At 40.9% G+C, this 243,645-nt stretch overlaps 2 protein-coding genes, 1 non-coding gene and 4 pseudogenes across 3 annotated transcripts; all 7 read right to left on the bottom strand.

Annotated features, from left to right (window-relative positions):
* Window positions 1–24,231: 24,231 nt before the first annotated feature.
* Window positions 24,232–25,350, bottom strand: TXNDC2 (thioredoxin domain containing 2). Its single transcript, XM_075533033.1, has one exon. It carries the CDS (start codon window positions 25,348–25,350, stop codon window positions 24,232–24,234), a length of 1,119 nt encoding a protein of 372 aa, XP_075389148.1.
* A 31,902-nt stretch (window positions 25,351–57,252) lies between these two features.
* Window positions 57,253–218,393, bottom strand: RAB31 (RAB31, member RAS oncogene family). Its single transcript, XM_075533041.1, has 7 exons — window positions 218,212–218,393; window positions 161,767–161,846; window positions 136,797–136,878; window positions 124,912–124,983; window positions 122,998–123,104; window positions 96,134–96,243; window positions 57,253–60,783 (listed from the first exon to the last, which is right to left on the bottom strand). Exons 1-7 carry the CDS (start codon window positions 218,248–218,250, stop codon window positions 60,686–60,688), a joined length of 588 nt encoding a protein of 195 aa, XP_075389156.1. The 5' UTR covers window positions 218,251–218,393; the 3' UTR covers window positions 57,253–60,685.
* On the bottom strand, window positions 76,362–77,512 carry LOC142428051 (sorting nexin-6 pseudogene; annotated as a pseudogene).
* Window positions 79,626–79,732, bottom strand: LOC142428303 (U6 spliceosomal RNA). Its single transcript, XR_012780227.1, has one exon. It is a non-coding gene; the product is annotated as a U6 spliceosomal RNA (small nuclear RNA).
* Window positions 147,213–149,056, bottom strand: LOC142428050 (guanine nucleotide-binding protein G(s) subunit alpha pseudogene; annotated as a pseudogene).
* LOC142428049 (dihydrofolate reductase-like) lies at window positions 177,961–217,720 on the bottom strand (annotated as a pseudogene).
* A 9,207-nt stretch (window positions 218,394–227,600) lies between the features above and the next one.
* On the bottom strand, window positions 227,601–229,172 carry LOC142427332 (aspartate aminotransferase, mitochondrial pseudogene; annotated as a pseudogene).
* Between the last annotated feature and the right edge of the window lie 14,473 nt (window positions 229,173–243,645).

Genomic DNA, 243,645 nt, shown 5'->3' with positions numbered 1-243,645 from the left:
TTCATATACAGAAAATCATACAACATAAAACAAATAATAAGCAAAAGGAAATAAATGACAAATAAAAAACAACTTCAATAGGAAAGAAAACAGAAAATACCGAAACTTTAAAGTGCCATTGAGTCCAGTCCTACCCACAGAGACCCTCTGCACAGCAGGACAAATCAAGGCCCGGGTCAAATAAAACACAAGAATAAAATCTTTCTAGTCTCTGCTTTCTACCAAGATCCATCTGATATCAGCAATGATATCTCTTGTTCCCCATTGGCTCCTGAATCTACTGTAACCTTTGCTGGATGATCTTGAACAAAATTTTGTTTTCATGTAGTATCAATGATATTACTCTTTAATTTGAGTATCTGTTGGGTCACCTTTCTTTGGAATGGATACAAATATGGATCTCTTCAGTCTCTTGACCAAGTAGCTGTCTTATAAATGGCCTGGCATAGATGAGTAAGTGCTTCCAGTGCTTCATCAGCTTGTTGAAACTATTAAGTTGGTGCTCTAGCAATTCCTGGAGGTGTGTTTTTGGATAATACTTTCAGTGTAGCTTGAACTTGTTCCTTTGGCACTTTTGGTTTTTGCTCATATGCTACCTATTGAAATGGTGGAATGTCAACTGGATCTTTTTAATCCATTTTGATAGATAGATAGATAAATTTACTGCATCATTCAATATTTTGTCCATACAATCATTCAAGATCATAACTGAAGGTTTGAATCTTTTCTCCAGTTCTTTCAGTTTAGGATATGCTGAACAATGTTCTTCCCTTTTGGTTTTCTAAGTCTTTGCAGGTTTCACTTTAATATTTGACAGTGTTCTTGAGCTACCCTTAGAAAATTTCTATGAAGCTCTGCGACTTCATCATTTTGTCATTTCCTAAGACTTTTTTGCACTTGTTAAGATTAAGAGCAAGTTTCAGAGTCTCTTGTGACACTTTGATCTTTCTCTCCTGTATTTTTAATGACTTTTTGCTTTCTCTATAAATGATGTTCTTGATGTCCTCCCACACCTCATCAGGTCTTCTGTCATTAGTGTTCAATGTATCAAATCTGTTCTTGAAATCTTGAAATTCAAGTGGGATAAACTCAGGGTTGTATTTGGGCTCTAGTGGACTTGTTTTCATTTTCTGCAGCTTTAATCTGAACTTACATATGAGCAACTGATGGTATTTTCTACAATTAGTCCCTGGCCTGGTTTTAGCTGCTGATATTGAGCTGCTCCATTTTCTCTTTCCACAGATGTAGCAAATTTGATTTCTGTGTATACCATCTTGAAAAGTCCATGTGTATCATTTTCTGTTATTTTTAAATGGTATGTGCTTTTGTGTTATTTTAAAAAGGTATTTGCTATAAACAACTTGTTGGTCTTGCAAGACTCTCATGTGATCTTCAGCTTTGTCTCTAAGACCTGCTTCATATTTTCCAACAAATGTCCCTTCCTGTTGCATTCCAATAACCAATAATTATCAATTCATATTGATTGCATATTTGATCAGTTTCAGACAAACCATTAGTATAATTCAATTTTTCATCACTAGCCTGTATGTTTGGTGGATAAATCTGAGTAATATTTGTATTGATTGGATTTCTTTGAAGGCAGATAAATATAATCATATCACAGATAGCATTTTACTTCAAGATTGATTTTGAAATGTCCTTTTCTGACAATGAATGTGGCTCCATTTCTCTTTATTATTTCTGGCATTGTATATCATATAATTTTCTGATTCAAAATGGCCCAAACCAGTTCATTTTAGCTCACCTAGGATTATGCATTCTATTTCATTTTGACCAATTCAAATGTTCCTAGATTCATACTTTTCCAATTCTAGGCCCCTGTCATCAGCAGATTTTTGTAACTTTTCTTCATAACTTGAATTGTGCCTTGTCAACAAATAAAGATCCTGAAGGTTCCACTCGTATAGGCTTTCGCCATTCATGTTACTGTGGTCCACTCATTCTGAAAACGTAAGCCCTCCTCAGTCACTTGTCAATTGCTCTCCAGCCTGAGAGGTCGATCTTCTGGCACCATCTCTGACAATATTCTGCTTCCGGTCATTAGACTGTCAGTCTCTGACAACATTGCAAGCCTAGGCAAAAGGTCATCGGTGGCTACTTCCTCTGAAGTGGGCAGCCAATTCCTTCTTCAGTGTCTGTTCTTAGTCTGGAAGCTCCACTGAAACCTGTCCATTTTGATGACCCTGCCGGCACTTGAAATACCAGTGATACAGCTTCCAGCATCACAGCAACATACAAGACACCAGAGTATGACAAACCGACAGATACTAACAGGGAAAAAAAGGGTCAAAATGGGAGATCAAATGATAAAGTGTTACATTTTAACCTAACTACTTCTGTCATAATCATATACTACTCCGTCTGTCGTAATCATATACTACTCTGTCTGATAGCAAGACTATTAACATCCTGGTCTATGGTAAGAGGAGATTGAATAAAGCCTTAATCACATCAGGACCCTACAAATGGATTTTTTTTATTTTTAATCATTTTATTGGGGGTTCATACACTAAAAAATTATTTTTAAAAAATCATTTTTTATGAGCTCATACAACTCTTATCACAATCCATACATACATCAATTGTATAAAACACATTTGTACATTCATTGCCCTCATCATTCTCAAAACATTTGCTCTCCACCTAAGCCCCTGGCATCAGCTCCTCATTTTTTCCTCTCCCTCCCCACACCCACTTCCCTGATGAACCCTTGATAATTTGTAAATTGTTATTTTGTCATATCTTGCTCTGTCCGACGTCTCCCTTCACACGCTTTTCTGTTGTCCATCCTCCTAGGGAGGAGGTCACATGTAGATCCTGTAATCGGTTCCCTCTTTCCAACCCACCCTCCCTGTACACTCCGTGTATCGCCACTCACACCACTGGTCCTGAAGGGATCATCCGCCCAGGATTCCCTGTGTTTCCAGTTCCTATCTGTACCAGTGTACATCCTCTGGTCTAGCCAGATTTGTAAGGTAGAATTGGGATCATGATAGTATGGCAAGAGGGAGAGGAAGTATTTAGGAATTAGAGGAAAGTTTTATGTTTCATCGTTGCTACATTGCACCCTGACTGACTTGTCTCCTCCCCAAGGCCCTTGTGTAAGGGGATGTCCACTTGCCTACAGATGGGCTTTGGGTCTCCACCCTGCACTTCCCCCCTCATTCACCTGATAGGATTTTTTGTTCTGATGATGCCTGATACCTGATCCCTTTGACACCTCGTGATCACACAGGCTGGTGTGCTTCTTCCTTGGAGACCTTCAAGCCTTTAAGACCCCAGACATTATATCTTTTGATAGTCCGGCTTTTTTTTTTTCATAGTCAGCTTTCTTCACCACATTTGCTTATTCACCCGCTTTCTGTTCAGTGATTGTGTCGGGAAGGTGAGCATCGTAGAATGCCAGTTTAATAGAACAAAATATTCTTGCATTGAGTGAGTACTTGAGTGAAGGCCCATTGTCCACCTGCTACCTTAATACTAAACCTATACATATATGCGCATAGATCTATTTCCCCATCTTCATATATAAATACATTTACATATATACATGCCTTTATTTAGACCTCTATATATGCCCTTTGGCTCCTAGCTCTTTCCTCTATTTTCCTTAACTTTCCTTTTGTCCCACTATCATGCTCAGCCTTCATTGGGGTTTCAGTAATTCCTCTTGGTTACATTATCCTTGATCACACCCTACCAGGCCTCCTACACCCTCCTCACCACCGATTTGAATAATTTGTTTTTCCCTGTTCCTGGGTTTGTTAACACCACTACCTTTCCTCCCACCTCTCCCTCCCTCCTGCCCCCCCACCCAACTGTTGGTCCCGTTGTTTTCCCCTTTAGATTGTTCATACAGCCTATTTTATTAGACAGACCTGCAGAGATAAGAACATGCACAAAAACAAGACAGGGAAAAATCAAGCAACAATATGCCACAAAACAACAAACCAATGACAAAAAATCAAAACAAAACACAAGAAAGAAAAGCTTGTTGTTAGTTCAAGGATCGTTTGTTGGCCTTTAGGAATGTTTTCCATGCCCGTCTGTTGGGGCACCACACCCTGGTCCCGAAGTCCACCTTCGGCATTCCCTGGGGACCTCGCCTCTCCATTCCCTTGCCATTCGGTTGCACCCCCTTAGTGTTTTGTCTCGATGTGGCGGGATCAGATCAGGCACAATTCCCACACTGTGTCTCCAGTGTTTTCCCGTGTAACCCTATGGGTCAGTGAGGGACATGTGTCTCACAGTGGGGCTGGCCATGAGGTCCTCTCTGTGGACTGACTGCTCTGAGTGGGAAATCATCCTCAAGGCCTGGTGGGCCAGGATGTGCTCCGCTCTCTCCTCCCCCACCTTCATCTATTCCCATGTGCTCCGATCAGACATGTACCTCTTCTGGAGCTGCAGATTCAGTGCCGTCCTCTGAGATAAATTCTTCTGGTGGGAGGGGAAGGTGTTCACATAGTGTTCACGTAGTTGGATTGAGGCCAGCCCCCCAGACCTCTCCACTGGTTCCCTACTCCACCCTGGCATGTTGCATTCACATCTTTGTTTCTGTGTGACATGTGACCCCCTTTCCCCTGCTCCCCCTATACTATTGATTTGAATTTCCAGTAATGTTGGCTAGTTACTCTTATAGGAGTGTCAATGGATTTTAGGTGACCATAGAATAATATTGTATGGTAGCAACTAATAGATCTGCTCTCCTTCCATCTTGAAAACTGATACCAGTGAGGTGAGGCCTCTTCGCTCAAAGTGATTTTAAAAGAATTACAAACATACAGTGGAATATTATGTATCAATCAAAAACAATGATAACTCTCTTAAATACCATAAGACATAGACAAAACCAGAGAATATTATGCTTGCCAAGCTTAGTCAGTCTTATAAAGATAAATATTTATAATGCCATTATTATAAAGAAAAAGAAACAGGTTTCTTAAGAACTCTGCCTCTGTCTCTGTAAGTATGGATATATGTGTCATTATCAGTAAAGAGGGCACCGATAATCCATGGCGTGAAGTGGCAAAGCAAATACCTAAAATAGTGTTGGTGAGAAGTGAGGCTCTGGGTGATCACAAGTTTGATATCTTTCTACAATTTTGTCAGAATGAGAAGTATAGGGACATTTACTAAGAGACACAGGCAACAGAAAGACAGGCACATCATCTGGGTGAGAGATCATGAAGTCATAGTGATGTCCAAGGGTTCACAGGCAGGAAGCGAGTTAAATAAAGCATGGAAAAAAGGAAGTGGTTAGAAATTTATGTTTGGTGGCAAATCAATACATCACAAATACAACTGGGACTACAAGAGCAGAAACAAGGCAGTGATTAGGACATGTACATTATGTTAGAGGAGGTTACCAGCTTGGTCTACGGTCTTCTGATGAAGGCAATCAGGCCACAACAGAGAGGGCATGACTCATTATGTCAACCATAGTACTAGCCATCTTAGCACACCTAGGCAAGCACCTAAAGCAGTAGTTCTCAACCTGTGGGTCGTGACCCCTTTAGGGGTCAAACACCCTTTCACAGGGGTCGCCGAAGACCTTTGGAAAAGACATAAATATCTCACAATATATAATTACATATTGTTTTATGATTAATCACTATGCTTTGCTTATGTTTAATTATGTTCAATTTATAACAATGAAAATACATCCTGCATATCACATAGTTACATTACGATTCATGACAGTAGCAAAATTACAGTTATGAAGTAGCAATGAAAATAATTGTATGGTTGGGGGGTCACCACAACATGAGGAACTGTATGAAAGGGTCCAGGCATTAGGAAGATTGAGAACCACTGCCCTAAAGGGAGACTACCCCTCCTTGGGCTTGCTGAAAAGAGGTACAGGAAATCTACTTTCCAATACACTCTGCCTGAGGGGAAAGTTATCCACATCCTTGGTTAATGATCAGAAGGAATTTGATGAAGGCTTAATCTGTGTAGGGCACTCCAAATGGATTTTGGGCTGTGACTGTCATTTATAACCTTCTGCAAACTGGGTACTCAGAACTTAAGCTTTAATACAGTACTACCTACAATAGATAAACTGGTAAAGGAAAGACATAAACTCAGAGCTTCAGAAGCCTGGCTTACATGCCAAACTAGTGACCTCACAGCTCTTACTTGTGACATGAAAGAAAGCCTTATCTCTTCTAGTTACAGAGCTGATATTGCTGAAAACCAAACCCACTTGTCTGTTGTTTGTTGTGGTAGTGTGGTGGCTAGTGTGCTGCTATGATGTTGAAAGCTACATCACTGGTATTTCATGTGCCAGCAAGCTCACCCCAAGTGAACATAGTCAGTGGAACTTCCAGACAAAGATCAGACTACGAAGAAGGAATTGGTTACCTACTTTGGAGAATGTAGCCACTGAAAACTTTACACATAGCATCCAAGCGTTGTCAGTTATCAAAGGCCTAATGAATGGGAGCAGACATCATCAAAATAGTGCCAGAGGATGACACCGTCCCCCCCACCCCCAGTTGGGAGGCATTCCACAGGTGACTGAGAAGGAGCTATTTTATCAAAGTAGAGTTCATCCTGATGACATAAATGGAGCAAAGCATGTGGAAATAAAGCCTTCAGGATCTTCATCTGCTGATGGGGCACACTCCAAATGAGAAGAAACAGCTGCAAACATCTAATCATTGAAAGTTGGGATATATCAAGTATGAATCCAGGAAAATTGGAAGCCATCAAAAATGAAATGGAATACTTAAAGATCAATATCCTAGGCATTAGTGAGCTGAAATGAACTGGCATTGACCATCTTGAATGAGAAAATCATATGATTTAATATGCCAGGAATGAGACAATCAAGAGAAATGGCATTGCATGCATTTTCAAAAAGGACATCTCAAGATCCAACCTTAAAGTACAATGCTGCCTGTGATAGGGAAATATCTGTCTACATCTCTATCTACATAGGGAATCCATTCAATACAACTATTATTCAAATGTATGCATGAACAACTAAAGATAGAGATGAAGAAACTGAAAGATTCTACAAAGGACTTTGGTCAGAAATTGATCAAACATGCAATCGAGATGCATTGATAATTATTGGTGATTGAAATGTAAGCATTGGAAACAAAGAGGAAGAGTAGTTGAAAAATATAGTGGCTGAAGATCACATGATAGAAATTTTCAGAACCAGCTACTTTTTAATTGCGAATGCCTATTTTCAACAACACAAATGGCAACTATATACATGGACTTCTCCAGACAGAATACACAGAAACTAAACTGACTACATCTGTGGGAAGAGACCCCACACTAAGGGCTGGCTGTGGAACAGACCATTAATTGCTCCTTTGTTCAGGGTGACGGTGAAGAAAGTTAAAACAAATCCCTGAGAGCCAAAATACAACCTTGCTATATCCCAATTTTGAGAACATTTCAAGAAACATTTTCTACACTGAATATACTAATGGCAGAAGACCTGGTGAGCTGTGGGAGGACATCAAGATCATCATTCATGAAGGAAACAAAAGGCCGTTAAAAAGAAAAAGGAAAGATAAAAGTGGGTGTCACTAGAGACTCTGAAAATTACTTTTTAATCTTAGAGTAGTGAAGGCAAATGAAAGAAATGATGACATCAAATACCTGAATAGAAAAGTTCAAAGAGCAGCTTGGAAGAGAGTCCAAAATAAAGTATTATAATGAAATGTTCCCAGACCTAGAATTAAAAAAGGCAAAAGAAGAACACACTCAGCCTATGTTAAACTGAAAGAACTGAAGAAAAAAATTCAAGCCTTGAGTTGCAGTCTTGGAAGTCTATGGCCAAACCATTGAATGTTGCAGGAAATACCAAAAAAGAATGGAGGGAACACAGAGTTAATGTACCAAAAAGAACGAGTCAGTATTCCATGAGGCAGGAGGTAGCATCTAGGCAAGAACCAATGGTATTGAAAAGGGAAGTTCAATCGGCACTGACAGCATTAGCCTAAAACAAGGCTCCAAGAACTGATGGAATACGTGTCAACAACTGATGAAGCACTGGAAGTACTTACTGGTCTATGCCAAAAAATTTGGAAGACAGCTACTTGGCCAACAGACTGGAAAAGATCCAGATTTGTACCCATTCCAAAGACATGTGACCTAACACAATGCTCAAATTATAAAACTATCACCAATATTATTAGATTTCTCGAATGGCTTTCCCCAGTTCTTGCTTCTTAATGCTGAAAGAATTTCTGCAGCAGACGTACTTTGATAAATCCAAGCAACATTTAGGAGGGAAAGGGAAGTTTCAGGTAATACAGTCTTAGATAGTACAAACTATCTCTGGAAAGCATGCAAGGCCGCATGGTGGGGGCTGTCGGAGAGTTCAGGGCTGAAAATGGCCACTTCAGAAGAGCGTGAAAACCCACGTGGAAAAATAGCCATTAAGAGAAGGCGGAGCGAAAAGGGGAGTTGCTGGACTTGAAATGAGAGATTCTTCCCTCCGACCTGAAAGAGAAAGTGCCCTCAGTTTCTGCTTCTTATCCCCTCTTCCCCCCATTTGAGGGGGCGGCTGGTTGCAGGTATTGAGTGTTCTCGGTGGCTGGGTTCAGGCACAATGTTGCTTGTGCCTAGTATACATGTCCAGGTTGATCTTCAGCTGCACCTAGGTGACTTTGGTCTGAGCATGCCCAGATTTGGATAGTTCCCTTAGGTGTCTATCTAATGTGGGCCTGATTTCTTTCAAACCCCTTTATTGTGGCATGGCCAGCTAATTTTTGTTTAGCCTAGGCATTTGGCGGAGACAACCGGCTCTATCTCTCAGCTTTCTGTCAGAATCACATCTAAGTAGCACTTGGCTCAAGACCACCAAACAGCAATGACAGCAGCTGCCAGAGGTTCAGGCTGATTCAGAAGAGGACATGGAACATGGGATATTGCTGATATCAGATGGGTTGTAGAGAATCCCAGAAAACTATTTACTTGTATTTTATTGACTATGACCATAAAAAAAAAACTATGGATAGTCTTGGGAATTCCAGCACACTTCATTGTGCTCATGGACAACTTTACATGGATCAAGAAGAAGTTGTTTACAACTTAATGCAACATCCCGATAAATGGATAAAAGTTTGAAGTTGTCAAGGTTTTTGTTTTACTTGGATATACAATCAATGCTCATGGAAGCAGCAGTCAAGAGGTCAAACTCTAATTTAGAGTGTTGGAAAGCAGGGAGGTTACTTTGAGGCCTAAGGGGCACCTGACCCAAGCCATGGTATTTTCAATGGCCTCAAATGCATGTGACAGATAGCCATTGAATAAGGAAGACTGAAGAAGAACTGATGCATTCAAATTGTGGTGCTGGGGAAGAGTATTGAAAACAACATGGAACAAACAAATTTATCTTGGAGGAAGTACAGTCAGAATGCCCCTCAGAGGCAAGGATGATGAGACTTCATCTTCCATACTTTGGACAGGTTGTCAGGAGAGAGCAGCTCCTGGAGAAGGACATCGTGCTTGGTAAAGCAGGGGGTCAGCAGAAAGAGGAATACCTTCAAAAGAGATGGATTGACTTAGTGGCTCCAACAATAGGGTCAATCATAGGAATAATTGTCAGGATGACGCAGGGCCAGTCATTGATTTTGCTTTGTTGTGCATAAGGGCGCTATGGGTCAGAACTGATTCTGTGGCACCTAACAATGACCACAGCCTCTTTATGTCCTCTTTCTCCCTCACAGTGTTTGGTGGTTCTGAACCACAGGCCTTTGGGTTAGCGTTCCAACTTGTAAACAGTATGCCACCAGGCCTCTTTGTATAGTTCAAGAGTTTATATTTAAGTCTTTACTTCAACTTGAGTTTTTGTATATGGCATTAAGTATGGGTTTTATTCTTTTGTAGGTAGACGTCAATTTGTTTAAGTACTATTTGTTGAAAAGAAGCTTTGAGATACCATTGTGTGTGTGTGTGTGTGTGTGTGTGTGTAGACTCCATATACCATTTTACTAGAGACTGTGATTCAAGTCACCACCCTTATCCCTGACATTACCTTTAACATCCCTGTGCCACTTTGCTCAATAAAAGTAGTTTATTTGAGGTGTAGACTGCAGCTCTGCCTCTAAGTTCCCTCCCTTGCTCTAGATCCTGCACCTGGTTGGTAACATGACCTTCAGGTCTTGGAACTTGAGTCAGCAACCCCTTATCTGACCTGAGTCACCAGTTCCCATACCCTAGTGAGCCAGCAGCCTGCTGTCTGACATGCCCATTTGGATTAGTCAGCCTGTGCAACCATGTGAACCTGGAAAAGCCTCCGACTGGCATCTGACTCATTGATTTGGACTTGCCAGCCTCAACAACTGTGTCAACCATTTCTTTGATGGTTTGTGAGTCCTGTGAGACATTGCAGTGAATTACAGAACCCAAAAGTGTACGGGGGAGAGTACTGAGGGTAGAAGAGGGAGTTGATGTTAGAGATAATAGAGTGATACAGTTGTTTGTAAAAGCTGGACACTTGGGCCATTCTACTCCCTACCTTATGGAAGCTAGCTTTGTGTTGATCCTTTTAAAAGAAACCATTCATTTTGGACTGTATTCTCTCTGGAGGTTCCAGGGTAGCAGTTGCCAACCTATGGGTCACAACCCCTTTGGGGGGTCAAACGACCCATTCACAGGGGTCTCCTGATTCATAACAGTAGCAAAATTACAGTTAAGAAGTAGCAGCGAAAATAATTTTATGGTTGGGAGGGCGGTCACCACAACATGGGGAACTGTATTAAAGGGTCATGGCATTAGGAAGGTTGAGAACCACAGTTCTAGGGGATCTTTTTTTTTTTTTTACATTTTATTAGGGACTCATACAACTCTTACCACCATCCATACATATACATACATCAATTGTATAAAGCACATCCATACATTCCCTGCCCCAATCATTCTCAAGGCATTTGCTCTCCACTTAAGCCCCTTGCATCAGGTCCTCTTTTTTTTCCCCTCCCTCCCCTTTCCCCCCTCCCTCATGTGCCCTTGGTAATTTATACCTCGTTATTTTGTCATATCTTGCCCTATCCGGAGTCTCCCTTCCTAGGGGATCTTTTTATCTCTCTCTGTTCCTGATAGCCTGGGGAGTTCTCCATATAGTTGTAGGAGGGTACTCCCTGTTTCTGTGTGTCTTTTCTTTCTTCTTTTATAGGGACATCATACAATGAGATTTACGATTCACCCAATTAAAAATTAATAATAATAATTTAAAAATCCACTCAATTCCAATATGACCTTGTGCACACAACATCAACATTTTCAAACAAGGTCACATTTACAGGTACCAGGGGTTAGGATTTCAATATATCTTTGGGGGGAACATAATTAAATCCATAACATAACATTTATTTATAACATTTAGCTAATTCTAAGCTTTTAAATAATGATTGCATATATCAAAATTTTTTATTTCCTATGACATGTAAGCACACATAAGTAATTTGTTAGATATTAAATCCATGACCAGAAGATAATTTTCTAGAGCTTTGAAAATAATGAAGATTAGTTTCCTTTATTCTAATTATTATTTTTTTATTCCAATTTCCTGTTGATGTTTTCTTTTCTTCCAATTACTGTGTTATAGGCAAGGACAGACACAAAGAAATCAACCTAGGCCAGAAGAGTCCACTGTCTTACATGGCAAGACAAATGTAAATAACTGTAATTCCGTGTATGAAGTGCTATTGAGGAGGAGGTGAAGAGAGTTATGGAAGAATAGACATGGGACTAAGTAACTCCAGAAGGCATTTGATCTTTTCCAGATCATGATATTTTTAGGAGCAGCTACATATAAACAACCCATACACACAAAGAAAGCCATGCTTACTCTTTGAGGAGTTGCTACTAGACCATTTAATTACTTTCTTAGGGTTTTAATTTTTATATATAAGACTAAAACCATATTTAACTTGTTTCCTTAGCACAAATAGTTGATCATTTAACTCTGTGACTGTACAATTTCACTTTCTATCCATCTTTAACAGTTCTATTGGCCTCCTTTATTATGACTGTTTAAGCCAGTGGTTCTCAACCTTCCTAATGCCGTGACCCTTTAATACAGTTCTTCATATGTGGTCACCCCCCCACCCCAACCATAAAATTATTTGTGTTGCTACTTCATAACTGTAATTTTGGCACTGTTATGAACCGGGCGACCCCTGTGAAAGGGTCATTCGACCCCCAAAGAGGTCATGACCCGCAAGTTGAGAACCGCCGGTTTAAGCACTAGTTCAGGGAACAAGTGCTCCTGCTCACTTTGACCTGGGTTCCAAACTTATCACTACCATGTGCTCCCTGGATCAAGTTGTCTTGCTCTAACAATCTTTAGAAAATGAAATAACATGTATGAATATCTGCACAGTATCTAACACTTGTAACTGCTCAGTAAGCTATTCTTGTTAGTTGATTCAGAGTTGATCATTCACTAGAGAACATGGATGTTCATTTTTTGGTTCCCTCTGAAGAGATTACATAGCAACTAGTATCAGAAGTATATCTGAAGAAAGTGGAGCTCCAAAAAGTGAAGTATTACCACTGGAGACGCAGTAGCACAATCTGATAAATAAGTAATTATTTTCAAAGAAATTCTCCTTAAATATCCTGTTACATTCGATACTATTGTCGTCTCGTGTTTGGACTATAGTTTCATCAATATTAGTAAGTTCTCAAACTTTACATTAAAAAACAAACATGAATCCACTTTTGGGGTCATTTTTTTTGGTAGCAATAAGTAATTAAATACATATAGTCCCAAGCCAGGGGGCAAATGAAGGTCGGGTTACCCTATTCCTATTCAAACTAGTCAGGCCTATTGACCTGTCAGGAAATGGAAAGATTTCATCTAAGCATGGAAATGAGTTAGTCCAGCACAACTAGATCATCTCTGAAGAAAGGGATGGGTAGAGGGATAGATTTAATAGTTTATTCAGGTCAGCCAGAGGATGCGTCCACCGGCTCAGTCCACTGACTCATTCATCGGGAAAGTCTGTGCTACGAAACATGCGAGTCGACCTGATAGTATGATAGGATGGAGGAAGTGCACAACTTGATAAATGTTCCTAGCCCTCAGGAGCGCCAGATGCTGCTCTCTTAGAGTTTCATGACAATACTTTAGTTACTGTGCTTATTAGATCTTTGAAAGAAGTTGAAAGCAAGTCTATACATTTATTAATGCAGTTATGTGGTTAGGTCATGGAAATTTGATAGATTTCTAGTAGTCTTAGGATTTCACAAAACTTTACTTTCATGCATATGTGACAAACTAGCCAAGCTCTTGAAAGCATGCACGTGTTACCTTCTTCATTCAGGTTGTTTATTCCTCTTCGCTTCCTTAAGCGGCTGACTTGCTGGTGTGAGAGCATGTTGGAAAAGAATAGAAGCCATAGGAATGTGTGGACTCCTATTGCAGAATGATAGCATTCACGTTTTCTTTAGATAGTTCTCCTCTTCTTGGGTTCCTTCAGTGTGCTCTGAACTGTTTGCTCTGTGGTCTTAGAGCTCAAACCCAAACCCATTGCCATCTAATTGATTCAGATTCATAGCAACCATACATTACATAGGGTTTCTGAAGCTATAACTCTTTAAGGAAGCAAGAGAGCCTCCTTTTTCTCCATCAGGGCAGCTGGTGGTTTTGAACTGCCAACCTTGTGGTTAGCATCTGATGCCTTCCAAACAATGCCACCAGGACTCCTTAGTGTTAGAGAAGAGCCCTATCATAAACTTCTGTTTTCATTCAGCCCCTGCAGATGACTTGCTAGGCTGCTCATCAAGGAGAATGGTTTGACACAATTTGGACAAATGAGTTGAGTGAATGGGAAAAAGGACTATGTTTATCTTATTTTTGAATCTGATATAAAACCCAAAGAATCACAGGTTTTTGAAGAATTGTAGAGTTAAATAATGGAAATGACAGCCCAGTTCATAAGTGAGTTACAGATTTTTAATGGATATGGATCACCTTTTTAAAGTTTCTGTATTTACATGAATAGTGCTATCTAGATAATCAGCGGTTTATCATCCATCAACCTTATCAGCATGGCTGTTTTACAGGAAATAAATGAAGCTGAAATTGACCACATCTGCCAACAAGACTTAGTACTCATACTATTTTTGACAAGATTTAGTACTCATACTATTTTGACAAGACTTAGTATTCATACTGTTCTTGAAATCTGTACAGGCATATCTCTGAGATACTACAGGTTCTGTTCAAGAGCACCTCAACACAGTGACTATTGCAATGAAGCGAGTCACGAATGTTTTCCCCCGTGCATATGAAAGTCATGCCTACAACTTATTGTAGTCTATTGTGGTATTGTGAAAAAGTTTTAAATACTGTATGAATTAACAGAATTGATACACAGACACAAAGTGAGCACACGCATTTGGAAAATGATGCCAGAGATGCAAGGTTGCTTCAAACTCTCAGTTCATAAAAAAACAAACTCCCGACCCGAAGCCCAAGTGTCAACCACTGGAGATCCCCTCACAGAGGGGTTTAAGAGAGGAGACAGGTCAGTCAGGGTGCGATATAGTACCGATGAAGAACACAGCTTTCCCCCAGATCCTGCATGTTTCCTCCCCACAACTACCATGATCTGAATTCTACCTTGCAGGACTGGATGGGGCAGAGGTTGTACACTGGTGCATATGGGAGCTGGAGGCACAGGGAATCCAGGGTGGACGATACCTTCAGGACCAGGGGTGTGAGGGGCGAGGCTAGAAGAGTGGAGGGTGAGTGGGTTGGAAAGGGGGAACTGATTAAAAGGATCCACATGTGACCTTCTCCCTGGGAAATGGATGGCAGAGAAGGGGGGGTAGGGAGACCCCAGATAGGGCAAGATATGACAAAATAACTATCTGTGGATTATCAAGGGCTCGTGAGGGAGGGAGGAGCGGGGAGGGAGGGGGGGAAAAAAAGAGGACCTGATGCAGAGGGCTTAAGTGGAGAGCAAATGCTTTGAGAGTGATTAGGGCAAAGAATGTACGGATGTGCTTTATACAATTGATGTATGTGTATTATATGGATTGTGGTAAGAGTTGTATGAGCCCCTAATAAAATGTAAAAAACAAATTAAAAAAAAACTCCGAGATATCCTTGCATATAAATTTCTGAACCATCTTTGCCCTATACTAAATCACTAGGGAATATCTTATCTATGGTAGTATATTCTTTTTTTATGAAACTATTGAGTTAGAAGCTGAGTGTCCCTACAAATGTTGTAAGCCTTCAGTCAGACAAATTTAACCTGTAAAGACTGATGCTATTATCTGTATTGAAGTGATCAGTGACTAACATGAGGTCCATAATTTACTGTAAGCTTCATGAGAACGGGCACTCACATGGTCCACTCCTCTCTCTCCAGAATCTAGAGTAGGGCCTGGGGTGTTAATGATGCTCAATATATATTTATTTTTTTCTAATTTTTAGACTTATTTCAGACTTATAGAAGATCTGTAAAAAGAGTTGAATGAATTTTTCTATTCCCTTCCCTCAGCAATATCTTACATAAACATAGAAAAATGGTCAGAAATAGGGAAATAAATTGATTCAATATTATTAATTGATTTATAACCTTATCAGAATTTCCTGCTTTCGACTAATGTCCTTTACTTTTCCAGGATACAATACATGAGCTGTTCTCAACCTGTGGGTTGCAACCCCTATGGGGGTCGAATGACCCTTCTTTCACATGGGTTGCCCGATTCATAACTGTGGGGAGAGGTCAAACGCTTACAGACATCCTCCCCAGTGCAGTTAGTCCACCAGACTATATGGTAGGCCTCACTCCCTGCTACTGGGGACAATAAGCTATCCCTCCTTGAGGCCTGAGACCAAGCGTTCACACCCTACTGATAATGGTTCCTATGGAGATCTAGGGAACAGGTCAAAGTTAGGCTGCCATCCTGAACCTAGGATCTGCCCATCTTGTCACAATTATAACCCCAATTCCTCCCCTTCCTATTGCGTGTATGTCCCTAGACCACCCATTCCCATTACTGTATTGCCTATAGGACAGCCCCTTCCTGTGACGTATGTCCTCACCTGTAATTAGGGGGCTTGCACGTCCCCAGAGAATATAAAAGGAGCCGGGGCTACCATTAAACTCTCTCTCTCCCTCCACGTGGACCATCGAGTGGAGCTGAGGTGAGCATGCTACCATGAAACTTGTCTGACTCCCATTTATTTCAATATTTCTATCTCTCATGCTCTCTATAACTTTACTATGATCTTTACTTATTATCGCTGTACAATTGCGCCTACCGGACCCATAATGATGTGTTAGGGGCTGGCCTCCCCTGATACATAACAGTAGCAAAATTACAGTTATGAAGCAGTAATGAAAATAATTTTATCTCCGGCATCAAAGAATAAAAATTCATATCATTGTGTGCTCACCTCCCTGATACGATCATTGAAGACAAATGGGTACATAAGCAAATGTGGCGAAGAAAGCTGATTGTGCCCGGCTATCAAAAGATACAGCGGCTGGGGTCTAAAAAGCTTGTAGGTAAACAAGTGGCCATCTAGCTCAGAAGCAACAAAGCCCACATGGAAGAAGTACACCAGCCTGTGCAATCACGAGGTGTCGAAGGGATCAGGTATCGGGCATCATCAGAATAAAAAATCATATCATTGTGAATGAGGGGTGGGGAGTACAGAGTGCCCATTTGTAGGCAACTGGACATCCCCTTACAGAAGGGTCTCTGGGAGGAGACAAGCCAGTTAGGGTGCGATGTAGCAACGATGAAACATACAACTTTCTTCTAGTTCCTAAATGCTTCCTCCCACTCCACTATCATGATCCCAATTCTACCTTATAAGTCTGGCTAGACAAGAGGATGTACACTGGTACAGATGGGAACTGGAAACACAGGGAATCCAGGGCTGATGTCCCTTCAGGACCAGTGGTGTGAGTGGCAATACTGTGTGGGTGGCGGGAGGGTGGGTTGGAAAGGGTGAACCGATTACAAGGATCTATATATAACCTCCTCCCTGGGGGACAGACAACAGAAAAGTGGGTGAAGGAGACGTCGGGTAGGGCAAGATATGACAAAATAATAATTTTTAAATTACCAAGGGTTCATGAGGGAGGGGGGAAGGGGGAGGGAGGGGGTAAAATGAGGAGCTGATGCCAGGGGCTTAAGTGGAGAGGAAATGTTTTGGGAATGATGAGGGCAATGAATGTACAAATGAGCTTTACACAATTGATGTATATATGGATTGTGATAAAAGTTGTATGAGTCCCTAATAAAATAATTTTTAAAAGAAATATGATGTTCTATTTATATTTCTTCCTTTTATGTATTTAATTGGAATTCACCTTAAGGAACAGTTTCCCTGGCCTGCTGCTGAGTTATTTAAGTGCGCAGATACTTGTCTTATTGCAAGCCACTATTATTGTCATGTATGCTGTCACAACTTCTCCCACATGCAGCCATTGTGGGAGCCTTCAAGTTGGTTTCTATGTTCTGTCCATTGTGCTATCTGTTCTTGAATACTAACTTTCCACCAAATGTTTCAGGATCATACTCTATTTTCCTTGCTCAACTTCTGAAAGTCCTGATATGCTTTTTGTTTTTAAACCATTTTATTGGGAGCTAATGCTGCGATCACCTCATTCCATAGTTCTATCACATCAAGCAGTATGTACAATTGCTACCATGATCAGTTTCAAAACATTCTCTTTCTTCTTGAACTTCATATCAGCTCCCCCACCCCACCCCCACTCTACTCCCCAGGAAACCTTATTCTACTCGCTGTCTCTGTAGGTTCATCAATCCTGGGTTTCATATACCGAAAAACAGACAAACATATCACGAAAATTCAAGAGGGCCACCCACAATGAGAAAATACATCAGAGATAAACCCCAATATGAAAGAAACACACACAGAGAGAAAAAGTTGAAAACCAGAGCAGGCCCATTGTTTATCAGAGGGTGGATCAAATGACGAGGTTTTAACCATTCAAGTCAAGTCACTTTGATGCGCTCTGTTTAAAGCAGTTTATCCCCGTGCCTCCATTATGGATAAAGGGAAATCACTAGAGCCTTATTTTCTGTGAAGATCTCACAAATGTTATTTTGGGCTTTCCTCAATTATCCATAGTTTTCTGCAAACCAGATTCTCACAATCTAGGCTCTGATTCTATTCCCTCCTTCAGCTTTGGATGATGTGATTTACAATCCTTTGGTGACTGATGTTGGTGTGCTTATTCCATGTGGACTTAGTTGACATATGGCTGCTTGTTTGGAAACAAGCTTTTAAGACCCCAGATGCCACTTTTCTGATAGCCAGGCACCATCTTGTTTCTTCACTACACTTTGATATAGCACCCATATTTTCTGTGTTCCCTTCCGGAGGGTTAGTATTGAGCAAGCCCTTGATGTAAGAACTAATCGGTCTTAAATTGGAGCTAGAATAGCTAAAAGCTATTCCTGGATCTATGATTTGTTTTTGTTTTCTTCTGCCTTTCGCTCCCTTTACAGACCTTCTTGTTAATTTATGGTAGAGTGTCTTATCGATCATTTGTCTGGAACATAAAGGTATTCTGTTAAAATTGTAATTGATTAGCCCCTGGTACTAATTTTTAAAATACTGTTGAGAGAGCACTAGTGGGCCAAGTAGGCTAACTCCATATTGCAGTACCTAAATTATTCACTTGTACAGAATCAACCCTTTCATGTCTGGATGCTATTTCCACAAACAATGGGAGTTGGTTGTCAGGGAAAATTTATGACGGTATTCACTGAGAATGTCTGTTACAGGTTTGCCGGGATAGGATATATATCTTAATTCAGCATAGAAGGCATTGTGGTAGTAAGTGAATGATTGTCTAGCTACCCACAGTTCAATACTTGTGATATAGTTGTCCTCTGCTTCTTCAAACACCATGAATTTCCAGTCTTAAGTGATCCGGTTACAAGTGTGTTTGAAGTACAGTCTAGTTCACCTAGTAGTTTCTGCATTGGATCTTTCTGGTGTGCCTTTGTCACGTGCTGTAGGCCTTGCAGGATGTGATGCTCCAGTATTCTATGGCACTTGGCCCGGGTGCCCAGGAACTAGGGCCAGTGTGGCTTATTTGGTGCATACTACTGTGGATACTCCCCCATTAGGGTTCTTAACAGTATGTTTAGTCATTTCTCCCCATTTGGAGGTTAGTCCTCCCCCTTGTTCTATGAACAGACATACACTTGTGTTCTTCCAGACGTGTCTGCTCCCTTTCCTCTCTCTTGACTTGACTTTCCCATCAGTATCCCTCAGCCCTCTGATAGGTATGTCTAATTGTCCGGGGAGACCTCGTCAGAACCTTGCATGGCAGCCACTCAGTAGTCAACATCCCCTCCCCGTCCCTTCACAATTTGATTCCAGCTGGCATGAGGAGTCCTCTGCCAAAGTGACCCTCAAGAGACATACCTGCAAAGGATGGTGGATGGTCCATTGGCACCAGTCAGGCCCTCTACCAGGCTGTCTCAATTCTACAAAGCATCTAGCTAATTTTAGAATTGCTAATCCATACACCTGGGAGGAACCATTTTACTGACGAGGGTATAACATTTATGTACAGTTCATTTTGCCTTTAGCCTTACAGTAAAAATAACTGCTTTCCTACGTTACTTGTTAAAACCTGCCGGGTCAGTCCCCAGGTCATGGTGATTCTGCCAAACAAAATGAAACGCTGCTCTGTTCGGTGCCGTTCTCATGATTGGTGTAGGTGAGCGCTTTTCTTCCCCAGCCCCTTCCCTGTGGTTATATTATATATTTGTAATATAATCATACTTCTTTGGTTACTATTTTTCTGTGTTTAATTACTTTAATTACTTATTTTAAGAGTAATATGGTTCTAAGGGTCAGACCTGTAATATGGTTCTTTAAAAAGTTATTGTGTTAATCTGTGTAGACTAGAGAAACAAATTCATAGGCACTCATAATGTGTATAAGAGATCTTTATATAAGAAAGCAATTGTATGTTGAGTAAACATCCCAGATCAAGTCCATAAGTCTGATATTAACCCATAGGTCTGATACCAGTCTAGAAATTCCTCTTCAGTATCACACAGCACATGCAATGACACCGAATGCAGGAAGATCACAGGCCAGTGGGTGGAAAGTCTTGTGGATCCAGTGGCGGTGGGAGCATCTCAGCACTGGCATGGATTTCCACATGGCTCCTCCAGCTCCAGGGCTCTGGCTCCATCAGTGTAGCTCCATGTTGCTCGCCAACAGGAATGTCTTGCAGGGAGATAAGCAGAGAGTGAATCTGGCCTCCAGTGAGATATTTATCTCCTTCATACCTCCAAATGAGATCATCAAGCTGCGACCTGGTTGACAGGCTCACTCCACCCCTTCTCAAGTTGACAGAGGTTATGTAACTGCCGCAGCTATTTTTAGAAGTGTCCCTCCTAACTCCTTCCTATCATTCCATTCTCGTTCATACTATTCTTCCCACCAGGGCATTTCAAGATGGAACTTGAATTACAATGATGTGGGTTATAGTATAATATTGATCCTCATGTAAAGAAGTCCATCCAGTAGTTATTATTCACATTTTTGCACCAACCACTAAAGCTAGTGAAGAAGTCCATCAACATCTTCAGTCTGAAAGGGATCAAACTTGCACTAAAAATGCATGGATCATTATTTGTGATTGGAATGCCAAAATTGGAACTAAACAGGAAAGAACAGTAGTTGGAAAATATGGCCTTGGTGACAGAAACAAAGCTGGCGATCACATGACAGAATTTTGCAAGACCACGAGCCCTTCATCACCAATATTGAGTACGCCGTGAGCTCCCAGAAGAACAAACAGATCTTCCTTGAAGGAAGTACAGCCAGACTGCTCCTCAGAAGTGAGGATGGCAAACTTGTCCGCCACGACGGGTAAAGATGAATGTCCGTTGGAAAGAGCAAGATCCTTGACAAGACAGATTCACACAGTGGCTAGAAGAATGGGTTCAAACATAACAATTTTGAGGTTGGCACAGGACGGCAGTGTTTCGTTCTGTTGTACACTAGGTCTCTATAAGTTGAAACTGAACTCATCTCAGTGGCTCAGTTTTCAGCCAAATTATAGACAAGCTTATGAGGAAAAGTAACATCTGGGAAGTACACACTCCCTGCAACAGTCAACCAGTTGAGGTAAAAAGGGCAGCTTTTTCCCAGGCCTCAAACTCAGAAAGCAGGAAGGGGTAGGGAAGAAGGACGATGAATGAACACAGTGAACACAGTGAGGAAGTAAAGAGCGCTGGTACACTGTGGGGATTGCGATCAGTGTCACCCATCAACATGTGGAGGAATTGTTGAATGGAAAAGCAATAATCTCTGTAAAGTCACCCAAATAAAAAAAGTAATGATAGTTGATGTTCAGAAAAAAATGGTGTGAAGGATTTTTGTCCTGTAAATCTGCACTGTTAGCATAAATTCTGTCTTGTTTTCCATGACTTAGTATTAAGTGAACATTTTGATAAATTATGATTTATAAATTGTCGATCTGTGTCCCGTCTATGAATGAGTTCCCTCTTTTGTTAGCAGAACACTTTACTAATCAGGAAAACTTAGAAAAATTATACTCATAGTAACTTCCTTTGATCGTTACCAGGGATAAGGTTGGAAAGGGAGGGAAAGCCACTAAGTAGACAGTCAACATGCATTAACCATCCTGCAATAATAGTAATAAGCTGTCATTCCAAGCAGTGTGTTAGTCCAGGTTGACTAGAGAAACAAATCCAGAGACACTCATATGTGTATAAAAAAGAGCTTCATATCAAAGAGTAATTGTATATTAAGAAAACATCCCCCCACCCAAAAAAAGGAAACATCCCAACCCCATTTAGATCAAGCACATAAGTCCAATGCTAGCTAATAAATTCCTCTTCAGACTCACACAGCACATGCAATGATGCCGAATGCAGGAAGAGCACAGGCTGATGGGTGAAAAGTCTTGTGGATCCAATGATGGTGGAAGCATCTCAATGTTGGCATGAGTCTCCACGTGGCTTCTCCAGCTCTCTGAATGAGTCTCTCCAACAGGAAGGTAAAGGAGAGAGAGAGACAGAGAGAGAAGAGAGACTCACTCACAGGGCTCAACAAATCTCTGCATGGCTTGTCAACAGGAAGACAAAGGCAGAGAGAGAAAGAGGAAATTCCCAGAATCCTCATGAGAAGGCCATGCCCACAAGGAGACATCATTAGGCTGTGACCTGATTGACAGTTTAGACCCCACTCCTTCACTCTTTGTACCCTTAAGTTGACACAAGATTATATAGCTACCACAAGTGGATACATAGTAGGTAATGTAAACTGAACAGTTGTGGGATGCTGTTTGGATATATATAAATTTAGCAGAGGACATTTTATATGCATATTTGTATGTACTGCAGATATATCTAGGTATATAGTAGAGCATACAAAGGGCATAATTATGCAAATTTATTAACCATAACCAAACACCTCATGAGACAGAATCACTAGGGGCTTGAAAACCGAGGACAATACTCTCAGGGGACATCTTGGTCAACTAGTATCATAACATAGTCCACAAGGCCAATGTCCTATATCCTACTTTGGCAAGGAACAACTAAAGCCTTAAAAGCTCGCAAGTAGCCATTTACAATACAAGTATCTTGGCCTGGATCTAAGAAGAGTGAGGAAAATCAAAGACCCAAGGAAATAATTAGTTAAAAGTACTAATAGATCACGTGGACCACAGCCTTCAGTAGGATGAGGCCAGAAAACTAGGTGGTAACCAACTCCCACCAACAATCATTCTGACTGGGATCACAGTAGACAGTCTCAGAAAGAGGGGGAGAAAAATATGGGACAAAATTCAAAGTAAGTAAAAGACCAGACTTCCTAGTCTAATAGAGTGTGGTGGAACCCTTCAAGACTATGAGCCTTCGAAATTGGAATTTTACCCACTCCCAGAGATCGCCTTTCAGCCAAGCTATGACCAAGCTCGTAAAGTGAATAATACTTGTTCTCATTAGGAAAAAAAATCAACCATATGAAACCAAAAGAACAGCATGTGACAAAAAAGCAAAGTTCAGAGGACAAGAAGGGTCAAGAAAGTCTGGTGAACAGAAATAGGAATCTCAGGGAGAAAGTGGAAAGAGTGGCTACATTGAAGAAGTTGCAATGAATGTCATAAAACGTTTGGATTGTTTAATGGAAAACAAATTTGTTCTGTGACCAAAATAAAATGATTTTACAAAATAATAATTTATAAATTATCATGAGGGAGGGGAGGAGCTGATACCAAGGGCTCAAGTAGAAAGCAAATGTTTTGAGAATAATGATGGCAACAGATGTACAGATGTGTTTGACACAATGGATGTAGGTATGGATTGTGATAAGCATTGTATGAGCCCCCAATAAAATGATTTTTAAAATTATTTATTTTTTAAAGCTATAGATCTAGATTATGATGGAAAAACATTTTTAATGCTTTCAACTAATTAAAAAATTGAAAAACACTCTTCACCAAGCTACTGACGTGGGCTATGGGAACAAGTATTGAGACTACCAGTTACTAGTAGGGCAAAGAAAGAACTTTGCCACCAGGCAGCTGATGTCACAATGGCACCAAGAGTCATACTGACTTTTATAAAGTTATTGGCCAGAAATTTTAAGCTCTGCCTCAGATTTTTTGCACATAGATTAATAAAATGATCCCTGGACTTGGAATCTGAGAATAAGGCCCTGTTCCCAGTGCTACTACCCACAGATTGTATCCCAGGATGGAGGAACCATTTAATTCCTCAATGCCTTCAGTGTACTCCCCATCCCGGGAAGGGGCCAGATGTGTGAATCTTCAAAATCTATATTTCTAAAAGGTGTCCTACCAGTAAGTCCAAAAACATGTGAACATGGAAAGAAAAAAAGCTCTCTCTAAATCTGTATATCTACAGGAGAATTTATCTAAATTTCCATTGCTGCAGTAATACATGGACTAAATTCTGAAGAAAGATTGGAAAGGCAAGCTTGAAAATTAAAGGACGGTGGGAGTTCAAATCTTTATAATTCAATTCTAATGTCACCTTTCCCAATAAAAAATATTGGCACATTATGCTGAATGCTGATTATTTTTGGAAAAGGGCAGAATCAATATAATGTACAATCAGGTGATGCTTAGACCTATATTCTTGTTATATCTGATTATTTTGTAAGTAAAATAAAAAACAATTTATAAACAGCCAACTACGTGTTTTCAGGATACATAATTACTTTAATTCTGCAATGACTGCTTCCAGTTTTTCTTTAAGGGCACCACAAAATTCATCCACCTTTCCCTCTTTTCTATAAAACTGAAAGGTTGGTATGCACATAATTCCACAGTCTTTAATCAGCTCCTCACATTCATCAGCATCCACTTCAAGGAACACCACATCATCATACTTGTTAGACAGGGTGTAGAACAATGGCTTGATTACCTTGCAGGGTCCACACCAGGTAGCCGAGAAGTCCACAACCACCAGTTTCTCCCCTGCCTCTCTGAGGTTAGCCTCAAAGTCCTCCTTGCTCTGGATCATCTTCACCTTATCACCTTCCAGGGGCTTGGCGGTTTCTTCTGAGGGCTTTGATGTGTCACCTTCCAGGGCCTTGGCTGTTTGTTCTAAAGCTTTCAGAGTGTCTGCTTCTATAGGTTCGATTGTTTGTTCTAAAGGTTTCAGAGTGTCCCCTTCCATGAGTTCGATTGTTTGTTCTGAAGGTTTCAGAGTGTCCGCTTCTATAGGTTCGATAGTTTGTTCTAAAGGTTTCAGAGTGTCCCCTTCCATGAGTTCGATTGTTTGTTCTGAAGGTTTCAGAGTGTCCGCTTCTATAGGTTCGATTGTTTGTTCTGAAGGTTTCAGAGTGTCCCCTTCCATGAGTTTGATTGTTTGTTCTAAAGGTTTCAGAGTGTCCGCTTCTATAGGTTCGATTGTTTGTTCTAAAGGTTTCAGAGTGTCCGCTTCTATAGGTTCGATTGTTTGTTCTAAAGGTTTCAGAGTGTCCGCTTCTATAGGTTCGATTGTTTGTTCTAAAGGTTTCAGAGTGTCCCCTTCCATGGGCTCGGTTGTTTGTTCTAAAGGTTTCAGAGTGTCCCCTTCCATGGGCTCGGTTGTTTGTTCGGAAGGTTTCAGAGTGTCCCCTTCTATGGACTCGGTTGTTTGTTCTAAGAACTCTGGGGTATCGCCTTCTTTGGGCTCCACCACATCTGTGGGGGACTCCATCGCAGGTCGCAGCCCTTCGGGTGCATGAGGCATGTTGGTGATTGTGATCTGGGAGGCCAAGGCCTTCTCCTCAGCCTGGGTTGGCTCTGAGAGCTCTGGGACTGGGAGATCCATATTTCTGGACATCATATGTAATGGACTTTCTAAAGAAAAAAGTAAATGAAAATTTAAAGGAAGAAACAAAAAGCTTGATCATATAATTCTAGGAAAATTGATAGTCTTAGAGATGGAGAATGAAGTCAAATAAATGATGTATTAATTTGAATGATCATAGTCAAGAAAAGGTCAAGCAACATGGGATTATATGTATCTTTTACGTAAAGATTTTTGTTTCTAAATAAAATGTTCTTTTCTGGGTTCAGTACTACTGGCTCCCTACTATTTACACCTCAGAAGTGATTCTAATCCCTCCCCCATACCGTTAGTGTGGTCTTCATTTATCTCTTCTTGATGGTCCGGCCTCATTTTCAATTTTTCCATGGTGCCAACGTTATCACTTTCCATTTTCAATTTTCCATCTACATCCACTTCTCACACTTCATCTATACTTCATATGCCTCATAGGAAGGATGAATCCATACCCCCAAGCTTTAGAAACCTAACATCTTAATATGAGTAATAACATTTACAGTGTAGCACTTACAGTTGATTTCCCCTAATCTGCCCTCACAATTTGAGCACTTCATGACAGCTTCACCTAGGTGATTACCTATGTAGGAGGCTGGGCTGTCTGTTGTTCATGCATATGCATTGTTACATATATTACAACAATGAAGTAAGTACCATTATGATCACCACTTAAACAAATTTATGTAACTTAGTACATTATAAAATCTGTGACCTAGGGGCCAGACCAAATTCAGGGATACATATGGTAACCAACTAAAAAGGAGGGGGCGGGGAAGGAAAAAAATAAAAAAGAAATGAGTAGTGGGGGAACAGGCACTAACCCACCCAAGGGGAGGGTATTGTTTATAGCTCCACAGGGAAAGAGGGACCAGATTTCAACCCGGTGCTTCAAGACGTGACTGCAACATGCTGGCATGGAGTAGGGAACCAGTGCAGAGGACTGAGGGGCCGGCCCCAATCCCAACTATGTGGATAGCAGCTCCTCCCTCCAGAAGAATTTATTTCAGAGGATAGCACTGAGGCTGCAGCTCAGGGAGAGGGACATGTCTGATCAGAGCACATGGGAGCAAATGAAGGGGGAGGAAGAGAGTGGAGCACATCCTGGCCCACCAAACCTTGAGGATGATATTCCCGCTCAGAGCAGCCAATCCACAGAGAAGACCATATGGCTGGCCCCACTATGAGACCCGACATCCCTCACTGACCCATAGTCCTACAGGGGACAACACTGGAGACACAGTGTGGGAATTGTGCCCAATCTGATTCCACCGTACCGAGGCAAAGCAGTAAGGTGTGCAGCAGAACAGTACTGGAAAATACTCTTAAAGGCCAACAAACAGTCTTTGAACTAACTACAAATTTTTCTTTTCTTTTTTTTTTAAAAACATTTTATTAGGGGCTCATACAACTCTTATCACAATCCATACATATACATACATCAAGTGTATAAAGCACATCTGTACATTCTTTGCCCTAATCATTTTCAAAGCATTTGCTCTCCACTTAAGCCCTTTGCATCAGGTCCTCTTTTTTCCCCAAGTTTTTCTTTTTTGTTGTTGTTGTGTTGTGTTTTTTTGTTTGTTTTTGTCATTCGCTTTTTGTTGTTGTTTTCTTTTCTTTTGTTGCTTAGTTTTGGTCTGTCTTGTTTTTGTGCATGTTATTATCTCCACAGGTCTGTCTAAATAAGATAGGCTGGATGAACAATCTGGAGGAGAAAACAATGGGACCAACAGTTTCAGGGGGACATGGGAGAAGAGGAGGTGGGGGGAAAGAAAGTGGTGCTAAAAAACACAGGAACAGGGAACACGTGATCCAAATCGGTGGTGAGGAGGGTGTAGGAGGCCTAGTACACGTGATCAAGGGTAATGTAACCAAGAGGAATTACTGAAACCCAAATGAAGGCTGAGGATGATAGTGGGACAGGAGGAAAGTCAAAGGAAATAGAGGAAAGAGCTGGGAGGCAAAGGGCATTTTTACAAGTCTAGGTCAAAGCATGTACATATGCAAATATATTTATATATGAGGGTAGGGAGACAGATTTATGTGCATATATTTATAGGTTTAGTATTAAGGCAGAAGATGGACATCAGGCCTCTACTCAAGTACTTCCTCAAGGCAAGAATACTTTGTTCTATTAAACTGGCATTCCATTATGCTCACCTTCCTGACACAATCGCTGAAGACAAAGCGGGTGCATAAGTAAATGTGGTGAAGAGAGCTGATGGTGCCCAGCTATCAAAAGATACAGTATCTAGGGTTTTAAAGACTTGGAGGTAAACAAGCTGCCATCTAGCTCAGAAGCAACAAAGCCCACATGGAAGAAACACACCAGCCTAGGTGTGAGGTGTCGAAGGGATCAAGTATCAGGTATCAAAGAACAAAAAATCCTATCATTGTGAATGAGGGGGAGTGCGGCCCATCTGTAGGCAGCTGAACATCCCCTTACAGAAGGGTCATGGGGAGGAGATGAGCCAATCAGGGTGCAGTATAGCAATGACTAAATATATAATTTTCCTTTAGTTCCTAAATGCTTCCTCTCCCCCACTACCATGATCCCAATTCTGCCTTACAAATCTGGCTAGACTAGAGGATGTACACTGGTACAGAGAGGAATTGGAAACACAGGCAATCCAGGACAGATGATCCCTTCAGGACCAGTGGTGAGAGTGGCGATACTGGGAGAGTGGTGGGAGGGTGGGGTAGAAAGGGGGAACCGATTACCGGGATCTACATGTAATCTCCTCCCTGGGGGACGGACAACGCAAAAGTGGCTGAAGGGAGACGTCAGATAGTGTAAGATATGACCAAATGACTATTTATAAATTATCAGGGGTTCATGAGGGCGTGGGGGGTGGGGAGGGAGGGGAAAAATGAGGAGCTGGTGCCAGGGGCTTAAGTGGAGAGCAAATGTTTTGAGAATGATGAGGGCAATGAATGTACAAATCTGCTTCACACAATTGAAGTATGTATAGATTGTGATAAGAGTTGTATGAGTCTCTAGTATGATTTAAGAAAAGATAAAGCCTGTGACCTTGCTACTGCACTGTACTGCACTGTTTGCCAAATGCCCTATCCATATTTAGTAGCTTGAAACTTTCCTAACACTAACCCCCCTCAAAAATTCTCCAGCTGTAGTATTCTATTCTATGACTCACCCACCACAATAATCTACTAAGGTTATCCTTTTAACATGCTACCATACTCTTCAAAATCCCACTGCACAGTCAGATGCCCAGCAAATTAAAACCAGCCTTCTGCCAACATCCCCCTTGACACACTCCTCCTTACGTCAAGAACCCCATCTGCCTTCCCATTCAGAAACAGCGTCCTCATGCCTAAGACCAATAGGCCACCTTTATTCTATGCTGTGCTATCTGAATCCAAATATCTTTCCTCTGGGAAGATATTTTTAAATTTTTATTTTATTGGGGGCTCTTACAGCTCTTTTTTAAAAAAATAATTTTTTAAAACATTTTATTAGGGGCTCATACAACTCTTATCACAATCCATACATATACATACATCAATTGTACATTCATTGCCCTAATCATTTTCAAAGCATTTGCTCTCCGCTTAAGCCCTTTGCATCAGGTCCCCTTTTTTCCCCCTCCCCCCGCTTCCCCTTCCCTCGTGAGCCCTTGATAATTTATAGATTATTATTTTGTCATATCTTGCCCTATCCGGCGTCTCCCTTCACCCCCTTTTCTGTTGTCCGTCCCCCAGGGAGGAGGTCACATGTAGATCCTTGTAATCCGTTCCCCCTTTCCAACCCACTCACCCTCTACTCTCCCAGTATTGCCTCTCACACCCCTGGTCCTGAAGGTATCATCCACCCTGGATTCCCTGTGCCTTCAGCTCCTATATGCGCCAGTGTACAACCTCTGCTCTATCCAGACTTGAAAGGTAGAATTCAGATCAGGTAGTTGTGGGGGAGGAAGCATCCAGGGTCTGGGGGAAAGCTGTGTTCTTCATCAGTACTACCTCGCACCCTGACTGACTCATCTCCTCCCCTAAACCCCTCTATGAGGGGATCTCTAGTGTTCGACAAATGGGCTTTGGGTCTCCACTCTGCACTTTCCCCTTCATTCACTATGGTATATTTTTTTGGATGATGCCTTATAACTGATACCTTTGGCACCTCATGATCGCACAGGCTGGTGTGCTTCTTCCATGTGGGCTTTGTTGCTTCTGAGCTAGATGGCCGCTTGTTCACCTTCAAGCCTTTAAGACCCCAGGCACTATCTCTTTTGATAGCCTGGCACCATCAGCTTTCTTTGCCACATTTGCTTATGCACCTGTTTGTCCTTGGCGATCATATCATGGAGGTGTGCAGCCAATGATATGATTTTTTGTTCATTGATGCCTGATAACTGACCCCTTCGGGACCACGTGATCACACAGCCTGGTGTGTTCTTCCATGTGGGCTTTGTTGCTTCTGAGCTAGATGGCCGTTTGTTTATCTTCAAGCCTTTCAGACCCCAGACACTATCTCTTTTGATATCCGGGCACCAGCAGCTTTCTTCACCACATTTACTTATTCACCCACTTTGGCTTCAGCAGTTGTGTCAGGAGGGTGAGCATCATAGAGTTCCAATTTAATAAAAGAAAGTATTCATGCATTGAGGGAGTGCTTGAGTAGAGGCCCAAGGTCCTCCCGCCACCTTAATACTGAACCTATAAATATAGACACATAGATCTATTTCCCCATCCTCATATATATATTTGTATGTACATGTCTTTGTCTAGACCTCTATAAATGTCCTTTGCCTCCTAGCTCTTTCCTCTATTTCCCTTGACTTTCCTCCTGCCTCACTATCATGCTCCGTCCCCACTTGGGTTACAGCTTCTTTATGTAACCTTACCCTTGATCATTCCCTACCAGGCCTGCCACTCCCCACTCACCACCAATTTGGATCCCATGTTGTTCCCTTGTCCCTGTGTTTGTTAACATCACTTCCTTACCCGGCCACCTCCCCCTATCCCAAGTCCCCCCGGAACTGTCGGTCCCATTGTTTTTTCTCCAGATAGTTCATCCAGCTTGTCTTATTTAGACAGACATGTGGAGATAATAACATGCACCAAAACAAGACAGAGGAAAACAAAGCAACAGTATACAACCAGACAACAAAACAACAACAACAAACCACTGACAAAGAACAAAACAACAAAACATTTTATTTAGGGCTCGTACCACTCTTACCACACTCCACACATCCATCCATTGTGTCAAGCACATTTGTACATTTGTTGCCATCATTATTCTCAAAACATTTTCTTTCTACTTGAGCCCTTGGTATTGGCTCCTCTTCCCCCCCTCTCCCATGTGTCCTTGATAATTTATAAATTTTTCTTTTTTTATTTTTCATGTTGTACACCAACCACTGTCTCCCTTCACCTACTTTTCTGTTGTCTGTCCCCTTGGGAGGGGGGCAAATGTCAATTCTTATGATCGGTTCTCCCTTTCTCCCCACCCCTTCCCATACCCTCCCAATATCGCTACTCCCCTTATTGGTCCCGGAGGGGTTAGCTGTACTGGACTCCCTGTGTTTCAAGTTCTTATCTTTACTGGTATATGTGGGATACATGTTCTGGTCTAGCCAGCTTTGTAAGGTAGAATTGGGGTCATGATACTGGGGGGTGAGGAGGAAGGGGGAGGAAGCATTCAAGAACTAGAGGAAGGTTGTGTGTTTTGTTGGTGCCGCACCTTGACTGGCTTGTCTCTCCTCAAAGAAGTTTTTTTTTAATTTTAAGTTTATTTTATTGGGGGATCTTACAGCTCTTATCACAATCCATACTTATATCCACTGTGCCAGACTCATCTGTACATATGTTGTCATCTCTTCCAAAACATTTTCTTTCTACCTGAGCCCCTGGCATCAGCTCCTCATTTTTCACCCTCCCCGCCCATACCCCATTGATAATTCATCAATTTTTTTTCATGTCTTCCACTGACCGCTGTCTCATTTCACCCACTTTTCTCTCTCTTTTTAAAAATCATTTTATTAGGGGTTCATGCAACTCTTATCACAATCCATACATACATCAATTGTGTAAAGTACATTTGTACATTCATTGGCCTTATCATTCTCAAAACATTTGCTCTCCACCCACGCCCCTGGCATCAGTTCCTCATTTTTCCCTTCCCTCCCCATTCCCCACTCCCTCACAAACCCTTGATAATTTACAAATTATTATTTTGTCATATCTTGCACTGTCCAATGTCTGCCTTCACCCACTTTTCTGATGTCTGCCCCTCTGGGATGGGGGCCATATGTTGATCATTGTGATCAGTTCCCCCTTATTCCCCACACCCCTTACCCTCCTAGTATTGCTACTCCCCTTATTGGTCCTGAGGGGTTTATCTGTTCTGGACTCCTTGTGTTTCAAGTTCTTATCTATACCAGTATGCATGTTCTGGTCTAGCCAGTGTGGTAAGATAGAATTGTGGTCATGGTAGTGGGGGGTGGGGAGAAAAGACCACTAAAGAACTAGAGGAAGGTGGTGTGTTTCATCGGTATTATACTGCCCCCTGACTGGCTCTTCTCCTTCTAGAAAGATTTTTTAATCAGTTTGGTACAAGTTATGTTTTCTAGTAATCAATAACAGATTAGAATTATAGCATTCTCCACATATGCTTCGATTCCACGAATTATCATTTCTTTTAGTTTCACTCTAACTATGTAAGTGTTGAAATCAAGAGAGTTGTCTAAATGAGAAAACCTCCATGTTGTCTGTAGGAAATTCAAACTACCTAATGTTGTTAGGTACCATTGAGTCAATTCCAAGAATGAGCCACTGCCCTATGAGTTTCTGAGACTCTTTGCAGTAAGAGAAAGCCTCATCTTTCTCCCATGTAATGGCTACTTTTTAATGTGCAGTTAGTAGCCCACTGCTAACCTCTACACCACTTTTGGATCTTCCATAGCAAATCCATATTCCTTAAAAATTATTATAGTGAAAATATATCAATTTAGTAATTTTTTCTATTTATCAATTTAGTCATTTCCATGATGTGGCAGTTACATAATCTCCTGTCAACTTGAGGGAAGGGGTGGAGTCTAGCCTGTCAGTCAGGTTCATAGCCAATAATGCCTCTGTGTGGGCATGGTCTTTTCCTGAGAATTCTTAGAACTCCTGTCTTCCTCCTTGGAGATGGGACACACACTCTCTCTCTGCTTCACCTTCATGTTGACAAGCCACATGGATCCACACTGATGACAGGCAGAGCCCTTGAGATGCTGCCACTGCCACTGGATCCACAAGACTTTCCACCAACAGGCCTGTGATCTTCCCGCATTCAGCATCATTTTATGTGTTGTGTGAGTCTGAAGAGGAATTTATAGACTAGTATTGGACTTACGGGCTAATATCAGACTTATGGACTTGATCTGGACTGGGCTGAGATGTTTTATTGATGCATGATTATTTCTTTTTTTTTTTTTAATTTTAACAATTTATTGGGGCTCATACAATTCTTTTCACAGTTCATATATATACATACATCAATTGTATAAAGCACATCTGTACAGTCTTTGCCCTAATCATTTTTTTTCTCTTTTCTTCTTTTACATTTTATTAGGGACTCATACAACTCTTACCACAATCCATACATATACATACATCAATTGTATAAAGCACATCCATACATTCCCTGCCCCAATCATTCTCAAGGCATTTGCTCTCCACTTAAGCCCCTTGCATCAGGTCCTCTTTTTTTCCCCCTCCTCCCTCCCCCTTCCCCCCTCCCTCATATGCCCTTGGTAATTTATACATCGTTGTTTTGTCATATCTTGCCCTATCCGGAGTCTCCCTTCCCCCCTTCTCTGCTGTCCCTCTCCCAGGGAAGAGGTCACATGTGGATCCTTGTAATCAGTTCCCCCTTTCCAACCCATTCACCCTCCACTCTCCCAGCATCGTCCCTCACACCCTTGGTCCTGAAGGTATCATCCACCCTGGATTCCCTGTACCTCCAACCCTCATATGCACCAGTGTACAGCCTCTGTCCTATCCAGCCCTGCAAGGTAGAATTCGGATCATGGTAGTTGGGGGGAGGAAGCATCCAGGATCCGGGGGAAAGCTGTGTTCTTCATCGATACTACCTCACACCCTAATTAACCCAGCATGATTATTTCTTGATATAAAATTCTCTCTTATGCACATATGAGTGTTTCTGGATTTGTTTCTCTCATCAACCCAATCCTACACACACACACACACACACACACACACACACACAAGTATAGTTCAGTGACATTGACTGCATTCTTCATTATCCTTTCCAAATAATTTCACTACAATTAATGTAAATTCAATTTACCCTAAACAAAAGTACCCCTTTTAAGTTTCCTCTCACCCTGATAAAAATGAATAACTTTGATAAGAATATATTTGTTGATATTATCCAGCTTCTCTGATGATTTACTCAGTATACAGATTGAATAACTATGGTGAGATTATACAACCCTGTCGTCACACACCTTTCCTGATTTTAAATCATGCAGTAGACCCTTCTTCTGTTCACACAACTGCCTCTTTATTCATGTTCAGGTTCTGCATGAGCACAATGAAGTGTTCTGGAATTCCCTTTGGATCATATCAAATGATGTAAAACCTTGAGAAGAATGGGAATTCTAGTGAGTTTTCAGTTTAATGTTTAACATTTCTAGATTTGTCCATATCATAGCATATACCAGCATATCCTCTTTATGGCAGAGTATAAATCTATCTTTCTTGATTATGTTAATCCAATTTCAGGGCAGAGCTCATGTTTATACCTTGATTCCTCAGATACTGAAAATTAAGGCTCTGCACTCTCTTACTAGGAAATCTGGACAATAATGTACAGAACTATTCTGCTTCTCACGGCAGGAAGTCTTCCTTTCAAATCCAAAGGACTTCTACTGCCAATAAACTCTCATTTCATTGGTTCCACTTTAAAGCAGAGGATTGGTGTTGCAGATTGAATCTTGCCCCACCCAATACATTTTATAATTAAAATTCAAATTACACCAGTGGGTGTAATTGGGTTTTCTTTGTTATATTAATGAGGTTCTACCAGTGTGGACTATGTCCTAAACCTAATGACTTTGAGTCATAAGAACAGATCAAAGAGGCAAGCACATGCTCTGGAAGACAGACGGCATGTGAGCAGCCTCTGTAAGCCAAGGAAATCATGAGTGCCAGGCAACCAACACAATTAAACCTTGATTTGGACTTTTAGCCAACAGAAATGTGAGAAAATTAATTCCTGTTATTTAAAGCCATAAGTCTGTCATGTCTGTGTTACAATAGCACTAGGAAAGTAAGACATTTGGTATAAGATTTGTCTGTTCAATAGCTTCTTCGTTACTAAACATTAAGAGAAGGGAGACAAATAATGAAGTTGAATATTCTTACAAATCTTATGAGTAGGTTTTATTAGCATAAAAGAACAGTATATTTAGATTTTAACTTATTGATAAATGAATTTTCTCCTTGTATTGTGTTCCACTCAGGGTACCAGCTACTTGGAGAAAGGCGATTATGGCATAAAGGAACTTCCTATTTGCATGAAAGAGGTGAAAACATCACTCCTTCCATCCTGGTAAGGTACAGGAAGGGAAGGAAGAACCCTGTCTTAGTCTGGGTAGACTAGAGAAACAAATTCACAGACATTCATATGTGCATACGAAAGAGCTTTATCTACAAGAGCAGTTGAATATTGAGAAAACATCCCATCCCAGTCCAGATCAGGTCTGTAAGTCCGATAGTAGTCCATATGCCCCATAGTCTGTAGATTTCTCTTCAGACTCATGCAACACATGCAATGGAAGATCACAGGCCAGTGGGTGGAAAGTCTTGTGGATCCATTGGCAGTGAAAGCATCTCAGTGCTGGTGTGGGTGTCCACATGACTCCTCCAGCTTCAGGGCTCTGGCTCCAACAATGTAGCTCCTTGTGGCTTGTCAACAGGAATACGAAGCAGAGAGAGTGTCTGGCCGCCCGTGAGCTATTTATGTCTATAGTGTCTCCAAATGAGGTCATCAAGCTGTGACCCGATTAACAGGCTAACCTCCATACCTTCACTCTTTATAGTCTCAAATTGACACCAGATTATGTAACTACCATAGACCCAATGGAAGGGAAGCAAGTGGAAAGATACACGTGACCTGATCTGGGTTGAAACTTTGGCATGGAGGCATGTTAGATATGTGTCAAGTAAAGACAGAAGATTATTTGCATATTGCTTCATCTGAAAGGTAAGGAACAGTCACATTCCTGGAGACTACACCTTAATCCTATAATCCTGTGAATATGTTCCCCCACATATGAAAGTTTGTAAGCCAACCACTTCATGCCTTTATCTGCCGCCCTCCCCTCCAATTTTGAGTATTCAATTAATATACTGCCCACTTACATCAACCCAGTTCTCTGAGGAGACAATCATATTTTTCGACATGACTCTTCATTCCAGTTGGAACCTTGTGAACTCTGCATCCATAAGCAAAGTCAAATCCGGACAGCCCATCCATAAAGTCAGCAACAATATGCACCAGTTCACAGGCTCAAAAATTTCCAGCTGGTCGGGTTCTGGTCAACTCAATGTGGGCTGCCTCAGTCAGCTTCCACAGGGTGACTATTGGTTGTCTTGCCTTTAGACCATGGGCTCTCACCAATACTCAACAGGCCTAACCCCCTCATGCTAGGTCATGAACGTTAGACCAGTCAACCCGCTCTCATCTTCTCCTTTTTTCTCTGTAAACCAAATCCCCAGGTGTCAGTGGCCAAACTCAACCCGTGTCTTTATTGCTGCATTTCTCCCACTTCCACTCAACACATAGATCCAGGTGGTCACCTAGCAAGCCTTTCAGCTTGTTCAGAGGTTCCCCTTAACACTCAGTCCCAGGCAGGAGTTTTCTTTATGGTTCCAGATTTTTTCCAGCTTCTGACCAAGACTACTGGTTCCTGAGTACTCCAAAGCACTGGTTGAGGCATATATTTTCAAACCATTTTTACAGGCATGGCCTAAACCCATCTAAAGATCAAATTTTAATGGCTAAAGCAAGTGGGCTTACACAATTTCTATTTTCATACTTCCCATATTTGTCCCAGAAACAACCGACTAAACAGTGTGCCTTTATCTGACCTCTGGCTAGACAAAGAAGAAAAACTTCCATGAGGGAGAGGTCAAACAAACATCTACGCTCCATCTTATGATTTGTTTCTCCAGTACTCCACTCCCAAGGTACCATAATGTGCTAGTCTGGGTATTTTAAAGAACCAAATCCACAGAAACTCATATATATAAGAGAACATTTTATATAAAGGGTAAGTGCACATCAAGAAAACATCCCAACCCAGTGCTGCCCAAGCCCATAAGTCCAACATTAACCCATTAACCCATATATCCAACACCAATCCACAAAGCCCTCCATCTCACAAAACAGACGTAATGATGCCGACTGCAGGAGGAAAGGCGAGCCATTGAATGTGTAAACATCTTAGCACTGGCAGGGGTCTCCACATGGGTACTCCAGCACCCAGGGCTGCAGCGGGGGGGGGGGGGGTTCCATGTGGCTTCTCCTTGGGGATGTCTTGCAGGAAGTGTGCCTTGCCAGCTAAAGCAGGGAACTGGCTAAGGCAGCTGCACCCTGGTGCGACCATCACAAAGCAAGAGACCCGAGAACTAGAAAGGCAAGGCTCACCGAGCCATTTATCTCTCCACCCTTCAATTAAACCCACATGTGTTTATCGGCCAGCTTGGCACAATATGTCGAAAATCAGTTGTCTGTATGTGGATGGTGTTATTTCTGGGTTTTCTGTGCTGATCCATTGGTCCATGAGTCTATCATTAGACCGTACCAGGCTGTTTTGACAACTGTAGCTGTAGAGTCGGTTTTGAGGTCATGTTGAACAAGATCCCCTGCTTTGTTCTTAAGAGTTCTTTTCCTATCCTGGAATTCTTCCCTCTTTCTATGAAGCTGGTAATCACTCTTTCCATTTCTTTGAAGAATGTGCTGGGATTTGGATCGGGATTGCATTGAATTTGTATACTTACTGCTTTAAGTAACATTGATATTTTCATAATATTGAGTCTTCCAACACATGAACATGGGATGTTCTCCCATTTGTGTAGATCCCTTCTTATAGCAATGTTCTGTAGTTTCTTCATACAGGTCCTTAGTTCTTTTGGTTAGGTTTATTCCTATGTGTTTCAGCCTCTGCATGACTATTGTGAATGGTATTGTTTCCTTGATGTCTTTTTCAGTGTTCCCATTATTGGTACATAGGAATCTAATTAATTTCTGCTTGTTAATCTTGTATCCTGCTACATTACCGAACTCCTCCTTTATTTCCAGTAATCCTATTGTGGACACCTTGAGATTCTCAATATATAAAATCATATTGTATGCAAATAACTAAAGTTTCACTTCTCCTTTGCTTGATTATACTCCCTTGATTTCTTGCCATTTTCTTATGATACTGGCTGGGACTTCCAGCACAATGTTGAACAAAAGTGGGGATAAGGGACATCCTTGTTGGGTTCCCTTATTTGGTGGACATGTTTTCAGTTTTCTCCATTGAGTGTAATATTGGCTATTGGTTTTTCATATACCTTTATTGTATTGAGAATTTTCCCTTCCAACCCTATCTTTCTGAGCGTTTTTATTAGGAATCCGTGTTGGATATTATCGAATGCTTTTTCTGTATCAACTGATATGATCATATGGTTTTTGTCCTTTTTCTTGTTAATATGGTGGATTGTGTTAATTTTTTTTCAAATGTTGAAATATGCCTGCATCTCTGGTATGAATCCCACTTGGTCATGGTGTATAATTTTTTTGATATGTTGTTGGACTCTATAGGCCAGGTTTCCATTGAGAATTTTTGCATGTATGTTCATGAGAGATATAGGTCTGTAGGTCTCTATCCTTGTGGGGTCTTTGCTCGGTTTGGAATCAGCATTATGCTGGTTTCATAGAATGCGTTTGGGAGTTTGCTGTCCCTTTCTATGTGCAGGAAGAGTTTGTGTAGGGTAGGTGTCAGCTCTTCCCTGAATGCTTGATAGAACTATCCTGTGCAGCCGTCTGGGCTGGGGCTTTTTTTAGTTGGGACTTTCTTGATGATATTATGTATTTCTTCTTTTGCTATGGGTCTGTTCAAGTTCTTAATGCCCATATGCGCTAATTTTGGGAGAAAGTATTTTTCTAGGTATTTGTCCATATCCTCTAGGTTATTGAATTTTCAGCAGTTTTTCATAGTACTTCATTATAATTTTTTTATTTCATATCATCTGCAAATATTGATGATTTTAATTTTTCTTTGCCTATTTGTATAACCTTGATTTATTTTTCTTTTCTCATGACTCTAGCTAAAACTTCCAGCACAATGCTGAATAAGAGTGGTGGTAGGGGACACCCTTGCTGGTCCCTGTTTTCGGTAGGAATGTTTCTAGCTTTTTCCCATTGAGCTTGAGGTTGACTGTTGGTTTCTCATAAATGGATTTTATTATTTTGAGGAATTTCCCTTCTATTCCTATTTTGTTGATTTTTTAAAAGCAGAAATGGGTGTTTATCTTTGTCAAATGCCTTTTCTGCATCTCTTAATATGATCATGCAGTTTTTATTTCTTGCTTTGTTTATGTAGTGAATTATATAGATAGTTTTTCAAATATTGAATCATCCCTGCATACCTGGCATGAAGCCCACCTGGTCATAGTGAGTTGTTTTTTGTTAGTTATTTAGGATTTTTGTTTGTTTGTTTAATATGCTGCTTTATTATATTGGCCAGGATTTTGTTGAGGATGTTAGCATCTATGTTCATGAGGGATATTGTTCTATCATTTTCAATCTATGTGGGCTCTTTGTCTAGTTTGGGAATTAGTGTTATGCTGGCTTCATAAAATGGATCTGGGCTTTTGTTGTCTTTTTCTATGTTCTGGAAGATCTTGTGTAGTATCGGTGTCAGATCTTCTTTGACTATTTGGTAGAATTCCCCTGTGAAAGCATCTGGTCTTGTGCTTTTCTTGGTATTTTTTCTTTCTTTTATTAATTCGTCATTTTATTGGGAGCTATTACTGATGTCACAACATCCCATGATTCAAATAGTTCAAGCATAATCGAACAATTGCTACTACAGTCAGTTTCAAAACATGTTCTTTCTTCTTGAACTCTTTGATGTCAGCTCTCCTTTTCCCCCTCTTTCTCCGCCCCTTCCCCCCAGAAACCTTGTTCTTAATAGAATATTAATAATGATATTAAATATATATTTCACCTATAATTCTGTTATTTGCTCCCCTCAAGTGGAGTTATAAAATTATCATTGCTATAAGGCTTCCACCCCCATCCTGCCACTCCCTGTCTTCCTATATCCTCAGGGAATCATTGCTCCCATTGCTGCTGTGTAGGGTCATCTATCCTGGCATTCCTGCATTCATTTATCTTTCTTATATACCTGAACCTATGTAAGTTTAACAGTATGAGGTGAAACATAAGCCTTAATAGTAAGGGGAGAAAATATTAAAGATCTAGGGGATAGTTAGGAGTTTTATCGGTGCTATACCACAGCCAGAATTCATCACCCCTCATGCGGCCTGTCTGTATAGGCTTGTCCAATTTTCTTGCAGGTGGGTCTTGGGTCTTGACTTTGTCCATGCTCTTTCACATCCATTTACTTCCTTGTTTTTGAGCTTCTGAAACCTATTCCCATCGACACCTCATGATCACACAGGCTTCTTCCATGTGGGTTTTGTTGCTTCCCTGCTCAATGACTGTTTGTTTGACTATAAGGTTTTAAGACCCCAGACACTATCTTTTTAATAGCCAGACAGCATCAGCTTTCTTCACCACATTTGCTTATGCACCCATTTTGTCTTCAGTGATCGTGTTATGAAGGCATCATACAGTGCCAATTTATTAGAACAAACTGTTCTTGTACTTAGTGAGATTTTAGTAGAGGGCCAAAGTCCATCTGCTTCCTTGTTAAGTTTACATACATGTATATGTGTAGACAAATGCACCTATAGTTCTATATTTACATATTTATACCTATGTATACATTTTTGCTTTCTCATTCTTTCCTCTTGCCCAACTATCATGCTTACTCTTCATTCACCTCTCAGTAATTCCTCTCAGACACTTCGATTGATGCAGCCCAACCAGGAATGCTACACCCTCCTCACTGTCAATTTTATAACCCTTATTATTCCCATGTCCCTGTCATTATTGGCTCACCACTCCTCTTCCCCTGCCTCTTCCCCTTCCATGTCACCCCCAGAACTGTTGGTACCATATCTGTCCTGCCTATCTTAGACACCAAAAGAGAGAGAGGGAGGGAGAGAGAGAGAGCATATAAATAATTCCAAATCTGATGTCCTGACCCAGAGTAGATGAATATCTCTCTGCTGAATAGTGGCACTACCTGTTGGTTGGTAGTTTCTTAATGGGACTATCTCTTCTTTTATGATTCTGTTGAGTTTTCAAGATCTGTCTGCATTAATTTGAGTGGGTGATGTATTTCTAGGCATCTGTCAATTTCTTCTAGATTGTGGAATTTGTTTGAATAAGTTATTTCATATCTAATACACTGACCATTGTCTCTCTTCACCCATATTTCTGTTAGTCATTCCTTTGGGGAAGGGGGCTATATATCCAACTTTGTGATGGGTTCCCCCTTCCTGGCCCTGCCCATCCCTCTACTCTCATGATATCACTACTCCCACTACTGTTCCTGAGGAGTTTATTTGTCCTGAATTCCATGTGTTGAGAGCTCTTATCTGTACCGATGTATGTTCTCTGGTCTAGCCAGATCTGTAAGGTAGAACTGGGTAATTGTAGTGGGGGGGGGAGGTAAGGAAACATTCAGGAACTAGAGGAATGGTGTGTGTTTCATTGGTGCCATACCGCACCTTGGTTGAATCATCCCTTCGCTATAACCCTTCTATTGGGGGATATCCAATTGTCTACAGATTACTTTTGGTCTCCACTCCAAGCCCCCTCAAGGGGGGGTTGTTTGTTTTGGATCTTTTGATACCTGATCCCATTCACCCCTCATTATCATACAGGCTGGTGTGCTTCTTCCATGTGTGCTCTTACACCTCTTATAACAATCCATACATCAGCTGTATCAAGCATATTTGTACATATGTTGTCATCATGGTTTTCTAAACATTTACTTTCAATTTGAGCTCTTTGTATCAGCTCTTCTTTTTACCCTCCCACCCTTCAGTTGTGTTTCTTGTAGGCAACATATTGATTTGTTTTCTCATCCATTCTCCTACTCAGTCTTTTCACTGGTGCATTTAGTCCATTAACATTCAGTGAACTTATTGCTAAATATGTATTTGTTACTGTCATTTTTCTTTATATATGTGTCTTGTGGGTTTGTATGTATATTGTATTGTATTGTATTTGCTTTCTTTGTTTTTCCTTGCTTTGGGTGTTGGTTTGTGTGTGTTGGTTTTTGTGAGGAATTGTCTTGTATGTTGGTTTCGGCTTTGTGTGCCGTTGCTGTTGGTTTTTTGGCCATAGTACTTCATTGAGCATTTTTTGTAGCGGTCATCTTATTTTTGTGAATTCTTCAACTTTCTCCTTGTGTTGGAAAAATTTTATTTCTCCATCCTATTAAATTATAATTTTTCTGGGTGCAAGATTCTATGTTGACAATTATTTTTTGCTCCGGTACTTTGTATAAGCCACTTCATTGTCTTTTTGCCTGCATGGTTTCTGCTGAGATATCTGAGGTTATTCTAATTGCTGACCATTTTATATAACTGATCTATTTTCTTTGGCTTCTCTTAGAATTTTCCCCTTGTCTTTGATGTTAAGCATCTTGACTACATTTTTCCAGGTAGTTTTATTTTTAGAATCTCTCCTGGCTGTGTATATTTTGGTTTCCTGAATAATTATCTTTTTCTCCTTTAGATATTGAGGAAAGTTTTCTTACAGGAGCTCTTTTAAAAAAAATCTTTTTATTGGGGCTCATAAGGCTCTTATCACAGTCTGTATATACATCAATTGAGCAAAGCACCCTTATACATTCGTTGCACTCGTCATTCTCATAATTCACCTTCCACTTGGGTTCCTGGAATCAGCTAGGTTTCCCTTTTTTCGCCCCCGTACCCCTCCCTCCCCGATCCCACCCCTGGTCCCTTGATCGTTTATAAATAATTATTATATCTTATCTTACACTCCCGGCGTCTCCCCTCACCCGCCTCCCCAATGCCCATCTCCCAGAGAGGAGGTTACACATAGATCTCCGAGATCGGTTCTCCCTTTCTACACCCCTTTCCCTCCTGGTGTCGCCACTCCCACCGCTGGTGTTGAGGGGTTCGTCTGTCCTAGATTCCCTGTGCCTCCAGATCCCCACTGCACCGCTGTACATTCTCTGGTATAACCAGGTCCGCAAGGCAAGGTAGGATTGGGGTCATGATGATTGGGAGGGGAGGAAGCGTTCAGGAACCTTACAGGAGCTCTTGAACTGTTCTTTGTATGTGCTTCTTCCTCTTCTGGAATCCCTATGAGATGTAGGTTGTTCCTCATAATTGTGTCCCATGTTATCCTCAAGCTTTTCTTTGCCTCCTCTGCATTTCTTGTGGCTTGTTCTTCTTTAAGGTTGGGAATCTATACGTTTGTCTTCTAGCTCATTACTTCTGGTTTCCATATCTTCGATTGTTTCTCTGTTCTTTTATAGCATTCTATTCCTTTATAGTGTTTTTTTAAGTCTGACATAGTGGTGTTTGATTTTTGTGTTTCTGTTTGGAGTTTCTCTAGTGAGATTACTAGCTTTCCTCATGTTTCACTTTCTCTCTCAGACTCTTCCTTCAATGTTGCATGAGTGCATTCATCATTCTTTAAAATTATTTTCTGGTATTCCCTAGCCTGTTCAATTACAAGCATTACTTTTAGGTCTGGTTAGTATTCAGCTTTTTTGTTTCCATTTTTCTTCTGTGTGTGTGTGTGTGTGTGTGTGTGTGCACTGACATCTTCTGTTGTTTCCTTGACATCTTGGAGTCCTTGTTGGGGGTGTTCGGGAAATGGTGTTATGTGGGGGTGGCTCACCCTGTTAGGTGGTGCAGTAGAAGGGTGATGGACAGTCTGTATTAAGTATCTTGGGGAAGATTATTAGATTAGGTGTTAGGTGATCAGAAAGTGGGAGAGGAAGTGTTAGTGGAGGGGGAGGGGAAGGAACAATAAGCAAAAAATGGAAGGGATTGGGTAGTGCTATTTGGTGGGTTAAAAGAATTGAACTTAGATTTTTAAAAATAAAATGCCTGTTTTCAATGATGGAGGAATGGGCATTAATATTTGATAGAGCGAAATATTTTTTAAAATGCAAGAACAGTGTCAGCTTTTCCTCTTTATGAGAAGGAAAGAAAGGGTTTGACAAAAAGAAACTAAAAGATAAGTTAACAGTTCTATGAAATAAACTAGATATTTAGATTAAAGAAAGGAAAGGGCATGAAATGACAGCTTTAAAAAGTACAACAGGGAAAAGAATACTAGAATAAGATGCAAGACAGCGGTTACCGTGTGCTTGTTTGGGTTCTAAGCTTTGCCCAGGTGCTTTGTCTCTGTTGGGGGTGCTAACTTCTGGGTGGATGGTGTGTTAGGGGACTAGAAAACAAATTGAATTGAAAATAAAAAATAAAGGTTTACATGTGTGTATCCCCCCCCTGTCCTTACGTATCCCTACAAATGAGGAAGTCTTCACTGAGGAGGAATTATAAAAAAAGATTGCACAACTTTGATTTAAAGAGGGCAGGGCATAGGAGTGACAGAACACAGAGCAACAACAATACCAGCAAAAAGAGCAGCTGGGTCCACACCTCACCCTGGGGTGGGGAGTCAGGACTGTGTGGAGCAGACGTCTTCTAAGAAGTTGGCGGCAGTGCCTGGTAATGTTTTGCTACCTTGTGATCTTTTAGGGTGTTCGAGCAGGGTTGAGATTAAGGCTAGGGGAATGATTTTGATATCTGGAAGGGCTGCAAGTTCTGTATTCTTGTGATTTAAGTTAGTTATCTTGAGATAATAGACTTCTGGTAAATCAAGTCAGAGGGGGTGGGGTTTGCTCTTTTTGGACCAAGTGGGGTTGAGAGAACAGGGTCTATATTTACCATCTTCCTAGGTGGTCTAGAATGGCATAATAAAGCAATTACCTACTCAGAGGGCAAGTGGCTGTGTGAGAGGCTGGGGTACTGACCAGGGGCTGGAGACATGGGGCAGCTTAGTGGATAGCTAGGTATGTGCACTGTTAGTGGCCTCTGGGCCCCTAGCTTTCAGTCTCTGTTTAAAGCCTAAAGTACCTGCCTGTTCTTGGTAAAAACCACTGCTGAAGTTTCTACTTGTTTTGTTATGGTAATAATATGTTAGTGAACCAGGTGTGTGTGAGTTGCCATCCAGAGACGTTTCAAAAGACAGAAAAAGAAAGGAGGTGGAATTGAGGGGGAAGCCTTAGAACTGTGTTTCAGGAAAGGTGTGTTAGTTTTGCTGTTGGGTTGGAGCTCCCTGGGCTTATGTGAAGAGTTGGTCCAGTCACTACTTACACCCACTCCAGGCTGCCTGTAGAGTTATCTGCACAAGGTTCACTCTTTTCAGATAATGGGGATGACCAAGTGGAGGTGAAGAATTGGGATCTATACCTGCCACCTAGGTGAGCTATGGGATTGCAATAAAGCCTACTCAGAGGGCAAGCTGTGGTTGCAGTTTCTATTTGTATTGTTATGCTAATACTTTGTTAATGGGCCAGGTATGTGTTGGCTGCTACACAGAGAAGTTTAAAAAAAAATCCTTCAAGGTGAAAGGAAATAGAGGAAAGAAGTAGGAAGCAAAATCTACTTATAGAGGTATAGCTATAGGCATGTATATATTAATTTATAATGAAAGGGATAGAGGCTAACGTACATATATTTATATGTTAAAGTAGTAAGATAATAGACAAAAAACAAAAATATAGCAGACGGGCTTTGGGCTTCTACTCAAGACCTCTGTAGATACAAGAACACTTTGTTCTAATAACCTGGTACTTTTTGATACCTTCCCAACACTGAAGACAAAATGGATTCATAAGCAAATGGGGTGAAGAAAGTAGATGGTGCCCAGCTATCAAAAGATATAACATCTGTGGTTGTAAAGGCTGGAAGTTAAACAAGCAGCCATCTAGCAGGGAAGCAAATAATCCCACATAGAAGTACACCAGCCTGCGTGATCATGAGGTGCTGATGGGATCAAAACAAACAATTATATTGATGTGAATGGGGGAGGGGGTTGGGTTGGAGTGGAGACCCAAAGTCCATCTGTAGACAATTGGACATCCCTCCACAGAAGGGTTACAAGGAAGGGACAATTCAACCAGGGTGCAGTATAGCACCAATGAAACACACATCATTCCTCTAGTTCCTGAATGTTTTCTCCCCGCCCTGCCCCCACTACTATGATCCAGTCCTACCTTACAAATTCGGCTAGACCAGAGTACACACTTTGGTACAGATAAGAACTCTCAACACATGGAATTTAGAACAGATAAAACCCCCAGGAACAGTAGTGAAAATAACGATATTATGACGGTAGGGGATGGAAGGGGTGAAGGGGGAGGAAGGGGGAACCCATCACAAAGTTGGATCTATAGCCTAGTCAACAGGGGGGTGAATAACAGAAATGTGGGTAAAGGGAGACAACGGACAGTGTAAGACATGAAATAACAACAATAATATATAATTGATCAAGGAATCATGAGGGTGGGAGGGCGGGGGAGCGAGGGGAAGAAAGAGGAGATGATACCAAGGGCTGAAGTAGAAAATGTTTTGGAAATGTTGATGGCAACATATGTACTAGTGTGCTTAATACAATTGGATGATAGATTGATTGTCTTAAGATTTATAAGAGCCCCCCCAATAAAATGATTAATTTAAAAAAAAATCCTTCAAATGACTGTGTTTTTTAAGCTCTGGGGGCTTTTTTTGGTGTCTTAAGATTGGGGACTGGGCTTAGCTGTCCCTCAGGGAAGGGGCATTCGTTTTGCTTAGTGGGGCTGGGCTTTTGTTCACAATTTACACCTGCTGTACAGGTTGCCCGATAGAGTTATCCTTCAATGCTGTGGACAAAACAGCCTGCTATTGCGGAGGTAGGACAATGGGGGAGCTACCAAAGCTATGCATATTTTTATCTGCCCCAGGCCGGTCCCATAGAACTGTGTCCCTCAGCTCCTCTGCTGCTGCGCTCAGTCAGCAGTTGCTAAGGGCTGATGACCAAGGGGAGTCTTATCAGCAGAGGTTGCTGTTCTTTAATTTTAGTAAATGTGTGTCTACTTGTGTTTATGCTGATAATCCTGTGCCCTAGAGTTGAGAGATAGCCCTCTCAGTGGCTCCTTTGTGCTGCTCTCTCGAGTCCCTCTCATGTGTGCTACTTGGTTGCCATCTTGCATTCTCTCCCGTATGTCATGTTTTAATTCTTGTTAGAATCAAGGAATTTTTTGGTTACTTTTTGCTGTTACTCAGGCATTTCTAAGCAGTGAATTAGTCACTTTCCGTGTATTTTATTTTTGTCCTTTGGTCTTCCTGCTGCGTTTGTGTGGGCTTAGGTTGCCACTGTGGAACCATCTTCATAACATTGTCTCTGTCACAACGAGGCCTAGCGCAATTGGCTTGCTGTTATTCATTGCTTTTATCCAGATGCATCTGATCTCCCAATTCATTAAGTTTGGCATGTTTTGAGCTGTAATGATGCCCCTTTTTTCATTAATGCTAATAATGCATAACCAAAAACTACGCATAAAGGATTTACTTCGATTCCAGCAAAAACAATCATTTGTCCATTTCTCTCGGAAAGACCGACACTTGGCATGCACTTTCTTGTTCTTCTTTCTTTTTTCGTGTCCCCATTTGTAGGCTGTCACACCACCTACATTTTAACAGCTATCCACTGTGCTTTTCACTAGTGAGTCGGTGATTTTGCTTTGATCGCTGCTCTAATTCTGCATCGCGGACTTGGAACGGAGCTATTGGTATCATTGACACGTGAGGTCTTCTCTGTGTACTGTAATGTCTTTAATCTTTACCTGAGGTTTAGATTTTGCGAGGAATGCTGTTCGTAGATGTGTGGATAAAAGCTGAGTTTATGTTATCGTCTGTGTCGATAGAGAAGTCGAAATATTGTCAATCATCAGAGGCAATGCCATCGACATCTGGAGAAATCATCGCTTCTCATCATCACCAGATTGCTAGTTTTGTAGTTCTGCTACAAACACTTTTGCAATGTGTACACTCCCATCCTGCCTGGCACTGAGTGTCGTCTAAGCCACCACACTACAGGCAGACAGGTGGCAGGCAGCCTATGAGAAGAATATGTGCCTGTCGTGTCAGATGTGTCCTGTTTGTTCTTTAATGGGCATTCTTTGTCCCTCGAAGTTTACATTCTGATGATGACTAACTTAATAGAAATTAATGTTGCTATGAAAGAAGCGACTTGATTTATTGAATTTGGAATCCCACCTGTGGTTTCTTTTTGAGGGCCAAACTGAAAGATTTTTGAGTGCCTTATGTGACCCACCCTTGCTGTAGAGAAACTAGTCTTGCTTTGGGCATGGAGCTCTTTCAGATAACAAGACTCCCCGGGTCATACTAGAACTAGACTTTTGTGGTAAATCAGTAATTATTCTTAATTGTTCTTCAACACAACGCTTTCTGAAATCCTTGTGACCACAAATTGCTTATGGTTCGGGTCCAGTCCCTCTTCTATGGCATTCTGGTACGATTGAGGATAAGGCTCTTTAGCGGGTCACTCGCTTTCAGAAAGTGCTGGATTTCTAAATTGTGGGTTCAGTAAACTCCAATCAACGTCTGTTTGCTTGCTATCACTTTTGTTTTAACAGCTGCCATAGAGTCGGCTGCTGTGTCATAGTGACCCCACGGCCCAGCAGGGTCATGCTACAATCATGTGAGGACTGTACCATGGTAACCCACAGGGTTTTCATTGGCAGATTTCCAGAAAGTAGATGGCTAACCCTTGCTTATCAGTCTTATAAGTCAACACTGATAGGCATGTGTGTTGGACAGGGTTCTCTAGAGAGACAAACCAGATTGCTAGTAATTATATATAAATATATTTATAAAGATAGATATATAATAAAAGAAATGAACTGTTAAATTATATACAGATAGATAATATAAGAAATTAACAGTTAAATTATAAAGCAGTGAGACACTAGCAGTCCTTTAAGGCTTGAGAGCCGCCAGTTGCCAGTCCCCTTCTGTAGAGAGAGCTGGGCTATATATATCCAGGCAGCAAACTGCAAGGCAGGTCCCCAACTGTCATCAACTGTCGGTCCCCAGCTCGAGATGAACATTCCAATCCTGTGGGCTTAAGGGGACCTCAACTTACAGTGACACAGTCCACAGGCTAGGCATCCCACAGGTAGTGTACCCCTTTAAACTGAGACACAGAACAAGCAAGGCAAGGCTCACCGAGCCATTTATCCCTCTGCTCTTCAGTTAATCCTACTTGTGCTTATTGGCCAGGCTGGCACAATAAACTATCGCAGCATGGGTAGCTGTGCAGGGACTATGTGATTTTCTTTGTCTTTTAGAGTTCATGGGTGGCAACATTACCACCAACGAAACAGACGTGAAGTCAGGTTCTAAACTTTGCTACGGACAGAATGCGGGTTCTTTAACTCACTGTAGCAGCACTGAGGTGTGGAAGCGGAGCTGAAGGAGCCAGGCTCTTGACAAGGGACACTGAGACGTCCGTGGTTGATAAGGGACTTGAAGAGTCTCCCTGATTATTTTATGATGCAAATATAACTTGACTTAGAAGAATCTTCGCTAAGAGAATCGTATTGTTTGTTGAGACATGACTGGAAATCTCCTCTAGCTGTGGCCCTAAACGGAACATTTCCAACTTGCCTCGCCTAGTGTCCTGTAATTGTGTCTAGGCACACATTCTCAAGGATACTAAGTCAAAGATCCAGTTCTTAGTTGAGTGTTCTGAATCTTTCCCTTTCCGCATATTACGAGCCAGACCTGCATCATACTCAGCTTGTGGCCTCAGGATTCAGGCTCTCTGGCGAAGGAGCCCTGGCGGCGGAGTGGCTGCGTGTCGGGCTGTGAGCTGCATGGTTGGAGTCTGAAATCACAGCAGCACGGTGGGAGAGAGAGACAGGGCTTTTTACTCCTGCAAACAGTTCCAGTCTCCGAAACCCCCGGGGGTCACCGTGAGTGAGCAGGGCCTGGATGGCCCCGAGAGAGCAGTGGAGGCTCTGTCACTACTGACAGGGACAGAACTGACCCGTGAAACAAGTCATGACCAAAGGACTCTGAGAACTGGCTTGGTAAACACCGAAATCTTGAAGCCAGATCCCAGTAAGATTCTGGCACTGGACTGTGCTTGAAGATAAGTCTGAGACGTGCTGACCCAGAGCAGCAGCCCCGATAATACGGAAAGGACCCATGTATGAGACCCAGGGGTGAGCTGAGTAGCTAATGAGAAAGTTGCTGGACCATCTGCAGTGTGGTGACTCCGCCCCTTTGCGAAGTGCGTATAAAAACTAGAATCATTCCACTCGGCAGACGTCCGCATCTTAACTGTTGAGAGGGACCTGCTTCATTCCTTTATGCTTTAATAAACTTGAGGTTTAACTCTTTGCTGCTGTGCGTATGTGTGTGTGTGAGCGCGGGCTACCCCCAGACACTGACAAGCAGATCGGATTTGCAGCTTGTTAGTTCCCCCATGGGTGACAGCCTGGGAACCGAGCTTCGATCTTACCATCTTTGTTAAAGCGAAACTTCGTTTTCCCAGTTTTTGGAAAAACGGTTTCACTTAGCCTGTATATACATATCCTGTGAGAACAAAGAGATGGAAGATGGGCACTCCCTCTTCACCCCCGCCCTCCCTCCCCACACTGGTTTTTCTTTGCCATGCATGTGAAGATAAATCTTAGAATCTTCCAAACCTGTCTTGTTTTTGTAATCTGACAGCGGTGACCCAGCGATATGGGCAGTGGGGAGAGACGGCATGGAACAGTTAAATCACAGAACAGAGTAAAGATCAGGTTTCTGTGGATGTAGCAACTACCGGTAGAGACATCCCTCCCTGTGGAGGCAAGAACTACACGAGGCCTCCAGACACTTAGATGTACTCTTCCCCCCTCCTCCCCCCCCCCCCCCGCCCCCCGATCTACACTGAGAAACAAAAAATCCACTGCCATTGAGCTGATTCCAATTCATAGTAAGTAACCCTACAGAGCAGAGGCTGGAAACTCAATCTTTCTAGGAGCAGAAAGCCTCATCTTTATCCTGGAGAGTAGCTGCTGAGTTTGAACTGGCAACCTTGCAGTTAGCAACCCAATGCATAACCCACTACATCCTGGGGGGTTACGTGTTGATACAATGTTTTAACCTAAAAGGATAAAAGCCACTCACCGAGTTGACCTGGTAAAATGACACTATGACTGAAATAAACTTTTTGCCTTAGAATGGGGGTTCGAAGTAGAAATTATGGTGCCACAGAAAAACGAAATTAACAGTGCAAGATATGACAAAATAATAATTTATAAATTATCAAGTGTTCAAGAGGGAGGAGGGAGCGGGGAGGGAGGGGAAAAATGAGGACCTGATGCCAGGGGCTTAAGTGGAGAGCGAATATTTTGAGAATGATGAGGGCAACGAATGTACAAATGTGCTTTATACAACTATGTATGTGTGGATTGCGATGAGTTATATGAGCCCCTAATAAAATGATTTAAAAAAAGACATAATACAAACTAGAAACAAGGAGACAAAACAATTGAATAATTATTTAGATACATCCAAAGGTTTTAAAAATCTTTAAAACAAGAACAACACAATGAAACCCCAACTCTCCGATTAAAATAAAATAGAATAGACCAAAAGAGAAATTAGTGCTGTTTGGGTTTTTTGAACAATTGGACTGGTTTCCAATAATGTTTAATGAATGCCAAATCTATTTTATGAATGTTATTATAATTAATTTTCTATTGTTTTATATATATAGAGATTATTCCAACCTTTCATTATAAGACACTGTATGGGGGCAAACTGTATGTAAATATCACTAATGATATCCTATGTTAGCCAGACACTCTGATGGCCCAGTGGCCACTCTTTGTATTGAAGTATTTGCATAATACCCTCTCACACGGAATATGTCTGACCTGTGTAACTGCTCAGAAACTCCAAACTCACTGCCATCAAGTTGATTCCAATTCATAGTGACCTGATAGGACAGAGTAGAACTGCCTTTTTGAGTTTCTGAGACTAAGTTTTTACAGGAGCAGAAAGCCTCATGTTTCTTCAAGAAGCAGCTGGCGAAATTCGAACTGCTGACTCTGTGGTCACTAGGAGGTTGTAAAAATGAAGGTGGGTGATACCCAAGGCTAGACAATAAATTATGGCTTTGCTTTGTCCCCTCCGGGATCACTCTTTCTGCATAAGGCAGTTGCCATGTCATGAGTTCACTCAAGCAGCTCACAAAGAGGGCACCTGGCAAGTATCTGAAGCCTCCTATCAATAGCCACATGGAGGACTTAAACTGTGGACAGACTCTCGAACTCCAGGTAAGTCCTCAGATGACCACAGTTCCTGTTAATGTCTTGACTCAATCTTATTAGAGACCCCGAGCCCACACCACATAGCTAAAGTGGCCCCAAATCCCTACCAATGGACATTGTAAGCTAAAAAAAAGTTTATTGTGTTATGTATAGATAACAATTACACATATACTAGAATGCATATACTTAGAATTCCTAGAAATGGGATCACTGAGTCATAGCATATTATCACCTCCAAAGGTTTAAACGCATGTTGCCAAACTGCTTCTGAGAAAGGATAACAATTTACACTCTGGGAGGACTAGATGAGTGTTTATTTTCAGCATATTTGCCACCACCTGGTATTATCGGCTTCTTTTTTTTTAAAAGAACATTGGGACGGAGAGGTGAAGACAACTTCAAATATGTACAAAATGCAGGTCAACTACACGTAGTTGCAATAGTTATCACAGTAAAGTCTCCAAACTTTAGGGAAGATGTTTCTGGAAACAAACACTAATGAAATCAAGATGAAACCAAGACACCTCCCCACCCCCCCAGCCCCTCTGCACGTCTTGCTTTCAGTATACCACAGGAAGAAGAAATGTGTAAGGGGGTATTAGAGCTTAACTTGTGAGCACTTCAGTTTGCAAAGGACTCAAATGCAGTGACAGCCCCCAATCCATCTGCAAAGGACCCGCATGGATTAAGCTTCCACTGAATTCTTTCTGACCATTAACCAAGGATGCAGGTAATCTTGCTCTCTGGCTGAGCACATTAGAAAATAGGTTATCTAAAAAAAAAAAACACACACCCAAAATACAAAAACAAGAAAATAGATGATCTGCACTCCTCTCCAGCCATACCAGGGATGGGCAGTCTCTCCTAGGAGCTTGCTTGGGTGTGTCTCACAGAAGTCACCGTACTGGAGACAGTATCAAACTCCAACCCAAACTCACTGTGGTTGAGTCCATGCTGCCTCATGCAACGCTACTGGTTCAGGGAGAACTGCCCCTGTGGGTTTCCAAGATTGTAACTCTTTATGGGGGTAGAAAACCCCTCTCTCCCTCAGAGTGGCCGGTGGTTTCGAAGAGCTAACCTTTTGGATTGCAGCCCAATAGGGGTTTGCATAGTCATGAGTCCCGACCTACTAGTCTTGCACAGACCAGCATAGTAAGACCTTCTAGCTAACATAATGTACAGACATGTCCCAATCATGGTGTAGCCTGTTTCTCTAATCTCACTCTGATGTATTCATCTGCCACCAAGCATGCTTTTGTGACAGTGATGATAAAGTAGTCAGGCTGAAGCAAGCTTGTCCTTATCCTGCAGGGTCCTTAAATAAACCCAAGTGGTTTAGTTAAAAAGTGCGAGCTGCCTTGTCTACTAACTATGCAGACACGGTTTCCTATTAAATAAGGCCCAGTGGTAAGAGGACTGAGGGAGAGCGCATATACAATTCATGTTTGGGCTACCCACAACTTGCTGGCCTGAATCCTAGCACGGGGACTGGATTGTTTCTAAAAAATGTCCCAGAGTTGCCATAAACAAGCAGGCACTTCTTAGTAAGTTGAAAAGAAAGGCTTGTTTTCTAACAGAATCATGAAACAAATCTGCTCACAGTAGTGTCTGATTGCTTATATAACTAACAGTTTCACAGCAGGTGTCTTGGTAGTGATTCGGATGCTCAGCACGGAAGACGTTACTGTCCTCCCATCCTACCTTCTGCTCTCCGTATTCATGGAGAGTCTGATAAAACTTTCATCTCACAGAGACCTCGACTCACAAGAATGCTTGAGGACTGCATGGGTTCATGGGAGAGTAGCTGAGATGGTAGAGGAGAGAGGACAGGAATAAATGAACCTCATAAAACCTTAGTGCCTAAAGTTGGGAACTATACTCATAAACCTTCCTAGAATGCGTAAGAAGTCAGCATAATCAAGTTCAAGAGTTTCTCCAAACCTCCATCTCCTTGGAAAAAAAATTAAGGCAAAAAAGTATAGAAACCAGGTTGAAATTGTCAAGTGACATAACTTAATCATATTGCCTTCAGATTTTTATTTTACACACATATCCAACTGCTAAATTAAATGAACTTTGTGCTCCTCCCTGGTCCTGTTCATTGTTCTTCCTCCTCAGATGTAAGTACCATCAGAAAGTTCACGTGTTGACAACCCCCCAGGGCCATACTAGGACTCAACATGGAAGCATGCCTGAACAAAGCAGACCTTTCCTCAAAACCACCTGTAGCCCTCGACTTAGGACTGAAATTCCCCGATGGGAGAGGCAGCAAATGACAGGAACCCTGTGGAAATGGCGGTCATTGAACCAAGGTCCCTGGGCTAAGTGGGTGTCCAATGACAGGGGGTCCAGAACCACCATAGGTTTACTATGCCCATGCTCCCTGTGCATTAATATGACAAGTACTTAATCTGATAGGCAAGTATCTGCCCCTGCCAGGAATGTTACAGGGAAATTTCCCCTGGCGCCAACGCCCATGCTCAATGGAAACAGAGCCCACAAATAATTTCAGAATTCAATCTGCCCAAGGCAACAACTAGTGGATTGCAGTTCGCAGCTAGCCAATACTCATATAAACTCCCCTTTTCAACAATACCTTGACTTATACCTCAGGGGATGTTTGACAATTTCATTTTTTCTATCATCAAATGATACGAACACTGCTAAATGAAACAAGAGTTGTTCATAACCTGTGGACGAGCAGATGGATTCTGGGCTCCCATTTATTTCTAGGCCCATCCAAGAACAGTTAGTTCCTATAACATGGTCCTGCTCAAAATTCGCCATTCGCCATGTAGAGATCACTGAAGATATGGGCGCTACCGCAAAGTGTGACGAAGAAAGCGGCTGATGCCTGGTTATCAATTGGAATAGTGTCCAGGCTCTTAAAGGCTTGTATTCAAACAAGCAGTCGTAGGCGTAAGGAAAGCATCAGCTAAGTCCACATGGAAGAAGCACACCAGCCTGTGTGATGCAAAGGTGACAATAACAAACTCCAAATAGGATGAAGGGGAAAGCATCAGAGCATAAATTGTGAACACCCCATTTGTAGAAAGCTCTGGAAGACAGTGGGAGCCCCAAATTTCTCTGGAGAGTCCCTGGTCCGATTAAGCCTCTAGTGCAGCCTTTCTCAACCTGGGGGTGGAACGACCCTTTCCCGGGGGGTCGCCCGATTCATGCCAGTAGGAAAATTAGTGAAGTAGCAACGAAAATAATTTTATGGTTGGGGGTCACCACAACATGAACTGAATTAAAAGGTTCATGGCATTAGGAAGATTGAGAACCGCTGCTCTATTGGATCCCCTCGGGCCATAGTTGAGGGGCACGAACAGCTTTGCTATCAGACAGAGATTACTTACTGTCCACGTGATTATGGTGGATGGAACTATGGTATACTTGGCTGACCTCCCTCTTGACCCAACCTGAATTTGCTCTAGTTTTAAATATTTCTCACTGCTTCCATGAAAAAAAAAAAGTCCTCTCTGGCTTATTTTAATATTGCTGGTGGTCTTTTCTTTTTTACTCTCTTAATCATCATTATTGTTTTTTCTGTTTCGCTTTGTTTTTGATTGCTTCTGATAGACTTCCCAGTTGATACAGTGCAGATGTGGATGCAGAGAAGCAATAACTAATGTAATGGTTTATTGGGGACGGAGGGGGCTGGTGAGGGCAATCAGGGAGCAAATAATGAATACGGGGAGAGAAAGCACCAGAACTGATTGTGATGTGACCTGTATCCAAGCAACTTCATGATGGATAAAGAAGGAAGTTCATGTGTTTCCTTCTAAATCTTTTACTTTATCATACACACATATAAACACTCATAAGCAACATATACAATTGTTCTGTGTCTGGTTATGTGCATTTGCATTTCTCCAGCTTGCTTCACTCGGCAGGCTTTCCGCTTGCAGTGCTTCCTAGGCATGGCTCTGAGGGCTCTGTGTAAACAGGATACACTACATGCTTTGCGTCTGTTAACAAGCATTGGCTTTGCCACATTGTATTTCTGGTTCCCTATTGTCTGACAACGTTGTGCTGTTGCAAAACTAAGTGTGGGCGTTACATAATCTGTCATTATCGTGAATGAGGGGAGCACGCGATGGGGAACCGATGCCCATCTGTAGACAACTGGACATCCCTTGCAGAGGGGTAGTGGGGAGATGAGTCACTCAGGGTTCAGTGTAGCAACAATGAAACTCGCAACCTTCCTCTAGTTCTTAAACGCTTCCTCCTCCCCCGCCCCCCACTATCATGATCCCAACTCTACCTTGCAAACATGGTTAGACCAGAGGATGCACAGTGGTGCAGATGGGAACTGGAAACACAGGGATTCCAGGACGGATGAACCCTTCAGGACCAGTGGTGAGAGTGGCAATATCGGGAGGGAAGAGAGAAGGGGATGTGGGTAGAAAGGGGGAACTGATCACAAGGATCTACATATAACCTCCTCTCGGGACAGACAACAGAAAAGTGGGTGAAGTGAGATGCCAGGCAGTGTTAAGATAAGATAAAATAATTTATAAATTATCAAGGGTTCATGAGGGAGGGGAGAGGGAAAGGAAAATGAGGAGCCGATTCCAGGAGCCCAAGCGGAAAGCAAGTTTTGAGAATGATGAGGGCAACGAATGTATAAGTGTGCGTTACACAATTGCTGTATGTGTGGATTGTGATGAGTTGTATGAGGCTCAATAAAATGATTTTTTAAAAAAAGATGTAAATACTGTATGTATATATTGTGATTAGAACTGTATGAGCCCCCAATAAAATGGATTTTAAAAAAAAGAGTGAAGGAGAGTAGTTTAGCCTGTCAATCAGGTGACAGCTTGAGGATCTCATTTTGGAGGCCTTAAAGAGATAAATAGCTTGCTGGAGGTGGGACACACACATTCTCCCTGTGAGACATTCCTGTTGACAAGCCATATGGAGCTACACTGATGGAGCCATAGCCCTGGAGCTGGAGGAGCCACATGGAGACCCACACCTGTGCTGAGATACTTCTACCACCACTGGATCCACAAGACTTTCCACCCACTGGCCTGTGATCTTCCTGCATTCAGCGTCATTGCATGTGTTGCGTGAGTCTGAAGAGGAATTTATATATGGGTATTGGACATACGGGCTAAAATCAGACTTATAGACTTGATGTGGGATGTTTTCTTAATATATAATCATTCTTTTCTATAAATCTCCTTCTGATACACATATGGGTGTCAATGAATTTGTTTCTCTAGTGAACCCAGACAGACACACTTACATATGTCATCATATGTTAGGTACACGTTTTTCTGATGAACCACTGTTCTTTATTCCTAGAAAGTTGTGATTACAAATGTCTATTTAATATTATAGTAATAAGACAAACTTGGTAATTTTAAAATATTTATTAGTATGAATCAGTGGGCATTAAACCCAAAGTAATAGATACAATTGGGCATTGTTGAGAACATAGCTTTCTCATCAAACACAGAAAAAAAATGCATAGCTTTACTATCTAACTTTTTTCAGCAGTGTGTTCTGTATATATGAACTGGGACCAGCCCAGACAGAGCCCTTTGAGACACAGAGGGGAAAATGAGCAGTTTATGTCACATGATACTGACACTGTATCACTGAATTTTGTTTAAATAAAGATAGTTAAAATAGTAAACGATATACCTCTGAATACAAGTTCGAGCCCCTTCATTTATAAGTTAGCTAGTTAGCAACAAGTAAACACTGCAGAGCACGGACAGACCCCACTAACAGCTCAGTGTCAGCCATCACGTGGCAAGATTCTTGACCTTGGTGGAAAACCTCAGCCATTCACAACCGCTTCAGAAGATTCTGGGTTTACCGGGACACAGTCCCCAACTGTTGGTTAAAGGTTAGTTTTCGGTCTTGGTCCTTGTCTAGCTTGCAAGGAACTGTCACACTCAGCATTCTAACGTACCATTTCTGACTATAACATGACTACGGGCCTACACACAATGGTAGCTTGTCGACTGCCAGCCTTAGGGATTTCAATGGAAACCCACTCGCCCCTGTGAGTCCACACTTACAGTATATAACAGATCTACGTGCCAGGCCCGGCCAGTGAGGCGAGTAGCATATGCAATTCCATATTTACATATACACATACCACACATGAAAAGAAACAGGCAGAAAGCAGTAAGTGAACATAATGGGAAAGACAGTACACCACGCCTAACTGCTTGACAGTTTAGAATAACCATGACTTCAAAGTGTTCATATACGATTCTAGTTCAATGATTAGATTAGTCAGAAAGTCTAATGAAACCCCAAGCCTAAATAAAGGCAAGTGACAAAGCCTCATTGCTGGACAAAGCCAGAAGACTTGTCTTCAGGTCAAAACCCTTGTGGACGTCAGGGCCCAGATGCGATTGCCTTTCCCCTGGGTATCTGAAATATATATATATAATCTTCACACTGATTTGACTCGGTAAGGCAACATGGAATGGTAAGAGTGACTTCACACCCTCAGGGGCTTCTGAAATAAAACCAGGGACTCAGGATGTTGACACGTGCTTAAGGCAACCATTTCCTGAAAGACACGGACCTCTCCAAAACTAAGCCCAAAGCTCTGAAGCTGCTGGGAGTGAATGCCCACTCTTCTAGGTGCCTTCAACTACTGTTTAAAATTAAAACCAAGTTCCCCCCAAAAGAAAAATAACCCCACCCCAAACAAACAAAACCACCAGGTTCTCAAGAAGCAAATCAAATTTCTTAGAACTGGATAATTAAAGGGTCAAAAACAAGCCCTGGTATCATCTGGAAAATTCAGTTTTTAATGTATGCATGCATGTATTTAATCTTAGAAGAGCCCGGCTATTGCTTGTTCTGCAAGCAGAACGATGCTAGCTAGTAATGTGAACAAAGCACGGGAAACACAATCTGTGCAGAGACCCTAGCAAGACATCCAAATTCTACTTGCTAACAGTTCTGAGCTATGTGCCTAAGAGATCCAAGAGGCACTTTTTAATCCAAAATCAATGTTTTCAGCCTTCACTGTCCATGAATTTTCACAAGTTAGGGTAAACCGAAGATGAAACTGGTAGCCTCTTACGGAGTAGAAAAGCATACCCCTGAACTTTTGTAGCAATGCGACTTGCTTTGGCTCTACCCACAAAAGGCCTGGTGGGCAGTCACGACGTGTTCTGGAATATTCTGAGTCTGTACGTTACAGGTTCCAATAAACATTGGCTGGCCCTGGAGTGGTCACAGCACTTGGCATCACGCTTCACAATCGACTGTGCCTTTCTAGGTTATGTTCTACGGTATTATAACCCCAACAAGAGCCACTGTTGGGAACTGCCTTCAAGAACCACCTCTCAGTACAAGACCTGACGGAAAATTAACTGCTTCCTGATCCTAGATTTTTATGAAAGTTAGGATGGTAATAGGATTTGGTTTTGAAGTTGAAGTAGTTTTTCTTCCTTTTCATTATGTTTCTTTCATTTACTGCCCGTGAATTAACACATCTTTAATTAACTGTTCAAATAAGAACCGAAAAAGCTTTCAATCACAGTTTTTCAGGTAGTTCGCATAACAGGATTGGATTTCTGATTTTCCCTAATAACTTCCTCCCCAAATTTGGAAACGTTTAAATGCTTTGATTTTGTATTATTTTGGGTCTAGATTCTTAAGGCGCTAATACTGGCTGTCTGCCTGAACCTAAAAGCAATTACTATCGAAAGTTTTCACTACGATTTAGACTCAAGTGTCTTTCTAGTTTAGGGATAAGGAACATCCAACTTGTGAAATCATCAATACCAGCTAACCTCACAGGCCTCACCAAGGAGAAGCAGTCCTAGCCACCACATGAGGGATGAGTTAAATGATTTGACCAGACAGAGCAGCTTAATTTTTAAGTTGACAATTTTTTATGCCTGTGAATGAGGTTATAAAGATCCAAATGGCCCGTTGGCAGAATAAAGGCTTCCCTCCCTTTTCTAGTTCATTAACTTGCTTCCCGCAGTATGACACTCAAACAGTCTGCATTAGACTCTAGTAGAATATGGATTTATGACTGCGGTCCTGATATGCTAGTGGTTTCTCAAACACCACCCATGTACCAGCTGTAACGTAGTAACCACTTCAAATGTGACCTTCTCAAATGTGACCTTCCAATGCCCACATTACACGCAAGCTCTTAGTCAGATTTAGTGTGCTTGTAGTTAACCAAACCAAGGAAAACGCTGCTCAGGTCCACATTTGAGATGAGGACAACACTTCAGATACACTCCTCCCCCCCAATTTTTTAATAGTCAACTTTGAGGCTTGAGCGACGATCCAATTACACTTCTCTGATTTCTTTCTAAAAATTGGTAAGTTCCCAAACCAGCTAAAAATTTACCTTATACATGAAATTTCCCTTTCAGTGATAACTGACAAAGATAACAAGCTCTAGAAAATGACTGAATTTTGGCTAGGTAACCCAGGGTATCCAGAATTGCGTACCACATTGTAAACTCGTACATGTAACAGACCAGAAACCCTTTCAGACGAGTTCAAGGATTATGAAAACGCACATGTTAATCATGTAGCATCCACTCCCTGTCTTGTACATTTTATGCACTAAAGGCCATTTTGCAACTGTGTGGTGGTTTTGAGAAATGGGTTTTCTGAAATTCTTTTCTGAGGGTATTTTCTGTTCCAGTCCCTGCTGCCTTCTACAAAGCCAGCGTGCTTGCCCTTCTGGTGTGGGGTGTGCTGGGTGGGTCAGGTTGCTGAACATGGAGGACTGTACGCCACGCACAAGAGATTGGCTCTTTCAAGTGTGTTCAGGCAAGGGCTGGTCAACAGCACCTCCGGCTGGCCTGTGTGCTTGGCTTCCCGAGCTTAACTGCTCCACTGTTTCCATTTTCATGAGGGTCTAAGGGTGGGATCTGGCGACCTGGAAAAGAAAGCAAACCAAGGTTGAGTTCCCTTTCCTCCAGTCAGTCTCTCTCTCTCACACACACATACACACACGCAGACACACACACGTATTGGTCTTGATTTATTCATGTTTGGGCTGTACAGAAAGTGGAGGAGCTACCACGTGGTTAGCTCCTCTCTCCTTCCCTCTATCCCTCTTCTCCTTTCTCCCTAGCTCTGCTATATGAACTCAGATAAGGAAAAGGAAATGAAGCTTCTTGGTACTGTTGGTTTACTTGGAGGTAGCTCACCTTGCTATTGAGTTTGAGAGAGGTTTGGGAACTATAGAGCTGTTAATAGTTGAACTTTTGGTAGGAGATGGCTAGTCTTAAAGCATGTCTGAGTGGATTTGAACTGCCAAGCTTTTAGTTAGCAGCTGAGTATTACCCGTCTGTGCTACCCAGGAACTCCATGATAACATCCTCTCAATAGAGCTATTGCTAAAAAGGCAACAGAATCTGGAAATAACAAATATTTCCTGAGACGCTCAGTCTTTACAGGCCATACCCTTACTTAGCTCTGTGAGGTTCTGCTCCTGGTTGCTGCCATCATAATTTCCCCATGACTCAGAGCACTTAGGCAAACACACATAATTTCCGACAGTCAGTGATACAGCTGTTTTTTAAATCCCTATCTTGAATTTTTGTTGGACCTAAGGACTGTTTTCCTACGCTGTGTTTGTACCAGATTGACCTTTTCATTCTAATTTTCTATCCCTAACTTAAAAAAAGGGCATAAAATATTAGCTTGAAGATAATATTTTTTAATCAATTAACTTTCACAGATGTTTTCTTTGAATTATGGTGTTGGCAAATAATAATAATAATATAGTGAAGGCAGAGAGCTCCTTAGAAGAGAGGATGGTGAGACTTTGTCTCATGTACTTTGGACATGTTATCAAGATAGTGTAGTTCCTGGAGCAGTATATTATGCTTGGTAAAAGGAAGAAGACCATTAATGAGACAGATTGACATAGTGGTTACAACAATTGGAACAAATACATCAATGACTGTAAGGACCAGATAATGTTTCATTCTGTTGTACACGGGTGGTTAGAGGTTGGAACCAACTCAAAGGAACCTAGCAACAACAACAATTTGTGTGTTACTTTAGTATCAATCAGAAATCAGAAATAGAAGGGAGACCAATTCTAAGAACAAAGTCCTTCGAAGATGTATGTTACCTAAGCAAGATAAAGACAGTCAAGATAGGCTGGCCAAGGTACATTTCCAGCAGCAGTTATAGATGATGTCCAAGAGTACTAGTGCATTGTGTAGACTGGAAGGTGTGACTCTTAGAGCTAAAGCTTAAAGTCACTGACAATGATCCCAAATGGGAATAGAGCTCTTCATCTGATTATGGAGCAACTGAAAAGGTTATATAACTTCTACAGTTTTCACTTCTACTATTTTGTGTGGTCAACAAAGCCATACTAGACTTTTACAAGATATTTTCAACAAACTTCAGTCCAACTCTAGAAATAAATGAGAAAACAAGCATGCATTTCCATCTTTTGGATGTCATTTAAAAAAATTAAAAGGAAATCAAATATCTCAATTACTGTGTCAATCTGAAATTTTAAATAGAGGAGAAATTCTCCATCGACAACTAATACTCTTTAGAGACTAATTCAAGTCAGATCTTGTTAATGAAGTGTTATTTACTTCTAAAGAGGACATGATAGGTTGGGAGGGGTGATATTTAAAAAATTTATCTTTAGAAGCACTACTTCATTAAATGTAAAAGCAAAATCCCCCCTTAACATAGCACTTACTGTACTATGTACAGTACTATGTACCTAAAATACTTCTGAACAGAAAGAATTATAATTGTGGTTACTGTAAGCTGTTGCCTTAATTAACTACAAGTCAAGAACTGCTTATTGATCAATATAAAAATTTTTAACATTTTTGAAAGTCTCAAAATACTGTATTACCATAAATTACATGCTACTTTTATTTGTTAGCACTAAAGTTATTTTATACACACATATATACCGTGTTTCCTAAATATAATTACTTTTCCCTATGAAAAATTCCAAAATTATGGGAAAATTATATTCATAAGCTATTCATTAAAGTGGTAAAATAATAGTAAAAATCTAGAAACAAAGAGCATAGAGTAAGCAAGATGGGAATGCCCTGTTGACCTGTCATACTTGCCTTGGTCCCTTCTTTCCCATCTTTCTTGTTTCTCACTTCTTTCTAAGTAGACGATGAGCAAGACAACTTTTGGGTCTCAAAAGTTGCGTCTCAAGGAGGATCCTCTCAAGTATTTTAAGCTGCTTGTAACAGTTCTGACTCAGTGGTTGAATTGTGCTTTGTAAGGTTGCTAGAAATTTTCATTTTCAGAATATTAATAATCTTATTTATCAGACAAAATATTTTTCAAAGACACAGGTATTTCAGTTTCCTCAGACTTCATTTTTCTCATTTGGTAGAAAGTCTTGAGATTTGAGAGAATAGGTGTTCTAGTTAGTGACCATGGACAAGTTAGTTAACGTCTCTGAGCCTTCCTTATTTCACTAATAAAAAGAATAAGAGAAAGTAACTAGACAATATATATATATATGAGTACCCAATAGATATATGATTACTATTATTACGGAAAGAGCCGTGAAAGGCGACCCCCTGGATTTGGGCATGAATGTGCATAAATAGAAGTCACTGCCTAGTAAATATCAATCTCTTCAACTCTGACACCAGAAGAAGTAGATGGTGCCTGGTTACCACTATCAACAGCTCTCAAAAGGATCACATTAGAAATTTCTAGCTAGAATGGGAGAAAAATGTAGAACAGAACTCAAATCATACTCTTATCTTATCTCAACAGGCTTACTGGTCAGATAGAGACTGGTGGGGCCCCAAGACTAAGGCCCTTACCTTTCAGGTCTGGAACTAAATTCTCCTCAGGGTTAGAATGATCAACAATTTAAGATGAAAAGGGTAGTATTTACTCAAGGACAAAATCAGAGATTTGGGAAAGAGGGAGGAATGGAAGCAGGAAACACAGAGGATGTGGGAAAAGTGGTGGAACTTTGAGGAAACTGTAATGGATGAATTGAAACATAAAGTATAAAAATTGTTATTGTAAAACTCTGATATGCTTTGTAAACCTTCTCCTAATTCACATAAAATAGTTATTTAAAAAAAGGAAATAAGATTTCAGGAAAATGACATTGAGGGAAGGGTATCCGTGTTGGGAGCTCTGTGGCAATGGTTGGGTCCAGGGTCTGAGAAGCTGAGTGTGGGGTCTTGGATGTGCAATTAGGCCTCATGGCACTCCAGGACCCTGTGTCAGCCTGAGGACCGACCACACCCGCGATGTTGATATGCCCTGCCCTCCCATACACACTACGGAGCTTCTGCGACCTGTGGCCTGGTGGCAAGACCATGTCAGCCTGCATCACCTGCAGCAGCAGCAGCAGCAGCAGCAGCTTTTCCCATTGTTACCTGGCAATCCCACCCAGAGCTGTGAGGCTTTTCCCACTGTCACCTGGCACCCCCACCTGTGCCAGCGACCTTGAAGATAGCTGTGTAGAATTCAACAAATGTGAAAGACAATGAAACAAGATAATCAAAGAGGCTGAAGAAAACCTGAGAACAATATGCAACACTGTGAAGAGAAACAATATCCAAATAATTGGGTTACCAGAATAAGACCCTACTACAACAACAAAATAAACCAACAGCCAAGATAGCAAGGGAATTCCTGGAAGAAAACTTCCCCAACTTAATGAAGGAGAATCCAGGAAGCAGTGAGGACACTAATTAGACTGAACTCCCAGAAGAACACACCAAGGCATACAGAAATAAAATGATCCACTTTTGAGGAAAAGGAGAAAACGTAGGAGCAGCTCGAGAAAAAAAAATGCAATCACCTACAAGAGTAATCAAATAAGAATATACTCAGATTTACCAACAGAAACCATGAAGAAGAGGAGGGAATGGAATAGCCATCTTCCAAAAGTTGAAAGAGAATAATGGTAACCCAAGAGTTCTCTATCCTGCCAAGCTCTCCATCAAAATAGATGGAGGGGTAATAGTTTTCTTAGATCAGGCAAATTTAAAGAATATGTAGAAAAAAGAAACAAAACCTGACCCCCTCAAAACAAACAACCCCCCCCCGCCCAACACTACAAAAATTACTTTCCACCTCACTTTGGTCAGAAGAACAACATCCATAGAGAACAAATATGAGACCACCACATAGTGGAACACGATCCAGAAATCAGAGCAATGAAAATAAAGCCCAAGATGTCTTACACCCAATGATGAAAAGGAGGCAAGAATGAATCCTCCCCTCCCCACCCCCCCGCTCACATAAATAACACACTGCTAAGGAGGGAAAGAGAAGAAACTGTCTATCCCAAAAGGTACAGGATGTCAGCAAAGAATCCAAAGATGATGTAATAACTCTGAATGTCAGTGATATGAATTCACCACCCCCCATCAAAAGTCTAGCAGACTTGATTAGGAAACAACACCCAGTAATCTGTTGTCTGCAAGACACATCTCAAGCTAACAGACAAAAACAGGTTGAGGATCAAAGGTTGGCGGAAGGTATATCAAGCTAATGGCAATATAAAAAAAACAGGGGTTGTAATTCGAATAGATTCTAATCAACTTCAAGGTGCAAGATATAACAATAGATAAATATGGGCATTATATAATGCTTAATGGATCAGTAAACCAAGAGCCAGTGAGCATAATAAACATATACGCACCTGACGAGAGACCTGAGAAATACATCAATCAAATCCTTCAAAAGATGAAAAAATAAATCACGAGATCAACAATCATAGTAGGAGACTTCAACACACCGCTCGCCGATAAGGATAGATCAGTGGTAAAGAAGCTCAACAAAGAGGCTACAGAATTAAAGTCTACAATAAGGCAACTTAACCTGATAGGCATATTTAGACGTCTCCATCTAACTGCAAAAAAATTCACATTCATTTCAAATTCACATGGAACATGTTCGAAAATAGACACCATTCTGAAGCACAAATCAAGTTTGAGCAAATTCAAACATATAGAGGTCACTCAGACTTCCTTCTCTACCGTTATGCTGTAAAGCTGGAAATCAACAAAAGAAAGATTTAAAAAGGGTAAATACATGGAAGACGAATAACTTACTTCTTCTTCAAGAAGAGTTGGTATTGGCCCAAATTAGAAAGTTTCTAGAAATCAACTAGAATGATAATACATCATACCAAAATCTATGGGATACAACAAAGAGGATGCTTGATATCGATAAATGCGCATATGAAGAAGGAAGAGAGACTTAGTGGGGTTACCTTCACACAAAACCTTCAGCAGTTGGAACAGAGTAAACAGAATAATCCTTTTAATAGCAAAAGAAAAGAAATGACAAAAATTAGGGTGGGGATAAATGAGTGGGAAAACAAAAGAACGATGGAGAAAATTAACTCAGTAAAAAGTTGATTCTTTGTGGAGGAAAAACAACAGGACCGACAGTTCCGGGGGGACTTGGGGTGGGGGGTTAGGGGGGGTAAGGAAGTGGTGTTAACAAACCCAGGGACAAGGGAAAAACATGGGACCCCAAATGGTAGAGAAGGGGGAGTGGCAGGCATGGTGGGAAATGATAAAGGGTAAGGTTGCGTAGAGAAGAGGTATACTCTAGCCCAGGTGGCGATGAAGCATGGTAGTAGAGCAGGAGGAAAGTCAAGGGAGATGGAGGAAAGAGCTAGGAGTCAAAGGGCATCCATGGAGGGCTAGACAAAGACATGTACATGCAAATATATATAGGAGGATGGGGAAATAGATCTATGTGTCTATATTTATAGGTCAAGTATTAAGGTGGCGGAAGGACCTTGGGCCTCTACTCAAACACTCCCTCAATGCATGAATACCTTCTTTTATTAAATTGGAACTCTATGATGCTCACTCTCCCGACACAACGGCTGGAGTCAAAGTGGGTGAACAAGTAAATGTGGTGAAGAAAGCTGATGGTGCCCGGCTATCAAAAGAGATAGTGACTGGGGTCTTAAAGGCTTGAAGATAAACAAGCGGCCATCTAGCTCAGAAGCAACAAAGTCCACATGGAAGAACACACCAGCCTGTGTGATCGAGTGGTCCCAAAGGGATCAGTTACCAGGCATCAAAGAACAAAAAATCATATCATTGACTGCATACCTCCATGATAGGATCGCTGAAGACAAATGGGTGCATAAGCAAATGTGGTGAAGAAAGCTGATGGTGCCCGGCTATCAAAAGAGATAGTGTCTGGGGTCTTAAAGGCTTGAAGGTGAACAAGCGGCCATCTAGCTCAGAAGCAAAAAAGCCCACATGGAAGAAGCACACCGGCCAGTGCGATCATGAGGTGCCAAGGGACCAGGTATAAGGCAGCATGCAAAAAAAACAACAACATATAAGTGTGTGTATATATGTGTATATGTATATATATACCATATTAAATGAAGGGGGAAGTGCAGAGTGGAGACCCAAGGCCCAAGTGTCGGCCAATGGAGATCCCCTCATAGAGGCGTTTAGGAGAGGAGATGGGTTAATTAGGGTGCGAGGTAGTACCAATGAAGAACACAGCTTTCCCCCAGATCCTGGATGCTTCCTCCCCCCAACTACCATGATCTGAATTCTACCTTGCAGGGCTGGATAGGACAGAGGCTGTACACTGGTACATATGAGGGCTGGAGGTACAGGGAATCCAGGGTGGATGATACCTTCAGGACCAAGGGTGTGAGGGACGATGCTGGGAGAGTGGAGGGTGAGTGGGTTGGAAAGGGGGAACTGATTACAAGGATCCACATGTGACCTCTTCCCTGGGAGAGGGACAGCAGAGAAGGGGAGAAGGGAGACTCCGGATAGGGCAAGATATGACAAAATAACGATGTATAAATTACCAAGGGCACAGGAGGGAGGGGGGAAAGGGGAGGGAGGGGAAAAAAAAAGAGGACCTGATGCAAGGGGCTTAAGTGGAGAGCAAATGCCTTGAGAATGATTGGGGCAGGGAATGTATGGATGTGCTTTATACAATTGATGTATGTATAAGTATGGATGGTGATAAGAGTTGTATGGGTCCCTAATAAAATGTAAAAAAAGAAAAGAGGAGAAAAAAATGATTAGGGCAGGGACTGTACAGATGTGCTTTATACAATTGATGTATGTATATGTATGAACTGTGATAAGAATTGTATGAGCCCTTAATAAATTGTTAAAATTTAAAAAAACAACAACAACAAAAAAATAATTAAAAAAAAGTTGATTCTTTGAAAGGATTAACAGAATTGACAAACCACTGGCAAACCTAACAAAAGATAGGAAGGAACAGACATTGATATCCAGGTTGAGGGATGAAATGGGAAATTATAATAGACCCCAATGAAATTAAAAGACTAATTACACAGTATTATATTACAAAGGACTGAACTCCAAGGAATACAACTTAGAAACATGGAAAAATACCTGGAAGCACCCCCCCACCTGATTATCACATATAAATGTCAAGAACTTGAGCAGACCTATAGCCAAAGAAGAAATAGGTAAGGTTATCAAGGTACTACCAACTTAAAAAAAGAGTCCTGGTCCAGATGACTTCACAGGAGAATTTTACCAAGCAATCAGGGAAGAACTGACACCAAAGCTACACAAGCTCTTCCAGAACATAGAGAAGGACAGTAAACTGCCAAACACATTCTGAGATAACACGGACACCAAAACTTGGCAAAGCTCTAACAGAATAGAGAACTACAGGTCAATATCCCGAATGAGCATAGATGCAAAAACCCTTAGAATCTTGATGAATAGAATACAGAAAAGTATATAAAAAGAAGTGGGATTCATACAAGAGTTGCAGGGATGGTTCAGAATTAGAAAACCCATCAACATCATCCACTACATTGAGAAGAAAAAGGACAAGAACCACATAATATCCATAAACACAAAGAATTTGAAAATATTCAACATCCATTCCTGATTAAGACATTGAAGAAGATTACCTCAATATAATTAAGATTATATATAAAAATCCAACACCCAGCATTACAATCAATGGAAAAAAGATGAAAATATTCCCACTGAAAAAGGGAACCAGACAAGCATGCCCCTTATCCCCACTTTTATTCAACATAGTCCTGGAGGCCATAGCTAATGATATAAGGCAATGGAAGGATCTCAAAGGTGTACATCTGGGGAAAGAAGTGAAATTATCATTGTTTGCAGATGATATGATTATGTACATTGAGAACTTCAAAGGCGCCACAATAGGATTGCTAGAAAGTAGTAGAATGGCAGGATACAAGATCAACAAATTGAAGTCAGTTGGATTGCTATATACACTGATAAGATTACAGAAAAAGAGATCAAGAAGGTAGTACCCTTCTGTGGCAGTTACATAATCTGTCAACTTGCGAAGGGATGGAGTCTATCTAGCCTGTCAATTAGGTCACAATCAATGAGGCCTCTGTGTGGGCATGGCCTTCTCCTGAGGATCATGGGAACTACTGTCTTCCTCCCTGGACATGGGACATACTCTCTCCCTGTGATGCATTCCTGTTGACAAGCCACATGGAGCTACACTGATGGAGCCAGAGCCCTGGAGCTGGAGGAGCACGTGGAGACCTCTGCCAGTGTTGAGGTACTTCCACCACCACTGGATCCACTAGATTTTTCACCCACTGGCCTGTGATCTTCCTGCACTCCATGTCATTGCATGTGTTGCATGAATTTAAAGAAGAATTTATCAGGGAAGGAGGGGGAAAATGAGGATCTGATGCCAGGGGCTTAAGTGGAGAGCAACTATTTTAGAATGATAAGGGCAATGAATGTACAAATGTGCTAAAAAAAAAAAAGTCACAGGGTGGCAGAATAGATTTTTAAAAAAGGAAGCATCATCATGGAGAGCAAATGTTTTGAGAATTATGAGGGTAACGAATGTATAAATGTGCTTTATACAATTGATGTATGTATGGATTGTGATAAGAGTTGTATGAGCCCCCAATAAAATGAGAAAAAAAGAGTTTATGGACTTGTATTGGACATATGGGCTAATATCAGACTTATGAACTTGATTTGGACTGGACTCGGATGTTTTTCAATATACAATTGCTTTTATAAATAAAGCTCTTTCTTATACACATATGAGTAACTCTGTATTTCTTTCTCTCGTCAACCCAGAATAATACACCTTCACAACAACCAAGCATAAATCAAAATATCTCGGGATATACCCAAGCAAAAAACCCCTAAAATATCTGTACAAGGAATACTACAGAACATTATGACAAGCAATCAAAAGGGACTTCACAAATGGAGAAATATCCCAGGCTCATGGATGGGTAGACTCAATATTGTAAAGATGCCAATTCTACTTCAGGCACTGTATAGGCTCAATGCAATCCCGATACAAATACCAGCAACATTTTTCAAAGAAAAGGTAAAACTGATTACTAACTTCATGTGGAAAGGAGGAAAAAATAGAATTGGCAAAGAACTCAAGAAGAATAAAATGGGGGAGCTTGCATTACATAACTTTAAAATTTATACATTGATAGCTGTCAAAACAGCATGGTATTGGTATAAAGATAGATACTCAGACCAATGGATAAGAACAGAAAATCCAGAAATAAAAACAGAAGAATAGAGACAAGTAATCTTTGATAATTCCCCCCCCACCTCAAATGGGAAGCAGATTCTCTTTTTAACAAATGGTGCTAGAAAAACTGAATGTCCACCTGCAGAAGAATGAACAAAGACCTTTACCTCATCCACAAGGACAAATTCAAGGAGAATCACAGACCTTGAGGTAAAACCCCAAACTATCAGACTCATCAATGAAAAAATAGGGACAAAGCTAACAACCTTACCGCAGAGAATACATGGGCTATCATTACTAATGAAAGATACTCACCCGGAAGAAAAGAACATAGACTTGTGGGACATACTAAAGGTAAAACACTTATTTGCATTGAAAAACTTCATCAAGAGAGAGAGAACCCACAGACTGGGAAAAGATATTTAATAATGGCATATCAGACAACAGTCTCATTTCTAAAAGCTACAGAAGCCTGCAACTGTACAATAAGAAAACAAATAAACAAAACCCCAGAATAGCTCACCGAGGAGGGTGGGCTAAAGACTTGAAAAGGAGGAGGAAACCCGAATGGCCATTAAACATATGAGAAAATGTTCCCGATCATTAGCCATCAGTGAAACGCAAGTCAAAACAATCAAGAAACACCAGCTAACACCCACAAGTATAGCCCAATTCAAGAAAACAGAAAGCAACAAATGTTGGAGGAGGTGTGGTGAGCCAGGAACTCTGGTGGTCTTGTAGACCATTGTGGAAAGCAATCTGGCAGTACCTAAAACAGATGGGAACCAAATTACCTTACAACCTTGCAATTCCACTACCGTGCATATGCCCAGAAGAAATAAGACCATAACAGGCCATTGCCTGGCACCTGCCCTCCAATGTTCATCACTGCACAGTTTAAAAATCGCAAAGAATTTGGAAACAGCCAAATTTCCATCAATAGACAAATGGAGAAAAACACTCTGGGATATGCACACAATACATCCTTAAATAAAACAGTGAAGAAACGATGAGGCACCTCATCTTGTGGAAGGAATTGGAGGACATTATGTTGAGTGAAGTTAGCCAAGTCCCGAAGGACAAGTACAACATGAGTTCACTGAGGTAAGTTCAAACAACAGAATGGGCACAGGGGAAAATGTACTCTTGCAAAAACCAGACTAAACACAATGATGCATATGTTATCAAAATAAAGGGGAAAAATTTAAAAGATGCCGATAGCAACCATGCAGAAAGACACCCTCCCCCATATGCTAATATACCTTGCTGGCCCACAGAAGGATGGGGAAGCAAAAAGATGGCACTGGGGGTACAGGACACTAATCCACCCAAGGGGAAGGTATTGTTTGTTTCCACAGGAAAGGGAGAGATAGAGTAGACCTCATTCCAGTGCAGCAAGCCTTGAGGGAGATGCTCCTGCTCCAAGCAGCTCATCTACTGGGCTGGCCCCAGCTTGAGACATAACATCCTCTGCCTAAAGGACAGCACTACCGAGGACAATTCTGAAGCCACAGTTTGAGGAGCGTGGCTGGGATGACCAACCCACATGAGGGCAATCCATGAGGAGAGTACAACAGACCAGCAACGGGAACAACGACACAAAGTCCCTGAGGAATCTTGATAACAGACACGTGACTCAGGAGGCAGAGCTTGGCATTTCATTTGAACTGGTTGGGACATATTCACAAGGGGCCTGCACTGAAAGTTAAAGGTATAACGGGGTTGCGGGTCGTGCACTAGACAGCTCCAGCTCTGATTGCAGGAAGAGCAATAATGGTCTTGTAGAAGCACGTCCCTTAGATTCGAATGCTGAGGACTAAAAGAGCCTAAGTGCTGTTAGGTAAGTGGGTCAGGGAGATGGATGGATCCCCGAAAGAAAGAGGGATTGGACTGATGGATTATAACAGGGCCTGCTTGCTATTTAACAGAGAGATACTCATCATTTACATGGGGTCAGGGAAATAATTAGACATGGAACTATTTGCATGGGCTCTTTCCCCCCCCCCCTTTTCTTTCTCATTAGCTACCTATCTATATAAGACAGGCAGGATAAACAATCCCAAGGAGACAGCAATGGAACCGAAGGTTCTGCGTGGGGATGGGAGGGTTGGGAGAGGAGAAGATGGGAGTGGTGGTTGGGTTGGGTAGCAATGAGCAAATAATGACAAGGACAGGGGAATAGCAAGGAATCTAAAATTGACAGGAAGGAGTAGCACTTCTGTGTCTGATCAATTGAAATGTATCCACAAGGAATTACTGAGAGGTGAACAGTGGGTACACATGATAGTGGGACAGGAGGGAAGAAAAAGAAAATAAGAAAGTAAAAATTATATATAGAGATAGTTATTTATATAATGCAAATATATAAATATAAGGTATATATACCCATCCACACACAACAAAGAAGCAGATGGACTTTGGGCCACTACTTGAATCTTACCTCAGTACAAGAACAGTTTGTTCAAATAATGTGGCGTTATAAGATACTCACTATGAGACACAATCACTGATTGTGCACAGCAAATGTGGTGCACAAGCAAATGTGGTGAAGAAAGCTGATGGTGCTTGGCTATTAAAAGTTATAGTGTCTGGGGTCTTAAAGGTTTGAAGTTAAACAAGTGGCCATCTATAGCAGGGAAGCAACAAGGCCCACATGGAAGAAGCACAGCAGCTTGTGTGATCATGGAGTTTCGATGGGAAGAGGTATCAGAAAGTAAAAAACATGCAACCAGATTGACGTCAAGGAGTGCAGACAAAGTAAAAGACCCCAAATCCACCTGTAAATCAATTGGACAGTCTATCAGGGAAGGGCCACATGGAAGGGGTGATATATCCAATAGAGTCCTATAGAATTGTAGGAGAACAGATACAGTGGATGATATAAAATATGGCAAAATAATAACAATAATAATTTATAACCCTCAGGGTTCCTGAGGGAAGGGTGGGGGAAGGAGGGGATAAAGGGGAGCTGATATGAAAGAGCTGAAGAAGAAAGAAATGTTTTGAAAATGATTGTGGAGCAACTGTGTGATTATGCTTGATTTAATTGAATTACAGATTGTTACAATACCTGTAAGAGTTTAAAATTAATTTTTTAAAAAGGAAATAAAAGAAACACCAATTTGAGGAATATAAATGACTATTATGACTAAAATAAATGTGAATAAAAATATCAAAAGAAAAAAAAACCAACTTCACAATCACGTGCCAATTTATACTCAGGGGTCAGTTGTTATGATTAGGAACTACACTACTAGTCTACAAACACTCCACCTGGCATGAGTCACACACACTCCAAATTCACACTCAGTAAGAAAAAGGAAGGGTTCTTACTTTAAAGCCAAGAGCGAGGAAAGCCAGAGACAAGTGAGGCCAAACCCTTAAAGCGAGAAGGAAGAAAACTTCACTGTGAAGACAGAATAAGAGTTCTAATTCCGTGCCCCAAGGCATTTAGAATTTACGGAAAGGTCAAATGTGCTTACACAAAAGAATACATTTGGATAATGGCTTTGGTATTTTTTACCAAGGTGATTACCATAGAAAACTCTTGAGTCAGTATTATTTACTTGGGCGTCAAGTAGGAAAAAATGCATATACACACATCTTAAAAGCTTCTGAGCAATGTTTACTGTGCTTCTACTCTTACAAAATATCCTCTAAGTACTCAACTTCCATAACACATCGTGTTATATATCAAGCGAATGACAGTTAAAAGAAGGCTGGATATCAATATTAGTCTCATGAAATAGGCATTACAGTAAAAGACATAATGAAAGATTAAAAAGGTCACTATATAATTATGAACACTTTAACTGAAATATCATAACCATAATTAACAAATATGAACCAAATGAAAGAATAAAAATATATTAATTAAATTCTTAGAAGTGACAGACCATAATATGATAATAGTAGAAGACTTCAATACATCACTTTCACCCCAAGATTGAGCAACTAGAAAGAAAATCAACCAGATACAGAAAAATTCAAATAACACAATCAATCAACTTGGTATCTTAGCCATATATAGAAGATTTCACCACAAAAAACCCAACAACCTTATTTCACTGTTTTTCTCCTCTTGTGATCATGGCACCTACTCTGGAATAGATCATATTTTAGGCCATAAAGCAAGGATCAATAAATTAAAAAACCTCAATATTCTACAAACCACCATATTGTAATGCTGCAAAATCAGAAATCCATCATCGAAAAATCAACTCCAAAAAATACATAGAATGGAATAATACTTAAAAACCAGGTGTAACTGAAGAAATAAGGAACACAATCAAAATATTCCTTGAAACAAATGAGAACAAACACAAGCATATCAAAATCTTTGGGGCAATGAAACAGCAGTTCTAAGAGAGTACTCTATAGCACGACTACACACACCAAAACAACAAGAACACAGAAAGAGTGAAAAGAAATTCCTTCCACAGAGAGAACAACATGGCTGGCCCCACTATGAGACATGGTGCCCCTCAGTGACTAAGGGCGATACAGGGGAATTGCACCTGACCTGATCCCACCACACCGAGGCAAATCACTGGGGGAGTGCAGTGGAACAGCAAGGGAATGGAGTGGCAATGCCCCCAGGGAATGCTGAAAGTGGACTTTGGGGCCAGGGCGTGGTGCCCCAACAGACTGGACTGGAAAACGCTCCTAAGGGCCAGCAAACGATCCCTGAACTGACTACAAGCCTTTCTTTTGTGAAAAAAAAAAAAAGAAATTCCTTAACACATCAACAACAACCATTGGAAAAAGACCAGCAAAACAAACCTTCATATACGAGAAGAAAAAAATATTAGAGCAGAAAATAAAAAGACTATAGAAAAAAATCAAGACAATTAAATTGGTTCTTTAAAAAGATGAACAAAATTGATAAACCACTGGAAAACCTAACAAATGAAAAGAATGAGGAAAAGCAAATTCTACAAATAAGAAATGAAATGGATGATATTACAACAGAATCAAATGAGATAAAAAATAACAGAATTATGAAAAGTTGTATCCCCCAAAATTTGAAAATCTAGGAAAAAATGGGTAAATTTCTAGAAAGGCATTATTTACTTAAATCACCACATGCTGATGTAGAAAACCTTAAATAATAGATAGTATGTTATCCAAACTGTAACAAAGAGGAATTGCTGAAACCCTGGTAGGGACTGAGCATGATAGTAGGACAGGAGGAAAGTCAAGGGAAATAGAGGAAAGAGCTGGGAGACAAAGGTCATTTATAGAGGTCTAGATAAAGACATGTACATATGCAAATATATTTATGTATGAGGATGGGGAAATAGATCTATGTGCATATATTTATAAGTTTAGTAGCAAGGTAGCAGAAGGACACTGGGCCTCTACTCAAGAACTCCCTCAATGCAATACTTTCTTCTATTAAATTGGCATTCTACGATGCTCACCTTCAGGCTGCACTTTTAAGGCAAACATGTGTTTGCCTTAAAATCATACTTACAAAGATTACATGAAGTCTGTCCCCTAAATGTCTCAGAAATACTCATTAATGAAAGTCCAATTTAGAGGCTCCCAGGATACATGGGTGAGCAAAGGCGATAAACATTGCTTTTTAGTAATAAAACTCAAATCAATAGCCATCGTCAACTCTTTTGAATAATGTCTTTTGAAGGGGCCAAACTTCAGAAATGAGTTAAAGGCAGGTAAGATTGGCAGTCAGAAGGAATAATATTTATACAGGTATAAAGGCTACTTCAACAAAGATTGCATTTCGGGCTTTGGAGGAGGAAGCGCATGATGGTGAATAAGATCCCAGAGCAGGAGTGCAGGGTTCCACCACACACCCGTGGCCCCACCCACTCCGTTGTTGATCAACAACAAAGGAGAGCCTGTGTACTCCCTCAGCCATTTCTTTGTTGCTTCCAAGGAGAAGGAAGTGCTGAATCTCATTAAGAAAGTGATGAAATTGGAAGGAAGGGAGCCCTTGTGACAAAGGTGGAATGTGACTTAAGTGTCTCCATTTAACACAGACATGTCTCTACTGAGCAACTGTAGGTTGCCCTTTGCACACTTCAGTTCTAACTCTGCCAGCTCACCACTAGATTTGTCCTGAATGCAGCAACTCTTCCTGTCTTAAAATCGAGTAAGTTCTTGTTTTGCAGGTTCGGATACCTTTTAAATTCTGACAACATAATTGTTGGGAAGTCTCAGCCTAAAGAACAGCGGTTCTCAACCTGTGGGTCGAAAGACCCTTTCACAGGGGTCGCCCGATTCATAACAGTAGCAAAATTACAGTTATGAAGTAGCAACAAAAATAATGTTATGGTTGGGGGGGGGGGTCACCACGACATGAGGAACTGTATGAAAGGGTTGCGGCATTAGGAAGGTTGAGAACAATGGCTATGGAATATCTTTATTTTTGCTCTTGCTTTATCCAGTGCTTCATTAGCATTTTATAATCCACCAGAGACCTAGATCTTCTATACAGGAGATCCTTAGCAGCTTGAGAGTCTCTTAAGTGATATTTTTAAAGGTTAGAAAGTTTGAGTTCTTCATCAGCAGATTTAGGCTTCTCTTTCTTTCTTGTTTTATCAAACGGCTCTAAAACTTTGAGAATAACTTGCATATATCAGAAGAATTCTGGGTTCCTAAAGCATATAATGAAGAACCAATTCTACTGTAATTATCTGCAGCACTTTTGTGCAATCTTGCTTCCAACCAGATTTAGCAGATGTAAACACAGTAAAGCTATCCAAAAAGAAATGCTCGTTCTGTCCCCAGGTAATTACTGATCTGCTTTCTTTAATTGATTGGTTTGCATTTTCTAGAATTTTATCTAAAGAGCATCCTACAGTTTGTAATCTCCTTTTTGAGGTGGGAGTAGAGAGACACTAGTAAATTTGACTCAGTATAGTGATTCCGAAATTCACCAATCTTGGTTCTTACACTAATATCTCATTTAATTTCGTTGCTGAGTGGTGTTCCTTTGCATGCATAAACCACAGTTTATAAAACCGTCCCCCTAACATTTGTGTTGTTTCCAGGTTTTGCTGGCTCTGAACACTTATGTGTGGATTACAGACACAGCTGCTAGCTCCGGGGTGCTGGGAGTGCCAGCGCTGGCACTCACCTCTGAGCCCGTGGTGCTGAGAGCACATTCCGAACAGGTCTGACAGTTCACCATATCATTCTATGTACTATTTGGTTGCTCTCTAGCGATGCAAGGCTTGAGGAGTACCTAAGGGCCATCAGCCTTCACCAGAGCAGTAAGTCTGTTCTTTTTTTAATCTTAAATTTTGTTCTACATTTCTCCCCTCCCTTTTTGTTCCAACCTTCTATTGTGATCCAGAATAGGCTGGTCAGCAGTAGCAGTAGGTAGGCACTCGCTAGTTCTTCTGGTTTCAGTTATAGAGAATGTAGTAGTCCATTAGTTCTTTGTACTAATCACTTCCTTGAGCCGTAAGATTTTTTGGGAAATATGAACACTGACTGGATATTTGCTATTAAGTAACTAATATGATAATAGCAATATGGCTACTAATATGATGATGTAGTTGTTATGTAACATACTTTGAATATTTATAGATGAAATGATAAAATGTCTGGGATTCTTTTAAAAATAATATGGGCAGAGTGTGTGACAGAGATGACACAAGCTTGGATATGGGTATATAATGTGCTTGAAATTTCCACAATTACACATTTTTAAAAATTGTCTGAAAAATCTTAACTACAAAATAGCCACCAAACTCATTGCTAGCGGCCCTGTACGACAGGGCAAGCCTGCCCTGTGGATCACTGCCGCTGTGACTCCCTCCAGGAGAGAAAGCCTCACTGTTCTCCCGTGAGCAGCTGGTGATCTAACCTGGTGGTTAGCAGCCCACCCATAATCACTGTGCCCCCGGGGCTCCAGTTTCTATTCTAATGCATATTTCACCCAGAAGCATACAGTTTTACTATCATATATAGTACATAATTAGTATTTTATAAAATCACGATACTACACAGACTGCTCTGTAACTTCTTTCCACACTAAACAATTTATGTTTAGTGTTACGCTATGTTAGCAAATACTGATTTAAATAATTTTTTAATCATTAGTATGAGTCAGAATTGACTCAAGGGCAGTGAGGACCATGACTGCTTTAAAACTGTTTTTCAACTTTTGGACAATTAAGTAATTTTCTGCTTTTCACTGTCATGAATAATGTTACCATAAACTGGCTTACTCAAAACTAAACCAGATCATGGGTTCTTGCCTGAGTTATCATGCTGGCCTATCACCTATTAGCTAAGGAACTGGATCAAGTTACAAGCCGCCCCAGACTCAACTTCCTGCTATATAAACAGAGATGAGTATGAATCCCTGGTTGGCACAAATGGTTAAGCACTTGACGACTGAAAGGTACTTCGTTAGAAAGGTGTGGCAGTGTGCTTCTGAAGGATCACAGCCTTGAAAATTTATGGAATGCAGTTCTACTCTGACACAGACAGAGTGACCAGGGGTCAGAAAATAGAGACGTCAACAGTGCCTGTTTCACAGACAGGTAAGGTTAGCAGTTAAAACCCACTGAGATGCACCGCAGAAGACGAGTCTAGAAAGCGGCTTCTGAAAGAGCAGTCTGGAAAAAAGCTACACAGAGCAGTTCTAATCTACACACAGTTGAGTTCAAAATCTACTCAATGGCAAGTAACAATAATAACATATTAAATATTATTACACGTTGCAAGCTGGATTAGTATCTTTAAGGATTGGTGGTTTTAAGGTTACATGTTTGTTATTTTTCTTGGCAGGTGTCATCCAATGGGTTTTGACTCAGTGCAACAACCAAACGTTACCAGTCCTGCACGATCCTCACAATAGGTATGCTTCAGCCCACTGGTGCAGCCACTCTATCCACATTAAGGGAGGGGCTTCCCCTCTGTCACTAACTTCCTACCAAGTATAATAAACGTCTCCAGGGACTGGTCCTTCCTGATACTGTTTCCAGAGTACATGAGACAAAGTTTTTCATTCACACATCTAAACTGTATTTTTTGGCTGTACTGTCTTACAGTATATTCACAATATTCTTCACCAACACTAATTCAAAGGTATCAATTCTTTTTCAGTTTTCCTTCTTAGACGTCTAACATATGAGGTGACAAAAAGCTACAGTTTGGGTCAGATGCGTCTTAGTCCTCAAGTGACATCTTTCGTTCTTTGGCACTTTAAAGAGGCCTGCTACAGTTGACTTGCCCAGTGCAATATTCCATTTTCTTTCTTTTTTTAAAAATATGGAACGCTTCACGATTTTGCGTGTCATCCTTGCGCAGGGGTCGTGCTAATCTTCTCTGTATCGTTCCAATTTAAGTATATGTGCCACCGAAGCGAGCACCCCTTTTCTTTCTTGACTGCTGTTTTCATGGCCATTGATTGTAAATCCAAGTAAAACAAAATTCTTAACAATGCCAATATTTTCTTCATTTATTATGATGTTGCTTATTGGCCCAGTTCTGAGAGTTTTGGTTTTGTTTGTGTTGAATTAGAGTTCATGGTGAAGCCTGTAGTCTTTGACCTTCATCTCAATAAGTGCTTCAAGTCCTCTCCTCTTTTTAGCACATCAGGTAGTGTTGTTTGCACGTCACTATTTGTTATGAGTCTTCTTCCAATCCTGACATGAGATTGAGTGTTTCTTCATGTAACCCAATTTTTATGTAGGGATTACTTTTGATGTACAATTTGTCTATTTTCTAAAACAATCTCATTTCACAAGTCTATCCTTTGACTGCATGTTACATTAATTTTTGTTGTAATGAAAGTGAACAGGTTGTTCTGTGATCCTGGCCTGTCTAATAAATGCATAATGGACTCAAATAGAGTGATGCTCATGAAGATGTCAAAGGGCTGGGCTATACTTTCCATAAGGCGGAACGGGCTCAATTGCAAAGATTACACACTTTTAAATTTACCTTCACTTGACAGTGTGCTTGCGATCCTCTTATATAAAGTTTGCAAGAATTTTTGTTTTGTTTTTAAATTGAACCTGCTGTGCACCAAAAAGAATCAGAAGTATCGTTGGGAATTTTAAAAATCTGGTGAACTTATGAGTTGTTAAAACTCCTGTGCAAGGATCTGCATGTGACCTCCTCCCTGGGGGATGGACAGCAGAAAAGTGGGTGAAGGGAGACGTCACACAGTGTAAGATATGACAAAATAATAATTTATAAATTATCAAGGGTTCATGAGGGAGGTGGGGTGGGGAGGAAGGGGAAAAATGAGGAGCTGACACAAAGGGGTCAAGTAGAAAGCAAGTGTTTTCAGAATGATGAGGGCAACAAATGTACAAATGTGCTCGACACAATGGATGGATGTATGGATTGTGATGAGTTGTACGAGCCCCCAGTAAAATGATTATTTAAAAAACAACAACAAAAATCCCTCCTGTGCAATCCATGATTATAAAACAAGGCATGATCACAGACCCTAACTTCTTCTTTTTCATGTTCATACTCTATCTTTTGTAACCAATGTTTGCACTTCTAATTATATCACCCTTTAAAAACAAAGACTTCTCACCCTGATGGCAGAGTGAGTTACAAGCTGGGAGGCTAACTTCAAAGCCAGCAGTTTGAACCCATTAGCTGCCCTAATAGCTGGTTTGTGGGGAAAAGATTACCCTAGTCTGTCTGCACCTGTAAATATTTACAATCTTGGAAACTCGAAAGAGAACCTCTATTCCAGGGGTCCTCAAACTTTTTAAACAGGGGGCCAGTTCACTGTCCCTCAGACCACTGGAGGGCCGGACTATAGTTAAAAAAACAACAAAACTATGAACAAATTCCTATGCATACTGCACATATCTTATTTTGAAGTAAAAAACCAAATTGGGGCAAAAACACCCAGCGGGCCGGACACATGTCCTTGGTGGGCCGCATGTGGCCCGCAGGCTGTAGTTTGAGGACCCCAGCTCTATTCCATCTTACAGGGTCACAATAAGTAGAATCAAACTAACAACAAATAAAGAATCTAGTTCAGTGTCTATGATAATACCCCCAACTATAATTTTCAGGAGAGCCTTACATTCATTATAACAGCAGCAAAAGCACAACTATTTTTTAACCCAATTCAGATATTTGTCTGTTGGGCTTACAGTCCCACCTCTGCCCTCAAGAGAAAGTGAAAACAACAACAAACCTAGGTATTTGAGTTACTCAACTCTTCAAACAAAAACGTGTGCCTCTACTCTCCAGAATCCAGTCTGCTTGGCTTGCAAATCCAGTCCAATGCAGGCCAGAGGTGCACTGCGTTGTTTCCGTCAGAACCATGAGAGAGGTTCTTGGCATTATCTCCTTCTCAGCCCCTTATCCAACCCATTAACGTTGTTGAGGAGTCTCTGGATGGCGGAAGTAGTTAAACACTCCACTATTAGCCAAATAACTGGCAATGCAAACCCAACCAGAGGCATCTTGGAAGAATCATAGTCTTGAAAAACCCTATGGAGGAGTTCTACGCTACACACATGGGATTACAAGCCGATCTTGTTGGTTCTGACATAAAAAGATTTCAGATATTCATTTCCACTTCTTATCCTTGTCCGAGCAGCCTCTCTCCTGGATGACGGCAATGACATGCTGCTTGAGTCATTTCCAAACTGCACACATTCCAATCAACATGAGTTCACTTTCCAAAGGGGCTACAAAGCCAACCAAACCTACTGCCACTGAGTTGATTCTGACTGACTTGTAGTGACCCGAGGGTTTCTGAGCCTGTAAGTATTTACTGGAGCAGACAGCCTCATCTTTCTCCCAAACAGTAGCTGGTGTATGTGAACTGCCATCTGTGGGGCTAGTGGACCAATGCCTAAACCCACAGTACTACCAAAGATGATAATTTTATAAAGTGGAGATGTTTAACCCCCTGCTTCACATACCTAATCAAAACTAAACTGTGGCCTTATGCAGGGTTTCTGAAACTGTGTATCTAAACAGAACCAGACAGCCTCACCTTTCTGTAGAGCTGCTGGCGAGTTTGAACTACCAACCTTATGGTTAGTAATACAATGTCTGATCCACAACATTATCAACTTTTGTAAAGTGAATATGCTACACTCCTGTTTAACCTACCTAGAGACTTCCAATTATCCTTAGAATGTTACCCCCTCCTTCCCATTACAATGTCGGACTCAGGCCCATATTCCCCTGAGATTCGCTCTCTGGCTGCCTCTGTTGTCCCTTCAATACACCCAACTATTTCCTGTGCCAGCCAGCAGTCTAGTTCACGTTGTTCATTCTGTCTGCTAGCTCGTTTTTAGACCATTGTCCAACTGGCTCTCCTCATATTTCAAGTTCAATTTAAAATAATTTCCTTAGGAAGGCTTTCCAAATCTAATCTAAATCCTCACCTGTTCTCTGTCCTTGTTCTTGCCCTTTGATTGTAATGATACACCTATTGAACTATTTAAAGCCTATCTTCCCCACTCCTTTTTCAGTTTGTTTTGTTTCCTTGGATACACTCGAACACATAAAAGAATGTAGCATACATTTGCTGAATAAATTAAACCAGGCTTGTGTAACCTTGTGGTGTTATTCAGGCTTAAGTCCCATAGGGAAGTAACTATATTTCACTTGACCTGGTGAGCTTTCTGGAATATGATGAGATGAAAATGCAAAATTAAAAGCCTGAATTTAGTGCTATACTAAATATAGTAGTATATGCTATACTAGTTTGAGTTTTGTGGGTATTATAAAAATATATATATTATAAAAATATATATATCTTCTCCCAGAGAACATTTAGTTTCTCTAAAACAAATAGGTACCTGGAACACTTAGAGAATCATTTAAAGATAAATCAAGATCAAGAGAGAAACCATCAGTGAGAGTGGAGCCGGTGGACTGCCTGAAGGAGGGGCACCTGAACTAACTGAACCATGGGGGAATTGAAGTTTGCAGAGAGCCAAGGAGGACTATCACAGTCTCTGGTTCTATTTTAAGCTGAGGAAGGAGCAGATGTAACACAAGACGGAAGTGAACAAAGGCATCACGGAGGGAATAAGACAAAACCTGCAAAGGAGAAAATAATGAAATCAGAGTTCTGTTAACTCATCTTTCACATTATGACGTACATAGACAAGTAGATTGAGTGGATCCATAATAGAAGACCATCAGGACTCTTTGGTTAGATTGTTAATTTTAAAATCCATAAATAGCAACAATATATACTCAAAAGCCTACACTACTGACTATGGAATACAGTTTTCCACCAGCTGCCTCTGTGCTCTATGTGAAGCAGAATGGCCAGCCTTCAATGTTGGCTACCTGCCAAAAGGCACGTTTGACCCGCAGAGCTTGCTCGAGTATGGGCTATAGTTACTGCTACCCAACACACCCTGATCAGCTTCCCTACATAGATCAATGGCTAATCCTAACGAAATCCCGTCCTCCATGGCTAAAAATTATTTAGCTTCTGACCCCCAAACTAGAGTTCTCCTATCCAAAACCTGTCACCCTGTCCCAAAACTTGCCACCCCGCACCCAAACTAAAAGTACCAGTTCTCCGAGTTGGCTATTGAAGATCGTCTCCAAACCTCACCTCCACCATATCCTCGTCCGCCAGCCCATCTCTCTTCCACCCCCAGTTCCCCCTCCTCTTCCTCAAGCCTCTTCTTCAACCTCTCCTGTGCCTCTTCCTTTGGCTTTCCACCTTCGGTCCCACCATCGCAAACAACTGGGGTGCCTCCCCAGGCCCAAGATTTCCTTCAAGTTCAAATCCCCTTTGCCCAGTCCTTCCCTGGAGAGAGGCCAGGCTCCCGATGGCTCCGCAGACTGCCCTCTCATGGTATATGTTCCCTCCAACCCTTCTGACCCGTGTAACTGCAAGTGCCTCCTTTTCCTGGGAAACCTCCAGTCCTGACCTCCCGTCGTGAGTCTGTTTTCTGCACTCACCGCCTCGCTTGTGATGCCTGTCCGCAGTTCCTCTTTGTCCTTTATGCTTCAGAAAAACGCGAGCAAGGTGAGCTGAGGACAAAACGGCGGTGCTCTTCTCTGTGGCCGGAACCCAAGGGGAAAGTTAAAGGCTCTCTCAGACCTACTTCTCTTTTGCTGCCCTGACTGGGACTCAAATTCTAGTGGGGGGTGGGGGCTGGCGGGGGGGGGGGCAACAGGCTCTGGATGCTTATCACTGGTCTCTGCTTGTAGGTATAAAAGCTGCAGCAAAACAGCCCACCACTTTATCTAAAATAACTGAGCTAATCCCAGAGTCAGAAGAGTCTCCCAGTGCATTCCTTGAATGTCTCCGAGAGGTCATTCCTATCGATCCCTCTGCCCTTGGGCAACCAATACAGCTTCTGTCCTGCAATCGGCATCTGACATCTAAAAAAAACTACAAAAATCAGAAAGTTTTGCTAGCATGAATATTGGCTAGCTTGTGGAAATCCCACAAAAGGTCTTTAATAGCTGTGACCTCGAAAACCAACACCAGCTGGAGTTGTCAGCAGATAAAGCTGCAAAACGCCAAGCCAAGATCTTGGTTACTGCTATCCAGCCAGCATGGATCTGTAAGGTCAGCCCCCCACCCCCACCCCACACCTCAGTTCTCCAGCCAACACAGCCTGTACTGCCATCTAGTGGCCTAAAGACCTTACAACAACCCACAGGCACCAGCAACCGAGACCCACTGAGACAAATGTGCACACTGCAAGCAGACTGACCACTGGAAAAATAAGTGCCCAAATCGCAAGCCAACATCTAAACTCATCTTCAAACTCACTCTACCTACTCAAGATTCAGATTTTGACTAAGGAGGCCTGGACTCTATCTTACTAGGCCTCCAGGAGCCGATGGTCACCACAACGATCAGGGTCAACCTGCTCCATTTCTAGTAGAAACTGGACCCAAACTTTCTGTTCTTAGACAGCCTATGTATCCATCTCTAGCAACACTGCATGGATTCAAGGAGCCACTGGCCAGGATAAATCCTACCCTTTCTCTACAGAAATAACTGTAAATCTTGGCCATAAAAGTATTTCTCACTTGTTACTTATGGTTCTAGACAGCCCTTATTGAATGTTAGGCTGAGACCTGCAAAAACTGTGCTGTTATCAACCTCTCTGACCCATCTGATGGTAAGCTCCTTATGCCTGGCCGGCCTGATTGAGAGCTCACCATCTCTGTTCCCCTCTCAAGAATGTTTACTTGCTACTCCTGAGCAATCCATCTTCAAATCCTAGTCTCCTGTGTGCCTCTCTGCACAGCCAGTTTCCATCTGTCTCAGCAGAAACCAAGCCTCCAAGAGTTGCTGCTCCTCACCCTCCAGTTGTGGTAACCCTTCCTCATTAAACCATACCCTATCAGCCTCAGTGCCGGACAGGGAACCCAGAAATGTATTGACTGCTTATTACAAGCTGGCACCCTGTTGCCATGCAAATTTCTGTGGAATGCTCCTTTCTTCCTTGTCTGGAAACTTGGGACCGATCAGTACTGCCTGGTTCAGGACTGAAGAGAGGTCAACAAAAGGGTGAAAACCCTCCACCCCATGGTGCCTAACCCAAATACCTTGTTGATTTTTCTGCCTCCTGGCCACATCTTCTTTAGTGTTAGACTGAAAACATGCCTTTTTCTCTATGCCACTGTGGCAGCCCAGTCTAGGAATAGACTGACCCCACAACTAATGTGACCTCCCAGGTAACCTGGAGTAGACCCCCTCAGAGCTTCAAAACTCGCCTACCCTCAGCAAAGATTAAAAACCTTTCTTTTCTGCACACCCTGATCTCTCTCTTCTCCAATATGTAGATGATTTGCTTCTAGCCACCAGTTCTTTTGCTAGTTACTTGCAGGGCACTAAAGATTCATTCCAGTTGCTACAGGAGAAGGGGCATAAAGTCTCCAGTAAAAGACCCAGTTTTGTGTCAAACAGGCCTTCCTGGGATACCATCTGAGGCAAGGTAAGCAGTAGCTAACCCTACCTCAAAACAACCATTTTGCAAATCCCACCTCCCCAGACCAAAAGGCAGCTCCGAGAATTTCTAGGAGCAGCAAGATATTGTAGACTATGGATCCCAGGGTTCACAGAGCCCCTTTATCAAGCAACTGCTGGAACAGGGCCGCTAGACTAGGGGCAAACACAACAAATGCATTGCACACTCTGAAAGAAGCCCTATCATCTGACCCCATGCTCACACTCCCAGATATACACAAGCCATTCCATCTATTTATGCATGAACACAGTAAAATGGTAAAAGGGGTCCTTATCCAAACACTGGGCCCCTGGAAATGGTCAGTTGCCTATCTTTCAGAAAGACTAGACCCAGTTCTCTGGCCGGCCTGCATGCCTCCGAGCGGTGGCTGCTAGCTTTGCTTGTCAGAGAGGCCTACGTTAACACCCAGCCAGGACGTAAGCCTAACAGCGCTCCACACTGCTGAGTTACCTGCAATTAGGTAACTCCGACAGCCTTGGTCAGCCTTCCTGGATTCATTTTCCCTTGCCAAGCCAGCACCCTCTACAGAATGGAAGGCAGTGTCTGCCGACTCCTCAAGGGTAAAGTGAAAATAGGCTCATTCGGCCCATTGGCCTTCCTTAGTGCTTGCCTATTTGTGCCTGCCCATTCCAGGTTGTCTGTACCGTAACCTCTTTAAAACCAGAGATTCAAGTTCAAAACCGCTCATGGACCCATGGCCAGCCGGTTTTGTTCTGAAGAGATTTGTGTGACCTTTTTGATACGGTAATCAAAAGCTCAAAATGTGATTCTTCCACTCTTTCTTTTGGGCCCACGGACACTCCAGCGCAGCACTTGCAGCTTATGAAGGTGCCAAAGCCTCTCGGAGACAGTCCTGCAGTGTGATGCTTTTCAGTTAAGTCCTGGAAATCCAAATGGGCACTAAGACTGCAATAGCTGACATGAGTTCCCGTGCCCTTCTTGGAGCTGTGTAGACATGGGGCCCGGGAAAGGGGGCCCAAACAAGACACATCTCCTCTCTGCTGGGAGAGGAAAGCCCCCTCCCCAGGAAGCTGCAACCCATTTTCCATCACTATCCCCAACCCTGCGGCAGCTTCCTGGTTTGCTGGACAAACCTGGGGCCTCTGTTTCCGGAGGCCAGGAGGGGACCCTGGAGTGTTGTTTACTATGCAACAAGGTCCGGTGCTCCCAAGCCCATTGGCTGCATTGCAGAACTGCAAGACCCTCTACTCGATTCCTATCTGCCTCCTCCCATCACTGAACGTTATGTCCCTGCTAAACCCCTGGTCCCATGACCCCCAAAAGTGTTGCCCCGCACGCACTCTTTTGTCTATGGTAACCAAAATGCATTCTGTCCTCAAATTAACTCACCCCGAGCTAGTAGCTGACTGTTGGCTATGCTTTCATGCAAGACCCCCACATTATAAAGGATTGGGAGTAGTAGCCAACCCCATCACTAGTGTAACTGCATGTTCTACAGAATGTGCCCCCTTAACTTAGGGAATAATTTTGGAAATGCTTCATGGGTAGCCACCTCAATGTATCTAATTCTATATATGCAGGCTTATGTATCAACAGTTATTGTTGATAAGTCCCTTAGCTGCTATGAGCCCAATTCCACTTGGTTAGCTTGCACCACGGGATTCACCAAATATACTGAACCCTCCCTTTTCCAAAATGAACCTGTTTGGTGCTTAGTAGTTCACGTATTGCCCTAAATGTATGTCTATAGTGGCCCTGAGTGGTTAAACTTGATCCTCCCACCCCACTCCTGGGCTAATGTATAGAAGTAAAAGAGCCACCCCACTCGTGGTACCTGTGTTAGTAGGCTTAGGTATAGCAGGCATGGCAGCCCTTTTTACAGTTGTCTTAATAAAGGAGACGCTAGCCTAGCCTAGTCAAGAAATTGGTACCTTGCAGAATACGGTTAACCTCCTCCACAAGGAAGTAGGATCACTAGCTGAGATGGTCCTTCGAAATCGTAGGGGCTTAGATTTATTGTTTCTCTCAGGGTGGGTTATGTGCTGCCCTAGGGGAGACTTGTTGCTTTCACGTTAACTACTCAGGAGTAATAGAAGAATCTCCGCAAAAAGTTAAAGAGCGATTACACCAGTGCCAAGGAGAAAGGGAGCCACAGGAACCTGGTACCATGGAATGTTCAACTGGAAGCCTTGGCTGACCTCCCTATTCACCTGCATTGCTGGGCCTTAATACTGTTAGCACTGCTTATGCCTCAAACGGCCTTGTAAAATTTCTCAAGTATCGCATCCAAGCAGTCAGCCTCATGGTACTCCGAGCCCAGTACAGCTCTTTTGCTCAGGAACCTGAATCAATGCTTTGGCCACATCACTAAAAGAAGTGGGGAATGTAGTAACCCAGTTCAGAAGGAAGAACTCCATTTTATTTTAAATGGTCTTCAACTCCCTGCTAGCTGGTACCCCCCACTTCCCTCCCTGCTTTCCTGGCAGACCTTGATTCCCCCGAGATGTCTGGAGACTGCCTGCACAATTAGTAAACATGTAAGCTATTCTGTTAAACGCTGACTTATCACCAGTAGCTGCACTGTTCCCACTGGCCTCCCTCCCACCTACCCTCCATCCTGATGAGAATGTAACTGCGTGAACATCCCACCCTTTAAGCCCGCCCTCTCCTCTGTACTACAAAAATCGCACTTTCCCTGTCTGTGTCAGAGCTGTCCAGGCTCTAGCCTACTTTGAACCAGCTATAATACAGGCTTTTAAATTATATGGCATGTGATTAAGCCCTTATGGGTGCCACTATATTGCATTTTCACATACCATATTTAAAAAAACAAATAAAAATATCTTGTTCAAAATGTTTCTCCTTTTTATGTCTGGATTGATTAGATGGCAGTGAGTTTGGTTTGGGCTTTTATACTGTTAATTCTGAGGAAATCTTTACTATTCAAATTAAAATGAAAAGAAACCAAGAAAGAAGGATAAATAAATCCTGGGTAGAAATGCATGGAAAAGAATTTAACTAATGTATTGGAGGAAAGCAGGCCAAAAGTGCGATTTTGAAAGGTACGCATAGATGAGTACTATCAAAGAATAATATGTTATTACAAGAAGCTTCTAAAATAGAGCTGCACTTAAAGCTTTCACAGGGTAGCTTTGGTGTTTAAAACAACAGGGTACCTTTGGTGTTTAAAATTTCCAATTAGCAAATATTTTAGCTCAAGTTTTATCTTCTTTCTGGCTTATAAGAACATTCTAAGGAGATAAAAGGGAAATACTACTTCATCTAAGACAGCACTTTACTTTGTTTATGAACATACCTTAAAAGGGCTCACTATTTACTCTTGAATTTTTATTTCATCTGTTCTCTCAGGCATATCTGTCTCTGGAGCACTGCTATGGGGAGTACAGTTGTTGGTGCATCTAGTTCTATGTTAAGCTCAGGAAGAAGCATATTTAAAACAAGTAGAAACAAGAAAAATGAAAATAAATGAAATGTCTGCTGCCTTATAGCTAGGTATATTTAGCACCATGTTTTAAGTTAACCTGTAATTAAGCTACAAAACCCTACTTTGAGGACTTTTGTGCAAGATGGCTGCTTAGTCATAAGTGCAATAAGATCTCCTCTAAAACTCTCAGGAAAAAGTCAATTACAAAAAAACAAAACAACTTAGGCTCCTTAGCAACTTGGATAACTCATAATTTACGTGGACTGAGGTCTCCACACCCCAGAGACTGAGGGAATGGACAGAACTAGGGATTTTTGCTGTCACGTGCTGTCGAGTTGGCTCTGACTCAGAGCAACCCTGCACACAACAGACGGGAACACTGCTCGGCCCTGTGCCACCCTCACAACCATTCCTATCCTTGAGCCGACCGGTGCAGCCCTGGCGTCAATCAATATCCTTCAGAGACTTCCTCTTTCTTTCTGCTGCTCAACTCTGCCAAGCATGATGTCTGTCCTTCTCTAGGGACTGGTCTCTCCCGACAACATGTCCAAAGTATGTGAGACAAGTCTCTCCATGCTTGCCTCCAAGGAGCACTCTGGCCTTACTTCTTCCAAGACAGATTGGTTTGTCCTTTGAGCAGTCCATGGCACTTTCAATGTTCTTTGTCAAGATCACAATTCAAACAGAAATCAATTCTTTTTCAATCTTCTTTATTCAATGCCCGGTTTTCATATGCATATGAAATTACTGAAAACACCATGGATTGAGTCAGGTGCACCTTAGTCCTCACACTAACATGCTGGTTTTCAATACTCCAAGGAGGTCTTGTGCAGCACATCTATCTTTTGATCTTGTGACGGCTGCTTCCACGAGTATGGACAAAATCCTTTTATCCATTTATCATGATGTTACCTCTTGGTTCACCACTTGTCTGAAAGTTTGTCATACTGTGGTGGCTTGTGTGTTGTTTTGTGTGTGTGATGCTGGAAGTTACGGTATGTCACTGGTATTTCAAATGCCAGCAGGCTCATTCAGAGTGAACAGGTTTCAGCAGAGCTTACAGACTGTAATCAAAGAATCAGTAGCGCACTTTAGAGGAAGTAGTCACTGAAAACCTTATGCACAGCACAGAAAAAGGAGGGCAAGGAGCCAAGCCATACATGAAGCTGGCATCATACTCTCCTGGCTACTGGGAGCTGCCGCCATTGCCATACCACCCCCCACCACTGATCGACAGCTGGAGCTGCCGTTGCACCCTATCTCCTGCAGGCCCCGGTCCCCATGGAGTGCCGCTTTGTCCACTCCTGGCGCATGCCCACACCACCAACCGTAAGCCTGTGCATTCTATAGAGACCTGTCCCAGAACTCTGCTAGTACTCTGCTAATGCCCAGCCCAGTGTCCTGTCCTTCCTGAACCTATAATAGCTCAAGCTACCCCAATCAAACCACTTTTTATTTTGTCTTTTCATTTTTATTCTTTAAAACATTTAAAAATTAATTTAAGCACCTCTTTCCTTCTTTTTCCATTTCTTTCTCATAATTATCCTCTTTTTATTTTGTAGTTCTTCTTGATCATCTCCTGTACCACTTATCAATATCACCACATGACTAAACTTCCATCCCACTCCTAACAGCTCTACCACAATGTGTTGGAGACAGCAGAAAATACTGGTGCACAAGAAACAGAGAAATGAGTGAATAATATCCAAATTCAAAGGAATTTTCTAAAGTATTTAAATTAGTTCTGGAATTACCAGGAAAAAAAAGAATAATGATGTTTCAGTACTTCCAACAACTGGAGGAAAAGACCAAGGGAGCTAAGAAAAAAATGTTTCTGTTGTTTCATTCCCCAGGAATCCAAGAAATCTAACAACAGCAACAAAAGAAATCCTGAATATCAATACTAAGGTAACAGAATTAGACAATAATTTATAAGAGTAGAGTAATAGAAAGTCAAATTAGTGAGTTTGAAGACAATCCCTTGACTACAACTGATGAGAGAATCAGTCAACAAAAAGAGCAAAGGAATCCAAAGAAAATCTAAGAATTCCTTGGAACACTATCACGAGGAACAGCCTACATCTTACTGGGATCCCAGAGCAAGGAAAAACAAAATAGTTTAAAGAGAAAATAGTATGAAATAGCATGAAGAAAATGTCCCTAAGAGCATGGAAGAGGAGAAAAGAGCTCTTCAAGGAGCTGAGAGGACCACAAACAGGACAGACTCCCCCACCCCCTAAGAGTGACTAGTAAAAAAGAACAGTCACCACAAAGAAAAGCCAATAAGAATAAGCTCACATTTCTCAGTAGAAACCGTGTAGGCAATCAGGCAACAGGATGACAAAAAAATCTTGGAAGAAAAAACAAATCTGCCAAGTCATCTTATTTTCAGCAAAACTACTCCTCAAATATCAAGGAAAAGTTAGGGCATTTTAAGAAAAGAATAAGTTAAAATAAAAACAATACCAGTAATACAAACAAAAAAACACTAAAGAGAACACTTTGAACAGAGAATCAGCAATAGCAGCAGACAACTTGTAAGACAACATCACACAGAAAGCAACATTCTAAAAACAGTACTCAACACAGCACAAAAGTAGAGGGGCAAAAAGAAACACCATACAAAACCAAAAAAGCAAACCATGCAAAAAGAACAGCCCAGCAACAAACCCACACATATCAATAACAACATGAATATTAATGGTCTCATTGCAGCAGGTACGAGTCAGAGAGTAGCAACCTGGGTAAACTATCAAAACCCATAAATATGCTGCCTATAAAAAGCACACCCCAGACACAAAGACAACAGTAGACTACAGATCAAAGGATGGAAAGAAATTAAGTTAATGACATCCCCAAATAAGCAGGAATGGCAATAACAATCACCAATAAAATAAACTTCAAGGCAAAATCTATTATAAAATACATAATGATTAAAGGAATAATAGAACAAGACATAACCATAGTAAGTACACATGCACCCAATAAAGACTGTTAAAATAAGTTGATCAAACTCCAGTAGAGCTGAAGAGAGAAATAAGACATATAGTAATAATAGTATGAGATCTCAAAATATCAATCACAGAGAAGAGCAGATCATTGGAAAAGACAATCAATGAAGACACAGAAGAGCTAAACAACACAATTAACATATCAGCCTCTTAGACATATACAGAGCATGCTATCCAACAACACAGTATAAACTTTTTTCCAGTGCACTTGGAACATTCCCTAGAATAGACCATAGTTAGGGCACAAAGCAAGATTTGATACATTTAAAAATACTGCGATATTACCATCCATTTTCTCAGACCACAATGCTATAAAATTAAAAATAAACAATAGAAGACCAAGTGTAAAAAATCAAACATATGGAAAATGAACAACATACTGTTTAAAAACTCTTGGATGTTTGATGAAATAAAGAATGCAATTAAAAATATAATGAAAAACTGAAATGGAAACACAACATACCTAAACCTTTGGGACACAGCAAAATCAGTACTAAGAGTTCAATTTACAGCAATAAATGCACATATGAATGCAAAAAGAACCAAAACCAACACCTTAACCTAGCATCTTCAACAATTAGAAGAGCAACAAAGTAAACTGTCAACCAACAGAAAAGGAATCATAAAAGATTAGAGCAGAAAATGGAAGGAAAAAAGATTAGAGCAAAATAGTCAGAAACAGAAGAGAAAAATCAGCAAGATAACAAATAGGTTCTTTGAAAGAATGAATAAAATTGACAAACAGGAACAGAAAGAGAAGATGCGAATATCAAGAATAAGAGATGAAAAAGATGATATCACAAAGAACCAAATGAAATATTAAGAAATTATAACAGATTGCTATGAAAGTTGCACTCTAATAAATTTGAAAACCTACACGAAATGGATAAATTCCCCCAAACTCACTATCTATCCAAATTCACAGAGATTAATGAAAAAAATCTCAACAGACCCATTAAATAAAAGAGAAGAAACAAAATCACACCAGGTACACAACAAGAGTGGTTCAACATTAGAAAAACAATCCATGTAATCCACCACATAAACAGAACAAGCAACAAGACCCACATATTCACATTAACTGTTGTAACAAAAAGCATGACAGTGCCCAACACCCACTCTTGATAAAAACATTCAAAATAGCAATAGAGGGAAATGTCTAAATACATAAGGGCATATGTGAAAAATAAGAGCCAACATTTCAATCAATGAGGAAAAATTGCAAAGGTTCCTCTCGGGAATGGGGACCAGACAAGGATACCTTTACCACCAGTTTGACTCAACATTTTGCTGGCTGTCTTAACCAGAACTATTAGACAAAAGAAGAAACCAAAGGGATCCAAATGGGCAAAGGAGGGAAACTTTCACTATTTGCAGATGATATAATTTTATCCATAAAAACCTCAAAGTAAACAACAAAAATATTGTTGAAGTAATCAAAAAAGATTTGGCAACATGGCAGGATACAAGATTAATATATTTTTAAAACAATCAATCTGATTCCTATATAGAAATGCAGCATACCACCAAGGTAAGAGCAGAAATTGAGGAATAAATTATTCCCAGTCCCTAACTGCCATGAATTAGAGATTTCACAGGCAGGAAGACGTTTATAGTGGCTGAGTTCTACCAAAAAATAAAAACAAAGAGGCCTTCATTTTTGAATAGGATGCTGAGAGATGCCTGAGTTCCTACTTGTCTGCCGACAAGACCAAGCTTCTATCAACAATAGACTCCTTCAGCCAAAATAAACAAGAGATTCTCTGTTGCAGGCTCTAAGATTCTAAAATAATGAGCCCAAACCAGTCAAACAGGATTTGGTTCTGTTCTGGGAAGCAACCGGACTACTGCCAACAATGATCGCGGGCAGAAGTAAGATCAAGGTCCACATTTCCCTTCTGGAATTTGAAAACAGCTGCTAACTATAAGCCTTCCTAAGGTGGGTAAGGTGGGGACCCAAGGGCTCTGCGTTCCAAGTAAACATTTGCGCTTTTTTCAACATTCAAAATTACGCCCTTCCTGTGAACTTTGTCAGAGAAAATCATCACAGTAGAAAAAGTAAAGGTGGAATCTAAACCTTCTGAAGTCTCACAGGCTGTAGATGATGTGTGTGTGAGGTCATTACATGGGAGCCAACTCTTTGATAAAGACTCATTGTGGTGTATGAGAATAAAGATCAAGGAGAACTAAGAACAAACTCTCCGTTAACTAAAAATCAGTTGTGTGGAGTTGACTGACTCACGGCAACCTTATGAGTATGGATAGAATGGTTCTCCATAGTGTTATTTTTTTTAAAAAATCATTTTATTGGGGGCTCGTACAACGATTATCCCAATTCACACATATATCCATTGTGTCAAGCACAATTTTACATCTGTTGCCAACATCATTCTCAAAACATTTGCTTTCTACTTGAGCCCTTGGTATCAGCTCATTTTTTCCCCCTCCTTCCTGGCTCTCCCCTCCCTCATGAACCCTTGATAATTTATAAATTATTATTATTTTGTCATATCTTCTTCTAAGGAGTCCTTTGATGAATAGCTGAGGAAACCAACCATTTACACCAACCAGGAACTCCCACTGCCCAACAGCTTATCAAAAAATGACAAAATCTTTATGAATGGACTCTCCATGCAATTTCAGAACACACAGGATGGAGATGTTGCCTTTTGCTGACAGGCCACCAGGCAGAAGAAATTATTAAAAGGTTCTCTCGGGTTGTCTGTCAGCTTAAGAGTTATTTCAGTTTTCTACACCTTATCATGGTTTTATTTCTCTTCCTCTCCACATATTAACATAAACTGTCATAGAATATAATGCTTTATATTAAATTTTATTTTTCAAGAGTTACTTCATTTTAATTTACATAACATTGAATATGGAAGAAGAGTTTTCTAAATGTAGGATAGGGAGCTACAACAGAAGTCTGTTAATATTAAAAAATATATAGTTGGACCTGATGCAAGGGGCTTAAGTGGAGAGCAAATGCTTTGAGAATGATTGGGGCAGGGAATGTATGGATGTGCTTTATACAATTGATGTATGTATATGTATGGATGGTGATAAGAGTTGTATGGGTCCCTAATAAAATGTAAAAAAAGAAAAGAGGAGAAAAAATGATTAGGGCAGGGACTGTACAGATGTGCTTTATACAATTGATGTATGTATATGTATGAACTGTGATAAGAATTGTATGAGCCCCTAATAAATTGTTAAAAAAAAAGAGTTGTATGAGTCCCTAATAAAATTTTTTTAAAAAATAACTAGAAAAAAATATATATATAGTTATAAATTTTATGTCTATGGCAACAGATAAATTCACAATGATTAACGGTTTCATCTCAGAGCTCTATGGATTTCTCCTTGAACTCCCAGAGCATAAAAACTACAATTTCAAATACTTACTGATTCCTTGAAAGAGCTCCTCAATATTAATAGCATTCTTTGCACTCGTCTCCACCACGATGGCACCTATGAATTCTGCATATTCCTTAGCATCCTTCAAGGGAACCTCTCTGAAAAACAGAGGCCAAACACAGTTAAATACGTTTGACAAATGCAAATAATCAAAGCAAGCTAAGTGAAAAGCTCTGGGGAGACGGGCAGGACATCTCCTTTATTGCTCCTATAAAATAGCAGCAACTTAATCACTGAACAAACATCGCAAACCAAGTACAGGTGAAACATTTTTAAACTGGACACCTCCATGGAAACAAGATGTCCATATATAAAACAGTGTTTCTTGGCCTCCCAGAAGAGGGTGAAAAATAATTAAGTACAGCATTTCACATTCTAGCTATCATTGAGGTTGGCGTCTTCCCCCGCCCCCACCCCAGTGAGACAGTTTTTAAAAACTGTTTTGTGTGCGCATGCTTTGTAAGACTTTTAATACATATCTTTCATAGATTAGAGAAACTATTTTGATAGATTATGCAACACCATGTGGAGGATGGGAACTGAGCAGGTTGCAGCTACAATTCTGATGCACTAGGGCACACCTGGACTTGCACTTTTAACACCTTGCTCCTGTGGAGGTCAAAGGACATTTAATGATTGACCTGAAAATGTTCACAAATTTTCAACATGAAGACACTATAGTAGAACCTAACACAAAAAAAGACACATTTCCTTTTCACTGGAACCTTAATTTATTTATTCAAATATTAATTGAGCAGTTACTGTAGGCGAATCCCTTTGGTGAGTGCTAGAGAAAACAATAGTCCCTGTCTTCTGGAAGCTACACTTTAAAAGAACTCCATAACACTGCAACATCTGCAAAAGTGTATAATACAGTGCTTCCGGAGTGAGGAAGTAGAAAGTGATACATTTTGACCAAGGAGACCCAGAAAGATGCCTGGGGGAGATTTAAGTATGGCCAAGTAAGATAGCTAGAACATGGACAAGAGTGTGTGATGGAAGGTCATTCCATGCAAGGGAACAGTCTAAGTGAGGCCTTTATACCCATACAGAATTAAAAGTTAATTCTGCACCAAGCGATGCTCTGGGTGCCTTGGAAAGATTTGAAAAAGGAACAGGATGTTGTCTGAATGAAGGGAAAGTCAACTTTGAGCTTAGAGAGGGAGCGTGTGAAGGAACAGCCGGAAGCAGCAGCACACACAAAGCCTAACTTGAACCCAATAGCCAGTGAAGAAAAAAGAGAATGATAGGGTCAGCTCCACATTCTAGCAAGATACTTTTAAAGAACTATTTCTAGAAACAGAAGTGTGGTTGGAAAACAAGGGGTCATCTAGCTCAGAAGCAACAAAGCCCACATGGAAGAAGCACACTAGCCTGTGTGATCACGAGGTGTCGATGGGATCAAGTATCAGGCATCAAAGAACAAAAATAGTCATTGTAAATGAGGGTGAGTAGAGTGGAGACTCAAAGCCCATCAGTAGGCAAGTGGACATCCCTTTACTGAAGGGTTGTGGAGAGGAGGTGAGCCAGTCAGGATGCAGGGTAGCAACGATGAAACATAACTTTCCTCTAGTTTTTAAATGTTTCCTCACCCCCACTATCATGATCCCAATTCTACCTTACAAATCTGGCTAGAGCAGAGGATGTACATTGGTACAGAGAGCAACTGGAAACACTGGGAATCCAGGACAGATGACCCCTTCAGGACCAGTGGTGAGAGTGGCGATGCCTGGAGGGTAAAGGGAATGTGGGGTGGAAAGGGGGAACCGAGTACAAAAATCTACGTATAACCTCCTCCCTGGGGGATGGATAATAGAGAAGGCAGCGAGGGGGGACGTCGGACAGTGTAAGATATGACAAAATAATAACAACTTATGAATTATGAAGGGTTGATGAGGGAGGGGAGAGTGGGGAGGCAGGGGGAAAATGAACTGATATTAAGGGCTCAAGTAGAAGTCAAATGTTTTGAGAATGATGCTGGCAACAAAGGTACAAATGTACTTGACACAATGGATGTATGTATGGATTGTGATAAGAATTGTACGAGCCCCCAATAAAATGATTAAAAAAAAGAAGAAGTGTGGCTGGAAAAGAGACAACCTTTGAAGCTCTTATGATGTTATAAACAAGAGATAATAAATAAAATCATGGACCAGGACAAATAATAATAGGAAAAAACACAGAAACCAAACCTACCACTGCAGAGTCAATTCTGACTCATGGTGATCCCTCACATTACAGGGTAGACTTGTGCTCCCTAGGGTTGTTGGGGCTATGATCTTCATGGAAGTACATCGCCAGTCCTTTCTTCTGCAGTAATATTGGGTAGACTGGAACCACTAACCTTTCAGGTTAGCAGTTGAGGTCAAATCATTTGTGGCAGCCAGAGCTCCTTACCAGGAGGAAAGCCACAGAAAAGAAAAGAGGGTGGATACAAATCAAAAGGGAAAGGAGGGAAGACATTATTCTCCATCTCCCAAGTCTTCTTTCTATCTCAAATGCCTTCTAAAAGCTTTGAACTGACTGATACAGTCACTACAGAATTTCTAACATGCATGTAATTCTTTATGGGCCCCAGATCTTTTGAGAGGAACCATTTTCAGCCAACCATAATAAAAAGAACCGCCTCAGGATTAGATTCTTTAAAACATGCTCATTGGAATCTGTACATCCCTTCCGTCTCGTACTGAAGGCACATGATGACCAAATCATGGTTTTAAGTCTGCCTTCTTTAGCCTTTCTAACAGGCAAGCTTCTCATAAGGGTTATTCTTAAAATTTTGACAATTTATTTTTCCTCAAAATTTTTTCATTGGGAGGTAATACACATATCATACCATTCCATAGTTCAATCACACCAAGCAGTATTGTACAATTGGTGCGATAATCAGTTTTAAAACATCCTCTTTCTTCTTGAACTCCTTGGTACCATCTCTGTTTTACCCCCACCCTTTCCCATGGTAACAAGATTTCTGACATTTCAAACATTCCAGTAAAGGGATTTGTTAGGTAGCTAGCATAGGGACTGGGGTGTCCATTACGCATGCTCAGAGGTTCGAGCTTCCGACCAGGAAGGGGTGGTACACCTAGGTGGGCATTACACCTGGATCGGCCCATCTAAGCCAGGTGAAATTGAATCTGCCAATGGGGTCGACCAGTATTGTTGACCACGCCTCCCAAAGGGGCTCCTGAAAAGGCCAGAGGTTTTGCTCTGGTGGACTTTCCCAGCGCCTGCTACAGGATGTAGCACAGCTGGGCTGCGGTGAGGAGGGGGCCGGCCGCAGTCCTGTAACTGTGCCACGGACTGTCTGCCTTGAGTTCCATTTACTGTAGAACCTGAAACTGCTTCTCTTCTTTCTAAACCCACTTGGATCAAAAACCAGGCTTCGGCGTGAATTCTTTCTCACACAGAGCCAAGGACCGAGGTGTACCTCTCGCCCAAGAGCTCTAATATAATTTGGTGCTGTGACTCAGATATAACCTGGAAAGGAAGCTGGGCTGAACTCCTCCCGCAAAACACTGTGGAGGCGGATGGCTCCCCAAACCGACTCATGAGGACACTCATAATGTGTTGCCGCAGCCTCATCCTTTTGTGTCCATCTTTTCTTACTGGCATACGGGATTATATGTTTGCCTTTCTGTGCCTGCCTTCCCGGGAACTTACATGCCTTCCCGTCTGGATTTCTGGGAGGGAGCTGGGGCACTGTTGCCTGCGGAGTGGGAGAAGTGCAATTCCCAGAGCCCTTTTGAGTCTCAGTGGTCTGCTTTGTGTTCCAGCCAGCTGGATGGCCGTAAACCCTGTTGGTTTCTGCAGGACTCTGGCTCTGGTGGCTGGCCCCCTGCTGACTTTCTGCTTGGCCACAGCTGAGACTGCCATTTTCCCAGCCACGTGACTCTCAGGTCCCTGGAAAGATGGCGCCACTGGGTGTCTGCCATTTTGGCTGTGGGGCAACGGACCCTGGCCAAGATGGTGCCCACTGCTCCAAACACGTGGAGGGGCCGTGCCCAGGTAGCTGATTACTTAGGTCCAGGAGTTAGCCCTGCCTAGTTCCGGGACCCGAATGTTTCCCTTTCCCCCTCCATTCCCTTTAGCTTTCTCCAGGTTTTACAAACAAGCTGCTTTAGTGTTCTACTAGTGTAGATTTGTTCCTTGCTAGCGGCTGGTTTTCCATTGTCCAGGCCTAGGCTGAAGGCGTTCCGAAGCCGAGCCCGAGTAGCTGTCAACTTTTGCCTCTCAGTGATGCTGCTCTTGAGACAGCTCTTAATACAGGTCCTCCACCACAATGTTCCAGCCAGAAATTCCAATTTTCCTAAAAGTTCCCCGAGCTGCTGGATAGACGCCCCCTCTCTTCAGATATTTGAGAGTCTGCTCCTGCCAGTAGGCATCTTTGAAGGCCATGGGGCCACACTAAGCAGTGGCCCTCCTAGCTTGTGGTCTAGAAAATGGTTGGACCTAACATCAGCTGTAGCAACTGGTCTTTGACCCCTTCCCTCGGGTGGAGGCACCTGCCTGAGGCCTCAGATTCACGGAACCCTAGAGGTGTGCACTGAAGCTGCGGTTATTGACCTTGAAGCATCAAGCTCTCAATAACCTCCTTGTTGTGTGTTTTTTAGATGGGACTTACCAGCTCAATACCCGGGAATTTTCCCTTTAGATGTATCCTTCCCATTTGGGATAGATTTGATCTGGAGAGGCTGGACAAAGAGAAGCTGATTTCACTTTGCAACTCTATTTGGCCACAATATCTTTTAGAGAAAGGAGAATAGTGGCCCTCAACCCTGATTCAGCTAGAACATTTCTGTGGAAGGAGGGGGAAGTGGCCATATATTAGAGCATTTTTCTTTTTGAGGAGCAGTATAGACCTTCCTTCCCAGTGCACCAGGACCCCCTCATGGACCCTGGACTTAGGGGCAACTATTCTCCCAGTCCTGAAGCAGCCCTGAACATTCTACCCGTAGTAGAGGCAGCAGGGGAATTTGGTCCCCAGGAAGTTTACAAGCCTTTTACTCTAATTGAACTCAAGCAAATTAAAAATGACTTGGGAAGTTACTCTAACAAACAGAACAGTACATAGAACACTTCCAGCACCTCACCCTAGCTTTAACCTGGAAGGGTGTAATGGTCACACTTGGACAGACTATGTCAAACTTTGAGAAAGAACTAGTGCTCAAAGGGTCTAGGAAGTTTGCAGAAGGGTTGGTTACATGTGATGAATGCCAAGCACCCAGTAGGGGAAACTGCTGTGCCTTGAACTGACCTTGCTTGGAATCATAGTGAGCTTCAGGACAAGTGGGCATGGGAATATTTCATGGTGTGCATCACAAGTGGACTGAAGTCAGGTAGGCAAAAGGCCATTAACTATGGCAAAGTGACAGCGATTCACCAGGGACCTGCGGAGCCTGCTATAGGCTTTTCAGAGTGGCTAAAGGAGGCCCTGAAGAATCATACTGCTATAGATATAGAATCCTATCTGGGGAAAGTCTTAATCAGGGACAAGTTTCTCATGCGGCTGCATCCTCAGGAAGCTCCAAAGATTAGTGCAGAAACCTGAAGGAGCTACCCTAGAGGAGATGGTTGCTTGTGCACGGCCTTTTACAATAGGGAACAGGAAATGGAATGTATTAGTCTGGGTACTTTAGAGAAACAAATCCACAGAAACACATGTATAAAAGAGTTTTATATAAAGGTTAAGTGCGCATCAGGAAAACATCCTAACCCAGTGCTGCCCAAGCCAACAAGTCCAACATTAACCCATATGTCCAACACCAATCCACAAAGTCCTCCTGCATCTCACAAAACAGACACAATGTTGCCTTCTGCAGGAGGAAAGTCGAGTCAGTGAATGTGTAAGCATCTCAGCACTGGCAGGGGTCTCCACACGGCTGCTCCAGCACTCAGGGCTGCATCGGGGTAGGTCCATGTGGCTTCTCCTCAGGGATGTCTTGCAGGAAGTGGCCTTGTCAGCTGAAGCAGGGAACTGGCTAAGGCAGCTGCACCCTAGTCTGACTATCAGAAAGCAAGAGACCCGAGAACTCGAAAGGCGAGGCTCACCGAGCCATTTATGCCTCTACCCTTCAATTAACTCCACATGTGTTTATGGGCCAGGTTGGCACAATAAACTAACAACCTCAAAGAGGTTTGGGCCTGGGAGAAGGAGTGAAGCAAGGACATCGGCATGCCAAGGTATTGGCTGCACTTAATAACTGACGCCCGTCAAATGCCTCCCAGGTTTCACAGACCTTTGAACCAGGTACCAAGTGCTACATTTGCTGTTGATCGGGTCCTTGGGCTAGGAACTGCCCTAACTGGAACAAGCCTCCTAGAGCACCATGTTTCCATTGCAAACAGACTGGCCACTGGGCTGGCTTCTGTCCTAAGGCCAAAAACCTGGAGGAGGGGGTGCCCACAGGCCAATGTGCAGCTGATAACGGAAGATGATTTTAGTCGCTGGGTCTACACAGGCCAGCAGCAAGAGATAGCTGTTACAAGTCTGGAGCGTAGGTATTCAAAATGTTCCTCACAGTGGAGGAGCCAGATCCCCCCACAGGAACTGTGGGAACAAGCCATAAACCCTGAAATTTGGGACATAACAGTCCCCGGCAAAGCTAAATATGCTACCACTGTAAGGATGTTCCTAAAAGATCCTACCCAGTCTCCCCATCAGCAACAGTATCCCTTGAAACCTGAAGCCATCAGATGGTTACAACCCTTTATTAGTAAGTGACTCCAACATGGACTTTTGGTCCCTCTTAACTCCCCCTGTAGCACCCCCATATTACCAGTTAAAAAGAAAGATGAGTCTTATCGGCTGGTCTAAGACCTCAGCATAATAAATGAAGCAGTGATCCCACTGCGCCCAGTAGTGCCAAACCCCTGTACCCTCCTAGGAGAAACTGTGAATGCCTTTACCCCATTCCTGTGTTTACAGTGCCCAAACACTCATGCCTGTTAGTCCTAAGATTTTTATTGATTTCCTGTGACACTAACCTAATTTCAAGGGCACTGTCACCTCACAATCTTACCCTTGCCTCACTTAAACTGTTCATCTGTTTGTCCATTTGTTTTTCCAGAAGTTCTCAGGTTACCAAGGCCTCTGAAACAAGTGTGCCATCTCCAGGAACACCGTCTCCTGGGCCACCTCAACTTTATCCATCCTGGGCCCTGAATGGACACCCCTTCCAACAGAGTAAGAAGGGTATGGACCCAAAGCCTCACTTTGCCCCTTTTGCCAGCAGGAAGTAGCTAGATGTTGGCCAGTACCCCCAAAGATTTGGGTCCATATAATTTCAGGGGGGAAATAGGTAGCTAACATAGGGACTAGGCCATCCATTATGCATGCTCAGAGGTACGAGCTTCTGGCTAAGAAGGAGTGGTACACCTCGGTGGGCCTTACACCTGGATTGGCCCATCTAAGCCAGGTGAATTTGATTCAGCCAATGGGGTCGACCAGTATTGTTGACCACACCTCCCAATGGAGCCCAGGTTTTGCTCTGGGCTCTCTTTCCCAGAGGCTGCTACACAATGTAGCACAGCTGGGCTGTGGTCTGGAGCAGCCAGGCTGCAGTCCCGCAATTGTGCTGCGGACTCTGTCTGGCTTCAGTTCCATTTACTGTAGAACCTGAAACTGCTCTTATTCTCTATAAACTCACTTGGATCACAAACCAGGCTTCAGTGTGAATTCTTTCTCACATGGAGCCAAGGACCGAGCTCTAACAGATTCTTATATAATTAACCACTGAACAATGCAGAAATTAGGAATGCAGGCTCCTACACAGTTGGAAATTCAAGTGCAATTTCTGACTCCCAGAAAATATAACTACTAATAACCTACAGTTGACAAGGACCCTTCCTGATAACATAAATAGTTGATTAATAAATGTGTTGTATGCTATGTATGTATTAAGGAAACCTAATGATGCAATAAGTGTTGGGTTGGTGAAACTTACCAGCTGTTCTGGGGGAGAAAGACTCAGCTGCCTGCTTCCATCAAGATTTACTGTCACAGAAACCCAGAGACATTTTATTCTGTCCTATAGGAATTGACTCAATAGCAGTTGGTACATACTCACTAAATACTGCAACCGCATACAAGCTGCATTTTTCACAAAAAGTGCAAGGTTTTTGTGAGTACAGTGGCAGGTTCCCAAGTTTCCTTTTCTTTATTTCACAATGGTTCTTATGCTGGCTACATTTATCTTGAAGTAGCCAGCAACTATAGTTGCAAACCTCAATCTATAGTACTTATCAAACAACTCAGCTATTTTGGTAATGTCATGGCTTCTCTCTGCTTCTTTGGGAAAACTTCCAGCATCACCAGGGGCAATTCACACGAGATCCATGGTGTTTACCAATGTTTATGGTATTGCAATAAACATGATAAAATTACATGAGAACCATGAAAGATAAATTTTTACTCTGAGATGCAATTTACCAGAGCGACAACTGCTTATGCAGAGATGATTAGTGTCACATGGCATTAAATTATTAAAAATAATCTATGTATAAGTAGACACATGCAGTTCAAGTCAATACTGTTCAAAGGTCAACTGCATCAAGTTACATAAGATATCTTTTGAAAAAATCTCTTCCTGGCAGTCCTTATCAAGCCATAGACTAGAAGGGTGGAGCTCATACTTATCCAAATGTAGGGCAATTAAAAATTGTTGTAGCCTGCTAATCTCAACTGGGGGTAAGGTGGGGGAGTGTCTAGTTTCAGATAGTCCTCAGAGGGCAGAAAATTGCAAATCACCAAATACTTTATCTCACCTCACTTGCCCAATAATGAGGATAAAGAGGAGTATAATATGGTTTTCTGGGAATAAAATGAGAAAAAAAAATAGCTGCTTGAGACACAATCTAAAATGCTCCTTCTAGGGCTAACAGTAAGGAGAAAAGAACCAATTATTTAGGAGTCCACAATATAAGACTGGAAAATAGAAAGGTAAGAAAGTGTCCCGGCAGACTTCTAAGTTTATAAAGGAGCCTGGCTAAAGGGCTTGCCTGAGATGACTTGATTAACTAGAAATACTGTAGAGGCAGGTTTGGCCTCAGCCCACCTGCCCTGCCCATATTGTCTTTGGGCACTAGCAACACAACCACCCAGAGAAGGCTCCTTCAAAACCAGACAAAAAAGATATGGGCTTCCCAGTATTATCAAATTGCTAAGTGCACTGAAGTCAAGGTTGAAGTGGGGTGGGTGAAGGGGTTACAAAGGTAAAACACACTCTAGTCTCCTTTTTCTGCAACCCAAATGTCCACAATTTAAGAGCTGATACCATTCATTCCTTTGGATTTGAATTATATCATTTACAACCTTGGATCACAGATGTTCATGTGCTTCTTCCATGTGGCCTTAATTGACATCTTCTTTAGATGGCTGCTTGTTTGAAAACAAACCCAGGCACGATTCTTTCTGATAGCAGGGCATCATCTGATTTCGTCACCACACTTTGCTAGAGCACTCATGTCTTCTGTGTTTCCTTCATGAGGGTGCATATTGAGTAGGGCCATATTATAAAACTAATTGTTAGATGGTAGATAGGATTTTCTTAAATCTATGTTTTCTCTCTGTTTCTGGTTTGTCTTAGAGACATCTTTGTCATTTTATGGTAGAGAATCTTATCCATAATGTCCCTGGAGCACAAGGTCCTCTGTTTATAGATTTAGTCCACGGTAATTGAGGCAGACTAGCAAAAGAAATTCCATTTTTGTAAGCTGCCAAGTAACTTGTCCGTTCCTGTATCTCATCTCAGAAAGTTGACTTCCAGTTGACCTGCCTGTTCTCCCTCCCCTTATGGGAAAGTCTCTGCTGGTGATTAATTTTAGAATGTACTCCTATGTTCCCAGGTTTTGGACATTACAATTATGTTTGACTTTTCTTCAATATATCGTTTATTCTAATTTAATATTGTTCCCTTGGATGTTGTAATCTGAATGCTGTTGTTAATCTTGTTACTGGATGTTAGTCAATTTTGGCATTGTTTCTTTTATGATAAGGAATGTACCTTGTAATGCATGCTTACTCTTCTTGAATTTACCAGAATGCTTTAATCAATGTAATTTTCCCTAACCCTAAAGAACAGTAACATTAATTTTGCTTTCTGCTTCTGCTCATGCTTGCTAAGTCTTGGACAAAGAATAAATGAGTTTTTCCACCTTTGAGACGGACTGAAATGTGGGCTCGGGACTACAATCAAAGAATTGCTTTTACATTCTAGTTATAACCAAATAAAGACTCTTCTAAGTTATCAAGACATTACAGTGGCTGTCATTTACTCAAATCCACAACAGTAATGTATTCAACACACAATTGAGAAACAGATTAAATAAGTGTAGGCTAACTACAAAACACAATATATGGATTATTGACTTGTACAGATTAACTCCTTACATGACTGGATGCTACACAAACAATGAGAGCTGGTGGTCAAACAAAACTTATAATAATATCCATTGACAATGTCAGACACTGATCTGCCAAAATACTACTACATATCTTAATAAAGTAAGTAGGGCATTGAAGTAGTAAGTAAATGTTAAGTCTGCCTGCTGACAGGTAATAATCTTGTTATAGCTGTTCTCTACTTCTTCACACTCCTTATAATTTTGGCCTTAAGTCCTTAGGTTACAGGTGTGTTTGAGGTAGAACCCAGTTCACTTAATGAGGTTTCCTTATCACATCCTCTGGTATGACCTTTGAAGTATGTTGTGTGTCTTGAAGATCTAGGGTTCAATATCCCAACAGTCTATGGCTCATAGCCTGGCTCCCCAAGGGGTATACAGAAACTCAGACCAATGTGTCTTATTAGGAGCATAGTAACAACAGGTCTTGGGGTCCACCAGAGAATTGTTAGTCATTTTTCCCCGGCTAGGAGGTTAGTGCTCCATTTTTCTACCAACAGACATATATGCTCCCCCTTCCACCCTCTTGACTTGATTTTCCATCAGTATTGCTTATCACTCTGGTAGTAATGTCAGCTGGTTTGTGGGGACCTCATCATATTTTTGCATGGCAGTTAGTAAATGATCATTCCTTTTCCTTACTCTTGAAAATCTGATCCCAGCTGAGGTGGGGGCGCCTCTGTCAACTAGTCAACTCTATCTATCTATCTATCTATCTACCTATCTATCTATCTATCTATCTATCTATCTATCCATCCATCTACATAGAGAGAGAGAATGGAGGATGGTGTGTGGTTCATGGGCACTAGTCTTGCTCTCTACTGAGTTACATGATGTGAAAGCACAAGTTTGCCATCATCTTGATAATTAGCCTTACAGCAGTGGACTCACAGTCCACTCATACAGTCCTTTTGTGATTGACTAATTTCACTCACATAATATAATTCCCAGATTCTTTCATGTTGTGAGGTGTTTCATGGTTTCATTACTGTTTTTAAGGGGTGGGTAGTATTCCATATTCCATTGTGTGTATAAACCAAAGTTTAAAAGTATCCATTCTTCTACTGATGGGAATTTGGGCTATTTCCAATATCTTGTCATTGTGAACTGTGCTGCAATGAACATGGGAGAGCATACACTGTGCATGATCTGTCCTCTTAATTCTTTGGGGTATATGCTCAGCAATGGTGTTGATGGGTCATATGGTATTTTTTCTTTTTTTTAATTGTTTTATTAGGGCCTCATACAACACTTATCACAATTCATACATACATCAATTGTGTAAAGCACATTTGTACATTCATTGGTCTCATCATTCTCAAAACATTGCTCTCCACTTAAGCCCCTGGCATCAGATTCTCATTCCTCCCCTAATCCCCCTCATGAATCCTTGATAATTTATAAATTATTATTTTGTCATATCTTTCCCTGTCCGACATCATCTTCTTTTTAAAAAAATCATTTTATTGGGGGTTCGTACAACTCTTATCACAATCCACACATCCATCCACTGTGTCAAGCACATTTGTACATTTGTTGCCAACATCATTCTCAAAACATTTGCTTTTTACTTGAGCCCTTGGTATCAGCTCATTGTTCCTCTTCCCTCGCTGCTCCATTTCTATTGCCAGTTTTTAAGGAATCACCATATTTTCTACATAGATTGTATGTATTTACAAGCGCAGTGTATGATAGTGTATGATAGTTCCAAGTTCTCCACATTGTCTCCAGCATTTGCTGTTCTGGTTTTTGTTTGCAAATTGGGCTATGGTTGTGGGTGCTAAGATGTTGTTATCTTTGCTTTGCTTTGCATTTCCCAGATGGCTACTGAATGAGAGCACTGCCTCATGTGTTTGTTAGTCATGCGGGTGCTGCCCTTTGTGAATAGTTTATTTGAGTCCTTAGCTCACCTTTTCCAGAGGTTTTTTTTCTTGTTGTGGTGTTGCAGAATTCTGTAGATTTTAGTAATTAGTCCTCTGTCCATATGTCACTGCTAAATATCTTTTCCTAATCCATGCGCTCGTTTTTTTTACTCTTTTCATGAAATCCATCTATGCATACAGGCTTTTAATTTTTAACAGGTCCCTGTCATCTGTTTTGTCTTCCCGTGTGTGCTTCCTTTGTTATCTGTTAGTCCCTTTATGCCCTGCACTAGGGCCAATTTTCTCACTGATGATCCTGATAGCTTTGTTTCACTCTGTTTATTTTTGTGCACAAATGAGGTATGATTCCTGTCTATTCTGCGGATGGATGTTCAATTTTTTTCTAGCAACATTTGTTAAAGAGGCCATCTCCTTCCCATTTAATGTTTTTGATCCTTTCTCAAAAGTCAGTTGTCTGTAGGTGCATGCTTTTATTTCTGGGTTTTCTGTCTTGTTCCATTGGTCCACATATCTATCATTTTACCAATACTAAGCTATTTTGACAACTGTGGCTATGTAGTAGGTTTTGAGGCCAGGTAGTTCAAGACTACTTACTTTGTTCTCTTTGAGAAGTTCATTGCTTATCCTGGGCCTCTTCCCTTTCTATTCGATAATTACTTTTCCCATTTCTTTTAAGAACGAGTTTGGGATTGTGTTAAATTTGTAGATTGTCTTAGGTAGTATTGACATCTTCACAATACCCGAGGTATTTTTCCATTTGGATGGGTGTCTTGGTTTCTTATATTAATGTTCTCAGTTTTCTTTGGATAGGTATTTTTTTTTGGGGGGGGGAGAGTGTACAGGTCTTTTGTTTCTTTGATTAGATTTATTCCTACATATTTCAACTTTTTGAAGCTGTTATGTATGGTATTGCTTTCTTAGTGTCTCTTTTTATCTCCCTTGAACGGATTTTTGTACTTTAATCTTGTATCCTGCTAATTTACTAACTTCCTTAATTGTTTCCAACAATTTTAATGTGAAGACCTAGGGGTCCGCTCTATAAAAAATCATATTGTCTACAAATAGAAAGAGTTTCACTTCTTCTTTGCCCAGTTGCACTTCCTTAATCTCTTGCTACTGTCTTACGGTTCTGGCTAGGACTTCTAGCACAATGTTGAATAAGAGTGGTGATAAGGGGTAGCCTGGTCTGTTTCCCATTTTCATTCAGAATGTCTTGTGCTTTTCCCCACAGACTGTGATATTGGTCGTTAGTTTTTCATGTATGTCCTTTATTATGTTGAAGAAGTTCCCTTCTATTCCCATCCTTTTGATAGGTTTTATTAGAAATAGGTGGTAGATATTGTCAAATGTTTTTTCTGTATCAAATGATAGGATGACCATGTGATTCTTATCCTTTCTGTTGTTTCTGTGGTGGACTAGTTTAATTGTTTTTTGAATGTTGAACCATCCTTGCATTGCATTGCACTTGGTCATGATGTATTATCTTTTTGATATGTTGTTGGGTTCTATTGACCAGGATTTTGTTGGGAATTTTTGCATGTGTTTATGAGGGACGTTAGTCTGCAGTTTTCTGTCTTTATGGGGCCTTTGCCTGGTTTGGGTACCAGGGTTATGCTGGCTTTATAGAATGAGTTTGTAGTCTCTCCCTATATTTTGGGATAGTTTGTATAAACTTGGTGGCAGTTATTCTCTGTCATCAGAGAAGACTGTGTGGTGGAAGCCATCAAGTCCTGAACCTTTTTGGGTTGGGAGTTTCTTGAAGGCCTCATCTATTTCTTTTGCTATGGGTCTGTTCAAGTTTTTTAATGTCCATCTGTGTTAATATGGGTGTATATCTATGTATTAGTCCATGTCTTCTAGATGACCAAATTTGTCAGAATAGTCTTTCATAATACTGTGCTATTATTAATTTTATTTCATTTGGATCTATTTTAATGCCAACAGTTCCATCTCTAATTCTGGATATTTGTGTCTGCTTTTTCTTTCCCTTTGTTGGGTTACTAGCAATTTGTCAATTTTGTTGATCCTTTCAAAGACCCAACTTTTTGTTTTGTTATTTTCATTGATTTTCTGTTTTCCAGCTCATTTACTTCTGCTTTAATTTTTCCTTTGCTTTTGTTGTTGGAGAGTTTATGCTCTTTTCTCTGTTCTAATTGTTGGAGGTGCTGTGTTGAAAATGATATTCCTTTTTATGGGTGCTGTTAAGTGCTACCCACTTACCTCTGTTAATTGCTTTTGCTGTGCCACACAGGTTTTGTTGTATTGTGTTATCATCCCCCTTTTCAAGGAATGTCCTAGTTTTATTTCTTATTTGGAACAATGCTCAGTCTTCTTTGAGTAGTGTGTTGTTGAGTCTCCATGTATGTCTTTATGTTTTCTTTCTATTGTTGACTCCCAGTTTTATGGCACTGTGGTCTAAGAAGGTAGTTTGAAGGCTCTCTGTATTGAATTTGTTAAAGCCACCATATGGTCTCTTTTAGAACATGTGCCATGTTCATTGAAGAAGATTTTTTTGTTGTTGGTTGGGATACTCTGCAAACATCTCAGAGGTCAAGCAGTTTAATTCTGTTGTTCAGTGTTTTACTGAGTTTCTTTCCTATTGATCTACCTTTCCTTGAGAGTGGTGTATTGAATTCTCCTATTATTGTTGTCCATTTTGCATTTTCTGTTTTAATCTCTTGGAGAATATGGTTAATATAGTTTGTGGGTCTTTCATTGGATGCACATATATTTATTATGACTGTTTTCTTGTTCTATTGCTGCTTTGATCATAATGTAGTGTCCATTCTTGTCCTTCAGTAAGTCATTTACTTTAAAATCTATTTTGCTGGAGACTAATATTTAAACTCCTGCCCTTTTTTGGTGTTGCCATTTGCTTAGTAAAATTTTCACCATCTTCTGACTCTCTTTGTTTTTCTGTGTATTTGAAGAGTGTCTCTTGAAGGCAGCAGATGGATGGGTCTTGTTTTCTAATATCCAGGCTGCTACTCTTTGTCTTTTGATTGGTGCATTTAGTTCACTGTTGCTCAATGTTATTAATTCTAAATGTAGGCTACTTACTGTTATATCATCTTGAATTTGGTATTTTTCTTCTTGGTGGTGAGGGGGCTAGTTTATCATGTCTTTGTTATCCCTCTAGATCTGTGTTGCTTTAGGTGTTGTTTTCAGTGTGCTGATTTCTAATTCATTTTTTGTAATGCAGAATTTATTTTCAAGAACTCTAAATATTTCCGTGTTTTGGAATACTTTGATTTTTGTCTTTATATTTGCTGGATAGCTTTTCTGGATATAGGATTTTTGATGGGAAGTTTTTCCTTTCAATGTTTGAAATTGTTAATCCATTGCCTTTGTTCCTGCATGGTTTCTGCTGAGAGGTCTAAATCCTTTGTTGGTGACTGGTTTTCTTTCTTTCTAGCAGCTCTCAAGAAGTCTCTTTTTTTCTTGAAGTAGAGTATTTGAACAACTGTATGCCTTGATTTTTAAAAGTTTTCCCTTGGATCTAATCTATTTGGAGTCCTATTTGCTTCCTGGATGGCTATCATAGGATCCTTTGTGACACTGGGGAAAGGTACCTCCATGAATTCTGAAACTATTTTGTCTGTAGATTTGTTTGTTTCTTGCAGTTCTGGTATTCCAATAAGACAAATTACTTCTCTCCATGGTGTCCCACATTCTTTCTTAGGCTTTTAAAAATTCTTCTGATTTTTGTTTGTTTCTCTCATTTGCTGAAGTCTGCATGATTTTCTTCTGGTTCACTGAATTGATTTTCCTTTTCTTCCATTCTATTGCTTAGTTCATGTACTGTGTTTTTTATTTCTGTTATCTCATTGTTTAACATCTGCGTTTCTTTTGTGTGGGAGGTTTTAAAATATCTTAATTTCTTCCTTTGTTCAGTATTGATCCCCATATCTCTTATGTGGTCTGATACATTGAGATAGTTAGGTTTATCATGCCATCTGGGCCAAAAGGAGCATGTGGGTGGAGTTTAATCAGGTCACAGCTTGTTTGGAGGGCAACAAGATAAATGGCTCTGCATAGCTCACTCCCTTCTCTCTTACTGTTTTGTAATTGGAGAGTACTGGGGTGTGTTGGTGCTTTAGCTAGTTCTCTACCTCAACCAGTGTGCTACACTACCTGTGGGCCTAGTCAACCCATGGATCCTGCTGGTAGAGCTTGAGGTTCTTTTGAGAGCTGCTTTGCCAAGCTGTTGATGTGTGTATTGCTTGAGCTTGAGGCTGGTGGATCCTGCCACTGTGCTTGAGTTCCAGATCCTACCAGGGCCCACTGCGCTAAGCTCCCAAACGACTTACTATGGCTGACCCACCCTGTTGTCTGTTGCCTGCGGGCATACTCTGCCTGCCTTGCCTGAGGGAAGACTCTGCTGTCTGCTTTCTTGATCTTGGTGCCAGAAGCCCACGTGAGTTTATGAACTTCCAATATCTTAACTGTTCCACAAAAGTGAGTTGAATTGAGCCCTCTGTACTGTTGTGTGGATTAATTAACTGTTATGCTCCTTCTTGCTGTATAATACTATCTATCTATCTATGTATCTATCTATCTATCTATCTATCTATCTATCTATCTATCTATCTATCTATCTATCTATCATCTCTCTCATTAATGCCCTGGTTTTGTTTCTCTGGGGAATCCTACTTAACACAAACATCATTGTCCTGTATTATTTTTCTGGTAGCTCCAGGGCTTCTTTGTTTGTGTATTCTATTGGTTTGACTAGTATTCACAGACTGACTTTTGTTTATTTTTATTTTTTGGTGGTATTGCTTTTGGCCTTTGTTTATGTGGCATGGTGGTCCAGTTGTAGGCGATGTGTTCTGCATTGTGTGTGTGAGAATTTGACTCTTTGGGTTAGAAGAGAAAGATCAGAAAGGGGCTGGAAATCGTATTGTGTGGGGATGAGGAAGAATTGGCAGAGTTGCATGTATAGCACGAATGGTGGGTAGGAACATGAAAGTAGGGTTTAAGTTACAGTATTAATAATAGGTGGTCTTCTGGTTAAATATAGTAATTTTTAATAAATTAGAAAAGGAAATTTTTAGAGGTGTGCTAGTATCTGTTAGTTTGTGTGAAAGTGTGTCTCACTAACAGCAGGAGTGTGGGGTTTTGTGGTAGTAATGGGTGGGGTAAGTTGACAGTGTATCTGGAAATCTACCAGGGCCACTTATCAACCTACTATATACTACAGGGAGAACACAGCAGACTAATATTATTGTGTATATAACAAAGGAACCCTGGTTTGAGGTCAGTAAGCTTCTGGATCTCAGGGAGCTGATTGGTTGGTGAAGAAATTGAACTCTTACAAGGAGGTTGAGGACCAACTGAGAAATAGGGTATGGAGGGGGACCCACAGAGACTTGCTGCTATTCTGAGCTCTGGTTTCTCTGGGCCAGAGGTGGGGGTGGGGAGATGGAAGAGAAGTGTATTTGTTTTATTTTTTAAAAAGGAAAAGATAAAAAATATTCTTGGAGCATCAAGAATTCAGGTTTCAACTCTGATGTTCCTTACCTGTTGGATTTTGGCTGAGAAAGACAGAGTTCTAGGAAGGCGGTGTGCTATCTGGAGGCAATCTTTTTTGGGGAGCTTGAACAACTCTCACGACAATCCACATATCCATTGTGTCAAGCACATTTGTATATTTGTTGCCATAATCATTCTAAAAACATTTTCTTTCTACTTAAGCTCTTCGTATCTGTTACTCATTTTTCCCTTGTTCCCCGCCCCTCTCCCTCACAAACCCTTGAAAATTTATTTATTATTATTATCTTGTCATGTTTTATACTGTCTGATGTCTCCCTTCACCCACTTTTGTGTTGTCTGTCACCCAGGGAGGGGGTTATATTTAGATCCTTGTGATCAGTTCCCCCTTTCTACCCTACCATTCTCTTACCTTTCTGTTATCATTACTCTTATTATTGGCCCTGAGTGGTTTATCTGTCCTGGATTCCCTGTGTTTTCAGTTCTTATCTGTACCAGTGACCATCCTCTGATCTAGGCAAATTAGTAAGGTAGAACTGGGATCATGATAGTGGAGGAAGCATTAAAGAACTAAAGGAAAGTTGTATGTTTCATTGTTGCTACACTGCATCCTGACTGGCTTGTCTCCTCCCCATGACCCTTCTGTAAGAGGATGTCCAGTTGCTTACAGAAGGACTTTGGGTCTCCACTCTGCACTCCCCTCATTCAAAATGATATGATATTTTGTTCTTTGATGTCTGATACTTGATCCCATCGACACCTTGTGATCACACAGGCTAGTGTGCTTCTTCCATGTGGACTTTGTTGCTTCTGAATTATATGGTCACTTGTTTTTCTTCAAGCCTTTAAGACCCCAGACGCTGTATCTTTTGATAGCTGGGCACCATCAGATTTCTTCACATTTGCTTATGTACCCACTTTGTCTTCAGCGATTGTGTTTAGAAGGTGAGCATCATGGAATGTCAGTTTAATAGAACAAAGTGTTCTTGCATTGAGGTAAGACTTGAATAGAGGCCCAATGTCCATCTGCTACCTTAATACTAAACCTATAAATATATGCACATAGATCTATTTCCCCATTGTCATATATAAATATATTTACATATGTACAAGCCTGTATTTAGACCTCTATAAATGCCCTTTACTTCCTAGCTTTTTCCTCTATTTCCTTTTACATTTCTCTTGTCCCACTATCATGTTCAGCCTTCACTTGGGTTTAAGTAATTCATCTTGGTTACATTTCCCTTGATCAAGCCCTACCAGGCCTCTTACACCCTCCTTGGCACTGATTTTGGATCACTTGTTGTTCCCTTGCCCCTGGGTTTGTTAATACCAACTTCCTTTCCTCTGCCTCCCCAGAACCATTGGTCCTGTTGTTTTCTCCTCCAAGTTGTTTATCCAGACTATCTTATCTAGATAGACCTGCAGAGATAATAATATGCCAAAAAACAAGACAGCGAAAAACAAAGCAACAAAAGAAAACAAAACAACAACAAACCAATGACAAAAAAGAAAAGAAAAGCCTGTAAATAGTTCAAGGTGTGCTTGTTGACCTTTAGGAGTGTTTTCTGGTCAGTCTGATGGGGTGCCATGCCATGGCCCCAAGGTCTATTTTTGGTATTTTGGACTTCCTTGCTCTGCTCCCCTTGCTGTTCTGTTGCATGCCCTTAGTGCCTCGGTGTGGTGGAGTCAGATTGGGCACAATTCCCACAGTGTCTGCAGTGTTGTCCTCTGTAGGGCTATTGGTCAGTGAGGGATGTGTCTCATAGCGGGGCCAGCCATATGGTCCTCTCTGTGCACTGACTGCTCCAAGCAGGGATATCGTCATCAAGGCTTGGTGGGCCAGGATATGCTCCACTCTCTCTTCCTCTCCCTTCATTTACTCCTGTGTGCTCTGATCAGCCACGTCCCTCTCCCTGAACTGTAGTTTCAGTGCTGTTCTCTGAAGTAAATTATTCTGGGGGAACGGGAGGCTGTCCAAGTAGTTGCGATTGGGACCGGCCCATCAAACCCTGGAGGCCATCTTTTACACTCCCCTTAAAACTGCTGTTTTTATGATTAATAGCTCAACACATTACCTACTACACCACCTAATCTCTATGCTGGAAATCTCTGTCAAAGGGATTACACAACAATGGCATCCAATTTGGTAAAAAGAAGCAAAATTCCCTCTCTTTGCAGATGATATGATGCTATAACTAGAAAACAGGAAAGACTCAATAAGAGAATTGCTGGAAATAATTGAATGCTTTGGAAGCATGGCAAGGTAAAAGATCAATATACAAATTTCAACCAGATTCCTACATCCAAACAAAAAGAGGTCTGAAAAGGATATTAAAAAAACATAATTTACAATAGCCAAATAAAAGATTAAATACTTAGAAATAAACCTAACCAGAGAACCAAAAGAGTTGTCCAAAGAAAACTATAAAAACACGACCACAAGAAAACAACAGATACCTACATTGATGGAAAAACGTTCCATGTTCATGAATAGAAAGATTTAACATTGTTAAAATGTCAGCACTTCCCAAAGCAATCTATAAATGTAGTGCAACTCTAATCCAGATCCCAACATCATTTTTTTAAAGACATGGAAAATCGAATCACCAACTTTAAATGGAAAGGAAGGAGACACACAAGGACAGGACTACAAAAATAGGACAAAGTAGGAGGCTTTTCAATTTCCAACTTCAAAATATATTACAAAGACAAAGTAGTCAAAACAGCTCCATTAGTACAATAATAGATACATAAATCAGAGAAACAACATAGAAGACCCAGAAACAAATGCATACAACTACAGGCAACTGAATTTTGATAAAGGGCTGAAAATATGAAGTAGGGAAGAGATAGTCTTTTTTTTTTTTGAGATAGTCTTTTCAACAAATAGTCTTAGTAACGTTGGATTCCCATTTGCATAAAAATCAAATGTAAAAATTAACTCATGATGGATCAAAGACCTAAATGTAAACCTTGAAACTATAAAGATCAATGAAAAAAGGGGAAACATAAGGGTCCTAATATGCAGTATAACCACATTATCAAACAAACTATTCATGAAACAGATTGTTATATGGCTTTCCCAATTCCATCAAGCTTCCATTGAAAGATAGAGTTTGCTGTGCTCCTATTAGCTCTAAGAACACAAAATTTTTGTTTGCCACATCTATAAGACAACCATTCTAAATAAACTTGATTTAAAAAATGCCTGCCTTGAGCATTATGCTCTTCTAAGATGTTTAGGGATCAAATTGATAACAGCAACTTTAAAACTAGACAGGAATCTTAGGGGGCAGCGTATTTCTATTAATAAGGGAAAGACAATACAGAAAAAGAGTATCAAAGTGAAAGTGCTGTACAATTAAAAGAATATAATCCATGTCTCTAAATGTATATGTTTAAACCATGCAATTAGTCTAGGTTTTGTTATGTATTTCAGAACACTGTACTTTGAGCTTGAAATTCCATTTAAAATACCAGGTTTTATAGATACCACATTAATTCATCTGTGAGGGGGAACCAAAACTGAAGCGAACATTTTGAAAATGAAGAAGAATTACCACATTCACAATAAATACCTAATAGGAAAATAATACTTTGCAATGATCTGCATACTACAATTGAAACTCTTAGATCAGTAGCCTGGGAATAGCTTTTGTTCTCATAGAGACTTATCTGGCCAAATTCCCAGCATCAAGTTCAAGTAAGTAGTGTCAGGTTCTCAACATAGACTTAAATTTATTGTTTTCTCAGAGAAAACATCAGAATTTGGAATTAGATGAGGCTGACCAGAAAATTATATATATATATCCTCAAAGCACTTGGCTTTTCCTTTGTTTTATAACACCGCTTTCTCTAGTCAGAAATGTAGTCTGTACCCTGCAAAGAATTTTCTGAAAAGATGCAGGAATCTTTTATGTTTCATTTCAGATGCTGCTTAGAAAGAATTAGAGCTATCTCAGTGGTGACTTTCGAATGGCACGATTTACACTGAGAGAGGAGGGTTTCAAGAAGTTTGTGGAAATTATAATTAAAATACAATGGAATTTTTCAGTGCACTTTGTAAAGCCTCCCTCATTTAACTCAAATGAAGAAGCTATCTTCTTCATCAAGATCAGCATTATTGCTGGCATATATTGAGTGCTTAATGCATGCCACTTATAAGTAATTTTTATAAATTCTCATAAATCCTCTGAGAGAAATATAATCTTCTGCCATTTTGTTTTGTTGTTGTTAGGTGCTACAGAGTAAGTTCTAACTCATAGTGGCCCCAGATTCAATAGAACAAAATACCACCCAGTCCTGGGCCATCTCCACAATTGTTGTTTGAGTCCACTGTTGCAGCCAGTGTCAGTCCACCTTATGGACGTGTTCTGTTCACACAACTGCCTCTTGATCCATGTACAGGTTTTGCACAAGCACAATGAAGTGCTCTGGAATTCCCATTCTTTTCAAGACCATCCATAGTTTAATATGGTCCACACAATTGAATGCCTTAGCATAGTCAATAAAATCCAAGGGAACATCTTTCTGGTATTCTCTGCTTTTAGATAAGATCTGACAGACATCAACAATGATAGCCGTCGTTCATGTCCTCTTCTGAATGTGGCAGAATTTCTGGCAGTTTTCTGTCAATGTACTGCTGCAACTGTTGTATGATCTTCAGCAAAATTGTACTTGCATCTGTTAGCAGTGGGATTTGTGCAGCCTGTTGGGTCATCTTTCTATAGAATGGATACAAAGATGAATCTTTTCCAGTCAACTGGCCAAATGGCTGTCCTCCGAATGTCCTGGCATAGATGAGTCAGTGCGTCAAGCACTTCTTTAGCTTGTTGAATCATTTCAATTAGTATTCTATCACCCCCCTGGAGCCTTCTTTTGGGAAAATACCTTCAGTGCACCTTGAACTTCTTCCCTCAATATCATGGATTCTTATCATATGCTACCTCTTGAAAGGTGTGAATATCAACCAGTTCTTTTTGGTACAATGGCTCAGTATTCTTCTGTCTTCTTTTGATGCTTTCTGTCTTGCTCAATATTTTGTTCATAGAACGTTTCAACACTGCAACTCGAGGATTCGAATTATTTCTTCAGTTGTTCTATGGTAAGAAATGCTGACTGTGTTCTTCCTTTTTAATTTTCCAACTCTAGGTTTTTGCACATTTCATTTTAACAGTTGGTCTTCTTGAGCTTCCCCTTTTATTCAGTCCTTTTACTTCATCATCTCTTCAATTTGTCTTAGTTATTCTAAGATTATGAGCAAGTTTCTCACAGCCACTTTGATGTTTTATTTCTTTCCTGTTTTCTTTCTTTTTTTTCAAGTAAATCATCTTTTTATTTTCATTTCTTTCCTGTTTTCTTAATGACTTTTTGCTTTCTTTATATATGATATTTTTTATGTCTTCCACAGCTCATCGGGCCTTCTGTCATTAATGTTCAATGTGTCAGATCTGTTCTTGAGATGTTCTCAAAATTCAGGTTGGTTCTATTTAATGTCATATTTTAACTGTCATGGATATGTAATTCAGCCTGAACTTACATATAAGCAATTGATGGTCTGTTCCATAGTTGGTCCATGGCCTCCTTTTAGCTGCTGATATTGAGATTCTTCATGATTTCTTTCTACAGATGTGGTCTATTTGATTCCTGTGTATTCCATCTGGAAAAGTTTTGTGTTGTTCACAGATGTATTTGCAATGAAGAATTCATTGGTCTTGCAAAATCATGTGCTCTCTAGCTTTGTTACATTCCAAACACCAATAATTATCAATACATATTGAGTTCATGTTTGATCAATTTCAGAAGGAAGATATTAGTAAATATCTTCAATTTCTTCAATTACTAGCTTTAGTGGTCGGTGCATAAATTTGAATAATAGTTGTATTGACTGGATTTCATTATATGGGGAGAGATATAATGCTACCACAGACAGCCCTGTAATGTAAAACAGATCTTGAAATGTCCTTTTTGATGATGAATGCAACGCCATTCCTCTTGAATCTGTCATTCCCGGCACAGTAAACCATGTCACTACTTGATTCAGAATGCCCAATATCAAGTCCGTTTTAGCTCACTAATACCTAGGATATCAATCTTTCTATGTTCCATTTCATTTTGGATGATTTCCAATTTTCTTAGGTTTACATTTTTTACATTCCAAGTTTCAATTATTAACAAGTATTTGCAGGTATTTCTCATTTTGCGTCTTGTCCCATCAGCAAATGAAGGTCCTGGAGTGTTTATTCCATCTAAACATTATGGTCAGCTCCACTGTGAGAAGGCAGCTCTTCCTATATTCAGCACTTTAAGGAGGTCAAAGAAATCGCACAAAGTGAGATTAAGGTGGTAGGGTAAGAGAGGCATGCTGTTTTTAACCCACAACTGGTGCACTGAGCTTGCTGGTGAGCTGGTGCATTGTTGTGGTGGCAAAACCAGTGTGCCACCCTGTGTGCCACTAACCAGGGCTTTTTTGTAGCACACTGTTACACAGTCTTTTCAGAATCTCTACATAGAAAGATTGATTAATGACTGTTAGAACAAACTCCAAATACACTATCCCCTTCACATCCAAAACACAAATGAGCATCGTCTTGTTCTTTGATTTCACTTGGTGAGCTTTTTTGGGGGGGGGTGAGGTGATGAAGATGTCTTCCACTGGCTTGACTAATGTTTGCTTTTGGGGTTGTAAGACTAGCATGATGTCTTGTCACCAGTAATGACCTTAGGGACAAAGTCTGGGTCGCTTCAGAGCTGTTCTTTCAAAGCACAGCATGTTTCCACTCGATGCTCTTTATCCTGGTCAGTCAGAACCCAAGGCACACATTTTGCAGTGTCCCTTCTCATTACCAAATCTTCTGTTAAAATTCACTGAACTGAGCTTCAAGACAGCCCGGATAACTTCATCTCTTCAATAGTCTGCTGTCGTCAGGCTTGGAGCACAAGTACATAAATATTGTTGACATATTCGTGTATTTATGTATATATGTAATATATATGTAAATTAACAAGGAAACAGATGGATTTTGGGCCTGTACTTAAATCTTATCTCAGTACAAGCACAGTTTGTCCTAATAATGTGGCATTGTTACCTTCCTTACATGATGGCTGAAGACAAAATGGGTCCATAAGCAAATGTGAAGAAACCTAATGGTGCCTAGCTATTAAACTATATAGTGTCTGGGGTCTTGAAGGCTTGTAGTTAAACATGCGCATCAATCAGGGAAGCAACAAAGGGCACATGGAAGCACAGTAGCCTGTGTAACCATGAGGTGTTAATGGTAAAAGATATCAGAAGTTCACAAACAAGAAAGCAAATTGGTGTGAAGTACCTTTCAGAAGGGCCACATGGAAGGGAATATAAACCCAGGGTGCGTTATAGCATTTATGAAACACGGAACTATCCTCTAGTTCTTTAATATTTTCTCCTCTTACAATTATGGTTTTTATTTGTCTTACCTCCTTAATCATTTTATATTTGTGTAGGTTCATTTGTATGTTTAAGATTGTTAGATACAGGAGAGCCAAGATAGATAATCCTTCAGAAACAGTAACAGGAGTAATGATTCCCCGAGGGTACAGGATGTGGGAGGGAGGGATTAATAGGGAGCTGATTGCACTGGTGACTGTATAACCCCACTTGGCGGGGTAGAACAACAGAATTGTATGTGAATGATTGGATATGTAAGAAACGGCACAGGTGCAAAAAGTAAATAAAGGTTCCTGGGGGGTAAAGTGGGAGTAGAGGGAATAAAGTAGAGCTGATATCAAGAAGTTCAAGATGAAAGAAAATGTTTTGAAACTGATTGTGGAAGCAATTGTACAATAATGCTTGATGCAATTGAACTATAAAATATTATGATATCCATAAAAACTCCCAAAAAAGGATTAACAAAATAAAAAAATTAAGATTCTTCCATCTCCCAGAAAAACAAATAATGCTAAGGCATTTATAGCTACTATTATAAACCAATATAATGCAATTTGATATAAAGCTTTTGAAATCCCAAAAAAATAGAACAACATCACAGTGGATGTATGTATGGATTGTGACAAGAGTTGAATGAGCGCCCAATAAAATGACTAAAATTTTTTTTAAATAAAAAAAAGAAATAGAACATTATCAAATGCCATGTTAAGATCCAATTTGGGGGGGAGCGGGGAGGGAAGGGAAAAAAAAAAGAGGACCTGATGCGGAGGGCTTAAGTGGAGAGCAAATGCTTTGAGAGTGATTAGGGTAAGATGTGCTTTATACAATTGATGTATGTATATGTGTGGATTGTGATAAGAGTTGTATGAGCCCCTAATAAAATGTAAAAAACGAAAAAAAAAAAAAAGATCCAATTTGTCTATTTAACTGTGGCTTAATCACATTTGGATTAGCAAAACCTGAAGCATAATGTAGCTATCATATCAACTATTGTAATTCCTGACAGTAAAATTAAATTACTCGGGGGGGGGGGGGGGGAGAAGACAAGACAAAAATCATTATTTTCTTTTTTCTAACATTTATGTAGTAAGAGAGCTAGCTTATCAGACCAGATAAAGCTATCATCAAATCTCTAGTCTATGTGGACTCCTTACAAATCTTTCTCTGAAAGGAAGTTCAACAATCCAAAGTCTCTGGGAGAAAGCCGAGGTGTCCATATAAAATGGGACACTGCTCTCAGATTCAGATCTTAAAACAAAAGAGTGAGATTATAAATTCTTGACCATATTTTGAAGTTAAAGTCTAGAATTAAAATAGACAGGGACCTTATGGAAAGTTTTATAAATCTCCTACTCATTATTAAAATGATGAATAGTAGCAATATAATAACTATGGAACTGGTAACAATAAAAACAATAAAGCAAACTAGTCTATAAGTCTGTTATAATTTCACTTTAATATTCATGAAAATTTTCATTTCTCCTAAATTTTATTTTGGTTAAATAAATGCCATGTTGACTAGCCCAAATAATTATATATTAAATAACTACAATGAAAAGAGATTAACAACACAAGCAAAATAACATTTTGTACATAGACTTCAGGGATGAATAAACACACACACAAAAGTTAAAAAGGCACCATACCTAATGTCTGAGAGATCACACTTGTTTCCAGCAATAGCCATTACAATGTTTTCAGGACCATGTTCCTTTAGTTCCTTCACCCATTTCTTCAAGGTATGAAATGAATCCTAAATCAAAAGTGTAAATACCAGTCAGTATATTATTACGAACAGTCAGTATAATGCGGTGGAGAAAGATATTGTCAGGAGATTTGTTTGGATTAGCAAACTCCACTATCTTACCATACATGTAAGCCTTAGCTAAGTTATACATGCCCACCTGTTTCTGCTGAGTTGATTGCGACTCATAGTGACCCCAAGGGGTGGAGTAGAAGTGCCCCGTAATGATTCTAAGGCTGCAACCCTTACTGAAGCAGAACTGCCAACCTTGGTGAATTTGAACTGCCAACCTTTCAGTTAACAGACAAGCACCATTGTTCCACAAAACACCTAAGTCACACTTGTTTCCTTTTCTAATGGCACAACTTGAGAAAGTGAAGATAATCATATTACTAGTTTTCTCTTATAGATAAAATTTAAAATTATAGTCTTCAGTCCACAGGCATAAAGATAATAGGACTAAGAAAATGTTCTTGTTTTCAGGAAAGAAAATACACGAATAGTAATAGGTCACTAAATTAATGATCTTACCCATGGAATTAGTAAGCCCAAGCTAAAAAAGGAATTCAATCTGCATGAGTGGGGGAGAAAATGTGAGCAAACAACTGTGGTTTTTCGTTAATAGATTTTCTAGAGCAGCGGTTCTCAACCTGTGGGTCACAACCCCTTTGGGGGTCAAAACACTCTTTCACAGGGGTAGCCTAAGACTATTGGAAAACATATATATGTCACAATCTACAATTATATATATATATAATTACTATGCTTTAATTCTGTTCAATTTGTAACAATGAAAATACATCCCACATATCAGATATTTACATTACAGTTCATAACAGTAACAAAATTCATTATAGTTCATAACAGTTGTGAAGTAGCAATGGAGAGCAAATGCTTTGAGAATGATTGGGGCAGGGAATGTATGGATGTGCTTTATACAATTGATGTATGTATATGTATGGATGGTGATAAGAGTTGTATGGGTCCCTAATAAAATGTAAAAAAAGAAAAGAGGAGAAAAAAATGATTAGGGCAGGGACTGTACAGATGTGCTTTATACAATTGATGTATGTATATGTATGAACTGTGATAAGAATTGTATGAGCCCCTAATAAATTGTTAAAATTTAAAAAAAAAAGAAAATGATTAGGGCAAAGAATGTACAGATGTGTTTTATACAATTGATGTATGTATATGTATGGATTGTGATAAGAGTTGTATGAGCCCCTAATAAAATGTTTTTTAATAAAATAAAATAAAATACAAAAAAAAAAAGAAAATAATTTTATGGTTGGGGGTCACCAGGAACTGCATTAAAGGGTAGCGGCATTAGGAAGTTGAGAACCACCATTCTAGAGCCAGAATGTGATAACCTAAAAATATATTCATATAATTTACACACAAATACAATCATATTTATATATGTACACATAAACATATCCTTGGCTTTTAAGTAGAATGATTGAATACCAATAGAGAATAAATATTGTATTCCTATACATACAGAAATTAAAATTAATTTTCTTTTTCCTAAAAAGCTGGCATTCCTGAGTACTAGCAGATATGACCTTGACTTCACAAATAGTCATTTAAAAAATCATTATTATTTACTTTAGCATTTCCTTCGAGATGCTGCATTATAAATAGGTGAGATAAACTATATAGTGTTCACTATCCCCTGAGATCTCACTACAGACCACTGGGAAGAAAGACTCAGCACTGAAGTCTCTGCTGTGGTACTTTCTAATACAGAATCACCATAAATAGTATCTTAATTCTTTTTTAAAAAATCTTAATTCTAAAGAAGCACTCTTACCTGTTTGGTAATATCATATACAATAACAGCCGCAGCAGATCCTCGATAGTACATGGGAGCCAATGAATGAAACTGTTTATAAGAATAATGATGAAACAAACAAAAAAAAAGAATAATGATGAGTATTAGGACAAAGTGAACATATTTCCTACAATCCCAAATTAAATACACACATTTTAATCCATATCATTTTTAAAGACCTCTCTATTCCCCTATTGTAATCACAATTCATGTTGTTGAAAATAGATATTTGAAATAAATAAATCATTGGTGTTTCCAAATTCTATTAAAAGTCTCTGGTATCATTTCTGTTGCCAAAGCTCTATTTCCAAGTACCTATCCTTCACTGTCTCCAGCTGAGGTGAAGTGTAATTACTTGGTGTGGATCCTCTATCCATAGTTTTTGTAATTCCTACCAGGTAATCGCAGGAGGGCCTGAGAAAAAGGGATTATTAGTCAGTTTTGGCATTCTGCGGACTATAAGGTGAACCACTTTAGAAGCAGAAATGGAGAATTCCAACAGCCACCAAGAATGAAGACCACGAGAGTAGTGCACCTCTGACATTTCTGCATGGAGAAGCGCTGGAGGCAGCAGCTATGGCAACAATGGCTGCATGAGACAGAGCTTCAGGCTTCCAAGCCAGGGAACACGTAAAGCTGCGTGCCTTCAGGCAGGAGGGTGAGATGCCTTTGAAGCATTTAGCAGCACAGGAGGAACTATGTAAGGAGTCCTGGTAGCATACTAGGTTACACATTGGGCTGATAATGGCAAAGGTCAGCAGTTCAAGAACACCAGCTACTCTGGGTGAAAGATGAGACTTTCCACTCCCATAAAGAGTTATAGTTTTAGAAACCCACTGGGGCAGTTCTATTCTGTCCTTTAGGATCACCATGAGTCAAAATCCACTCAAGGGAGAGACTTTGGGGGGGGGTGGGGGTGGGGTTAGAGGGAGAAACTGTATAGCATTTGCCCAAGCAGAGTAGATGCTAAGGAGCTGAGAGGCCTAGGACCAGAGAGAGAGTCTACTAGCAGGGCTGAGAAAAATAAGAATGTTGCAGGCAAAATAACTATCTCTTTAATGTTTTCTGATCCTGATTTGTAATGTAACCTGTTAACATCTCCATTTGACTCTTACAATCATGAGTATTGCCTGTGAGTTCTGTGTGGCCACTACAATGGATTATCAAACCTAGCAGGGAAGAAGAGTCCCTTGGGAAGAATGGTTAGTGTTAGAATAGGGAAAGCAGAGTGGAGGGTGGAGCTATGTCTGCCTTTGCTTCATAGAAATTGATCTTGGGTTGATGTGACATTATATTCTCCTTCCCACTTATGTAGTGGAGGAGGTCAGATTCCTTCATCAGCTTTTGCATTCCAATTACTAGCAATAATTAATGCATAGTGATGGCATGCCTGATCAATTTCTGCAGAAGTTGGTAAAAATATTCAATTTCTTTACCTTTAGCATTACTGATTTATGTGTAAATTTGAATAATACTCATAATAGTTGGCCTTCCTTATATTCACTCACTGCCATCAAGTTGATTCTGACTCTTTTGGGTCCAATATCAGGTTTCCAGGGCTGTAAATCTTTATGTGAGCAATCAGCTTCGTCTTTCTCCATTGAAGCAATGAACAGCCTTCATTATAGTTGTATGGATATTATTCTATCACTGACAGAGTCCTACTTCAGGAGATGCTGCTACATTTGTTTTGACCAATAATGTGATGTCATTCCTCTTAAATTGATCATTCCTGGCATAATAAAACAATGTATTTATCCAGTTCAAAATTGCCATCAGCCCATTTCAGCTCATCAATGCTTAAGACATCAATATTTATGCAGTCTATCTTATTTCTGATGACTTCAGATTTTCCTATATTCATATATCATAATTGTATGTTTTGATTATTTAGGGATATTTTCAGCTGCTTCTTCACATTTGAGTCATGCTACATCAGTAAATGAAGGCCCTGGGAAGCTTAACTCTATCCATATCATACGGTTGTTTCTATTTCCAGAAAGTAGCCCTACCCCTACAGTATTCTGAATGTATTCCTAATCATCTTCCTATATCATCAAAGTTTCTCTGCTATTCATAGGGTTTTCCCTGACCATTAGTAAAGAAGGAGATTGACAGGTCCTTCTGCCTAGTCTGTCTTAGTCTGAAAGATGTGCTGAAACTCTACCACTACGGGTGACACCACTGGCATTTGAAATATCAGTAGTTTAGATTCTAGAATCACAGTAACACCCAAGACATCAGAGTATGACAAAGTGACACATGAATGGTAGTCCATAAACATGACAGCCTTTGAAATTCTACAGGGCATTTCTACTCTGTCCTATAGGGATGCTATTGGAATCAACACATCTGGTTTAAGAGAGGGAACAAGGGAGAATCCAGTAGCTTTCCTGGCTCATAAGAGAACTCAGAGTCAGCCATCTTTATTTCTCACAAAGTATTTGTCATTGTGTAAGTGTAAGTCCTTGTCAAATTACAATGATCACATTTGGTAGCTGTGAACACACCTGTCACCGAGGTTCCCCTTTTATAACACTGAAGAATGTGACGTAGGGCTTCAGAGCAGTGAGAGGGGGTGCAGGCCCTATTGCCACTCTCTAGTTTCCTTGATCTTGAAGAAGAATCACCCTGCAGCCTCTTTGAAAAAGGAAAAGGACTGTGGATGCTTAGAATGATATGAAGTTCTAAAATTAAGACTTTACAGGATAGAATATATCAATGGGCCATAAGGAGTGTACTGTCTCTCACCACATGGATATCCATAGTCACTGACAGCCTGACACTAAGGGTCTATTAGGATTATTAGGAATCATTTGATAGACTCTATGTCAACCCACTCCTTAGACATAGAAAGCAAAATCAGAATTCTTGCTCAAAAGGAGAAATGCATTTATGAAACATCCCTGCTTTGCATATGGAATACATATAACTTGTCCTAGTTAAAATAAACAAAAAACACCAAATGGGAAGTAGATGCTGTTTTTAGCAAATGGTGCTGGAAAAACTAGATTATCAATCTGCAGAACAATGAAGCATGACTCTTACCTCACCTCATACACAAGGACAAATTCAAGGTGGATCACAGACCTTGTAGGAAAACTCAAAACTATCAGAATCATCAATGAAAAAATTGGGACAACGCTCAAAGCCTTAGCATAGGGATTACGCATCACAAAGAATTGGAAACAGTCTAAATTTCCGTCAATAGATGAAAAGATTTAAAAACTCTGGTATATACACACAATGGAGTACTGGCAGGGGCAACAGTACACTTTCACAACACTCCCCCAGGGGTACATCAACTCTTCTGCCCTGTGCAATAATTTAGTTCGAAGGGACCTTGATTGCCAGTCTCTTCTGCAAAATGTCATAATAGTCCATTATATGGATGGCATTATGCTGATTGGACCCACTAAGGAGGATGCGTCAAAGACTCTAGATTAATTGGTACATCTGTGTGCAAGAGGTGGGGAAATCAACCCAATGAAGATTCAGGCACCCTCCACCTCAGTAAAATTTCTAGAGGTTCAGTGGTGTGGAGCACATTGAGACATTCCTACTAAAATTAAAAATAAGCTATTGCATCTGCCCCACCCCCAAACAACTAAACAGGAGAGCCTCTTGGGAGTTTGGTGGCAACTTATCCCTCATTTGGGTGTTCTACTTCTGCCTATTTATCAAGTGACACGAAAGGCCCCCAATTTTGAGTGGGGCCCAGAACAAGAAAAGACTGCAACAGGTTCAAGCTGCTGTGTAAGCTGCTTTGCCAATGGGATCATATGATCCAGCTGAGCAAATGGTGCTAGAGATGTCAGTCATAGAGGTGCAGTGTGGAGTTTGGCAGTCCCCTTTTGGTGAATCACAGCACAGACCCTTGGGATTTTGGAGTAAAGTGTGGCCATCCTCTGTAGACAACGACTTCCCTTTTGGAAAACGGCTGTTGGGCTGTTACTGGGCCTTAGTGGAGACTGAACGCCTTACCATGAGGGCTGAGCTGCCCATAGTGACCTGGGTATTTATTGTCTGGCCCACAGTCATGAAATTGGACATGCACAGCAACACTCCATTGTTAAATGAAAATGGTAATATTCGAGATCAGGCTGGAAAAGGGCCTGAAGGTACAAGTAAGCTGCATGAAGAAGTGGCCCAAGTGCTCACAGTCTCCACTCCTGTCACAGTATCTTCCTTCTCCCAGTCTGCACCAAGGACTTCCTGGGGAGTGCCTTATGATAAGGTAACTGAAGAATGGAAAACCAATGCTTGGTTTACTGGTGGCTCTACACGCATGTGGGTACCACTTGTAAGTGGACAGCAGCAGCACTACAGCCCCTTTCTGAGATCTCCCCAAAGGACAATGGTGAAGGGAAATCCTCCCAATGGGCAAAGCTTTGAGCAGTGTACCTGGCTGTTCAATTTGCCTGGAAGGAGAAATAGCCAAATGTGAGATTGTATACAGATTCATGGGCTGTGGCTAATGGCTTAGCTGGATGGTCAGGGATTGGAAGGAACAAAATTGGTGACAAGTTGGTGTGGGGAAGAGGTATGTGGATAGACCTCTCTGAATGGGCCAAGAATCACAATCTACAGATCCCATGTCATTCATCTATGCATATTGATGTCTACAATAAGGCATGGCAGAGTAGCTCAAGAGTCTCACAAGGGCTCTGTGGGCCATGTACTATCATCACCTCTCTCACAATTGGAATCAAGTTTCACTGCGTGCCCACGGTCACAGAACACCACCAGAGAAGCAGGACTCTCCGAGGCTCTCCCTAGAGCCAGGCCCTTGAGAGGCTCTCCCGCAACCCGGACCTCAGAGCACGGAGCCAGTTTACCGTACGTGCCAGTCCCGGCTCAGCCAGGAGGGATGCTCATCAAAGGGTTACCTCTGAAGAGGAGGATTTAACAATCAAGTGGATAAGATGACATGCACTGTGGAGATTTGTCCCTCTGCCACTCCTGTCACTGCCCATTGGGCGCATGAACAAAGTGGACACGATGGCAGGAAGGAAGGTTATGCATGGGCACAGCAACATAGACTTCCACTCACCAAGGCTGACTTGGCCACTGCCACTGCTTTAGTGCCTTATCTGCCAGCAGCAGAAGCCAAAAATGAGTTCAAGATATGGGACCATTCCTCGGGGAGATTAACCAGCATGCTGGTGGCAGATTGATTACATAGGACTACTTCTGTCATGGAAGGGGCAATGTTTTGTTCTTACTGGAATAGACACCTACTCTGGATACGGATTTTCCTTCCCTGCATGCAATGCTTCTGCCAAAACTACCATTCGTGGACTTACAGAACGCTTTATCCACCAGCATGGCATCCTACACAGCATTGCTTCAGATTAAGGAACTCACCTTACAGCAAATGAAGTGTGGCAATGGGCCCATGCTCATGGAATCCACTGGCCGTATCATGTTTCTCATCATCTTGAAGCAGCTGGCTTTACAGCTAAGTGGCAACAACTTGCAGGGCTGGGGAAATGTTCTCCAGGAGGCTGTATATGCTTTAAACCAGTGGCCAATATACGGTGCTGTGTCTCCAACAGCCAGGATTCATGGGTCCAGGAACCAAGGGATGGAAGCTGGAGTGGCACAATGATCCGCTTGCAGCATTTTTGCTTCCTGTCCCAGCAACCCTGTGTTGCTTAGGCTTGGAGGTCCTAATCCCAAAGGAAGGAACTCTACTTGGAAACACAGCACTGGTTCCACTGAACTGGCAGCTGAGAATGCCCCCTGGCCACTTTGGGTTCCTCATGCCTTTGGATCAACAGGTCAGGAAGAGTGTTACTGTACTGAGTGGTGTGATGGATCCTGATTATCAGGAGATATTGGACTGATGCTACATAATGGAGGTAAAGAAGAGTATTTCTGGAATCCAGGAGATCCTGTAGTTCTTCTTATCAGTTATGACAATGTGATGAATTGCAAAAGCGAGGTTTGTGACTGTCAGTTTATCTTCTTTATAAGTGCTTATTGAATCTTTCCTTTGTTCATGTACGATGTACCAGATGCAATTAAATTGTGTGTTTTCATTTATATGTATGATAGATGTATGATGTTAAGTGTAGGTGTGATTTCAATGATGTCTGGAAATTATATATGGCTAAAGAATTGTGTACAGTTGCCAAGATAGCAAGGGGTAGGTTGTGATCGGCAGGTTTATTGCGCCAACCTGGCCAATAGGAACATGTGGGAATTATCAGGTTGCATTTTGATTGAAGGGCAAACAGATAAATGGCTCATCAAGGCCCACCCCTCTCTCTCTCTAGCTCTTTGATGACTGGACTAGCGTGCGGCTGCTTTAGCTAGTTCTCTATTGGCTACACTACCCATGCGACAAGCCAACCCACAGGAGCTTGAGATTCCTTCGAGATCTGCTTCGCCACCTGGTGTATACATTGTCTGAGCTTGAGGCTGGTGGTGGATCTTGTTGTCTTGCATTGCTTGAGTTCGATATCCCATCAGGGCCTGCTTTACTAAGTTCCCGAGCTGCTGGATCCTGTTGTCTCGCGTTGCTTGAGTTCAATATCCCATCAGGGCCTGCTTTACTAAGTTCCCGAGCTGCTGACTGTTGGTGACCCACCCTGCAGTTTCTGCCTGTGGGCGATCTCTGCCTGCAATGCCGAAGGGAAGACTCAGCTGCCTGCTTCCTTAACCTTGGAGCAGACCTGGCAGCCCTCATGAGTTGAAGGACTTCTAGTATATTAACTGTTCCAGGGAAGTGAGTTGAACTGAGCCCTCTGTACTGCTGTGTGGACTAACTAGCTGTTATATTCCTTTGTGCTGTATAAATGTGTGTGTGTGTGTTAGTCTTGGTTTTGTTTTTCTAGAGAACTCTGCGTAACACAGCCCAGATTCTATTTGGGTGATGACCAATCAGCAGACAGGTGATACCACTTTGAACCTAGGTATGAGATAGATGCTCAAGCTCTCCCATGCTTCTTTTCTCGCAGACACAGGTCCACCTAATTCTGCACTCCCCCAAGGTTGTATCATTCCCTTGATCTTCCAAGAAGACCCCCAAGAGTTTCAGCTAGGCATTGAGAATCAACTTCCAGATGATCCTAATCTCGCTTTGCCTGCCAGAATGAAGGGAGTGTTCCTCCATGCTCCCTAACTTCTGAACTCTGCCCTTGGGTAAATGCAACCCCTTTGATTTTCAAGAATTGATTATTCCAAGGTATGTGTACCTCCACAGTGTTACTGTTCCCCTTATTGATTTACATATTGTCTGGTTGAAAATTGAGCCTTGGTGGTGAGTTCATTAAGGCCGCAGTTTTGAGTATGCCAACAGTCTTTATCAGACAGGTAAAACCTGATCCTCTTTATGATTCTGAGTTTTGTTGCATGTTTTTCTCCCACTCTAGCCAGGACTTTCTAATGTGATACAGTTCAGAGCAGTTGGTAATGATAGTTAGGGACCATCTGCTTCTTCTAGTCTCAAGGTCATGGACTTCAAGTGTCCATTTGTCTACAAATTATTTTCCTACGTCTTCATATAATAAGCTTCAAGGAGATGGTTTATAACTTGAATACTGGCTGTAATGATCTCTATTTTGTAGTGTAAAACATGTAAGATACTCAGAATAGTAAATAAAACGCAGCATACAAGAAACTAGTCAGTCGTACTGGTGATACTAATGCAAGCTAGCTATTTGTGAAACTGATAGCACCACTCTCGCTTGACATGTGTAGATTCTAAAAACGAGGTTGTACATGCATAAATATATTTATATATAATGACAGGGCAACAGATCTATTCATATATATATATGAATATGTTTATATTCATATATATTTATATGTTAAGTATAAAGGTAGCAGATGGATATTGGGCCTCTACTCAAGAACTACCTCAATGCAAAAACAGTTTGTTCTAATTCCCTGCCATTCTGTGACACTCACTTTCCCAACACAATCACTGACGACAAAATGGGTGCATAAACAAATGTGAAGAAAGCTGATGATGCCCGGCTATGTAAAGATATAGCATCTGGAGTCTTAAAGACTTGAAGGTAAACAAACGGCCATCTAGCTCAGAAGCAACAAAGCCCACATGGAAGAAGCACACCAGCCTGTGTGATTATAATGTGCTGATGGGATCAGGTATTAGGCATCAACCACCCAGAACAAAAAATCCTGTCAATGTGAATGAGGGGGAGGGCGTAGTGGAGACCCAAAGTCCATCTCTAGACAACTGGACATCCCCTTACAGAAGGGTCACAAGGAAGAGATGAGCCAGTCAGGGTGCAATATAGGACCAACAAAACGTACAACTTTCCTTTAGTTCTTTAATGTTTGCTCCCTTCACTATCATGGCCCCAATTTACCTTACAAATCTAGCTAGACCAGAGGATGTACACTGGTACAGGTAAGAGCTTGCACACAGGAAATACAGAAGAGATAACCTCCCCCAGGGCCAATAATGAGAGTAGTGATACCAGGAGGGTAGGGGCAAAATGGTCACAATGATCAACAAATAACTCCCTCCACCAAGGCAACGAATAACAGAAGAGTGGGTGAAGGGATGTAGTGGTTGGTGTAAGAAATGAAAAAAATAATTATAAATTATCAAGGGTTCAAGAGGGAGGGAAAGCAGGGGAGGGAAGAAAAAAATGAGGAGCTGATACTAAGGGTTCAAGTAGAAAGAAAATGTTTTAATGATGGCAACATATGTACAAATGTGCTTGACACAATGGATGGATGAATGGATTGTGGTAAGAGCTGTAACGGCCCCCAATAAAACGATTTTTAAAAATAAAGAATAAATAAATAAAACAAGGTTATTATAAGAAAATTGGCATTGTGACAATAGAGAATAATCAAATTAGATGACAAAATGGAAGAAGACTATCGTCACTATATGTGCCAAATTATCCTTAAATAACTGCCAAACCACTAATAATGGTCAAGCTAACATATAACCTTAACAATCACAACCAGCATTACTCACTTTGTACCTTCATCATTCATTACTACCAGACACACATCATGAGTGTACAAAGTTGTTGTATATGTTTTTATTATTATTATGAATGTGAAATGTGAGATAATGATACAGTTGATAAGTCTGAGCATTCTGCTTCTTAAAAGTAGCTGAAAAGCAACTCCTTTGTGGCCATCAGTAAAAAGAGGAACAAGAAAATTTCTCTGCCTAAATTTAAACAAAAGGAAAAATAGTAGAACGCAAACTCAGTGCCACCGAGTCGATGCCAAGTCCTAGTGACCATATAGGGCAGGGTAGAACTGCTCCTATGGGTTCCCAAGACCAATGCTTTGCAGGAGTAGCAGCCCCGTGCCACGGGAGCTCCTTAAAAGAACTACCACACATACGTTAAACAAGATGACTCAAACAGTTTTTTTCTTTGTACATGTCTGCTCATGTCCAATGAGACATCGCTTGAAGATTCAGTAAAAAACCTGTTCCAGGCAGTGACTTCATGTGTTAAAAAGTTTGCCTTTCAATTTACTAGGGAAATAGGAGACATTCTAATGTTAGAATTTGTAGTCCAGACGATTTATCCAATTTTTTAACAAAAGCTTTAAAATACCTTAATATGCCAACACTAGAAATTTAAAGAATTTTAGAAGGAAATCCATTAGAAGGAGCTGATTTTTGAATTACCCTGACCCTTGGATTCTTTTGAGAGATAGACAAGAAACTAGTATCACTAAGTGAATTAAACAGTACTGAAGAAAAATTAGACAGACTGGAACTGGAAATGAATGGAGTAGGGTGGGGCAAGGAAGGAAGTGTTGAAATTCTAAAAGGGAGCTTGCATGGGAGAAAGAGAAGTCTGGCTACCAATTCCACACCGATCAGTTCTGACAGAAGCTCTGGTAAGACTGGAAGCTCTGGGGAAAGACAAGGCATTGTTAGACACGCACCCCTCATCTCATTCAGCTCTCCCATTCTGATGACGCTCACGTTGATTATGAAAATACACTTTACAGACACAAGTGTGTTAGTAAGCATTACTTCAGTTTTTAAAATCTGTAGCCAAGAACTTCTTAAATAAATACCTTCTCCATAATTATTTTCAGCAAATAAAAATAATCAAGGGAACATCATCTCTTGTTTCTAGTAATGCAGTATTCATTTCCCTTTCTTCTAGCGAGAGAATCAAGATTTTCCTTGGAGACAAGGCCTACCAGGTAATGTAGTACAAGGCTGATGCCCCTACCTTTAGGTATTACTGTACCCCAGGGGTGCTCAATACGTGGATCACCATCTACCAGTCGATCGCAAATGTAGTGTGGGTAGATCACATGGCATTAAAAAAGTAGACGTAAGCCTATCATCAATCCCGTCACTTAATTGATACACAACACAGTCAATCAGATGCAATCTTAGGTGTCAAACGCATGCGCAAACAACTACGCTAACTTCAGCAAAACTGACAAGCTAAGTTTTCGCCAATTTTTAGACTTTGGTTTTTCTCTCTCAAACGTAAAAAGGGGTATTTAAATGAGTGGGAAGCTGGACCAAGTAAGAAGAGAAAAACGTATCACTTTCATACGGAATGGGAGATTCTGACACTACAAGCCGACATTCAGCTGAAGTCCAGAGCGCATGAACAGTTCTGGAACTTACTCGCAGAGGGAAAGGACCCAAACATTAGAAAATATGCGTCACCTTTTTCCCACATAAAGATCATTAAGTGCAAGTCCCGTTCCACCATGACATGCTCATTTGGAAGTGTACTTGAGGCAGCTGTCAGCAGCTACTGTCTGCACTGTGCATCCCTGGCTCATTCCATTCAGTGCAAGGCATCAGAGTAAACTTAGGTCATGACAAAAAATGTACATCGTTCATTGTGTTGTGCAATATGGACTCATGCGGTTATGACATACATTGTCATTGTCCATAAACATACATTGTCCATATAAAGAATCCTCAATGAATTTATGAATAAATGTAATAAATAAATATATATGTTTTACATTTTTGTAATTGGTAGCTCATTTTGACTCAATCATTTTATAAGTAGCTCGCATGCTGAAAAAGTGTGATCATCCTGCTGTACCCAGTACACCATATAGAGCACCAACCATCCCTGAATTCTATACAGCTGAACACACACATATATAAACATCACACACACACACACACACACACATGCACATATTCTTGAACTTAATGCTGCGTAGAGCTCAGAACAGAGAGTGGGGCTAGGGGGTGGGGGTGGGTGGATGGAAGTGGTGATAGGAAAATATATTCTGACAACTTCGCAGCCTTGTCTTAAGATAGGAATCTCTTAGGTTTTCACATAGCTAGAGAATATATTCCCTTTTTTGCTTAAATTATTTCTTTTTTTGTTGTTGTTGTTTTAAACGTTTTATTAGGGGCTCATACAACTCTTATCACAGTCCATACATATACATACATCAATTGTATAAAGCACATCTGTACATTCTTTGCCCTAATCATTTTTTCTTTTTTTTCCCTTTTTCTTTTTTTACATTTTTATTAGGGACTCATACAACTCTTATCACAATCCATACATATACATACATCAATTGTATAAAGCACATCCATATATTCCCTGCCCCAATCATTCTCAAAGCATTTGCTCTCCACTTAAGCCCTTTGCATCAGGTCCTCTTTTTATCCCCTCCCTCCCCGCTCCCCCTCCCTCATGAGCCCTTGGTAATTTATACATCGTTATTTTGTCATATCTTGCTCTATCCGGAGTCTCCCTTCCCCCCCTTCTCTGCCGTCCCTCTCCCGCTTAAATTATTTCAAGTTCAGTTCTGCCCCCTTGCAATCAATATGCTTGTCTAACGCAAAGAAACCTTCAGAAATTAAGCTATATATTTTCTCTAGAATGCCAACATCAGCGTGTACTTACCCGTTCCTGACCAGCAGTATCCCAGATGAGGAACTTATGAAGTTCATTTCCACAAGGAACTGTTTTAGTCATAAAAGACGCCCTGGAAAAGAGTAAACATATTCAAATTACAAGTTACTCTTTATAATTATTACTAACAGTCACATCTCAAGCAGATTAACTTTGTGTCCCAGTCAGACTCTCACAAAGCTCTGATGCTCAAAGAACCACAAAGAGAAAGGTTTGAAGAGAGTCCAAAATCAAACCCCAAACCAAACTCACTGCCATTGAGTCCATGCTGACTCATAGGGACACCAAGACTGCTACTGTTTATGGCACTGGAAAGCCAGTCTTCCTCCCGTAGAGCTACTGGTGGTTTCTAACTGCCAATCACAGCGACTGTAGCCGAATGTGTAACCAGTGCAGCACCAGAGCTCCTACGGAGCTATGATCTAATATTACTAAAATGACCAGACGTCCCGATGTTTAACAATTTGTCCCGCGTCCTGTGGCGTTTTTTTTTTATAGTCCCAATTTTTGGAAAGAATGCACGACAAGCTAAGGGATGGTGGGAGAACGGGAAGAGAATATATGGTTTTCGGCTGCCATGTGGCTATTTCGCCAGGATATGAGTTTTGTATTATTTTTTAAAATTTTATAATGTTAAACTTTAATAATAACAAATAATTGTTGATAATTGATTATCGAGAACTGCTGATCAAAGTTCACATTGTTGATCAGTTGTTAGAATTAGACCACCATTGTTTGGACTTAATGAACAATGACATTTTTTGGCATTGGCAACGACAAAAACATTTTGTAACTGTATCTCAGATGATACACATCGTACTGCATGCTAGTGCTAATTAAGCAAGTGAGGCCAACAAATCAGCTATTCAGATAATTTAGGTAAGTCATTTGTTTATTTATTTCATAAATACATAAATTTTCTTGAATTTAGCAGACAGCACTCATATTATATTTTACAGTGGCGGCTAAAAGCCTAGCGCCGGCCTTGAAAGTAACACTTACGACTTACGTTATGGCAAATTCAGAGAAAAAAATAATATAAGTTAGTATTGTTATTATTTAAAAAGAAATATAGGATTAAAATTAAAATAATTTTAAAATAGTTACTTTATAACAATCAAATTAATTTAATTTATAAACAAACAATAAAATATGTTCATGTAATTATGTACCTACTTGCTGTGTTTTTAAGCAATATGTATATAATATTTTATAATATAATTTAAAATTACTTTTTTAGATATTTAACATAGTGAGTAAGAAAAGAGGATGCAAATTCAACGATGATCTAAGAAGTGAATTTCCTTTTTATTAAAAAAAACCAAAAGCAATTACATGGTAAAATGTGAGAAATGTAATGGTAAATTTTCTATTTCGCACGGCGGGAAGAATGATATTTCAAAGCACTTGTAGACCCAGAAACAAAAGATATTTAAATAGTGCTGCATATTCCTCCAAAATACAGGAATTTTTCAGAAAATAACTTATGGAGGTGAAGAAAAGAAATTAGCATCAGCAGAAGGATTTATGTGTTTTCATGCTATTAAAAACAATCATTCCTTCAGATCTATGGACTGTAAATCACAAGTTGTCAAAAAGTTATTAAACAAAAAATTTGCCTGTGCTAGAACAAAATCCGAGGCAATTGTATGTAATGTGCTTTCCCCATATGCATTTTCAGAATTAAACAATTTAGAAAAATTAATTTTATATCCATATATTCAGACGCATCTAATCATAAAGATATAAAGTTATTTCCAACCAGTATTAGATTTTTTTATTCGGAAACTGGAATAAAAATTAGAATTTTAGATTTCGTTTCTGTGCCCAGTGTAACTTCTGAAATAATTTTCAGTTCCATTATTAATATTTTGGAAAAAAGCAATTTATAAAACATAAAATGATAGCACATTGTGCAGACAACACGAACGCAAATTTTGGAGGAAAAGCGAGAAGAGTTACAAATAATATTTTTTATGAATTAAATAAAAACCTTAATCAAAACATTATTGGTGTTTGTGCTGCGCACATAATACATAATGCCATTGAAAGAGATGCTGATTTGTTGCCCGTAGATGTGGAAAATATCGTTATTAAAATATATTTTTATTTCTATGTATACACTGTGCGCGTTGAAATGCTTAAAGCATTTTGTGAAACTGCAGAAGTCGAGTATCAGAAAATACTTGGAATATAGTAAAATACTTGGATCAGAAAATACTTGAGGAAAAAAAAGAAAATACTTGGTTAGCTCTTTTGCCAGCTGTCCAAAGAATTTTGAAAATATACGATCCTTTGAAATCCTACTTTCTATCACAGGATAAATGTCCTAGAAGTTTAGAAAGTTTTTTGAAAAAGAATCTTCAAAAATTTGGCTAGGGTTTGTACACAATCAAGCAGCTCTTTTCAAAATGCTATAAAACTTATTGAAGGAAAAAAAAGAAAAAAAAAACTTATTGAAGGTGACAAAATTTCAGTATTCGAAGTAGCAAATAAAGTTAATAATTTAAAATTTCAGTGTCAAGAGTGGTTAGAAAATATTTTCTTCCGTTAACTATCCATAATAGTATAAGTCAGCTAGAAGAATAAGGTGCAATAAATTGTACAGATATCATGAATCACGTTGAAAAGTTCTATGGAAACTTCACAGATTATTTAGAAGAGTCGACAGTACGTTACAATGATATTGAACATTTTCAGTGGGTCACATTAAAACAAGAACTTAATTGGAATGATGTGCAAAAATCACTCTATCATATTACTCAAAATTTCCCATATAGCAATATTTCCGAAAATGATCTTTTTAATGAAGTAGCATTATTAAAAATATATTGATAAGGAAAAGGTTAAATCTTGGGCACCAGCAAAAATCACAATAGAGAACAAATGGTTAGAAATATTTCATCATTTTGAAACAAACCATGTTCCATACAATAATGCACTAAACATTGTGGAATACATGCTGTCCTTACAAGGAACTAATGCTGCGACTGAACAAGTTTTTTCTATGGTAAATAAATTGTGGACATCAGAAAAATCACAACGAAGCACTGAGACTTTGAAAGCCATTTATGTGTGAAATATAATTTAACAAATTCTGTGAAAAATTTCATGACCTTTTAAATGACAGCAATCTACTAAAAAATTCACTCAAATGAGAAATATGCAAAAAAATAAAGTAATACTACACATAATTTTTAATGTATTATATTTGTAAATTGTACTTAGGTTGAAATTTTTAAAATTACAATACCATTTTTGCATTCTATGAAAATTTTTGTTGCTCCATATAGACCAAATCCCACCCTGGTCAATGGTGTCCTGCTTTACCAATGTTAAAATCTGGTCACCTTAAATATTACCCAAAGATCACACATGTGGTTTCTAACCTAAGAAAAGGCTAATTTAATATTAGAAAAGCATTTTCTTATATAGCTTAAAAGTAATCATCTTTAAATGTGTGAAAACAAGCAAACAGAAAAAGAGTTAGGACCTAATATGGAAGAGCGCTGCTGGTGTAGTAGCTATGGGCTGGGCTGCAATCTGAAAGACCAGTGCACTGAAATCAGCAGCTGCCCTCGGGAGAAAGAACAGTCACAGTCTCGGAAACTCACAGGGGCAGTGGACTCTGAGCTGGCGTGGACTTGATGGCAGTGAGCGACTATGCCTAATGTGCTAAATAAAACCATTCTGCCTTAGCTTTATTATGGAGCTTTCAAACATAGGTTTAAACACCTCTCTCTGTGTATATGCAAGGATTGAAATGCTAAATCAAAGATGTCGTAGAGGTTAACGCTCACTCGCTGCTATGGAGTCAATGATGAGCCACTGCGACCCCCCGTGGGTTTCTGGGACTGTTACTGTTATGGGAATAGAAAGCCCTATCTTTCTCAGTTACTGGTGGTTTTGAACAGCCAATCACTCAGACACCAGCCCAACACATAATGGCTCCTAGAATGTATACAGTACATAATTAATTGGCTTAATGATTGACATAAACCACAAAACAAGCAAGCAAACAAAAAGGAGCAACACAATAAATAGAACAAGTGAAAAAAGCATTGTCACCAAAAATATAAAAACACACTATTTGGAGCTGATGCACCGAAGACAAAACTACTTAGGATTATAACATAAATAATTTGCAATGTTCCCAAAGTAACAGCACAGAACTATAAACCTGATGTTGTTACCTTAAAGACAGCAATCAAGAATATAAAAATACTACAAGAAATAAAAACTCAGAAGGAAGTAAACCGCAAAAAGAGAAAAAAATGCATTATTTCCAGGTATTTTCTTAAGTAAAGGTCTTTTAAGAAAAAAAGCATCATAAAAGTGCAAAAATATATCATTGAAAAGGCAATAATTAAAGTTAAATTCCATGTTTTGTTTTTGAAATTTTCTTTCAAATCAATAAAGTTAATATTTTTTCCTCTAAATATAAAACAATTACAGACTTTATACTGAAAATATGGAGGAAAAAAGCTTTTAAGTGTTTGTGAACTCTTTCATTCAGCATTCAGCGAGCGCTAAGCATCTGGAGGTGAACAAAACACAGTACTTGAGAGAACCAGCCCTCGTCAGTCACTTCCCAGGTCAGGACAATAATGCTGAACTTTAAAAGTCGCTGCCATAATGGCATTCTCTTTACAAAATGAATAAGGCCTCACCTAACTTACTATTGGTATCAATGTGGTACTAATATTATTCATCTAGTGATGAGATTAACTTTCATAAAGAACTCTATGAGCACTCAGAGGAAAAAAATGTATTCAAATACTGCTCAATCTCTAAAATAATATTTGTATTCTACTTTCATGAAAGTGTTTAAAACATAGAAAAGTTTCATTTTGACTATACAAAAACTGCTGAGAACGATTACCCTCTACATGTGTACAAGTGCAGATATCATATACGTGAGAAAATAATTATTTAAGCTAATTAATCATGCCTAATCAGTTGTCATTTTAGCTACTGCTCCTCCATGCAGTGTCATCCCTGACTTCCGGAAACATCTAGGAAAGAGTGTGCAGAGATATTTGAAGGGGAGGACAAGGAGGGAGGTGGCCAGGACCGAGAAGACACTTAACATTTCTTCATGCTACGCCATAGAAAAAGGGCGGGGCCTGGGCTATGACTATATTTATCTGTAATTGTTCCAACATTCTATACCCAGATCTCAAGATTATAGAAAAGGCTACTTAATAATTTCAAGTGAAAGGGACAACTCGTCAGTTGGCATGCTCTGGTTTTGACTCTGTTGCTGTTGTTAGGTGCCATCAAGTTGGTTCTCACTCTAGTGACCAGACATGCAACAAAATGAAACAGCGCTCAGTCCTGGGCCATCCAGACAATTGTTCTTATTTCAGACCATTGTTTCAGCCACTGTGTCTAACCAGCTTGCTGTGGCCTTTCTCGTTCTACTTGAGCAAGCATGATGCACTTTTCCAGATATTTGCTTCTCCTGATAATATGACCAAAAACACCTGAGTTGAAGTCTCTCCATGCTTGGAGTATTCTTTTGTTTAGTTCAAGGATTGTTTGATGGCCTTTAGGAGTGTTTTCCAGTGCAGTCTGTTGGGGCACCATGCCTTGGCCCCAAAGTCCACCTTCAGCATTCCCTGGGGACCTCGCCGCTCCCTTCCCTTGCTGCTCTGTTGCTCTCCCTTAGTGCCTTGCCTCAGTGTGGCGGGATCAGATCAGGTATAATTCCCACACTGTGTCTCCGGTGTTGTCCCCTGTAGGGTTATGGGTCAGTGAGGGGCATCAGGTCTCACAGAGGGGCTGGCCTGAGCTGCCCTTCTTCCAGTAGAAATTCATTTGTTCTTTTGGCATTCCATGGTACTTTCAATATTCTTCACCAATACCATAATTCAAATGCATTTCTTTGGTCATCCTTATTCAATGCCCAATGTTCATATGCATATGAGGCAAATGAAAATACCATGACTTAAATCAGGTCCACCTTAATGTTCAAAGTAATATCCTTGCTTTTTAGCAGTACAAAGAAGTCTTTGTGTGGCAGATTTACCAATGTAATGCATAGTTTGATCTCTAGACTGCTCCTTCCATGAGTAGATTGTGGATTCAAGCAAGATGAAATCCATGAAAACTTCAGTCATTTCTACATTTATTATGATATAAAAGTCAAATTTGGAGGATCTATGTTTTCTTTAAGTTGTAAAAAAAACAAACAACTAAATAAATAATTTAGTCGTGGTCCACACTGCCATCTTGGTAATATACCAGTAACTGCTTCAACTCCTCCTTTCAGCAAAAAAAGACTGTTATCTGCATATTACAGGCTGTTAATAAGCCCTCCTCCAATCCTGATACTGTATTCTACTTCATATAAACCAGCTTCTTTTGTTTACTTGCTTAGCATACAGCCTAAGTAAGTATGGTGAAAGAATACAACCCTGATGTACAACTTTCTATTTTGAAGTACAATGCTGTCTGTAATAGGATAATATTTATCTGCACACAAGGAAATCCACTTAATGTAATTATATTTTTTCCTTTATATATATTTTTCAATTGGGTGTTCATACAACTCTTATCACAATCCATACATACATCAATTGCAATGTAATTATTATTCAAATTTATGTACCAACAACTAAAGCTATTGATGCTGAAATTGAAGAATTTTACCAACATCCTCAGTCTGAAATTAAGCATGTAATCAAGATGCATTGATAATTAGTTATTGTTGATCAGAATTCAAAAGTTGTGGCAGGTTTCTGCCTTTCACAGGCTCTAGCATACACAAGCTTTGTTGTATAAGCTTCATACTGTGATGGAATAAGATACTATAGCATCTGCGTAGCATTCTTGCCAAAATGTTTAATCTGAATTTAATCTCTAGGAAATAACTAGGCCAATATAGAATGTTGAACATACTTTTAAAAAAATTAAATACTTTTATTGGGGGCTCTTACAACTCTTATCACAATCCATACATTCATCCATGTGTCAAGCACATTTGTAAGAATGAAGAATGTTCTATAATTGGCTTGCATACTTCAATAAGGCAAAACTGAACAAACCAAAAGATTATTCTAGAATCTAGGTTAAAAAGAGAGGAAAGAGATAAAACAAATGCAATGGATGAATCGTGACAAGATCATGAATTAGAAGAAAGTGGTACCTTTTGAGAGATATTTAGACTGTTTTGTTGAGAGTTGCCACCATGTTGATTCCAGCTCATGGTAAAGCCATGTATGGAGAGTGAAACTATTCTACAGGGATTTTTAGGCTGTGAAAGCAGAGGGGGCAAACTTTTCTTCTGAGGTGCCTCTAGATGGATTCAAACTACCATCTTTCTACTATGAGTTGAGTGTTTAACCACTTATGCTACTCAACACTGCCAGTCTGAGGTTGCTGTTAGGTGCCGTCAAGTCAGCTCTGGCTCACAGGGACTTGATGTACAAAAGACCCAAACACCGGCCAGTTCCTGTACCACCCTCACAACTGCTGTCTTACGCTTGCGCCCAATGTTGCAGATTCTGTGATTCCTTCTCTTCAAGGGTCTTCCTCTTTTTTGCTGGCCCAACTTTACCAAGCATGCTATCTTTTTCCAAGTACAGGCCCTTCCTGATAACATGCTAAAGGATCTCAGACAGTGTCACCATGGTTGCTTCTAAGGAGCATTCTGGCTTTACTTCTTCCAGGGCAGATGTCTTCTTTTGGCACTCCATGATACTTTCAGTGTTCTTCACCAGAACCATAGTTCAATGTCCAATTTGCACATGTATATAAAGTGAGTGAAAATTCCATGACTTAGGCCTGGAGGACTTTAGTCCTCAAGGTAACATCCTTCCTTTCCAACACTTTAAAAAGGTCTCGTGCAGCACATTTACCCAATCAATTGATCTCTTGACTGCTGCTTCCATGAATATTCATTGTAGATCCAAGCAAGATGAAATTCTGGACAATTTAATTCTTTTCTCCATTTATCAAGATGTTACCTATGGATCCAGTTGTGAGGATTTGATTGTTACATTGAGTTATAATCCAGAGTGAAGGTGCAAATAATCTTCATCAGCAAGTGCTTAAAGTCCTCCCCACTTTCAGCAAGCAAGGTTGTCATCTGCATATCAGTTGTTAATAAACCTTCCTCCAATCCTGATGCAGCACTCTTCTTCCTATACTCCTGCTACTCTGAAAATTTGCTCTTCATGCAGATTGAATAAGTATGGTAAGAAGACACAAGTGTGATGGCCACCTTTCCTGATTTTAAACCATGCTGTATTTCTTTGTTCTGGTCACACAACTGCTCAGCATGGGCACAATGTAGTGTTCTGGATTTCCCATTCTTCTCAAGGATCTAGCACATAGTTTATGATCCATACAGTCAATAAAGCACAAGTAAACATCTTTCTGATATCCTCTGCTTTCAATCAAGATTCATCTGACATCAGCAATGATATCCCTTGTTCAATGTCCTTATCTGAATCCAGACGGAATTTAATGCAGCTTTTGTCAATGGATTGCTAAAAGTGTTGTTAAATGGTCTTCAGTAAAATTTTATTTGCATGTGATATCAATTATATTATCCTATAATTTGAGCATTTGTTGGGTCACCTTTCTTTGGAATGGTACAAATATGAATCACTTCCAGGCAGCTGGGCAAGTAACTGTCTTCCACATTTCCTGGCATAGATCAGTAAGTGCTTCAAGCTCTTCACCAGCTAAGTTTCCATTGGCATTCCATCAATTCCTGTAGCTTCATTTTTGGCTAATGCCCTCAGGATCTTTTAATAATACATTTCAGGGTTGATTTTTTTTTCTTTAGTTCTTTCAGTTTCAGTTATGTGTGTTCTTCCTTTTTTATTTTCTAACTCTAGGTCTTTGCACTAGCCTCATTTGAGCTGCTGCTATTGAACTTTTCCATTGGCTCTTCCCATATAGGCAATTTGATTTATGTGTATTGCATCAGGAAAAGTCCACATATCTTGTTGCCTTTGTGTTGTTGAAAACAGGTATTTGCAATGAAGAAGTCATTGGTCTTGTAAAATTCTATCATATGATCTCTGGCTTAGTTTCTATCACCAAGGCCATGTTTTCCAACTACTGTTCCTTCCTCTTTGTTTCCAACTTTTGCATTCCAATTGTTAATCATTATCAATGCATCTTGATTGTATGCATGATCAATTTCAGACTGGAGGTCTTAGTAAAAATTCTTCAATTTCCGCATCACTAGCTTTAGTGGTTGGTAAACAAAATTTAGTCATAATTGTAGTAACTCAGTTTCATTGTATGCAAATAGATATCCTATCACAGACAGCATTGCACTTCAAGATAGATTTTGAAATGTCACTTTTGATAATGAATGAGATGTCATTCTGTAAGGTCTCTCTCTCTGGGCTAGATTTAAACCTTGGTCCTTGGCTCCGCACGAGAAAGAATTCACGCCGAAGCCTGGCTCGTGATCCAAGTGAATTTAATGAGAGTTAAAAGAAGCTTCAGGTTTTACACGGCACCCATAGGATTCCTTTTGACCATGCGGCCTGGCAGAGACTGCTCAGGGTCACGCAAAGCTCTCTCTCCCAAGTTTTCCTCTGAAACAAGACCCCGCTCCCTCTGGGTTCCTGCCTTTTCAAGAATTCCCGGGGGAGGCGTGGTGAAAGACCCCAGGTTGGTCCCATTGGCTGAATTGCAATCACCTGGCCCAGGTGGGCTGATCCAGGTTAACGCCCATCTGTGCCCACCAGTGGGAAAATTCAGGCCCTTGTCCTATGCTGGCTCTCCTGGGCATGTGTCAATGGACAGTCCTATCCCTATGCTAGCTACCTAACAATTCCTTTGGAATCTACCATCCTACAATAGTAAATAAACTATTATCATTGTGTGGTTCAAAATGGCTAAAACTCACTCATTTTAGCACAGTAATATCTAGGATATTCATCTTTATGTATTCCATTTTAATTTTGATGATTTCCAATTTTCCAAGATTCATACTTTGTACATTCCAAGATCCAACTTTTATTTACTTATTTTTTGCTGAGACATTTGTTAATAATTAATATTTAGCTATAGAGTAGAGCCAGGGATAGAGCTGCAGCAGGGAATTAGAAGTTGGGTTTGAAGGGGGGGTAGGGGAGGGGGTGTACAACCATGAGGACACAGCAGACTGCTCTGTTGGCAAAGTCTACTTCTCAAGGGCCAGCTTATGGGGCAGGAGATACCAAATGCTGCCATTGTATGCAGACACCCGAGCCGGGGGCTGTCATTACACAGGGTCCTTAGTCAATGCCACTTTCTGAGATGGCTGAGCAGTGATCAAAGGTCAGGTAAGTGGGGGCAGAACAGTATTCTTATAGAAGTCCCTAAGGGTGGAGATATTCCAACATGCAATTTGGGGTCGGACATAAGCCGAAAATTGAGACACCGTAGCCATCACATTTAGAAATAATAGTCTCCATCACTGTTGCTCCTGACCGCCTGTGCGTCCTCTGCACCGCCCTCTCGATTAAACGTATTGACCTGCAGGATCCTCATTTGCTTCTCGTGGTGCTTTTACCAGATTCTCCAGCAGCCAGCAGCAGCAGGTGGTACGTGGCCCCGTAGACCTGCTTGTCCTGCTGCAGCTGCTTCATGATCTTGTTGGTCTCGCTCTGTGCCTTCTCCTCCTTGCGCTGGTTCTCGGTTTTGCTGTCGCCGAGACAACCCTAGGCGGGGGCGGGGCGCAAGTGTGTGACCTCGCCCATCGCAGGCGTGCAGCTCCCTCCCCCCCTCACGCCCCTGCGTCTAGATGAGGGGACTGATGGCGGCCGCGGCGTCCAGGCACGAGGGCGAGAGTGGTGGGAGCTGGTGCCGCTGCCGCCGCTCTTATTGCATCTGCCGGAGCTGAGCGCGCTGGCGGGCTGAGGCCAAGTCCCAACGTTTAATAAAAGTTTGCAGCTACTTCTTGTATGGCCAGATCAACACCAGGCTGCTTCTAACAGCAAGTGACCTTGAATCTCCCCCACCCGTGTGGAGCTGACCAGAGCTAGCTGAAACTACTAGCAGCGAGTGACCTTTAATCTCCCACACACACCTGCGGAGCTGACCAGAGCTGGCTAATGGCCCGCTTTATTCTAGACCCGCCGCTCTGTCCCGGGCAGGGCCCGTTTAGCTCAGTGCCCACTTTGTTCTCAGCCCACTGCTCTTTACTCAGCACGAATGAACTGGAACCAGGAAGACACCTTACATTCCAGAAACCCGGACATACCTGTATCTCCCAATCCCTGACTACTTTACCTTATATGGACTCAAAACAGCCCAGTCACATGTTCCCTGGACATATAAGCACCACCCCTGTAGGCTGGGGCTCAACTTCCACAGCCCAGACACTGTGGACTGTGGGACTTCGCCCAGGCTGGGTTTTTCTCCCCAATAAAGCCCATTTGCTCTAATTCCACTGATTTGGTCTCTGGAGCCTCTCGACTACCTTACTCTTCTTATTTTGAGTCATACCCCAAAGGCTTTACTATGTGCACATTATTATCTTGAAATGAAGTTTTTTGGGAAGTCACCGCTTTCTCAGTTATGAGTGAGGACTCGTGTTCTTACACTATCTCTGACAATGCTATGCTTCTATTCATGAGGTGCTCAGTATCTGACAATGTTCCATGGCTATCGATAAGGTTTTCACTGCATACTTCTCCGAAGTTGACAGTCTATTCCTTCTTTGTAGTTGGCTTAGTCTGGAAGCTCTGCCCAAACCTGTCCCCTTTGGAGAATTAGAAATACCAGTGACATAGTTTCCAACATCACAGTAACGGGCAAGTCAGCACAGCACAACACTCTGACAAATAGAGTAATTTAAATTTGGACCACATGTCAAAAGCCATCTAGTCCAACTTAACTTTCTAGATGTGTGGCAGTTAGATTTATATCAATATACACCTGTATGAAGGTATAGGGGTGGAATCCAACTTATCAATTAGCTCACACCTGATGATGCCTCCTTGGAGCTGTGGCCTTTTCACGAGACACACTGGGACTCTGGGTCTGCCTCCAGGGGCAACCCCATGTGCACCAAAGACCTGGAGAGCCTCAGCAGCCTATCATGTTCTCACTGATCTTGGATCCATGTGACTCCTCATCTAATGGCCTGTGATCTCCCTGCTTACCTTCAATGGCCTGCAGCTCTTTGAACATTTTCCTCTTTCTTGTACTTTTTGTATATTCCCCCTGTCCCCATCTCCCCTGCTATACCCCCAAGAAGCCATTAATATAGTTACTATATCTATAGATTCACCCATCTTGGATTTCACATACAGAGAAATATACAAAAACAAAGAAACACAAATGCTAACAACAATAACAAAATAAAATAGAGAAAAACCTCAGTCAAAATGAAAGTAGAAAATACTAAAAACTAGAACCACTTTAAAATAGGTCACAGGGGAGATCAAATTATAAGGTGTTAAATTTTAATTTAGCTACATCTGCCATAATTCACTTTCCAACGCACTCTGCATGAGAGCAAGGTTATCCACATCCCTGGTTCAGTGGGGGTTTACTGGGGGCTTAATCCACACGTATTTCCCCTTCGCTCTCTTTTTCTTTAAGTGACAGAACATTTAAATAGGTCAACAGGGGATCACATGTTATGTTTTAACCTAATTCTATCTACCCTAATCATTTCTACAACATTCTCCTCTGTTAACAAGGGTATTCATACTCCTCAGCTCTAAGCGAGAGGGGATTCACTGGAGGTTAATCTATGTGTGCCCCCTGAACGTGGATGCAAATTGGGTGTTCACAATTTAAGCTCTGATACCATTCCTCCCTTAGATATTGATTATATTATTTACAATCCTTGAATCACACAAGCTAGTGTGCTTCTTCCATATGGACTTGGTTCATGCCTCACTAAAATTATGTCTTGAAATAAAGTTCTTTCTTACATATATATGAGTGTCCCTGGAATTTTCTCTGGCCAACCCAATCTAACACAGTATAAAAATGCTGTTGCCCTTATGTTTTTATTCTTATGGGATATATTCTGAAATTTTCAGGAGTAAAGTGTCCAGATGTCTCCCCTTTATGTTCAAGTATTAGAACAGCCTCTCCCTTGTAGGTTTCTAAGGCTGTAAATTTTCACAGGAATGGAAAACCTCATCTGACAGATTCAAACTGCGGACATTGTGTTAGCAACCCAACGTAAAACCCACTATGGTCCCAGAGTCTTCCCAGTAAGCCTAAAAATTGATAATTACAAAGTTGGAATAATCAACCTATACTTGCATTAAATGGAAAAATGAATTATATTTCTAGATGATATTACCCCATATTATGAAACCCACATAGTTTCTCTGACTGTTTCGGTGTGTGGATGTGGTACAATATCCAAAAAAAAAAAAAGACCCAGTTCTGAACTGGCCAGACTGCACCAGTCAGAACTGGTGCATGGAGTTTCTGAACCTGTACATTGTTGCAGAAACAAACTGCCTTATCTGTCCTCCTGCAGAGGGGTTGCTGGACTTAAGCATCAAACTTTTGGATAGTAGCCCAAAGCATGGCCTATTGTACCACCAGAGCTCCTTGAATATAAAATAAAATCCCCACAATAATAAATATACCACTGCCACCAAGGCAGTTCTGACTCAAACTGATCCTATATACGGCATCTGACACTATCAGTCCTTAGGGAAGCACACAGTTTCACTGACCTTATATGGAGAAGCTGGTGAGTTTAAATGACCAAGCTAGTTCACGATCTAACCCATACTACCAGGGCTGCTTTGGTACAATATAAATGACAAAAATTTGCCCGTTCAGCAGTAAAATGCAGCAGCATATATTATTTGAGAATGTTTTTAAGTGCATAAAATAAATGCATAGGTTGCAAAGTGTATCTTACAGTGTAGCTATCAAAACATTAACTACGGTTATGACAGAAAAACACATTAATTAGTAATAGTAAATGGTAGGTGTAATAGTGCCCTTTATTTCCCAAAGAGACAAGCTCAGACTTCCCTCTGAGCTGCCTCAACAATGTAACATGATTAAAAAAAAAAGTGCCTCTGATTCATTTGGCTGTGGCTTGTCACCTTCACTCATGAAGGAAAAAATGCTGAATTTCAGTTCTGGGTCAGGCACAATCAAGGTGTAGTGGTTTTTTGTTTTTCTTTTGAAACTGTCATTTTATTTGCTTATTTTGAGATCAGCACAGAGACATTATGAACAATTTCACACAATTCTTAATGAATGTACCAAAACCCTACAATGACTTTCCAGCTTTGAATTTGAAGGCAATTTTTAAAAAGATATTATCAAGTGCCTTTATCCTCAAATGCTGATAAGCTGTTACATCTTAAGTTCCATTCATTCACAATATAATGTCACATCTTCACAGCACATACCAAAGCTATGAGGAGAACTGGGTTACCACAACCAAAGGTGTTACAGAGTACTGACAAGAAAGACGATAAGAGAATATAGACATAATTCTATTAAACAAACAGGGAAACACATTTTTTAATGTTGAAGTCATACCAATACATGACAGTGACTCGAAATTTCCATTAAGTATGTTTGTTTTACGGGTACGAAAACTAGCCCCCAGCCCATGGAATGTAATGTTGACACCTAAGACAGTCAAATCATCCTACTATTTTCTGGTTGTAACAAAAATAAACGACCAGTAAATAATTTCACATCTTCTTTTATTTAATCATTCTATTAGGGGCTCGTACAACTCTTATCACAATCCATACATACATCAATTGTGTAAAGCACATTTGTACATCCTTTGCCCTCATCATTCTCAAAACATTTGCTCTCCACTTAAGCCCCTGGCATCAGCTCCTCATTTTTCCCTTCCCTCCCCGCTGTTCCCTTCTCATGAACCCTTGATAATTTATAAATTATTATTTTATCATATCTTGCCCTGTCCGACGTCTCCCTTCACCCACTTTTAATTTTACATCTTTAAAATACCATTTACACTTTAAATGAAAAAGGGACGAAGTGGGATCTCCTCCCTCGTAAAAATGTTGCCAGAACGACTAAAACACTTGCATTTACAAAACAGTTGATAAAAATATTCCTCTTATATGTATGGATTGTGGTAAGAGTTGTTTGAGTCCCTAATAAAATGTAAAAGAATAAAAGAGAAAAAAATGATTAGGGCAAAGACTGTACAGATGTGCTTTATACAATTGATGTATGTATATGTATGAACTGTGAAAAGAATTGTATCAGCCCCAATAAATTGTTAAAATAAAAAAAAATAAAAAAAATATTCCTCTGGATTGTATGAGAAAGAAGAAAACAGGGTCCACTGATAAGACATGGTAGACTTGGCTTCTTTTCCTCCTGCTCCATCAGAGTCTGGACTCTTTTCATCGTTCGTTTCTCCAGTCGGCAGGTAAATCTTTAGTTTCTTAGGTAGCTACTTCAGCTTGAATTCCCTTTGCGTCCCTTTTTTCCTTTTGCCTGCATTTTTTTTTGTCTGAAGACTTGTCCTTTCCTGCTCCTTCTTTTAGATTCCTCGCCAATTATTACAAGTGCAGGTTTCATTGACAAGCTCACTGGTCTCCTTCTTCACTCCCTTCCTAGCTGACCTTCCTTTGGGACGTCCTGGATGTGGGGAGGGCGCCTGGACAGATGCCTGCAGAATGCCAACCACCGAGAAATTTCTGGAAGCCGGGTTGCCTAGCCATTGCCTCTCTCCCCATCACCTGAGCTTGGTGTAGCTGTTTTTATATGTCTACATCCATATATTTCTGGATTTTACTCATGGATGTTCCATGACATTATCAGAAATCCAACATATATATACAGATATACATATTTTTAGACAGCAATACTGTAATTAAAAACAAACAAACAAACAAACTCATGTCATTAAGTCGATGCTGATCATAGGGACGCTGGTAATTTTGAACCGCAGACCTTGAGGTTAGCAGCCTAACCTGTAACCACTATGCAACCAGGGCTCCAAAAATGTAATATTTATAACATTAGACACTTGTGAACTATTAGAAAGTTATTTTTTAAAATTCTGAACTTAGGCAAAGAACATGTGAAATATGTAAAAAAAATGTAGTAAACCTCCTTTAAATTGACGTTGTGCAGTGTAGCAACGATGAAATAAATATACAACTTTTCTCTAGTTCCTACATGCCTCCTCCCCCTCCACTATCATGATCCCAATTCTGCCCTACAAAACGCAGGGAATCCAGGACAGATGAACCCCCCAGGACCAGTGGTGAGAGTGGCGATACTTGGAGGGTGGTTGGAGGGTGGGGTGGAAAGGAGGAACCAATTACAAGGATCTACATATAATCTCCTCCCTGGGGAGTGGACAACAGAAAAGTAGGTGAAGGGAAACATCAGACAGTGTAAGATATGACAAAATAATAATTTACAAAGGGTTTGTGAGGGAAGGAGGGGGGGAAATGAGGAGCTAATACCAAGAGCTCAAGTAGAAAGAAAATGTTTTGAAAATGATGATGGCAACAAGTGTACAAATATGCTTGACACAATGCATTTATGTATGTATTGTGATAAGAGTTGTAAGAACCCCAATAAAATGATTTTTTTAAAGGATAAAATCCTACATGATCGCGAGAAGCTCCTCTTCGCTAAACACAAAAACCTAACTCACCCATGGTAGTCTATGAGACAGTTTATTCTCCAACCAATAGGAAACCTTCCAATCTTCTCCCGTTGTTGTTATTGTTAAATGCCATCAAGTCAGTTCTGACTCTTAGTAATCCTATACACAACAGAAAGAAGCAATGCCTACCCTCACAATGCTTTTGTTTGAGCCTCCTGCAGCCACTGTATCAGTGCATTTTAGTGAGGGTCGTCCTCTTTTGAACAGATCCTCTGCTTTACCAAGCCTAATGTCTTTTCCCAGGGGCTGGTCGCTCCTGATGACATATCCACAGTAAAAGAGATAGACTCACCATCCATGCCTCTAAGGAGCATGTGGCTGAATTTGTTCCAAAAAAGATATACTTATTCTTCTGCTTGTCCAATTCCAAACCAAATTCACTGCCATCGAGTTGATTCCAAGTCACAGTGACTGTATAGGATAGGACAGAATTACCCTTTGGATTTCCTAAACTGTAATTCTTTTTAAAAAATAATTATATTGGGGGCTCGTACAATTCTTATCACAATGCATCCATCCATCCATGTGTCAAGCACATTTGTACATTTGTTGCCATCATAATTCTCAAAACATTTGCTTTCTACTTGAGCCCTTGGTATCAGTTCCTCATTTATCACCCCCCATGAACCCTTCATAATTTATAAACTATTATTTTGTCATATCTTACACTATCTGACATCTCTCTTCACCCACTTTTCTGTTGTCCAGCCCCCAAGGAGGAGATTATATGTAGATCTTTGTAATCAGTTCCCCCTTTTCACCTACCCTCTCTCCACCCTCCTATAATTGACACTCATACCACTGGTCCTGAAGGGATCATCTGTCCCAGATTCCCTGTGTTTCCAGTTCCTATCTGTACCAGTGTACATCCTCTGGTCTAGCCAGATTTGTAAGGTAGAATTGAGATCATGATGGGGGGGGGGGGAGCATTTATGAACTAGAGGAAAGTTGTATGTTTCATCATTGCTACACTGACTGGCTCGTCTCCTCCCTGCAACCTGTGGGAAACAGAAGGATTTCTCCCAAGCTGTCTCCTCCAAATATATGCCAAACTTAGCTGCTTGCAAATGACTATACACTTGGAGGTCATCAGGAGTAGATCAGGGGTCATACTCCCTGAGCTATCAGTCATCTAGAGCAAGCAGACACCACTGTTTATCCCACAACAAGTAAGGGTCCAATCCCTTCTGATAAGGATAGTAGTCTGTTTCCTTGTAGGAGACACCAGAGAGGTCAAACCCATCCAAGGATGACCAAGGTTAGGCTGCCATCCTAAATCTAGGATCCGCCCATCTTGTCACATGTATACCCCCAATCCTTCCTCTTCCTATTGCGTGCATTTCTCTAGACCACACCCTCTCATTACTGTACCTATAGCACAACCCCTTCCTGTGACAAATGTCCTCACCTGTAATAAGGGGGCTTGCATGTCCCCAGAGAAGATAAAACCTGGGCTAGCATTAAAATCTCTCTCTCCCTCCATGTGGACCACCAAACAGGGCTGAGGTGAGCATGCTACCATGAATTGTCTGACTCCATTTATTTCAATATTTCTCTTCTATCTCTCATGCTCTCTATAACTTTACTATGATCTTTACTTATTATCGCTGTACAATTGCGCCTACCGGACCCGTAATGATGTGTTAGGGGCTGGATCCCCTGACAGCAACCCTTTTGTAAAATGTCCAGTAGCCTACAAATGGGTCTTGGGTCCCCAATCTGCACTTCCCTTCATTCACAATGATTTGATTTTTTGTTCTTTGATGCCTGATACCTGATCCCTTTGACACCTTGTGATCACACAGGCTAGTGTGTTTCTTCCATGTGGGCTTTGCTTCTTCTGAGTTAGATGGCCACTTGTTTACCTTCAAGCCTTTAAGACACCAGATGCTATATCTTTTGATAGCCGGGTACCAGCAGCTTTCTTCACATTTGCTTATGCACCCATTTGTGTTCAGCGATTGTTTTGGGAAGGTGAGCATCATGGAAAGCCAGTTTAATAGAACACAATGTTCTTGCACTGAGGGAGTACTTGAGTGGAGGCCCAATGTCCATCTGCTACCTTAATACTTACTAAACCTATAAACATATGTACATAGATCTATTTTCCCATCAACATATACAAATATATCTACACATGTACATACCTTTATTTAGACCTCTATAAATGCCCTTTGCCTCCTAGCTCCTTCCTCTATTTCCTCTTGTCCCACTATCATGCTCAGTCTTCATTTGGGTTTCAGTAATTCCTCTTGGTTACATTACCCTTGTCACGCCCTACCAAGCCTCTTACACCCTCCTCACCATCGATTTGGATCATTTGTTGTTCCCTTGTCCCTGAGTTTGTTAACACCACTTCTTCCCCCCTCCTCCCCCCCCCGCCTCTCCCTCTCCCCTGTCCCCCTAGAACCATCGGTCCCATTGTTTTCTCCTCCAGATTGTTCATCCAGCCTATCTTATTTAGACAGACCTGGGGAGATAATAACATGCAGAAAAACAAGACAGAGCAAAACAAAGCAACAAAAGAAAACAACAACAACAAAAAGCCAATGACAAAACAACAACAAAGAAAAGCCTGTAGTTAGTTCAAGGACTGCTTGTTGGCCTTTAGGAGTATTTTCCTGTCAAGTCTGATGGGGTGCCAAGCTCTGGCCCCCAAATCTGTATTTTGGTGTTCCCTGGGGACTTTGTTGCTCTGTTCCCCTTGCTATTCTGCTACATGCCCTCAGTATTTTGCTCGGTGTGGTGAGATCAGATCGGATGTAATTCCCACACTGTGTCTCCAGTATTGTCTCCTGTAGGACTATAGGTCAGTGAGGGATGTCATGTCTCATAGTTGGGCCGGCCATATGGTCTTCTCTGGGAATTGGCTGCTCTGAGCGGGAATAACGTAGTCAAGGCTTGGTGGGCCAGGTTCCCATGTGCTCTCAGCAGACATGTCCCTCTCCCTGAGCTGCAGCTTCAGTACTGTCCTTTGAAATGAACTCTTCTAGGAGGAGGGGCAGGCATCCACGTAGTTGAGATTGGGGCCGGACCCTTAGACCTCCCCACTGGTTCCCTACTCTACGCCAGCATGTTGCATTTATATCGTGGAGCACAAGGTTGAAGTCTGGTCCCTCTTTCCCTGTAGAGATATAAGCAATACCCTCTTCTTGGGTGGGTTAGTGTCTGGTTCCCCCACTACCTGTTTCGTTTTTTTCCTTTCCCCACCTTTTTAGTTGGCTACCGAATGTGTCCCTGGGATGTGGTCTGAATCGCACTGATTTCTATGACAATCACGTAGTGTGCTGCACTGTGAAGCTTTTCAGTAAGGTCCAGCAATTATCTGTGACTTTCTATCCATAGGATTATATAATCTGTACAATAAAACATTTGTTTCTTCTGTATGTGTGTACATACCTTTAATATATATCTCTTTGATGTCCCGTTACTCTGGCTAGGACTTCTAGGACAATATTAAATAAGAGTGGTAATAAAGGGTAATCATGTCTCATTTCCATTCAAAAGAGGAATGTTTTCAATTCCTATCCATTAAATGAGATTCTGGCCATTGGTTTTGCATATATGGCTTTTATTATGTTGAGAAGTTTCCCTTCTACTCCTATTTTCTTGAGTGTTGTTTTTTTTTTATCAAGAATGGATGCTGAATTTTACCCAATGCCTTTTCTGCATTATGTCTTCCCTGGTTTACATATCAAAGTTATAACTGCTTCATAAAATGAGTTTGGTGGTATATTGTCCATTTGTATATTATGAAATAGTTCACAATTACTATCAACTCTTTTAAAAATCTTTGATAGAATTACCCCAAAAAACCATCTGGCCCCAGATTTTTTTGATGTTGGGAGTTGTTTTATGACTAGATCTATTTCTTCTTGTGTTGTAGGCTTATTAATATTGTCTACGCCAGCATGTGATAATTTAGGTAAATACACTTCTAGAAATTTATCCATTTCATCTAGATTTTAAAATTTTTTGAACTATAATTTTTCACAATACTGTGTATTTTTATCTCCTTTGGTTCAGTTATAATATCATCCATTTCATTTCTGATTGTTAGAATTTTCTTTTGGTTCTTTTTCCTTATTAGGTTTGGTTAATGTTTTCAAAGAACCAACATCTTGTCCCGTTGTTTTTTTATGAAAATGAATTGTTTTTTTCCTGATTCAGTTATTTCTGCCCTAATCTTTATTATTTACTTTCTTCTTGTATCTAAGGGTTTGTTTTGCCGGTCTTTTATCAATTGCTGTAGTTGATGTATTAAGATGCTTATTTTAATGATTTAAGTCTTTCTGAAGTGTGCAGTTATTGCTGCAACTGCCTTTTGCAGACTTCTTTTGCTGTCCAACAATTTTGATAAGTTGTATTTTTGTTCTCACTTGTTTCAGAGAATCTTTTGTGTTCTTCATTTCTTCAATTACTTAGTCATTTTAAAGTAACATATTTTCTCAATTTCCATGTATTTGATTTTTGGAGAATGATCTAATCATATGGTTGATTTCTAATTTTATGGCATTGTAATCTGATAAGATGGTTTGTGGCATTTTGATATTTTAAAATTTATTGATGCTTGCATTATGACTTAAAATACAATTTATTCAGGAGTAGGTACCAAGAGCTCAAGAGAAAAATGTGAAATGCACTTTTGCTAGATGAAGTGTTCTATATATGTCTAGGTGATTAAATTGATAAAGTGCATTGTTTAGTTCTTATTTTTGTTGATTTTCCTTCTAATTGATGGATTTTTGCTCTTAAGTGATGTGTTGAAATCTCCTAGTATTATCGTATTACAACCTATTTGTCCACTTATTTCTGTAAGAATTTGATTAATGCACTTTGAAGGTCATTCATTTTGTACTTACATATGGTTTCTTGTTCCATTAACATATAGTGACCTTCTTTATGTCACATGTGTCTTTTATTTGATGTCTAATTTGTCAGATTAATATGGCTACTTCTACTTTTTATGACTGCCATTACCTTGACATATGTTTACCTATCTTATGATTTTTAGTCTGTTTTCATATCTAAGGTGCATTTCTTTTTAGGATCACATTAAAGAGTCATGCTCTCTTATTCATTCTGTTAGACTTTTGTCTCTTAACTTGTGACTTCATTTACACTCAGTATTGCTACACATAAGTATGGTTTTATTGGCATCATTTTATTATTTATATTTTTAATGGTGATACTGGTTTCAATTTTCATCATAATATTTTGCGCTGTATTCTTTTTTAAAGGTTGTCATATTGATACTCTCTTTTCATCTTATGGTTTAACTTGCTTACATAATTTTCCTTTTGGTTGTTTTGTTGAGGTTTAAACTTTTTTCTTTGAAGATTGTTTCTTGTAGTTTTCTCTCCAAATTAAAATCAGTTTATTGTCTTTTGGGAATGGCTCAATATTGTCTCTGTTCAACTGTTAAATGTTTGATCTGTTACTTCTGTTTTTGGTTTTTAATTTTTGGTCTTCATTATGGAATTGTTATCTATAGCTCCTTATTTTGATTTGTTTAGCTCTGTTTCACTTTGTGTACTACTTCAATGATTTCTCCATAATAATGTCTTCTCTAGTAATTTCAGGTTGCTGTTTGTTGTTGCAGATTCTCTGTTCAAAGAATTTCTTTTAATAATTTTTTGTAAATGTCTTATTTTTAAAAATTCCTTTAGTGTTTCCTTATCTGAAAATGATTTTATTTCTCTTTCATATCTGAGAAATAATTTTGTAGGATATAAGATTCTTGGTGGGCATTTTTTTCTTTCAGATTTTTTAATATCTCAATGCATAGTCTTCCATGTATGGTTTTTCAGTAGAGAAATCTGAACTTATCCTTATTGGTTGACCTTTGTATGGATTGCCCTTTTTTGCCAAGCTGCTACTAGGATTGTTTTTTTTCATACTGGAAAATTTGATTATAATGTGCCTCTTTGGGGATTTTTTGGGATCAATTCTGTTTGGAGTTCTTTTGACTTCCTGAATAGTTACTTTATATTCTGTCATAATATCAGGAAAATTCTCCCTTCATACTTCATCAATTATTTTTTCTTTAGTTAGTATTTCTACTTTCTGTCCTGAGATATTTGTAAAACATACATTTCACAATTTTGGGTCATTTTTATAACTTGACAAAGAATCAATCTTTATCATTGGTCTTCTTGTATTTTGGTGTCAAGAGATTTATTTTTTAAATTGAAAATTCTTGTTTCCATCGTTTCAATTCTCTTTTGTTCTTTCAAAGTGCTATCTAGTTCTAATATTGCAGTGTTTGCCTTTTGTAATTCTATTTGGAGTTGCTGAATTATGTTTAGCATTTCATTCATTTTGTCAAAACGAGCATTCTTCAGTTACTGTATAGTCACTTCTATTTTTTCCTTATTTCTATCTAATTTATCTTCAAGTCACTTGAAGTAACTGGAGATCATTTCTGTAATCTCCCTCATGGGCGGACCATGACTCTGTTCTCCTCCAGGAGCACCTCTGGGTCCACATCTCTATGTGTTAAAATTAATTTGGGTTGTTTTCTCTTGTTTCTGAAAGTGCAGAGATTGGCAGCTGTTTTTGAGACACAGCATTATTGTTTGTTTGCTTTTTTAATATTTGTCTCTGAGTCATCGCAATTCCCACACACCTGTTATGGAAACTGGGTAGTCAAAGGTAGCCAGGAAGTTTCCTATCGGTCTATGCTCAGAAATAACCAAAGGTAGAAAACAATTAAATATTGCCTCTGTCAAAGTCTGGGTTTCAGGGCTGGCAATGATCAACCAGATCAATACAACAGGGGTGAGAAAAGACGAGTTACAACATGCCCCCCCAAAGTTAGTCTCATCAGCCCTGTATGTCAGAATTGGACCCAGATTCTATTTGGGGGTGGGCTTCTGGGCAGGCAGGTGTTAGCACTTTGAATCCTACTCGCACAGAGAAACACTCAAGCATTGCCACACCAATTGTCTCCCCTAATACATGACCTTTCAATTCGGCATCTGCACAGGGTCAGTCAGTCCTCCAGATGCTTCAGGGAAGTTTTGTCACAGTCCAGTCCCCAAGAGTTTCAGCCAGGTGTTGGGAGTCAGTCCACAACAAACTTAACTCTCCCCTTATCCAGCTGGCATGCAATGAGCAGGTGGGGATCTCTCAGCACAGGGCTCAGAAGCCTGTGAATTTCCCTGCCTAATTTCATATTCAACCTCTCCTCAATTATGCAGGGGAAGCATTGCTAATTAGAAGCAGTAACAAAGAGGAATGGGCCATCAGCTCACCCCTAAGGCCTGGAGAGCAGGGGATAGGAAAAGTGGTGGTTCGGCAGCTGTCCTGCTGGGCAGCAAGGAATCCTTGGATGTTTTATAGGCTTCTTTGCAGGGATTCCTCCCTCTGAGTCACTGAGATGTATGTAGTCAGCAAGGGCTTCTGTTCCTCAGGGGAGGCCTGGGTCTCAGACTCCGGAAAATGATCCAGTGCTTTTAAGTTTTTCTTGGGAGAGAAATTATGAGTGGTTCTGACTATATAGCCATGTTGAATTTCATTTTTGTAACCATGTTTTTGACACCACTTAAGAAATATAAATGTGATAGATTCTTTCACCTGTACAACCTTAACCACATGCTTATTCTCTATCTTGAATTTTCTTTTCTTTCCTCGTACACAGACAACCTCACCTGTCCTCATCAATCCTCCAGGGAAGGATTCCGTAGGGAAGTAAAACCTTGCTCTGCAATGAGCATATCTTCAGGGTGAATAATGAGGCTGACATCTAAAAGTATGAAAAGTGACCACCTGCAAAACAGCACTCCAAAAGCACATCTAGCCAGAGTCCATCAGGAAAGAGCATATGTATGCGGAAATCCATCAACATTCCCAAGTCTGGGTCTGAGAACTGAACAGCCCATGGCCACTTCCTCCCCAAGCATTAGGGAAGAGGAAATGCTGGCCTTTGGTACATCTAGAAAGGAGAATGAGTCTGCCTCACAGACTATTTGGACAGCTGTGATGCTAGTGGACAGCACTCTAGGGAGCACTCAGCAGGCAAATTAAAGAAGGGCTTTGGAGGACTCATCCTGTAGATGATTTCCCACCTGTAAATTCACCAGGTACAATTCACAAAACGGCACTCCTGGAGGCGAAGGAAATAATCTTCAGTTGTAGCATGAGAAAAGCTGGCCAAGAAAACAGTAACACAGGAAGATGAAAAGCCCAGGACCCGTGCTTGGAAGTCCTTGAATCTCTGTCCATCCAACTGTTATCATTGGGCTGACTTTCATTGGCTTGGATGAAATGTGTGCCCTACCTAAAGGTAATTTCTTGAGTCCTTCAAAAATAAAAATGTGAAGAATAACACACAAAACTTACCCAATAGTTGGGCTAATGTTGTGGTCAAAGTGATCCTGGACAAACCGGCACACAATGCTTGATTTTCCAACCCCGGTGTCCTGGAAGGAAGTGAGAATACAACCATCAGGATCAACCAGGCCAAATTCTGACCCAGAGTAAACACAAACAGGATAAATTTGGTTTTCATGTTAATGTACTCAAGGGAGGAAAAAAGATATTATCTTCTATTTCTTACCAGTATTTTGTATACTACAGGTGTATTTATTTCACCGATAGAAGAGATTAGGTAATGTAAGTTTTAGAAACACGCTCCATAATTCACCTAGAAGTACCTGCTCACAATAAATGCATCTCCAAAAATTTGGAGATTTTTAGAAGGTTTTAGAAGAATAACTATGGTAACCCATCACATTGTTTTGACAGAATAGATTTTGTTCAAAACTTTTAGTGCTAAACAAATGCACTGTCTATTTTTCTAAGTATCACCCTATGAAATAAGGAATTCTAATTTGTACATTTCTTTAATATTTTCTCTTAAGAACATGTTTGCTGCAAAATAACTTCCAATTTTGCTTAATTATGTAAAAGTCTCATCTCAGATCTTACACTGTGAATTAAATCTTTACACTGATTATAGGATAAAGGTATATATATATATATATTGGAAATCACACACATATGTTTATATATACCCCCTTTCAAAATCCTTGTAATATGGTTTGAGGACTAAAGACACAAGTTCACAAGGTCATGGACAAAGAAAAAGAGACAACACCAGACAAGCGATATCAGTAAGTCCAAGGGATGACAAGCAGTTGGACAAATGGTAACAGAGAAAGAAAAAGCTAAAGCTTGTACAGAAGGTGAAGATAGACCGGTAAGCATGCCAATTTGAGCCACAGACTCCCAGCATGTCTTCAGCTTAATCTCAAGAATTTTTTTAACCATTTTTACCCATATGAAAATCACCGAAAACTAATGCAAAAGATTATTCAAAGAATAAGATCATCCACTTTAAATTTAAAAATACATTAGAAAAACTGAAAATTTCAAAAGAAGAGATAGAAGATATATCCAGAAAACAATCCCCAAAATAGAGCAATCACCCTCCATTTCTAGCATCTTCTGTGAGAGATGGAAGGGAGGGCAAAGGAAAGGTTACCAAAGGTGGCACCTTCAAAGTAAAAGTCACATCAATATGTTCCTATTTAGATGGATCATGGGGACATTTTGAAGTCTCAAATTGAGAGAAAAAGAAAGACAAATTTAGGGAATATAGCAAAATAACTCTCTTAAAAGTATACATTTAAAAGACAAGATCAAAGAGAAAACATTGAAATTAAGAGAAGCATGTTTCTTTTCAGACAATGAAATGTGAACTGAGGTTTAAAATAACAACTGGACTTTATTTTGAATTATTTCTACTCCCACTCCTGCCATTGTGTGTGAATAATTCCAGCCAGTTTCAGGCAAGAGGGGCCTTGATTTGTGCTATTCATCACAGTCTTATTCTTCAGAAAGTCAAAAATCTCAGTGATTGTGGACTTCACTTGTGCTTGGAAGCCATAATAAAACACAGCATTCACTCTGTTTATGTGCAATGTGTAAACCAATGCTTGGATTTCAGAGGTGAGAACAGAATTAAAACATCAGCCACTAAGGTTCCAAATCAATGTTATTGCTATTTCTGAGCTGCACGGAATGGATTCCAGCTAATGTCTCAAACACACTTCTCCAAATCACAACTCTTGATAGTTTTTAAAATCTTTTGTAAATAGGTAGATCTTCGCGCTCAATACCACAGAAATTTGAAACAGGATTATGACACAGTTACGTCACTAGGGTTGATGTCATTGCGTGGTATCACACCCCTACCCCAAAGATCTCAACCTCCACAATTAAAAGGTTAAACTAGTAATATTTGGAAGATAAGAAAATACAAGGCTGAAATCTATTGGATGTGTTAGTCTATCAAATATGAATTTTAATGTGTTTCATAAAACCTAATTCAAATTTAAAGTTGATAATTTTATTAAATTCAGATACATACTTACAAGACACTGAAAGTTTACAGAAATTATTTAAGTCTACTTTTTAAAGGAATTTAAGATTTAAATTATATTTTAAACATTTATCAAGAAATACAGCATTTCACCAACTTCCTGTTTTAAATTGCCAATTTCGCTATGTAGCTAATCTCCTTGGTTATAGTACTGGAATTTCCTTTCTCAGGGTGCAGGCACTTCATTCATCCAACAGGCATTATTCACTGAGCTCAGCATTCCACAGGTTACAGAGTGCGCAATTCCTTACTGTCAGAAGCAGGCCCTCTCTTCAGCGCTCTAGGGCAGTGATGAGTCCTTGACACAAATCAGAACAGTCAATACATCACACATGGAGGCAAGGGAACACCAGGGTCCAACGACCGATGGTCACCTTCCAGGCTTTGGTACTACTTTGCCTTACTGAGTATCCTTCAGCTTATTCTAGTCTCTCCTTAGTGCCAAGATGTGGAAACCACTCCTTCATAATGCCCTCCTGCCTCCTTTCAACTCTAGGATTCAAACTCTGTGCTCTCAGTTGGCCCCTGGTAGAAAAGAGTTTTTTGTTTTGTTTTTAAATTTTCTTTTTAAGCAGTTTTATTGGCACATAAACCACATATCAAACAATAAAATAGCCCAGTCATATCAAGAAAAGTTGCACAATCATTACTACAATAAATTTTAGAGCATTTTCTTCTTTTTTGTACTCATTACTAGTTCCCTTTTCTCCCCAACTTCCCCCCGCCAGACCCCCAAGGAACTTTTTTTTTTTAACAATTTATTGGGGCTCATACAATTCTTTTCACAGTTCATATATATACATACATCAATTGTATAAAGCACATCTGTACAGTCTTTGCCCTAATCATTTTTTCTCCTCTTTTCTTTTTTTACATTTTATTAGGGACTCATACAACTCTTACCACAATCCATACATATACATACATCAATTGTATAGAGCACATCCATACATTCCCTGCCCCAATCATTCTCAAGGCATTTGCTCTCCACTTAAGCCCCTTGCATCAGGTCCTCTTTTTTATTTTCCCCCTCCCTCCCCATTCCCCCCTCCCTCATATGCCCTTGGTAATTTATACATCGTTGTTTTGTCATATCTTGCCCTATCCGGAGTCTCCCTTCCCCCCTTCTCTGCTGTCCCTCTCCCAGGGAAGAGGTCACATGTGGATCCTTGTAATCAGTTCCCCCTTTCCAACCCACTCGCCCTCCTCTCTCCCAGCATCGTCCCTCACACCCTTGGTCCTGAAGGTATCATCCACCCTGGATTCCCTGTACCTCCAACCCTCATATGCACCACCCCCAAGGAACTTTTAATTCAATTATTGTCTCTATAAATCTACCTAGCCTGGATTTCACATACAGAAAAAAAGACCAAAAAACTCCCCTAACAATAACAAAATAAAATAGAGGAAAATTTCAATTGAAAAGAAAGTAGAAAATATTAAAAATTAGGGCAACTTTAAAATAGGCCAAAAGGGAGATGAAATGAATGGGTACATCGCCACAGTCAACTTTAGAACATTTGCTTTCTTCTTGTCCTCATTGTTACTAGCTCCCTGGTCCCCTGAAGTCTCCCCTGCCACGCCCTCAGGTACTATTAGTTCAGTTACTGTCCCTATGGATTTGCCTGTCATGGATTTCACATACAGGAAACCTTTTTTTTTTAATTAACTCTATCTGCCATAGTCCACGTGGAAAGGGTTTTTGGACAAGATTGTGGATCCTAACAGTTAGGCCTCTGCTCTAAGAATCGCTATTCTGGAATCTATTAATTTACTCTGCCCAAAACAACTGACCACAAATCCCCAACGCAGCCAACAAATTAAAAAACCCTGCACTCAAAATAATCTTGAAGAAGGAAAATTAAACATCTCGTAAGTTATTCAGTTCTTCTCACTGTTTTCTACAAATGATCTAAGCTATTTAAATAAGAAGAAAATACCTTTTGCAGTTTGAATAGACCCAGCCAAATACACAGCCAGTGTTTTTTTTCTTTGTCTCAATTTAATTAGATTTTTGTCTTATAAAATATGACAGGACAGTAGGCTAAAAAACTTTTAGTTTGTCTCAGAAGAGAAAGTATTTGTACAATGAAAGAAAGAAAGAAACCACTGCCATTGGCTAGTTAGTGGCTTTGTGACAGCTCCAGGAATCAGCTGCAGCGCCCTCCTCCTGGGTCTCATTTTTCCCACAGTCGCTTGTCTTTCCTCAGCAGGCCTGTATAAGGTTTGCTGAGCTGTGGGCTCCAGGATAGGCCAGAGCCAAGATAATAGACACTTTCCATGAATCACTCGGGTCTGTGATTGCCTTTCCAGATGGAACCACATTCAGACTGAGACACACAGAACCAAGAAAAATGCTGGGCGAGTTACAACACTCACATGTGATAACACAAAGGTTAAAGCAGAAAAATCTAGCGGGGTGGGGGTGGGGAGATTTGGGGACCAAGACACTCCTGGTTAAAAGAAAAGAATGAGGGACAATCAGGCCAGGCTGCTCAGCATTCTTTCAACGCTATACTCTTTCTGGTGGACTGATAGAAACATACGTATTTATAAATATTTCCATTTCGTAAGACTTTAGAAATTTCTTCTTACCTAAGATTCTAGTTTGCAAAAGAGGAAGCTGCGTGACTTCCTTGAGGTCACACATCTAATTGATAAGAGTCTGAACCAAATGTTCTGAGTTCCAGTATAGTCTTCTTAAGATTCTCACAAGTTACATCAGCCTCCCTGGCAAATGTTAATTTCTTTAAAAACAAAGAATAACTTTCTAAAACTCACAAGGAACACTTTTATTATTTTCATTCCTACTTTCCTATCAGTACTCCTAGGCAGCTCAAAGAATTAAGCACTCAAACACTAGCTAAAAGGTTGGCGGTTTGAATACCGCAGAGGCATCTCAGAAGAGAGGCCTGCTGATCTATCTACTTCCTATGGGGCAGTTGTCCTCTACAAGAGGTTGCCATGAGTTGGAATGGACACAACAACTAACAAGTCTCTTATTCAAATTATTCAGTAGTACCATGTACTCTGAAAGATATCCCTATGTTTTACCAGTGAAGAGGGGGTGCATATTACTGACTGCTGGGAAGGTATCAATTAAAATCAATTCTGATCCCATCAAGTAGGAAGAAAGTATAGTAAGAATTTCCCAGTGCGATAATCAGCTTCATTCTCATTTGTTTGCTTAAAGTCGGGTATGTGTTAAAGTCTAGCAATATTTGAAATATCTACTTGTTCAAACATGGATTCTCCCATTTCTCCCAAATGATATTCCTATTATATATGTTACTATTTTGTGCTAATAATTCTGCAAAGAACCATTCACTTTGAGATGACGACTTTTGCAGTGTGAACTGTCACATTTATTAACCATATGTAAATTGCATGTAATTCTCACTGCCATCAAGTTGGTTTTCATTCTGACAATATTATAGGAAAAAGGAGAATTGCCGTGGTGGGTTTCTGAGGAGGTAAATCTCTATGAGATAAGAAAGCATCTCTTTTCTCCCACAAAGCGCATGGTAGTTGCAAACTGCTAACTTTACAATCAACTAGGCCATCAGAGTCCCAAGTTTTTTTAAATTTGTAATTATAAAATCATAAACCAAAAACTTTAAGTTACTAGTAAGTAAAATTCTAAGCACTACAAATTAGTAGAAACCAAGGGAAAATTTTCTTATCTTGAGTGGGGTTTCTTACTTTTTAAATAAAGAATAGTAAATCCTAGGCAAATCTATTACAACCAGAAGATCCTGCTCTGAGAACCCAGCAGTGGGGCAAATGGCTGCTACTAAAATGATGTGAGGTTCAAGTTCACCCAGAGGCACCTCAAAGGAAAGGTAATCTTTTTTTGGGTAAAGATTGGAAAACATTCATAAGGAACAGACACATTTGGAACTGTGTATATATGCTTCCCCACACCAACCCCATGCCTATCTATACAAAATAGGCAGGATAAACAACCCCGAGGAGAAAAAAGTGGGACCGATTGTTCCAGAGGGGACATGGGAGAGGAGAAGGTGGGGGGAAGGAAGGATAGAGTTAAGAAACCCAAGGACAAGAGAATAGCAAGTATCTAAAATCGGTAGAGAGTACAGTAGAGAATGCCTGGTGGGGCTCGATCAAGTGCAATGTAGCTAAGAGGAATTACTGAGAGCCGAATGAAGGTTGAACATGATAGTGAGACAGAGGGCAAGTAAAAGGAAATAGGAGAACTAGAAGGTAAAAGATATTAATAGAGGTATAAATACAGGAATGTACATATGTAAATACATTAATGTATAATGATACGGATATAGATCTGTTTACATATATTTATGTTAAGTATTAAGGTAGCAGACAGACATTGGGCCTCTAATCAAGTACTTCCTCAACGCATGAACACTCTGTTCTACAGGTCTATCTAAATAAGATAGGCAGAATAAACAATTTGGAGAAAAAAACAATGAGACCAATGGTTCCAAGGGGAGGTAGGGGGTGGTGGTGAGTGTGTGTTAACAAACCCAGGAATCAAGAGAACAAGTGATCCAAAATCAATGGCGAGGATGGTGTAGGAGGCCTGGTAGGGCTTGATCAAAGGCAATGTAACTGAGAGGAATGACTGAAACCCAAATGAAGGCTGAACATGATAGTGGGTCAAGAGAAAAGTATAAGGAAATAGAGGAAAGAACTAGGAGACAAAGGGCATCAAGGCAAGATGAAGCAATAGATTTTTAGGTTCTGTGTCATTTTTCAGGTTCTGAATCCCTGGGTAATACAAATTGATAACATGATTATATGTGAACTGAATGCTAAGAGGTTTGAGTCCACCCAGAATCACCAGGGGGGAAAAAGTTTGGTAATCTACTCCAAAACAAAGTCATAAGGAGCACTATAAAGGAAATTATAGCCGCTATAGTTAGGCTGGAGTCATTTTGAAATTATTTTGTCTTTTAATAACCTCTGTTTTCTTTTCCACTGAGGTTTTCATCTGCCTATTTGGTCCTTGGTGCTAGGTCATTTTTTGCTTTGGTCTTTGTATATTTTTCCCTACAGGGAAGTCAATATGGGTAGATTTATGAAGACAGTAACTGGACTAATAATTACGTGGGGACTCTGAAGGGGAAGTTGGGGAAAATGGGGAGTCAACAGCAGTGGGTAAAAGAAGGAAGAAAATGTTCCAAAGTTGATTATGATGATGATTTCACAATCCTTTTTAATATGATTGAGCTATTAAATTGTTTGACATGGTAAATTATGATTCAATAAAAGTATTTTTAAAAAGTCATTGAAAATGGAGCAGCTAACGATCCTTGAACGAACTACAAGCCTTTCTTTTGTGAAGTGTTTTGTTTTGTTCTTTGTCAAAAAAAATGGAGCAGCTCTCTGAAACATATGAGTCAGGGAACTGGTTTTGGTATCACAATTATCAATAAACTATTATAAAATTATTATGCTATTAATAGTGGTAGTAATAGTTAACATTTTTCTGTTTCACTTTGTGAGATACTGGGTTAAATTCAAAGCTTTAAACCAGTTCAAAATTGGTTCAGTCATGACAAATGGAGTAAAACCAGAATGAACTAGAAGTTTCATTGTGTCCCCCCAGAGGAATTTACTTCAGCGGACAGCACTGAAGCTACAGCTCAGGGAGAGAGACATGTCTAATCAGAGCACACAGGAGCAAATGAAGGGGGAGGAAGAGAGAGTGGAGTACATCATGGCCCACCAAGCCTTGAGGACGATATCCCTGCTCAGAGCAGCCAATGCAGAGAGGACCATATGGTTGGCCCCACAATGAGACACGACATCCCTCATTGACCGATATCCCTATGGGGGACAATGCTGGAGACACAGTGCGGGGAAACGTGCCCGATCCGACCCTACCACATGGACGCAAAACACTAAGGGCGTGTAACAGAACAGCAAAGGGAGCAGAGCAAGGAATTCCCAAGGGAGTACCAAAAATAGACTTTAGGGCCAGGGTGTGGCACCCCATCAGACTGGATCTGAAAATACTCTTAAAGGTCAACAAGCAGACCTGGAACTATTTACAGGTTTTTCTTTTTTATTGTTGTCATTGGTTTGTTGTTGCTTTGTTTTCTTTTGTTGGTTTGTTTTACTGTCTTGTTTTCTGTGCATACTATTATCTCTGCAGGTCTATCTAGATAAGAGACAGGATAAACAATCTGAAGGAGAAAACAATGGGACCAAAGGTTCCAGGGGAACATGGGAGAGGGGGAGGCGGAGGAAACGAAGTGGGTGTTAACAAACCCAGGGACAAAGGAACAACAAATGATCCAAAATCAATGGCAAGGAGGGTGTAGGGGGCCTGCTAGGGCTTGATCAAGGAAAATGTAACCAAGAGGAATTACTGAAACCCAAATGAAGGCTGAGCACGATAGTGGGACAAGAAGAAAGTAAAAGGAAATAGAGGAAAGAACTAGGAGGCAAGGGGCATTTATAGAGGTCTAAATACAAGCATATACATATGTAAATATATTTATATGATGATGGGGAAATAGATCTATGTGCATATATTTATATGCTTAGTGTTAAGGTAGCAAATGGACATTGGACCTCTACTCAAGTACTCCCTCAATGCAAGTACACTTTGTTCTATTAAACTAGCATTCCATGATGCTCACCTTCCCAACACAACCGCTGAACACAAAGTGGATGCATAAGCAAATATGGTGAAGAAAGCTGATGGTACCCGGCTATCAAAAGATATAGCATCTTGAGTTTTAAAGACATGAAGATAAACAAGTGGCCATCTAGCTGAGAAGCAACAAAGCCCACATGGAAGAAGCACACTAGCCTGTGTGATCATGAGGTGTCGATGGGATCAGGTACCAGGCAACAAAGAACAAAAAATCCTACCATTATGAATGATGGGGAGTCCAGAGTAGAGACCCAGAGCCCATCTGTAGGCAACTGGACATCCCCTTACAGAAGGGTCGCAGGAAGAAGACGAGCCAGTTATGGTGCAGCCAGTCATGGTAGAGTATAGCACTGATGACATACACAACTTTCCTCTAGTTCTTTAATTCTTCGCCCCTCCCCTCAATATCATGACCCCAATTCTACCTTACAAGTCCAGCTAGACCAGAGGATGTACACCGGTACAGATAAGAACTGGAAACACAGGGAATCCAGGACAGATAAACCCCTCAGGACCGATAATGAGAGTAGGGAGACCAGGAGGATAAGGGGAAGGTAGGGTAGAAAGGGGGAACTGATTGATCACAAGGATCTACTTATAACCCCCCTCCCTGGGGGCCAGCCAAAAGAAAAGTGGGCGAAAGAGGACATCAGACAGTGTAAGGCATGAAAAAATATTATCAAGGGTTCATTACAGAGGGGGTGGTGGGGAGGGAGGGGTAAAAATGAGGAACTGATACCAAGGGCTCAAGTAGAAAGCAAATGTTTTGAGAAAGATGCTGGCAACAAATGTAGAAATGAACTTGATACAATGGATAGACCTATGGATTGTGATAAGAGTTGTACAAGCCCCCAATAAAATGATTTTTTAAAAGGAAAAAAAAAGAATTTGCAATATGTGGGAAACTTGATTAGGAACAGTGACCAGAAATTTAAAAAAATATATGGGTCAAAGGCCTGGAATGCGAGCTCAGAATAGTACAGTGAGCTTTTCCATAGTAAGTGTAGTGAACCTAATACGGGAGGACTGAATTCTTGCCAGGTGCTAGGAGGAGTAATATGCAATCAATGGGGCTGCCATCTTTGAGCAGGGCACTGCTGTTTCCAGCAAGAGAGCTAGTTGCTATACAAAACAAATGCTGCCCATTTTCTAAAAGGGAGATCAAACTTCTAACAGGGCATTGCCATAATATCCCGTCTAATTATCATTCCAGGCACCTACAATTTGGAAATTCCAGTCATCCCAGTTTCTGGAAGAACAAGTTTGAAGCTCTGGTTAACTTACATAATCTCATTTAACCTCTAACCCAATCCTAAGAGAGATGTATAGTATTACTTTTTTTTTTGAAGTTTCACTTAATCTAGAACAAACTCAAAATGTTTTTGCTAGTTTTGTTTTTTAGTAACTTCTAGTACATAAACAAAAATGCTGTACATTTGTTATGATACATTTGAGAGTGACACAAGTAAGATATAAATACAGGTATGAACAGATGTGAATGTAACATGAAAAATTCTAAGCAGAAAACAAGGGAGAAAAAACAAACTTGGTGTGGGGTCATGTGTGAATATGGTGCCAACAGACCTATTTTGCAATTCTCAGGTGTTTGTTTCTTCATTTACAAATATTTTTGGTAACAAAGTCCTGACGGGATTCTATAAGGGTCTTACTTGCTGTCGTTTAATGTATACTAGCATGCTTGATAAATAAAGGGACGGGGGGAAAAAAGGCAAAACCACAACTGCCTCACCGCATAAGATATTGGTAATGAAGTATTGGCCATAGAAAAGGCAGTCAATTGCCTTGTGGGAGAGTGTGGCAAAGGGCAGAGCACACACTGGCTTTTCCCTGCATAGATGGGTCCTTAACTGCCACACCCCAGTTAGTGGAAGAGAAGCAGGAAGTCAGTTGAAAGAATGCAGAAAGTCACCCCTTAGCAGTGGAATAAAGTGGGCTCTTTTTAAGAGCCAGACAATCAGGTAAACAGAGGCAAACAGTTTTGGGTGCTTGGCTGTGGTGTGATTCTGTAGTTTCACGTGACAGGGCCCTACAGGAGGTAGGGCATCAGGATTGGTAGGGCATCAGGGACATGACCTCCCTTCCTGTGAAGTGGTGGCAGCTACATCCAAGTGTCTCCTTGGCACAATGGACAGAAATTTTATATCTGGGCCAAGAAGCCTATGTCTCTCCCTGGTTGGGAGGTTGAAGGTTGGACAAGTGACATCTCAGGCTCATCTTTAGGAGCACAAAATATACTTGAAGTACAGTTCCAGAAGCAGCTAAATTCAACCACTATTTTATTTTTTTACACTGCATGTAAAATCATCTGGGAAGTGTGCTACTTCTGCTTTTGGGGAACTTCGGGATTTTAAGTGGTCAAATATTGACTTGCTTTTGGGTCAAAACGTAGCAGGAACTGGCTTTATTTTGTTAATGAATTTTCTTTTCCACATTCTACCGAGAGGTTGAAAACGGAGGACGGGGCTGCACACCGGTCAGAGGAGGGCCGGAGCGACAGAGGCCCCACCTGATGGTCCCGGGTCTTTCAGCACCAAGATGAGAAGTTGGAAATGGAGGCATGGAACAGAGATAGAATTTAGCCAGGAATGTGAAGTTGAAAAAGATTTTATTGAGGCAGGGAAAGAACTTCCACAAGGAAAGGGAGAGCAGAGAGTGGGTATCTTGAGCCTCAGGGCGGGTTCTGAGACCCAACGACTTAGGTCAGGGAAATCACGCCTGGCAGTGAGGCAGTGGGACACATATAGGACTTGAGCCAAGGCCGCATGTACTGGAAAGGGGAAGGAAAGCCTTCTGGTGCTGCAGTTGCAGGGTCTGAGTCAGGATGTGGTCTGTGAGTAAATCGTCCCGGAACACTGAGGGAAGGGGCTGTACAGGCCCGGCCCGGAGAAGCTCCTTGGAAAGCTAGAGGTGGGGACCGCATAGTCCGGACCCGGCCCAAACATATACAAATCAAGGAATCTTTACTACCCCTTTATTGTAGAAATGCGCAGTCCAGTGAGGTTATTTATGAGTTCCTTTCATCTGATACATGTAGAAATACCTCTTTCCTTATGTACTTTGACTCCCTAGAATGTTCCCCTAGTCCCCAGATTCTTAAGCCTCACTTCATTTCTTCATAATATTACTCTTGATTGGAAAACAGGCTCAGGAGGTTAAGCAATTAAACCTGGTATGTGCCTTGGGAGCCAGGACTCTTCCCCTCTAGAATTCTATCTGCTACCTCTTCAAAATATCATCTGGGCTTCCGATCAAGTGACAAATTCAGGAGATGTGAACAGGTGTGATGATGAATTTACAATTCCAGTCGCTAGATATGTATAGTAAGTCCACAAGTTAAGAATATCTGACTTACGGGCAATTCCTACTTGTTCTTGAATGTTTATATAAATTTGCCATTACAGAATTCAGGAACAGGAATGGGAGTAGCGATAGCAGATGGGCAGGAGGAGGGAAGGAAGAAGGAACCAATCACAGTGATCAGCACATAACCACCACCACCCACCAGGGGGGTGAATAATAGAAACCATGGGGGAAGGGAGACAGCAGCCGGTGTAAGATATGAAAATAATAATTTATCCAGGGGTCATGACCAAGGGCTCAATAGAAAGCAAATGTCTAGAAAGTAATGATGGCAACATATGTACAAATATGCTAGATACAACTGATGTATGGACTGTTATAAGAGTTGTAAGAGCCTCCAATAAAATGATCTTTTAAAAAATTGCCATTATGTTGAAATAATTGAACCAACTCCTACTCGCCATATATTCATCAGAATCACCTTCACTTGATGCATGTGCTTCTAAATCATTCAAAATATTTCAAACATTTTCTTGTTCTAAAGCCAAAAGCCAAATGTATGGCCATTCAGCTAATTCTGACTCATTAAAAACCTTGTAGGACAAAGAACTGACTTATAATGTTACTATGGCTGTAAATCTTTACAAAAGCAGATGGTCACATTTTTCTCCTGCAAGTGGCTGGTGAGTTCGAAGTGTAAATCTTATGGTTAGAAGTCAGGACCTTAATCACTGCTACCACTTCTCCTTTTTGCACTAAACTTAAAACCCCTAAGATTTCTGAGATTATAAATCTTAGCAGGGCAGAAAGGTTTGTCTTTTTCCCGTAGTGCGTTTGAACCAGCAAAGTTGCGGCAAGCAGCCCAATGTGTCACCAGTACTACTTTCTTGCAGTAACCCACCCATGCCATAAAGTCAATTCATATTATATAGGATTTAAGAGCTCTAAGTCTTTATATCGCCTCTATTTCTCCTGAGACCTGATTGGTGGGTTGAACTGCTGACCTTACGGGTTAGCATTCCAACTCTTATTAACCATCACCAGGGTTACTTTTCTTGCACCAAAGTATGGTCAATTAAGAATTATATGCTCCTATCCCAATTTACCTAAAAATTCAACTTAAAGACACTCTAAGAAACAGATCTGATCATAATCCAGGGACTGCGTATATTAAATGGCTCAACCACACCAGAAGCAATGTTAAGCACAGGCAACTGAATAGGATATACAAGGAGGGTTCAAAAAATGAGAGGGAAACTGAATTAAAAGAAAGTAAAATTTTCCCATAAATACTTTGTGCAGGAGGTTGGCTTGTGGAGTGGGAGTGCCTCTGGGCACATAATTGGGGACATTGGACTTATTGACGCACAGTAGTGGAGCTGAGTGCCTTTGGGCTGAGGCTCACTGGAATGGGGTGCCTCTGGCATTTAATTCAGGGACTGGGCTTACTGACCCATACGGTCTTCTGGTGGAGGCTTATAGCGTAGTGGCATGGTGCTTTGGGCACTTACTAGCAGATTTGACAGAACTTTGTAACAGGTCCTGATAACCAAGTGAGCCTTTCTCACTGTCATTACAACTTGTTAACTTCCTTAGTAAGCATGAATTGTTTGAAAGTTCTATTTAACTATTGCAGTGGATATTTGAACTCAGGAAGTAAAGCAGATAACATTAATTAAAACACTATGGCCTGCCAAAAGAACAAACAGATCTGTCTTAGAAGAAGAACAGTCAGAATGTTTCTTAGAGGCAAGGGTGGTGAAAATCATCTCACATACTTGGGGCATGCTATCAGGAGAGAACATTCCCTGGAGGAGGACAACATGCTCAGTAAAGTGGAAGACAGCAAAAAAGGCGACTCTTGATAGTTGAATTGACACAGTGGCTGTAACAATGGGCTCAAACATAGAACAATTGTGAGGATGGCACAGGGCTGGGTGGTGTTTCATTCTGTTGTACACAGGGTCACTGAGTCAGTACCAACTTAACAGCACCTAACAACAATAACAACTTTAATCTTACATTTTAGTGGACTTTATGATATACAGAATATATGCATTTATTCTTATGTTTGATCTCCACAAGATTATGTGAGGTATTGTTATTCCCATTTTAAAGATAAAAACTTGAGACCCAGTAGTCATAAGGCTGGTAAGAAATGAAATTGGGTCAATTCTCTGGTCTCCATCTCCTAATTATTTCCCAACACTAAAACCATCTTTAGTCTACATCTGAGTTCTAAATAGTTCAACTGTGGTATACTGCATTAAACTTGATATGGATCCTCTAGCCAGTCTTTGTAATTCCCACAAAATGACTAGGTGGGACCACACATATAAGATATATGAAAACAAAGAACAAAACTGGGAATCCATGCTGGATTTGTGGGCAGAGCTTCCCTGCATGGGTTTTGCAGATGCAAGGAACATAAACGGAATTCATAAGAGAATGGGAAGAGGCAATTGTGAAATAAATAATTCATGCCAGCAGGACAGAGATTTTTAAATGGCATGTTAAGCTGAGTTTTCTAGAGAAACAAAACCAGTGACACTCATATGTATAAGAAAGAGATTTCTATGAAGGAAGCAGACCAACCCAGCCGAACTCAAGTAAGACGCTAGCTGGAAGCCACACAGGTTAATGTAGCTACAAGCCAAGAAAGCAACTTGGGAAGCTGGGAGATCACAGGCTGTTGGGTGCGGAGTTGCATGGATCCAAGGACAACAGGAACATGGCAAGGCACCAGTAGCTCCCAGGATCAGGAGACCACATGGGCCACCGACCGACCCCAGCAGTCAGACACTGAATCCAAGCAGGAAAGAGATGGGCAAGAGACCTGTTCTCCACAGCATTTCTTATAAATAGGCCACACCCCTAAGGGGACATCATTGAGAAATTGAACTTCATCCACATCTTCTTACAAATGTGTCAAGCTGATGCAAAACCAAACCATCATAATAGTTACTAAGAAATAGAATGGTTAGAGTGGACATTGATGAAATTGATACAAAGTTTATAAGACAGTACAGGAGGGTGGGTGAACCAACAGACACTTCTGCTGATTTCCCCAATGTTAAAAAATTCTAAACAAGTCTACTCTATTTACCCCGCCCAAGGGGAATTTAATGATAATTCTCACCTAAGACAGTTTGAAGCATAAACTCAGCTAACTGATCAAGAAAATAAATCTAATGAGGGGATTGGTTAGTTTGTCATTCTTTGGGATTTTAAATAAACCATCTCAGAAACAGGAAAAGGAGATCTCCCTACTACCCCAAAAGAGTCAGGAATGGAGTACATCCTTTTCACTTGGAAATCCCTGCATGCTGGACCTCCTTAATTCAAGAGTCCAAGAACTGTTACACCAGGAATGACAGCAAGCAGAACCAAGAGCACAGGACAGAGCAGAAGGCTTCCTAGTCCATGGAACAAATAAAGGTGAGTGCTTATGGGGATTGAGTCATGTCCAGACACTTAATCAAGGACCCTAAGTTTGCTAACCCATGAAGCTAGAGCTGAGCACCTTTGGGCTGAGGTTTATGGCAGAATGAAGTGTCCTTTGGGCATTTATCAGTAGCACTAAAGGAGCTTTGTAACACTGCCACAGCAGAGCAGAGGTCAATGGGCTATGTGGCTGAGAGGCCAAGGAACAAAAGAAGACTGCCCTGCCTTGCAGGCATGTTGGAAAGAGCTTGTCTTGACCAAAGAACTATGACCTCAGCATTTCTGATCCTGAAGTGTAACCTGTTAACTTCCCTAATAAACGCCATAAATTGTATTGTCTGAGTTCTGTGTGGTCATAGCAATCCAGCCCAATAGACATTGTAGTTGTGCTGTTTGTAATGGCTTTATACTACGTTGTTTCACCTGTCTGTCTCTTACCTCTATGGATGCCCATTTCAACTCATGCTGTCATCAGGTCTCTCACAATTGGCTGTCTCAGCAGGCCGCTAGGTATAGACCCCACCCTGGACCATAAGGGGGAGGCGTTTATGTAATAGTTAAAGCAAGAAAAGCTTGACATGTGGTATGCGATATAGTCTACTTGGGATGAATGAAGGAAAAATAAAAACCACTGCCGAGAAACAATTATCCGCAAATCTAAAACCAACAAAGTCTCTTTTCCTTATGCTAAAATACATAATTCTTTCGAGAGCAACTTGAAATGAGAAAAGCCTTCCTGTTAGTTATTCATTTCATATACTTCAAACTTGTACTTAATGCCTTTTTCTTCCTGGACATCAGAAAGAACACCTGGGTATTCTGGGAGAAGTTTCTATTTCTCTAAATTTTCTATATTTCAGGAAAAAAAAAACATGTCACTTTCAAATTCCTCCACAATCCTTGTCCCAAACAGTCTAACATGACCTGATTGATCGTGGCTTCCTTGTTAACAGTACTGCCTCCTATTGTCCAAACCATATTGACTCTATTTCCTAATTCTAGTTGCTCAGTAAGTTTTAAGGCACCATCCAGCTTTTGGGAAAGACAATGAGTTCCCTGTGGTGTTTCCTTCAGTTCTCTGCTACATTAATTCAATCTTTCAAATGTCTATTCTTCTCAGGAATGGAGAACCAGGTCTTCCTACCAATAATCACCAGATTCTGTTTACCATTTACTGAAGAGGGAGTGGTCGTGGTCATTTTCTGGAAGTACTGGAATTCATTTCTGGATTGCTGCCTCACATGGTGGGTTTGGTCGATCAGGGGGTGGAGCTAGAAAGCTTAATCTTTCATTACTGGTTGTTTCCTAACAAAATACTACCCACTTCGGTGTTAACCTCATAATTTGATACAGGTAAGATCATTGTGTTCCATTGGCTTCTCATTAGCTGCTTTGCAAAAGTATATCATCAGGCCTTTCTTCATAGACCATTTCAGTTTGGAAGCTCTGCTAAAAACTGTTCAATAGTATAACAATGGTCAGGAGCCCTGGTGGTGCAGTGGTTACACGTTGGGCTGTGATCCACTTGGTCAACAGTTGGAAACCACCAGCAGCTCCTCAGAGAAGGACTGGGCTTTCTACTCCTGTACACATTACAGTTCAGAAACCCACAGCGAGTCAGCATTGACTCGATGGCAATGAGTTTGCTTGGTTTTATAACAATTACCTTTGAGTATGTTTTGACTCATAGCAACAACTTGACTCATAGCAACACCAGAACTGCCCCAAGTGGTTTCCAAGCCTGTAATGTTTATAAAAGAAGATTGTTACATCTCTTTTTTCTGCAGAGTAGCTGGTGGATTTGAACCACTCTTTGTTAGCAATCAATAGAGGGGTGACTATACAAAACATACACCAACCCGGACACAAAGCTGGCTCTCCTTCACGGAGATCAAGAAGTCTACCACTAAACCAGGAGTCTCATGAACAGAATAAACTAAGTGGGGGAAATGAGTAGATATGCAGACAGGACTTAAGCCTTACAGCCAAAAGAGAGCCCTCCAGGATTCTAACAATTCTAGTATATTCCCTTTTTCCCTGAGGCCCAGCTACATTCCTGCCTTTATGCCTCCATGGAACACCGTGTAACTGCTTTGTGTATTTACTGAACTTTGGAGTATGTTGTAACCTCCCAGTGTCCATTAGCACTATGGCAGCAGGCTTCTCATCTGAAGTTTGTCTCCAGCACAGAACACTAGCAAAGATTTCATAGATGAGCCCCTATCCTATTACAACACTGTCAACCCTTTTCCATTTGGCTGCTTTATATTGTCATTGCACCAATACATGCACCTTTTTTTTACACACACTGTGTCCTGTTGATATCTTATTATTAACCATGTTTAAAAAATAAACTCAATTATGTGCTGCTCTACCATTGTGACTGAAAAGTGACACATCAAACAATCATTTCTCCTACCAAGAAAATAGTTGATAAACAGAGCCCAGAAGAGATCATTTATGGTCTGATGTCAGAGTCAGGCCAACTAAGTCCATTCATCTCTAACAAAAACATTAGGAATCCTCAATTCATATGTATCTGATCTGCATGATAAAGGTCAATGTTATATAGTTTAATGGCATTGCTACCCATTCACACCTAATTTAACTCACAAAAACTATGTAGCTATCTATACATACACATATAAGTTTTCAGTGTTCATTCCGGCTATTCAAAAACAGCTGACTGACTTTATGAAAAAGGATTACTTGGTTCCAGGAGTGAAGTCATCATTTGAGCTTCAGTTTGGACCCTTTTGCCTGATTGTATCTAGGGACCAATGACATCCCTCCTCCCTTCAATTCTTTCAAACAGACAAGAAGCCTGCAGTTAGACGGAAGCAACTGTGCCAAGAGTTTAGATAATAATTTAGTCATATGACACAATGGAAGTCGGTTTCTTCATTTAGTGGTTTGGACAAGAATGAAAGTACTGGACTTCTCTAAATTTACAGCACAAACTTTAGCTCCACTATGATTTGACCATAAGACCTTAGAGGCTAACTTCAAATTTTGGTTTCCCACCGACAAATCTGATGTCTTACCCAGACAGACACAAAACAGCCTTTCCAAAGTATCTGACACACATGAAATCATTCTGATATATCTGCATATGCAATAATCCCCTATTTTGTGGGATTATTGCTTTTTTTCCCCTCCTCTTAAAAAAACACGTCCCACGCCAATAGCCAGCTCTTTGGCATCTGAGCAAAGAGGGCCAAGGAAGCTGCAGAGTAGGATGTATCTGTTGGAACCTTTAGTAAAGTCTACACACACACACACACACACACACACCTTTTTTTTAAGCATTAGGATATGGAAGAAGGGGCACTCAGAGTCCAAAGACAAGCCGTGCCTGTATTTTTACCATATGAGACAGTATCCTCCCATATAAGCATCCTTTTCTGCTAAAAGGAGCTAAATGATAGACTGCTGGGCTTCAGCCAGAAACTGCAGTTCAGTGGGAATAGAGGGGCCATGGCATCACCCGGTCGTTCGACTGAACAGTGGGAAAAATTTTTGTGGTTCGAGGGTTGTATCACTGTGTTAGTCTGACTGAACTAGGGAAACAATACACAGAAACTCATATGGATGAGAGAGTTTTATATAAAGGGTACGTATACATTAAGAAAGCATCCCAACTCGGTGCTGCCCAAGCCCATAAGTCCAACATTTTTCCATATCCCTGACACCAATCCACAAAGTCCTCCTCAATCTCTTAACTATAATCTTTACAAAAACATATCACCAAGTCTTTTTTCTGCTGCACTGAAGAGCAGGTGCAAATCGCCAACCTTTCAATTAGTCATTGAGCGCAATCAATTGAGTTATGTTTCTATAGGAGAGGTTTCAGTCTATAAAAACTTGTTTAAAAATCTGTTTCAAGCTATGGAAACTGTAAACAGTCCTGTTCTAAGCTATTAAGGCAAGATCTGGAAGCCCCCCTTCAAAATGATTTTGCAAACATTAGTCAACATTGTTTTACTCCTTTTAGAAAATCCCAGGCTCCTCTAATCTGAAGCAACAACAGAGAAAACCCAATCCAGCAGAGACTGGGAGGTACTGCCAGGAGTACCTGAGGGAACACTGACTGTGAATGATGAGACCTGCATTACCACCGTAGGAGAGCAAAACCATGTGGTGGTGAAAGCATGACCTTTGGGGTCAGACAGACTGGATTGGAATCTAGGTGCATCTCAGGACTTCCTTTCCTCATCCGTCAAGGCAGGGCATTAACACTATCTATCTCACAGGGTTGTCATGAAATTTAAATCAATGAAGCACCTAGACACAGCCAATGGTCAATAGAAGCTAATTATTATCATGAAGATCATGCAGCTAATAAAATAATAAAGTACATATGTACTACAGAAGAGTGGGGACACAAGATTTTTGTTTAGTTTATATGATTTTGTTTGGTGGTTGTTTTCTAATGTTGAAGCATCATTGCATATTGATATGAAATGCACTTGATCATGTTGCATTATTTTTTGATATTTTGTTGAGTTCTATTGACTAGTGTTTTGTTGAGAATTTTAACATCTATGTTCATAAGTGATATCGATCTGTCATTTTCTATTTTGGTAAAGTCTGTGGCTGGTCTTCATATCAGGATTATGCTTGTTTCATATAATATGCTTGTTGTCATTTTCTATATTCTATAATTTGTGTGGATTTGTTATCAACTCTTCTGTGAACGCTTAGTAGAATTCCCCAGGGAAGCCATCTGATTCTGCGCTGAGGAGGAGAAAACGAGTGCCTGGTTTACAGATCCTTCTGTAGGATGTGCTGGCACCACTCAAACGTGGACAGCAGTAGCACTGCAGCTCCTTCCTGAGACCACCCTGAAGGGCAGTGGTGAAAGGAAATCCTCCACATGGGCAGAACTTCCAGCACTACCCAGGTTGTTCATTTTGCTAAGAAGGTGAAATGGCCAGATATGAGAATGTACACTGATTCTTGGGCTGTGAACAATGGTTTAGCTGGATGGTCAAGGACTTGGAAGGAGCATGATTAGAAAATTGGTGACAAGGCAGTGCAGAGTGCAAATACCTCCCTGAATGGGCCAAAAGGGTGAAGCTATTTGTGCCTCGTGTGAATGATCACCAGAGAGTTATCCCTGCACATGATGATTTTAACAATTAAGTAGTTAAGACTGCATGTTCGTTAGGGAGCTGGGGGGGGGGCAGGCAGGAACATCCTCTTTGCCCAGTCACTTCTGTCACTGCCTAAGGGGCTCATGAATCAAGTGGCCATGGTAACAGGGATGGAGGCTATAAAGAGAACAACACTGTGTCTATAATATGGGACTATTCTTCAGTGAAATCAAACAATAACCTGATGTCAGATTTATTACATAGGACAACTTCTATCACGGAAAGGGAAGCATTTTGTTCTTATTGGAATAGACAAATCTGAATACAGATTTGCCTCACTTACACCCAATGCTTCTACCATAACTACCATTTGTGGATTAATAGAATGTCTTACCTATTGATATGGTATCAGATCAAGTGACTCACTTCATAGCAAATGAAGTGCAGCAACAGGCCCATGCTCATGAAATCCATTGGTCTTGCAGTATTTCCTATCATCCTGAAGCAGTTAGGTTAATAGAACAATGGGAAGGTCTTCTAAAAACATAGTTATGGCACCAAGAGTTGTACAATGTTCTCAAGGAGGCGTCACATGTCCTACAACACAACATATGGCCAATATATCGTGCAGTTTTTCCAACAGTCAGGATTTATGGATCCAGAAATCAAGGAGTAGAAATGGGAGGGGCACCAATCACTATTACTCCAAGTGATCCACTGGCAACACTTTTGCTCCTTATCCCTGAAACCCTATGCTTGTCGGGTCTGGAGATATTAGTTCTTACCTGAAGATAACATTGAATGGATGTTGTTACTTTATTGTCTTAAGTGATATTTTTTGGATATTTTGTTGTATTCTATTGGCTAGGATTTTGTTGAGAATTTTGATTGGTTCTGATTACCAAGTAAAATTGGATCGGTATTACATAATGGAAGTAAAGAAGAGTATGAATGGAATCCAGTAGATTCCGTAGGTCATCCATTAGTATTTTTATGTCCTACAATTAAACAGCAAACTACAGCAACCCAATTCTGACATGACTACTAATGGATCAGACCCTGCAGGTCTGGCCACCCATACTGGTCAGCCATCATGCAAAGAATCATGGCCAGTTGAGTACTACTTCTTGAAGGTAAAAGAATAGAATATTGGTAAACTTCTAAATGCCAGCTACAGCAACATGATCAGTTGGATAAATGAGGAAGGCTGTAATTCTTATGTTACTTCTTCTTTGTATGTATGCACCAGCGGTTTTGTTTTGTTCACTTATAAAATATAATATGTAAATGACGTTAGTGTGTTTTCCATTATATACAAATTAGCGGTGTCATGTTAGACACAAGTATGACTTTATGATTGCTTGAACATTATGTAAGGTCTCAAGAGATGGGTGGAAGGGTGAACGGTGATAGGCCTTCTGTCAACATGGATGAGCCATGGTTCTCAGTAATCTGGCAGTAATCCCCCATGATAAGATCTAATACAACATAAACAACTTCAAGATCCAATCTAACATAATAAAATCTATCAACAGCCAGCAGTTTCGGTGGAGTGCAGCCCTCTTAATCAGGTCACAGCCTTGATGCATTTGGAAGATAAACTCCTCCAAGGAAGTATGTCCTGTTCATTGTTAAGGAAACTCTGTGGGCAAGATTGGCATTTCTGCTAGGTCTGGCTCCTGTGGCTGGTTTGTCAACCTTCTGCCATATGATCTACCTATCTCAGGAGCCATCAGTGGACTGCTGACTTTGCATTCATTCAACTTTGCATCCATCAGCCAGTAGTATCCATGTTCCATCATCTGGCTTCCTAGTTCATCAGTACCTGCAGTTCCACAAGACAGGAGAAGCCTCCAGCTTAACATCTGGGGCACAAATCTGAACTGGACTGGACTTGCTTGCTTCAACAACCATGTAAGCATTTCTTGATATAAATTTATTTCTACATACACACACATATAAGCGTCACTGGTTTTGCTTATCTAGATAATCAAGCCTAACACACGAGAACTTCTTCACTTCTTGCTAGTCTGGGTCCTGCATTTGGCTCATTGACTTCTGGTACTTTGAACTTGAGCCAATGGCCTGTCATATTGCCTGCCAACCTTTTGAGCTATCAGAGTTTAATATGTGACTTACCAGCCTTGAATTGATCCATCTCTGTATATGCCAGCCACGTCTTCCTGTTTGTCTTCCTAATTCCTGTTCCATCTTCATGCCTCCTGGTTCATTAGCCTTAGCAACTACATGAATTAGGAGGTCTCCAGCTTAGTATCTGGCCCACAGACATGGACCAGAGTGGACTTATCCACTTCTACAATTGTTTTGTTTTTTTTAATCGTTTTGTTGGGGGCTCATACAACTCATATCATAATCCATACATACATTAATTGTATAAAGCACGTTTATATATTCGTTACCCTCATCATTCTCAAAACATTTACTCTCCATGTAAGGCCCTGGCATCCGCTCCTCATTTTTCCCCCTTCCTCCCTGCTTCCACCTCCCTTTTAAGCCCTTGATAATTTATATATTATTCTGTTATATTTTACACTGTCCAACGTCTCCCTTCATCTACTTTTCTGTTGTTTGTCCCCCCCGCCAGGGAGGAGGTTATATGTAGATCCTTAGAACTGGTTTCCTCTCTCTGCCCCACCCTCCCAGTATTGCCATTCTCACCACTGGTCCTGAAGGGATCATCCGTCCTGGATTCCCTGCTTCCGGTTCCTATCTGTGCCAGTGTACATTCTCTGGTCTAGCCTCATTTGTAAGGGTAGAATTGGGATGATAGTGGGTGGGAAGGAAAGTTGTATGTTTCATTGTTACCTCCTCCCCATGACCCTTCCGTAAGGCGATGTCCAGTTGTCTACAGATGGGTTTTGGGTCCCTACTTCTCACTCCCCCTCATTCACAATATGATTTTTTTGTTTTTGATACCTGATATCTCATCCCTTCTACACATATCCCTTATGATCACACAGGCTGGTGTGCTTCTTTCATGTGGGCTTTGTTGCTTCCGAGCTAGATGGCCGCTTGTTTACCTTCAAGTCTTTAAGACCTCAGATGCTTTATCTTTTGATAGCCGGGCACCATCAGCTTTCTTCACCACATTTGCTTATGCACCCATTTGTCTTCCGTGATCATATCGGGGAGGAAGCACACAATGATATGATTTTTGTTCTTTCTATAATTGTTTTATAGATATAAATTTCCCTGATATTTTCTTCATATAAATTTCTTCCTATATATACCACAATCGTGGCTGGCCCCATATTTAGCCTTCACTATCTACTCCAATACAACTTTGCTACATCTGTCTTCATTAATATTACTTTATTATTGAGGAACTGTCCAGCCTATTAATTTTGTATGATTTTTCGGGACAGAAACCATCCAGCAGTCACAATGAAACCCCTATGGAGTACAGTTCTACTCTGACACACATGGGATCACCATGAATAAGAGCCAACTCAAAAGCTTCATTTAGCTATTTCTCCCACCCTGGACTGTAATATGGGGATCCTCACCAATCTTAGAGGCTAGACTATATAAAGAACTCAGTATCCGCAGAAGTCAAGATTGGAGAAAACCTCACCAACAACCAGCAATATGCAGATAACACAAGCTTAGGTTGCTAAAAGTGAAGAGGACTTGAATTACTTACTGTTGAGAAACAATGACAACACCCTTCAGTATGGATTACAATTCAACATAAAAAAATTATCCCATCTGGATCAATAACAAATATGGTAAACAGAGAAAATATTGCATGAATTGAGAATTTCATTTTATGTGGATCCACAATCAATACCCATGGAAACAACAATCAAGAAATCAAACAATATATTGTATTTTTTATGCTGTAAAAGATCTTTTTAAACTGTTAAACAGTAAATATGTCACTCGACACTGCCGCAGACCTATGCCATGGTGTTTTCAATTACCTCAGATGCATGTGAAAGTTGGACAATGACTAAGAGTAAGGCTGAAGAAGAACTAATATCTTTGAATCGTGATGTTTTCTATAGACTATACATACCACAAACTACCAAAAAACAAAACAAAGCAAAAAACCAAATCTATGTGACAAATACATCCAGAATGCTCCTTAGAAGTGTAGATGCCAAGACTTTGCTACATGTACTTTGGATATACTATCAGTGAGAAATCATTCCCTGGAGATTGCAGAGGGTCAGCAAAAAAAAAAAAAAAAAGATTGATACAGTGGCAGCAACAATGAGCTCAAATATAGAAATTATTTGTGAGCATTAAACAGGATCAAGCAGAGTTTTATCCTATTGTATTTAATGTACCGATGAGTCATAAGAGTGAAGGGGAGGAGTCTGGTCTGTCAATCAGGTCACAGCTTGATGATTTCATTTGGAGATGCTAAGAAGATAAATAGCTCACTAGAGGCAGGACACAGGCTCATTCCATGGGAGACATTTCTGCTGACAAGACACATGGAACTAGAGTCCTGGAGCCAAAGGAGCCATGTGGAGACCCCTGCCAGCACTGAGATGCTTACAACACCACTGGACCCACAAGACTTCCCACCCACTGGCCTCTGATTTTCCTGTATTCAGCATCATTGCATGTGTAGCGTGAGTCTGAAGAGGACAGGAAGGTGAAGACAGAGAAAGGGAGGAGGTTCCCAGGGCCCTTCTTATGAGAAGGTCAAGGCTACATGGAGGCACAACCAGACTGTGACTGGATTGACAGGCTAGACTCCACCCCTACACTTTCATATCTTCAAGTTGACATGAAATTATGTAACTACCACAAGTATAGTTTTAAAAGTAAGACAGTGGTAACCCCAAATGCTGGTGAGGACGTGGAGCAACAGAAACCTGCATTCATTGATCATGGGAATACAAAATGGTCCGGCAACTCTGGAAGACAGTCTAGCAGCTTCTTAAAATGCTAAACATAGGCAATAGCACCCCTAGGTACTTAGCAATAGCGCTATGTAGTTATCCAAATGGACTAAAAACTGCACACAAATCTTTATAGAAGCTGTATTCATAATTTCAAAAAATAAAAGGCATGTAAGCTGTCCTTTGACAGATGAAAGCATAAACAAATCGGTACAAACAATGGACCAATAAAAAATGAGCTATCAAGCTAAAAGTGGCATGAATCAAATTTATACGTACATTCCAAATGAAAGAAGTCTGTCTGAAAAAGGTATATAAAAATTATTCCAAGTATATGATGCTCCAAAATTGACAAAATTACAGAGACAATAAAACAATAATGAGCCAGGGTACGGAAGAGAGGAGTTAAAAGATGAAGGACAGGGCATTTTTAAGGCAATGAAACTGTTCTGTATGATACTGTAATGATAGACATTATCCATTTTGTCAACCCCACAAAAGTAAAAAGCAAAGAGTGGACCTTAATGTAAATTATGGAATTTAGTAAATCTCTCAATATCAATCTATCAATTGTAACAAATACATCACAGGGGTGCAAGATGCTAATAATGGGAGGAGAAAGAGACAAGAATGACTCTCAATCTACCAAAGCCACATCTCCAAGTCCAGCGCCGACACGCTGCCGCTATTACCACCATGCCCAAGAGAAAAGCTGAAAAAAGATGCAAAGGGACATCAAACCAAAGGGAAGGATGAATCTCTGAGGAGATCAGCACGGTTAACTGCTAAATCCTCCAAAACCGGAAGGCCTAAAAAGGCCCCTGCAGAAAAGGGAACAACCTTGCAAAAAATGCAGATGCTAAACCAGACCAGGCACAGAAAGCTGAAGATGTTGCAGATACCAAGTGGGGTATGCATTTTTTATAACTATCCACTTCTAATGACTGTATAGTTTGAATAACATTTTTCTCAGGTTTCATAAAGATGCAGAATTTTGTTTAACTTTTTTTAAAAGTTATGTTGTTAACATGTAGAATATTTCATTGTGGGCTTTTGGGGGGAGGGGTAAGTGTCACTAATAGGATGTCTCCAAAACAGGACTGAGATGGATGACAACGCCTTACCCTTCCAGTTTTGAGAGGCTCCCTCTTGGTTCCCAGGAAGAGAGAACCCCTGACAGTGACACACATTAGCCACTTTGGTACAAAGTCAAATAGGGAAACAGCAGAATTTGGTTTTACATCCTCATATCTTCTTCTCCCTCTCTGCCTTCAGCATAGACTTGTTGGGACCTGACCATCATGAGGTATCAAAGGGATCAGGTATCAGGCATCAAAGAACAAAAAAACCATATCACTGTGGGCCTACCTTCCCGATATTATCATTTCACTGTGTGCCCACCTTCCTGAAGACAAAGCGAGTGCATAAGCAAATGTGGTGAAGAAAGCTGATGGTGCCCGGCTATCAAAAGATAAAGCGTCTGGGGTCTTAAAGACTTGAAGGTAAACAAGTGGCCATCTAGCTCAGAAGCAACAAAGCCCACATAGAAGCACACCAGCCTGTGTGATCATGAGGTGTTGAAGGGATCGGGTATCAGGCATCAAAGAACAAAATATCATATCATTGTAAATTAGGGGCAGTGCAGACTGGGGAACCAGAGTCCATCCCCTTACAGAAGGGTTACAGGGAAGAGATGAACTAGTCAGGGTGCAGTATAGCAACAATGAAACATACAACTTTCCTCTAATTCTTAAATGCTTCCTCCCCCCAACTATTATGATCCCAATTCTACTTTACAAATCTGGCTAGAGCAGAGGATGTACACTGGTACAGATAGGAACCGGAAACACGGAGAATCCAGAACAGATGATCCTTTCACCAGTAGTGAAAGTGGCGATACCAGAGGGTGGAGGGAAGGTGGGGTAGAAAGGGGGAAATGATTACAAGGTTCTACATATAACCTCCTCCCAGAGAGATGGAAAACAGAAAAGTGGGTGAAGGGAGACGTCGAACAGTGTAAGATATGACAAAATAATAATAATTTATAAATTATCAAGTGTTCATGAGGGAGGGGGAAACAGGGAGCTGATGCCAAGGGCTTAAGTGGAGAGCAAATGTTTTGAGAATGAGGGTAACGAATGTACAAATGTGCTTGACACAATGGAACGATGGATGGGTTGTGATAAGAGTTGTATGAGCCCTCAATAAAATGATTAAAAAAACAAAACAAAAAGCATTGGTTGTTATTTTATCAGGTGATCTGGACTTTCCAGTGATGCCATCCTAATGGCAGCCCTCAAAAGAACACTAGTTTCTTGTTTCAGATTGTGGATGTTCCGACATGTTCATTTTTGGTAATTCTGACAATTCTGCGGTGTTCATTTCATTTTCTGAAAGTCAGGGTCGGCTCATGAAAAGTTATTAACAACATGCTCAATGTGAAATGTCAACCCTCGCTCTGAACTTTCCCTGTTCAGAGCAACAGATGAAGACTTCATTGTGTTTAACAGTGCCTTTCTGATTTTGGTAGCCCATTGAAGAAGGAAGTTTGGAAGCTGACTCGTAACAATTGTCTACCCATATTCTGCCTGAACACCATGATTGTTTATGAAAAGTATCTTTAATAAAGCTGCATACAATTTGGTGGAAAATGTTAATAATGGGAGGAAATGTGAGTCGAGGGAAGAAAGATTAATTGGGAACTCTGATACTCTCTGCAGTTTTTCTTTAAGCCTAAAACCACTCTTTAACATGCACATGGATATATATGTTTATGTATCTAGATCACATATGCACACTAAGTTATGTGACCATATCCAAGCTGTAAAACAGACAAGAAAAATTTGCAGTATCTCTCTTATAAGAAGGCCACACCCACATAGTCATCATCAGCCTGTAAGATGGACTTCCATCCTTACCTCTACATCAAGTTGACCCAAAGAAAGATGAGCCAGAATGAAGCAGCGAGGAGCAACACAAAGACCATGAGACACAGCAGTCAACTTCCCAACTTGTTCCCAGGGAACAAGTACAGCTGACTGGCCTCTGATTTGCAGAGTGCTGCCCTTTGAGCACATATCAGCTCTAAAGGAGCTTTGTAATACTTGCCTGAGCAGTGCAGAGGCCAAGAGGCTGAGAAATGGAAGATTAGAGAAATGTGTCTTCCAGCATTACTGAGAAGAGGCACTGGTGCAGATGAAAGATCACATCCTTTAATTCACTTTGATCTTGACTTGTGACTTGTTAACTTCCTTAATAAACCATAATTGTGAGTATTCTGTGAGTTCTGAGGCCACTGCAACAGATTCTCAAGTCTAACAGAGGAGAGTCCTGTGGAAAGAAAGGGTGGCATCAGAAGACAGAAAAATAGAATGGAGGGTGGAGGTATGTCTGAACCTCTGCCTCCTAAGATTCTCCTAGGACAGATGTGAACCTGGACTCTTCTACCCCCTTGTTTAGCTAGAGAAGGTCAGATGTACCCCAAACCCCTCCCAGGCCATTTCTTCAGCATCTCTTAGAAAGTGTTTTCAGATACAACTCAGCAATGGCCTTTCTTCTCCACTGTGAGCACTAACCAAAGTTTGCCCACTGAAAATACCACACTGGACTTAGAAAACACCAAGTAACGGTGGTAAGACCCCTAAAAGCAGCTTATCCCTTCCTGGGAAAAGCATTAAAAACCCATTCTTGAGATTCCTTCAAAGGCCACCATCCCAGTATCTCTCTCCAGGTAGACTGGCTCCACCAATAGAGCCAACACTGCACCTAGACGTCAATCTCCACAGCCCTGCAGCTAAACCTGACCACTCAGGGCTACAGTGAACTCCATAAATCACACTAAGACAGGGTTAACTTTGGCCATAATCACCCTTGAGGTTTGCCCTGCACTGACTCACAATGTAAAACTTCTAAACTTTTGACCACATCCTCTCTAGAGCGAGGCATTCTTTTTACAGGAAGCTCTCAGAACTGATTTGTCAGCACGAACTTCTAGGGCTTCATTTTAACTGCACAGTGATGATGGTAATTGTGACTATCAAGGGTTATGGTAAGATAAAACAGGGAAATATTCTGTCCAGCGCCCAGTTCGTAAAGAATGTGATAGATAACAGCAACTATTTACTACTGAAAATCAATTTGAGGGGCCCAGGTGCATGATGTATGTCCCTCTCACCTGGTGAGTGCCGTGGCAGGCAAGCACCCCTCCAACAATGCAGGAATCATACATTCTGAGCTCAGAAATCTCCAATAACTGGCCCTCCTCTGGGGAAAAATGATAGCTGACCTAGCACCCCAGCCCCCTCACAGCCCTATCCTGCAGTCAACACCCTAATTAGACTACCCAGCCTGCCCTCCCCTTCCTCCAGTTTCAGTACAATCCCCCACAACACATTCCTTCCCGTGTTGTTTATATTCCTATCTTAACAATTGTGGGACAGTGGTGGTTTAGTGATAGAATTCTCCCCGTTCAGGAAGGAAACCCAGGTTCAATTCCTGGCCAGTGCATCTCAGACACAGCCATCTATTAGTGGAGGCTTGTGTGTTGCTGCCATGAGTAGATACCAACTCATAGCGATCAATTCACGGTAGGTAGTTACTGACAGGAACAGAACAGGGGTTTCTGCCCTGCCTGCTAAGGGGATGAACAAAGGACCCTGTGAAACAAGTAAAGAACAAAGAACTCTTGAGAACGGGTTTGATAAACACCTTAACCTTGAAGGCTGACCCCAGTAAAATTCTGGCACAGGACTGTACTCAAAGAGAATTCTGAGACATGATGACCCAGAAGAGCAGCCCAGATAATACAGAAAGAAACGATGTATGAGACTCAAAGATGAACTAAGTAACTAATTAGAAAGTTCCTTGACCATCTGCAGAGTGGCACCCCCCCCTCTCAATTGCAAGTGTCATTTAAAAACTAGAAGCGTTCCCTTAGACTATGTCCTCATCTACTTTGCTTCCTGAGCGAAATGTGTCTTATCTGTGCTTAAAAGTTTTCTGAAGGGTAGACTGTTGCAGATGAAGTTAGGTTAATATATCTGCATTAGGTTAAATATATAATAAATATGTTAGGTTAAAATTTAACACCTTATCACTTGATCTCCCTTTTGACCCATTTTAAATTGTACTTTTCAATATTTTCTCCTTTTGATTCTGGTTTTTCTCTGTTTTACTTTTGTTGGTTTTTTTTGTTTTTGAATTTTTTTGTATAAGGAATCCATGATAGGTAAATCTACAGTAACTGGATTAATGGTTCCTTGAGGGTGTGGCAGGGAAGTTTGGGGAGGAAATGAGCTGATAACTATGAGTACAAGAAAGAGGAAAATGTTCTAAAGACTGGTGATTGTACAACACTACTTAATATGATTGAACTATTGAATTGTATGATTTGTGAAGTATATGCGAATAAAAATAAAGGACTGCCATGAAAAAAAAAAAGTTTTCTGAAGGGCCGACTTCATTTCTTTTAAAGTGACTATGCTTTAATACACTGTGACTTCACGCTTTCCTCCTCCTCCTCCTCCTCTTCTGCTTCTTCTTTTCTCTCTCTCTCCTCTTCTCTCCTTTCCCTCCCCTCCCCTCTTCTCTCTCTCTCTCACTACATCTTATTTCTGGACCCTAACAAGCCACACAGTTTTGGAGCTTGCTAATTCCCCAGTTAAGTGTTGGGCTGCTAACTGCAGGTTTGCAGTTTGAAACCCAGCTGGTCCCTGGGAGATGAGGCTTTCTACTCCTGTAAAGAGTTAACATCTCAGAAACCTACAGGGGTAATTCTAGCCTGTCATGTAAAGTTGCCAAGAGTCAGAACTGACTTGACAGCAGTGAGTTTGGGTTTTGGCGTATGTTGCTATCATGCCAAACAGGTTCTGGGTCAAGATGGTAGAATGACCATACAGAGAAGGAATCCCTCTTCAAGATCAGAAGGAAAACATCAGAAAAGAGAGAGCCGAATACAAGAAGTCTCAGAGAACAACCCAACAGTTAAGTGACCCAAATCACACTCATGCTCTGGGCCAGGGATGGAACATCAGAGGTAAGAAAAAAGTGGAGAAATTTAGTCCCTCCTCCAGACAGGCCAGGCTGCTGACCTCGTGGATGGTCAACTTGAGCAGATGCGTAATTCCCCAGCTGCGGTACACTCCATACACCTGGCCTCTAGACAATCCACACATGCTACTCATCCCTAGGCTAGTGGGAGCTCCGTGGCTGGTGATCACCTAGGCTGGTGAGAGCCCGGGCTAAAGAGCAATCCCTCCGACACTGGGTGAATCATACACGCTGAGCTAGATGGCTCCAGTAACTGCCTTGCATCCCCTGCAAGGTGCCAGCCGACCTGAGCACCCTGACCTCCTCAAGACCCTATGCCCCAATCAGCACCCTAATTATACCACCCAGGCCATCAAAAGCAACAAACTGCCCTCCAAGGAGACTTGTGCTCCCCCACCCACCTAGCCCATGCTGAGAAACAACCTTTCTCCCCAGAGAAGGTACCAGACACAGTGCCCTCAGAGACTGCCATCACTTGAACAGAATGAAACCTCTAACCTGTGCCACTTGGGCACTGGTTCCTTTAGAACCAAACCAAAACACCAAATGCACTCCAATCAAGTCTTCCTCGCTGCCCAATCAAGTCTGATCTGACTCATAGAGACCCTGTAGGGCCAGGTGGAACTCCCCTTGCAAGTTTCCATGATTTTAACTTTTTACACAATTAGAAAGCCTCATCTTTTTCCCACAGAGTGGCTGGTGATTCCCAACTGCTGACCTTGCGGTTGGTTAGCACCCCAACTCATAAACCACTATATCGCAGGTCTCCTATTTCCTTTAGGACAGGAACAATTAGCCTCACCCTACCTACCAAACTACAAAACCTCCGTTCCCTTAGGCCCTGCAGTCCTATAGCCCAAACTACCTTGTATATAGCTCAACCTCGCCATGCCGTCCAAACATCCAAAAGCGCAGAGCCACTCACTTGTGGGCACTGCTTCCAATTGCTCAGATGATCTCTGCTCTGTTGTCTAGATCTCTCCCAGAGAGAGTTTAGATCCCCAAATCATTTTTTCACCTCCCTCTCTTTCTTTAGCACAAAATCTTGCTAAAAACACTTGTGCTAACAAACACTTGTTCTACCATCTTTCCAGTCCTTAAGTCAACAATACCACATGTCCCAACCAACACTTCATTTAGGATACCCCAGGTTATTCGGAGCAAGCATACCCCAGCTCCCAGGACTGCTCATGCCTTTATCCCTACAGCTGGGCCATACCTAAAAGGTGCCAACTCTGCTACTTCGCCCTGGGTCCCTTCTCAAAGAGCACTGCCTCTTGAAAGGTGAGACCCACCTCCTCCACATCTACTCAACCATGGTCCAGTAAAGTCACCCTACCTCCCTAACTACAAGTTCAGTAGCTCTCACAGTCCTCAATGAAAACCTTTTCCTCTAACTCAGAGTATACCTAAACCTATTCCTACCAGTCCAAGCACCCAAATGGGCAGAGCCAATCACTCGTAGGCACCACTTCCAATGCCCAACTGACCTCTACCTTGCATATTCCTGAACTCCTCCAGGGCAGAGTTTGAACCCCTAACTACTTCTCCAGCTGCTGCTGTAGTGCTGCTGCTGTTACTGATGCTGCTTCATTTTTCTTCTTTAAAATAAAATTTATAATTCCTTTATAATCAGCACTATTCCTTCTGCCGGTCATTGTAACAAAAGTATTTTTCTTTATCACATCTACAATCCTCAAATTAGTAACACCCCCATCTCCCAGCTATCACCTAATTTAGACAACCCTAGCCACTCCAGGTCATTCAGAGAAATGGGCCCCTCTGGGACTGCCCATTTAGTACCCTGCTCCCCTAGGCCATCACAATAAAAGATGCAAATCCCTGCAATCCACTCCCAGATCCTTCTGAGAGACCCTTGCCTCTTGGAAGATGTAAGCCCCACACACAGACACTTACACAGCCCAACACCAGCCTGAAAAATTTCTCCCTATCCTGCCATCCCACTGAACCTCCTCACCTTGAGGCACCTTTAGGAATAGCACTAACTGATCCTTTTTTTCTCCTTCCTGTATTACTTTTCCTACCACTCTTTCATCTTCTTCTTCACCCCTACTCTAATTCGCTTCCTTCACTACTTTTCAGAAGTGTACAGGATTCCTCCACTACATCATTTAACAGTTAACTACCCTTATACAACCCCACCTCCATGCCACCCTTAACAGCTACACCAAGATGTCAAGAGAGCAAAAGGAGGCCAGTACACACACACACACACACACACAAAGAGAAACAGACTCAAATAAATGAATAACGTCTAAATACATGTACATATGTAAATATATTTTTATATGATGAGGGAAAATAGATCTATGTGCATATTTTATAGGTTTAGTATTAAGGTTGCATATGGACATTGGGCCTCCACTCCAGTACTCTCTCAATGCAAAAACACTTTGTTGGATTACCAGGCATCCCATGATGCTTACCTTCCTGACACAATTGCTGAAGACAAAGCGGGTTCATAATCAAATGTGGTAAAGAAAACTGATGGTGCCCAGCTATCAAAAGATATCGCATCTGGGGTCTAAAAGGCTTGAAGGTAAACAAGAGGCCATCTAGCTAAGAAGCAACAAAGCCCTCATGGAAGAAACACACCAGCCTGTGATCATAAGGTGTGGAGTCAGATCGAGTGCAATTCCTAGTATGTCCCCAGCGTTGTCCCTGTAGGGGTATGGGTCAGGGAGGGATATTGTGTCTTCTAGTGGGACTGGCCATAGGGTTCTCTCTGTGCATTGGCTGCTCTGAGCTGGGATACAGTCCGCAAGGCTTGGTGGACTAGTATGTGCTCCACTCTCTTCCTCCCTCTTCAATTGCTCCCAAGTGTTCTGATCAAACATGTCCCTCTCCCTGAGCTGTAGCTTCAGCACTGTCCTCTGAAGTAAATTCTTCTGGGGGGAGGGTGAGCTGTCCACATAGTTGGGATTGGAGCCAGCCCCTCAGACCTCTCTACTTGTTCCCTGCTTCAATGGCATGTTGCATTCACATCGTGGAGCACAGGGTTGAAGTCTTGTCCCTGAAGAAATATTAACAATACCCTCCCCTTTGGTGGGTTAGTGCCCTGTTACCCCGCTACCCATTTCATTTTTCTTTTTTTCGGCCCTCCCCTTTAGTTGGCTACTTTATGTATCCCTGGATTTGGTCTGGCCCCTGCCATACTACCTGGACATCACCCCAGGAATGTATATATATATAGTAGCTATTTCCCTATGCCCCTTTTGTTTGTTTTTTTGTTTTTATTTATTTTTTCGAATTTGTGTATTTAAATATTTTAAAACAATTTATTAGGGGCTCATATAACTCTTATCACAGTCCATAAATATACATACATCAATTGTATAAAGCACATCTGTACATTCTTTTCCCTAATCATTTATTTCTCCTCTTTTCTTTTTTTACATTTTATTAGGGACTCATACAACTCTTATCACAATCCATACATATACATACATCAATTGTATAAAGCACATCCGCACATTCCCCGCCCCAATCATTCTCAAAGCGTTTGCTCTCCACTTAAGCCCTTTGCATCAGGTCCTTTTTTTCCCCCTCCCTCCCCTCTCCCCCCTCCCTCATGTGCCCTTGGTAATTTATACATCGTTATTTTGTCATATCTTGCCCTATCCGGAGTCTCCCCTCCCCCCCTTCTCTGCTGTCCCTCTCCCAGGGAAGAGGTCACATGTGGATCCTTGTAATCAGTTCCCCCTTTCCAACCCACTCACCCTCCACTCTCCCAGCATCGCCCCTCACACCCTTGGTCCTGAAGGTATCATCCACCCTGGACTCCCTGTGTCTCCAGCCCTCATATGTACCAGTGTACAGCCTCTGTCCTATCCAGCCCTGCAAGGTAGAATTCGGATCATGGTAGTTGGGGGGAGGAAGCATCCAGGATCTGGGGGAAAGCTGTGTTCTTCTTCGGTACTACCTCGCACCCTAATTAACCCATCTCCTCTCCTAAACCCCTCTATGAGGGGATCTCCATTGCCTATGCCCCTTTTGTTTTTTTAAACTTACCTCAGCGGACTCATGTTGTACTTGTCCTTTTGTGCTTGGCTTACTTCACTTAGCATAATTTCCTCCAGTTCTTCCCATGTGGCAATATGCGTCATGCGTTTATCACTGCTTTTTAGAGATGCATAGTACTCCATTGTATGGATACACCAGTGTTTTAAACCATTCGTCAGTTGATTGAAATTTGCGTTGTTTCCAACTCCTTGCAATTGTGAACTGTGCCACGATGAACATTGAAGCACAGATAACTGGGCGTGGTTTGTTTCCTTCCTCTTCTGGGTATATGCCCACTAGGGTCATATGGTAGCTCAATTTCCATCTGTTTTAGATATTGCCAAATCGATTTCCATAGTGGCTGTACATAACTACAGGTCACCAGGTGGTATCTCATAGTTGTTTGTTTTAATTTGCATTTCTCTTATGGCTAATGATCAGGAATATTTTCACATATGTTTATTGGCCATTCAGATTTCTGCCTTCTGAAACTTCTGTTCAGGTCTGTTGCCCACCTCCTCAGTGGGCAACTAGTTTTTTCTCTTCAGAAGCTAGCAGAGAATTGTAGATTTTAATAATAAGGCCTGTGTCTGATGTGTCATTGCTAAAGATGGTTTCCCAGTCTGTGGCTCTCTTGGTGAATTATTTTGATATACACAGGTGTTTTATTTTCAATATATCCCATTTGTCAATCTGTGACTCATCTGTATTTATGTCTTTCCCTATATCTGATAGCCTATGTATTCCCTGCGCCAAAGTTCTCAAGTTGGTCCCAATTTCCTCATTGATGGCACTAATAGTTTGGGGTTTTACCTCGAGGTCTGTGATCCACCTTGAGTTTATTCTTGTGCATTTAGTGAGGTAAGGGTCTTGCTTTATTTTCTGCAGGTATCCATTTTTTTCCAGCATCACTTGTTGAAGAGGGCATCTGCTTCCCATTGGATATTTTTGGGGCCCTTATCAAAGATCAGTTGTCTGTATGCTGATGCTTTTTATTTCTGGGTTTTCAGTTCTTTTCCATTGGTCTGAGTATTTGTCATTGTACCAATACCATGTGGTTTTGACAACTGTGACTGTTAATATGTGCTAAAGTCAGGTAAAGCAAGCCCTCCCACAGTGTCCTTCTTCTTGAGGAGTTCTCTGCTAATTCTGGGCTTCTCCCCTCTCCATATGAAGTTGGTAATCAGTCTTTCCATTTCTTTGAAGAGAGATGAGAGTACTCATATAAGAATTGCATTAAATTTATATGGTGCCTTGGGCAGAACTGACATCTTTACTATATTGAGTCTTCCAACCCACGCGCATGGGATATTCTTCCATTTGTTGAGGTCACTCTTTTAATAGTGTTCTGTAATAGTAGTTTCTTGTGATAGTGTTCTGTAGTTCCTCATATAAATCTTTTGGTTTTTTAGTCAGGTATATCCCAAGATATTTCAATTTGTGCTTAGCTATTGTGAAGGGTACTACCTTTTTGATCCCCACTTCCATGGTCTTGTCCGATGTGTATAGCAGTCCGATAGACTTCATTTGTTGATCTTGAATCCTGCCACTCTGTCATATTCCTCTATCGCTTCCTACATTCCACTTGTGGAGTTTGGAGATTTTTCAATATATAAAATCACATTGTCTGCAAATAACGATAGTTTCACCTTTTCCTTCCCCAGGTGAATACCCTTGATGTCTTCTCTTTGCCTTATACTTTTAGCTAGGACCTCTAGTATGATGCTAAATAGGAGTGGGGGCAGGGGACATCCTTGTCTGGCCCCCTTTTTCAGTGGGATTGTTTTAGTTTTTTCTCCATTGATGACCCCATTGGCTGTTGGTCTTTCATATATAGCTTGCATAATATTGAGGAATTTTCCTTCCATTTCGATATTCTTGAGTATCTTAAACAGGAATGGGTATTGAATGTTGTTGAATGCCTTTTCTGCATCTGTCGATATTATCATGAGGTTCTTATAGTTTTTCATGTCAATGTGGTGAATGATACTGATGGTCTTTCATATGTTGAACCATCCCTGCATCCCTGGTGTGAATCCCACTTGGTCATGGTGATTATTTGTCTTATATGCTTTTGTATTCCATTGGCCAGTATTTTGTTAAGGTTTTTTTTTGCATCAATGGTTATTAGGGATATTGGTCTATAGTTCTCAATTCTTGTGGGATCCTTGCCTACGTTAGGTATCAGAGTTATACTAGCTTCATAGAAAGAGTTTTCCGCCTTTTTCTGTGTTCTGGAAGTTTGTGTAGAATTGGTGTCAGTTCTTCCCTGAATGCTTGGGAGAATTCTCCTGTGAAGCCATCTGGTCCAGAGGATTATTTTGTTGGCAATCCCTTGATAACCTTGTCTATTTCTTCTATTGCTATGGGTCTGTTGAGATTCTTGACATCCATCGGGGATAGTCTAGGGAGGGATGGTTTTTCCAAGAATTTGTCCCTGTCTTCCAAGTTGTTGAATTCACTGGAGTACAGGCCTTCGTAGTGCTGTGAAATCATCCTTTTTATTTCATTAGGGTCTGTTGTAATGTCCCCTCTTTCATGCCTCGTCCTTGCTATTGAAATTTATTCCCTCCTTTCTTTGGTTGGTTTGCCAGCAGTCTGTTGATTCTGTTTATCATTTCAAAGAACCAACTTTTTGCAGCATTAATTTTTTCCATAGTTTTCTTACTTTCCCTCTCCTGAATCTCAGGCCTGATTTTTATTTCTTTTCTTTTGCTATTAGTAGGATTGTCCTGCTGACTCTGCTCTAGTTGTTGTAAATTTTGTGCCAGCATATCAATCATGAGTCTTCCTTTTCCGTGTGTGCATGTATTGCTATGAAACTTCCTCTGATACCTGCCTTTGCTGTGTTCCATAAGTTTTGGTACACTGTGTTCTCATTCTCGTTGGTTTCTAGAAATTTCCTAATTTCCTCTCTGATCTGGGCCAGTATGTCCTCCTTTTGCAATAGAGTTATTCATCATCCTCTAATTGTTTGCTCTTGTTTTCTTCATCTTCCTTTTTTTGATTTCCAGTCTATGGCACAGTGGTCAGAGAGAGAGGTCTGTATGATCTCAATGTGCTTAAATTTATGTAGATTCGCTTTATGTCCCAGCATGTGGTCTATCTTCGGATACGTGCCGTGTGGGCTTGAGAAGAATGTGAATTTTTTTGTATTTTGATGAAAAGGTCTGTAAATATCAGGTCGAATTGTTGTGTTTAGGTCTCTAGCCTCCGTGTTGCGCTTTCCCCCCTGTAATCTACCTAACTCAGAGAGCAGTGTATTGAAGTCACCTACTGTAATTGTTGAGGCTGTGATTTCTCTTTTTCATCTTTTGGTGCATTTGGTTAACGTATTTATTGGGTCTCTTGTTCAGGGAACACATGTTTACAATGCTTAGTGGTTCTTAGAGCATTATATACTGTCCCTTATTTCTTTTTATGGTTTGCACTTTGAGGTCAGTTTTATCTGAGATTAGGATTGCAACCCCTGCATTTTTTTGATATTCACCTTCCTGACACAATTGCAGAAGACAAAATGGGTGCATAAACAAATGTGGTGAAGAAAGTTGATATTGGCCGGCTATTAAAAAATACAGTGTATGGTAGTCAAACAAGGGGCCATCTGGAAGGAAAATAACAAAGTCCACATGGAAGCAGCACACCAGCCTGTGTGATCATGAAGTGTCCACATAAAAAGGTATCGGATCGATGTGAAGGGGTAGGAATGTAGTGGAGCCATAAAACCCACCTTCAAGTTAATTGGACAATCTCCCTCAGAAGGGTCACATGGAAGGGATGATAAAACCAAGGCACTGCATAGCACTGAAGAAGCACGTAACTGTCCTCTAGTTCTCTAATATTTCCTCCCTTACTATTATGGTTTTTATTCGTCGTGCCTCATTAATCACGTTAGACTTGCAGGTGCTCATTTGTATAATTAAAATTATTCAATACATGACAGCCAAGATAGATAACCTTTCAGAAACAGTAACAGGAGTAATGGTTCCGTGAGGGAATGAAAGTGAGGGGGAAGAGAGGGAAGAGGGAGGCGCTGAAAGTACTTGTAACTGTATAACCCCACTGAAGGGGAGCAAAGAATAGAATTGTACATAAATGAATATATTGAATGGTGCAAGATGCGGCAAAGAAAATAATAAGGGCTACTGAGGGGAGTTGAGAAAGGGAGCGGGTAAAGGGGTAAAGGAATTCAAAAAGAAAATGTTCTGAAACTGACTATGGAAGCAATTGTACAATACTGCTTGATGTGACTGAACTAGAGAATGCTGTGATGTCTGCACAACTCCCCAAAAAATGATTGTTTTAAAAGAGAAAAACCTTTGAATTCCAATCTAAGAGAATCACAAGCTACAAAAATGTAAAGAAAGCCTAAGAATAACATGGGACACAATCCTATAACTTATAGGGATTCCAGAAGATGACTAAACAAAAAATCCCAAGAGAGTAAAGTCCAAGAACTCCTGTAAGAAAAATTTCCTTGCTGCATAAAGGATGAGAAGATAACTACCTGGAAGCTAGACAACCCCAATCAGGACAGACCCATGTGTTAGGTCGGGTTGACTAGAGAAACAAATCCAGGGACATTTATAAACGTGAAAGAGCTTTATATTAAAGAGCAACTGTATATTGAGAAAACATCCCAGTCCAAGCCAGATCAAGTCGATAAGTCTGATATTAGCCCATATGTCCAATACTAGTCCATAAATTCCTCTTTACACTCACTCAGCACATACAATAATGCGTAATGCAGGAAGGTCACAGGGCAGTGGGTGTAAAGTCTTGTGCATCCAGTGGCAGTGGAAGCACCTCAGTGTTGATGCAGGTCTCTACGTGGCTCCTCCATCTCTCTGAGTGTGATTACTCAACAGGAAGGTGAAGCAGTGAGTGTGTGGCCCGCCTCCAAGGAGAAAGAGAGGAAGTTCCTCGAATCCTCACGAGTTAGTCAGATTTTTTTATGAAGTGGCTCACTGTTTCCAGAGTGAATATTTCCAAGAGGAATCCTCATGAGAAGGCCATGCCCACCATGAGGCATCATCAGGCTGTGACCTGATTGACAGGCTAGACTCCACCCCTTCACTTTCATAATACATCTGACTCTTCTGATACTTACATGCCAAGAGGAGGCACAACTAACCATACAGACATGCCAAATGGTGAAAGATACCAAAGAAGCCCCCATGAGACCCATCCTACAGGTGCAAGTGTAGGAGCCTCAGATGGCTGCAGCCCCAGGCAACATCTAACTTAAATCACATGAGAAACTCCAAGGAAGAACAGCCCATCGGATCCAAGTTAGTTCACAGAACTGTGAGAAATAATAATAAAAAACAGGTATTTTAAGGCACTATAAAGGTGCCGTGGTCGCGAAGGTGGGTTACACATTGGACTACTAACCTCAAGGTCAGCAGAGATGGAAATTGTATTACAACTTAAATTCTGACCACCCAGTTTTGCAGGTTTTAGATGGCACTGAAAGCCCAAAATCCATTTGCAGAGTGTACCTACAGGGACTAAGCCTCCAGTAAGTCCCCTCCAACTACTAACTAGGGATATGAACAGCCTTGCCCTCAGACACAGGGCATCAAAAAGTAAATAAATACAGATATAAGTAGGTTAAATTTTAACACCTAATAATTTCTTTTCCTTTTTGACCTACTTTAATTTGTTCTGGTTTTTGTTTTGTGATATTGTGGTGGAGTGTATGTTCCTGTGATGCTGGAAGCTATGTCACTGGCATCTCAAATGCCAGCAGGGTCACCCAAAGTGACCAGGCTCGAGCAGAACTTCCAGACTAAGAATAGACACCCAAGAAGAACTCAGCTTCCCACTTCAGAGGAAGAAGCCACTGAAAACCTTATGCATAGCTTCGAAATACTGATGCTGAAGGTTGGGGGACCTTGAGTCGCAGGGTACTTAAAATGTGACTGAAGAGGAACTGATATCTCAGAGTGTAGTCAACGTAGTGTCGTGAATGGGGTAGAGGCTACAGGAGTGGAGCCTTTGGGTACTTCATCTACTGAGGGGCCACAACTCAAGGTAAGGAGAGGCAGTTACAAAAATCTGCTAATGATCAGAACTTGAATGTGCAAAATATGAAGCTAGGAACATTGGAAAGCATCAAAAATGAATAAAACAGATCAATATCCTAGGCATTAGATAGCTGAAAGGGACTGACATTAGTCATTCTGAATCAGAAAATCATGATTTACCATGTCAGGAATAACACAATCATGAAGAATGATGTGGCAGTCATTGTCAAAAAGGACATTTCAAAATCAATTCTGAAGTGCAATTCTATGGCAGGATTATATCTATTCCCCTTCAAGGAAATCCAATCAGTACAACTATCATTTTACATTTATGCACCAACCACAAAAACTACAGATGAAAAAACTTGAAGAATCCTACCAATGACTTTAAATCTGAAATTGATCAAAGATGCATTGATAATTATTAGTGACTGGAATGCAAAAGTTGGAGACCAAAGGAAGGAACAGTAGTTGGTAAGGAGGATCTTGGTTGTAGACATGAAGCTAGAGCTCACATGACAGAATTTGGCAAAACTAACAACTAGTTCATAGTAAATACCTTTTTTTCAACAGCACAAAAGGCATGGAGTTCTCCAGATAGAGCACACAGATATCAAATGGACTACATTCGTGGCAAGAGAAGTTGGAGAAGCTCAACATCAGCAGCTAACACCAGGTGTGGGCTGATGGTGGAACAGATCATCGATTGCTCATATGTAAGTGTAGGATAAAGCTGAAGAATCTAAAAACAACTCCATGAAAGTTAAAATAGGGCCTTGAGTCTACCCTACCTGAATTTTGAGAACATCTCAAAAACAGATTTGATGCACTGAACAATAATAACAGAAGACCTGATGAGCTTTGAGAGGACATTAAGAACATTCTTCATGAAGAAAGCAAAAGCAGGAAAGAATAATAGATCAAAGTGGGTGGCAGAAGAGGCTCTGAAACTTTCTCTGTATCATAGAGTAGCTAAAGGAAATGGAAGAACAGATGAAATGAAATAGCTAAACAGAACATTTGAAGGGGTGACTTGAGAAGACAGTAATATATGATAATGTTCAATGACCTAGAATTAGAACATGCTCAGCACATCTTAAACTGAAAGAACTCAGGAAAAATTCAAGCCTCAAGTTACAATACTGAAAGATTTCATCAGCAAAAATTAAATTTTTATGCAGGAAACAACAAAACAAGATGGAAAGGACACACAGAATCACTGTACCAAGAAGAACTAGTCATTATTGCACTGGTTCAAGAGCGTAGGAGCAAAACTCAACTGGAACATAAGGAAGAAGTTCATGCTGTACTCAAAGTATTCGCCAAAGCCAAGGCACTGAGAATTGATGGAATACCAACTGAATTGTTTCAACAAACTAATGATGCACTGAAAGCACTCAGTCATCTATGCCAGGAAATTTGGAAGACCACTACTTGACCAAATGATTGAAAGAGATCCATATTTGTACCCATTCCAAAGAAAGGTGACGCAGCAGAATGCTCAAACTACAGACCAATATAATTGATATCACATGCCAGTAAAATTTTATTGAAGATCATTCAAGAACAGTTGTAGCCGTGCATTAGGGAGGCACTGCCAGAGGTTCGGGCCAGACTCAGAAGAAGACATGTAATGAGGGATATCATTGCCGATGTCAGATGGATCTTCGCTCAAAACAGGGAATACCCAAAAGACGTTTTCTAGTGTTTTACTGACTATGCCAAGGCATTCGACTTGTGATGGATCATAACGAACAATGGATAACCTTGAAAAGAATGGGATTTCCAGAACGACTCATTGTACTCATGTGGAACTTGTACATGGATCAAGAGGCAATTGTGTGGATGAAACAAGGGAATACTGCACCGTTCAAAATTTTTAAAAGTATGCGGCAGGGCTGAATCCTCTTAGGATACTTTTTCAATCTCTATGCTGAGAGATTTTCAGAGAAACTGGCTTATATGAAAAAGAATGCGGCATTAAGGCTGGAGGAAGGCTTATTAACAACCTGAGTTATGCAGATGACACAACCTTGCTTAAGAAAAGTGAGGGAGACTCGAAGAACCTGCAGATGAAGATCAAGGAGTCCAACCCTTAGAATGGATTATGACTCGATGTAAAGATGAAAATCCTCACAACTGGACCAATAGACAACATCATGATAGAGAGAAAGTTGAAGTTGTCAAGTTTTTGTCTTGCTTGGATCCACAATCAATGCTCATGGAAGCAGCAGTCAAGAGATTAAAAATCAAGTTGCCCTAGGCTAATCAGCTGCACAAGCCCTCTTCAGAGTCTTGAATATCTGAAAACTCTTTAGAATATTGAAAAGGAAGGATGCTACTTTGAGGACTAAGGTGTGCCTGACCTAAACCATGGTATTTTCAATTGCCTCATATGCATGTAAAAGTTAGACATTGAATAAAGACGACTGAAGAAGAACTGATGCATCTGAATTGGAGAACTGCAGCAGAATACTGAAAGCACTGCTGAAAGTAGGCCTATCCCCAGTGCGCTCCCTAAAGGTAAGGATGGAGAGACTTCATCGTGCATGCTTTGCGCATATTGTCAGGAGAGACCAGTCCCTGGGCCAGGACGTCATGTTTGGAAAGGCAGAGGGGGACAGCATAAAAGAGGAAGGCCCTCAAGGAGATGGAGTGACATCCTGGCGGCAACAGCGGGCTCAAGCATAGAAACAACAGTGAGGATGGCATAGGACAGGGGAGTGTTTTCCTTCTGTTGTGAAAAAGGTAGCTAGCTAGGGGTCACAACAGACTTGATGGCACCTAACAACAACAACAAAACAATTTCTCTTATTTTTGACTTGCTTTGGCTTTGAGATTTTTCTGTATTTTCTTTTGTTATTGTTGTTTGGGGAATTGCAAGATAGATTTTCTTTATATGAAATTCAGGACAGGTAAATCTAGAGACAGTAACTAGATTAATAGTTTTCCACAGATATGGCAGGGGAGGCTGGAAGGAAATGGAGAGTTAATAATAATGAGTGAAACATTGGAAAATGCTCTAAAGTTGATTGTTGATCATTAATATATTCATACCATTAAATTATATGGTACCTGAATTTCACGTCAATGAAACTTTGCTTTTTCGTTTTAAAAAAGATGTGTTACTCTGAGTATATTAGAGAAACAAATCCACAAACTCATATGTATAAGAGAGTTTTATATAAAGGGCAAGTGTACATTAAGAAAGCATCCCAACCCAGTGCTGCCCAAACCCCTAAGTCCAACATTAGCCCATATGTCCAACACTGACCTACAAAGTCCTCCTCAATCTCACAAAACACACGCAATGACGCCGGCTGCAGGAGAAAAACCAAATCAGTGAACATGTAAGCATCTCATCACTGGCAGGGGTCTCCACACGGCTGCTCCAGCACCCAGGGCTGCATCGGGGTAGGTCCATGTGGCTTTTCCTCAGGGATGTCTCGCAGGAAGTAGCCTTGCCAGCTGAAGCAGGGAACTGGCTAAGGCAGCTGCACCCTGGTCCAACCATGAGAAAGCAAGAGACCTGAGAACGGAAAGGCGAGGCTCACTGAGCCATTTATCTGTTGGTCCTTCAATTAATTCCACATGTGTTTATCGGCCAGGTTAGCACAATAAACTTAACTATCTCAAAGAACTTTGGTGGCATAGTGCTAAGTGTTCAGGAGTTCAAAACTACCAGCATCTTTTTTGGAAGATGAGACATTCTGCTCCAGTAAAAATTTAGAGTCTGAGAAACCCAAAAGTCTGTCCTACAGAGTATCTGAGTCAACTTGATGGCAGTGAGTTTGTTGCTCTTCTTCTCAATCAAAAGCATTCTGAAGTGCTTTTGCAAATAGAAAAGAAAGGGGTAGGTTTGGGCTTCCATTCCAGGACTGTGCATTATTTACCTTTCTCAACTCTTAACTATATTCATATAATTAGTGGTGGAGGCACAATTACAAAATATGAGAGTACCTGTTTATAATTTCAGTTGCTTCTTTTTCTAGTTTTGACTGTGGATATTTCTGGTAATAAAATCAAAGATATACAAAGGAGGCAAAATATAATTGTACGCAAAAATGAGGATGTGGCCATTTGATTAGCTATGGCACAATAGTTATGATTAACAAAGGGCTGATGCAAGCAAAATATGCAATAATGCAATTCACAATAATACAGCAACATTTGAAAGCAGTAAATTATATGAACTATAATTTTTACAATATAAGGTATTTATACATCCATTGTATAATTTAAATTCCAAATTAGCTTAATAAGCTTAACCTATGAGGTAGAAGTTTAGAAATAACACAGATCATCCTTTTAAATAAAGCTCTTTTAAAAAATTGATTCATCTGCAGTGTGAACATGACAGTGGGTCAGGAAGAAAGTAAAAGGAAACAGAGGAAAGAACTAGGAAGCAAAAGACATAGAGGTATAAACATATGCATGTACATATGCAAATAGATTAATATATAATGATAGGGATATAGGCCTATGTACATATATGTATTGTATATGTTAAGTATTAAAGAAGCAGATGGACATTGGAACTCTACTCAAATATTCCCTCAACACAAGAATGCTTTGTTCTAATAACCTGGCATTCTGTGATGCTCATCTTCTCATCACAATCTCTGAAGATAAATGGGTGCATAAGCAAATGTGGTGAAGAAAGCTGATGGTACCCAGCTATTAAAAGATAAAGTGTCTGGGGTCTTAAAGGCTTGAATTTAAACAAGTGGTCATCTAACAGGGAAACAACAAAGCCCCCATGGAAAAAGCACACCAGCCTGTGTGATCATGAGTTGTATCAGGTATCAGGTATCAGGCATCAGAAGACCCAAAACCCATCAGTAGACAATTGGACATCCCCTCACAGAAGGGTCACAAGGAAGGGACAAATCAGCCAGGGTACAATATAGTATCAAAGTAACACACAATATTCCTCTAGTTCTTTGATGCTTCCTCATGACCCTAGTTCTACCTTACAAACCTGACTAGACTGGAGCAGGTACACTGGTACAGATAAGAGCTCTGAACACACAAAATCCAGGACAGATAAATCCCCAGGAACAATAATGGGAGTAGCAATGAAGCTAGGGGGAAGGTGGATTAGCAGGGAGAGAAAGGGGGAACCAATCACAAGGATCAATGTATAACACACACACATCCCTAGGGGGACGAACAACAGAAATGTGAGTGAAGGGACACAGCAGATGGTTTAAGATATGAAAGCATAATAACTTATAATTTGTCAAGGGTTCACAAGGGTCAGGGGGAGCTGATCCAAGGGTTCAAATAGAAAGAAAATGTTTTGAAAAGAATGATGGCAATGATTGGGGCAGGGAATGTATGGATGTGCTTTATACAATTGATGTATGCATATGTATGGATTGCGATAAGAGTTCTATGAGTCCCTAATAAAATGTAAAAAAAGAAAAGAGGAGAAAAAAATGATTAGGGAAAAGAATGTACAGATGTGCTTTACACAATTGATGTATGTATATGTATGGACTGTGATAAGAGTTGTATGAGCCCCTAATAAATTGTTTTAAAAAAAAAAAGAATGATGGCAACATATGTACAAATATGATTGCTACAATTGATATTATAAGAGCTGTAAAAGCCCCCAATAAAATGATAAGTAAAAAATTGATGTCATATTTATTAATAGTACCTTTAAAAATGAATTGTTTTGGAATATCTTCAAAATGACTGAGTTACTAATCATATGCTTATAAAAATACTTTTATGAGCAGAGCATGTTCAAGATGCCTAGTAAATTATTTGCTTTATTTTGCTACATATATTTTGAGATCTTAACATAATCTATGTACACTCACCAGCCACTCCTTGGGAGCAAGAGGAAGCTGATTGTTTCCCTGAAGATTTACAGCCTCAGAAACCCTATGCAGGGCTTCTATGAATCAAATCAGCTCAATGGCAGTAGGTTTGGGGTTTTTTTTTGGTATGTATACTTGGAGAATCTAGAATTTTCAAGATTAGCTGTTAGCTATGTTATTACAGAAAAAATAGTTAAGTCTGTGGAGTTAGACCTACAATAGTAGAGTCACGTCATGTTCCTCGGGACCTACCTCTGCATTTCACTTGAGCATGTTCATGAAACATTTGAAGCAATTGAAAATACCATGACTTGAGTCAAGCGTACTTTGGTCCTCAAAGCAGCATCTCTGTGGTTTTTGTTTGTTGTTTTTAACACTTTAAATAGGTCTTATGCAGCAGATTTTTCCAATGTTATACTTTCTTTGATTTCTTGGTTGCTATTTTCATTGTGGATTTAAGTAATATTAAATTCTTGACAACATCAATATTTTGTTTATCATGACATTGCTTATTGACCCAGTTGTGACCCCTGGTGGTGTAGGGGTTATGCATTGGGTTGCGATCCATAAAGTTAGCAATTCAAAACTACCAGGAGAAAGTTGTTGCTCAAGAGAAAGAGAATTTTCTCCTCCAAGACTTAGTTACAGTCTCCAGCTAGACCAGAGCAGGTACACTGGTACAGATAAGAGCTGGAAACTCAGAGAATCCAGGATAGATAAACTCCTTAGGACCAATGAGAGTAGCGATACTAAGAGGGGTAGAGGAAGGTAGGGGAGAGAGGGGGAACCGATCACAATGATCTACATATGACTCCCTCCCTGGGGGAGGGACAACAGAAAAGTGGGTGAAGGGAGACATCGATCAGTGTAAGACATGAAAAAATAATAAAAATTTATAAATTATCAAGGGTTCATGAGGGAGGGAGGGTTGGGGAAGGAGGAGATCGAAATGAGGAGCTGATGGCAAGGGCTCAAGTAGAAAGAAGATGTTTTGAGAATGATGATGGCAACAAATGTACAAATGTGCTTGACACAATGGATGGATGGATGGAGTGTGATAAGAGTTGTATGATCCCCCAATAAAATGATTTTTTTAAAAAGAGTTACAGTCTTACAACCTCAGAGGGACAGTTCTACCAGTCCTATTGGGTCTCCATGAGTCGTCATAGACTCAATGTAGTGAGTTTGATTTTTTGGTTTGAGTTTTATGTTGGGGTATAATCCACACGATCTAAAACAATAATGGCTCCAAGTCTTTCTCGCTTTCAGCAAATAAGGCTGCATTATCTTCATAGTACAAGTTGTTAATGAATCTTCCTCCGATCTTGAGGTCCTGTTCTTCATAGAGCCCTCTTCTCTGAAGACTGTGTCTAACACGCTAAACTGATCTGGAGGCTTGAATGTGTAGGCACACAGGCACCACGATCAGGTTACTCTTTACATGCTAAGTGTTCTGCTTCACTACGAGTGAATAACTAACTGTAGAAGACTCTTAAGTATCTGGCACACTTCCTGTGTTCTAGGTGAGCAAAGACCCTATATGCAGGGTAGAAAATATACCCCAAATCTCAAATATAATTTAAGAAGAAAATTTATTAAGCCTTAAGCAAGACAAACACATCAGATGAGGGAAACCATTAACATGAAGTCATAATGGTGTCCAAAGGTTTGCCAAAAATTGGAGGCTTAAATTGGACCAAACCTAACCAAACACTGATTCCAACTCGTAGTGAATTATACCTGTAAAGTTCTTTTTTTTTTTAAACAATTTATTGGGGCTCATACAATTCTTATCACAGTTCATACATATACATACATCAATTGTATAAAGCACATTTGTACATTCTTTGCCCTAATCATTTTTTTCTCCTCTTTTCTTTTTTTACATTTTATTAGGGACTCATACAACTTATCACCATCCATACATATACATACATCAATTGTATAAAGCACATCCATACATTCCCTGCCCCATCATTCTCAAGGCATTTGCTCTCCACTTAAGCCCCTTGCATCAGGTCTTCTTTTTTTTCCCCCTCCCTCCCTTTTCCCCCCTCCCTCATGTGCCCTTGGTAATTTATACACCGTTATTTTGTCATATCTTGCCCTATCCGGAGTCTCCCTTCCCCCCTTCTCTGCTGTCCCTCTCCCAGGGAAGAGGTCACATGTGGATCCTTGTAATCAGTTCCCCCTTTCCAACCCACTCACCCTCCACTCTCCCAGCATCGTCCCTCACACCCTTGGTCCTGAAGGTATCATCCACCCTGAATTCCCTGTACCTCCAGCCCTCAAATGTACCAGTGTACAGCCTCTGTCCTATCCAGCCCTGTAAGGTAGGATTCAGATCATGGTAGTTGGGGGGAGGAAGCATCCAGGATCTGGGGGAAAGCTGTGTTCTTCATCGATACTACCTCACACCCTAACTAACCCATCTCCTCTCCTAAACCCCTCTATGAGGGGATCTCCATTGGCCGACACTTGGGCCTTGGGTCTCCACTCTGCACTTCCCCCTTCATTTAATATGGTATATATATATACATATATACATATACATATACACATACATACACACACTTATATCTTTTTTTTTTTTGCATGATGCCTTATACCTGGTCCCTTGGCACCTCGTGATCGCACTGGCCGGTGTGCTTCTTCCATGTGGGCTTTTTTGTTTCTGAGCTAGATGGCCGCTTGTTCACCTTCAAGCCTTTAAGACCCCAGACACTATCTCTTTTGATAGCCGGGCACCATCAGCTTTCTTCACCACATTTGCTTATGCACCCATTTGTCTTCAGCGATCCTATCATGGAGGTGTGCACTCAATGATATGATTTTTCGTTCTTTGATGCCTGGTAACTGATCCCTTTGGGACCACTCGATCACACAGGCTGGTGTGTTCTTCCATGTGGACTTTGTTGCTTCTGAGCTAGATGGCCGCTTGTTTATCTTCAAGCCTTTAAGACCCCAGTCACTATCTCTTTTGATAGCCGGGCACCATCAGCTTTCTTCACCACATTTACTTGTTCACCCACTTTGGGTCCAGCCGTTGTGTCGGGAGAGTGAGCATCATAGAGTTCCAATTTAATAAAAGAAGGTATTCATGCATTGAGGGAGTGTTTGAGTAGAGGCCCAAGGTCCTTCCGCCACCTTAATACTTGACCTATAAATATAGACACATAGATCTATTTCCCCATCTTCCTCTATATATTTGCATGTACATGTCTTTGTCTAGACCTCCAAGAATGCCCTTTGACTCCTAGCTCTTTCCTCCATCTCCCTTGACTTTCCTCCTGCCCTACTACCATGCTTCGTCGCCACCTGGGCTAGAGTATACCTCTTCTCTTAGCAACCTTACCCTTGATCATTTCCCACCAGGCCTGCCACTCCCCCTTCTCTACCATTTGGGGTCTCATGTTTTTCCCTTGTCCCTGGGTTTGTTAACACCACTTCCTTAACCCCCCTACCCCCCCACCACCCCAAGTCTCCCCGGAACTGTCGGTCCCATTGTTTTTCCTCCAGATAGTTCATCCAGCCTGTCCTATTCAGACAGACCTGTGGAGTCACTAACATGCACGAAAACAAGACAGAGGAAAACAAAGCAACAGTATACAACCAGACAACAAAACAATAAAAACAAACCACTGACAAAGAACAGAACAAAACAGTTCACAAGAGAAAAGCTTGTAGTCAGTTCAGGGATCGTTTGCTGGCCCTTAGGAGCGTTTTCCAGTCCAGTCTGTTGGGGCACCACGCCCTGGCCCCAAAGTCCACTTTCAGCATTCCCTAGGGACCTTGCCACTCCATTCCCTTGCTGTTCCACTGCACTCCCCCAGTGATTTGCCTCGGTGTGGTGGGATCAGGTCAGGTGCAATTCTCACACTGTGTCTCCGGTGCTGTCCCCTGTATCGCCCTTAGTCACTGATTGGCATCATTTCTCATAGTGGGGCCAGCCATGTTGTTCTCTCTGTGGACTGGCTGCTCTACTCAGGAACATCATCATCACGGCCTGGTGGGTCAGGCTGTGCTCCACTCTCTCCTCCTGCCCCTTCATCTTCTCCCGTGTGCTCTGATCAGATATGTTCATCTCCCGGAGCTGCAGAGTCAATGTCGTCCTTTGGAACAAATTCTTTTTGGGGGAGGGGCAGGAATCCACTTAATTTATGGTGCTGGGGCCAGCCTCCCAGACCTCTCCACTGGTTCCCTACTCCATGCCGGGATATTGCATTGACACCTTGCGACACTGGGTTGAAGTCTGGTCCCACTTTCCCTGTGGAGATATAAACAATACCCTCCCCTTGGGTGGATTAATGCCCCATGACCCCACTACCCTTTTCTTCCTTGTATTCATCCTTTTGTTTTCCTTTCCCCACCTCCTCCACCATTGTCTACCATGTACATCCCTGGTTTTGGTCTGGTCTCTTCCATACTACACAGTCTTCACTCCTAGCCTGTAAAGTTCTTAAGACTGTAACGCTTTACAGGAGAAGGAAAATAAGTGCGGTAGGAAATAAATGCTCTCTGCCCACACCAAAAATTAAAAAAGCACATTTCTGGAAACTAAAAAATAATAAGATAATGTTTTACTATATTGTCAGGCTTGAAAGGCAAATTTGATGGTTATCTGTCCACATTCTTAAACACTCATTCCTTTTGAAATTGCCTAGCCATGTTCATGTAGCTTCACTGGGTTCTAGGTAACAGGAGTTCTAAACATCACTCAAAACAGCCCACGTCCAGGTCCACAGCGCTATCCAGTTTGTCTTATTCTGGCCCAAAGCCTGTTCCCCTTTTGGCCCAGTATGCCCTTTGGGATCACAAAGCCCCTTCCACATGACGGTGCTTGACCTAACTGAAGTCCTCTAGGGCACAGATATTAGGAGTCTTTGACTGCGCTTTGATGAACAATCACAGAGAAGTTAACAAAGTCCAGAGGAGACGCTTCCACAGCACCTTCCCAGAAGCGGGAAGTCCTCCACAGTCTTGTCACCACTCAAAAGTGACAGAAATCTCTGCATTGTTGTCAAGGTGATGAAAGTCCAAATACAAATCTCTCTGGAAGAGCAGTTTTTAAGAACACTGCATACACAGAGGAAATAATAAAAGATCCTTGACCCTTCCTCCCCCACCCCCTTCTCCCTCTGCCACGTGGTGATGAGTATTAAAAATGTGTACTTGGAAGCTTTCCACCTCTGAGGTTTAGACAGCTGCTGCCTGAGTATTTTTTTGTTAAAATGTTAAATATATTTTGTTTTTATGAGTGTTCTTTTTAAGGTCCATGTTTCACAATACTAGTTCAGATAACTAAATGGGACTTTACCGACAGAAATGATACTCACAGTGTCTAATAAGTATGCTTCCAAATCAAACACATCCTCCTGACAGGTAAATTTGACAGCCTATCCCAGGGAAGCACATTCACTAAGGTTTGTTAAGCTTATGCCATTTGTAATAAACATGAGAAAGTTCACATATGAAAAAAGAATAATTTCTAACAGGTAACACAGATAAGCCAATGGTACAAATATTCACCCAATGTTCCATGGATTGTTGTCAATGCCATCTGGCAGTACTCAAACAGAGAAATAAGACCAGCCACACCTAACATCTCAAAAAACAAGGAAAAATTCGGGGTCCTAAACAATCCAGATAAGGATAAGGTAGGCAAACCCTTTGACCCAATTACTTCCACATGTTAAAAATTACTGTAATGTTGGAGGGCAGAGCCTCTACCTCACTGAAAGGGGGAGACTACAACTAAGAACCCCAAGAAAGAGTTTAGGATAGAAGATAAAATTGTCCATGCCTTATAGAGTAGGAAGCATGTCCCCAAAGAACCACTGAGCAATCTGGGCAGAAGACCAGGCACAAAAACCAGACTGTTAAGCCGCTCTAGTGAAATAGAGACCTGGCTTATTGAACCAAGCAGAAAGTGACCTCAGTAGGGCATTTAGGGTGTGGCTGCTAGGGTTGTGACCACACTGAGACTTCAAGGAGATGCAGTGGTGGCTTTAAAACAAAAACAGGAACAAGAGAACTAGGCACATGAAAAACTTCATCCTGAAACGCCAAGTCTCCCTATGCAAAGAACACAGAGGCTCCAGATTCTTTTTTATAATCTGAGAAGACTTTTGGGTGTAATATTGATTCCCTCTTCCATCCACTGACCCATGGGATTCGCTCTCAAATCAAATGGGATTCGCTCTCAAAGCCACAGCAGGTAAAATGGCATTGACCTTATCCAAATGCCATCTCACCCTAAGAAACCATCCTGTTTGGATGAGCAAGAAAAGATCAGGCAAACCACAGTATCTGGCAAATAATACTGCGTGGATAATAAGGTCTTCTGTCCTTTCAAGTATGTCTTCTTACCTTTTCAAGTACATCTTCTTAGCTAAACAACACTAAAAATTACAGCCACCCACAAGCAGAAGTATCCACTGCAGCAGCATCTCAGGGAGGACTGGGCTAGGGGGTGGGGAGTCCGGGGAGAGCAGACCACACACACCTGGACTTAGTTAAAAGGGGTGATACCACAGTGCCTTCAGGACCCATGGATCCAGCCGTCCACTGGCCAGAGGGCTGCCAAGTAGCATCAATTAGGGTCAGTGTCAACCATCACCAATATAGTAAATCAGCAATCACAATCACCCACCCCAGTCAAGGTACACCTACCAACTGGATGGAGAGTAGTCTCTGCCTTGACCAATGGGAAAAGGGAGGGACAGAACTTGGAAGGATAAGGCTGAGCTGTGAGGGCCAGGATATTCACTTAAAATTGAAAATGGTGAATCATGTGAGGTCCCAGTTTTAGCAACTATTACATTAATGGCAGTTCTAAGGTCTGTCCATCATTTTTATACTTCATCCATGGTTTGGTCATTCATCAAGCATGATAATTTTCCTACCCTTCCTCTGAGGCTTGAATTATTGTAGATTATCTCTTTGATCATAAAGCATTTCTGTAATGATGGTTACTGGGGTTGAAAGGGAATGAGAAGGAAGGGGAAGCAACAGGTTAGAGGGCAGACAGGTGTTAATTCAGGTGAATGGGAAATAATATCCTATAAGATTGAAAATAGAAAAACAAACAAACAAACAAAAAGATTGAAAATAGAAAAGGAAGCAGAGAGAAGACTAGTTATTACTTTTAAAAAAAAGTATCTGTAGCCATCCACTGACCACAAAGACATGTTTAAAAGTATTTTGTTTAGAATAAACCTCTGAATGTAAAAACTGGAACCCTCGAAGCAATACTTTGGCATTATCTTCATATCCCCCCAGTCTGCTCTGGTACTGGCACAGTCTGTTCTTCCTTTCCAAGTTCGAATTCCTAAGGACAGAGCCTCATGATGAACTAACAAAGGTTTTGACAGTATCTTCAGGACACTACTAAGACTGTTTCATTCTTGAAGAGAAAAAGAAGAATGGAGATCACTTCCCACTTTCTCATCTCCCAGGTTCACTAATTGCCTCCCTGGAATCATAGGTTAGCAGGAAATATTACCATATATCTCAAGAAATCATCTGGCATTGCCTTGTGGGATGATGTTATTATATGCATTTAACTGGTTTGTCCAAAATTGCACTCCTAGTTAAGAGGATCCGTTTTCCTATCTCTCCATGTGATCAGCAGCCTTGTAAAATGTCATAGATTTATGCCTGAAATTGAAAATAGGGACAACTATGGTATGGCCTGGCCAATGCTGTATAAGTACACAAGAAAAAAAGGGGGTGTGGTGTTTTTGTTTTTAATAAAAAGCAGAATATTTCCTACTTCCTATCTTCCCACAGACAAAACACATTCCAGAGTTGTCCTTGACTCCTTAGGGCATGTATCTACTACTTTTTTAAAGGTCTTTTCCTAAGGCTGGGATGAGTCCTCACTGGAAGCAAGAGATGCTTGGAATTTATGGTTGGACTAGTGGTGGTTAAAGTGCTTGGCATCAAACCAAAAGGTAAGTGGTTTGAATCTAACAGTCACTCAGATGTTAACCCATGAAGATACAGGAACAGTCTGTTTCTGTAAGGACATGTCGCCTTGGCAACTGTATGGGTCCAATTCTACTCTATCCTCCAGGGTGGGTGGGTTGGGTTTACATTAGAGAACAGGAGAGGAGGTGATACCTGCCACTTGACCACTAACAAGTCAAATGAGAAAGTTCGGAAGCATAATGCCTGGGGATTCTGAGTTGTGCAACTTAGGTGGAGGGGTACAGGGTAGTGCTTGGTTCTCTGTCCTGGCTACTAGAAGAACTGGACAATCTGGTGTAGATATAGTGTAGCAGAGGACAGTAATGGGGGAGCCCAGAGAGGAGCGAACTAAGAGGCAAAAGCCTGGAGCACGGACACAACTACAGTTTGGTAGAATGCAACCTAACCCCGGACATCTGGTGCTGCTTGAATGCACGGCCTGGAACAATTTCCTCTTTAGACGTGTCTCCTGCATTCATTTTGACAATCAGTTAGCATTTCTTTTTATGGAAAATGGTTTTCTTGGGAATGGAAGGGCGGTACATCAGGCCTGGTGGCCAAACGCTGCTTAAAACCTGGTTTAAAGTCAGCTCTTCTTTCACTAGCAGCAATAAGATGCGGCATGTGGACGCTGACTAGTGAGTACAGTTACCGGTGGATTGGGGTTTGGGGTGGCAGCCACCCCGCATCGGACCACAGGCTTATCAGTATTTGCTTCAAGCCAGAAAGTCCCACTCTGAGGGACCGACGGTGGTACCATTTCACTTCAACTAGGGGTTCAACTTTTCCAGAGGAATCCTCTGCTGGCCCCACTGCCACCGCAGCCGCTCTTACCCCGGATGGACTTCAAAGGGAACCAATAGTGGCCCCAGGAGGCCAAGGGGGCTCAGCCCTCGGGACAGACTCGCCAACTTTCCGCCGGAAAGTATCCCACGCACCGCCCCGGGACCCCTGCCGGCACCCCGGGCACCGACTGGCACTAGCGGAGCGTGTTCCAGGCGCGGAGGGGCAGCCGAGCCGGCGTGGACTCCCGGCGGCGGGCCGGACAGCGGGCGCGCGAAGGCCAGGGGCTGAGGGCCGCGGGTCCCCGGCGACGGCGCAGCGCGAGGACTCACCCCAAGAAGGCAGACTTTCAGCTCCCGGATCGCCATCATCTGCTCAGGGACGGGACCGGGCCGAGGCTCAGCATCCTCCGGCGCAGCTCCCCGCCGTGCCCTCGAGCGGGCGTCCGACTGTCGGCCAGCCTCTCCCTCGGGCCGCGGCGGAAACTCGCGCTCCTGCTGGGCGGCGCTGTGGAACCTCGGTGGTCACGTGGCGGCCCGCCTCCAGGGGCCCGCTCCGCCCCCGGCCCGAAAACGCCCCGCCCCTCTCCAGGAACGCCCCGCCCCGGGCCCGAGAACGCCCCGCCCCGCCCCAGGAACTCCCTGCCCCGCCTCCGCGCCGCAGGGGAGCTCCCCTCGCCTTCACTCCCCGAAACGGCCTGCGAGGCGGACCCCACTCTCGCCTGCCCACCTCCAGTGGGAGTGTGGAGGGCGGCGGCCGCAGCCTCTGGGATCTGCTCCGTGGAGTACGGCTTCTTGGGCCTCCAGGCTCCGCCTGCGGGGTCCACGGGGCGACGTGCTCAGCCTCCCCTCGCTGAGCTCCCCGGCTGGAGGGAGAAAGACGGGGGACCGAAGAGTAGGCCCCACCACAGGCCCTTGACATTGAAAGAGGACGGTGTCCCCCAGGTGTAGCATGGTGCCTGTGTGCAGTCCCACCTTCACCTGACACTAGTAGAAACCACCTTGAGGATTGAAGAGAGGAAGCAGTCAAGCCCTGCACTCACTTGCTCCCATTTCGCTTTCTATTCCCAGGCTGAAGAGAATTTTTCTGTTTGTAATCGAATTTGACTCCAGAAACAATCGTCCTACTCCTCCATCCAAAACAGGCGTACAAATACCTGAGAAAAAGAAGTGAGTTGCTGGTGGCGTAAAGGTTACAAGTTGGGCTTTGATCTGAATGGGGTCAGTTCGAAAGGCTGGGCTTTCTACTCCTGAAAAATGTTTCTGACTCAGAAATCCACAGGAGGTCAATATGAGTCTGCATTGACTCGGTGGCACTGAGTTTATTGGTTGGGTTTTTGTTGTTGTTGTTGTTGCTGTTAAGTTTTGTTTCTGGGGGATGTACCCGTTACTCCGTGTAGGAAATCCTACAACTCGCAGGACCCCATGCTAGCACTATACTAGAAATGAGCTCTGGCAGTACTCAGGAGAGAACCTGCCTCTCCCTAACTGAAAATGAAGCACCTTCCGGACTCGAAACAGTGCGAGACGCGCTTGTGATTGTGCTTGCTTTCCTTCTCCATGCAGTACTCCGTGACAGCACTTGCTGCCGCTTTAGCAAGCTTACCCTTTAAGGCAGTGGTTCTCAACCTGTGGGTGGCAACCCCTTTGGGGCTTGAACATTAGGAACCAAGACACGGCTCCTCTATCCATCTTGAGGCAGGTCTGCCCACATGTAGATACGCCCACATATGAGAACCAGCGTGAAGACTGTTACCCATGCTACACCATACTTCCAGACAAAAGTTCATTTATTTGTAATTAGAAATACATATTTCACAATATATAATTACATATTATTCTGTGAATAATCACTATGCTTTAATTATGTTCAATTTTTCCAATGAAAATACATCCTGCATATCAAATATTTACATGATGATTCATAACAGTAGCAAAATTACAGTTATGAAGTAGCAACAAAAATAATTTTATAGGTAGGAGTCACTACAACATGAGGAATTGTATTAAAGGGTCGCAGCATTAGTAAAGTCGAGAACCACTGCTTTAAGGTATATCTGCCTGAATAATTCACTACCATTTCAGATGAGAAACAGACTTCTTAAAAATTTGCTTTTAAAAACTTCATCCTTGGATCAAACTCTGAGTTGGGCCTCCCTCCTGACTCCAAGTTTGATAAATGACACTCCATACTCCCAGCACACCACTCACCTTGAGTGGGTGTTATTTGTTTGATTTCATCCTACTCAAACAGCCTGTATATTGTTTTTCTCCAGAGAAGAAAAGCCCTCAAAGATTGGACGACATATACATGATCACAACAGATTGGACTCATAGCAACCTCATATGTGTCAGAGTAGAACTGTGGGTAGAACTGTGATTCCCAGGTTTTAGCAGCAGATTGCTAGGCCTTTCATCCAAGATACCTCTGGGTGGTCACAAACAGCCAACCTTTTAATTAGCAGTGGAGGTCATTAACCATTTAGGCCACACAGAGACTTCATACAGACTATAAAAACAAAAACAACCCATGGTGTTTGAGTCTATTATAACTCATAGTGATCCTGTAAGACAAAGTAAACCTGTAAGACAGGTTTTCTAAGGCTAGAAATATTTATGGAAGAGACTGCCAATTTTCTTCCCAAAGGCTGGCTGGGGGTTCAAACCTTTTGGTTAGCAGCAAGCAGCCAGCTCTTAAGAACTGCTACACCGGGTCTCCTATATAAACGATAAGCTGCTGGATTCTCTAGTGTGACAGGCATACCCTTGTATAGGGTGTGCAGGTCTGAGGAGGGCATTTACTCTGAAGATTCTATACTGTTAAAAAAAAGTAGTCCCGGACAGGGATTCAACATCCTCGGCTAGTTTTCAAATTCAAGATTATTCAGATTCAGGGACCATATCTGTCCTTGATTCAGTATCCAAAGTACAGAGACTCTTCTGTGTTAGCAAGATAAAAAAGAGGCCTGCCCAGAAGTACCCAGCCCTGGACACAGTGCTTCATTGTGCTCAACTCTGCTGAGAGAGAGAGAGAGCCTGTCCTGCTCATTCCCAGACACACTGTATTGAGACAACACAACTTCCCCATTGCTTTAACCATTTTAACACCTGGATACCCTGTTGGCAGTGTTATTTGACTCTCTACTCATCTATGAACAAGCCCATTTCTACCTTCTAGCGATTATGAATATTGTTGCAATGAGCCTTGGTGTACAAATAACTGTTTGTGCTTCTGCTTTCCATTCTTTGGTGTGTACGTATACTAGTGAAATTTCTGGATCACATGAAAAGTCTATGATATATGTTTTGAGGAACTGAAAAACTGTTTAACCCAGAAGCTATACCATTTTACATTCTCAGCAGCAAGGGGTGAGAGTTAGAAATAAATCTTTTGGTCTGCAGTGTTCGCTTGGACTTTTAAAACGGAATCTTCTACCTCTTTATGCTATTCAAATATAACTAAGTTTTTGTGGACCTCTGGCATCTGCATGTTGTTACGACCCTGAAGCTATGCCAGCAATCTTGAAAATGTCAGTAGAATCACCCATGGTGGACAGGCTTCAGTGGAGCTTCCTGACAAAAGCAGACTGAAGAAAAGCCTCTGGGTCTAGTGCTGAGAATTAACCAATGAAGACCTTATGAATCACAACAGAACACTGTCCAATACAGTGCTGGAAGGCGAACATCTTAGGTTGGAAGACACCCAAAATATACAACGGCCAAAACAATGGACTCAACCATCCAGTAAATCATTTAAATGACATAAAATGGAGCACCATTGCACTCGATTGTACATGAAGTCGCCACGAGCCAGACCCCACTGACAACAACTACTAGCCAGGGGCTGAGAGACAGAGCACAGGACGATCATCATAATCCCAGGATCTAGTCCCTGTACCAGAAACTGGCAACTTAATATGATTGTTGAGTCGGAAAAGGTTCTCCATTCTTCGAAGATACTCTTCATCTGAGAACATTCGTTACAGGTATTTCTTCTAAAAGGACCAGCTATTTTCAATATAGGAAATAGTGGGAAAACAGGAGTCACCAGGAGTCAAGGAACCGATATTGTATTGATGGCCTCAAGGGTAGAATTTTTGAGGTGAGCCTTGCTGTTCTGCAGAATGAGGAAGTTGCATGTAGAAAATCCAAGCTAATTAAGGAAGATGTTCAGGACAGAAACTGCCTAACCAACTTCCCTGGTATGGATCTTACCTGTGACACAATGTGTTCCATGGTCAAAGCATGGCAGACCTTGACGGAAGCTCATGTCTGATGGGTATCCGCTTCATCTGTTCTGTGTTGGTTTTACTAAAGAACTTAACAATCAGATTCACAGGACCTCTTATGCTCAACACCAGCAAGTCCGCCAAATCCGAAAGAAAATGATGGAAATCATGACCCGGCAGGTGCAGACAAGTGACTTGAAAGTAGTTCTCAAAAAATTGAGTCCAGAATTGGAAAAGACATTTTAAAAAAAGGTTTGCCAATCTATTTATCCACTCCATGATGTGTTCGTCAGAAAAGTAAAAATGCTGAAGAAGGCCACGTTTGAATTGGGAAAACTCATGGAGCTTCATGGTGAAGGTGGAAGTTCTGGAAAAACTACTGGAGCTGAGGCAGGTGCTCAAGTGAAACACGCTGATAGCTATAAGCCACCAGGTCAAGAATCTTGAAAGTTCAGACTTTGAATGGTGACAAATAAAAGATCTTATTTGTGAAAAAGAAAAAAATCTGAGAAAAGTCACTAATGGTCATAACAGTGCTAATATTTTCTGATCAGCAAGTTTTTGGGGGGACCATAATATAAAAACAAAAAGGAAAGAAAAACCTAAGCTAAGTCTGTCTGTGGGCAAACGTGCACATCAAAAAATTAAGAACTACAAAAAGAAACTAATTGAGAATTAAGGATAAAAACAAAAATAATCTGTTTTGAGGGAAAGGAAGTATAGCTGCATTAAGTTTAGCATTAAAGGGGTGAAAACAACTAAAATCTTTGAACATTTGAAGAATGATTAAGTAACAAGGGTGTCTTTACGAAGGTGTATTTGATAGTGTTAGATGTAATATGCATACTATGTAGATTTATAGAGATGCTTATAGTAAGTTAGGTTCTGTGAAACTAAAATGACACAAAATTAGATCCTCTTGTGAAATAGTAAAAGCAAGATATATTATTGCACACTGTAAAGTGCAGGATAGTTCAAATAGACCAGTCATCTAAGGCCAAACAAGGGGAAAATGTGTATGAGCCTTGTTTTTAGTAGTTTTATTGTTTCTATGGAACTATGTTTTTGGTGGTGGGACTGCAGAACTGGCTCTGACTCATGGTGACTTCATATATAAGAAAACATTGCCCACTCCGGTGCCATCTTCATGATTGCTTGTATGTTCGAGTCCATTGTAGAAATTGTATCCATCCTTCTCATTAAGGATTTCCCTGACCTTCTACTTGATAAAACATGTTATCCTTTGCTAGGGCTTGATCTGCACAGGTAACCTGTCCAAAGTAAGCAAATTGAAGTCTTTCCATCCATGCTTCTCAGGAACATTCTGGTTATATTTCTTCTAATGCTAATGTGTTCATTCTTTTGGCAACCCACAGTACATTTGACATTCTTTACCAACACCACAATTCAAATGCACCAAATTCTTCTTCTGCGGCCCTTTTTAATTTTCCATTTTACCATGCATATGAGGCACTTACAAAGAGCATGACTTGAGTCAGGTACAGCTTAATCAACAAAAATAACATCTTTTCTTTTAAAACTTTGTAGAAGATTGGCTCAATATCAAATACATTGATTTTAAGATTTTTAAACAGTTTCTTGATCTATATGGAGCCCTGGTGGTGTAGTTGTTATGAATTGAGCTGCAATCTTCATAGTCATGAGTTCAAAACCACCAGCAGCTCCATGGGAGAAAGACTGAGATTTCTACTCCCATAAACAGCTAGCCTACCAGAAATCCACATGGCATCTATACCCTGCCCTACAGAGTCACTATGAGTCAGAAGGGACTTGATGGCAGTGAGTTGAGTGCATCAGCATTAAAATTAATGCACTTTCCAATGCACTCTTTCCCATAACAAGGATACTTGCCTCATGGTCACTGGTCAGAGGAGGTGCTACAAGAGGCTTAATCCACCTGGGGATACTTTGCAAATGGAGTTTGGGCTCCCGCTGTCATCTATAGTCTTCTAGAAACCAAGTGCTCACAATTTAAGCTTGAATACAGTTCCCTCCTCTGGTCTTGGATTTTATTATTTGCAATCTTTGGATCATCTAAGCTAGTGTGCTTCTTCCCTAGCTAGCACCTAACTTAGTTTCTGGTTTGAAGACAGACTTTAAAACCCCAGACACAATTCTTTCTGATAGCCAGGCACCATTTGATTTCTTCACCACACTTTGGTATGGTACCCATAACTTCAGTGATCTCTTCATTCGGCCATGCATTGAGCTGGGCCTAGTCATATGAACTAATGGTTCTTACATAAAGATTTATGATTAAGTATGAGCTCAAAATCCATTCATATATCTATGGTTTATGTATGTTCCTTGTCCAATTTAGAGATACTATTCTCATTTTATTAGAGAATATTGTAAATCATACATGAGGCATTTGGTAATTCTATTGATAGTAACAATAATTAAACCAATTGTATAGAATTTAAAATACTATTTAGAAAAGGAGTATAGACTAGTATAGGTCAACTAAACTATATGAACTAAACTATATGGACTATTGACTTACATATATTAAAAACTTAAGTCACTAAACACTGTTTATACAAACTATGAGGGTTACAGGTAGGGCATGAATAATCATGAATTATAACATACATGAATTAAGGTAGAACTATGCCTACTGGACTAAGATATCTCATAATAAAGCAAATAGAGTATTAAAATAGCAAACACATGGTAGTCTTAAGTTGCCAATTATTGGGCACCTAAAGCAAGAGATTTGAACCAAAGTCCAATGACTTCCAAATCCATAAACTTGGGGTAGTAGACATCTGCTTCTTCTCACACTGGGAAGTTTCAACTCTTAAGTCTAAGGTAATATGTCAGTTTTTATAATTCACCACGTGTGTGTTGCAATTCCAATTCTCTCGGTGGGGCTTCTAAATTGGATCCTTCTGGTGGGACCAATGAAGAATTCTTTGCATCTCAAAGGGACAAAATCTAAAGTCCCAACCATCGAGAGTATGCAGTCTGGGTCACCGAAGGATGGACAGAAACTCAGTCAAAAGTGCCTGTTAGGAACATAATACAGGGCCCGTTCTCCCATTGGGTGTCTATATAAGCTAAGTTAAACATTTTTCCCAATGGCAGGTTGTCCCTTGTGGTTTACCTACATTGCTTTTTAGTATTTCTTCCTTATTGAATAACTCCCCTTTCCCTCCCTGTTTCTTTTTTCCTCTCCAATTCCTTTTTCCTTCCCTCCCTCCTGTTTTTCCTTTGCCTCTCCTTTTCTTCTTTCTTTTTTTATCTTTCTCTCTCCCACTTAATTTTCCCTGTCCTTTCTGTCTGCATTCCTCCCACAAGTTTCTGAAATTTTCTAACTAGCGTGAGCGGCATTATCGCGTTTGTAATTGGTTTCTAAGGTAAGGAAAGGATTTAAAAGATTTAGAAATGAAAAAAAAAGATTTAGAAATGCAGAATGAATGGACACTGTAATTCAATCAGCCTTGGAAAAAGAAAAATCAGTCTATGTAAGGAATTCCCAGTTGCTGGGGGTGCCCGAAAATTTGAGGAGCTTCCAGGTGTAGAGAAAAGAGGTGACCATTGAGAATACCTACCAGTGGAAGTTTGACAGAAGAGGATAAAGACCTTTTGTGAGCGGCCAGCTTCCCTTCCATCTACTTGTCTTAGTTTTCATGTGGAAAGAATGTGGTATTTCTTAACAATAGCTCCAGGGGGCTCACGACTTAGAAAGCCCGGCACTTTAGAAGGCAGTGATGTCTATGAGCTGAATAAATGTGTTTAGCCTGGTTTCAGAATATGTGTTCAAAAACAAATCAATGTTCCTCATTTTTTCAATTTATTTATTTATTTAGACGTTTTATTAGGGGCTCATACAACTCTTATCACAATCCATGCATATACATACATCAATTGTATAAAGCACATCTGTACATTCTTTGCCCTAATCATTTTCTTTTTTTTACATTTTATTAGGGACTCATACAACTCTTATCACAATCCATACATATACATACATCAATTGTATAAAGCACATCCGCATATTCCCTTCCCCAATTGTTCTACATTTAAAAAAATGAGTTTCTGTTGGGCTCTTGCAAAAAGCTCTTATGATGCTTTTAAAATTTTCCAAATCTACCTCCCTGAGCTGAGGAATTTAAGTCTTCACTGAGATCATTGGAGTTTGTGTCAACTTGGCTGGGCCAAGATTCTCAGTGGTTGGGCAGTTGGCGTCATGTAATCTCCCATGATGTGATCTAACAGTGTAGTGAACTCCATGATGGATCTGATGTGAACAATGAAGTATTGGAAAAGGATTATAGAGAAGTGCTGCCTCCTTACTCAAATGAAAGTCCTGAAGCAATTCAAAGAAAGCTTCCTCGGGGATGAGGTAGACTCTGTGGGAAGGTCTGTGTCTTCTTGCGAGTCTGGATCCTGCACCTGTTTCATCTACTCCAGTTCTTTAGAATTGAGACAATGGTACATCACATTTTCTGCTGACCCTAAAAGCTATTCGTGGCCTGGTATATTGCCTGCTCAACTTGGGTTCATTTGACGCTGCACCCGTAAGTCTGACCTGCTAATTTTGGACTCATTCACCAGCATGTGGTCTTCCGATTCCTGGTTTGTAAGCCCAGCAGATACTTGAGTCAGGAAAAGCTTACAGCTTAACATTTGGTCCAGGGACTTGAACTGGACAGAACTTACCCATTTATACAACTGGGTGAACTACTTTCTTTTTTTTTTTTTTTTAGTAGCCAGCGGCTGGGTCTTCGGTGATTTTATTTTAACAGAGAAACCAGGCTGCACTAAGCCTACATGATTAGAGCAGATGGTGGCTATCTTTCCAGAGGGGGAGCCTGAGCTTTCCTGGCAGCACCCACCCAAGGTTGAAGGCAAAGCCCCGAGTGCGCCCTCTCCTGCACTGCCTGGCTCACAGGTGAGATGAGTGTCTGCACAACCACACTCAACCATGGTAGGAAGTCCCAGCGGGCAGAGGAGGTGATCAAACAATGACTCACGGATGGATGCTGAGATGAAAGTGCAGGAGAGGGAGCTCTCTCTCCTCCAGGGGAGGGCATGGCATGCGCATTCTTGACATAAGTATATCCTGACAGGGGCCTGGGGGAGGTTGTTGATGGGATGGGGGAGCTGGGCTAGTGAGAGGTCTTTGTGTCTAAGGAAAAGAACAGCAATGATTAGGGCTAAGAGGGAAGTGTTAAAATGCCTCTAAGTATGAAAAAGGAGAGCCTTCTTTCTTCCTTTCTCTTAAATAAGCCAGGAAAGGGTGTCTTTTCCTTTCCTTGCTGCAGTGGCAGTGGGCTCAGTGGGTTCTCAGACATGATTTCTGCACCATGGGCTTTTGTGGGGAAGGACAGGAGTTAGTGTCAGAAGCAGGCTTCTCTGTAAAAGGTCTAGTACGTGCGAGTTCTTAGGCTGGATGCAGAGGAACCCTTAGCACGCAAGGTGCTTCGGTTAAAGCTTCTGAAATATTGCAGTTGTGTGACAGACAGATTTTTGGCTCTTTCTTGTACACATACTCATTGGGAGACACCCCAGATAACAGGATGGGGACCAGTTTGGCTTGGGAGCCATGGTGCCTCTGCCCTAATTCACTACATGTTCTTTTCCGAGAAACACATTCAATGGCTGCGTGAAGCCCTGTGGTTCAGAAAGCTCGCCTGCCCTCCACCCACCTGCTCTCAGGCTCCCCATGAACCCCACCACAGCAGGGGCTGAAGAGGCAGGGCATCTCTGCTCCCTCTCATGGGGAAACTACTTGGTGACCTCATGAATGGCATGGGCAAGGTAGCCCACGTTGCCGGAGGTGACTCCAGCCACAGAGATGCGCCCGTCCTTTGTCATGTAGGTGGAGAACTCCTTGGTCAGCCGCTCCACCTGTTCAGGCTTGAGCCCCGTGAAACAAAACATGCCAATTTGGTCAGTGATGTGCTGCCAGTTGTGGGAGGAGCCCTCCTTCTTCAGGTTGGAGACCAGCTGGGTCCGCATGCCGATGATGCGGTCTGCCATGCCTTTGACTTCCGGCAACCATTGTTTCCGCAGCTCCGGCGTGGTCAGGATGGTTGAGGCAATCCAGGCCCCATGGAGAGGGGAGTTGGAATACATGTGACGGATCAAAATCTTCAACTGCGACTCCACCCTCTTGGCGGTTTCAGCATCCCTGCAGACCACGGTGAAGGCCCCCACGGGCTCACCGTACAAGCCCATGTTCTTGGCGTAAGACTGGCAGAGGCACACGTCAATGCCCTGGTCGATGAAGTGGCGCACGGCCCGGGCGTCCTTGTTACCGTCCCACTGGCGAAGCCTTGGTAGGCCATGTTGAAGAATGCAAACAGATTCCTTTTCTTCACCACGCTGGCCATCTCCTTCCACTGCTCAGGGCGGGGGTCCACTCCGGTGGGGTTGTGAGCACAGGCATGCAGGAGGACCGCGCTCTGCTCGGGCATTTTTGAAATGTCATCGATAGCACCTGCGAAGTCGAAACCGCAAGTCTTGGGGTCGTAGTACCGATACCCCTGAAGCTGCATGCCAGCGTCCCTGAAGATGGGCGTGTGGTTTCCCCAGGAGGGCTTGGGCAGAAAGGCGTCTTGGCTGAACTTAAAGAATCTTTGCAGGAAACTGGCTCCGATCCTGAGTGCGCCGGTGCCAGAAATGGTCTGCACGGTGACGTACCGGCCACTTTACAACACCTCGCTGTTCTCGCCCAGGGCCAGTTCTGCAGATGCCTTACAAAATTCAGCCAGTCCCCCAATGGGCAGTTATTCCTTGTCCAGGTTTTTCGCAGCAATCTGGGCCTCAGCCTTCAGGACACTAGGGAGCACATAGGGCTTTCCTTTGTCATCCCGGTAGGCCCCAACTCCCAGGTTCATCTTTTTGCTGTTGGTATCTCTCTTAAAAGCTTCGGTGACTCCAGAATGGGATCCGGGGGCCCCATCTCCACATGGGCCCACCAGGAGCTGGCTCTGGCAGAAGCCGCGGCGGCGAGGCCTGGGTGGAAGACGACGGCGACTCCGGAGAGGACGCGACCAGAGTGCAGCAGGGCCATGGTGGGCGGCAGGAGGGCAGCAGCTCGCTGCTGGCGGCAGGGCAGACCCGAGCGGGTGAACTACTTTCTTGATACAAATGTGTGTGTGTGTGTGTGTGTGTATACACATATATATATGAAACTGGTTTTGCTTCTCTCTACAGAACCCAGTCTAACACACTCACCATCAACACCTTCTCTGTGGACAGTGCTGCCCATTGGACTTGGATGTCTTTTGAATACATGGTTGAACTATGTGAAGGCTAATGTTGTGCACCAACTTGGCTAGGCTATTATTCTCGGTGGTTTGACAGACATAGAATTGATTACTCTTCTATAATAAAATATTATATATGTAATTATCCTATATGTTGTAATGTGATGTGAGCAGCCAATTAATTGAAAGTCCATAGTTTCTTTGGGGATGTGGGCTGCATTCAATATGTAAAGGGTATTCAAAGAGTTCATTCCATTAGCTTTTAAAATTAAAAATTGCATATTCATTTTTCCACAAACTTTTTTGAAGCCCTCTTCTACACAGATATCTGGAAAAGTTTCTATCCTGCATCATTTTCTCTCTATCCTGCATCATCCTTTGATCTCCGGCTTTTGTGACTGAAGTAAGCAGCCTGATCTATTGATTTAGAGTTAGTCAGCACCTGCAACCACATGAGTCAGGAAGAACTCTGGTCTGACACCTGGCCCGTGGATTTGGGACTTACAAGCTTCCACAACTGAGTGAGCCATTTTCTTGAAACAAATCTTTATGTATGTGTAGATATGTATATACTTAGTTTTGCTCCTCTAGAGAACCCAGGCTAAGACACACTGAAAACATTGAGTTAAAAGAAGATAAAATATAAATTATTTATTGATATTGCCTGTGAAATATAGATGAATGGATTCAGTGTGGTGACCTTTTAAATTCCTCACTAATATGTATACCACTTGGTTTTGTTCATTTTTTCCCAATCATTTTATTGGGGGCTCGTACAATTCTTATCACAATCTATATATACATCCATGTATCAAGCACATTTGTACATTTGTTGCCATCATCATTCTCAAAACATTTGCTTTCTACTTGAGCCCTTGGTATCAGCTCCTCATTTTAAAAAATCACTTTATTAGGTGCTCCTACAACTCCTATCACAATCCATACATACATCAATTGTGTAAAGTACATTTGTACATTCCTTGCCCTCATCATTCTCAAAACATTTGCTCTCCACCGGTTCTGTTCATTTTATAGTAAAAATACTTGTACCGTAATCCTGGGTAGTCTATAATGCAGAATAAAGTGTAGGTATCTGTTTTTGCAGCCTCTCATGATAGTTCTAACACCCTCCAAGGAGTAGTATTGACCATATTGGGAAAAACTAGCTTAGACTATCAGCAAGCTATTCATTCTGGCTATAAATTTTACTACAGTTTCTCAGAGTAATACCATGGAATTTATGATTTTTGTTCTTAAAAGAGGTTTTATTTAACATTTTTTTTGATTTAACATAATTTGTGATCATATTCAAAAATCAAATTATTTTTAAATTGTTTTATTAGGGCCTCATACAACTCTTATCACAATCCATACATACATCAATTGTGTAAAGCACATTTGTACATTCACTGACCTCATCATTCTCAAAACATTTGTTCTCCACTTAAACCCCTGGCATCATCTCCTCATTTTTCCCCTCCCTCCCAGCTCCCCATAAATATCAAGTAATTATTGTCAAAATGTTGCCAATGTTGGCAATAATTTCCCCTCTTAGGGATTTCTGTTGTTGCTTATGCAATCATTCAACAAATAGCAGATGCTGGTTCTGTGCTAGATAGTGTGCTAGACACCGAGTGTACATCAAAATGAAGAAAGGATATGCTAATGTGTGCCTACACAGGAGAAACTAGGAAGTTAACAGTCATAATCTGCTGCTGCTGTCTGAGACATCTTATTTGCTCCATTTTTCTTACTCTTCCATTAGGAAAATAAGTAGAACTTGCAGTCAGCAGGCTTTAAATTCAACCAAAAACTAGGCCTTAAAGTAAAGGGAACAAGGATCAAGATGGCAGTTTGCACCTAGTTAACAACAAGATGTGTGTGGGTGTGTGTGTGTGTGTGTGTGTGTGTGTGTGTGTGTGTGTGTGAGATATTTTGGTCTGTCTGAATTCCCAAGACTGCACCAGACTAGGAAGATCTCATTGCTACAGTCCCATAATTCAAAGGACCTTTCAGAAAATCTAAGTTTAGTCTTGGTTAACTAAGCTACTTTCAGGTATTTCATTTTTATTGTTGAAGTTACTATTGTGCTGTTTTTTGTGTTGTTATTTTTTGACTTGTACAATCTAGTGGTTGGCATATTCTACGTGAATGGAAGAAAATGTACAGTAGGCAGAAAGTATTTTGACAACAGACAGAATTAAGTTCAAATATGGTTTCCTTCATTCCAAGTTTCTGTAAAATTAAGGAAGCTCTTGAATCTTTGAGATATGCAATTCATCCTCTATTGAACGTGGATGTAGATGGGCTGTTGCTGGAGCACATCCTGGCCCATCAGCCGTGAGGACGATGTTCCCAATTAGAGCAGCCAGTCCACAGAAAGGACCACATGGCCGCCCCCACTAGGAGACATAGTGCCCCTCACTGACCCTTAGCTCTATAGGGGACAACATCAGAGACACAGTGTGGGAATTGCACCCAATCTGATCCCACCACACAGAGGCAAAACATTAAGGGGGTACAACAGAACAGAAAGGGAATGGAGTGGCGAGGTCCCCAGGGAATGCTGAAGATGGACTTTGGGGCCAGGGCGTGGTGCCCCACAGACTGGATGGTAAAACACTCCAAAAGGCCAACAAGCAATCCTTGAACTAACTACAAGCTTTTCTTTCTTGTTGTGTTTTGTTGTCATTGGTTTGTTTTTGTTGTTTTATTGTATATTGTTGCTTGGTTTTGTTCTGTCTTGTTTTTGTGCATGTTGTCATCTCCGCAGGTCTGTCTAAATAAGATAGGCTAGATGAACAATCTGGAGGAGAAGACAATGGGACTGACAGTACCATGGGGACATGGGAGAAGGGGAGGAAGGGGGAAAGGCAATGGTGTTAACAAAACCAGGAACAAGGGAACAATAAGTGATCCAAATCGGTGGTGAGGAGGGTGTGGGAGGCCTGGTAGGGCGTGCTCAAGGGTAATGTAACCAAGAGGAATTGCTGAAACCCTGGTGGGGACTGAGCATGATAGTGGGACAGGAGAAAAGTCAAAGGAAATAGAGGAAAGAGCTGGGAGGCACAGGGCATTTATAGAGGTCTAGATAAAGACATGTACATATGCAAATATATTTATATATGAGGATGGGGAAATAAATTTATGTGCATATATTTATAGGTTTAGTACTAAGGTAGCAGAAGGACATTGGGCTTCCACTCAAGTACTCCCTCAATGCAAGAATACTTTCTTCTATTAAATTGGCATTCTATGATGCTCACCTTCTCAACACAACCGCTGAAGACAAAGCGGGTGAACAAGCAAATGTGGTGAAGAAAGCTGATGGTGCCCAGCTATCAAAAGATATAGTGTCTGGGGCCTTAAAGGCTTCAAGGTAAACAAGCAACCATCTTGCTCAGAAGCAACAAAGCCCACATGGAAGAAGCACACCAGCCTGTGTGATCACGAGGTGCTGAAAGTATCAGTTATCAGGCATCAAAGAACAAAAATCATATCATTGAGTGCTCACCTCCCTGACTGCTGGAGACAAACGGGTGCATAAGTAAATGTGGCAAAGAAAGCTGATGGTGCCAGCTATCAAAAGAGATAGCATCTGGGGTCTTAAAGGCTTGAAGGTAAACAAGCAGCCATCTAACTCAGAAGCAACAAAGCCCACATGTAGAAGCACACCACCCTGTGAGATCACAAGATATCAAAGGGATCAGGTATCAGGCATCATCAGAACAAAAAAAAATTGCCATAGTGAATGAGGGGGGGGGAGTGCAGAGTGGAAACACAAAGCCCATTTGCAGGCCACTGGACATCCCATTGCAGAAGGGTTTCAGGAAGGAGATGAGTCAGTCAGTGTGCAATGTAGCGACTATGAAAAATACAACTTTCCTCTAGTTCCTAAATGCTTCCTCTCCCCCTACCCCCCACTATCATGATCCTATTTCTACATTGCAAGTCTGGCTAGACCAGAGGTTGTACACTGGTACAGATAGAAACTGGAAACACAGTGAATCCATGGTGAATGATCCCCTTAGGACCTGTGGTGTGAGTGGTGATACTGGGAGGGTGGGCTGGAAAGAGGGAACGGATTTCAAGATTCTACATGTGACCTCCTCCCTGGGGGACAGACAACAGAAAAGTGGCTGAAGGGAGACATCAGACAGGGCAAGATAGGACAAAATAATAATATATAAATTATCAAGGGTTCATGAGGGATGGAGTAGTGGAGAAGGAGGGGAAAAAATGAGAACCTGATGCCAGGGGCTTCAGTGAAGAGCAAATATTTTGAGAATGATGAGGGCAATGAATGTACAAATGTTCTTTATGCAATTGATGTATATATGGACTGTGATAAGAGTTATATGAGCCCCTAATAAAATGATTCAAAAATTTAATAATAAATAAATAAATGGGCTGTTTCATTATTTAATGAGAATTACATGAGACTTATGTATGTGTGATAGTCTACTTAGATGACTGATGACTGAATGTCTTGTTTTAAAAAATCAACCACTGAAATTTTACTACAAAATAAATTCAACTCAAAGTAAAATTCTCACAACTGGACCAATAGGTAACATCAGGTTAAATGGAGGAAAGGTTGAAGTTGTCAAGAATTTTGTCTTGCTTGGATCCACAATCAATACTCATGGAAACCGCACTCAAGAGATAAAAAGACATATTGCATTAAGTAAATCTGCTGCACAAGACCTCTTCAGAGTGTTGAAGAACAAGGATGTTACTTTGAGCACTAAGGTGCACCTGACCCAAGCCATGACATTCTCCATTGCCTCACATGCATGTGAAAGTTGGCCATTGAATAAGGAAGACTGTAGGAGAATCAATGCATTTGAATTATGATGCTGGAGAAAAATATTGATAGTTCCATAGACTGCTAAAAGGACAAACTGATATAAATTGGAAATAGTAAGACCAAAGTGGTCCTAAGAGGCAAGGATGGCAAGATTCTGTCTCACATACTTGGACATACTATCAGGAGATCTCAGTCCCTGGAGAAGGATATCATGTTTGTTAAAGAGGAAGGGCAGCGAAGGAGGGGAAGGCCCTCACTGGGATGGATTGACAGTGGCTACATCAATGGGTTACGACATAGGAACAATTGTGAGGATGGCGCAGGACCGTGCTGCTTCACTCTGTTGTGCATACGGTCACTATGAGTCATAGCTGACTTGATGACACCTAACAACAACAACATTGGAAAAATATATATGGTAAGAAACAATAAACAAAGCCATGTGCCAAAAAGTATCGGTTGACATTCAACCATTTCAAAAGGTCACATGTGGCCAAGAATTGATGGTATTGAAGATGTCCAAGCTGTTCAAGCTAAACACATTGGCAAAACACAAGGCTCCAGGAACTGAAAAATGCTAAATGAGATGTTTCAACAAATATGCAATGCTGGAAGCAGTCATTTGTTCAGGACAAAAAATTTAGGTGACTTCTTGGCCAATTTGAAGTCTAGGTGCACCCAATCCAAAACTTCCTCTTTTCAACCACCTCACATGCATGTGAAAACCTTATAATGAATAAGGAAGACTGAAGGAGAATGTATATATTTGAATTTTTGGTGGCAAAGAATACTGATTTTATCATGAATGCCAGAAGAATGAACAACTCTGTTTTGAAAGCAGTCTAGCCTGGGTTCTTTGTAGAAGGCAGGAGAACACAACTCATGTACTCTGGGCATATTATTAGAAGAAATCACTTCCTGGAGAAGAACATCCTAGAAGGTTCAGGACTCACAATAACTAGTGAGACGGCACAAAAACTGGGATGGCTTAGCTTCTGTTTTGCTTTGAGTCATGATGAGTCAGAACCAGCTCAATGGCACTTAACCTCAACAACTAAAGGGTCCGTAATCAGAGAACTGGATACAAAGGTAAATGAATCTTTAGTTTGTCTGGTGGTCATGTAACCATTTGATATTCACTTAAGCTTATTAGTCTCTGATTAGATTCAATATTATTTTATTTAGTTTTAAATGTGTCTTCTTTTACATATTCAATTATTATTGGAGTTTAGGACATCTCTATTGTAGTACAGTTATGACTAGATTGTGAAAAACAGATAAGTCAGCAATAGCAAGCATTATGTCTGTGCATAATTAGTGGTTCTTAATACTTTCTATGACTATTGGAGTAAATGAAACAAAAATAATAACTAATTCTATAGAGAAACCAATCCTTAAAGAGGTTAATTTGAAATATCAGATGGTCATAGATGAAACCAGGATGAATAACACATATTTCTACCTCCAAAACGATATTATTTTCAAAATTCGTTGTCACTGAGTCACTTTCAACTCATAGCAACCCTGTGGTTTCAAACTGATGATCTTGTAGTTAGCCGTCCAACATGTAACCTCTCAAACTACAGCCCGCGGGCCATATGCAGCCCGGCAAGGACATTTACCCGGCCTGCCGGATGTTTTTGCCACCACTGTCTGTCCTACTTAACAGCCGACTCATCCAGTGTGCATAGAAATTTGTTCATAGTTTTTTAAACTCAGACCCTCCAACAGGCTGAGGGACAGTGAACTGGCCCCCTGTTTAAAAAGTTTGAGAACCCCTGCTGTACACTGTTGGGGCTCCTCATACTATATTAGAGAGAGAAATTATTCTAAGTAAATCTAAGTTTCAGCTTTTAAAATTTCTCTGATGAATGATATGGTCCAATGGCTTTCTTTATGTTCAGTATTCATTAGGCTATTTTCTATCATTCAGATATTAAATAAGGAAAATCTTTGGGCTTGGTCCTGGAAACTCTTTACTCATCTTTTAAACTGTATTTAGATAGCAAATCTTTATTCATGGCTTAATTGCCTCCTACTTGCTAATTCACTTAGTATCATTCATACATACTCAGCTCCTACTGTGTTAGTTTCTGAAACTAAAAGGCATTTGCTCCACAGAAGTCTGTGGCCTACCAACAGAGCCCTGATTCCATTCTATGCCTTGAAATGTCCAAAAGCCACCTTCAGTATTTTACACATACATTTCTGATCACTAAACTGCAAAGGCAACCAGAATAAAACCTGGGTAGAAGGGAGATTCCATGCCCCTGGGCAGTCTTCTTGATAAATTTGCAAAAGCAAAAAGAGATAGTTTGCTTACAGGAAAGACCGATAGGTCATTTGGAACCTACACACACAAGATTTAGGAAATTCGGCCTAAGCGAGTCTTCCTCGGAGTAAACACAAACACAAAAGAATCCCCACCTGTGGGTTTCTGAAATTCCAACTGTTCACGGGCATAGAAAGTCTTGTCTTTCTCCTGCAGTGGCGCTGGCGGTTCAAACTGCTGATCTTGTAGTTAGCACTCCAACACCTAATCACTATGCCACCAGGACTACTACATTCCTCAGAACATTTCCACATTTCCTCCCTCCTTCTCTGTATGTGTCTGTCTGTCTCTGTCTCTCTCGTCCTCCCATATTCCACCCTGTTTAATTAATTTTAAAACCTGTGGTTGTTGTCACAAAATTTGTTATCAATGATGTCTGGGGAAAGCAATTTTTAGCAATTAGCTTTCTATGGAAGGAATCAAACCCCTGCTGAACTCTGTAATCATGCCATTAGTCTTGCATTGTTCTTTGGACTCAGGCGACAGAGTTTTAACAATATGTAGGTCCATTCCCATTTCCCTTTCTTCGCTTCTTGTATGACAAATAAAATTTGTTTTTCCTCACTGTTAACATTTGCGGTAATATTTAGTAAGAAACAAGGTCCAGTAGTATCTGTTATTGTTTCAGCCAAAGAGGAGACCAGGTTGATTCAAAATGCTAGACAGAAGGAAACAGTGGGGTTTGCTACCTCAAAACTGCTTCAAAGATTTAGTGAAAATCAAACAACTTATATACCTTAAACTATGTGGAAAGCTGGGGTGGTGGTGAAATCATTAAGAGTTTTACAATGATCAGAGGACCTCAAACCATGTGAGCAGGCTTCACAGGAGACCTACGTTTCTCCAGGGGTTGTCAAGCCATCGCCATCTCCTGAGGCCTCATGTTCCATTGTTCATCTAAATGGCCCTGCTTGTTGGCCATTGTTTCCTGAATTAAAACATCCTTCCCAATTAAGTTTTTTAAAGAATTTTTACCGGAAGGGAGAGGGATGTAATATTTTGAGTTTTTAACAAGCTACGTTTAAACTATATAATACTTCTAGTACTTAATTTATAACAAGCTAACTCTTACATGCCCTGTATCAGTAACTCTCCCCTGGAAAGGTGCCAAGTATTATAATAGACAATGGGTATACACTGGTGAAGTAAAATATAAACCTAGTTCTGCTTCTAAATTTTATGGCAATTGTGAAGAGTATTGAAAATTATCATGAACTCTCAGAAGAACACACAAACCTATCTTGGAAGAATAGTCAGAATGCTTCAATGCTCCTTAGAAATGAGAATGGCTAAACGTGGTCTCATACAATTATGACTTGCTATCAAAAGGGACCAATCCCTGAAAGAGGACATCATGTTTGGTCAAGTGAAGGATCAATGAAAATAAAGAAAGGCCACAAAGGAGATGGACGGACACAGTGGCTGCAACAATGGGCTCAAGCATTGGAACAATTGTGAGAATGGCACAGGACTGGGCGAGCTTCCTTCTTTTGTGTATAGGGTCTCTATGATTCAAAATGGATTCAAACACAATATTTGGTCCTGGAAACCCTTTTCTTATCTTAAGCACTGTATTTAGATACCTAATATTTATTCATGGTTTTAATTATCTCCTACTTGCTAATTCACTTAGCATTATTTATACTTACTCAGCATTAGTATCTGAAACGAAAGACATTTTGTTCCAACAACATTGTAATGACAGAGAAAGCTGCTAGTCAAATAATGATGCTATTCCCTGATGCTCACCTTCCCAATACGGTCACTGAAGACAAAGTACGTGCATAAGTGAATGTGGTGAAGAAAGCTGATGGTGCCTGGCTATCAAATGATATAGTGCCCAGGGTCTTAAAGGCTTGAAGATAAACAAACAGCCATCTAGTTCAGAAGCAACAAAGCTCACATGGAATAAGCACATCAGCCTATGTGATCATGAGGTGTCAATAGGATCAGGTATCAGGAATCAAAGACAAAAAATCGTATGATTGTGAATGAGGGGGAGTGCGAAGTGGAGACCCAAGGCCCATCTGTAGACAACTGGACATCCCCTTACAGAAAGGTTGCAGAGAGGAGACAAGCCAGTCAGGGTGCAATACAGCACCAATGAAATATACAACTTTCCTCTAGTTCTTTAATGCTTACTCCCCCACCCCCACTATCATGATCCCAATTCTACCTTACAAATCTGACTAGACCAGAGGATGTACACTGGTACAGATAAGAGCTAGAAACTTAGGGAATCCAGGACAGATAAACCCATCTGGATCAATAAGGAGATAGTGATACCTGCAGGGGGAGGGGAAGGTGGAGAAGAAAGGTAGATCACGATGATCTACATATAACCCTCCTGGGGGACAGACAACAAAAAAATGGGCGAAGGGAGACATCAGACAGTGTAAGACATGAAAAAGTAATAATTTGTAAATTATAAAGGATTCGTGAGGGAGGGAGGGTGGGAGAGAGAGAGGAAAAAATGAGGAGCTGATACTAAGGGCTCAAGTAGAAAGAAAATGTTTTGAGAATGATGATGGCAACAAATGTACAAATATGCATGACACAACAGATGCATATATGAATTGTGATGAGTTGTATGAGCCCTCAGTAAAATTATTTTTTAACATAAATAAGTAATGACGCTAAAAGATTCAAAACTACAATTGGGAATTGCTGCCAAATATTATAAAGTGAGATATATTGTATTATTAAGGCTTATTATGTTTAGGGAGATCAGAAAGGTAACGCTGAGGAAACGTTGATTTAACTGAGATCTAAGGGATAAGGATGGGCTTACTAGACAAAAGGAAACAAGGAGACAAAGGGATTTCAGACAGAGAAACATGCGCAAAGACATGAAGTGTGACAATTTTTGAGACTTTCAAGTCTGGCCACATAATGAAGAACAGGTAGTCTTCAAACCATACTTACAACTATACTTTATAATATGTATACCTTATCATTATCAAAAAAATTTAAAAAGAACCCACAGATTGGGAAAAATATTTGGCAAGGATGTATCAAATAAAGGAATAATTTCAAAAATCTATAGATAACTCTGTGATAGGTAGGTTTATTGTGCCAACCTGGCCAATAAACACATGCAGGATTAATAAGGTTACAGTTTAATTGGAGGGCAAAGACAAAAATGGCTTGGCAAGCCTCACCTTTCTGTCTCATGCTCTCTGATGATCGGACCAGTGTGCAGCTGCCTTAGCTAGTTCTCTGCCTCAACCTGCGAGCTACACTACCTGTGCAATACCCAACCCTTAGATCTTGTCACTGTAGTTTGAGGTTTCTTTGAGACCTGCTTCTCCACACTGCTGGTGTATACATCACTTGAGCTGGGGCTGTCAGACCCTATCATCTGGCTGACTATTGGTGACCTGCCCTGCTGTTTGCTGTCTGTGGCCGAACTGCCTGTATTGTTCTACAGAAGACTCAGCTGTCTGCTTTCTTGACTTGCACCCAGCAGCCTTAATGAGTTGAAGGACTGCCAGTATATTAACTATCTCACAGAAATGAGTTGAACTGAGCCCTCTATACTGCTCTGTGGACTAACTAGTTGTTTAGGTCTTCGTGTTGTATTTATGTACATCTCTATCTCCATATCTATATCAATATCCATATCTATGTATATATTGTTTCCCTAGAGAACCCTGTCTAACACAAACTCCAGCACCTTAAAAAGAAAAGTACAAATAACCCAATAAAAATAGGCAAAAATGCAAATAGACAATTTACTAAAGATCCAGGAGATCAATTAAATATCCAGATGACCAGCAATAATATGAAGAAAATCTCATGTTAATTCACCATAAGAGGAAAACAAATCAAGACAAGCTACCACCTCACACTGACACTCTTTACCAAATTTTTAAAAATTAAAAATACAAGAGGATGTGGAAAGATTGGACTGCTCATCCATTGCTCGTGAGATTGCAGAATGGTACAAACCCTGTGGATAACAGTATGGCACTTCTTAAAAAAAAAATCTATTGGGGGCTCTTACAGCTCTTATTAACAATCCATATATTAATTATATCAATCACATTTGTGCAAATGTTGTCATCATCATTTTCAAAAAAATTTCTTCCTACTTGAGCCCTTGGTATCAGCTCCTCTTTTTTCCCCTCCCTCCCCCTCTTTAGGAACCCTTGATAAATTATAAATTATTGTTATTTTCATATCTTTCACAGTTCTCTGTCTCCCTTAAACCAAATTTATGTTGTTCATTCCCTGTGGGGTGGGTGTTATGTGCCAATCATTGCAATCAGTTCCCTACTTTCTCCCCTTTACCTCCCCACCTTCCTCCTACCCTCAGTGTGTTGCTATTCCTATTACTGTTCCTGGGGGTTTAGCTGCCCTGGATTTCTGTGTTGAGAGCTCTTATCTGTACCAGTGTACATGCTCCAGTCTAGCTAGAATTGTAAGATTGAATTGGGTTGTTATGGGTGGGTGGCAGGGGAAGCATTAAAGAACTAGAGGAATGTTGTGTGTTTTGTTAGTGCTATACTGCACCCTGGCTGACTCGTTTGTTCCTTGTGACTCCTTCTATGAGGGGGGTGTTCAATTGTCTGTAAATGAGCTTTGGCTCTCCACTCAACACTCCTAATTCGCATCCATATAATTGGGTTTTTTTTTTCTTCTGATGCTTGATAGCTGATTCTGTCGATACCTCATGATCACACAGGCTTGTGTACTGCTTTCATGTGGACTTTGTTGCTTCCCTGCTAGATGGCCACTTGTTTAACTTCAAGCCTTCAAGACCCCAGACACTATATCTTTTAATAGCCTGGCACCAGCAGCTTTCTTCACCACATTTGCTTATGCACCCATTTGTCTTCAGCAATTGTGTCATGAAGGTGAGCATCACAGAATGCCAAGTTATTAAAACTAAGAGTTCTTGCATTGAGGGAGGGCTTGAGTAGAGGCCCAATGTCCCTTTCCCTTGCCTCCTCTCCCATGCCCTGCCAAAGCCATCAGTCTGTTGTTTTCTCCTTGGGATTGCTTATCCTGCCTATCCTATAGAGAGAGACATAGAAAAAGAAAAAAAAAAGAAAAGGCCTATAAATGGTCCCAGGCCTGTCTACTGACTTTTATGAATGTTTTCCCATTGAGTCTGATAAGGTGCCAAGGCCCTGCCCCACTAGTCAGAAGTCTGCTTTTGGGATTCCATGGGAACTTTGTTGCTTTGCTCCCCTTACTGCTCTGTTTGGCTCCCTTTGTGTTTCACCCTGATGTGTGTGTTGTGGGGAGTGCGGGGGGTTTGGGGTGTCAGGTGGGCATACTTCCCGCATTGTGTCTCCAGGGCTGTTTCCCTTAGCAGTGTGAGTCAATGAGCGGACACCGTGTCTCCTGGTGGCTCTGGCCTTACAGTCCTCTCTGAGGATTGGCTGCTCTGAGCAGGAATGTCATCCTCAAGATTTGGTGGGCCAGGATGAGGTCCACAAGAATGGCACTTCCTTAAACAAATGCTCATGATCCTACAATCTCTCTACTTTGTATATACCCCAAAGAAATAAAGAACAAAACAAAAACAGGTATGTGCTAAAATGTAAAAAAAGAAAAGGGAAAAAAATGACTAGGGCAAAGAATGTACAGATGTGCTTTATACAATTGATGTATGTATATGTGTGGATTGTGATAAGAGTTGTATGAGCCCCTAATAAAACGTTTAAAACAAAACCAAGAAAACCAGGTATGTGCACACCCATGTTTATCACAGCAATATCTATAATAGCAAAGAGATGAAATCAGTAAAAAAAACTCTTACTGTAGAAGAATGGATAGACTCTGGTGCATACACACATGGAATATTACGCATCATTAAAAAATGATGAGTTTGTCAAACACATCATGACATGGACAAAATTGGAAGACATTGTGGTAATGATATCATTTATAAGACTACTTCCAAGGACTTGGAGATTGAAGATGTTACAAATGTTTGACATTCCTAAGCTACTACTTTACTCCATTTCCCCCCACTCTTCCCCTGTGTATATTCTGTAACATCCCTCGGTTCTGCAACTCATTGCAGTGTCCCACAAAAACTCACAAAACTTTTAGAAATGTCTCACATGGTGGTGGGTGCAGCCCAGTCCCAAATCTGAGAGTCAGGTGGAGACAAACTAAATGCAGGGTCCAAAATCACATCTGGTCTTCTGGCTTTTATCAAAACTTAGAAAAAATAGAGGTCTGGATTTCCAGGTGAGGTATTAAATGTGTGCAATTGTATGATGGCACTTTTGTCTATCCAAGGAAAAGAAAAAGTGTGATCTGGGTCTCACCCAGTTCTAAGAAGGAAATCATAAAGATACTCTGGTAGTTACATAATATGGTGTCAATTTGAGGATTCAGAGTGAAGAAGTAGATTCTAACCTGTCAATCAGGTCATAGCCAATGAGGCTTCTGTGTGAGTATGGCCTTCTCCTGAGGATGCTGGGAACTACCGTTTTCCTCCTTGGAGGTGGGAGACTCTCTCTCTCTCTCTCTCACTCTCTCTCTCTTCCTGTGAGACAATCCTGAGGAAAAGCCACATGGACCTACCCCGATGCAGCCAGTCCCCTGAGCTGGAGGAAGAGATCCCCACCAGCATGGAGATGCCTACAACATCACTGGACCCACAAGACTTCTCACCCACTGGCCTGTGATCTTCCTGCATTTGGTGTCATTACATGTGTTTCATGAATCTGAAGAGGACTTTATAGATTGGTATTGGGCATATTGGCTAATGTTGGACTTAGAGATTTGATCTGGACTAGGTTGAGATGTTTCACAATATTCAATTCCTTTTGTATATAAAGCTCTTTCTTATACACATATAAGTGTCTATGAATTTGTTTCTCTAGTCTACCCAGACTAACATAGATACCATCAAGGAATCAAAGAGTGTGGCTTAGTTCACACTGTCTACTGAGGTCAGATCTTAATATCATCCTATTCCTGTTCAATTAGTAGAAAATATCCTCCAAAATATTTCTAAAGCCATAGTTGTATAAAATCCAGAATTATGTCACATAAGGAATTATGGCTAGATGGGCCATATTAATTGATTATTACTCAGATATTATGTTTAACAAAGTTAGCCTATCTCATAAAGATAAATATTATTTTAAAGGAAAAATGTTTCTATAAAAGAAAAAAAAAGGTTTTCAT

The sequence above is a fragment of the Tenrec ecaudatus genome, chromosome 15, assembly GCF_050624435.1.
Source record: "Tenrec ecaudatus isolate mTenEca1 chromosome 15, mTenEca1.hap1, whole genome shotgun sequence".
Lineage (NCBI taxonomy): Eukaryota > Metazoa > Chordata > Mammalia > Afrosoricida > Tenrecidae > Tenrec > Tenrec ecaudatus.
Note: the sequence above shows the minus strand (reverse complement) of the source record. Positions and strands in the feature narration are given on the sequence as shown.

Coding starts and splice junctions, on each gene's coding strand:
- RAB31 (XM_075533041.1), bottom strand. CDS start 218,250: ATGATGGCGATCCGGGAGCTGAAAGTCTGCCTTCTTGGG. Junction 124,984..136,796: donor ATACTGCTGGTCAGGAACGG/GTAAGTACACGC, acceptor TCTTATAAACAG/TTTCATTCATTGGCTCCCAT. Junction 123,105..124,911: donor TATATGATATTACCAAACAG/GTAAGAGTGCTT, acceptor CTTTTGATTTAG/GATTCATTTCATACCTTGAA.
- TXNDC2 (XM_075533033.1), bottom strand. CDS start 25,350: ATGATGTCCAGAAATATGGATCTCCCAGTCCCAGAGCTCTCAGAGCCA.